The sequence below is a fragment of the Carettochelys insculpta genome, chromosome 30 (assembly GCF_033958435.1).
Source record: "Carettochelys insculpta isolate YL-2023 chromosome 30, ASM3395843v1, whole genome shotgun sequence".
NCBI classification, from domain to species: domain Eukaryota; kingdom Metazoa; phylum Chordata; order Testudines; family Carettochelyidae; genus Carettochelys; species Carettochelys insculpta.
This window is the reverse complement of record NC_134166.1, coordinates 4,755,411-4,997,012: the sequence shown is the minus strand read 5'-3', so window position 1 is coordinate 4,997,012 and position 241,602 is coordinate 4,755,411. Positions and strand designations below refer to the sequence as shown.

The following is a 241,602-nucleotide window of genomic DNA, read 5'->3' as shown; positions in this document are numbered from 1 at the left end:
TCAGTATGGTGTACAGTCATTTGCTTCTAAGTTCTGTGCGCTTATTTTTCCCTCTATTTCTCATGCTCAGCCAGGAGGTAGTATTTTGCCTCTTCTTGTAAGCCTGACAAGCTAAGTCGTGCCTTTTAGTATGGAATGCCCAGAAGAATCATTTGGTGGGAGCGCAGAGTGTGAAAGGTCCAGATGGTCAGAGAGACTTGCTGATGATCAGAGGACATCCTTGGCACTTGATGCTGAGTGAATTAGCGAGCACTGGACTAGGTTACCTAGAGAGGTGATGAAATCTCCATCCCTAGATGGTTTTAAGTCCTGGCTGGGATGACTTAGCTGGGGTGGCCCTGCTTTGAGCAGGGGGTTGGACTTGATGAGCTCCTAAGGTCTCTTCCAACCCCACGATTCTATGAATTAGCAGAACAGAGGAACCCTGCAGACATGCACATGCATGAGAACATAAACCAGATAACTGTGGGAATGCCCCCAAATGGACACCTCAAGGGCTGCAGCATGACACAGCAACCACCCTAGACTGCACTGGGATCTCCCAGGGATACGAATGGGTGCTCTTGCCATGGGACTCTGAATTCGGTCCTGCAAGCCAAGCCTGAAAGGAGCCTCAAATCAGGATCAACGCCCCTCTTCCCCCACCCTGACTCCTCACTCAGTCTGTCTGGGCCAATAAGATTGACTTGAGGCACGAAGATGGGCAACTCTAACCCATTTGCAGGACCTCTCTGGGCATGAATGAATACGCTGCTCTTCATCCTGTGCCATCAACAATCGCGGTGACTTGCCTTTTCCCCCCTGAAGATCCCGCGTGCCTCTGATAAGCATAACACTACCCTCAGCTTGATGCTAGGTCTGTCCGTGATGTCACGCCCTTTGAGCGCTGCAGCCTACAGCAGTGATGAGTCGTGCAGCGCTCTAGGGATCCAAGCCCTGAGTCTCGTCTACACTAAGGTTTCCGCTGTCTTTGGATGTTTTGTTGCAGTTACTTTGCTGGTAAAAACACCTTGTGTAGATGCTGTGGTGTCAGTACTAGCAGATAGACCTGGCCTTGCTTGGGTCCTTGTAGGGGGCTCAGAGCAGTCCTGAGGCCAACGGGGGCCGTGCTGCCTGGCCAGCAGCTGGATTCTGGGGCAGGGAGGGGGACACGGAGGCAGGGCTTCTACTGCCTGGGGTGCTGGGGCTGCACTGCCCTGTCGACAGCTCCTCCTGGGGCTGGGGGAGCACAGTGGTGAGAGCTGTATTGGCCAGCCCCAGCCCGTGACTGCTTCCCAGCAGGACTGTGGACAGCAGGGCTCTCCCGCACCCCCAGGTCCAGCACTGGGGCTGAAGGCTGGAGCGGGAGTGGTTTGGGCTGACGCTTTGCGCTAGGGGGGCCATTAACCTGTGGCTGGTGGCCTGCAATATGCAGAGACCTGGCCACTTTGTTACTGGTGCCACTGCCCTCATGTGGCCACTCTGCAGTACACCTGTTCTCTGCGTTTGCTGCCCCCCTCTGGTCATTGCAGGGCATAACCACCCCTGTTATCAGAGCCCTCCCTTTCTATTTAATGAGAAACTATCAGATTCCAGGGACATCCCATTGTCCTGATACAAACAAAGATTCTGCCCTTGCTTTAAGTTATGATAAAAGGAAGCTGTGTGCCAAACTTGGTGGTCCCAGCTCTTACCATTTTGGATGATTTCTTGAACAAACCTACCCATAGACAGACAGACCCATGCACATTTCTAAAACATGCAGTAGATAAAAATGGCCTAGGTTACTTCTCTTGGGTGACGCAAAGCCAGCCAGCTATACAAGAAGATTCCAGGACTGTCGCTCTGAAGCCTCAAATGTGTATTGAGTTCAGCAGAAGGTGACAGAATATCACCAGGTTCCATCGTCCCTGGGACTCGATCAGTTTCCATCCATATTTTAAATTCTCAGGCATTTTGACTTTATGAATTACACCCATGTGGCAACAAGGACTGTTTCTCTGCCAGATCAGGAGACCTACTCCAAGGTAACAATCAATTACCACCCTGACTCCAGAGCCAATTTGTTTTGTTTGCCACAATTATAGGCTGCATCTACACTTGCATTCCTCTTTTGAAAGAGGCATGCAAATGAGAGAAATCAAATACAAATAAGGTGAAGATTTACATATCCTGGCACCTCATTTGCATATTCTTCCTTCAAAAGAGCTTCTTTCGAAAGAAGAAAAGAAGTAGACACTGTTCTTTCAAAAGTGAACTCCATCTTCAGAAGAACCCTTCATCCCATAAAAAAGGAAGAGGGGTTTTTTCGAAGATGAGGCTTCCTTTCGAAAGAGCCGTGTGTACGCTGCTTTTCTTCTTTCGCAAGAAGCTCTTTAGAAGGAAAAATATGCAAATAAGTTCCCAGATATGTAAATCTGCACCTTATTTGCATTTTTATCTGTCATTTGCATGCCTCTTTCAAAAGGCATATCGTTTGAGGGAGGCTGTGCAGATGGTTGATTACTTGGCCCAACTGGGGAACTCAATGTAATCCGGGAAATACCATGTGGCTTGGAAATACCCTGGTGACACATTAGCTTCCATCCCAGAGAATTGACAGACGAGAAAACTGACATCCAAAATTGGTGGACCACAGTTGCACTGAACTTTGGCAGTAGTCCTTCCTCTCTGCTTTGAGCACGGTTGTTAGAGACAGCAGCAGAAATAACGAGAGGACACAGACTGGGTACATTTCGGGTGTATTGATTTTGACATACAGAAATAGGGTAACATTTCCAATTAACAGTACAAGTCCTTGCCAGATCCACCTATGGCAACCAAACCTTACAGCAACAAAGCTGGGATGTCCCCTGCTGAATAGAGACCGGCAACCAGCTGGGTGGATCGAGGTGGGTGATGCTGAAGGGAGGTGATGGGGCAGAAGGCAGGCGTGGCACTGGGTATAAGCCTTGGCCAATGGTACCATCTCCAAGACAGTAAGATTGGGAGGAGGGGGCTTTTATTTTAGTGTTGGGCTTTTTGCACCGAAAACAAAAAAGGCAATACAAGGCAGCACAGCTCTATGCTGACTCTACTCGGAGCTACCCCCATCTGGCTACGAAGGCGAAGGGGTGTGCAATGAGCTTCCTCTAGCAGTGCTGCACATGAAAACAAAAGCCACTGAATACGACAGGACAAATGCACTGGACGGACCTTGCTGGGCTGTCTTGATCCACCCAGGGCTCAGACTGGCCTCCCAAACAGATCAGTCAGTTTAATACAGCATGGGAAGGAGACCTGTCCTGCAAACCATGGGATCTCCTCATTCCTTAGTGGACTTGGGATCTGATCCTGCAGCCTCCACCTCCCAAAGACTCCCTGAAGTCAGTAGAAGGCGTGGGGCGGCAGGCAGGATCAGACCCACAGTGGAGACGCAGCAGCTAGTGCAGCCGTAGTCACGCAGAGCCATAACCTCAGTTGGTGTCAGTAATTTCTGCTAAGGCAACGGGGTAGGTGCACCAGCTGAGGATCAGGCTCATGTTAACTGGGAATATACCCCACAACCCAACTCGCTTTGCTCAGCCTCTTGGCAACCTTAGAGGTCTCTCCTGTCAGGCTGGCATCAACATCTGGTCCCAGACTTGAAACAAGCTCTTTCGGAAACTGTCTCTTTCCCTGATTGCTTTGTCCTTGGTCTCTGAACTGGCTCCCTGGCTACCAAGCTCTCTAAACAGGGCTCCTCATTCCTCTTCTCTCTCCCTTTCTGATTAAGTTCAACCAATCAGCACCACCTGCAAGGCACAATGTGGCTGCCTTTAAAAAAAGAAAAAAGTGTCATTGACTAATGAAAGTACAGTATGAGAACGACCCCAGCAAGATTGCTCCTGGCTATGGCACTGCAGCAGTGAGCAGGGAATGGCAATTAAGCAGACGAAATGGGTCAGAAGGACAGAGTTTAAGCTAATGCCCCCATGCGATTAAACAGACTCTGAAGCTGACCTGGTGCTGTCAGTGAGAATTAGGCCCACTGGGTGAAATTCACCAAGGTTCTTTTTTCCTGCCCCCACAGTGCTTGTAAGTTAGAGTTCTGTCCACCTTAAGGCCACTTTCCACTCCGAGAGGGACGTAAAAAGGCCCTCGTGGATACAAGAACCAGGCCTGATGATTTGCTCCTCCTATTAAAGGATACTGAGCCGGAACCAAAGCTCACCGATGTCAGCATGAGGTCCGCTGACTTCAGGTGAGCTTTGCAATACGGGCGTAAATGCAGCGGGATGGCACATCGTGATAGCGCTATGGCCCCAGGAAACAACAGTCAGCATTTCAGCGCCGATGGCTTTACAGCTGCTAGTCATATAAAAAGCTTTGGCAAAAATATATCTATATCTAAAGAGCTATTAAACTACAACCTTTTTTTCTCTTTTTTTTTTTTGGTTACCACAATTCTTCCACCTCTTTGGTTTTAGGTTTTTAAAAAAATCTGAAGCTGAAAAGCTATTTTTATAGAAATATTTTTTTTTCTTTAAAAAAAAATCAAAGCATCTTTTAGCATTTTTATATATATATATATAAAATTACTGCTGTAGGAAAAAAAAAATAAAACAAAACCCAAAGGGGAAAAAAATGATTCTCTTGCTTTGAGAAAAAAAATAGCATGATAATGGCAGGTTGTAAGCAAGGAGAGCGCCCTCTGCTGGTTACATGATGCTGCAGTTTTGCGGGCCCTGGAGGGAGAAAAGAGAAAAATAAATATCTAGGAATTTCTGTTTGCTTGAGTTAAAGTGGGACAGCAGTAGCCATCAGAAAACCCGTTCCTAAATATTAATTACTTAGTAGCTTTAGAGCACTGGAATAATCCCCTAAGTATTATAAAATACTCTGCTCACATTTTCAACTGTGACCCTTTAGGGCAGAGAAATATAATCTTTATGTTTCGAATTTGTACAGCTCCGAGCACCATGAGCTGGCGCTGGTCTGTGAGTCAGCGCTTCTAGGGGCTACAGTAATACAGATAAGCAATAATTAGTGCTTTTCACCCCTATCTCAAAGCACTTCGCAACCATAGGAAGTCATTCTCCCTGTTTTAGAGATGGAGGATCCATAAACGCAAAGCAGTTTGAGAATGATTCTTCTAATATTCCACCCAAACCGATTAGAGCAGTAGTAATCTAAAACTAACACCAGCTATTCACACGGCCCCCTTCTTGCAGGATTCCCTTGCCCCCAGGAGAAGGGCCTTTCTTCTCATGCACCAACCTGACTGCGTGGGTTGGTGTTCCCCAGGATGTAGGACCTGGTCACCAGGTTATCTCCAAGGCCGCTGCTGCCCCCACCGGTGCCCCCCAGGGAGCGGTAGCCGCGGGTGATGGTCAAGCTGGAGGCGGACGATTCCGAGGACATGGAGCCAGCGGCGGCGTTCTGCACCCCGCCGGCTTTCTCGGCTGGCTGGCCGCAGGTGCCGCATAACACGGTGCGGGAGCGCAGGTTGTACTCAGCGGGGTCCCCTGTGCCGCTGCAGTGAGCCTGGAAGAAAGAGAAACAAAACCGTCTTTAATACTTGATGGAGCTTCCTCAAGGGCCAGCAACCCGCCAGGAGGTCCGAGGGAGGAGTGCAACTGACCCAAGGCCCAGCGCGGGGGGCTAGCAACGCTCCAAGGAGACAGAGGCCTACGGCTGCTCTCAAGCCCCACAGCCAGGGAGGGGCCCAGAGAAGAGGAGTTGGCAGAGGACCACCTCGTCCTGGCAGGGCTGGGTTGTGCCTGTCCAAAACCACACCTGCTCTTGTGATAGGGCAGTAGGGACATGGGGTCCCAGCGGATGTTCTGCTATCGCTGGAGGCTCCTAAATCACAGAGCCCTGAGACCGCAGGGATGGGGGCATTAGAAGAAGCTGAATAAAACAAATGTGTCGTGGGGAGCCGGGGTCTGTGTCTCCCCACCTGGGGGCTGTGAGCTCCCTGTCACCCCCACATTGCTGAATATGGGGCCAAGGAGCACTGGCTAGACGGAGGTCAGTGTCTGGGAACCTCTGGAGTGGACGAACTCCTGCTGAAGCCAAAGGAAGCAGCTCACGCCACAGTGGGCAAATGGGCCCCCAAACCACTGGTGGTGGGACAGGCGGGGTACACCTGCTGTCTGCTCCAGCCACGGGGATGGCTCCCTCTTGCCTCACACGTACCCGACTCCTGCGAGCAGCGGCAGGAGCTGTGTTTGTGCAGCCGGAAGGGAATCGCTTCTCCCTTATGCCAGCAAAGTCCTTTGTATGGGGGGGACAGTACCAAGGGAGCCAGAGCAGCCCTCAGATTTCATGCCCAGATCCCCTAAGATGTAATGAAGTGGTGCGGTCCCTGATTCGAGTTAGTCACACTGCAGACAGCTCCATCCACAGAATCGCGCGTGTGGGGGGAGATAAGAGACATGCCCCAGAAAGTAAGAACCCGATCGGGTGAGTTCGCAGGGACAGGAGGGATTGTTTGGCATCTGTTCCACTCAGGGTCTTAGTCTGAGCCCATCTTCGTGGCAGCAGAGCTTTGGGGTTTTCCTGCAGCTACTTGGCATTGGCACAACCATGCGAGCTGAGGAAATGTGGCCGGTTTGAAGTCTGATCTGCAGCTTGCTTCCCCCTCTTGTCACGCCCGGTTCTTGTGCAATGATAATCGGGGCAGTTCAGTCTCTGAAGACATCGAGGGCAGCATGTGTCACCAGTGGCTTGCCCAGAATTCGCACTGTACTAGCCAGTCCCACCCATTGCCATCGGAGACGGGCTTGTGTCATGAATGAAAAGCCTGTACAGGGTTAACCATTACAGGGTCTCTGTGGAGGGCAGCCAGGTAAGCCAATGGGGAGAGAGAAATCCACTTCCGTATGGGAACAATTGCAGGCTAAGGGGTCTCTGTCTGGGTTCTGCAGCTGGAGCAGGGGAGACCAAAAATGCTGATGAATCCAGTAAATATCCTGGCCACACCCTCATCAGAGCATGGACATGTACACAGAAAGGAAACTCTTTGTTAGATGAGATCAGGTTATTTTTATTTGGGGCCTGGTGTGGAATTTATCAGGCTGGTCGATGGTTTTTTTCCCCCTCCCTCTACTCTGTAACTTCTAAGCTGAATCCCAGGGAAATACTTCTCTGTGCTCTAATGTTAATCATCTGTAGTTGCTATAACTACATCTAGCAACTTATTTACTTTCTTGGTATTTTTCCATCTTTGGTTCTGTGAGTCCATTACTTTTTTTAAGGCAAGGATTTGATTTCTGTGTCCTATGGTCTGTGTGAATGCCTACCTGCCTAAGGTCAGCTATCCGATTACAGTTCTTTGTTTCCAAGCTGTCTGCGAAGGAAAGGGTGAAGCTTTGGGTTTCCCCCACAGGAAGATACCCAAGTGTGTCTTCCTGGGCATAAGGGTGAATTTTCCTATTTGGTGGTGGCAGCGGTGATTACCAACCAGGGTCAGGGAGTCTGTGACTCTGGGGAGCTCTTTTTTTAAAGCAGAGCCTATAGAGGCAAAGTATTTTTAAGGTTTTTGCAAGTCCCCAAATTCTGCGCTCAGCGTGTCCGAGTGGGGAGGCAGCCTTGACAACTTGGCTAAAAACACTTTTCCTCCCAGGCCAGCATTGACCCACTAATACCCTCCATCTCAAGGACCCCATGTGGGCTGGGTGACTCTTCCCTCCTGGTGGGAATTAAACCCTCATAACAAATGGGGACCTCCAGTCAGGAGCAGATCCTGGCTCATTTCCCTAGGGCTGATCAGGATTCATCCTGACATGCCTATTTGCACTCAGAGCAATGAAAAGAAAAGTTGATCATGTGCGACAAAGCTGCAGCTGCCCCTGTCAAAGCTGCATCTGGCACCACCCCCAAAGCAGAGGGAAGGAGCCCTGAATTTTCTCCTGGCTGATGCTCTCCGAGGGGTGCCTCTGTCTCATGCCCATTTAGAAAAGGGACGTCGTTAAGGGGGAGAAGCCCTGATCTAATTAGGACTCAGCCTGTTCTCAATTTAACGAGGCCGTTTGTCCGTCACCGGCCCCAGATTAGGAAGGACACCTTCAGCTCAGCAGGGAGGCCAACGCAAGTCCAAGAACGCACCAAGGGGAGTGCGAGGGTTAAAACCACAGCCACCATCAGTATCTGTGGACGCAAGTCAGCAGTTAGCTGCGACCTTGCAAAGCACAGGACATCGGAGCAGCCACCTCTACAGCCTGACTTCCACCAAAGCCTGTATAGTCCCACGTGCTACGGGCTGGGTTGCAGAGCTGATCTCAGGGCTCCAGTTTAGAAGCTTATTCTCCTCCATGGGAATGAGCTGAGGCCGTTTGTCTGAGATGCTCCAAATGAACCCACAGCCCCCATCAGCCCCATCATCAGCTGTGTCCCTTGGTGCACAGACTGGGAACAGCTCCACGTATAGAGACAACCTCAGGCTCTGGATAGCTGTCTGCTTCCCTGACACCGTGCCTGGCTGGGCTGCAGCCAGGTGACAGCCCCCCAGACCCCATCCGCTTAGCTCCCTGTACCCCCAGGTCTGCTCCCGGGAGCTGCAGGATAAGCCCACCAGTCAGCAGGAGGGGGACGTGCCTGAGGTCACCCAGCGGCAGAACCGCCGTCATGTCCCCTACCCATTGGATCCCGCTGCCTGTGCCGGGCAGAGCTGGGTGCTTACATGGTGGTGGCGGTGGTGGACGCTGACTTCATCGTCGTCGTCATCCTCCTCGTCGTTGATGATCACGGTGCGCACCAGCTTCCTCATGGCCACCTCCTGGAAGAGAGGGAGGGACAGAGTCAGCTACTGCGGCAGACAGGTCAGGTGACAGACCCAGGGCTGTCCTTAGACATGCAGAACACACAGCAGCGTGGGGCGCCATGAAATTTGGGGCACCCAGTGGGGGTGGGGGGACAGGGGAGTGGCTGCTCCTCGGGGTGCCAGGTGCCCTAGGCAGCTGCATGCTACACACCATGGGACAGGGACAGCAACTTGCCAGCAGCCAACCTCAGCCTCCGCTCTGCCTTGCTGGGATCAGCAGCAGAGCCACGTCTCTGGGAGCAGGGACCCCACCTGGGCTCGGGGCTGAGGCTTGGGGCAGGGAGCCAGGACCCCAGTTGGGGGCGGTCTAGGCAGCAGCTGGGAATATATATAAAATGCAAGGGCGCTGCAGCACCCCCATTCCACGCCTACAGCTGCTCGCCCTGGTCCTGAACCCCCACCCTGTGGAGCTCCCCCTCCTCTACTCCCCTCCACACAGGGCACTGTAAGCCACAGGGACAGATCCACCCTGCAACTCGCAGCCAGCACATGGCTCAACGCACCAGGGAGAATCAGACCCTGTGCGTCACTTTCAGCTTCCGCCTGAGCCAGCTGCTTCTTGCTTCTGTCTGGAGCATGCTGGCTTGAGACCAACTCCCCAGCTGCCATTGTCCCCTCCCGCCCCCCGGGGCGGGGGCCTCACCTCTCCGCTGGAGTTGATCAGGGCGGTCCGCAGGCTGTCCCCAGAGCCCCAGGAGCTTTGGGCCTTCCACACCATGTCAGTGGGCGGGCTGTGGGTGGCTCCAGCACCAGAAGCCCAGATCTAAGGAAGAACAGAGAGAGCTCGGGAGCAGCTCGCAGCAGTGAGGCCAGTCTAACCCTTTGTCCCCACTGGGTCTTTGCGGCGGTCTGACAGCTGCTCCACGAGAGGCCAACAGTCTGCTGTTAAATGCCAGATCCTCTCTGAGAGCAGCAATGGGCAAATCGCACGCTACGGAGGCTGCAGATTCCAGACTCAGCACCCCCATTAGACTGCTGAATCTGGGGAGGGTGAGTGGGATTCACTCGTCTCTAAACGCCAACCGTGTGTCTACACTTGCATTCCTCGTTCGAAAGAGGCATGCAAATGAGGTAAATCGAAAATGCAAATGAGGTATAAATTGGCATATTCAGCACCGCATTTGCGTATTCTAATTTCAAAAGAAGAAAGCCAGTGTAGATGCTGCTCTTTCAAAAGTAAACCCCATTTTTGAAAGAATCCTTCTTCCCATTAAATAAAAGGAAGAAGGATTCTTTCAAAGATGGGTTTACTTTCAAAACAGCAGCGTGTACACTGGCTTTCTTCTTTCGAAAGAAGCTCTTTTGAAATTAGAGTATGTAAATGAGGTGCAGAATATGCAGATTTATACTTCATTTGCATGTTCCATTTATCTCATTTGCATAACTCTTTTGAAAGAGGAATGCAAGTGTAGACACGCCCCAAGGGACGGAGGCTAGGGAGATGGGCTGAGAAAACCACAGGCAGGGCCTGAATCCATGGGGGGAGCTGGGTACTGCCTCAGGCCGCTGCTCAGCCCAGGGCCATAACCTGGAGCTGCAGATGTCAAAACGCAACAGCACTTCCACCCCGAACAGCAGGAACTGCACAAGAGCTATTGCCGGGGTGTGAGGTCCTGGCCGATATCTGGCACCGTCCAGAGCTCTGGCTCGCAAAGGGGAGATCAGGCCCAATGTCCCTCTAGTTTTAGCCATCTGTGGGTGGAATAAAGTTTGTTCTGTGCACCGAGGCATGTGTGGATGTGCACCACCAGTAGAAACACAGGCTGCTGGCTGTGGGCGCTCTGCCAATCAGCTGGGCTGCACCAAAATCGCTCCTGGGCAGCTGCCCCAGGGCTCAGCTTACAGGGAGCACAGTCAACATGGATCAGGCCTCCCCCGGCCACATCTGAGTTTTATATTTCAGCTCGAACCAGAGCCCCTGGAGCTGCAATCCCTCACCTGTCCCCAAGGGGGAGCCCTCTGGACACTCTAACGGGGGTGGGGGAGGATTTAAAGGGGCTGGGTTTGCTCTGTTCTCAGGAGAGTGGGACCCACAGCTTTGTGTTCTGGGACCCCTCCAGGGTGACAGATGCCACCGTGCCTCAGTTCCCCAGGGCATTAACCCTCACTTTGCCCGGGCGAGTGCAGTCTGTTACTTACCGTGACCACCTGGCCAGCCTTCAGGGTGAACTTGGGAGGGAAGCGGTAGGTGATGGGGGCCTCATCTCCATTCTGACGTTTGATCTGCCAGTTCCCCATCGCCTGGTCCTGTGACACAGAAGGCAGCAGCCTTGAGAAACCAGCCTCCAATTGTTCTGGTTTTGCCCTCTCTTGGCTCTGCCAGATCCTCTGACCTTTGACAAGTCACTTCAACTTCCTTTGCCTCAGTTTCCCCATCTTCTCTTGTATCCCCTGTCCCCCACCCTTCGTCTGCCTCGTCTATACACACACAGATTTTGGGGGCAAGAACCGTCTCTCACACTGTACACCTACAACACCCAGCACAGGGTGGTCTGGTGGACAGAGCATTGCACTAGATTCAGGAGACCAGCGGTCAATTCCCAGCTGACACTGACCTGGATGACCTTGAGCAAGTTACTTCTCCTGTTCTGTTCCTCAGTTTTCCCACCTGTCAGAGGGGGATAATGATCCTGACATCCTTGTAAAGAGCTAGGAGATCTGCTTGGCTACTAAAGCACCGTGAAGCAATTGACAAGCCACACCCAACAGGAACTACAGCACCTGTGGAAATGCAGCCATCTCTGGGGTGGGGGAACAGCAGCTATCTAACAGCACGCAGAATGCACCTACACCAATTTACACAGGAAGTCAGCCTACGTTTTTATGCCTCCCATAGAAATCGCAGACCCTTTTCATAGTGAGTTTAGGGCCGACTTCAATGGAAGGAAAAATCCATGACCTACGCGACTTCCCTGCCAGCTACTGCCCCATCCCAACCCTGCTGAGGCACGTTCCAGATCCCCACCAGGAAATCTACCTCATTAGACTTGTTCCTGAGACGGACAAATTTCCCTTCCAAATCAACCTCTTCCACGGCCACGCGGCCGCTGGTCCTTGCGTGTTGGGAGAAGCTGGTCCGGCGCTCCCCATCCTCCAGCTTCCGCTTCTTGGAGGAGCCCGAGGTGGAGGAGTGGCTCACGTGGATCCTGGATCCCTTCTGGGAGCTGGGGCTTGGAGACAACCTCAACCTGGGGAGACAGTGAGAGGGAGTGAGGGCCAGAACCAGGGCTTGGACCCTCTAGGGCAGCGGTTCCTGTCTGCACCTCAGGCTCCTCCCACCCATTAGGCTCCTCCCTCCCTCTTCCTTGGCCACACCCCCGGGCGGCTCTTCCCTGCAGCCATGAAGGAGCCTCTCTGCACCCACCTCTCCTCCTCTCCCTCCAGCAGCTTGCGATAGGCATGGATCTCCATGTCCAGGGCCAGCTTGATGTCCAGCAGCTCCTGGTACTCATCCAGCTGCTGCTGCATCCTGGCCCGCATGTCCGCCATCTCCTGCTCCTTGTCGGACAGGATGCGGCGGCTGGTCTCCCGCTCCCGGGACAGCGCATCCTCCAGGTCCCGCAGCTTCGACTCCTTGGCGGCCAGCTGGGTGCAGAGGGGAGAGGCCAGAGGAAGGGGGTGAGGAAGAGCCCACTCAGCCAAGGGTGCCCCTGGCTACCAGGGCTACTGGCCCCTTAGTCACAGGTGTGTTTGCCTTCTCTGGGGGTGAACCTCACCAACCCCGCAGGACTATTACTAGACCATGTCTACAAAGGCATTAAGCTTTGGCAGGACAGGCCCACAGGCACCACTGGTCCTGAGCCTGTTTGGGATTTGTCTCGGGTGCAGAATCAGGGCCCAGGCCCAGCAAAGTGCTGCCAGCTTGTGCCCTAGGAGAGATGTTAAGCTGCACCCTGGAGGGAAGAGAACAAGAGGCTGCAGCTGGCCTAGAGCTGTCAGGGTGGAATTGGAGCTGGACAGTCACAGTCAGCTCCCACCAGAGAACCAGGCCCTTTGGGGTCTCCTGCCCCAGGAATGCTACGAGACCCAGAACCAGAGCTCCAGGCCTGACCCCTCTGTAGGTCTGACAATGGTGGGGACACCAGCGGTGGCGCATGCAGCCCCTGGCTACGACCCACGTGGGCGCAGCAGGAAACTCACATTTCCCAGCCTCTGCCACTGTGCACCCGCTGGGAGCCGGGCACCCAAAGGGCCCAGCTCTGTTACAACCTAGCGCAGGGCAGAGGAGGGAGGAAGGCTGGGGAGCAGTACACATGTGTTCCCTCCACACCTGCCCTCTATGCCCTGCAATCCTGCCAATGAGCTGGCAGTGCTGCCTCAAGCAACCAGCTGGCTCCCCCCCATCCCACGGCCCCCCAAGCTGCCCAGCACGACGGCTAGAGGGCAGTGCCGGGCACAGGGACGTGTTCAGGCGACAGGCGCTCAGCTGGGTTCTGCAGTGCCTGGGATTGCCACAAGGGGGAGCCGGCGAGAGGCGGGGCTAGAGGCCGGCTGACGCCCTCGCGGGCCTCTCTGCTCACCTGCTTCTGCAGCTGGCTGAGCTGGGCCGACAGGCTGTCGATGCGGATCCGCGACTGCTGCAGCTCCTCGTGGGCGGCACCTACCATGTGGCTGTTCCTCTCCGCTGACTGCTTGGCGTTCTCCAGCTGCAAGGCACAGGCCGGGTGGGGTTAGCACGGCAGGGGAGCAGCTTCCACGGACATCCCCTCCTTGGGGGAGCCGACAGCCCTGGGTCCGTGCGAGGGTGAGCAACCCATCATCCCCTCGTGGGAGACAATCATGACGACGGGGCTGCTCAGTGGGCACCACCAGCGACAGTGGATCAAAGGTGGGATCTAGAATAGGGCTTTAAAGCCCCCAGCAGCTCCGAACACACCGCACAGGGGCGACTCTAGCTCCATAGCTCCCAGCTGGTAGAACGTGTTCTCTCCACTTTACTGCCGGGGGAAGAGCAGGGCCCAAGGGGAGGACAGGGCCCTGGACATTTTCACAAGCGGGCCCACACCATTCAGTGCAGAGCTTCAGTAGCAGCTCAGCCCTGTGCGCTGATTTCACACAGAGAGGAGGCTGCTCCGGGGCTCTGAAAGTCAGAGCCGGTGAAGCTGCCAGCTGAGCCCCCAGAGATCGGAGGTGGCTGGTGAAAACTGGAGTCTAAGTGATTTGCTTAACGGTCACAGAGAGTTGGTGGCAGGAGAAGGAACAGATCCCAGGAGTCCTGGTTCCCAGACTCATGGGTTAGCCACTCTTCCACCTCGCTGCCAGCTCATCACCCTGCCCCTGCACCCTCGGTTACCTTGGAGCCATAGGTCTTCTCCAGCTCCTCCTTGTACAGTTTGACCTGGGCTTCATGCTGCGCTCGCAGGTCCTGGAGGGCTTCGGCCAGCTTGCTCTCAAACTCCCGCTGGCGGCCGTTGTCGATCTCCACCAAGCGGGTCTCGTGGCGACGCTTGGTCTCACGCAGCTCCTGCGGGGAGGGACCACACGTACAGGAGGGGCATGAGCCACGGATGTCAGAGACAGTGCTCCCTGACACAGGGTAGCTACCAGCTGGGCCCTGCGCTGGTGCTAGCTGGGAATCACCTGCCCCAGGTGGGAGCTGCAAAAGGAGCCAGGCTCAGGAGGGAATTGTTCTGTGTGTAACTTACTTTCACCAGAACCTGAGGCCTGATTCTCAGGGCTTGTCTGTGCTGGTGCTGCTACAGTGGCACAGCTGGGGCATCACAGTGCTCAGCGTATAGGCCATGCCTCCACTTCCCCTGCTGGCGTAGGTAACCCTCCCCCTGCCAGGCGCCGGCTCGGCCAACAGAATAATTCTGTCAACCTCCTGCTGTGTACGGGGGGCGGAGGTCGGCTTCCCTACACCGCTCAGAGATGTGGATTCTTCCCCATCTGCCCAGATGCTAGGTGGGGTTTTGTAAATGGTGCTCGACGGAGCCGACGCCACCAGGGTACCGGCAGGACCCGTCCCTGCGGGGCAGCGACCAGCCGCAGGCTGTGCAGCGGATAAGGCTGGACCGAGGGGCTGGGCTGGGGCTCACCTCACTGTAAATGTTCTTCTGGAAGTCGAGTTCTTCCTTCAGCGTCTGCAGCCGGTTCTCGGAGTCCACCCGGCGCAGCATCTCATCCTGCAGCTGCTTCTTCACCTCGCCCAGGGCGGCTTCCAGCTGGGAAAGGGAGAGGAAAGCAAGCACAGATGGTCGGAGAGTCGCAGACCCAGCAGGGGAGGTGCCCAGGCGGGCGTTGGCTGAGCCTGAGGACTTCAGCCCTGCAACTCTGGAAACTGTAGGCTAATTGTGATCACGCTATTTGGATACTGTACAAATTCACCACCTCATTTGCATAAAGAGGATCACTGCTAAACCCATCAATTCCCCCCTCCCCCAATGCAGAAATCACGCCTGTCGAACGGGCTCCCTCCAGCCCCCTGCTTCAGTACGTCAGTGGTTCTCCCCATTACCAGCTGCCCAGAAGAGGACCCTCCAGACTGCAGGCTTTCAGGCCAATCTGGCACCTTGACAGGGCTGGGCAAGGCCTCTCCTGGTTTGCCCAGGGCAGCAAACGTGACCTCAGCTGGCAATTGGCACCACCAGTTCACAGGCCGGCTGGAGTCACCCCGTCTGCAGCCCAGGCTCCCGCCTGGCTTTTCCCATCAGCAAAGCGATCCGAGCGCTTGCAAGTGACAGGAGCACGACTAACACTGCAGCCTTCCCGAGGCCCCTGGACGCCAACCAAACCCTGTGACTGTGCCTCTCCTGGGGATACGTGGAGAAATGGGGCGCCCGCCCAGCCCCCTACTCCCCATCCCACCTGGCAGGGTTCCCTAGCCTAGAGCTGCGGGGTCCCACCTGCTCGGGGTTTCTCAGCGGGGTTAGCAGGTATGCCGTGAGCTCTGGCACTCCACAGGGAGCTCTGGGGGGCCCCGGGACAGGCCCTGCTGCTCACCTTGGCCACTTGCGCCCTGAGATCCCGGACTTCGTTCTCCAGGTTCCTCTTCTCCCCTAGGGCCGTGGTGAGCGCCGCCTCCTTCGAGTTGAGCAGGGCTTCCAGGTCCTTGAGGCGAGCCTGGGCTGCCAGCAGGTCCCCTTCCTTCTTGGTATTCCTGGAACACAGCCAGCAAACAGCTCCGGTGATGTGTTGGGGGAACCCCCTGCAGGCGCCAAGAGCACAACCCCTGGGTGCAAACACCCCCCACCCACCCAGCCCAGTGGAGAGCTCAGACCCCGATCCCCACGGCCCTGTTCAATGTCACATCAGTGGAAGACGCCGGACTGCCAGTCCGAGTGCATCATATCGCCCTGGAAAAGGTCCAGAGGGCCTGATTCCTGCTCCATTTCCCTGGAACCGCTCAGCCACCCTGTTCCCAGCCGGGGAGCTGCACAGACAGGAGGGATTTTACACCAGTACACTGGCTGAGGTGTCAAGTCCAGGAAACGACCTCGGAGCGAGCCCCACTTCATGCAGACGCAGCCCACCTGCCCCGCACCTAAACACCCTGCTACAACTCTCCCCTGTGCCAGCCGGGACGAGTCGCTTCCATCTCCCAGGGCACCCTTACAGGCATCACCGGGTGATTGGCCAGGACAGCAGCTATTGCTACATCCCACGTTAGGGGGTGTTTACTGGCCGGTGCGTCAGAGCTTGTGTGGATGTTGACAAATTAAGCCCACGCTGCCGTGAGCATTGGCAAGCGGTTCTCCGGGCGGCCAAAGCAACGATTTCTTTTACAGACCTCTGACGGAGCATGCTGGCTCCATCTCAGAATGGAAGAGCAAGTCCTCGGTGATCAGTATTTATTGCCTGCATTCCTGCAGCACCCAGACCTCCCATCACACCGGACACGGAACGAAAAACGGCCCCTGCCCCCAAAGACCTGCCACATAAGCAACCTTCCGACTCCACACTACCTCCTCAGGATGGTTTGGAGTCACAGAACGTTTCAGAAAACAGCGGAGATCCTGGAGGTGGGGAAAGGCTGGCGAGAACTTGGGACTAAAGTTTTTGGTGGCTTCTGATTTTAGTTGCCAGACCTGGGACCATCTGAAGGTGCTGGATTTTCAATGGCAAATCCCTCTAAAAAGGACTTGGATGATGCACTGAAAAATGGAGGTACCTCCAAAGTTAGTAGCGCTAGCCCTAGCCCAATGGTGCCTCTGATACTTGAGGCCTTAGACGATAGCTAGTAAGGGACAGATTTCTGAAGGAAGATCAAGAGATTTCCAGCAGAGGTATTTACAGCTCAACCCTAATGCTGTGGGGGTATTTGAAGGACATATGCTCTGAGGAGCAAGGAGATGAAGGAGAAAGACCTTGCAGGTTGAGCAGCAGGAAGTGGCTCCAAGCAGAGTGATTAATCTTCTGCTGGAAGCAACACAAGCCTCATTGCTGGGGGCATTTAAAACCAGACTTCAGAGTGATACCACGAGACCCTGGTTTGCAATGTTCGATGTACCCACTAGATGTTGCTGTGTGCCACAGAGTTCCAAGCGGGGCACGATCCCTGGTACCCAACAGGCAGAGTGGGTTGGATAGCTTTGGAAGTCAGGCGGGATGGAAGCCAGGTTGGAGCCAGAGAGGTTTAGATAGACACGAACCTGGTCAAGATGGAAGTTGACTCCATGCAGAACAACAGCACGGGAAGGTAGGACAACTCAGCCCTTTAGTTCTATGATGTTAACGTCTCCTTCTCCTTGCTGATTTATGGGGAGTGACGTAATGTGTGTTTATGGTAGCAGCAGAGCATGCATCTGATGAAGAGGGTCTTTGCCCACGAAAGCTTATACTCCAAAAAATACGTTAGTCTATAAAGTGCCACAGGACTTCTTGCTTTTGCAAGAGCTGTATGTTCTGCTCCCTTTCCTATGGGGCTGGTGGATTCGTTTTTGCAGCGTCTGAGCTACTGGGAGGGTTCCTGGTTTACATCTGGCTTGGAACAGTTGTATAAACATCATGCAGCCAGACTGCGTCGTCCGGGTCACCCATTGGAGCTGCTGACGCCACCGCAGGTCTTTCCCGTTGTCCGTTCTACAGGAGGCCTGCAGAGAGCACGAGCCCAAGGCCAACGGCTCAGCTGTCTGCTGCCCTCCTTGATCCAGGCTCCCTCCCTTGCTATTCCTTTTCACTCCCCAGCGCCACATCTGCTTCAGGAAAGAGCAAGCATGAATTTGAGCCAAATTCCTTTAGACAAAACATCCAGCCCGCAGCTGGGGAATGCCACAATCTCAGCCAGAACTCCTGGGTTCTGTTCCTGGCTTTGCCACGGGGCCATGATTGCAGTAAGTCGTCCCGGGTCATGTCTCTGAGGTTCCAGTCCCAGCTACACAGCCTGGCCTCCCGGGGCCTCAGTTTCCCCATCTTGCATCAACATTGTGAGGCCTACTTGGCATTGATGAAATGCTGCAAAATCCCTTGGTGACATGAGCTATCGTGCTGGAAAGCAATGGGAAGATTCCACACAACAAGGAGATGCTGCTAACGGTTTGTCTAGATTTGATGCTCCAGAGGTTCATCTACGGGGGTTCGATTTAGCAGGTCAAGGAAAGACCTGCTAAATCAAACACTGAGGGTGCTGTTGTCGACCCTGCCACGCCTCACAGTCACAGCAGTAAGGGAAATCGCTGGGAGAGTTTCTCCTGCAGAACTCCTGCTTGTGGGGATAACGCAGAAAATCAACGCAAAGTACGTCGACACCAACAACTGACTTCACCTAGGTGGAGGCGTGTATCTTATGCTGATTTTCTCCCTAGTGGAGACCAAGCCTCAATACTATTACTCACTGCAAAGTAGAAGATGTGGAGTACAAAGTCTTTACCTGCACTGGGGCACTACAGAAATGGGGGCCTCCTGCCCTCCGGGTATTTTGCAACATTGAAGATTCCACCCAGGAACCCAGACATTCCCACGCACAAAGTCCATTCCACTGGGAAATATTACTCTTCGCTCTGGGGAGAGGTCTGGAGCCTGCCTGCCTATCTACACCAGGAGTGTGCAGAGTGGGAAGTGGGCCCCCTTGGGGGGGGTGTGAAGTTCCATATGGAAAGCAAAGCACAATCAGCTACTTGGTCTCAGGCTCATCCCTCTAATTAAAAACGTTGAAATGTGTTACTGTTTTAACTGTATCGGAGGGGGAGCCGTGTTAGTCTGGATCTGTAGCAGCAACGAAGGGTCCTGTGGCACCTTATAGACTAACAGAAAAGTTTAGAGCATGAGCTTTCGTGAGTTAACTCACTTCTTCAGATGCTTTGTCAGATGGTTGTGGTGGAGGGGAGGGACCGCTAATTGCAGGGACAAAAAGTGGGGTCCCATGTAAAGTTTGTTTGCCCCAACCTAGACCAAAAGGCGCAAAGTTTTTTCAGTATCTGAAGCTACTTCTGCTGACCATCATTCAGGTTCCAGCGAGATTGTTAGACCAGAACCAAACAAATACTATTTGGTTTGCCACTCTCTGCCACTATTTTGGTAGGACCTATGAAAAGAAAGATGCGATGCTCCTTCCACAGTATTAGATCACTGATGACTCCTGTTCCCCAGAACCTCTGCTGTGGGTATCAATGCTCCAGCAAAATCTGGGGTGGAAAGAGGAAGGATCTAGGCCGGTCTGTTCATGTCAGCTAGCAACATCAGTTTCAGCTCTGTTCCAAATAGACATGGTGGGCTCGGCTCTCATAACTTGGGGAATCCGAGCGGACCTATTTGGCCCTGCCTGTGTACAATGGGCACCCACAGGCAGGCGATCTTTAAAGAGATAGAGGCATGTGCTTCATATCCCTTTTCATGCTACAGATGGGGAAACTGAGGCAGGGGAAGTGACTTGGCCCCACAAATTCCATCACCAAATCCGGGACAGAAGCCAGAAGCTCTGGCCTGGCCCACTCTGTGTCCTAGGAAATTGTTTTGCCACAGTTGCAGCAACGGCAGAGTTTTGGGAAGCTGCCCAGCCGAATCCCAACCGCACACAGTGTCTGCATTCCGCAGGCAGGAGACCAGGCGAGGGGCGGGAGCAAACACCCGGCTCATTAGATCATGAGTAAAAATATCAGGCAGGGAATGGGGAAGGCTGCTGCCCTGTGCTGAGAGCTGGCCTGCTTGGCACGCAGCGAGTCAGCCATTCTGACTGCTCTGATGCGAACTCCACCGCCGCCCCGAGCAGCCAGCCTGATTTGGTTACCTGGATCGTACCCCCAGGAATGCAGAACCAAATGGGGGCAGGAATCCAGACATGGGCCCTGGGTGCCTTAGATGAGCCAGGGTGACTCTGCAGTAATGCTCCCTCTATTTACTTTTTTTAATCCATCTTGTACTCTGCACCGAGGCATGGACGGACGGGCACCACCGACAGAAACACGCTGCCGGCCGTACGCAGCTGGGCGCATTGCGCTAACCAGCTGGCGGCACCTGACTCTCTCCTGGGTGGTGTCCCAAGCGCTCAGCTCAGAGAGAACACAGCTCAGCATCACACCTGGTCACAGCACCCCTCCTAGCAATGCAGGGAGTGCAGCGCTGGTGGCTGCTAAGCCCAGGTCTCTCGCTCAGGCCCCAACACTGCCTGCTCCTGCAGGAGCCGGGGAAGCACGTAACTGGGGCTATGCAGCACCGTCTCAGTGCCCAACAGGATGCCCAGGACCCGGCAGCATTGGCCTCAGAAGGCCCGATCCTGCAGTCATCACACAAGCAAACCTCCTTCTGAAATCCCAAGCAACTGGGCCTGCAGGAAGACTACAGGAAGAGGCCTTGAATGGCTTTCAGCGCTCCTAGCCCAGGGGCTAGGCCCAGAGCCTGTGACCTAACATGGGATCTGCCTAGTTAACAAGCGATGGGATCAGCTGATGTGTGCTGGTCCACAGTGGGAATCAGGCTTTTCTGGGACTCAACCAGCTTCACACTATGAGTCATCTCCCGCTTACGCCACCTGCGGATTTGGCCTCTGGATTATTTGAGAAAACCCTGAAGCGATGTCCCTGCTGGCCGGGTTCCTGCCCTGTCAGCCAGACAAGGTCGGGGAATATTTTTTTGTTGGACCTACTTAAGGGACAAGCTTGCAAACTGCACGCAGCTCTCCTTCAGGTCTCCTGCAGACAGCTCAGGCAGCAGGAGCAAGCAGAGGGACCGACAGGACTTCGACAACCTTGTACACAACTTTCTGCAAGAGGCAGGCCTGAACAGGCCACCCAGTTCCAACCCCCCCAGCCACGACGCACCACATAGAAAGTTTCACCAGCCAGCCCTGCCCAGCCCTCTGGGCTCTGGACTCACCACCAGCTGAGCCCTATGCTCTGTTCACGTCAGTGACTCAGAGAAGGAAAATGCCAACTGAGAGCGTTTCCAGAAGTTCTCTCAAACACCCTTTAATGCAGAATTATCCCCAAATTGCAGCAACCTCTCCCTTACAGCCAGTCTGACTGATCCTGGGCTTAATCCCCATGGCCTTTGATTACTGCCCACCGCTGAAATTTTCTGTCTTTTCCTCCTGTAACTCTTTCTTCCCCCAGCCTGGTTCAGACAAGCCAGGAAACCCGTGTTCCCTGTAAGCCTAGCTGGAGACTGAGCTGCCAGGCAGCTGGCTAGCAGAGCACCCAGAGCTGGCCACAGCTGGCAGCATGTGTTTCTGCTGGTGGTAAACATCTGCACATGCCTTGGTGCTCATAAAATTTATTCTGCCCACGGGTGAAAGAATTGGACCACTGCTTGCTAGACACGCCCCTTGGCTATGATTGGTCGGGGAGCAAGGTGATGTTAGGGAAAGCCCCTGTCCTGTTGACGCTGAGCCAGGTTTGATCCCCGGAGCAGCTCTGGACGGCCTTTGTGGTCTGTCTTGGAGCCCTCAGGCCCTACGAGAAGAGCAGTGAGTACAACAGCAGCCACACCTACGCTTGCCCCATTGCTACAAGCGCCCATCCTGCACAGGGCCAGCAGGAGAGTGCCGAAGCCAGGCTCCCGGCAGCCTGGCATGGGGAACAGAGCACACAGCTGCTGCGTCCCAAGCGGCAAACCCAGTGCATGCCGAGGGGAGCCACAGGTGGGGCCCATTCCCGCAGCAATACAGTCAGACCTCACTACGTCGCTCTGATCGAAGTCGGTTCGCACTTACACCACCAAAACTCTGAGGAACACGGTATAAAAATTCCGCATGCTTCTGTCGCTACGTCGTTTAGAAAACGGGAAATATCTGGGGGACGCCCTGTATTACATTGGAGGTAACGCTGCTGCCCCTCACTCTTTTCAGCTTCCACCTTCCCCTCCAGCATCAGCAAGGAAGAGTGGCCGTGTGTGCGAAACGAAAGCTCATGCTCATACATTTCTGTTAGTCTATAAGGTGCCACAGGACCCGTCGTTGCTTTTGCAGATCCAGACTAACATGGCTACCCCTCTGATACAGGGTGGAAATGGGCATTTGATCCCTGACTGCCACAGGCTCTGGACGCAACTGGGGCACCTAGTCTCTGTGTGCCTCAGTTCCTCCACCTATAAAATGGGGAGAAGAACCCTTCCTTCGCCTTGTCTATTTTGGCTGTAGGCTCCCTGATCTCTGCTGGGGCCTCCAAGTGCTGCCGTAATGCCACTAATAGCAGTTCAGCCAGACTCTGGGAGGCCAGCGGGGAAGCACGATACTAGTGAGCTGTAAAGGAATGAGGAGGAGAGATAAGCAGGCTGGTTTCCTTCCTTCCTTCCTTTTTACTCCCTTTCTCAGCGTCTGAAGGCTTGGTCTTGTGTTCCTGTCCATGCAAAGGGGTTTTCCACTAAGGGGAGTTACTAGTAGCAAATACCCACGGGGCTCTCAGAGAAGACAGCTGTCATTTCTAGATGCAGACGGGGCATGGGAATGCCTGGTCACCCATTCCCAGAAATCAGGGTCCGAATGAGACAGGCTGAGCTCAGGCTGGGTTGGCACAGTCAGTCTGACCCCACAGGCATGGGAAGGAGTATTGCCTAGCAGTTAAAGCAAGGCCTGTTCTGTTCTGTTCCTGGCTTTGCTGCTGACCCACTGTGGGCACCTGTGAAAATCCCACACTCTCTCTGCCTCAGTTTCCCCTTGGACATGGGGACAGTCAGTTTGGAATGCAGAATGACATTTCCCATGGGAAGATGCAATGCACAGGAAAGATGCCCTCTGTAATTTTTTCCACCCATGTACAGAATAAATTTTGTTAGGTGCACAAAGGCATGTACAGATGTGCACCACCAATAGACATACAAGCTGCTGGCTGTGGGTGCTCTGCCAATCAGATGGGCAACACCTAATTCTCTCGTGGGTGGACGCCCAAGCACTCAGCTTACAGGGAGCACTGCACTGGCATATTGTTCACTGTACCAGAGTATCGTTCATGCTACAGATGGGGAAAGTGAGGCTTCAAACAAACAAGTGACTTGCCCAAGGTCACCAAGGGAGCCTGTGGCAGAGAGGAAAATTGAACCAAAGTCTCCTGAATGTTGGTGCCTGGGTTGTCCTTCTTCTCCTGACATTTAGAACAGCAGAGGAGCTGACCTGATCCTGGCAGCCATGCGGAATGTTTTGCAGTGAGTGCAGGCAGGCTTGGAAAGTGGAGAATCGCAAAGGAGATCCATAAGGGCCATTCCTCTGTGAATTATTGGGAATGGGGAGGCCAAATTGGCCAGCCACACCATTAAGAAATCACCCCCTGCAATTAAATCATTTAATGCACCAATGCACACATCCCAATTAACTCAGTTAGTCCAAATATTCTCAGAAGAGTCCGTGGGGGCTTAGGAGCCCTACACAGAGAATTTCCACGTGCAATGAGCTTACGCTTCTGCTCTAGTGAGGAACCAGGGCATGAGCAGACAGCTGGGGCGAAGAGAGAAGGATTTCTCTCTGTGTGGTTTTCTTTCAAGGAAGGAGAATTCATATCAAATTCCTTACAGTCTTTGGTATTAATTTGCTGCTTGCGATGCAAAGAGGAACTGGGGCGGGGGGAATCTCATTTGCTCTCAAAAACCTCCAGACGGTGCCTGTACCTGTTAACATCTGCCAGGGAAACTACGGTACCAAACCCGGTGCATCTGTGAGAGTGGAGGCCAAACAGATCTGTCCAGTTCTGACAGCAGACTGTGCGCCCAGATGCATTTGGCAAGAACAGCTTTTATGAGCCAGATCAACAACACTCCTCAAATCCCTCGTACTGCAGGTACTTTCTGGGGCAGGTGGGGACAGACCCAGTTCCTATTGTGGGTTAGAGTAGCCCAGAGGCTGCTCTCAGTTACACTCTCCTTTCCATGGCTCCTGGGAAGCAGAGAAAAGCTGTAATTTAGGTAATATGTCCTTGCCCCTTCCTTATCTTTCTCCCCTGCTCAGGGCACATGCCCCTTTGCCAGAAGCTGGGCCCTGACACCAACTGGTAAGGTCTGTGGGCACATGATTTATCAGTGGGGCCAATCTCCAAGTGGAGTGTAACTGAGAATCAGGCCCTTTGCATGCAGTCCTGCAGCTGAGGTTCTGAACCCCCACAGCTTCCATTACCATCAACAGGTGCAGAGGCTGCCTGGTGCAGCTGGGTCTGTTTACACAGCAATTGCATTCAGAGCTCACTACTGGGATGCCAGTGTGTTGGTGTGGCCGGGCGAGGTCCTCCCTGGAATTCACCACTGGGGAGAAACCAGGGATCCAGCCACAAGCAGACTGGCAACAGAAACAGGCATCACAATACTATCACTGGTCCACAATTGTCTGAGGATCTCATAGTCTTTGCGTTGTCCCCCTCACATCTCCTGTCCTGATAAGGCAGACCTATTACCCCCATTATACAGATGCAAAGTTGAGGCTCAACAGGTTCAGGGACTAACCCAAGGTCTCATGCAGAGTCTGTGTCAGAGCAGGGAAATAAACCCAGAACGCCCACATCCCAGGCAAGTGCCCAGACCACTGACTCACCCTTTCCTCTTCAGAATTTAATTTAAAACACACACAGGCACCAAACCCAAACAAGTTTTATAGCTGTTCCATGTTTTTCTACAGAGAAGCAAATCGATATTAAGCACTTGGGAATTCTCTGCCGCTTCAAGAGCTCCAATTTTTCCTTTGGTCTGTAACTCTGAAAGTACCACAGCTCCTCTCCCATAGCAGAATGAGAGACTCTCAATTCATTCCCTGGCAGTGGGAGGAGTCCTTTTCCCAGGGAACCTGCGTGGATAACACTGGGATGAGTGACTGAACAGAAATCAAAAAGTATGATTGCCAAGCATTTTCCTCCCATGTCATCTACAATCTGGCTGATCCTAACAACACGGCTATCTGTCTCATGGGCACGGGCAAAATCCTTCTGGATAAATGATGTGCCCAAGGACAAATGGGCAGTCAGTGGCAGAGCAAGAAATTTTAATGCAAGGCCCACTAAATCCCACCTCCACCTTGTAAGTTTCACCTGAACTACTGCTGAAAATGTTGTTGCTACACTTACTTACACACACCCCTGAAGAAGGTTGCTCCAGTGGTTAGGACACTGGCCTCAAATTTGGTGGGCCTTGCATTAAAATTGCTTGCTCTGCCACATACTGCCCATTTGACCTTGGTCACATCATTTAGTCACTCCAAGCCTTCAGTTTTGTGCTCCAGCACAGACTCCATGGATGACCACATTGCCCTGCCTCACAAGGCAGCGGTGGAGATAAATATATTAAAAGTTGAATCACTTTGATGACGAAAAGTACTAGATGTTAGATCATCATCTGCCTGTTAGTCAGACATGTGAGTGATGTGCTCTGGAGATGCTACTGGTTGAACAGAAAGGCCCAGCAGCGTCACCAGTCATGGTGAGTCTCTACTGAGGCTTGAGCGACGCGAGCATTTCAGCTTCCAAAGTTTTTGGCCCTCTCACAGTTCCAGAGAAAAGCTTGAAAAATTGACTCCTTAAAAAGCTTCCAGACCAAAAGCAAATAAAACCCCAAACATCTGAAGAATCTCCTCATTTCTAAGCCAATCCCGTGTCTTGAGGCAGGATTAGTTTGGGGTTTTTTTTAAATCAGCACAGGGATAACACACTGCAGAAAAAGTGCCTTTTCCATTCAAACGCTCACAGCCCTTCGCACGCCAGAAGCAGGAACTGGTGGCGAGAGAGGAAAAAGTGAGGCCAACAGCAAAGACACTCAGAGCAGAGAGCCATCACTGCTTTAGCCCAGCACAGAGAACTGGCTGGAGACACACTTTCAGAAAAAAACATCTCAGGAAGGATGCATGGGAAAAAATAGCCACATTTCAACATGGTCGGGGCTGTTTGGGCCAGCTGGTGGAACTGGACAGACACTGCAGCTTTGAGGGATTTGCGCGTTCATGTGTGGCTGCTGCCTGCCTGCCTTCACGAGCACCTGGTACTCCATGAACATCTGCTGTTGCTGATTCAACGTGAGACTGAGTAGACTTAAAGCCCATGCCACAAAGGGCCTGATTCTCCAGCAACCTGAACTTTGTGCCTCATTTACAGCAGTACCAGTGCCCATTCTGCTTTGGTATTTTGTACTGGGGTAAGTGACGGGATAACAGTGCCAGGCAGTGGAGAGCCAGGAGCCAGCAATAGAGAACTGGATCCAGAGATCTGATCTGGGCAGGTCCCACAGGTCAGAGGGGGAAAGCTGGTTCCCTTCCTCTCCTGCCATCCCATGGGCTGCAGCTGCCTGTCACCAGCCCCTGTCCCATAAGCCACTAGCATCACAAGGCGCTTGCTTTGGGCAAGTACAGGAGTCCAGGCCCATGGTGCGTGTGCGTGTTTGATTTGGAGCAGGCATTCAACACAAGTGCTAGGGGGTTTCCTATGCAACCATTAAAGAACAGTTTGGGTCCCATCAAAAGAGGCCAATCTAAACTGGGACAGAGCTGCCACCTCCGCACAAGCGATTCAGCAATTAGCACAGGGAGTCAGTCTTCCTTTACCAGGCCAGCCTGGCAGACAAAGGTAGAAGACAAGTTGCTTGGGACATCAGGAAGTGCCCTAAAGAGCATTTGCCAGAGTCTTGGATCAGCGTTTAGCAAGTCCCCTTACCAGATGCCGCACAGGAGGCTGGGCTCCATTACAGCAGCCTGGTGAATAGCAAAGATTAGGCACTAGGATGTTAGAGCAGCTCTCTGAGCCAACAGAAACCAATGAGGGTGCAAGATGGGGTGTGGGGGGGTTGGAGGGTAAAGACACAAGTGTGAGGTTTTAGAGCTGTTGCTGGGTTAGTCTGTTTCTGCAAAAAACAGTGAGAAGTCCTGTGGCAGCTTAAAGACTAACACACTTATTTGCGGATCAGCTTTCGGGGGAAAAACCTACTTTGCCAAAGGCCATGCAGTGGAAACTGCCTTGGCAGGGATATGTGTTTGTCTAGGTATAGACACACATGCACAGATGGGTGTGTCACATTACTGTGGGGAGAACCAGTGCTAAGGAGGTCAATTCTCTTAGGCTGGAAGTGGCCCATTCCCAACAACTGATGAGGTGCGAATACTAAAAGAGGGGAAATTATATTTTGTCCTGAGCTCCCCGCTCCCAGCCTCTATTCCCGTGGTCTCCAGCACGCTAGCCACTATTTGGCTGGCTGAGTGTGGCTGAGTGTGGCTACAGGTGGACCTCTCTTGTCCAGCACCCTTTGGATGTGACCAGTCAGTGCTAGGTGAGAGAATCTGCTGGACAACAGGAAGTCAATATTTTCTAGCCCATGACCAACACTCCCACTGCTGACTGGGCTCTTCAAAGCCATTGAGGGGTAAATTACAGCTAAATAACAGCACAGACACTGAGAGCCAGGACTGGTGGCTGGAAATAAACTTTATGGGACCCCGGGGAAATGGGCCACACCCGCGATAAGTGGCCGCCTGGCTAACTAAAATAATGGTGGATTACGGATGTGGCCAGCTGAGAGTGTTCTGGACTAGAGAGGTTCAAACTGTAGCTGGCTTGAACAACCAATCTATTTTCAGAATAACGTGGCTAGTTCGCTATATTCAGAACTGCTTTGACACACGGCTTATATTCACTCCTAGCCAATGTCAAGTTTGCATAGGAATCCCAGCCCTGCCCTTGCACTGAAGCCGGTTTCCCTGCTGCCGTCCATTTGGAAGTTTGTTTTTTTTTATTGAGCTGTCAGGAAGGCAAAGCTCATTGGCTGGGACTGGAGAGAGAATTTTGCCTTCACTGCCCCACCACCCATTGGCTCCACCCTGCCGCTCAAAGAGAAGTGGGTCTCTTTAAATGGCAGCATCAAGTCCCCAGGTCAGCCCATTGTTGGAGCATTATCTGCTGCTGGTTGGGAGCTCCTATTAAAACTTGGTTGCCACGGTACCAGAGTGACAGCCGCTGCATGAGCGCCTACAGAGACTGACCGAAGGTAACACAGATGCCTGTGTGATGTACCAGGCTCAATCCATCAGATCTCAATGCCTCCCATAACCACTGGACTGGCCCCTCCCTGCAAATGGCCAGTTCAAAGTCCAGCCACATTAGAGCTCTGGGAAGGAAGCAGCCTAGAGGCAAACAGACACGTGGGTCCAAGCTTCTGACCTTGAACAAGTTCACTCTGCTGCCTCTGATTTCAGCCTGGGCATCAGAAGCTGGATAGCCGGATAGCCCTGGCATGACTTCCCCAGGGAATCCAGCACTGGCTTTAGCAGCCTGGACAGGTGGATCATCCCAGAAGTTCTGCATCACGAATGAAAAATGAAGAATCTTACACCAGCTATCCCTGCATGTGTTGGCCTTTTGCTTCCATTTATATCTGCTTTGCCCTCCAGCCTGTGCCAGGCTAGAAATAACTCACTGGGCTATTCTCACGTCTGTGGGGGAGAAGAATCTCCTTGCTGCCCTGGGATATTCAAAGGCTTTTTTTCACTTCTCACTACCAGATCTGCCCCTGACCCTCTTTCTGGACTAAACCAATTGTCTACATGTTAATTTTCCTCTGTAAAGTCAACTACATGAAGACAGGTAACTACCCCCGTGGAGGGAATTAGCCATTGGAAAAGGGCATCCTTGGGTCTGGCGGATTCTCCATCAGGGGGAATTTCTGAACTCGGACCGAGCATTTGGCTAAGGTGGAGTCTTCCACGGCACTTAAATCCAGGGCATCCAAACAGTTCTGAAGCAGAAGTCGCAATGGTACATACTGCTCTAGGACAGTGGTTCTCAGCCAGGGGTACATGTACCCCAAGGGGGCTCAGAGCTCTTTCAAAGGGTACATTCACTCAGCGTTTCTCAACCTTTTTTATGAATAAAAAAATTGGACTTATTTTATGTTCCTTTTTTTTTTTTTTAAAGTTATCCTTTTTGCACAATCATAAGCACGATGGCAAGTTTATTGCCTACAGGCCATTTCTTCCAACCCACCAGTTACGATTAAGTTCTTCAAACAAATGTGTTGCCATGGCAGAGAAAAAAAATTGCGCGTCTGACAATCGTCGGTACTGGGTGTACTTGTTTTTAAAGGGGTGCTTTATCAAAAAAAAGTTGAGAAACACAGATATGGGGAACTAGCCACATCACTCTGAAAATATATTGATTATTCAAGCCAAGCAGCCATGTGTGGATAGTGGCTAGCACAGGGGTCGACAACCAAAACAGCAATAAGAGACATTTTTTAGAATTCACTAAAAACCTCAACGAAGGGTCCTGTGGCACCTAATAGACTAACAGAAAAGTTTTGAGCATGAGCTTTCGTGAGCACAGACTCACTTCATCAGATGCTGGTCTTGGAAATCTGCAGGGCCAGGTACCCTGGTACATCTGATGAAGTGAGTCTGTGCTCACGAAAGCTCATGCTCAAAACTTTTCTGTTAGTCTATAAGGTGCCACAGGACCCTTCGTTGCTGTTACAGATCCAGACTAACAAGGCTACCCCTCTGATAGTAAAAATCTCAATAATCCAAGAGCTGCACTGGACGTGAACACGAGATGGTTCTTAATAAACAACATCAAACGCTACTTTGTGTAACCCCGATTTCAAGAGCAGCGCAAACACAATGATTTGTAACGTGATATGTGTTCACTGCAGGAAGTTCACGAACTTTTTACATATTCTATTTCCTCACACTTTACATGTGTGTTTGTACCACTGTCTTCCTGATTTTCACTCCCGAACCTTCTCTGTCTGCCTGGAGAGTTATCCAGCGTTTTAAGATCACGCATCATTATGATTTAGACAGGAGCTGTTCATCGTTGGGCTTTTAGACTTTCACCATTTATCAAAAATAATCAGGCGGGTTTTTTTTTGTTTTTTTTTTATTTTGCAGTTAGAGTGTTGGGAGTCACAAAGAAATCCTTAAAGAGCCATGTGTGGCTCTGCAGCTGCAGTTTGCAGACCCTTGGGCTAGCATGTTGGAAATAGAGGCTGGGAGAGATGAGCCCACGATAAAAATCATTTCCCCTCTTTTGCTATTCTCACCTTCTCCTCAACTGTTGGGAATGGACCACCTCCATCCTGATTGAATTGACTCGATTGGTCATCCGCACAGTAATGTAACACGCCCATCTGTGCATGTGTGTATATACCTACACAAACAAACATCCCTGTCAAAGTGAAGTGCCCATTTCATGCCTCTGACAAAGTAGGTTTTTCCCCCGAAAGCTGATGCCCAAATAAGTGTGTTAGTCTTTAAGCTGCCACAGGACTTCTCATTGCTTTTGCTGAAACAGACTAACCCGGAGACTGCTTTGAACCTTCACCAAATCATCTGGGAGCGTCAGTCCCACTGGCTGGCAGTGGAACTTGTGACCCAGATGCTAGTGAAAATCCAGGCCCTAACGTATGCTCTAGTGCAACTGCACAGTTCTGGGTTTGACGCAGGGATGCCGGGGTGAGGTTCTTGGGCCAGTGTTATGCAGGAGGTCAGACTGTGCCATCACAGTGGTCCCTGAGGGCTTTGAAGCATTACAGACATCAGCTAATGTCTGGATCCAAACAGTTCCATGCTTGAGGCAGGATGGTACTGAGCCACCCTCCAGAAGGGTGCAAAGGGGACCCTGGTGCTGCTTGGCCTGTCTGTCTTTCAGGTTAGGACTTCTGTGCACTGTTTCGGTATCAACCTGGGGAAAGGTTCTGCAACATTGCCAACTCTTGCAATAGTTGACTTTTTTCTTAAAGCACCTGCTCCTGGAGTCAGGGGAGACTCTCCACTTTCCTTTTTAACCGGATACAATAGGGCAAGACCATTAACTCCATTTTACATGTGGGGAAACTGAGGCACGACAGGACTCAATGGTAGGGAAACTGAGGCACAGCAAGGCACAGCAACTTGCCTTTGCTCACACATGGTGTCTGTGCTGGAGCATGATACTGAAGTCAAATTAGTGCCCTACTGCTAGATAATCCTTCTGCTCCACCTACAATTCCAGCTCACTTTTCATTATAGACCAGGCAGCAATTTTGCAGAGGGGGGTCTAAGTGCCTTTTCCCAAGAACATCTGGTTCACGGTACTCTAGAACTTGCTCCGCATCTCCCAGGACCACGCCCCTATTGCATCTGAATATAGATATTATTAAAAGGCCTGTATCAGGATCAGCACCAAAAATTCAACTGATGCATCAAATCCCCAGGCAGAAAAAGTCACAAGAGAAAATATGAAAAGAGGAAGAAAGGGCCTCAAGACAGGGTGGTTATTTTTAGCCTTTGAACACAGAAAAAAACAGAACGTGGTTGAGCTGGGAGAAAATCCAAACTTTACAATTAGATCAGGTCCAAGTTTCCATGACTTGAGTACAGTACACGGGAAGGAAAAAAAAAAAAAGCTTGCAGGCAGACGCTGCTGCAAATGCAGGCAGCTGCTTAAGGAGCCGAAGAAAAGTCTTCTAATCTGAGGATAGGAGAGAGATGCTCTCCTCTGGCTTCAGAACAGACAGGACAAGTGCCAAAGGGAACAGCCCTTTGGGCCAGCAAGACTCTGCATTGCATCAGAGGGAGCTTGTCTAAATATCTGGCCAAGTGCAGGAGTTCACCTTTATTGTTCCTTATTATGGCACCCACCATGGAGATCAAGGGCCCCCATTCTGCCAGGTGCTGCACAGATGCAAGGGGAGAGTCCCTGCCCCAGCAGCCTACAAGACAAGCCCCCATGAAGAGGAGGCATTGTTATTCCCCTCTTCGGGGTGAGAAATGGAGGCAGCAAGACCAGGGAGGCTTCAGCGGGTGGAATCTCCATCCTTAGAGGTTTCTAAGCCATGCGGCGCTTAGCGACAGGGCTGTGCCGATGCAACCGTCGGTTACTTCGGTGGGTGTGCATGCCTTCTGGCGGTACATTACGGGACAAAGTACTTCCACCCCCAACGAGCAGGTTTCGTTCAGGAGAGCCCTGCGCACGTGTGCACTCTCTCAGCAATTTAAAGCAGCCCGAGCTCCACCCCTTGCGAATCATCTGACCCTGGGGCAGTGGCTCCCTTTGTCCCTCCCTCATCCGTGGGCCTGTGTGGAACAATTCCCATCCCTGGAGGTTTCTAAGAACAGGCTGGACCCACCCAGTCAGGGTTATTGGTCTTGCCTCACCCTGGGGACTGGCCCGGACAATCTCCCTTCCAGTCTGATGTTGCTCCCACTCTATGACCGAGGCAAACGTTGCCTTGGAACGAGGCTGCTCGGGCAGGTTGGAAGTGCGATCGAGGCGCCTCAGCCGGGCTGGAGGGCGACGGCGGAATGGAAATCACCTCAGGAATGTGCACAGCCAGGCTTGGCTCAGCGGCGTGGAGAAGGGAATGTAGAAGGCACTCAGGTGAGGACAAGTAACAGCAGAGCGTGTGCTGCAGCGGAGAGATTGCTCCGGAAGGCCAACGGCTCTTCAGAGCGACTGGCAGCGCCCGATCTACTCACTGTTTGCTCTGCAAGATGTGCCAGCCACAGGCTTACCGCTAGACTCACGTAAGGAAGTAGCACCTCCCCTGACACACTTATTACAAATAAATCATCAGCCTTTGCTTCCTAGCCAGGGGGCTGCTGGCTGAGAGGCACCAGCTTCTTGGTGGGGTCCTGGCGAGGGAGGTTGTTTTCCAGTTTGCAAAGCTGGCACTGAACCAGCATGTCGGGATTAAGCTGTAGCAACATGGGTGTGGCCTCCCCATGCTTCTGTCTCAGTTAAAATCCACCCCGTGTCACGCAAAACGCCTGCTCAAGCAGAATCAATCCGGGACAGAAGTGACTGACACTCAAGCCAAGCCAGCTCGCCACCGAGTCTCTCCGTATGAGCCTTGTGGTGATCGGCACGGACGCCACAGGGAAGTTTGTTTTCCACCTCCCCCAAGATCCAGTAGGAAAGAAATTGCTTATTAGAAGCGCCTCCCCTGCCCCGCTTTGCCCTTCAAAAGCCAGCACAACCTGTCCCGCACACCAGACAAGCTTAGAAGCCTTTTACTAATCAGGCTACTAACGCAGAGACGAGTGACTATAATTGGCACAGATCTGTTAACAGAACCCAAGGGTCCTGATTCCCCATCCCTACCAGGGTTCCCTATAAGCTGAGTGCTTGGCAGGCTGCCCAAGAGAGATTTCTGAGCCAGCCAGCTGATTAGCAGAGAACCCACAGTGGGCAGTGTGTGTGTTCTATGAGTGGTGTACATCCACACCTGCCTTGGTGCGCACAAAATTTATTCTGCCCTTTGATGGAAAACAATAGTGGGAAAGCTGTTCCCTACCTGCTCTTGCTTCTACAATGGGCCTCCCCCCTCCAGGGTAGGGAACAGAAGCCAAAAGCCCTGCCTCCTCCCACCCCCCAGTCGTAGCCTCTCTGCCCCCTACGAGAGCACACGTTGCCCCCGTTCTAATGTGAGTCACACCAAGTGGAAGCAGAGTCTGAAGGGCTCCCTGGGGCACAGAGTCCCCAGAGTGATGTTGTTATGTTTGGAAAACAATGGTGGAAGCAGGAAACGGTGGAATGCGAAGCGTTACAATGGGGACTGGGGAGAAACCACTTCTCTGGGCTTCTGACTCATCCTTCCCATTCTGCTCAGAAGAGCCACTGCCAATCGCGTGGGTAAACAGACGCCAGTATCCAAGCGGGGATGGAGCCAGCAAAACATCTGTACAGTCTGTACAGTATGAGCATCCTGCAGGCACAGCCAACCCAGCACCGATTCTGATCCACCCTGGGAGCCAAGGCGACACTGGAGGGGGATAACAAGTGGGGTTCCACAGGGGTCAGTTCTGTTCCATACCTTCACCAATGATTTAAACAACGGTGCAGAGGGTCCGCTTATCGAGTTTGCAGACGATGCCGAGCTGGGAGGGGTTGCAAGTGCTTGGGAGGACAGGGGCAGAATTCAAAATGATCTGGACAGTCCGGAGAAATGGCTTGAGGAAAATAGGAGGACGCTCAATAAGGACGAATGCAAAGTACTGCACTTAGGGAGGAACAATCAGTTTCACACATACACAAAGGGAAGCGACTCCCAGTGACGGAGTTCTGCAGAAAGGCATCTAGTGGTTGTAGGGGACCATTAGCTACGGAGTCAACAGTGGGACAGTTGCTAAAAAGCAGACTTGATTCTGGGATACGTTAGCAGGAGTCCTGTGGCACCTGACAGACTAACAGATATTTTGCAGCATGAGCTTTCGTGGGCAAAGACCCGCTGCATCAGATGCATCTTATGCTCCAAAATATCTGAGAGTCTATAAGGTGCCACAGGACTTCTTGCTGTTTTTGAAGACACAGACTAATTTGGCTACCTCTTTGATACTTGTTAGCAGGAGTGTTGTGAGCAAGACACAAGACGACATTCTTCTGCTCTACTCTGCGCTAATTAGGCCTCAACTGGACCCCACATTCTAGGAAAGATGTGGAGAAACTGGAGAGGGGCCAGAGAAGAACAACTAAAATGATTAAAGATCTTGAAAATATGACCTATGAGACACAATTAAGCAACTGGGTTTGTTTAGTTTGGAAAAGAGAAGGCTAAGAGGGGACAGGATCGCAGCTTTCAAGCACCTAAAAGGGTGTTACAAGGAGGAGGGAGAAAAATTATTCTCATTTTCTGAGCATAGGACAAGGAGCAATGGGCTTAAACTGCAGCAAGGGAGGGTTAGGATGAATGTCAGGAAAAACTTCCTAACTGTCAAGGTGGTTAAGCTCTGGAATAAATTGCCTGGGGAGGTTGTGGAATCTCCATCACTGGAGATATTTAAGAGCAAGTTAGACAGAGAGATGTCGGGGAGGATCTAGGGGGTTCCTCATCCTACCCTGAGTGCAGGGGACTAGATTTGATGACCTCCTGCGGTCCCTTCCAGTTCTAGTGTTCTATTATTCTATGCTGCTAGGAGACCATCCCAGAACCAGACCCTCCTGACCTGGGGCATCTCAGGGGCCAACCAGTGTGAGCTGAGCACTTGGGCGGCCACCCAGTAGAGATTCAGGTGCCGCCAGCTGATTAGCAGAGCATCCACAACTGCAGCACATGTTTTCATTGGTGGTGCACATCTGCACATACCTCGTGCACATAACAAAATTTATTCCGCCCATAGATGAAAAAAAATTAGAGGGAACACTAGTGCCAACACAGAGCTGACAGCAGCCTCTAGGCCAGGCACACACCCAAATACATGCGTTTCATTAAGACGAGACAGGGATTTGCTCAGGGCTGCATGGCTCGCACAGGATGGAAACGGCTCATTGGCAGATCTGGTGGAAATTTTTTGAATGAGCCATTTTCCAATTAAAACAGCAGCTTCCTCCCCTGAAATTAGCAGCCATCCCCATGTCCTGAAATCGCCAGCAAAGCTTTGGTTGCTTAGAAGAATAGGAGGATTTCAAGTGAAACTGGAATGCAAACCTGTTTAGCTGGCTCCCTGCCACCCCGTTCCCCTTAAATTCCTGCCTCTCCCTTTCCAGTGGCAAAGTTAATGGGGGAGCAAGTCTGAGCAGGAAGTTATAGGTGAAAAAGGAAAGAAAAAAAAAAGGAACCTGTTTCGAGTAGCTGGAGGCATCCTTTTCTAAAGCCACCAAATGATAACAGCTTCCTGCTCTTCAACCCTTTGGGGGCAAAACTTTTTCTTTTTTTTTTCCTGCCCCCCTCCATTTTTCAGCTGCCTCTGTTCAGCGGTGGAATTCGCGAGTGATCCAACCCTGCCTGGAATGAACCTTCCTCTTGCTGTGGGTCTGTACTGCTCAAGTACAGCGCAGCTTTAATTTCAGTCGAGGCTTCCAGCTATCACGGCAATACCCACAGGATACTCCATTGTTATTTTTACGATCTGCTATTAATAGGTATTTTAAAAGAGAATAAAGAGATTATTTTTCCTATAATCTTAGGTTCTTAGCTTCCGAGCCCCTGCCTTTTCAAAAAACCCTTGCTTCTGAGGCAGGGCTGGGTTGTTACCCCCTATTGCATTGATGGGAAACTGAGGCACAGAGAGATTAAGCGACACACCCAAAGTGAAAGAGGAAGTGTGGCAGGGTAAGGAACTGCACCTTGATTTCACAAGACCTGGACTAATCCCCCTCCCTGCTGCACCATCCTTTCTCCCACCCTGACAGCTATACGCACCCCACCGCAGCCACCTCCTCAACAGATCCTACCTAGCAACTGATTAATGGAGTCTGTTGCTCCTGCACCAGATCAGAATCAGTCAGCACAGAGCAGCTGTGGGTTGTTTCGGTTGCTTAAGAACAAGAAACAGGATTTTAAAACAAATATATTAAAAAAACCAAAACCCACACAGAGTGGAAACTGGAAGAGATCCTATATTTATCACCCTTCCCAACCCATGCAAAGAGGCCCTGATGAGTCATCCCAGCAGCTTAGTGTGCATCCAGAAGGCCTGAAATGGAAATCCCGAGACACCGGGGTTTGCTGCTGTTTGGGCGGATGTGCCCCAGCACTGGAGTGAGCTTTGGCTGTGGTTAGGAAGCACAGCAGGGCAGATGGCAATAGCGAGATGAGGGGATCTTGGCTGATTTCTCCAGAATTGGGCCGCGACTGGCTGCTACAGTTCTGCAGGACTTTAAGCTGGGCCATTGCTCACGCTCTGCTCGGACAGTTTCAGGGGAAAGAGACAGGAACACACGGCAGTTAAAAGGCCATGGGACAGAACGTCAGCTGCTGCGCATCACCCGATCTCCGCGCACAGACAAGAAGCTTGGGCCAGTCATTCACAGCTTTGCTAAGTGGGTTCAGAACATGATCCTGCTGGTCTGGGGGGAATGACCACACAAGGGGCAGAGACACACAGGCCTGGTTTGCAGGTATCAGCTAACTCCTGGACTTACAAAGCTTCCTCTTTCCGTGTCATGGTCTATCAGACAGCTCATGGCCCAGGGAAGCCATGTGGCAGCTGTATTTGGCTTAGACAGGATGTGGTGAGCCTCTGGACCCAGGTGTATGCAAATAGTGGTGCACCACCAGGAAAGAGTAAAGAGCAAGGCGAGTGGAGATGCTGAGATATGTTTCAACCTCTGTGTGCCCATTTAGCAGTTTTCCCTCTTATTTTTTCCATCCATGGGCAGAATAAATTTTGTTCTGTGCACTGAGGCACATGTGGATGTACACCATCAAAAAAAATACAGGCTGCGGGCTGTGGGTGCTCTAGCAATCAGCTGGGTGGCAGCTGAATCTCTCCTGAGCAGCCTGCCCAGTGCTGGAGCATGCTCAGCCTTCGGCACGGTGGCCAGCCCTGGGAAGAACCACAGTTCCACTACAAACGCACAGAGCAGCACACCTGGGATCCTGAATGCATGTGATTGTTTGCATGCGTGTCCGATCCATGCCATTCAAAAGTATGCAGCTGGGAAGGCAGTATATCCCAGTGGTTACAGCAAGCAAGCATCCAGACAACTGGGTTCTATTCACAGCTCTGGCACTGCCTCTGCCTTGCTGTGCCTGTTTCCTTGTGTATAAGGACAGTCACGCTACAACAGAAAAAGGTGGCTGGGAGGCTCAGGCAACCTTTGCCAAGCACCCCATGCGACTTCCCGGATGTCAACAGGACATCTGGGAGCCACAGACGGAAAAACTCACCACGCACAGATAGGTTCCGCTCTCTTCTGCTGCTGTGAATCCAGAGTCGCCCTGTTGATGTACTCCCACTCCATTTATGCCACGATGCCCAGTGACAGCTGGAGCGCCGCCCAGCTCCCAGCGACGCCACAGAGATCAGCATTCAGCCTATGTACCTCCACTGTACACATACCAGCCCCTCGACTCAGCATCAGACCTGCTATCGCTTCCAACGCACTACACACCCACAGCACACGCAGCCAAGCCCCTCACAATCTCACTCAGATGCTCAGACTTATATCCCACCCGTGCAAGATCAAGGCAGGGGGAAGGATGGACTAGTGGTTATGGTGCTGACTTAAGGATCTATTCCCATTTTTGTCACTAGCCTGTTGGGGCATCTTGGACAAGTCACCACCCAACTGTGCCTCAGTTTCCCCATTTGTCAATGGGGATAACAACTCTGTCCCCCCTCTGTAAAGTGTTTTGAGATCTCGGGCTGATAAAAGCACAAGGTTGTTCTTGTAAATCTTTGCATGGACACAATCCAAATTAAGCCTGTTTACACTACTTTAGTTTAACTCAAATCACATCTTCCATCAGCTGGTGCAACTCTAGAGACAAAGCTTTAGTTACATCTAAGCTAACGGGTAACCTACATGTAGAATTGCTTTAGAATTACACCAGCGTGTTACCTAAAACCTATCCAAACCCCATTACTTCAGTTTAAAGCAGATTTCTTTCAATTTAGTTTAAATTAATTAGGAACATGTTTAAGCTAAATCAAAACAAACTGCCCTTAAAGTGAAGTCAGAGTCTGTAAAGGAGACCGCACAGGTTTATGTAAATCAGTTTAAAAACCTAGATTTAAGACCTTGTCTCCACATGGGAAATTGACCAGCATAACTATTCTGGATTATTATTAATTAAACTCTTCTGGACTAACACCCCCATACAGACACTATTCCAGAGTGAAAGTGATTTCATTCTAGATAATTATTTTACTTTGTGCACGCTGGTCCACTTTCTCATATAGACAAGGCCTGAGTTAAAGGGATGCAACTTGTGTGATGAACATCAGCCCTAAAAGGAAAGGGAGGTCCGAGTCAATCTGCCCCCACAAGGCAGCTGGTTTTTTTAACAGAAGTCAGTTTCAGAGCCTGATCTGTCTTCCTTCTCTTTACAAAGCCGTCAAAAGCCAGAAGTCAGATAAGATGGTCCAAGCGATCCCCTTCCAGCCTTAGAATCTATATTGGTGTGAAAAAAAGCTAATAAAGCAAAGAGCAATATTTTGACAGCTCCAAAGGTCAAACAGGTGTAAATGCCAAGGGATTGCTAACTCAGCCCAGCGAACCTCAAGGATTCAACAATCGTAAGTCACCGCCCCCCCCAAGACACGACTACTTTGGCCAAAGAGTTTTGAGCCTTTAGGAGTTGTGTTTTCTAATTTTTCCCTGTAACCAGGAAGGCTGGAAAACATGATTTGAAGAAAATAAAAGCTGAGATTGAGACACAATCACATGACTGCAGCATGAAGAAAAACTCCCAGCTTCACAGGCTCACATTGTAATAGCTGGCGACTCTGCTAACTCGATAGAAAACATAAAGGGCTGTTACATGTCCTGTAAATGTCAGGATGCAGAAGTCTCATCCAATCCCCTTTTGGGCAGATGGCCCTGCAGTAAACAAACCGTACTTCCAACATCCAAACCCGGTGCGTTAGTACCTCTTTTCAGTGCCTGACTTTGTATACACGTGCAGAACAGCTGGGCACAGAGGGCCAATCTAGTACATTCAACACAACCGACAGACGCACTGAAATGGGGAACCTGTCCTTCTCTTAGGGCTTGTCTATTGTTACTGGAAGTTCAATGCACTGCACTTGATTTTCTGGAGTTCGATTTTTGCGCATCTGGTGGGAAAATCTACCTTTCTGGGCTCAGCTGTTGACCCCTGTACGCCAAACTATCACACGAGGAAGCAATGTTGTAGTGAGACTAAAGAGGCTTGGACAACACTAGGGAAGTAAGTCGATTCTAGCAACATTAATACTATAGCTAGACTTGTATATCTGAAATTGACTTATATCCATAGTATAGACTTCCCCTTAGTCTTGTAGAAGAAACAAAGCTTCAAGCTGCGTTTGGTTAGAAACTGTGAGAGACTCTATTAGAATATACAAGCAGCTGCAGCGGAGAGCCCCAACCCACGGAGTTTTCCCAGCCATTTAGAGGTGTCTCCCCAAACACCACTTTGGGCAGCTATATATACTTTTACAAGTAAAGAAGACAATAGTCACATGGCTTAGTAACAGACAAACTTTAAAGTTTACTCTCCTAATTAATGGGGAGCTGGCACTGTTGGGTCTGGCTTATCTTAAAGCTGCTTAGCATTATCAGTATGCCAGAAGCATCGGCGTCTCATCTCTCATCTCCACATAAGTACCCATCCCCTTGATTCCATACTTCCATGTATATGGTTCCCTCTCTTGAGCAGAGACTGGCTCTTCCTACGGGCTCTACAAAGCCCAGCAATAAACTGTGCAGAATAAATTTTGTTGTGTGCACCGAGCCATGTGTGATGTGCACCACCTACAGAAACACATGCTGTGGGTGCTGTGCTAAAGTACTGGGCAGCCGCCCAAGTGCTTTCAGGGAACACTGGAGCCCAGTAAAATGGCCTCTAATGGTGTTTACTACAGGTCTGTGCAGCACGCAGATCTTGTGGGAGCTTGTAATAAAAAAGACGCAACAAAACAGCACCAGAGCACCAGAAACTTTCTGTGACTTGACCATGAACGAGCGGGGAGAACTGACGCAGCCAAAGATAATTCGCCCATGCAGTAAGTCGTCTCTAGGCTGGCTCCAGAACACTGGTTCTACAGCCAGAACTCTGGGTCTCTTAGGTGTCACCTAGGAGTAGGACAGACAAGACCTGACTTTCTAAAGTATGGGAGGAGCTCTGAATTGGGGACTCAAAGAAGCATCAAAGGATTGCCATGATCATACTAGAAGACAGCGTTCCCTGTAAACTGAGCGCTTGGGTGGCCGCCCAGGAGAGATTGAGGGGCTGCTCAGCTGATTAGCAGAGCACCCACAGCCAGCAGCCTGTGTTTCTACTGGTGACACAGATCTGCACATGCCTTGGTGAGTATAAAATGTCTTCCACACAAGGATGGAAAAAATTAGAGGGAACACTGCTGGGAAATGGGGAAGGGGCTTCTGGCTAGATGTTGGAGTCCTCATTCTGGCCCAAATTATCCATCATTAAGCTGCAGTAAAAGACAAAAATCTCCCCTCCCTCCACTTTTGCATACACCTTCCTATGCAAAACTTCCAGCTGCAGTGGGAGAGAGGGGAGCGCTTCAGTCTGGTTAGAGAAGCCAGGACCAGCCTTGCTGGAACAAAAGGGGTTTTATATTTTGGCTGGCTGGGAAAGGGGCAGATAAAAGCAGGAGCCTTAATTTACATTTACACAAGGCCAAGGCATTTGTTTTCCATGAGACAGAAAAGCGGAGGCAGGGGAAGAAAGGCCCCACCGAAGCTGGTGCTGGCACAGAGATGGGAGAACCCTGCTTGTTTGCCCAACTCGGGATGCCTGGGGATGAGTCACTCCCCTTTAAAAGCAAGCTCTGGGCGGCTGTTGTGTCTATAAACGTGGCACTGTGGGGTGGAGGGGAACAGAGGCTGCAGAAATGGAGCCTGTAAATCCAGAGGCAAGAGAAAAGGAGCGGGGGTCGGGGGGGAGGAGGGGCGAGAAAGGATGAAATTGCCGATAGAGAACTGGGGATTTGCACCAATGTTCCCTCTATTTTCTTCCATCCATGTGTGGAATACATTTTTATGGGCATGTGCAAACATGCACCACCGGTAAAAAAGTAGGCACTCTGCTAATCAGGTAGGCAGCATTTGAATTTCTTCTGATAAGCCACCCAAGTGCACAGCTCACAGGACTCAGGAAATCTGGGTTCTAATCCTGACCCTGACACCTTTGGCAAGTCACAGCCCATCCTTGTGCCTCAGTATCCCCATCCGTAAACAAGAGCTATTGCTAGTGAAGTGCTTGGAAAGCTACAGCTGAAAAGAGCTCGGCCTTCTTATGACGGGATTGTATCCGCCCAATCCCCCGTGGGTGCCAGGGAAGGATTATTCCACTGCACAGACAGGGAACAGAAGCAAGGGGAGATTCAGACACACAGGAAGTCTCACAGTGCCGCCCACGAGTCCCATCCTTCCTTCCAAGTGCTGCGCTGCAGTCAAACCGGCTGTACCATCTGCCCCTAAAGAGAATGGCATGTGTTCCCCACGTGCCCTGGCCAGCATTTATTACTGAGGCTCGTTTGTGGCACACACACGCCGTGAGGGAGAGCGATGAGGTTGTTAGCACCGCACTTGCTAGCAGTACGTGCAGGTGTTGAGTAAACACCCTGCCGCAACCTTTGTGTGATCAGGGTCCAGAGTAACCGAGTGCCATTGGGGGACTATGAACAGCACCAATTTTTATGAATGGTCATAAGAGATCGAGGAGAAGGAACAATACCAGCACGAGGTACGTGGCCCAGCTGAGCTACCATTACTCCTGCAGTATGGAGCAATCAGTTTCTGTGACCCGGGGCTAGACCAGTGGTTCCCAAGCTTTTCAGTAACACAGCACACTTCAATGAGACATACAGTTCCACGGTACGCCCACTTTTTCCAGCTGTACCAATTGCTCATAAATGTCACATTGACTTATGTGTACTATGGTTACAGTTTCACTAGTAAGGTTTGCGCCCCACTGCCTTGTGGGTTATCCTGGGAAGGAGCAAGGCTAAGGGAGTAAACCCTGACAGAAAATCCGGAGGGGAGTCCTAAAGCGGTTCCGTGCCAACTTCTGGCATTGACCCAGCAACTCCTGCAGCTGAGCTGGTACCAGACATAGAGCTTATCCTCCCCTTTGGACTATATCAGTAAAGCCGAGAGGGGGACACTGGCGTCTGGGCAGCCCAGGGTCCCAAAAAAATTGCCCAGGCTCGTGCCTGGAGAGGTACTCCAGCATCGCTTAACAGCGTTGAACCAACATGGGAGGTAACAGACACCGGTTATAAGCTCAGCAAGGACTGTCACCCTCGTGTGGGCCTTCACAGTCGACGCTGCAAATGATGATCCCAAATGGAACTACGAAGGGCGCGATCCATAGTCTACCAAGACTGAAGGATGCCTACTACTACCACTACTACTACTACCACTACTACTACCACTGAGGTTTCCAATTTCTGCTCCTCTCCAGCCAGCAAAGGGGGAAACTGACCACCCAGCGCTAGCTGGGGGCTCTAGCAGCAAGGCTGCCTGAGTCCTAGTTCCTGAAGGGTGTCAGTTTCCCTTTTGCAGCAGCTTTGCCAAGAATTCTGAGTGGGGGGAAACTGACCAACCCTGTACTGGCTGGGAATCAGGCAGCCTTGCTGCTTGACTCCCATCTGGCCCAGGATCAGTCAATTCCGCCCGCCCCGCCCCATCCCGTTCAGCCATTTTCCAGCTGCAGCCAATCCTGCCTTTCCAGGTATCTCTCTGCAGAGCCTTGGTAATGTTCTGTGCACGGCAAGCCAAAGCCAGCCCTCCAAGCGACTTTACCGTAGCCACACTAGGGGCTTGAAGCTGGTTCCAAAACAACTCACCTAACGCTTTTCATTCTCTTCTCGAGCAAGGCCAGCAATCATAAACCTCATCAGTGTTTGGGAATCTATATCTTTTGCCTCCTTGCAGGTCTCAGACTGCCATAAAGGTGGGCAAAGGGGAAACCAGCCCCATTTTACAGCTGGGAAAACTGAGGCACCAAGTCGACACCATCTCTGTTTGTAGGCATAACCTGCTCACGGGGGGGACACCTGGGGCCTGATTTTCAGTGGCACTGAAGGTTTCAACACAAGAGACAGAAATCAGCCTCCAGGTGTGCCCAAGCTGGATGCACAAAACTAGATGGGCACTGAAAGTTCAGGCCTGGCCTTCCACAGGCACACAGAAAATTCCTGGCAGTGCTGGGACTAGCATCCCAGATCCCTGTTTTAACTACAACAGCTGATGTGTGTGTAGCCCCTACCCGCACCCCGCGGGATGAAAAGAATCCAGGCGTCCCACCCTCGAGCCTCCGGCTTTAACCATTAGACCCTGCTGTGAGATGTGAAAATGTCTCATGACCAATGCCCACATCCCAGCGCTGCTGAGGGATGGGAGGGGGAGGAGAAGAGGAAATTCTGACTCACTGGGTGATCGGCTCACACACTGCAGCATGGAATCCAGTTGCCTGGACTTGGCTGCCTCTGTTGCATGTCCAGCGTGGGAGTATTCCCCTCAGGGCAGGGCAGGGCAGGGCGGGGCTGGTAGCATGGCAGACTCTTGGTGCCGGCTCAGGAATTCAGAGCCACCTCCTGCCAGAAAGGACAAACAAAGCCAGCCTTCTTGCTGGGCTGCACTGGGTGAAGGCGGGGGGGGGGGGCAGGGGGTGGTGACAAACCCATCCTTGGCTGCTGTGACACAAGACGACACAGACCCAGCACATGCTGGTTAACAGAAACCTTCCTGAAGCAAAGCAATAAACCTTCAGGTTAAGCAAGAAAGATATTAACAAGGGCATTTCTGCAATTGATTTTTTCATCTTTAAACACAGGCTGGTAGGAAAGTGGAGAGATAGGAAATGTCCTTTTTTGTATTTTAACACTTTAATTTCCATGCTGCTACCAGTGGTAATATTTATACCACAAGGTTTCTAGGGTTTTTCTTAAGTAGACCTGTGCAGAGCTGGAAAAAGTACCAGAAAAGTTACTTGAGTACAATCCAGATGTGGCATGTGTTTTCCAGAGGGACACCAGTGACTTGTACTTAAGCACACTCCTCCCAAACCAGCTGTGCTTTACTCAAGTAATTTTTTACATACTTTTTCCACCTCTGGACCTGTGCTAACTGAAGTGAAAGGAGAACAAAGCTCTATACCTTAGTGTCCCCAAGGAATGGCTCAGGTCCTGCTCTCTGACATCTGGGAGAGAAAATACTCCATTGAAATGCATAGGAATACTCAGCCCTACTAACGCCACCAAACTCTGCAGAGCGAGAACAGGGGTGTGATGACTACTCCAGAAGTTCAAGCATGAGAGTCAAAACTTGGAAGTTCTATTTGATCTAGATCTACAGCTGTGACTTTGGTAAATAATGCCAAAAGCACAGATGCATCATTACCAAAGCTCTTGTAATCAAAAGGATGTAATTAAAGTTGGAAATATAACCCCAAAAACCCTGCGGGCCCCTAACCCTAACGTGCAATAGAGCAAGTGGCGTTACTGGTTCAAATCACAGTGCGCGTAGACCCACGAGCCCAGGAGAGCAGCCCACAGCTGATAGTAACATTCCGACTGCCCACCTCCCCAGCCCCTTCCTGGTTCTGTGGAGAATCAAGCCTCCTGCTTTGGTCAATGCTGCGGTGCCGCTGCCCGGTCACCCTGGTGCAACACAGTTTGTGCCACGGCAAATCCCTTCCGAGCTAAGGGCAGCCACATGGGCCCAACACATGGCGGCTGAAATTGCAGCCCAGCCCAAGGCTGTCGATCCAAGTAGGCAGGAGTGGCCGCGGAGGTATTGTGTAAGCAGCTCGACTTGTCAGCGAGATGCTCCTGGGAGCGGCATGCTGGTTAGATCACGTTTCTGCCGACGCGCCTCCGTCAGCTCATGCATATTTAAGGAAGGAAACAGCAGTGGAACGTATTGTGAGTGTGTGTGGGGCTGGAGGAAACCACCACCTTCCCATTCATGCTTTGTATCTCTCTCCCTTGACAGTGCCTGCTCCCAGGCCGCTCAGCATGAGTCATCCCCACGCGGCCTTTACCACCCAAGAGTGTGGAACTTCTGAAGTTCCCCTGAGCTATTCCAGCTGGGGCACTGCACCTGCAGGCCAGGGACTGGGAGTTACGTGTCCAGACGGGTGAGTTTGTCTACACCGCAACAGCAGTGCATGGCCTAGTCGACCTGGACCAGCCCGACTCCCGCCAGCACAAGGAACAGCAGCAGTGAGGCCTGGACAGCGATGGCACAACATCAGGCTTGCAAGCTGACCATGCGGCCCAGGCACGGCCAATTGTCCTTTGGGCGGGATGGATTCAGGCTGGTGTGGGGAGACGAGCCGGTGCAGAACTGTTGCTGTGGAGGTGAACCCTGTGGAACCCTGGGCAAGTCGCTCGCCCCCTCTGCATGCCTCAGTTTCCCCCATCACCCTTTGGTCCGGAGCAGAAGCTGTAAACAAGCTTAACTCAAGTCTCCAGGTTCTCTGGGGTGGGGGAGAACCGTTCCTGTCTTGTGCCTATGGCACCACCAGATGGCCCAATCCAGGAGGGTTCCACCTTCTCTGTGGGTTTGCAGTACCTAAGATCAATGCAGATGGCGCATTCAGAAAAGCTACCTGCCACAATGGGGGGCTAAGCAAACTCTGCCCCACGTGCCCTTGTGAGCATAAGGCTCCCTTAGTCCCTTCTGCAGCTGCTATCACAGAGGCTGGTACCAGCCTCAAAGCTGTTCATTCCCAGGGGTTTCCTTCCCCTGTAGGAAGCCAAGAGATAAAACATGTGGGAAGAAGGAGGTTTTGTGAGCAGAGCTGGAATTGGGATTGCTGCTTTCTGACAGTGATCTTAATGATTTGATAGCTGAACACAAGACCTTTACCAGCAGGGATCCAAAAAAACACGAAAATGGCTTAAAAATGATAAGGCTTGTTTTTAAAATGTACAAATTTGGGTTTTTACTTTTTTCTAAACTTCTGAGCCTTTAGAGGTCACATTTCCGAGCCTTTCTCTGCAACTACAAGAGCTACAAACTCTACCACCTGGCATGGGCAGTTCCTGCAGTTATACTCATGCAAAATATAGCAGTTAACACTAGAATCAGCAGGGTAAAGTGCAATCTCTCCAATCTGACACCTGCCTGTGTTATCGCCAGGTGTGTGTGCACTTAATCTCCTGCTCTAATTCTGCACAGAGGACTTTGCCCCAGTCCATAGGCTTATGGCACCCATGATTTTAAAACAAAAGACAACTGTCCTCTTCACCCTAGACAACAAGTATCAGTTTCACCTACATCTTGAACTAGTAACCCTGTTCCCAGCACAGTTCTGTTTGTACTACAGCTTCTAAGGGCTTCAACTGAAATTAAGACCCCATCGTTCTCGGCACCGTACCTACACACAGTAAGAGACACTTCCTACCTGAAACTAAGCAAATAATAATCCATAGCTCTGCTATGGTGCTTTTCATCAGTATGTCTCCCAGTATTTTCCAAAGGTCAGACTCATCCATCATTACAGGTGGGGAAACTGAGGCATGGAGTGATTAAGTGGCTTGGCCAAGGTCATTACGAGAGTCTGCAGCAGTGCAGGAAACTGAAGACAAGTCTCCAAACTGAAGGTTGGGGCTTAATCCCCAGAGAACATTTCCTAGGAAAACAGGGACTGATTCGTGCTCTTCAACCTTTGATTTGCCATTTCCTCGTAATCAGTGCAGTCAGGAAATTATTTTATAACCTACCCCCAATTAGGAGTTGTCATAGAAAGATTCCGAGAATAGGATGGCTGCACAAGGTCACCAATAAGGAATTATACAGAAAGATACAGCCAAAAGAGAACCTGCTGCAGGTTACAAAACGGAAGCTACAACCATTTGGACACATTTGCAGAATGAACAACGAACGAAAAATCAAGACCCTGGTATTCGGCATAATAGACGGTTCAAATAGGAGAGGCCGACCCCACAGAGAATGGGTAGGTGATATAGTAGATTGGTGCGGAGCTCATCTACATAAGCTAAGTATCGGAGGGGTAGCCATGTTAGTCTGGATCTGTAACAGCAACGAAGGGTCCTGTGGCACCTTATAGACTAACAGAAAAGTTTTGAGCATGAGCTTTTGTGAGCACAGACTCACTTCATCACATGCTGGTCTTGGAAATCTGCAATCTGTAATTAAAACTTTACTATAGTCTTGGCCTTCACAACATTCTCCAGCAAGGAGTTCTACAGGTTAACTGTGTGTTTTATGAAAAAATATTTCCTATTGTTTGTTTTAAACCTGCTGCCTATTAAATTCATGTAGTTTCTCTGCAATGGCCTTATCATCCTTGAGTGCTCCTTTAGCACCTTGACCATCCAGTTGCCCCACTGGTCCACTAGCAGCTTCCTGCTTCTGATGTACTTAAAAAACATTTTGCTATTATATTTGGACTCTTTGGCTAGTTGTTTTTCAAATTTAAATCTGCTGGTCTTGGAAATCTTGGAAATCTTACCTGGCCCTGCAGATTTCCAAGACCAGCATCTGATGAAGTAAGTCTGTGCTCATGAAAGTTCATGCTCAAAACTTTTCTGTTAGTCTATAAGGCGCCACAGGACCCTTCGTTGCTGTTACAGAAGATAAGTCACTCCACACTGGACAGGGAAAGATGGAAAGAAATAGTGAGAGAGGCGCCGAGCCCACGGTTACTAATGATGATGATGAATTAGCATCCTGCAACACTGCAGAACCTACCATGCTGGAGGGTGCAGTCACCTGGGTATCCACACTGACACGTGAAAGAGTTGCTCTTGCAGTGCTAAATGGGGCAGAAGCGTGTTTTAGCCACACGCAAGTCCAAGGTCACCATGCAGTTTGCCATGTGACGGACATAGGTTAAATCCCGTTTAATTCCACATGGCTGGCACACGTGTGTGTGCACGTGTGCGTGCACGCACATGCACACACAGCCATGCTGTGAAGACTCCGCAACACCAGTGAGGTATTTTCCTACACAGTAGTAGACGATCTGTTTGCCCTGGTGTTAATTGTGAGTGCACACCAGGCTGTGCTGTAGCTGTGTTTGGAGCCAGAGCTGGAAGCAGCATTCCCTGTAAGCTGTGAGCTTCTGCGGCCACTCAGCAGAGATTCCAAAGCCACCCAGCCGATTAGCAAAGCACACAAAGCTAGTTTTTCGGTTTCTATATGTGGTGCACATTTGCACATGCCTCAGTGCACATAGAATTTATTCTACACACGGATGAAAAACACTAGAGGGCACACTGGTCAGGAGGGCCTGTGGGCCAACACCATGAGGCCCGAGTCTCCGCTGCCCTGCTCCCCTGGTGTTCTCCCTCGCACCAGTGCATGGCGGTACTAGATCAGAATGGCAACATTTCACAGCACTATGCACTGGTGCGCAGGCGCGTGCACGTAACAGGGCTGCAGAGAACTGAGCCCCGGTCTTGAGATCATCGCCCTCTGCTCTTCCAGTGCTGCGGGGAGCTCAGCTGCCAGACCTTGCGAAGAGACACGCCACTGCAGCTGGGGGTGTGAAGTTGACTCAGATCGCCTGCGTTGTCATTAGATCCTCTTTTATCTTCCCACCCTCCTCTGCTCAGCAGTTGTCTGCTGGGCCAGTTGTTTAGCCTCACAGTGAGGCTATTGAGTGCTTGCAAGGGAGGGAGAGAACACAAGAACAGGTGGACAATCAGGCCCTCTCCCTGACCAGTGCCAAGGTCGGGGTTTGTATAGAGCTGGGCTATGTATAGAGCCGAGTTTTGTAAAGTGCCTGTCTTACAGCTGGGTATCTCGGGGACACGGCGATCCCAGCCATGCAGTGAGGAGCTGGAAGATCAAGTGACTGCAGCAAGTGCAGCAGCAGGGAACGCGAGTGACGCGGAGCTGCAACCCCAGTGCTGGGAAAGCCACGATGGAATGGCAGGAACCTTTTCAAATCAGCAAGGGGGTAGCCTGCAGGTACAGCCTTTGGACTGGGAAACTTGGTTTTGTTCCCAGCTCTGCTTGTGACCTGCTTGGCAACAATAGACAAATCACTCACTCCATGTCTCAGTTTCCTCTTTCCTGAACTCTTTCAGGCCATTTTCTCTGACCGCGTAAATGTACAGCACCTTGCACAACGGGGCCAAGCTCTCATTTCAGGCTTCTAGCACCTACTCCAATAATATGATTTAAGGTCTTCTTCAACTGCAAGTATCCATGAGGTCTCCCTGTCCTCCTCCAGTTCAGGAGCCACATCCCTGCCACGCCCAGTTTATACTCAAGCCAGGGTAACTTCGCTGCTGAGTTCTCTTTAAGAAACTCCTGGTGGGCACTCAACCCTCTCTCCCGGAGCACATGCCTTGAACAGAGTAACAGGCACACACAAGACCCCCACCCATCTCCACCATCTTCTCAATTGTGCTCTCATTTGCCTAAGGGCCGTTCTAATCAGAAAGTCTCCTAAGTGACTTAGGAGCCTAGGTTCCATGAGACATCAATGTGATTTAGGTGCCTATGTGATTGATGTGCTTTTGAAAACTTTACTCCTGTTAGTTATTTCCATGGTGGCAGCTCGCAGAACCCTGTGGTGCTAGGCGCTGTACAAACAGAACAAAATACATCCCTCTGCCCAAGAGCGCACAGTCTAAGTACCCTGTGTGAAGAGGGATCTGCCCCTCCAACTTAACGTCCCTTCTCCCTGCCTGGGCTTGAGCCAGAGGAGCCCTGAAGCTCTGGGGGAGCAAGCTGGAGCCTTCATTCGGGGTACAGCAATATCAATGCCAGCTCTGTTGCCATAAGAATGAGAAGCTGGATTTGGCCTTACCCACACCACATGTGCGGCAAGTAACCTGTAGGTTGTCCCTTTACTGCAGGGGGTGGTTTTGCCCTTTCTTGTGAAGCAGCAGGCACTGCGAGGCCAATCAGCTGGAATTCTGCCCTAGACCGGAATCCCAATCTATTACAGAACAGGTTAGACCCACCCTTCTTGGGGATCATCTCTGGATGATGCTTGGTCCTGCAGTGAGGGCAGGCAGGCGACTGGTCTTGATGATGGCTCAAGGTCCCTCCCAGTTCTAGTATTCGCATTTGTAAGGTCAAGGCTGGAGTGTCAGTGATTGAATGTTTGGGAGAAATCATCTGGGGTTTATAATTAACACACTAAGCTTGATTTGCATGGACAAACATTCCTTTATGGTGCTAGGAAGGTGAAAAGAGTCCAAGTGTGAATGAGAATCAGTCCCAGTGGCTATGAAGTTCACAAGGACATAAACGTGGCATGTTCCCCCGCCCCAGGTCCTGTCCTTTAAGCAGGTCGCTCTTGTGATTCCTGTACAGCCATGCTGTGAAGTCCGGCCTGACTGTACAATCTGTTCTTTGTTCGTCTCAAAAGGGCAGCTCTTCCCCGAAGAAAAACGCTTTTCCTCCTCTATAGAGGAGGGTGGTGGCGGGGAGGAATGCGCTGTGAAGATCCAATTTTTCTCCCTACGCACCATGTTCCAGCAAAACCACGTCAGCGTCACCGCGAAGCATTTCCGAGAGGAGTCAGGCCAGCTTGGCGCAGGATGAATGGAAGAGGAGAACTCTCTCCTGGCGTGAGGGGGTTAAGCTGACATGTCACTTATAGACATGGCTCTCAAAGCACTCTGGGAACTTTAAGTCTCATGTCCCCATGTGAAATTTTACAGACAGGGAAACTGAGGCAGCAAAGAGCAAAATGACTCATGCAAGATCACACACAAGCTGGGACTAGAACCCAGGATTCCTGACTCCCAAGTTCCCCTGGTCTAACCACTGGCTTCCACCCGTTTCCCGGAACATGGGCCAAACCCTAAGTCCTGACTGCCAGTTCCTTGCTTTACTTCTCTCTCTCAGTCCCCTGCCAAGCCTGGGCACTGACTCCAGGATCAAGGCTGAGACTGGCTGTTTAAACAAAGAGAAAGAGTCCTCCAGTTAACCACGCGCACCAGCCACGTAATTCTCTCTCCACAAGAAGCTGAAGAGGAAGTTCTAAGGGCCAGGCTGGCACAGGCAATCAGCCATGTGCTACAGAACCAGGTGCCTCTACTTGGCCTGCTGGAGTCCAAATGAGTGTACCATCATGCCCATCTAATGGAGTTCTGGGAACCCTATGCATGGAATGAGTTTGTGGGGTCTCAGTGAAGCTCCCCACAGGCGGGGCAGGTGTCCACAGCACACAAAAACCAAAGCAGTCATTGGCACAACATTGGAGGGGCCATGGAAACCAAACTGCTCTTCCCCTGCATGGTGGCAGAGGGTCCCTCTAGGCATGCAAGCCGTGGGCCAGCTTGCCTCATGATTGCAGATAATTAGCAGACAGTTCATCTCTCGGAGTGGCAGTCCAGCAAGGTGAAAACAGTCCACCCTGTCCCTTCCTTCAGTCGTAACAGAGAGGGAGCCGTGCTGGTCTATATACTATCAAAACAAAAAGCAGTCAAGCAGCACTTTATTAGGTGAGCTTTCGTGGGACAGACCCACTTGGTCTGTCCCACCAAAGCTCACCTAATAAATTATTTTGCTAGTCTTTAAAGTGCTACTTGACTGCTTTTTCCTTCAATTGCTTTCTTTTTCGCAAGTCTCCCATAGAACCCCAGCGCAGGCAAAGACCCACCCACAGTCTGTGCTACCAAGTTTTGTCACGTGAAACTGCCATTTGGCAACAAAACAATGAGAGGGTTCGCACTGCTATGGGACTTATTGTTGGGAGAGACTCCCCGTTCTGGCAGCAAAAAGCTTCCAACCCCACCAGAGACTTATTTCTTTCCTCCTCCCTTTATTGTTGACAAGGGGCCAGTGGAGACCGGTGTTCCCTGTAAGCGGAGCGCTTGGACGGCCACCCACGAGATTCAAATGCCGCACAGCTGATGAGCAGTGTGCCCACGCCTGGCAGTGTCTGTTTTTATTAGTGGTGCACAGAACAAAATTTATTCTGCGCCTAGATGGAAAGAAAGAGAGGGAACCCCGGTGTAGACTCTGCTGTTTGTTTTGTCCACAGAACTGGCTTTCGCCAGTATCCCACAATGCCCTGCCCTGATGGTTCTGCTCTATGTTTTGGTCTCTGCTGCCCTACAGGAATGCACCCCACCCCATCCAAGCTCTGGGATGTAGCCGACAGCTGAGTGAGCTGCTCCCTTTGCAGAATAAAGAGTAAATCCTTGGCGTGCTCCTGTTCTGCCCTGAACCGGGAACACAGTGGAGGCCGACGGCCACTGTCGGAGGAGGGCGACAGGCTGCTGGGCTGCTATGACATCCCTCAGCACGGAGAGCCCACAAGGCTACTCACGATGCCGCTCCTGACAGCTGAGGAGGCTGTGGGAGAACCGGGAGGGAGTTCCAAGACGCATAGGGATCAGCTCCACCTTCCCACAACACTGCCCTGCGGGACACATGCCCACCACGCATCGCTCCCACTGTCGGTGACGGTGCCCCCGGCGTGGACATGACGTCGACAGAGGGAACAAGCGTGAACGCCCTCCGGCGAGTTTTCTTTTGTCGACTTTGGGTCGTCAACCAGGGGGGAAAGTAACTTAAAATTTCTCCCAGGTCCTGTCCTATTGCAAACTGGCTCCCTGCCACGTTTTTCAGTAGCTTCCCTCTGGCTTTTGCTGTAGCTCAGCCACCTCTTGCTAGAGCCATGCACCAGAGTGCGCCCGCTGACTTTCACCAACAAAACTGGGGAGGCTGGACATACCCCAACCTGACGAGCTGCAGCTCAGGTCTGGTGGGGGAAGGAAAAATCGGCTCGGGATGTTATCTAAACATCCATCGCTCCTAACCAGGCAGGCGCTGCTTGGTTACTCCAACGTCCACGCAGATGTCAAAGGCTGAGAGACTTTTCTTCATTAAGAAACTGGAGGAGGACTGGGCTGGGGAAGGACAGAAAAATCAATCCAGAGCTACAGAGCTACCAGCTTAATCAGGTTAAGGCCTGTAATTCAGGAAGCAATAGCTCAGACAATCTTACAGAGAGAGCAGGGACTGGTTCCTGTTTTGGAGAAGGAACAGGAGAAAAATGTTTGTAGACCCTCTCTCTCTCCTCCTCTCTGATCTAGCAGAGCCGCCAGCACTGGTGGGAATGGAACTAGCCATTTGGCCAGATGCCAAGCGCAAACTGGGATGAACAACTGCCCTGAGATTTTTGGGGAGCTTAAAGCAAGCTGCACCTCCCCGTGCAGAAGCCCGTTCCCTCTGCACGGCCCTCGATTTCTCCAGCAGAGGGGTCCGAATGGGTCAGGCACAGCACTCCCTGGAAGCTAAGTGCACAGGCGGCCGCCCTGGAGAGATTAAGGTGTCGTCCAGCTGATCAGCAGGGTGCCAACAGCTGTCAGCATGTTCCCACTCATGGTGCACAGCCGCACATGCCTTGGTGCACATAACAAAATTTATTCTGCTGAGGGATGGAAAAAAATTAGAAAAAATTAGAAAGACCATGGTCAGGTACCCACAAAGGGTAACTCACCTCAACAAGAGGGAGGGGGAATTTACCTTGACTCTGGCCAAGCAGCTCCTGAGGCAGCAGAGGAAAAAGCCTCGTAGAGCTGTTTTGTCCAGATCCACTTGGAGACAGCCAAGTCATCCTGTCCTAATGCAAAGCAGCAAGGGGCTGCGTGACATGTGGTTGGCATCCCAGGGAGGCGCTGAGCCACACAGCTGGCATGAGCTGCTGGCAGAATGGCACCTTGGTTTCAACCCAGGGAGGCAGCGGGAGGATCAAGGCAGGCACACAGCTGCACCCGAACTGACCACTGTGCTTCCCACGCGTGGGAGGGAGCAAGGAGATTGGGGGGAAGCAGGCAAGCTCAGAACTGGGGCTGCTTCTATAGCAAAGCCACCTATGCAAGGTAAACCCCAGGCAGGGCTCCCTCCCAGCTCTTCTCCCAGGAAGATCAAACACTGGGAGGGGAAGCAGGAGGCAGGCTGGGCTGAGAGAAGTGTATGGAAGAGCTGAGAACCATGGAGGAGAGCGGCTCAGCCATGGCAGGACCTGCCAAACCTATCCTCCCAGACAGCTGTCCTAGGCAGCAGTCAGTCACCTTCTGGAGGAGCCCAACTGGCTTGCATTTAATGAGTCCCAAAGCTGCTGCCATGCAGAGCTTTGGAAGGGAACCCCAGAGCTTCCCCAGCAGTGATCCCCATTAGCTGAGCACTTGGGCTGGGCACCACGCAGCTGCTCAGCTGAACGCCAATAAGGGTTTCTATTGGTGGTGCACACCCACTTGGTGCATGTAACAACATTTATCCCACCCATGGGTGGCGGAAATTAGAGGAATCACTCCCCAGCATGGGCGACTGCCTGCTCCCACCCCAGCACAGGCTGGTCCACATGGGAGAGCAGCCCACTGTCATCCGACAAAGGCAGACCGGGAACATCACGCGGGGTCTCCCCGGATGCACCAGTGCACATACGGCCGTCCTGAGGGGGCAGTGCTCGGGCAGATGGCCGCCATGGGGTGGGGACCGCGGCACAAGGAACTGGCTCCAATGGGGCATGTGGAGCCGGGGGTGGGCGCGCTGGGCTGCAATCCCTCTGGCCTGGCTAGGCAGGGGTGGGGAGAGACAGCTGTGTTTCCTCATGAATCCCTGGCCTTGCAAAGCAGAAGGAGATGGGCGTTGGCTGCTGCCTGCTGATGGGAGTCAGACTTGGGCTGCCCCAGCATCATTTAAATCCAAACTACCACCACTCTGCCATCCAATCGCAGGCTACCTGGGAATGCCCCGGGGCACAATTGGCCTGTCGGAAAGCCGCTGGCTGCTGGGGGCGGGGCAGGCGGGCATGCCTGGCTGTTAGGGACACGTGCAGCTTGCCCCACCCCAGAGTCAGCTCTGCACAGCACAAGGAGCAGCAGCCAACAGCTGCCAGCTCCTCCCAGAGACGGGCTCTGGTGGGTGTCCTATGCCATGAACTGCTGCAGGTCAAAGCTGTGCCCACCTGCCATGCACCAGGCCATAACCTACAGCCTTTTTCTGCCTTGGTCTCAATATCCCATCATTCTTCTAGCTCGGATGCAGCCTCTGACACTCGGAACAGAACTCATTGGGCCTGGGCTCTTTACCATCACACCACTCACCCAGGGTCCCCTCTAATTTTTTCCATCCGTGGGCAGAATACATTTTGTTCTGTGCAGTGAGGCTGAATCTCTCCTGGGTGGCCGCCCAAGTGCTCAGCTTACAGGCAACGTCGCCTACTCACAGCTCAGTGGGGTAGGGACAAGATGCCCCTGCCCAGTCTGTCCGAGGACTCTGGCTGGCACAGAGGGGAGGGGGAAGGCAATGGCAAAGCTGGATGCATGACTGTGGAGTCTCAGGTCTGAGCAGGCTAGTTAATCATAACCCAGAGCTGCATCGTGATCCATTCCACCTTTCACCTCCCGGCTGCTGGCCCGGCACTGCTCATTAAAGCAGGCCCACAACAGGCACCTTCTCATACCAGGGCAGCGGTAGGAGCTCCAGACCACTGCCACGACCAGGGATCGGCTCTTAGTCAGCCCTGCACTAAAGGAACCTCTGCAAACTTCCACTACCTGCATCTGATGAAGTGGGTCTTTGCCCACGAAAGCTTATGCTCATACATTTCTGCTAGTGTATAACGTGCCACAGGACCCCTCGTTGCTTTTAAAGGAACCTTGTGGCCGTCTCTCACCATCGGCTGTTCTGGGAGAGCCCAACCCTGCGAGGTAATCTCCCTGGCACACACCACTCCCTGCTTGATGGGCGGGGGTGAAGCAACACCCTGCATGGCAGGAAACAGGGATGGGGCTCTGGAGCCTGCTGACGCTACAGCGAGTTCCCCAGGGAACCATTTCTTTGGACCTGCCCAGGCAAGGCAGGGGTGCCCTGGAGAGCCCAGGGAGGTGGCCTCTGTTTACACTGCACTTGATACACATAGACCAGTGTTCCCTGTAAGCTGAGTGCTTGTGTGGCCTCCCAGGAGAGGTTCAGGTGATGCCCAGCTTATTATCAGAGCGCCCAGAGCCTGTCCAGTTCCCAGCCTCTGGAAGGGCAGTGTCATCTAAAGGGTAGGGAGATAAATGGAGCAGCCAGAACTGAGGGGTCCTGTTCAGCCAAGCTCTATGAGCTCAGGTGAGTCACGATGCCATGTTCTGCCTCAGTTTTCCCATTATTAAAATGGGTTCAACAGCCTATCTCCTCTGCACAAAGTTGTTGGGAAGTTCAGTGAGCAACTGCCAAGCTGCCATCCTTGAGGAAAGAGTTCAAAAGTTGCACTAAGGTAGCAATCAGTTCCTGGGCTGGGTCTGCACAGCACCTTTCATCAGTGTTAATTTCACCAGCAAGAACTACAGGCTCCAGACCCAGAAGGAACAGGGCTGAATCTACAGCCAGGGGAGGGCGCCTTTGCTAAGTCCGCCAATTTTCCCAGCCCCACATCATCACCAAGCTGGGTTTGCAACAACAGAGCCAAGTGCTGTAACCACAGGTTGAACCCCTCTCATCCAGCACCCTGGGCACCTGACAGGTGCCGAACAAGAGAATTTGCGAGACCCCGGTAGGTCAATATTTTCTAGCACATTACCAAACCCACCGCTTCTTACTGGGCTCTTAGAAGACACTGAGGGATAAATTACAGCTAAACAACCGCACAGAGCACTGAGGGCCGGGCCTGCTGGCTGGAAACAAACTTTACGGGACTGCGGGAAGCTTGACCACACCCGTGCTAAACGGTCGCCCGGCTCACTCAGATCACGCTAAACCGCAGACGTGGCTGGACCACGGAGTGATGGACTAGGGAGATTCAATCTGTAGCACCATCACTTGCTTTCTGCACACGCCCTGCAGGGCGGATCCAGTCACACTAAGGGCTTCGCCAGCCAGGGGGACGAGAGGCTGCTTGGTGCCCAAAGCTGTGTTCAGCTGTAAGAAACGCCAGGCGCTGACTCCCAGCCACCTGTAGACACTTGGTTTGCTCTCATCATCTTTCCCGCACTGTAGGTGCTATCGTACCAGCCCTCCGGAGAGAGCAGCGGCTGCTCAGCCCAGATAATGTTCACACCAGGGACCGGGGAGCCTGGTGGGGGATGATACCGAGGCAATGCTCCTGCCTAGGATCTAGCTGCACGTCTGACTGTGTGCGTGAACTGGGTGAGTAGGGCCCCTACAGCAGCTTCCCTCTGAGTGTTTTACACACAATCCATCCCATCCACCATCCTCAGCCCAAAGCAAGCTCAGAACCTGGGCTCAGCTGGGAGCATGTCGCACCTCTTCAGCAATGGGGTGAGTGACTACAAGAAGGGCCTAACTCCACTGCCCTGCTTAACGAGGACAGCTGCACAGCCCCTCTCAGACCTGGGCAGCGTTCCCTGTAAGCTGAGCGCTTGGGCGGCCGCCCAGGAAAGAATCAGGTGCCTCCAGCCAGCAGCGTGTGTTTCTATGGGTGGTGCACATCTGAACATACATCAGTGCACAGAACAAAATTTATTCCATACATGCATGAAAAAAGTTAGCGGGAGCCTCCCTGCCCAGCCAGTAGTCAGGGACTCAGTAACGCTGTGGCCCAGCCACGCCCAGCTGCTACTCTACAAGCCCCTGGCAGAGCAACGAACGTAAATTCAGAAAGGAACACTGGACCCAGATCCAAATAACTGTAACCTGGCAAGGGGTGTGAATGGCTGCTCTGATCCAATGGCTCACATATCATGGGGCTCAGCACAGGGCTCCTTCCCGCCCAGATGTCTCCTGCCCCAAGGAGACGCTGTACGTGGTCTGTGGTTTGAGCAGCCTGGGGAGAGCCAGGACTCCTGCGTTCCATTCCCAGCTCAGGGAAGGCCCCCAGAGCATTTAGTTCCCTGCCTCAGTTTCTCCTCAGGCATAAAGTAGGGTGTAAAATCCTATCTAATTAGTTTTTAGTTTAATTTAGTAATTTAGTTCTAATTAGTCTGATTAAACAGAGGGGGCTGAGGGGGTGGGCAGGAAAGCCACTCTAACCCAGCCAGGCTGGAATGGCCCCACCCATGGAGCTGCCCGACTGGGTCCACAGCAGATGGAGGCTGCTCTGGCCATGCTAGAGAATCTCCAGCTCCAGCAGGCCACACGGGGCTGGCGCAAGCCCCCGCCTGTCATAGAAGAACGGCTGCTCCAGCCCCCAGTGGTTACCGGTGACTGGGAAGCCTCATCTCTTTAGGACAGCAGTTCTCAAAGTTTTCTGCCCTATTCACCAAACCTTTCCGGAGACCACCTGCCAACCACCTAGGAAGGCAAAACACATTCACTTGTCTCTATATACTAAATTATTCATCTTAGTTTACTGGAGCATAAAAACGGAAATACACAGCTGTGACGTAAGGAGGTGGGGAGGCGCACGGCTGGAGAGCCAAGCAGGGGGGCAAGTCGCAAAGCACAGCCCACCTGCAAGATGGTTGTGGACCACACTTTGAGAACCACTGGTTTCGGGCGAGGCTTAGCAGTTCACTGGTTAAATGATAACAACCCCAGTGTCAAGCGAGATTAGGAGCCACCTATCTTACAGGAATCTGAGTGCCATGAGCTAACCCCAAAACCCAGCCTCTGAACCCCGCTGGGTGCTTGGAGAACCTCAGAGAGGCACGAAATGCCACATTGACTGGAACACCTTCTCCAAGCAGAGTTACCTTGTGATTCATTTAACTTCTGCCTCACAGCCCTGCGAAATGAGCCAGCAGAAGGCAATCCCTCCTGCTCATTACGGGGGGGGGGGGGGGGGAGTCCCTACCAAAGTTTCCTGAAACCCAGCTCAACACCTCCATGTACTCCTACCCGACACTCACTAGCTCTGCCCTGAATTTATGCTCCCTGTAACTGGTAGAGTCACTCTCAGAAACGAATGAATAATTCAATATCGACAGCCGGGGAAATCAGCCACCTTCTTCACTTTTGCTGCTGAGTCACGGGGTCTCTGTTTGAGACATCACAACACTACGGTTTCTCTTGGTAACCACTGTCACCGCCTGCTCTCCACACACAAAGCCAGGCAGGCTGGGAGATTGCAAGATAAATGGCCTGAGTCACCCAGAGTCACTTCTAATGACAAGGCTCAGAGCAGCAGAGCGGTGATTTGGGAATTCACGCAAGGAAGGGAGCTTTTCCCAAGAAGGTCTGTGGTGCCAGAGAAAGGCAGTAGCATCCAGTTTGGGAGAATCCACATTCCATTCCAGAAAGCAAGAGATCATTCAGATTACATACAGGGATCACTGCACTGCGACCATCTCTGGAGTGGAGCAGGGCCTCTGTGCAACAGCTATATAGCAGCAGGAGATGGCTAAAGATAAGACCACTTCCCTCTCATAGCCTCCATCCATGTGTGCAATAATTTTGTTACGTGTCCCAAGGCATAAACAGATGTGAACCACTCATAGGAAACACAGGCTGCTGGCTGCCGGCTGCTGGTGCTCTGCTAACCAGCTGGACGGCATCTGAATCTCTCCTGGGTGGCTGCCCGAGCGCTCAGCTTACAGGGAATGCTGCCTGCAAAATCCCTTCGACAACGTGGCCCCAGCTGAAGGGGCAAAATCTCTTCCTCCCCCCAGTTCTCCAAAATGCTCCCCCACCACAGCATGCCCACAGCCAGGGGAGAACAGACTCAGACATTCAGCACAGGCAAAGCCACGTTCCAAATCCACCTTCAGATAGCAACAAGTCCCTTCTAGCTAGGCTCTAAACGCAGAACTACCAACACAGCACGGAGATGACCATGGAGCTATCTACAGACAGATCATGGTGGGGGAAGAGAGGAGGACGCTAAATATAAAATCCTGGCCAGGTTTTAAAGCCATCTGTCAAATGTTCCTCTCCATCTGGGAGGGATCATTATGTCCAGCAGGGTGGCCATTTTGGGGGCCTTTTGGAAGATGAACACCTTGAGTGCAAGGCCAGAGGGGTCAGAAGCTGCAGAGCTAACGGAAGAAAGGGAGATGGGTTTTGTCTGCCATTATGGAAACCGGAGCTCAGGCTCCCCAGGACGGACGGCGGGCAGCAGAGCGACAGAGGCAGCAGACAGTGTCTCCTGCTACCCAGCACAGATCCGGACTCAGCAGAGACCGGAATATACCAAAGCTGCATCCCGAGAGGGGCACGTCCTGACCCAAACTCCACCAAAGCCAACAGGAGGCCACAACTTTTGGACCACAAGCATTAGATGGCTCCAAAGCTTTTCAGGTAGAGGAGCCGCGAACAGTCACCTTTGCATCCCTCTGAACTTCACCACCATGGTGGGTGGCAGGAAATGTGGCACCTCTCCAATATATGGGCTTAGGAGCAACAGAATAGGAAAGCTCGAGTCCCCAGAAAACCTTTCCTGATTGACCACCAGGGTCCGACGCTTAGGACAGGCAGAGCGCCACCATGAGCTCCCCAGGGCCAACTTGGCACGGCAGGGAGGTGTGTGCATGGGGAAAGGGCAGCGTCAGGAAGAGGCAAACCTCACAGCAGCAGGAAAAAGTGTCTGGAGGGGAGAGAGAGAATCTGAACCCCCAGACAGACAGAGAAGGGGGAGCCCCATCACACAGGAATGAGGAGAGCCTGACGTGCAGAGACCTAACCCCAAAACTTGGCCTCTGAACCCTGTTGGGCTGAGCAGGCTCAGGCTAGTTCTGAAAGACACAGAGGAACAGAAAGCGGCTGGGAGGGCTGTGGATCTGTGCTCCAGCCTGTTCCCAAAGATAGTCCCACATGGCAGCTGGCACGACAAGATGCAGGAACCCCCTTCCCACCACCCCCGCTCTCTGTAACGGGGGCACCTCCGCTCATACATGGCCAGTTTTTAAACGGCTGGCAAAGGTGGAGGTGGGGGAATATGCTAAGCAAGCAGGATCTGCAGACAGGAAAGGCAGGGCCAGCCAGACCTGCCTGACTTCTGACAGCCTGAGAGAGAGAGAATCTAGGGATAAGTCCAGCGCTGCAAATCCAGGGGTGTCCAGATCTGGGACACCGGATCCAGCCTGTCAGAGAACTGGAGGTCAGAGGCAAAGCTTAGATCCACATCCCGAACCCGCTCCGCTCCCTCTGGAGCCTGGGGCTTTGGATGAGCTCCTGGCGAATTCCACCTCACGTTCCCAAAGGCACTTTCCCCAGGATCTCGACGCTCCGGCCGACAGCTGCCAAGACAGCTCCCCTCCAAGGACGGCGCCAGCTCGTGTACACCCAGCGCCCAATTTGTGCACTGCCCCTGCAGCAGTGTATTATGGGGTGGCGGGGAAGCCAACAATTGCCCCTCCCTGTCCCTGCACAACACCCACTACCCCAGTAACACCCCCACTCAGACACCAATTTTTCCCTTTCTCCTCCAGCTTGGTTTCTTTTTCCCCTCCCTGTCCCCCACTGTTTGCCAGACGCATTACGACACACTATTGGCTTGGCCTGCGGCCTCTGGATATTTGTGGCTTCTCTCAAGGCTGCCAGCTCCTAGGGACTGCCCCAGCCTTGGAATGGAGGGGGCAGATGATTGTCCGACCCGCTGCCCCGGCGGCTTTGGTGGGCAAGGCCGTGGTGCTTACCGTGCCTTCAGCTCCTTGAACTCCTCCCGCACTTTGCTCAGCTCCAGCTGCAGCCGGGCCCTCTCCTTGGCCACCGAATCCAAGGTCTTGCGGGCATCCGCCAGCTCCGACTCATAGGCCGCCTTGATGCCCGACACCTCGCGGCTCACCACCTCCTCGGACTCAGTGATGCGGAGCCGGAGCCCAGCATTCTCCGACTCCAGGGACCGCACCCGGTCGATGTAGACTGCCAGGCGGTCGTTGAGCTCCTGCAGATCCTCCTTCTCCTGCAAGCGGGTGATGCGGGTGGGGGAGAGCGGGGTGCTGCCCGCCCCGCTCCGGGTAGTCCTCTTCTGAGACGAGGTGTCCATCGTGGGTCACAGCCTGGCAGAGAGACAGGAGCACGGGTCAGGGACGCAGCTGTCCAGTGCTGCCGTCAGCTTCGCTGGTACTGACAGTCTGAGTCACTCGCAGGCAGGGATCTCAGCTCAAATAGCCTTGGGAAGTAGGAGAGGGGGTGGGGGAGTGGGAGGGGCTATGCAAAATAGTGCTGCCAGCACCACCACCCCCCCACCACCACTTTGATTATTTAAAGGAGCAGCAGCAGTTCCTGGAAGAACAAGCTAGGTTTAAAATAAAGGCTTGTCCCTGTGAGAAAGGTAGAGCATAAGTTGCTTGGATGTGCATTTCAACAGTGGTAATGACAGTGACCTAATCCCCATCTGGGTATTGTGGAATCCAAGCAGCTTTTGTAGTTTAAACCTTAAAGACTAACAAGTTTATGTAATTAGGCAACGAACTTTCATGGGTAACACCCACTTCAGAGTATGGGACAGAACTGAGAAATACAGACTAATGCAGCTACCCCGAGACCTTCTGCAGTTTTGTTTATGTTGCTTTGGGTGGGGTTTAAATTGGACTGGGATGGGCTAAGGTAATGAGAATCCCTAGCTCTCTGGGTGACTTTTTCATTCGTAGCTCTCCATGCACTTTACGAAGGAGGTCAGGATCGTGACCTCCATTTTACAGGCAGGGAAACTGAGGCAGACAGCAGGGAACTGACTTGCTCAGCCTCACCCAGCAGGGCAGTGGCAAAGACATGTCTCCTGAGTCCCAGTCCAGTGGTCTATCCACTATGCCACACTGCCTTAGAGGAAGAGACTCACACAGTGAATTAGGGTTTGTAGTAAGGGGAACTGATCAAATCGGGCCCCAGGTGGACATTCTTCTAGAATAAGGACTCACCTACAGCCAGAGGCCCAGGAAAATTTACCCAAACAAAAGATGTGGATTTAAGTAGCTTTAAATCCACATGGCAACTCTCATTTGGAATTAGGAGCACATGATCCAGTGGCTAGTGCAAGTCAAGACTCATGGGTTCTGTCACCCGCCCTGGCAGCTTCAGGGCGATAGGAGTCCCACGTGCTCCCCCAAGCACTAGCAGGGAGCACGGTGTACTACAGAATCTTGGGGCTCGAACAGACCTCAGGTCATGGAGTCCAGTAACCTGCTCTAAGCAGGTCCAACCCCAAGAAGGATTATAAGGCCGTGTCTATAATCAGGAATTAGGTCAGTATAAGCACATTGCTGGAGGTTGTGAAAAATCCACATCCCTGAGCTGCACTGTTAAGCCAACCTAGCCCTAATGTAGACATCGTTTTGCGGAGGGGAAATTCCACCATCCAAAGGGATCTACAGCCCCCAACTCAGACAACTGCAACGAATTATTAAAGACCTACAACCTATTCTTAATCAGGATGCTACACTCCAGAAGGCCCTGGGTGACATGCCTGTTCTCTCCTACAGACAACCTCCCAACCTCATGAGGATCCTCACTAACAGCCACAGTCTATACCCCAGGAATGCCAGTCCTGGAACCTTTCCCTGCAACAAAACCCGCTGCCAGCTTTGTCCACATATCTTCTCCGGAAATACCATCACTGGACCTAACCAGGTTACTCACAGAATCACGGGCACTTTCTCATGCTCCTCTAACATCACATATGCCATCATGTGCCAACAATGCCCAGATGCTTTGTATATTGGACAGACTTCTAACTCCCTTAGACAAAGGGTCAACGGGCACAAAACAGACATCAAAACACTCCAGATCCACAAACCCGTTAGTCAACATTTTAATGTAATGGGGCATTCTGTCAATGACCTCAAGGTATGTGTGTTACTGAAGAGACATTATCGCACCATTTTAGAGAGAGAAGTGGACGAGCTGACTTTTATATTCAAATTCGGCACATTAACACATGGTTTAAATCGTGATGGGAACTTTCTGAGTCACTATAGGGGCTCGTCTGCATACTTGGCTCAATCTAATTCTTGACCTTCCCCCCCACCCCTCCACTCTCTGATTTGCTCACCTTGATTATCTTTTTCTGATTTGTCCTCCTCGCTTACTGTTTTTGGTTCTCTGTGTCTTAAATATTGAGTCTGTTCTGGTCTGGCTACGGTCTGAAGAAGTGGGTCTGTCCCACGAAAGCTCACCTAATAAACTATTTTGCTAGTCATTAAAGTGCTACTTGACTGCTTTTTGTTTTGATAGTGTATAGACTAGCACGGCTTCCTCTCTGTTACCATCAAAAGGGTGGGTTAAGTACAGTGGCAGGAGCAGCTCTCTCTCCTTGGCCCAGGTACTGCCTTCCGTGCTACATTCTGCAGCACTTTATGTGTAGACAAGCCACCACTTCAAGCAGGGGGTTTAGATCCAGGACGGTAGCGTGGCCTAAAGGTAAGAACTGGAGGGACCCAGGAGTAAATTCAAAACTGGAGCAGCCACAAAGAAGTGACACCACCAGGCCAGAGGTGTGCCACCTTTTCAGACTACTGTGCCCCTTCCAGAAGTCTGAGATGTCTTGTGTTGCCCCCAGTTTCACCTCTCTTAAAAACGACTTGGTTACCAAATGAGACCTAGAAATACATAGTGCTTTGGAAGTGAACAACTGCTCTCTCCCATCTTCACCTTCTAAAATAAACGCGCTGAAATACAAAGGATGTCCCTCTATTTTAGTGTACAGAGCAGTATAAACATGCACACAGTTTTAATTTCTACTGACTTTGCTGGTACTTTTCGGTAGCCAGCTGTTGACCTAGGCAAATAGCTAGATGTGCTGATGTGCCCCCTGGAAGATCCCTGCGTACCCCCAGGGTACACATAGGCCTGGCAGATAAGCTCTGCTCCAGGGAACGGAAAGCCAGTCTTACAAGAGGACCTGAGAAGAGTTTGGCTTGTTGAGCCTGGCAAAGTGCAAGCTGAGAGCGGATCTGATTGCTGTCTCTAAATACATCTCTGCCAGGTGGTATTCCAGCACTTGGGGGAAGTGGGGGGGGGGGATGAGCTCATTTCCCTCCCCTCCCACTGCTGCCACTCAGATGGCAGCCCAAGCCAGTTGGAGCAGGCCGAGCTTGTTGGGTGACTTGATTCCCAGTCCCATCAGGCTCTGCTAGTTGCAGACAGGCATGTCAGCAACTGATACGCAAGTGCATGGTCTTCGGCCTCCTGACACTCAGCTGAGCGTGTGCGCCAAGGACAGCCCCCTGTCCTGACCAAGCAAGCAGCTGTATGCGCACCAGTGGGTGAACACAGGGGGCGGGGTTCATCACTAAGGGGACAACAGGACCTCCCTTTCCTCTCCCACCAACCTGGCAGCTGGACCAGAATAGGAAGCAATGACCCACCCAGCTTCTTCCTCTGCAAAGGGTGGCAACTGATTACTCCACCACCAGCCAAGCTAAGTGCTCGGGCGGCAGCCACCCAGGAGAGATTCAAATCCCGACCTGCTGATTGGCAGAGAGCCCACAGATGGCAGCCTGTGTTTCGACTGGTGGTTTGTATCAGTGTGCCTCAGTGCGCACAATAAAATTTATTCCACACAGGATGGAACAAATTAGAGGGAACCCTGCATGCCACCCCAGCCCATGGGCAGAAGGGAACTGCACCAAACTGAGACCAAGCCTGCTGCAAGCAGGTTCCCAGTGTACTTCTTCACTGTTCCCCCTTCCCCTGTCAGCGTCCCAACATAACAAAGGTCTCCGCTCAGCAGCTTCGAAGAGCAACAACCTTGTACAGCCGCGATTCTCCACCAGGGCACGTGTAACTCCAGGGCAGTGATTCTCCAAGTGAGGTCCTTAGACACTGGTCATCTGCCACTGCTTTGCAGGTGGGCTGTGAACTAAGGGCTCCCTCCTCCCCCACACTGCAGGAAGCCTGGGGTGGGCCATGAGCCAAAATGTCTGAGCACAACTACCCTAGGGGAAGTGCTGTCCCAGGAGGCGGCAGGGGAGAGAGACTCATTGCAACTCCCACCCCACAGTGCCTAAGATGCGGGGCTACAGGCACCCCCCCAAGGCTGCGAGCCCCACCGCTCCCCTGCCCTGACCCCCTCCCCAACCAGCTTGGCCAGGGATTACCTAGGGCAGGATGCAGGAAGCGGTGGCAGCAGGGGGTCCCCTCCCCTTGCCCCCAAGCACCTGGGGCCACTCCCTGTTGCTGTGGAGAAGCAGGGCTCAGCGGGCCAGGAGGAGCAGAGCAGGCTGTCGCTTGTGCCACATGCTGAGTCCGTGGGTACAGGGAAAGGGGACAAGAGATGACTCCCCATGGCTACCGCCACCTGCCCCCAAACCACCACCCCAGGAATCCCCACCTCATCCACCACAGAGCCCCCAGAAGCACAGGGCCTGGGGCCACCCACTTCATCCTATGGACAGGACGGCTCTACCTAGGAGTACCCGGGGTGACAGCAACTCATCCATATTTGCCTAGTTTTACAACAGGCCGTGTGAAAGCAGGAGGGAAGTCCCTTCAAACTCCCATTTCACTCAGACCCGTGATGTGCTTCGACGCCTTTACAAACGACCCACTGAAACTTCGGGGCAAGAGTTAGGCTTTGTCTGCACTGGCAACTGAGCAACAAAGCTTTAGCCTGTTCACTGGTGCTTAAACCTCCGCCCTCCCTCCCCACGACTAAAGCTTTGCCCTGGCTAGTACTAGTGTGGGACAGGCATCTCCCCACCTCTGCCCCAGCGGATACCCCCATAATAAGCCAGGGAGTGCCCACTCCAACGTCCCCCTGCCCTCCAGGCCTCTGGAAGTGGCTCCTCCTTAACCCAGCTGTGTCTTGGGAGCTCAGGGATGAGGGAGGCGAGCTGGGGTCAGGGTGGGGTAAAGGAGGCTCAGGGTTACACAGGCAAGAAAGACAAAAGGTGTTTGGTCCAGGAAGGGCAGGATGAGGCCTTCAGGGTTAAAGACTGTCGGGGAGGGGGGGCATCAAATAGGAGCTATCTAGACACACATGGCCCAGCTCCGAGGGTGGGACAATCAGGGCAGGAACCCATCTTTGTTCTGTACGGCACCTAGCACCTGAGTCCTGGCTCCACCCCGGGATGGGTGGCACGGGCCGAAGGTCTGGGGGCAGTGGGGAAGGGGGGCCACCAGCTCCACTCACGAGCTGCACAGCACCAGGCTTGGCAGAGGGCTCGCGGGAGACTGGGAGGGGCGTGCTAGGTGCCCCCTCCCCAAGATTACACCCCCCGGCAGGAAGAAAGGGGCTGCCCAGTCCCCCTCCCGCGCGGGGCAGAAGGAGCCTGTGGTCAGCGCCCGGAGGGGAGCCCCAGCAGGGGGAACCCACCCTGGCCCCCTCGCTGGGCATTCCTCACCCCACGCAGGGAGCAGCCCCGGCCGCCCAGCCCCGCTCCGCTCCAGCTGCGCAGCATAACCTACCTCGCGCCGGGGCCGAAGGGGTTAAACTGCCTCCGCTCCCCCTGCTCCCAGGCCCGGCCCTGCCCTGCCGTCAATGCGTGTGTGGGGGGGGGGAATGATGCAGATTCCTTCTCGGGTCTCATTGGTTCGTTGGCGTGTCACTCCGCCTCAGTCTCCCCCCCCCCCCCCCCCCGCATTCTCTGGTGCCTTTGGGCTCCCTTTGCAAGGCGCTGGGGCAGGTGCTAGCTCTGCAGAGAAAGCTGGCAGCCCCGCCCGGCCCCCCAAAACGGGTGGGCAATGGCCAGTCTCTCCCCGCCTCCCAAGAGAGCTGATGCGTGTGTGTGTATGACCCTGGCTCAGCCCTGGAGAGGGTTTTCCCTCTATGGAAGTGGAACTAATATTGCATAGACAACAAGAAGTCCTGTGGCACCTTATAGAGGAACCGATAATTTGCAGCATAAGCTTTCGTGGGCAAAGACCCGCTGCGTCAGGACGCAGCGGGTCTTTGCCCACGAAAGCTTATGCTGCAAATTATCGGTTCCTCTATAAGGTGCCACAGGAATTCCTGTTTCTGAAGATGCAAACTGATTGGGCTACCTCTCTAATATTGCATAAGCCAGCAAAAGAGACAGCTCCTGGCTGTCACGCCAACCGTGTGACTTGGGGGGGGGTCCTCTGCCTGCTGGGATTTTGTTGCTGGCTTCTGGCCCTCACCTGCCTTCCCTCTTTTTTTTTTTAACCCTCATCCGTGGGCAGAATAAATTTTATGTGCACCGAGCCACGTGCAGATGCGCACCACCCAGCAAAACACACGCTGCCGGCTGTGGGCGCTCTGCTAATCAGCTGAGTGGCACATGAATCTCTCCTGGGCGGCCGCCCAAGCGCTCGGTTTACAGGGAACGCTGGCCCTCACGACACACAATTTGCAGTCTGGAGGCTGCTGTTTAAAGATCCTGGCAGGTGAGAAACTCCCTCTGAGAGGCAGGTGCCATGGGCACAAGGGGTAAGCTAGGAAAGCTGCCCCCTGAGGCTCTCACAGTAACTTAGTGGGGCAGGTTAAGGATAGAAGACAGCTGCAGGGCTGAGGGGGGATTTTGGTTGTTCTTTAGGGGCAAGTCTACATATACTTACAGGAAAATCAACACTCTGGAGCTCCATCTTTGGGGGTTCGATTTAGCGGCTGTAGTATGCACTCGCTAAATCAAACACTGAGGGCGCTCCTGTTGACTCTGGAACTCCTCATTTTTTCCCTTTGACGTCCTGCCACGGGACTACTGCCAAAGCTTGAATCAAGGTACATCGACTCAGCCACGCAATTAACGTAGCCAGAGCTGCATATCTTCATTCAAACAGATTCTTAGGGCAGCACTGTGCGAGGCGGGGGGCCCTATGGGGGTGTAAAAGTTCCTAAAGGGAGTGCAGAATGATCCACTGCTGGGTCTCCAGCTCATTCATCTCATTAAAAACGTTGAAACTGGTTACTGGTTTTACGTGTGCGCATTCACATTGATACACCGATCCATGAAGTTGGTGCATGCTACAGACGTATTTTCTTACACGTTCCAAAAGGTTTTTTTTTTTTCCCCACACGAACATGATGGAAATTTCCGTCGGTTTGGATTACTTTAGACAGTTGGGGCTCATTGCAGGGACGAAAGCCGGAGCCTGCTGTAATATGTTTCGCTCACCCCTGTCCTCAGGTATGTCTACACTGCAGCTCAGAGGGAGTTTTCCAGCACGAGGAGAACACTGGTGTGGACATCACGGCACGAGCAGTGGTTTGGACTGGCCAGATGTGCTCAGCACCAGGGAGCAGGATGGGCTTGAATTCGGTGACTAGTTGAGCATCCATGGCGCAGGAGCATGTGGCTGTCTGCTTGGTCCAGGAAACTTGCTCTGAAGCAGCAGCTCTCCTCCGTCCCTTTCAGGAGTCTGATTTGTCTTGCGTACCCTGGACTGAAAAACGACTTGCTTATGAACTGACAGAAACACAGAAGTGTCAGCCAGCCGTGGCTCCCGAAAAGCTGCCGACTTTCTCCTGCGTGCGTCTACTTCTAACATGAATGACCTGGAATATAAATGTGGTACTTTCATTTCGGTGCAAAGCATACACAAAAGCATAAACAAATCATGGTGTGAGATTTTTAGCTGGTGCTGACTTGGCTCCTGTGGTTTACGCAGCCTGTTGGCTAGGTCAGTGTTTCCCAATTTTATTTGGCCACAGAACCATTTTAAACTTGAATTTTGTGGAACCCCATCTCCAGGCTCTACCCCCGTTGGCCCCCAACTTCCCCCCCATCTCCAGGCTCTACCCCCGTTGGCCCCCAACTTCCCCCCCTTCTCCAGGCTCTACCCCCGTTGGCCCCCAACTTCCCCCCCCTTCTCCAGGCTCTACCCCTGTTGGCCCCCAACTTCCCCCGCTTCTCCAGGCTTTACCCACCTCGGCCCCCAAAGCCACCCCCCACCCCCAAGCTTTACCTTCCCATTCACAAACCTGCCCTCCCCAGCCTCGGGCTGAACCCTCTCAGCCCCAAACCTGCTCCACATCCTCCGGATTAACCAGCCTCAGCCCCAGACTGGCTCCCAGGACTAACCCATCTGTGGCACTAGCTGGGGAGCCAACGCTGGGCAGCCACGTGCACCCAGCGGAAGGAAGGCTGTCGTGGGGGTGCTTTGCTGGCAGGGGTGAGCTGAGCCTTCCTCACCGGAGGGATGTGACCACTCGAGTGGCGGGGCGAGTGAGGGGCTCTCTGCCTTGCTGCTGCTGAAATAATGGAACTAAATTCCATTGGTTTAATGGCCGGATCCCTCCCAGCACCCCGTCAGCTGTTCAACCAGTGCAGCTTAGTTCTACTCTTTCAGCTGGGGCAGGGCAGGGAGCCACAGAGGAGTCAGCTATTGTAAGGGAATTTTCTCGCAGAACCCTTAATTTACTTTGTGGAACCCCATTTGGGAAACACCGCTCTAGGCAAATATCGAGACGAGTTGATGGAAGCCTGCAAGACCTTTGCGTACCCCCCGAGGCACATGCACCCCCGGTGGAGAACCACTACCTTAGTCAACCAGCAGGACAGGCCTGGCCTGAAGTCCATAAGCGAGATAAGTTTGGGGCTCCCCAGTCTAATGTCCTCGCTGCCCGTGAGCTACCCATGGCCTCTCAGGTGCCTGTTACCCTCTGCTCCCCCAGGCAGGCTCTTTGGCAGAGTAGCACCTCCCTCCCTTCAGCCTACCCACCAGCAATGCTTCATCAGTCCGTCAGCCCCTGGAAGCCGGCCGGTAGCACATGGGAGCTGTAATGGGCATTTGCCTGGGTACTGTCGCCCGTCATGTCCCTCCCTTCCTCCCTCCCAGAGACGCCGTCCATGGATCAGAGCTTAATGAGTAACCTGGGCCCTGATTTCCAAGAAGCAACCGCCTCCCTCTACCCAGGGCAGCCAATGCACTTGTCTACACTATGGCGAGGGCTTGACTGGAGCAGCGGTGGATTTACCTGCATGAAGGAGCACAAGCTCCAGTGCGAGCTAACCAGGCCAGGAATTCCCCAGGGCTTTAGGGAGGCTTGTACAGCCCATGGGACTGCAGATGCACAGCTATCAGTACCCCCCGGCCAGCTAGATAAAGCTACCTTTGGCACATCTCCTGTAGCTGCCCTCGCACCCCATGACTGCATGGCGCAAGCACCCTCAGCGTAGTTAGCCCTGTTGGCAGTAACTGCAGTGCGACCAGGGGGTGGGGGACCACCCTGCTTCACCCCCTGGGACAGCGGTGCCAGCATGAGAGGGGTTCCCTGCTGTGGGGTGGATGCCAGTCTCCCCCGCGGCCCCCAGAGCACATGTAACTTGCCTCCCAACTGCAATTTTAATCCTCACTGGAAAGGGCTGCTGTGGGGGCAGCTCTGTGGGCAGCCAGCCAAGCGGTGAGCCTGCTAAAGGGGGCTTTTTGGGGCTATGCATTGGGAGCAGGGTTTCCTCTATTTTTTTCCATCCAGGTGGGGAGTAAATTTAGTTACATGCATGTGCAGATGTGTACCACCCATAGAAACACATGCTGCCCACTGTGGGCACTCTGCTAATCAGCTGGGTGGCATTTGAATTTGAATCCCTCCTGGGTGGCTGCCCAAGTGCTCACTTTACAGGGAATGCTGGTCGGGGGGGCGGGGGGTAGGACCAGTTTGCCCCTAGGCACAGCCAGACCCCAGCTGACCAAGCAGGCTGGTGCCAAGCTCCCGCAGTGAGCTAAGCTGTGGGGGTGGTGCCACTCCCAGCAGCAGATGTTTACATCTGGCTCGCATCTGCATGCCTTATGCATGCAGCATGGGGGGAAGGGTGCTCTTGCAAGTCAGTTGACCCAGGACCCATAAAGGACAGCTGGTATGTAACTTCGCCCTAGGAGGCAATACAGTTCAGTTCCAGGACTCAGGAAAGCTGGCTTCTCTCCCTGGCTCTGCCACCCTCCTGCTGGGTGACCTTCAGAAAATCACAGTGCCGCTCCATGCCTCAGTTTCCCCATCAGTTTAAATGGGGGGTTGAGTCTCACTCTCTTCAGAAAGTGCTTTGAGAGCTATGGATGAAAAGAGCTAGGAATTGTTACATGTGAAATAGAGTACAACACTCGTCAATTGTGGGGATTTTATCACCAGTCTCACGCAGTTGGCATTTTTCCTGAAGCCCCAGCTCCTGGAGGCCTGTGAGTGGGTGAGAACCTCTGTGGGTTTTTTGCAGCCCTTGTACAGTAGAGAAAAAAGCTGGAAAACACCTGCATTATTTGTTATTTGCACTATGGTCCTGCCACTCACAGAGCCGATGCCACTGCTGAACAGATCCAGAGCAAAAAGACAGCCCATGCCCCCAGGAGCTTATGACCCCTACAGGCTCTGACCCCAGAAGGCCATTAGAAGAACTCTCATGTTGCTTATGCTTTTAAAATCTCCTGATTTTTGTAGCCAATCTCATGATTTTGGGGCCTGCCTCCTCGTTCCAGAACTCGTAGCATTGCTGGTTCTTCAGCAGGCAGGGGGCATGAAGTGTTAGAAAAAGTGCAGCTCAGGGCCCAGATCCATGTCACTCAGCAGAGCCGTGCCCTTTTACACCAGGGAGAGAAGCTGCAGCAATGGTGGCCTCAGCACAGAGATAAGTTGTGTCCCCAGTGTTGGGCTGTGGGGGGTGCCCTGTCTCACCTTTGCGGTGCACTTCCCATGCCCTGGACGGGGAGATAACAGGAGTGAGGAATTACATCTGGCGGAGTCACTACTGCATGACTTCACTGGCTCGGGGCTAAAATAGCTGGGTGGGTGCTGCGCATTGGGATTCAGGTGCACTGGCAGAGCTGTGTGGGAGAGGAGCCCAAGACTGGAAGAGTGAGGAGCAAGGGTCCCTCAATTTTTTCCATCTGAGGGTAGAATAAATTTTGTTGTGTGCACTGAGGCACGTGCAGATGTGCACCACCTATAGAAACACATGCTACTGGGGGCAGCTCTGGGCATTCTGCTAACCAGCTGCACAGCACCTGAATCTCTCCTAGGCAGCTGCCCAAGCCCTCGGCTTACAGGGAACACTGGTGGGGAGGCTGTGGGTGGGGACAGAGATGCATCAGCTGGGTGAAGAGCCCAGGACTGGTATAACGGGGGTCAACCCTGTCTGAAATTAGATAGAATTCCCTCCCAAACTAATTAGAAAGAAGCAAAACTCACTGGTTTCCTGGCAGCCGGGGATGACTCACTCTGCAGCCACGGCAACAAACACACACGCCAGCTTTTATGAATAAGTAATCTGATTTCCTTCTCTCATGGTAACAGTGAGTCACTGCCTGTCAACAAACAGAAGCGGGGGGGGGGGGGAATCTGCCCCAATCCCAGCAACGATCAAAGGTCCAGCTTTCAAAAAATAACAGTTTTAGTCTGGAAAGCCACATGGGCTGGTAAGCACTGCCACAAGGCTGGCCTGGTTTGAGGAGGAGCCAAGCTGTTGTCTGCTCAAAACCCTGGTTTGCTGGAGCCAGACAAGGTCCAGTAGGTCCCACTGCCTGATGCAAGATTATTGGCTAATACCAGTGTTATGTGTCAGCTGAGCGCTTGGGCAGCTGCCTAGAAGAGATTCAGGTGCCGCTCAGCTGGTTAGCATAACGCCCACAGCCGGCAGCGTGAGCGTCTATTGGTAGTGCACATCCGCACATGCATAGAACAAAATTTATCCCACCCCTGGATGTTAAAAAATGGAGGGAACACTCTCTGGTGCTGAGGTCCGACGTCTTGTCCACGGTAGTTTTAATTGGGTTTCCGCCGCTGCCCTTGAGAGGTCTGTTAGACCTCGTGGGCCAGGGACCAGGTTCCCAGCTGCAGGAAGCAGTGGAGGGAGCCCTTGGCACGGTTTACCAGGAGGTGGAGAGGGCTGCAGAGCTGCCTTTTGCGCGCCTGCCGTCCATCCTGAGGCTGCTGTGTGCCAGGTTGGGACTTCCCCACTCCACAGCATTACAGCAGCTTTGCAAGGAGCTGGGCTGGACTGGACGGCCTGGCCCATGACCTCCAGCAGCATGGAGCAACTCCACCCGCGCTGCTGAGAGCAGAAACTGAGAGTGGGTGGCAACTCTTCCCTCCACCGTGGGGGGAGCGAGGGAATGGGCTAATCACTGACACTGAGGTCCCTATGGGAGGCAGGGTGCAGTGCCCTCAGGCCATACCCAATCTGCCCTTACACTGGTGCTGGGAGCAGGGGGGCAGGTACAGAGCCTTCACATTACCTCCAAAGCAGCTGGGCACTCCCCTGTGCTGGGAAGATTCTCAGGGGGCCATTTCTACCCATTTGGGCTGTCAGGGTGGCCTTGGGGTCACCACTCTCTAGGGAGAGTTACCTGGAGAATGGCTTACAGCCGCCCCTTGCAGGGAGTTCCAGGAGTGCAGCCCCTTGCAGGATTGGCCCTCACGCCAGCTCACATCTGCCCCAGCAGCTGTGGGATCAGCCTGCCTTGGAGGTCAGCTCTGTTTTCTCTCCCACTTGCTGGGCTGGGAACCCAGGAACCCCTGCCCCTTTGTTATCCATGCCGCAGTGACTGCACCTTGAACAAGCAGCCGCAGCTCTCCGCCAGCTCAGGGCTGATTTACTTTGGATCCGATTGCCCTCTAGCTCAAGGAAAATCTCCCACAGCGGAAAGCGGCCCCTGGTTGTGGCAGGAGGCAGGGCTCTGGGAGGTAGTACGAAGGATTCAATTCCACGCCAAGGCTGCGGAGGATTATGGCGTCTGAGATGTTTGCTTTTCACCCAGAGCTGGTGGTGATTTTTTTGTTTGTTTTAGTCCTCCCAAACTGTGGGGGAAGCGAGAGAGAAAATTCCACACCTGTTTGGCTGTTATATGTCAAAGATTTCCCAGGCCCGCTGGAGGCATGAATTAATTTAGGTTCCAAACATCTCGTGGAGGAAAGACATATTATGATCACCACGTTGTGAGTGGGGAAATTGAGGCAGAAGGCACCACTAGAAGCTAGAAGAAAAGGCTACACTCAGCTACAAGGAGAGCAGCATTCCCTGTAAGCTGAGCACTTGGGCGGCTGCCCAGGAGAGATTCAGGTGCCTCCCAGCTGATTAGCAAAGCGCCCGCAGCCGGCATGTGTGTTTCTATTGGTGGTACATGTCTACACATGCCTTGATGCACATAACAAAATTTATTCTGCATGTGGATGGAAAAAAATAGAGGGAACATTATGGAAGAGGCCCTTTCATTCCAATAATACCTTAGCTCTGTGCCCCAGTAGACCTTAGAGCATATTAGGAAGGAGATCTGTATCATTATTCTCACTATATGGCTAGGGAAACTGAGGCAGAGAAGAGGGAAGTAACTTATCCAAGGTCACCCCGGCAGGCTGGCAACACAGGACGGAACAATACTCAGGTCTCCTGCATCTCAATCCACTGCTGCATCCATCAGACAAAGCTGCCCGAGGGACGGTCTAGCAAATGCAAACAAATCCTTTACTGGTATCAGAGTCCGGGTGGCCAGGGATGCTTTGGGGAAGGTAAAGGACTGACCTTGCAGCCAAGATGGTCTGGCGATGGGCGAGGCACAGATGATCCTAGCTAAGGATCAGATAATGTTCCCATTTCTGAGCGCCTGCACCTCCAGGCTCGAGCACATTCATTCTCACAACACTCCAGGCAGTTGAGGGCGGGATGGCAGGGCTTTTGTCCCCACATTATAGGTGGGGAAACTAAGGCACAGAGCAAGTTGGGGTGAACCTCTAGACCGTGTTGACATGGGAAAGTTCACAGGACCAGGCTTTCATCAGCAAAACTTTGATTGCAAAACAAGAGAAGAGTGGGGCCCTGGCTCCTTATGGCAGTTGGACCACGGGCTCCAGAGCTGGGAGGAGACATGAGGCTTTTAATGCAGGAGTTGTGCTTAGTGGGTAATCTGAAGCAGATGAGGCCGGGTGAATCACATGCAGCACGTTCCCTGGGACATGAGGACAAGCTCCTCTCCCCACGCCCTCTCCCCTGCCTTGCTAGCCTTCTTAGGGCAGCCCTGGGAGGATCAGAACGCAGCAGCACCTACCCAACTCCACTGAGCAGGCAACCCTTTCAAATTCCTCTTTCCTCCGGCCTTTCCTAGCTCTTAAAGCAGCAGTGGGGCCAGGAGAGCAGAATGCTGGGGATGTGAAACAGTCTGTGGGGTGAGCCCAGCATGTGGCGGAGAGATGAAAGCTGGATCTTGTTGTAAAATTAAAACTCTCCCCCCACCACCCCACCCTTCCGTATATGCCTGTCAATGAGCCATTCCCAGCCAAACCCTGGTGACTCAGAAGGAAAAGGACTCATTGCCATGGTATTAATAGCCTTTTGCCATTTATAACTCGCTTTTCGTCCCAAAGAGCTGAGCACTGCTAAAAAACTGCCCCACCCTCGTCACTTTCTCATCACTGAAATGCGTCTGCCTCTGGGGCGCAACGGAGAGAACAGCAGCGCAACACAATTTGAACATTGCTGTTCCATGAGGAGGGGAACAGACTGGCTTGGCCCATGGGACCGGAAGGGGAGCTGTGAGAGAGAAAGGGGATTGGAGAGGCTTCCTTGCACAATTGCACCTTGAGGCAATATGGCCCCCTAGGCAGTGTGTTGAGGCACTGGGGGCAGTGTGGATTCAGAGGGGTGCATCCCTCACAGTCACTCCACTTGCTCTCTGCAACAGAGCGCCCCTCCCCTGCACCACTGGGGTATTGGAGCCAGCACGAAGTGGGACTGCACCCCGACAGCACTACACACCTCACTCCCTACAATACACAGCTCCCTAATGCCCTGTTGGGGATTCGGGATCACCAGTGACTCAGCAGTGCCCTCTCCTGAGTGACCCACTCACCCCACTTGTAGGTCTCAGCCAGGGTTCCCTCTAATTTTTTTCCAACCATGTGCAGAATAAATTTTGTTATGTGCACTGAGGCTTGTGACGATGTGCACCACCATAGAAACAGACGCTGCCTACTGTGAGTGCTCCACTAATCATCTGGGCAACATCGGACTCTCTCCTGGGTGGCGGCCCATGCACTCAGCTTACAGGGAACGCTGATCTGAACTGCCAATGTTTTGCCATTCCAACCAAGAATCCCATTGTCTAATCCCCAGGCTGTGTGAAGCCCAGACTCATCTCCAGCTCCAGGGTGCACAGAAAGCAAAACATGAACAAAGGAACCAGCTCCCAGGCTGGGCGGTTCTTTCTCTTTAATGTGCAGGGCCTTTCCTGCCAGTCTCCAGCATCAAAGCAGCCACGCCCTAGCCCCAGGGCTGCTCTGCTGAAGGAGCTGGAGAGCTTTCCCTTTTAGACTCCAGTTTTCTGGACAATCTACAGAGCAGAGAAATGTTCCATTAACCCTTGGTTTTCAGGGGAGCCAAAGGGTTTTAATATGTGACAGGGCTTAGCATCGGCACCACTGTGCCTGGCAGGTCAGAGCCCGGCACCTCTGGGTCTGGCAAGTTAGAGTCCTGGCAGGTCACAGCCTGGCATCTCTGGGCTGGCTGCATCAGCTACTGCTGTAGAAACATCGCAGGAGACCCGGCACCTCTTTCATTATAGTTTAAGCCCTGAAGCCAACCTGCCTCCTGGGGTCTTCACAAATAATCCCATCACAAAAACAAAGCTCCTACGAGGTGGGACCCGAGTATCCCAGGGCCGGGGGAGGCTGATTCCAGCGGACGGGATGCTGAATGGAGGGACCGATTTAATGGAAGTGCTTTTTCCTCCCGCTGGGGAGAAAGACCTGGCCTAGGAGATTTCTGCTGACTCCACTGCTGGCCCAGCCTCCCAACATCACAGGGTCCCAAGGGATCACTGCTGCCCTGGAGTCTGTGGATCGGGACCTCTTGGGAGCGTTTGTTGTTGTCTTGATCTTTTCCATTGGCGTCCATTCAGATGCATTATTCCCCCAGCCCAGGGGCTATGGTGGGCCTCGTTCCAGCAACACCCAGCGCTGGGAATCTTTGGCCTTTTCCAGCGGGTGGCGGGATCCTGGAATGAGCTGCCGGCCTCGGGTAGCTGCTGCCTGTTGGAGTGTTCGCAGAGTGGGTTGGCGCCAGAGCAGGAGTCTGGCAGCAGAGAAGGCAAAGCCTCGTACCATGGCTAACAGCTGCACCTAAAGTCCCATGCTCGGCAGAGCTCTTCTGCGCTCGGAGCTGTACATACACACAGGGCCTGTCCATTTGAACACCAAGTTTGTGGCATGCAGGCATGCATGTAAATCTACCCTGCGGGATGCACCTGCTGCATGCTAAGCATCTGTGTGGAGTTGACGGCTGTGCACAAACATTTAGGGCTCTAACTAACCCTCACACACTTTAATCTCCTCCTGCTTCTCAGTGGTGCTGATCAAAGTGCTCCATGGAACTTTTCCTGAGCAGCAGCAGGAACCACAGGGATAGTGAGCATACAGCAAGTAAATTTACATACCGGCTTGTTACAAACCATAAACAAGCTCCTGATAAGAGCCTCTCCCCACAGAGCGCTCACAAGCCAAACAGGCAGGGCCAACAAACTGAATGTTGTTAAACAATTTACCCAGATGGAGAACTGAAAAAAAATCACATAGTACATAACACCAGGGTTCCCTGTAGGCTGGCCGCTTGGGCGGCCACCCAGGAGAGATTCAGGGGCCGCCCAGCTGATTAGCAGAGCGCTCACAGACACCCACAGCCAGCAGTGTTTGTTTCTATGGGTGGTGCATGTCCACACATGCCTCAGTGCACATAACAAAATTTATTCCACACACAGATGTATTAAAAAAAATTAGAGGGAGCCCTGCATAGCACTGCCAGAAATTTAAACCACGCCTCCCAAGTCCCACTTGAGAGCTTTATGCACAATGCCACAGCTGTGCTGATGAATACTTGCTCCAATGACCACTGCATTCTCCACCTTGCTTTGGTGGACTTTAAATTCTATCCACTAACAACCTGTGACCATAAGGGGTTTGTGTGCATATACATGTACGTAAGAGCTTTAATTAGCTAATAATCTTTACTAGGGCTTAATTGCCTTGTTATGAAGGTAACTACAGCAATACATCAATTAACACTGTGAAATTAATAGATTTACCATTTGTATTTATTGAGGGAGAGTGGAAACTTTCAGCCAGTAGGAGCCTGGTGGCTGTCTCAGTGTCTGCTCAGAGATGCTTGCGCTAGCAGAAACAAGGCTGTGACAGCCAGACCTTTGCTAATTCAACAAGGAAACCAATTAAAGGCCCAGCCACCCAGGCGAAGCGCAGAAATCAAAGGGAAAGCAAACCAAGAGCCAACGTGCTGGTTGTGAGCAGCAGTCAAAGAGGCAGAGAATGCCCTAGGTGCACTGGGGAAAGATGCGACATCGCACACCTGCCAGATGGCAGGGCTGTTGCTCTTGAAGCTGAGGAGCTAGTTGGAACTCAGCCAACCTGGGTTTAACTTTCCTGCTCTGCTACAAACTCCTTATGTGACCTTGGGCAAATCACTTAGGCTTGGTCTGCACTAGGGAGTTAAGTCGATTGCAGATACGCTATTCTAGCTTTGGCAGCCCTGCCACTTCCCTGGGGTGGGCCAGCAGCTGCTGCTTCCCCAGGGTTCCCGGGGAGTCCCAGCAGATGCTGCCTCTTTCCCAGCTCCTTGGGGCTTGGTGGAGCAGGCAGGAGCTGCCCCTCCTCCCCATATCGCCCTGTCCTGTATTTGGGACAGGGAGATATGGTCACCCTAGTTATAGAAGTCATAGAATCCTAGGGCTGGAAGGGACCTCAGGAAGTCATTGAGTCCAGCCCCCTGCCCAAAGCAGGACCAACCCCATCTAAATCATCCCAGCCAGGACTTTATGAAGCCAGGACTTAAAACCTCTAGGGATGGAGATTCCACCACCTCTCTAGGCAACGCATTCCAGTGCTTCACCACCCTCCTGGGGAAATAGTTTTTCCTAATGTACAACCTACACCTCCCCTCTGCAACTTCAGACCATTGCTCCTTGTTCTGCCATCTGTCACTACTGAGAACAGTCTCTCTCCATCCTTTTTCGAGCCCCCTTCAGGAAGCTGAAGGCTGCTATTAAATCACCCCTCAGCCTTCTCTTCTGTAAACCAAACAAGCCCAGATCCCTCAGCCTCTCCACATAGGTCTTGTGCTTCAGCCCTCGAATCATTTTTGTTGCTGTCTGCTGGACTCTCCAATGTATCCACATCCCTTCTACACTGGGGGCCCCCAAACTGGATGCAATACTCCAGATGTGGCCTGGCCAGTGCTGAATAAAGGGGAATAATACCTTCTCTAGATCTGCTGGAAATGCTCCTCCTAATGCACCCCAATATGCTGCTAGCCTACTTGGTTACAAGGGCACAGTGTTGACTCACATCCAGTCTCTCATCCCCAGGTCCTTTTCTGCTGCACTGTTACTTGGCCAGTCAGTCCCCAGCCTGTAACAATGCTCGTGATTCTTCTATCCCAAGTGCAGGACTCTGCACTTCTCCTTGTTGAACCACGTCAGATTACTTTTTGCCCAGTCCTCCTGTTTATCTAGGTCACTCTGGGCCCTATCCCTACCCTGGGTGCACATAACAAAATTTATTCCACCCACGGATGGGAAAAAATTAGAGGGGCCACTGAGCAGAAGCTACAGTTAATTGCCTACAGTGCAATTAACGGTCCAGAGCTGGCCTGTGCTGGCTGTGTCGGGCTCGCACTGAGAGGCTGCTTAGAGTGCGATGCAGTTTGTGCTGCGAGGCGACAGGGTCCCAGAGGTCAGGCTGCAGCACAAGTGGGAACCTCGGCATGGCAACGAAACAGCCTCGAAGACGGAGAGCCGAGTCAGCTGGCACAGGCCAGCCCTGAGTCTTACCTGCAGTGTAGCTGTGCCATCTAAGACAGGCTCCCTAGTCAATACCAGCCAGCACAAGGCAGTCCTGCCCCTTTATGCATAGGACCCCAGCACTCACTCGGATTCCCTTTATCAGTACAGTCCCTGCCCTCTGATCTCTACCTGTAGCGTCTCACGTCTTTGTTTATAGCATGGTTTCCCAAACTGGGGGGCCTATAGAAATTCCGGGGGGGGGGTGAGGCGACCCAGCCCCCCCATCATTCTCCCCACCCGAAGAAAGAGCCGGCCTTTGCTTCCGGCTCTCAGCCCCTGCTCTTTTACGTGGGTGACCCGGCGCAGCAGCTGTAAGAACCAAGCGGCCGGCAAAGTCCCACATGGAGCTAGCTGCCTCCTGCAGAGGTGACTGAATGTGGGTTGGAGGGGGAGGAGGAGGATGATGGGGTTAGGTGGGCGGCTGGGGCTGGGGTAAGAGTGGGGGCTGGTGGTGCCTGGCTTTGCAGGAGGGGAGGGGCTCAGGTGGGTGGCTCGCAGGGCTTGCAGGACTTGGGCAGCTTGGGCTGCCAGGGGGCCGGCTGGCCCTGGCAGCATGGGGAGGCTGGGGCTGGTAGGCAGGCAGCTGGCCCCGGCAGTGTGGAGCTCAGGTGGCTGGAACATGGCTGGGGCGGGTGACCGGCAGGCAGGCTGATGGCCCCGGCAGCGCGGGACTTGGGCGATCGGCTCTGGCAGTGCAAGTCTCAGGCGGGCGGGTGGCTGGGACAGGGCTCCGGCACCCAACAGCTGGGGCTGCACCAGGCACCTGCAAGGGACCAAGAAAAACTATTTGTGCTTATTTTTAATTTTAAATAACATTTTCCTATTAAGTTTTTGTGTTTATTTTAAACTCCTAAATGAATTTTTTGTTGAAAGGGGGGTTGGATGATGGTAAAGAAGAGGTGGGGGGGCCTGAGGGTTTCTCAAAAATCAAAACAGGGGCGTGATACCAAAAACTTTGGGAACTGCTGGTTTACAGGGTCTCTCTTTTCTGCCTCTTTAGCCACAGGCTCCTTACCTCTTTTGCTATCTTTTTGCCCCCTCCAGCTATAGCAACCCTGCACTCTGATCCTCGTCCTCTTAGCTGTTTGTTTTCTGTATACTCTTCCCTACCACTTTATCCCAGCTCTCTGCAAGGTCCCTGGTCCTTTACCCAGAAGGTCTCTGCACACTGAGGTTTGCCCCATGCAACATGGTTTTCTGGCACATTTAGCAGCAGCGACCAGGCCCTCCTTTTCCCAGAGACACGGACAAGCCTCTTCTGAGTGCCCCACCCCTTCTTCCTGTCTGTGAGGAGCAACTAATCCAGAGGGTCTAATCAGCAGTGGCTGGAGCCATTGTGGTTCTGTGTCCAGCTCCTTTCCCCCCGAGAGCAGGGATTGCACACCCAGGCTTTCACATCCACCAGCACCCCCTCCGACCTGCCCTTCTGCCCCCCACATAAGACAGGAGCCATGCAGCCGACAAGTGTATGGCCCACGCTGCTCTACTTCCTCTCCCAGAAGTTCGGGCATCAGTCTCACCTCCCGCCACCCAGGGCGCTGTGCATCCTCCTTCATCCTCAGGGCTGAGACTGATTGGATAGCACTTCGCACTTCCGTAGGGATTTCCCGCTCAGGGCGTTGGCTCCCTCTCCCACCTCCGCTTGGGATGGCAGGTTGGAGGCTGAGCAGTCTTGCTACGCCACTGGCACCTTGGAGCTCCAGGGATGGGTACAGCTACACCACTGGCTCCTTGGAGCTCCAAGGACTGGGCCCCATTGCGTGTGTGTGGCCAGAATGGGGGCATGGTGCCTAGGACAGGAGGAGGGTGGCTGGGGGGTGGTCTTGCCTCCCCAAGCCGTGGGGCTCATCCACTGCCCATGGATTTAGTCAGGAGAGGCTCTGTCAGATGGATTCAGCTTCATGGGTTAAACAGGGATACGCCAAGGGGAGGTGGGGGTTGGGAGGTGTGAAATTTCCTAAGGGGGGATCAGCATGATCAGCTACAGGGTCGCAGGCTCATCATGTTGAAATATGTTCCTCTGTTTATGTATTCACATTTGTAGACCAAGTTTTTACATCCCACAGACTTTTCTTGCACGTGCCGGAAGAGTTTTTCCCCAAGAACATAACCAAGATTTCCATCAATTTGCATTAACTAGACACGTGGGGGGGAGGGCTGCTAATTGCAGGAACAAAAAGCGGGGCCCCGACATAAAACATTTGCTCACCTCGGGCTAAGCTAAGCCAGAACAAGGCACTTTTACTCCAGGGTAAAACTGTCCACACACAGGAATAGCGATCAGGCTTTAAATCCACACTCTGCCTTAATCCAGATAATTCTCAAATGCAAACCATCTCCAAGGCCTCCCAACAGAAAGGGCAGTGGGATCACAGGCCAGCATCCTTCTGCACCAGGGCAGGCTACAATAGACATGTTTGGTCCCTAGTTTGAAGGTGTTCTGCTCCACAGTCACCTGATTCCCCCCCGTTCTTCCCCACAATCCCTCCCCATTTCACTGGTTGAACTGATCAGTTCTTACAACATGCTTTCAGATTCTTCAGCAGAAGGGAAAATATTGCAAGGAATTGACTGTATGGGGGCTGGGAGGTTACAGGAGGATACGTACATGAGAGAGGCCACTGCCTTCTACTGGACAGAACTAGTCAGCCTCAGCTGTGTATCCTAGACCCTATATGCTAACAGCTAGTGGAGATTCTCCTCTCACTTGAACAGGCTTTTGGAGCAGGAGGAGCTGCAATTTAGCTCCACCAAGTTCTGAACCGCCATGGATTTATTAGAGTATAACTGAGTCAAGCTAGGGCTTTGACGGACCACTGGGTGGAAGGCGGAGCTTCCTCGCAGAGGCAGGAAGCTCCGCCTCCTTGAGGCATTCCCCGAAAAGAGTTGAGTGATGGGGGCAGGAACGCAGCCACAGCTGTTTGGTTTCTCTCCTCGCAGCTGTTCCTTTTCTCTGCGCCTCGTGCGCTCTTAGCAGTTGGCAGAAGGGAGCGGTCTGCAGGCGTTAGCTTGCTCCCAAACCAAAGCAAGCAGTGGCAAGGATGAGATTTAGGGACCCCAGGCTCCAAATCCCTTAGGCGTCCTTCAAACTCTTGGCCTAACCAGTCTGCCCAGAAAAGGAAAAACCCACCACGGCAACAACTGTGGTGGGACCTCAGCGCATAAACTGCAGGCTCTGCAGCAGCAGTGAGCTAGCAAAGATTATTTTCCAGGGGCTGGTGCAGTCTCTTGTCTGGCAATCACCACCCCAAGATCTAACACCTGCCAAACATAACGCTGTTCCTGCAGTTACAGAGGCAGAACAACTCAGAAACACCAGCAGAGAACCAAAAAGCAAACCCCACTTCTCCTGTCAACCAGCGGCCCTGTGATGCATGTTACACTCTGGTTGTTTACATATGGAATAACTTGCGTGGAGCAGGAGGAGGAGGCCTCTTGGCCCAGGGGCCCCCGAGATGGTTCACACATGAATCAGCTGCTCCTAAGCATCTTCTCCAGACCTTGGCTCTCCCTCCTGGAGCTCGCAGAGCAGAAGCAGCAACATACGCCAGCAATGATGGCGGAGTTCTGCAGGAGTCTCTGCGTATGGAGATGGGATTGGGGTTCCTCGAAGACAGAAAAAGGAGGAGTCCTCTTCCACTTGCATATGACAGAGTGGGCAAAGCAAAAGTGTCCAGGTTACAGGGTGTGATCAACTGGGGGTTGGGGGGGATTTCTACAAGGAGAGGGGGCAGCACTCAGTGCCCCAGTGTGTTGCTGGTTTAATGAGGTGAGTGAAAAGGGAGTTTGTCATTGCAGAGATCAGCACTGAACTGCAGACCAGTGTGCGCTCTGGTTTTTTTCCATCCCTTGGTGGAATAAATTTTGTTTTGTGCACCAGGGCATGTGTAGATGTGCACCACCATACAAACACATGCTGCTGGCTGTCAGCTCTCTGCTAACCAGCTGGGAGGCACCTGAATCTCTCCTGGGCAGCTGCCCAAGCGCTCAGCTTACCAGGAACACTGCTGGGGATCCCGGCCAGAGGCCTGGCGAATGGAGACCAGTGACTGGTGACCTGAGGACCAGGAGAGCCAGCTCTGCCAGCACAGCCAGTTCTGGCCAGTGGGAGCACAATGGGCTGCAGAGAGAGGACCTGGGTGAACTGACCTGCTGGTTCCAGCCAGATGGGAGCAAAGGGGAAAGGAGAGGAGAGGCAGAGAGTGGCCTGGGCACCCCAGCATACCTGGACCCAAGACAAAGGACAGGAGAGGCTGTTTGGGCTGGATAGCAGAGACTCAGCTGGGAGGAGGGGGCTTTTGGACTGGGCAGAGAGAGCAGAGAGCGCCTCCCTGGCTGCAGGGGAGACACAGATGTGCTGTGCTGAGGGAGGCCAGGCCGGCAGGCCCTGAGCGTTCCCGGGTTGTGTTCAGTTGCTCAAAAAATCCTCTTGTTTTACACTGGCTAAGAGTCTCTCCTGGCTGAGAACAGGGCTGCATCATCCCCTCTGGGAGTGCAGGCCCCAGGGCTCCAGAGTGAGTGGATGCCCAGGGGGCTGACAGCAGAGGCAGGCGAGCTGGAGGCTCAGAGAGTTGCACGCCCATGAGGCAAAAGGAGAGTGGACCCCTGAAAAGGGGTCACACTGAAGGGATCCCCCAGCAGACCGTACAGGGCCAAGTGTGGGCACAACCTGTGAGTCAGTGACACAGGCACATCTGGTCTGTTTGTGCGGCCGGAGGAGGGTCGCAGATCAGAGCTCTGCGGGGGAGAGACACCTGGCAAGCAAGCAGCTTGGAACGGCTGAGCACAATCACAGGGAATTTGTGCAACAAGCGGCCGCAGGTCTTGGAAATGGGGCGTCTGCAGAGCCACATCTGAGGCCAAAGGATCACTGCTCCTCTCTAGTTCCATGCCGTGGGGCAGCGGCAGGGATCCTATCAGCAGAGGGGCCAGGAGCAGCATGCAGGGACCCTATGCATAAAGGGGATGGATCAGAGCGCAGTCCACGCACGCACCAGGACAGGGGCTGGGATCAGAGGCCTCGGCTGTCCTGGACACACTGTTCATACCGTGTTCTCATAAAACACACATGCGCTGGTGCTGGGGAAGCACTTAACAGAAAGCCCCACTCACCCGTGGAGCGCCCTTGTCTCCTTTCCACCGGAGACTTTTTAAAGAAAACTCTGCTGACCCTTTGGCCGGGGAGCCCCAGCCCCAGCGTCACCCTCCCAAGACAGCCAGACGCCGGGGTCCTTGAACCTTCCCTGGTCCCATCCTCTGCCAACAGCTTCTCCTCTCCCCTTCCCTTCGGCACCATTATTTTTACCAGCTGTGGGATGGGGCCCCAGCTCAGACAGCCAACAGCCCAGCCGACAGCCCTAAGGGGTCATGACTAATTTATACCAGTGGCGCCAGTGCCAGGAGGGGTGTACATAGGGAGCCAATCACACCCAGTACCACCCGCCTCCCCCTCAACACCACCTTGTTTCACTTAAGCCTGTTTCCTGGTGAAGAAGCCGAACCAAGACAAATTCCCTCCTCCCTCCCTGCACCAGGAATGCCGGCGGGTGGGGGTTACGGTCCAATTTCATTGCAGTTTTTTCCTCTGTGCCTGCCAAGGTAGCAAATTTGGAGAGCTCAGGGAAATTCAAACACAATGAGCTGGCTCTGGATGTGTGCATGGGGGAGGGGGCAGAGGGAAGCAGGCACCTCCTTCCCCCACTCCCCCTTCCCAGCCCAGGATGTGCTATGCCAAATGCCAGTCTTGGAGGCTTTTCTGGGAATGAGGTTGGTTTCCTCAAGGGCTGGTTCTCATGCTACAGCTGTGCTTCACGCTGCAGGGTGTGATCACAGCACGTGCAGACAATACATGAGCTAGCTTTAAGCTGGCTACTAGCCGAGGTACTGGAGCAATGGAGCTGTGTTGGCACAGATGTTGGCCAGAGTTAGCCCCATCAGTCTGGAACCCAGAAGTCCAGGCAGGTTTGTGCAGCCCTTGCTGACTCTTGAGCAGCTGCAACATTGCAACTCCAGAACCCAAGTTAGCAAGCACAGAGTTCACAAACGTATGTCCACACAAATATATTGCTAGAGCAGCCTAGGGGCTGCTCTAACTTGCACTCTGGTTCTTGCACACTGGGAAGCAGCAAATACCCCCAGTACAGTGTGTTCTGGCCACACCCCTAATCTGCCCCCTACACTGGGTGCTGGGCCCTTCAGCCAGTTCTATCCTGAACGGAGGGAAATTGCCAGGGACCAATTGGTACCATGACAGAGTCAGGCCAGAGGGCTAGCTTACAAAGAGAGAGAGGCTGCTCTGAAAAGCAGCAAGGCCCTGGCTAGTCAGGCGTTAACACAGGCAGAGGGGGAGCAAAAGGGAAGAAGCGGCTATAAATCATTTAGGGCCTTTTAAAAAGCCTTCCCTCCAGTAGGGAAGCGGAAGAGAATGTGGAAGAGGAGGCTGGAGAAAGGCAATGAGACTAGAGAGGATGAGGAGAGAGTTACAGCGTAGTGAGGGAAAACACCAGCAAAATCAGACACAGAACGGGAGGTGTGGAGCAGTTGGGTTCCCTGCCCCTGGTAACCTCAGGGCTCAGCCAGAGGCTAGGAAGGATGGGCCACTCAGCCCAGTCACACCAAAGGGATCGTCCCTGCTGCCAAGGGACCAAAGCCTGAACCCTGGCAAGGGCAAGCGGGCCCCATGCTGTGGGCTGCAGCCCGACCAGAAGTCTGGTCCAGGAGTGGCACGGACCCATCCTCAGTTAGCCACTGTCATGGCCCTTCATGCTGTGGCCAGCAGGCTCTCTAGCGGGGATTGTCCCTCGCTAAGCAATGTTTAACGGCTTGTTTGCAGCCCCATTTTGGGACCTGAATCTTCTCCCCCAGCGTGGCTACGACCAGCCTTTGGGGAACTCAAGCTCCCCAGTTTTTATAGAGATTCTGTCCCCCCGCGACATACCCACACTCCCCTTTAGCTGCCAGAGGAAGACAGCATGTTCTGATACAGTCAGGCAGTCCCTGAGCGGCTTCTGCTGGCATCAAATTCTGCCCAAGGTTTGCAAGCCAACTGCTCCCCACAAGCTGACAGCTCTTGGCCAGGCTTGTGAGCCCACTGTGGGGGTGGGACCTGGCACTACTCCTTTCAGCAGAGGCCCCCACCCTTTTATCTCCATGCCAGAACAGCAGCGCTGCGGTTTGCGGGCAGCTCTGGGAGAGGCACGTGGGTTCCCCTGTAAATGACAGAGCGGGAAGAGGAAACCAGAGGGAGAAAGTCATGTGACCAGGGAGAGGATTTGTTGGCCAGGAATGAGCCATTGGCTCTGGCAGCACAAAGAAGCCTTAAAATAGGAGACAACAGCCTCCTAGACCCCCACCAAGCAGGGGGCCTCCCCAGCTGGGGGGAAGCTGGCATAAAGGCCTTACTCCAGCCCCTGGCACAGGGCCTGGATCAGGAGTGCAACTGGAGCATCCCACAGTCCAGGTAGTCTCTGCTTACCAGGAGCCAATCACTCAGAAAGTAAATCAGAGCAGCCCCGAAACTGCTCTAACTTACATGGCAGGCCAGGCATATGCCTGCATGATCCCAGAAGCTTGGTAGCTCAAGCCTACTTTCCCTTTGCAACCTCCACCTCTGCTCCAAAGACAGGGATCAGAGGGCTGAGAATCTGAACTATCAAAGGCACCAGGCTGAGTGGATGCCTCAGTTCAGCGACGCTGGGTGTGCATATTAAAACACTGGCTCCTTGTATATTTCTTATCATTCCTGATCAGGGAAAACAGACTCTGGACTCTGCCACCACACAGCCTGGCTCAGCCTAGCTATTCTTCCTGTGCTATTTGGTGGCCTGCTGGGAGTTTATGTAGGAAATTATGTCTCAGCAACTGGCAGCGCCTGGCCTCCTTGTTGACAGCCAGTGCCAGGAGTAAGCCATATCTCAACAGATGCCAATCAGAGTATACACATGTTCCAACCCAATGTGAAACACACAAACTCTTACTCTGGTGCTCAAAACCCTCGTGTGACCATTTTACTTTGCATGTTCACATGTTTACTTTGCATGTTACTTTGCATGCTCTTTCCCCAAGCGTTGCGGGCAGGATCCAGCACTGCCGCCTTGCCAGCCCAGGCCAAAAACATTCCAGGCTGAGTCACCAGGCAGCAGCTTATCAATTTCCTACCAGCCCAAGTAGAGGGGTACGGGGGAAATGTTTGTGCAGGATGGAGCTGGAACTGTTCCAGGGTGTTAATGGTCCTCAGCCTTCCCCTGGCAATTGTGGCTGGAGATGAAAGTCCCAGCAGGAAACCCAACATTAACCTGCAGATGGGTAAGCCCTGCCCTGCTTTACAGGCCAACTACTGACCCTACTGAAGGGAGGGCTCCTTGTGGGGGCCAATAGGAGGCAGAGTGTGACCCAAAGACTAGTACAGGCAGGGAAGCACCTCTGTTCAGACCTCACTTCCACCAGCGGCAATCCAGAGAGACGCTGTTTAAACCACCAGCGTCTGAATTCTCCAGGGAGCTGAAACCAAGCGGCAGCTCCCCACCCTCAGATCCGGTTGTGGAATGGATCTCAGAAGGCACTCATCTGCGCCTGGGGCTCTGTTTCCCCACTGGAGCCTACTCCCCAGCAAGAATGCAGATTGAGAAAAATAACCCCAAGTATACATACAATATGATGGGGGCTAATTTAGCTACAATTAATCTGGAAAGAGATCTTGGGGTTATCGTGGATAGGTCTCTGAAAACACCAAGCAGTGTGCAGCGGCAGTCATAAAAGCAAATGGGATGTTAGGAATTATTAAAAAAGGGATAGAAAACAAGACAAAGAATATTTTATTGCCCCTTTATAAAATGATAGTACGCCCACATCTTGAATACTGCGTACAGATGTGTTCTCCTCACCTCAAAAAAGATACTTTGGCATTAGAAAAGGTTCAGAGAAGGGTAACAAAAATGATGATGAGTTTGGAACAGGTCCCATATGAGGAGAGGTTAAAGAGACCGGGACTTTTCAGTTTAGAAAAGAGGAGACTGAGGGGGGCATATGATAGTCGTCTATAAAGTCATGAGTGGTGCGGAGAGGGTGAATAAAGAAAAGTTATGTACTTGTTCCCATAACAGAAGAACTAGAGGACACCAAATGAAATTAATGGGTAGCAGGTTTAAAACTAATAAAAGAAAGTTCTTTTCCACACAGCACACAGTTAACCTGTGGAACTCCTTGCCAGAGGAGGCCATGAAGGCCAGGACTATAAGGCTGCGTCTACACGTGCACGCTACTTCGAAGTAGCGGCAGTAACTTCGAAATAGCGCCCGTCACGTCTACACGTGTTGGGCGCTATTTCGAAGTTGAAATCGACGTTAGGCGGCGAGACGTCGAAGTCGCTAACCTCATGAGCGGATGGGAATAGCGCCCTACTTCGACGTTCAACATCGAAGTAGGGACGTGTAGACGATCCGCGTCCCGCAACATCGAAATAGCGGGGTCCTCCATGGCGGCCATCAGCTGGGGGGTTGAGAGATACTCTCTCTCCAGCCCTTGCGGGGCTCTGTGGTCACCGTGGGCAGCAGCCCTTAGCCCAGGGCTTCTGGCTGCTGCTGCTGCAGCTGGGGGTCCGTGCTGCATATACAGGGTCTGCAACTAGTTGTTGGCTCTGTGTATCTTGCACTGTTTAATGAAAGTGTGTCTGGGAGGGGCCCTTTAAGGGAGCGGCTTGCTGTTGAGTCCGCCCCGTGACCCTGTCTGCAGCTGTGCCTGGCTCCCTTATTTCGATGTGTGCTACTTTGCCGTGTAGACGTTCCCTCGTTGTGTCTATTTCGATGTTGGGCTGAGCAACGTCGAAGTTGAACATCGACGTTGCCAGCCCTGGAGGACGTGTAGACGTTATTCATCGAAATAGACTATTTCGATGTTGCAACATCGAAATAAGCTATTTCGAAGTTGGGTGCACGTGTAGACGTAGCCTAAGAGAGGTCAGAGAAGAGCTAGATAAATTCATGGACGTTAGGTCCATAAAAGGTGATGAGCCAGGGGTAGGAATGGTGTCCCCGCCCTCTGTTTGTCAGAGGCTGGACACAGACGGCAAAAGACAAGTCGCTTGATCATTGTCTTCGGTCCACCCCCTCTGGGGCACCTGGCACTGGCAGCTGTCGACAGCTGGGCTAGATGGACCTTTGGTCTGCCGCAGTAATGGCCGTTTTTATGTTCTTATGGGCACAAGTGAGGGGACAAAGAGCATCAGTGGGGGAAAGTCTGTTCACTGCTTAAAATATTCTCACTGCAGGAGCCTCAGCTGGTGTCAACCGGAACCACTCTGGTGGAGTGACACCGATTTACGCCAGCTGGGGATGCGTGGCCCTGGGTCTGCCACGGACCACCACCGAGGGAGCCCTGCCGGGAATCTAGCCCTCACAGAATCGCACCGTGCTCGTGAGTTCACGGTGGGATTTGCACAGCAGAGGCCCATCCCTCAATAAAGCAGCAGGCTTGTCTCAGCAGGATCGGGCCCCCTCCTCCTGGACGTGAAAGCCTTTGACACTGTTCTGGCACCTTAGGAAATGCCTGGACTTCAGTCTAAGGGTGTGATTGTGTAACCCACACGCCTAGGTGTGGGTCACTGCTCCTTACCCGAACTCTGGAGCGAAACCCCCCTGGATCTGAGTCCAGGGACGCATCTCTGCCAGGTTCCCTGTGGGCACCCAGCAGGGCGCTCCACGGCTGGTAAGGGAACTCCACGCCTGCTGCCAGGCTGGGCTGTCTGCAAACGCAGCGGGGCAGCCGTGACTCAGACGCCGTGAGGCCGTGTTTTTCTTTGGGCTGGTTTCCTTGGTGACAGGAGGGAAACCCCAGCGCACGGGGTTTCCGATGCACCCCATCGCATGCCTCCCTGCGTGAGTGGGGGCAGGGGGCCCTGGCGTCACTCTGTGGTCGAAACCCCTCTCGAGATGACACCGCCCAGTCAAAGTGATTCCTCCCACGCGCTCTCAGTTCTGGTAGAGGGGCCCCCAGGGCTGACTGGGGCTCCCCATTACTATGACCCCCCCCAGGGGCAGCAGCGTAGGCAGACTGGGACGCTTGGCTGGGCCCCCAGCAGGCAGCGACCGGAGGGCAGGGTAGGGACCAGCTGGCCCATCTCTGCCCCTGCAGACTCCTCAGGGTGGGGGATGATCTGGCCACTTTGGAAACATGGGGGGGATAAAATGTGCACCCCCAGCTGCGCTGCCCCCTGCTGGGGAGCTGGGGGTTGCCCCACTCCGTCCCATGCACCGGCTGAGGAGCAGTGCCAAGGGCCTGCCCTGCCTCGGGCTGCACAGTGCTTCTGCCAGGCTGTGGGAGCTTCCCGCACTCCAGCTGCGGAGAGGTGGTCCAGGGCCCCCTTCTCGACCCCCAGTGCTCCGGCCGGGAGGCAAGATTGCAGCACTGGGCATGCCCCGCTCTGGCACTCCAGCTAGGAAGTGGGGCAGGGCCTTGCGAGCCCACCACGCCTCAATCCTGCTCCCCAGCAAGAAGACCAGGCGCGCTGAATGGGGCGAGCTCCTGAGCCGGCTCTGTGGCTAGAGTCTGGTGTGGGCAGAGCAGGGCAGGTGCTGGCACAGAAGCAGAGTTGGGACGGGGGAGCTGGATGAAGCCCACTCATGGCTATCCCAGGCAGACAGTCACCCTCCATTGCTAGCTTCACTCCTCTGAACTGTGATTAACACTTGTGGGGCTATGGGGGGGGGGGGGCGCACGACGGGTCACATGACCCCAAACACTGCTGGCAGGAGCCGGCGGGGGGACTAGTGGGGGAGCGTGGCACCTGCAGCAGAGAACCAACCTCACCCTGCACCAGCGGCACCAACAGGCACCATGGGCCAGGGGCAAGGTCGGGGGGGGCCTGGCTGTCTGCCCCCAGAAGGGGCGGGGCCAAGGGCAAAAGTGGGGGTTGGGTAGACAGCCCTGGGGGCTCCTCCTCGCTCTCTCTGAGCTGCCTGGGAGAGGCACACAGCGCTCTGCAGCGTTTCAAAGGAGCCTGGGTCAATTCCCCCGACCCGGTCAGGGGGTCTGCCCCTCAGTCGCTGGCAGCGGTGGGGGAAGTGGAGCTACACAGCCCCAGCCGGTTCTGCTCACCCGGCCGTGTTGCCCAGGGGAAGGCAGCACCACCCACAAACTGACCGGTGGGAAACGGAGTGATGCAGCAGGGTTCCCTGTACGCTGAGTTCTTGGGTGGCTGCCCAGAAGAGATTCAGGTGCTGCCCCGTTGATAAGCAGAGTGCCCACAGCATCTGGTTCTAAGGGTGGTGCACATCTGCACATGCCTCAGTGCACACAACAAAATTTATCCCACACTTGGAAGAAAAAATTAGGGGGACCGTTGCCGCTGGGGGAGCAGAACAAACTGGAGTCGCATTGCAGCACCTCCCCCGCTGCTGCTGGTGAGTGTCGGTGTGGGGCAGACCCCTGCTGCCAGCATGGGCCCTGCTAGTCCCCCTGGCTGCCTCCTTTGGGGGGAGATGCAGGGTGGGACAGACCAGGGGGGTGGGAGAGATGCAGTATGAGATGGAGGGGGGGTCATGTGGCTTGTGGTCCCCTGCCTGGGTTGATTCAATAAACACCCGAAGTCCCTAGATTTTACAGCCTGATGGAGTCAAGAATCACACGCGACCTTGAGAAAGTGGAGAACTGGTCTGAAATCAACAAGAAGAAACCGAATGACGACAAGTGCAGAGTGCACCAGGCAAGGCGGTCATCCTGCTGCAAAGGATCTTGGAGCTTGGCTGGATCGCACATTGAATATGAGCTACCGCCACGACACAGCTGCGAAAAAGGCTGGTTTCCCTGTGAGGTGCATTAAAAGGAGCAACATAGATAAGACATGGGAGGGAAATTTCCCGCTCCACTCAGCTCTCGTGAGCCCTCATCTGGAGCACTGCAGGAATCCTAGAACACGAGAACTGCAAGGGACCTCGAGAGGTCAACGAGTTCAGTCCCCTGCCCTCCCAGCAGGCCCAGGCACGGTCTAGATCAGCGTTTCTGAAACGATGTTACGCAGGACACTGGTCTTCCCTGAACAACTCACAGGTGCGCCGCAGCGGTGTAGCAACTAGCAACAACATGTGGCACACGGTTATATTTTCTGTTATTAAAATCAGGTGCAATGTTACTTCTTCCTTGTTATGGCACCTGAATAAATGTCTTCTTTTTGTTTTTCTGAATATGTTGCTGGGTTCTTTTGGTCTGACAACAATATTTTTTGGAGAAAATTTTCATGGGCAAGCTGCATAAAAAATATTGTTTTGATGTTCCGGGGGCTCAAAAAGTTTGAGAAACACTGATCTCGGTTGGCCCTGCGAGATGTTTATCTAACCTGCTCTTAAATATCTCCAGCGATGGAGATTCCACATGCTTCCTAGGCAACATATTCCAGTGTTTAACCACCCCGGCAGTGAGGAAGCTTTTCCTAATGTCCAACCTAAACCTCCCTTGCTGCATTTTAAGCCCATGGTTCCTTGTCCTAATAAGGAAAGATGTGGACAATTTGGAGAGATCCCAAAAGACAGCAACAAAAATTATAAATGGGTAAGAAAACTTAATCTGTGCGGAAAGGTTACAGCAACTGGGCATGTTTAGACTTCAGAAAAGACTGAGGCAGGGCAAGGGGAGACATGACCTCAGAACAGCCTTCAGCGGCGTTAAGCACTGTTATAAAGAGGACAGTGATCCATTGTTTTCCATCCCCACTGAAGGTCGAACAGGAAGTAACAGACTGAATCGGATTTAGATTAGATGTAACCGCCGATTGAGGTTAGATATTAGGAAAAACTTGTCAACACTGAGGGTAGTTAAGCCCCGGACTAGGCTTCCACCATGGGTTGGGCTTGTTCGGCTCTGAGGGATGCTGTTCCCTATTGGAGATTAAAGCCCTGGCCCTTGGGATGGACCACGCAGTCTAACTGACTTAAGGAACCTGGGTCCCTGAGCCAGGTGGGACAGACAAACAGCCTTCAGGCACCAGCTCTTTGGCAGGGCAGAATTCCAAACGTCTAGTTCAGGGCCAGGTAAATAGCCCAGTCTTTGCTCCTAAGCAGGGTGGAGCAAACGGTATTAAGGCTCAGGCTCTGAGGAACCTCAGGAAGTCAGGGGGCTCAGGCCCAGGCAGGACGGAGCACACAAATGAGAGTCAGTCGGATGCTCAGGCTCTGGCAGACAGCAGACAAACACAGGCCTCTTGGCCTCAGCCTGGGAGGCTTCCCCTCCAGGGGTGGGGCTGGCAACAGTGTTCCCTCTGTTTGTGCCTATGTGTGGCATAAATTGTGTTACATGCACTCAGGCATGTGCAGTTGTGCACCACCCACTGACACACACGCTGCTGGCTGCTGCTAGCTGAGGGCGCTCTGCTAATGAGCTGGGCTGCACCTGAATCTCTCCGGGGCAGTTGTCCATACGCACGGCTTAGAGGGAACACTGGCTGACAGCAGGGGGGTTAAGTGGACCTGGGTCCATCCTACTCCACTGGGGCCCCACGCAGGGCCCTCCCAGAGGCACTGGGTTCCGACAGGGGGCATCCTGCTCAGCAGTGACACAGCCAGACTGTAGGAGGCTGTCCCTGGGCTACTTCTTCCTCTGCCGACATAACGGACCTGTGGCTCAGGGTCCTGCTTCAGTCTCCTCCAGGGAAAGGGGGTGCCACAGCACAGGTTCAGCCCTGATGCTAAGTCAGTGAAGCCACTTGCTAGAGCAGTGATGGGCAACCACAGATAGCGAGGGGGCTGCGTGTGTGGCCCTCCTTCACCTCAGTGGGCCGCAGCAGCCCACTGGGGTCCCACCTGTGGCTCCCTCTGGGCACCCCCGCACACCTCTTGTGCACCAGAGACCCCCAATTACCTGCTCCGCCCCCTCCCTCCCCGCACTTTTGGAGCACACAATATCACCTGATTCACTCTCCGTCCCTGTCCCTGCCCCTCCCCGCCGCACCGAGCAAAGTGCACAAGTTATTTCCAATTATTTTGAACTCGGCACTTCACACGGCAAGGGGTGTCAGAACTGGAATACCGTGCTCGGAACAGCGCTGCTATTTCCAATGCAGAGTTCAGCCTCGGAGTTGCTATTTTGGGATACAAATGTTCCCCGAAGGAGCAACAGCAGTGTAGCCACAGCCTAGATGCAATTGCAAATAGGGGGTCAAATCCTGCTGGCTGGGAATCAACCCAGGCAGGGGACCACAAGCAACAGGACCCTCCCCCTCCACCCCAGGCTTCATCTTTCCCACTCCGAGTCTGCCCCCACCCTGCATCTTCCACAGACACTTTGCAGTGCTGTCCATGAGCACGGGAGATGCAAGACAGGGGAGAATCAGCCCCTCCTCCTCCAGCGTTCACTGGCACATTCAGATTGCTACTGATCTATTCGTGCACCGGACCCATCCAGGTCCTGGATTACAGAGACATGCAACAGCCACCATCAGTCATCTCACTCCTCCTCCAGTGCCTCCTCTGCATGTCTTGGAGATGAATCACAGTTCTCCGTAACCTAACAACTCCGCAGCCCTGTTGCCCAAACACTCTGTCCGGCCCTAGACTTGTGCGTAAGCAGCTGTGCTTCATTCATTTTCCTTTACAGAGGTTTCTCCGATCGCTGTTCTCTGTCTCCATTATTAGCTCGTCTTACACTGCAAGGCTGTGCTTTTCAGCAGGGGGCTTGACTGATTTTACCGTAGTGTCTGAACACCCAGGAAAGGATAAAAATAGCCCCAAGCCAAATGGCACAGGCTGAGATGGCTCAGCCACGGGAGAGGTGCATTACAAGGAGTAATAGAAAGCACTGGACTTTGCTGGCCAGAATAGGGCCCCTCTGAGCAAGATCCCTGGAGGCAGATTTTGAAAGCTGCTGGGTTAGGGTGGATCTCAGTTGTGGTTTGCACTTTCTCAGTGACTCTGAGGTCCCTTTAAGCCACCCTGACAGCAAAGGCAGGCATTGGATTGGGTGGAAATGACCCATGAGATGATCTCTCCCTCCTGTGCTAAGAGCCTCCAGCAGTACCCTAGCACTCTTGTATGGCATGTGCTGCAGCCCCTCAGTGTGAGCAGACAGACTCGAGGCCTGGCCAGAGTGCCCTTTACAATGGGTCGAATCTAGCATCTCTAGGGCTGATTACTTTGCCTAGGGAGGTTGTGGAATCTCCATCACTGGAGATACTTAAGAGCAGGTTAGATGGACCTCTGTCGGGGTGCTTGGTCCTGCCATGAGGGCAGTGGACTGGGGACTCAATGACCTCTCCAGATCCCTTCCAGTTCGAGTGTTCTATGATTGTAAGATTCTATGATCCCTCTTTCGTGTTGGGTGAACAATCCCCATGCAGTACTGCTGGGCACTGTTAATAACAGCTGTTGCATTCTGCCCCAGAGGTGGCTGCATTGGCATGGTGGCTGAAATGATCCCAGATAAGAGTCAGCAGGGCAAACCGACGAGACAGAAGAGGTCTATCCCAGCCAGGGAGGAGGCAGGACAGATGAGTCAATGAATTGGACTGGCTGTGTTAGCTCCTATGTTCCCATCACCTCCTGGAGAGATCATCAATATCCAACAGCATTTCTAGCACCTATTTTATTGCCAGGGGATGCAGAGATTCACTGAGCCCAAACTGAACTGAGAAGTAGGGGAAAGGCTCTGAGGAACAGACGCCCTCATTAAAATAATGAGCCACACATTCGAGGAGAGGCTCAGAGAGGCAGTCGGGTTAGTCTGTATCTTTTTGTTCAGGATCTGTCCTATGAAAGCTAATAAATTATATTGTTAGTCTGTGAAGTGCTACAGGATTGCTTTTTTGTTTTGTGACCTACAAGGAGAGAAAGGCAGGAGCGCCCCCTAATTAAATCCTTAGAGCAGAACCCCAGGCTGGCAGTGAGCGGGAAAAGAGGATTCTAGATGCCTCAGCCAAGTGCCCTCTCCCTGCTGTCTGCTTAGAGGCTGTCTAATGCTGCCACAGCAGGCACAATGCAGTGCAGGGGCCAAGCACCCAGCTGGAGCAAGCAAGGGCCTTGAAGCAAACTGAGTCACACCCTTCGTCTGCTCCCAGTTCCTCCTCCTTCCCCACCCCACGTGTGCTTCAATAGCCGAGGATGAGCTGCTACCCACTCCGGCGGGTGGTGTATCCAGGGAGGAGCAGACCGGCCCGGGAGTTAGTTGCATTGGGAGGGAAGCTGTGGTCTGGATGATTGAAATGCCACCAGGAGTCATGGTGGGACTGCGCATGGCCCTGCTGTTTCCCGGGACTGTCTTTTGCACCAAGGAGCAATCGTCCTCACTGGACTCCGCTCTAGCGTCCAGGGCTGGGAGCAGTGTCGGGCGGCCCCTCCCTGCAGCTTCCAGGTACAGCTACTAACCCCTTTGGCTTGCTGGGTCTTGTTCTCATGTGGGTGGTGCTGGGCCGTACTGGCAGTGCAAAGGGGCTTTGAGGGATGGGCAGTCCATACAGCCCATCCACCCTCCAGCGCACAGTTGATATAAACATGGTGTGGACAGCCTGCAGAACCCATGCACTCTGCAATGATTCTTGGTCCCTACACCCTACAGCCTGTATGACTGCAAATGCACAGTTGCTATACTTTATAAGGCACAAGCTGGCTCGGAACATGGACACTGGGCTGAAAGCAGAACTGTTTCAGCTGAGCAGCCCATTAACTTCAGGGGTGCTGATAAAACAGGATCTGAGTAAGAATCTCCGCCTGGTCTCTATAAAGCCACTTTTGGAGGGTACAGCTGTCAGCGCGTGGTGCCCTGCCTTGATATATAGGATGGCCGCTTAAACCTCAGCACAGCCTTGTGGGGGCCAAACAGCTTCTGCATGTTTTAAGAAGCTGAAAAGCCATCTGTGTCGATTTATATGTGAAGTTCTGTTTGTTTCACAGGTGTTTAGTGGGATTGTTTCATACGGGTTGAGAGAGGTTGTGTAAGCTAACAAGATGCAAACGTAAAGTGAGCACATGGCCCCATGGCAAAAACGGGACGCTAGCCTCCGGGGATGGGTGGGCTGCTGTCCCATGTCAGGGCTCGTGGGTGATGGGGGCTCCTGCCCATGATGAGGTACTAGAGATGGGGAGTCTGCAGCCTTCTGATGAGAGGGCGTGGAGAGGAGGGTAGCTGTCAAAAGTAGGGGCTCTTCAGCCTCCCAGAGCCGGGGCAGTGAGGAAATGCGGCAGCTGCCCTGCGGCAAGGATCCCTGGCAGCCAGGGCTGCACCAAGGAACAGGGTATCTGCCCCATGGAGAAGCTTCCTCGCAGCAGGAGCTGCTGCCCCACGGGACAGGACACCAGGGAACTGGGTAGTTGCCTGCAACGGAGGCTGCTGCCCCAAGACACCAGGTGCCGGGAAACAGGAGCCCTGCAAAATATGGGACAATTTGCCCATTGTCCTAAAAAGGTGGGGATGTCTGTCAGACGGCTGAAATAAAGGACTGTCCCAGGAAAAACGGGAGATGGTCACTCTCAGTAAACATGATGACAAAATGCTAATGCAACAGCCCTTAGTACAGCATGCTGAAGCAGGCTCCGGGCACAGGCTGGGCACACCTGCTCCTGGCTGCTGCAGAAGGTGCCTGGAGTGTTTTCATTAACGGGGCTGTCCCCTTTGCTAGCTCACAAGTGCCCCCCTGCAGGGCCAGGCCTGCCATGTCTTTGTGTGCAGGATAGAGATCAGCTGGTGACCGGCTGATCCTGCAGACACAGCTCAGAAGGGAAGAAAGACATTTGCCAACCCCAGGGTGCATGGTACAACAGCCTGCCGACCCACACCACGAATCCAGCAGGGTCTGGGGCCACACACGGAAGGGGCTGGCAATTGGCAAGGACGTGTCCAAGCACCGCACCCCTCTGCTGCTCCCCACTCTCCTCCCTGCTCCCCACCCCCGGGCTCGGATGTAACTGGGGCAGGCACGCACATCTGTCCACAGCACATGTGTATGTGTGAGTCACCCCAACCCATCCCCCACTGCACCACACCGAGACGGTAGAATCCTCAGAGCGGGCTCTCAGCCAGCTGCAGGCACACTCACACCCAGGCACGCAAGCTCGTCCGCTCGGCTCTCCCCCAGCTGTGATTGTGCACTCACAGACACACAGGCACACACCCACTTACCCTCCTGGCACCATTGGCCCCCCTGCCCCACTGCAAACACAAAGGCAGAAATCTCAGCACAGTCACACACGGGAAAACACACTCAGCGTGCTCAGCTGTCCTGTGTCTACGGATGTGTACTCACGCCCCCCACCACACTCAGATCACTATTTACAGCACAGTCATGTGCTCACACACAATCACATCTGTACACAATCATGCATCATCTGCACACAACCACACATGTACACACACCCCCAGCTCTGCCACAGCTGCAGCACATGCACAGCCACCCACACAGGCATCCCCCCAAGCCAGGATTGCCTGGACTCACACTCCCAGAGCCACAAGAGGTGACTCTCCATTCACCCACATAATTGCTGCAGCACCTTCCTCACTGGCGTTACTCCTGATTCCCAGCAGTGCCAGGAGAGAACCAGGCCTCCGGTTCCTGGGACAAGCCAGATCCTTCGGGTACCAGATTAAATCCTTGACATGTTTAACTCCAGGGTCCCCTTCCTCGCCCCAGGAGACGGTGCCAGTCCCTGCAGGCCAGCCGCTGCCTAGAACACTACTCACTGCACACGCAGCCCCTTTTGGACCGGATCCGTCCTCCAGAACAGTCGCTCTTTAAAGGGTCAGCACATCTCATGCCAAAACCTGCCGTGGTCTCCCACCGACAAACCAGAACCAAAGCTGCCCAAGTCCTTTACCAAACTGAGCAGGGTTGTGGTCACCCAAAGACAGTGAGTAACTGCGCCACCTAGCGCATGGCATGAAAGAGACATGACGGAAACGATTGGGACTCGGTGAAATTTTCATGGGCAGCTCCTAACTTTGGGTCCATTTCCTGGGTGCCCACCAGGAGCCTGATTTCTCTGAGATTCTGAGGCCAGAAAGAGACATTCTGACAATCTAATCCAGGGGTCCTCGACCAGGGGTACTCAGGTATGCAGAGGTCTTGCAGTGGGTAAATCAGCACAGCTAGATATTTGCTTAGTTCTACAGCAGGCGACACAAAAAGCACGAGCGAAGTCGTTTCCAACTAAAATTTCATACCATGGCGTGTCTGTGCTGCTCTCTGTGCTACACACTGAAACGTAAATACTAGATGTATATTCCAATTCATTATATATATATATGGCAAAAACAAGAAAGCCAGCGTACAGAGCACACTCCTTTCAACCCAAGGTCTGAAGACCCCTACAGGTCTGCAGGCTGTCTAGGATTTTCACAGAGGTCTGCACCTCTTTATGAAATGTTGTCAGGGTCTGCAAATGAGAGAAGGTAGAAAGGCACTGATCTCATCTGGCCTCACGCATAGTACGGGCCAAAAACCTCCCCAGATACACTTGCTTGAGGCTCCTCACTTCTGGTTGAGCTCTGGTGTATTGGTTAAAAAACTATCCAGCTTTGACCTAAAGAGAATCTGCCACTTAGAATCATTGGATCCCAGAACTGGAAGGGAGATGAAGAGGTCACTGAGTCCAGTCCCCTGCCCTAATGGCAGGACCAAGCATTGTCTTTGGGCATGTCAAACTGAAAGCCTATTGAAGGCCACACAAACAAAAGCTGATAGCTTTCAGGGCCACCAAAGAAAATGCACTTCTGTCAGAAAGTCATCGTTATTTATTAGAGATTATGTTTTAGGTATATTTTATAATATTTTTTCAGGTCTTGTTTGAATATAATACAATAATTTTAGTTGAGAATTTAATACTATGAATTTTACTGCTTTATAATTTTATTAACAGATCATAAAATTCGATGGGTAAAATTGTTGTAATTTAATATATATATTATATTTAATCTATGTAATAATTTTAATTTAAATATAAATTTAAGATATTCTGAACCCCAGCTGCCTTCCAGCCCCAGGGCCACAAAAAAATTCAATAGGGCCCCATGCGGCCCACAGGCTGCGTGTTTGACATGATAGATCACCCCAAGAGATGTTTGTCTAACCTGCTCTTAAATGTCTCCTACGATGGAGATTCTACAGCCTCCCTAGGCCAGTGGTGTCCAAAAGAAATTGAACACTCCCCCAGGCCAGGCGCCGTGCCCCAGCCAGCCCTCCCACTTCCAGGATTACTCACTGGAGCCGCCACTGCGTGAGCACTCCAGGGCTGGAGCTGCACGGCGTGAGCTGCGTCACCCTGCGGCTGGAGTCACTGCTACGTGGGGCCGCAAGAGTCTGGGGCTTGGAGCCACCTCCACCGCCACTGCCACATGCTTGGGATGAGCACACGGAGCGGCAGGAGGGATGCCACACGTGTGCAGCTCTCCTGAGCCACATTCGCCACATCCCACTGCCCCATTTGCCATGTGGCGAATAGAGAGCATACTGGACACTGCAGCCCAGGGCAATTTGTTCCACTGCTTAACTGCCTTGGCAGTTAGGAAGTTTTTCCTCATGTCCAACCTAAGCCTCCCTTGCTGCAGTTTAAGCCCATTTCTCCTTGTCCTGCCCTCAGAGGTTAAGGAGAACAATTTCTCTCTCTCCTCCTTGTCGATACTTTTTTAGGTACCTGACAGCTGTTATCACGTCCCCTCTCAGTCTTCTTGTTTCCAGACTAAACAAACCTAAACCTTTCAATCGTCCCTCCAGGCCAGGTAGAGTGGAAGAATGGCTTCTCATGTCTTGCTGACGACACTCCCGTTACCACAGCCAGAATGTTGTTCCAGAGGTGCTGAGCCCCCCGAAACAACTGGCAGAGGAGAAGGGGAACTGCAATGGCTCAGGGAATCAAGGCCCTTTTGGGCCTCAGAAATTGACGCGCTCAAAAATCAGTGGCCACTTGTGACCATCTGGGCTTCTGCATCTATAAGGCTGAAACGTGCCCTGACTCAACCCTAACCCTGTTGTCCCCCATGAGGAAAATCAATATTATTTTCATGTTACAAGTGGAGAAACTGAGGTAATGAAAAAAGGAGCCAGAGATGGAACAAACAGAACTCACGCACCATTCCTAGCATCCGCTCCTGCAGTCGGCTCACTAGCTCACCCTTCCACAGAGACACGCCCGCCTTCTTGATGATTTGCCTGCAGCTCCGTGTGCTTTCTCACGCTCAGAGGGCAGAGTTCCCTCTAATTTTTTCCACCCATGGGTAGAATAAATTTTGCTATGTGCACCAAGGCATGTGCGGATGTGCACCACCAGTAGAAAGACACGCTGCCAGCGGTGGGCACTCTGCTCATCAGCTGGGCGGCACCTGACTCTCTTCTGGGCAGCTGCCCCAGCGCTCAGCTTACAGGGAACCCTGTCAGAGGGGTATAAGAGTCTGCGTTTCCAAACTGACCTATGTGGAGGATCAGATGTAAGGGCTGATTGGGGTCCACGGGCCAGACCCTTCCACCCACAGTACCTTTGCTCTGCAGTGCGACATTCTTTGCGGAAAGGTCAGGCCAGCAAATGCCGCTCCGTAGATATTCATTTTAACAGGCACGGTGCCAAGGCTGGAAAATTGCTCCTCATTAGCTCAGCAAAGCGCGGCAATTAATCACAGGCCATGTAATGTGCTGCAGGCTGGGGCTGGACCAGGGCTGCAACTAGGGCTGGACCAGGGACGCAAGAGGGCTGGGGAAGGGAGCCCAGCGATCCCCATAAATTGGTTCTCGCAGTGCTTCCTTTCAGGGGATGGCAATGCCCCCTAGTGGCTGACTACAGCATCTGACTCAGTCCAGCTGGCATCTCCCCCTGGCGGCTGCAGCTTTATAGCCACCAAGCAGGCGTTTCTCATCCCTCTCTTTGTGAGGCAGCAGGACACAGTCCCCACAGGTCTGTGAAACCCCCTAAGGGCTGGGAAGGATGGTGAGTGCAGCGGCTGGGTCAGGCCAGACCCAGTCTGGTTTATGCTGGCTGGCAAGGAACCACCAGACCTGATTTTCAGTTATTGTGCCCCTGCACCTGACATAAAGATGGAGGGTCGGGGGTTAAGCTGGATTTAAGGTGACTTTTCTACTCCCATATTCTGGGGCCAAGCAGAGCTCATCCTGGTTTCCATTGTAAGTAAGAGCAACCTCAGGGCTGCTGTAGCTTATGTTGTACTCCCAATGGGCTCTGGAAAGCAGAGAATAGTCACAGTGCCACCTATCTGCCCTCTTACAATAGGTTCTGGAAGCAGTGTGGGTCCAGGGCCCTCATGACAGCATCACCCCAACTTGGGAGATCCCTTCACTCTTGCGGGACACTTAGCAGCGGCTGCTTCCAGGACCGGTTTATCCACTTGTTCCTGTGCTTTGTGGAGACACGACAGTCATAGCCAGTGCCTACAGGCTTAATTCTCAGTTAATGCTGTACATGAGCTACAGATGAGGCTGGGAGGTGGATGGGGGAAATAAATTTTAAGCCACCACTGCAATCCCCATATTCTGGGCTGTCCAGCTCATGTCCCCTCCTCCTCCACTGTCAAGTAGCACAGCCTTGGGGTGGTTTAAGTTACACCCCGCTCCTCATGGGAATCAGAAGGCAGCTGTAGTGCATTTCAGCCACATTCCTGACTCACCCGCTAGGTAGGGAGCAAAGTGGGTGTAAAGCTCTGTGCTGGGAGGGGGGATTCTCAGGTGGCCATTTCCACCCACTCGGAGGCACCCTTGTATTGCCAGTGAGGTCTAATGGGGCCTGAAGTTAAGTGAGAAGCAGGTCTCATGAACGGCAATGGAAGTGGGATGCCCCCATGGCAACAGAAGCTGGTTGGTGACCTGCACCCAGCCTGTGTCTGAGGGGCTCTCCATCCTCGCTGCTCTCCCAAGACAGCTGCCCACACCCAGCCACTTTCCTCTGCTGAGCGCCACCCCCAGTGTGTTCTGGCTTGCCTTGGCACTGGGACGGTACCACTCCCCAGTCAGGAGCCAAGCGGAGGCCTGAATGTGGCCAGTTAATGGGCAGGCAGATGGCAGCAGCCTGCCCTGTAAGGGACCGGGCATGTCCCTTTGCTCTGAGCAGATGTGGGGTGGAATCCAGGCCTCTCTGCTTTGGAGAAAGGAAATCTGATCTCCAGGGAGGCAGGCCAGCCCCGCCAGCACCTGACAGGCTCCAGGAGCGCCACGCGGCTGGCTCCAGCCCAGGGGGCTCTCTGGTAACGAAGCCAGGAGAGAGCAGCCAAGGGGCGAACTGGTTTTGAGTGTCATCAAAGCAGCACTGTTCACACACGGATCGGAGCCAACTACACCTTGGCCTGGCAGGCGTCAATCATTTCATCCCCTCCTGGGCCCAGCTGGGCCCCAAACGCCCTGGGACAGGAACCGTCCTGCAGACCTTCACAGCAAAACCTTCCAGACCGGGTCTCTGGGATGGCCGGGAGTGGGTCAAGCAGCAGTCTGGGCACCACAACACACAGGCTTGCCGAGGGGCGGGACTGAATTAGCCTTGGCCAATCTGCTCTCCCACCTGGCTCTGCAGGGGGCCAGCCCAGCCAGATGAGCACCTACAAACTCTGCTCCCTGGAAGCTGAGCACTTGGGCAGCTGCCCAAAAATGATCAGGTGCCACCCAGCTGATTAGCAAAGCATCCACAGTTGGCAGCCTGTGTGACTATGGGTGGTGCACACCCACACATGCCTTGTGAGCACAGAAAATTTATTCTGCACGCAGATGGGGAAAAATTAGAGGAAACACTGCCCACCACCACTCCTCATCCTATAATGTGGGCAAGGGCCCTGCCCACCTGGCTTTGCGACAGGGGAGTGGCAGCAGACCTTGTTTGAGGGGCCAGATGCTGCTGGCTTCACGGGCGAAAGCTAATTTTAAGCCACAATTGCCATCTGGGTATTCTGGGGTCTGATCAGCCACTCCCCTGCTCGCTGCTGTCAAATAGCACAGCCTTGGGGTGGCTCTAACTTACACTCAGCTTCATATGGGCCCCAGGATCAGAGAACAGCTGCAGGGTGTTTATGTCATACAGCCTCTCACCTGTGCCGAGTCAGGGGGTGGATTCAGGAACAGAGGAGCAGAACCACATGTCCTGGAAACCACTCGCACAAGGAGCGGCAGGGCAGGTGGCTACTTTCCAAGGGATGCCCCACACTGGGAAGAAACCCGTAAAAGTCCCCCTGGCCAGGGACAGGCAGAGTGAGCTGAGTTCCTGGCTGAGAAAGGAGCAGATCTCCCACTACTCTCCTCCCCCAATTTATGAGGCAATAAGGTTAGTTTATAACTCAAGCTTGGCCACATGGTGGGGAGACAATCTCTCTGTACTCTGAGGACCTGGGAGAAAACTAACTACCCACAATCTGTCCTATGTGTCGGCCAACCTTCGACCCCCTGCTATATTCCCCACCGCTGCCACTGCCCTCCTCTTCCAACAACATGGGAGCTAAGGATCCTTGCAACCAATGCTCCCGCCAAGTCTTGTCCATCTGTGGGTGTAATACATTTTGGTAGGTGCACCAAGGAATGTACGGATGTGCACCACCAACGGAAACACACACTGCTGGCTGGGAGCGCACTGCTGATCAGCTGAGCGGCACCTGAACCTCTCCTGGGCGGCCAACCAAGAGCTCAGCTTACAGGGAACGCTGCTCTCAACTGTTCCATTCAATCAGGCCTTAGCTCATGGAGAGACAGACACCTTCACTGTGCCAGGTGCTGCCTGTGCACATAGCGAGGGACAGTCCCCACCCCAAAGCACTTATATGTGTCACAGGCAAGACAATGGAAATATTATCCCCATTTTACAGTTGGAAAACTGAGGCCTCATATTCCAGTGATGTTAAGGTCTCTTTCTGAAGCTGGGGCAATGTAAAGTGGCCTCAGTATAAAGGAGAATTGAGTTCTACGTGATTTGCCAAAGGTGCTGCAGTGAACCCAAGTGTCCTGGGTGCCAGTTGAGAGCCTTCCCCCAATGACTGTCCCACTCAGACTGGCAAACAGAGCTGTCCTGTCCACAGGACGATGTGGGGTGGCGTCTCAGGCCCTGTGCTTTTGGGGGCCCTGTGGCAGCTGCCCCATCTGTCCCATGGACGGCAGAGGGGAGGATTACCTAGGGCAGGGTGTGGGCAGTGGAGACAGGTGGCTGTAGCACCAGTAGGAGCCAGTTAACTGTTGCTCCAAGTTCCCTGCAAACTTTCTGGATCTCGCTCCTGGACTTTCCTGCATGAAACAGAGGCTGCGTTACAGCATCGGCCTCGCCCAGCCGAACCGGTGCAGCACAATGCCCAGCCCGGGAACCATGGAGGGGAGCGGGAGGAGCAGTTCCAGACCCTCTCTGAAAGGAGCAAGTTCCCCAGCCGGTCCTAGCGCTGCTGACGGCGGCAGAGCTGCCTCACACCAGCCAAGCTGTAATTCAAGCCAGGTGGCCCGTTTCCCCCAGCTGAGGATCGTGCCCGTTGCTTTGTTCTTAAACAAATCAAATTCCAGCCAGGCCCAACGACATTTATTATTCGTGATCCCTCTTAAAGTGAGGCCAGAATTAGCTGCTGGGCATGGGGTGGGGGGACGATGTCTCTTCCCCCCACTCTTTCTTTTGTGTTTCTCCACTGATCTGAGTGGCAGGGGGAGGCGCAGGCTCTCAAGGCGGCTTTTGTGTGGCGAGGGTGTCCCCGTGGGACCATTATGCCGTCGCACTCCCCAGCAAGACGCGTCTAGACAATAATTGCATGCACCTGACTTCTCAGCAAGCAAAGGAAACAGTGAACTCAACCTCCCGCAGCCTGCATCCCCCTGGAGCTTGCTGAGGCGGGGGGAAGTGTGTGCATGTGGAAATAAAGCCCTTTGTCCCTGGCTCCCTTCAGACACCTGTCGATAGCAGTTCTCCCCTCGGAGCAGCTGGTGGAGATCAGATTTACTGGGGGGCAGGGGGAAGGAGTCATGGTTTAGCATCCTCCACACCGAGAACCTGAGAATGAAGCAATCCCTGGCTGGTAAGAGTTACAGCTTGGGCCATACTCTGACCTGGTGTAAATCACCCTTGTTTCATTGACGTTAGTGGACTGATTCCAGTTTACACCAGCTTTGATCCAGCCTTGTATCAACGGAGTCCATTCTCAAGGATGCTATTCCTGCACTTGGCACAAGGATAGAGGGGTTATAGGACGTTTTAAACTTCCTTTGTGCTCTCCTGACCTTGCTCAGTACCTAACATCAGTTAGAGCTGCCTCAGGGCTGCTCTAATTTACACTCTGTTTCCATGGCACCCTCTGAACCTTGGGAAGCCAAGAATTACCATAATGCATTGTGCTCTGACAATTCCCCCAACTGTTCCAATGCCAGAAGGGGAAGCAGAGGGATACAGGACTCTTATACTAGCCTGCCACGAGACAGGGAACCCCTCTGTGTGGAAAGATACTCAGAGGACCACTTCTACCCACCAGAGGGGTCTAATGAGACTGAGAATCAGGCCCTTTTAATCTTTCTCTGGGTAAAATCCTGTTGACCAGGGGATCTGGTAGTTAGAACAGGGGACTGAGTGTCAAGACTCCTCGTCCTCTGCCTAAGCCCAGCAGGAGTTTGCGATGTAGAAAAAGTTCCCAAAAAGTTACTCGAGTTTAAGTGCAGCTGCTTACACTTCTGGATACTTGAGTACAATCTAGATGTGATGCACATGTGTGCGTGTATTTTTTCTCAAGTAGTTTTCCAGAAGGACACCAGCGACTTGTACTTAAGTACATTCTCCTTGTCCCCAAAAGCAGCTGCACTTTTGCTCAAGTAACTTTTGGGGTACTTTTTTCCATGCTGGGAGCCAGGACTCTGGGGTTTCACTCCTGGCTCTGGGGTGGACAAGGATTCCTATCTTGCAGGGGTAATTGCCAGAACAGGCCCCTCTGTAGGATTTTCACAAGAATCTTCATGGTGCACAGGGTAAGAGCGGGTTTTTGTGCCCGGGTGAGACCCTCTGGCAGTGATCTGGCAGGTCTTCTTCAAGCTGGGCTAGGGCATGCATTCCTCTCGGTGCTCCCAGCAGCCTCCACCCAGATGTTCTCAACATCTGGCCAGATGTGGGGAAGCACCTCTTGGAAGGGCCAGGATGAAGAAGAAATTGATGCATCCTGCTGGGGAAGGAAACTCGTGGGAGTTCCTGGGCTGGAGGGGGAGATGGAGGCAGGTCAGTAACACTCTGCTAGGGAGGTCACCAGCTCACTCCCTAATGGAGCATGCTGCAAGTGCCATGAATTAGTGATGAGCAGGCTTACTGCAGCGGGAGGGGGCACAGACTAGAGTAGGAGGAATGGGGGCAGCCTAGGCTAAGCCCATCTATCTCACAACCAGACATGTGGTCTACTTGGGATAGCTTTGGACTCACCGGCTCGTTAAAAATGATGGTGAGCACACAACTGTGCAAGCTTCGGCGTGGGACCCTGGGTATCCCCTGTGCTGCTGCCTCACCGCTGCCCTACCTAGCCACACAGGCTGGATGAAAGCAAGCACGGGCCAGTGGACAAAAGCAGCCAATGACTGCCCCGGTTCCTGGGCAGACTGAGCCAGAGGGCTAAAGAAACAGCTCAGCTCAGGCCAGGTTCTTAGCTCAGCCCTCGACTGCATGAGGGAAAAAGGTCGGGGTCTGGCAAGGAGGTAGCAAGATGGATGTACAAGCCTAGATGCAGCGGTGGGGGGGAAGAGAGCCGGGGGGGACATAGCCAACATGTACCCTGGGGCAAGGTGAGAGGTGGCCCAGCTCTGCACCCCCAGAAGAGGAGGGGCCAAGAGCAGAAGGGGAGGGGCCTAGGGCAGTCAGCCCGTAGCACTGCTCAGGCCATGATGCTGTCCTGCCCCAGAGCTGGGCGCAGCAGCTGTGTTTCAAAGGGACCTGGAGCTCCATCCACCAGCCCCTGTGCAACTACCCCTCTGCCCCAGCCCTGTCAGTGAGCCTGCCTAGATGAGGCTGAGGTCTGTTTTTAACTTTACCATAGCAAGTCAAGATCAGCCCCACACTGCACCACTACCGGGTGTTTGGTCTTGTCTAGCTACATCAGGAATTACCCGTGCCTTCTCCACAATCCAGGGTTTCCCACTGAGATAGCGATCTCCAGACAAACCCAGACTTTTTTGGGCAGGAAGGACACAGCCTCAGGCAAATTCAAATTGGACACAACGTTTGCATGTGAGGGGAATTAGCTCTTGGACCAGACTACCATGGGACCCCCCGGTGTCTCCATTTCTCAGTGTCTTCAAATGGAGGCTGGGTGCCTTTCTGGAACAGATGCTTCTGCTGAGCTGATGGGCTCAACAAAGGAGGGAATGGAACGCCCTGCCACATACAGGGTGGTGGCCAGTGTTCCCTGTAAGCTGAGTGCTTAGGTGGCTGCTCAGGAGAGACTCAGGCACCACCCAGCTGATTAGCACAGCACCCGCAGCTGGCAGCGTGCGTGTTTCTATGGGTGGTGCACATCCACACCTGCCTTGGTGCACATAACAAAATTTATTCCACCCATGGATGGAAAAAATTAGAGGGAACATTGGTGATGGCCCCTTCTGGCTTTAAATGCCATGCATACGGCCCTTTTGCGCCAAGCCTCCATGTTTAAAAGGGGATGAACATGTAATCAAGGCCCCTATGCATGTGTCCTTCTGATTTTTTGCATCCAGGTGTGGAATGAATTTTATTGTATGCACCAAGGCACGTGCAGATGTGCACCATCAATGGACACATGACTCTGGGTGGCAGTGGGTGCTGTACTCATCAGCTGGGCAGCACCTCAATCTCTCCTGGGCAGCTGCCCAAGCACTCAGCTTACAGGGAGCCCTGCCCCGAGGTGGTGGTAGAACGGTGCAGAGAGGACTTGACATAAAGGAGGGTCCTTCCCAATCTATGAGTAACGGCAGCAGCTTCCTCTGGTGCCCTGAAATGTGCATATATGTACAAGCATGTGTCCCACCCACCCCATTCCCAGCACGTGCGCTCACCCCGGTAAAGATACCATCCGCTCTTGGTGCCTTGCTGATCCCCCCACCTACTGCTTTCTCACACAGCAGGCACGTGGCCTGGGCGGCTGCTTCTGCCCACATGTCACCCCGCCAGCCTGTCTCCCTTGTGCCCCAGGGGGACCCCCTCGAGGGGGGCACTATTCTCCACGGCGTACTCAGACTGCCAGCAAAGGTGCCAATTAGCACCACTCTTGTTTGTGAGTTAGCCTCTAGGCAAGGGTTTTGTTTTAATTATCCTAGACGGGGAGGGGCTAGTTTCCTTCCCACTGCCCAGGACTGGGCTGCATGACCTGCTGCTGCAGTGAAAGTTCCCGTTTGCTGCTTGAATTCGACACTCTGCAAACTCTTACAGGTGTTTCACATCCCTGAGGGCTGGTCTGCACTACAGCAGAAGATGAAAGTAAGGTATGCAATTCCAGCTAGGTTAATTGCGGAGCTGGAGTCGACGTACCTCAGTTCAAGCTTCCACACCATCCTGACTAAATGAGGTCAATGGGACCGTGCATGCCCATCAACTTTCCTTACTCCTAACGGCGGGGGCGTGAGTACGGATGCTGATACAGGCACCCTGTCAGTTCGATTTAGCACGTCCCTACCAGGTGCACTAAACTGAACCCTGGAAAATCAACTGTGGCAGGGTTGATCTTCTCTGTAGTGAAGACATACCCTTAGGGCAAGTCTACGCAACCAAGTTATTTCAAATTAACAGACATCATTTCGAAATAACTATCCGAGCATCTACAGAACGCTACCGCTATTCTGAAATAAGGTGGCTCATTTCAAAACTGGTAAACCTCATTCTATGAGGAACAGCGCCTATTTCGAAAAGCTCTCCCAAAATAGGTGCTGATATGACAGGGAACAGTGCCGATTTCGAAATAAGCCATAGCACGCCCAATGGCTCTATTTCGAAATAAACTCTGTTGTGTCTGGACATGCTATTTCAAAATGCATTTTGTGTGCAGCAGCACTATTTTGAAATAGGTCTTCTGGAATAGTCTAAAATAAGGCTGCTGTGTAGACATGCCCTTAGTCTCCTCTAAAATCTCCACCAATGCGCTTTAATCGCATTAATCCATTAGGCGTTAACAACCCCTGGAATCCTAATCCCTGCAGTGAAAATGGCCCGGATTGATACAAGACACTAATAATAACTTGGTACTAATATAAAGTGATATACTACATCTGCATTGAGGGGCAGGCTGAAATTCAATAAGGACAAAGGCAACGTACTACACTTAGGAAGGAATAATCAATTGCACAAATATCACATGGGAAATGACAACCTAGGAAGCAGTGCTGCTGAACAGGATCTGGGGATTATGGCAGATCACCAACTAAATATGAATCAACCATGTAACATTGTTTGCAAAAAAAAAGTGAACATCATTCAGGGCTGCATTAGCAGGAGCACTGCAAGCAAGACATGAGGGCGACATCTACACGAGATGGTTTTTCTGGCAAAACTGAGCTTTTGTCGGAAAAACTCACAGAGTGTCTACACGCAAAATGCTCTTTGTCGACAGTCTGTCAACAAAACTCAGCACATCTGCCAGCAGCATCACACCTCTCCGAGTTCAGGTATAACGCCTTTCTCGACAGTTTCCTTTCAACAAAACAGCCCTGTAGACGCTTTAGTCGACAGACAGGAATTCCAATTCACCAGGCAGCCCTGTTTACAGAGCATCTGGTCAGCCATTCTGCCAAGAGAGGGGCCAGGCAGCCTGGCTGCTCTCTGTCGAGAAAGCAGATTGCTCTTTTGATCTGCTTTGCTGTGTAGACGCAATCTGTCAACAAAAGTTTTGCTGGGAAATCCCTTCCGTCAGGAACTTCCGTTGACAGATGCTTCCCATGTAGACGTAGCCAAGAAGTAATTCTTCCACTGTATTCAGCATTCGTGAGGCCTTAACTGGTGTGCAGCTCTGGGCACTGTGCATCAGGAACAATGTGGGCAAAGTCCAAAGGAGAGCAATAAAAACAATTAAATGTCTAGAAAACACGAGCTGTGAGGAAAAAGACTTGAGTTTGTGCAGTCAGGAGAACAGAACACTTGGGGGGTGGGGATGTTCCAACAGTCTTCAAGCACACAAAAGGTCGTTATAAAAGGAGGAGCAGGAGGGCAGGACAAGGAGTGATGGGCTTCAACTGCAGCACGGGAGGTTTAGGTTGGACATTAGGAAAATCCTCCCCGCGGAGTTGTTAAACACTAGAGCAAACTCCTAGAGAGGCTGTAGGGTCTCCCGATGGAGGTGTCTAAGAGCAGCTTAGACAAATGCCTGCTGGGGATGCTCTAGATCAGGAGTGGGAAATAATTTTTGGTGCAGGCCACCCCAAGATTTTGGCAAGCAGTCACGGGCCGCACCTTTCTATGGAGGGGGTATGACATCTAGGATCTGCCTTGATCTGCGCACGAGGCTTGGAAACCAGCCAATGAGAACTGAGCAACTGTGCTGAACTGCCCTGCCCCTAGCACTATCTCTCGCCTCCCATTGGCTGGTTTTGTGCCCCTCCCCCACCCAGAAAAATCGTTCAGCTTCTATGGGCTGGCTGCATCTTGCCCGCCCCTGGTCTAGGGGACTGAACTAGATAACCTATTGGGGTCCTTCCCAGTCCTGTATTCCTATGGGCATGTGGCTCAGGCCTAGGAGTAGGACTCAGGAGAAAAAGAATCAAGTCCCAGCTATAACACTTTTTTTTTTAAATGTGAATCTAAGCAAACCACAGAGGGTCTGAGCCACCTCAACTGAAGCCTTTTCATTGACATGGGATGAGACTCATCTATAAGAGCAGGATAATAATCCTCCCATCCTTTGTTCAGCTTTTTGGGACAGACTCTGTCCAGAGGCTCTGCTCCTGGTTGAGGTCTCTAGCTACTCCTGTACTACAAATGACTAATACAGGTTGCACCTCCTAAAACCAGCACTCTCTATGGCGACATCTCTCGTCTGGCAGGACAAGGGATGTTTCTGGACCAGATAGCTGGGGCAAGAGGGCAGCCAGCTGGCAGCCCCCATTGGGGAGGGGTGCAGCGATGCTGGAGCTGGAGGCAGCATCCCCAGCAGTCCCCCACAGGAGGACAGGGGACCAGGGCCAGAGTGCTAGTTTCCCTGGCAAACCCGAGGGGCCAAAGCACTGGATCTGGGGCTGGGGCAAAATCCTTCATTTAGGACCACTGAGATCCTGAGGGTGCCAGACCAGGGAGGTGCAGCCTGTAGTAGTAACCATGGATATAAGCTTTCCCTGCTGCTCAGCTGAGCGCTCTCTGATCCACAGCCCCTTCTAGCCAAGGATCTCCAAGCCCCAGGGGGTTTTGCCCAGAGCACCAAAATGCCATCTGTGTCTCAGAAGCCTTTGTATAGTGAATGCTACAGACATCAGCGCTGTCAAATATACAGCTCCAGTGATGGTCTCAGTGTGGTGCCCTGTCTGCATTCATCTACTGTCTCTTGCTTTGACTGAAAGCTGTCGGGGGCAAAGACTGACTTTTTGTTCAGTGTTTGTACAGCACTGGGCACAATGAGATGCAGGCCTGTTACGTAGAGCAGCAGTAAAAGCTGCACTGGTTTAATTTCTCCCAACCTGGCCACACAGAGCGAATTGCTGGAAGGCAGCAGCTGGGGTGTCATGAGTGCCCCAGAAAACAATGAGTTAACCCACAGCTGTTTTTCCTCCTGCATGGATGCACCTGGCCCCCCAGCCCTGGTGGGAGAACTGAGCTGGCCCCCAATATTGGGGCAATTTACTCTGGCTTAGGGACTCACTGATTTCACCTGGTCTGCTGCACCAGCCCTCTAATGACACAGGGCCCGATTCTCCTTTAGGACAGAGACTCTCCCTTCTGCTTTGGCAGCATGAAGGGACCATAAAGTAAGTGTAACTGTAATGTTATGCCATGCCCACTTTAAGGCCCCTTAACATTGCCAGAATGGGGCGAAGGGGCATTCGGTGTAAATGAGAACAGGGCTGCTCTATAACAATTTGGATCACACACCACTTCTGCTTCAGGAGGCAGATTTGTTTTCTCTACTCCTTAGCTAGCTATGGTCCCATCCAGCTCCTCCAATGCATCACTTAGAACATAAGAACATAAGAACATAAGAATGGTCATACTGGGTCAGACCAAAGGTCCATCGAGCCCAGCATCCCATCTACCGACGGTGGCCAATGCCAGGTGCCCCAGAGAAGGAGAACAGAAGACAATGATCAAGTGATTTATCTCCTGCCATCCATCTCCTGCCCTTGTTCTGAAGGCTAGGGCACCATACTTTATCCCTGGCTAATAGCCATTTATGGACCTAACCTACAAAAATTTATCAAGCTCTTTTTTAAACCCTAATAGAGTCCTGGCCTTCACAGCCTCCTCGGGCAAGGAGTTCCACAGGTTGACTGTGCGCTGTGTGAAGAAAAATTTCCTTTTATTAGTTTTGAACCTACTACCCATCAATTTCATTTGGTGTCCCCTAGTTCTTGTATTATGGGAAAAGGTAAATAATTTTTCTATATTCACTTTCTCCACACCATTCATGATTTTATATACCTCTATCATATCGCCCCTCAATCGCCTTTTTTCCAAACTGAAAAGTCCCAGTCTCTCTAGCCTCTCCCCATATGGGACCCGTTCCAAGCCCCTAATCATCTTAGTCGCCCTTTTCTGAACCTTTTCTAATGCCAATATATCTTTTTTGAGGTGAGGAGACCACATCTGCACGCAGTACTCAAGATGTGGGCGTACCATAGTTTTATATAGGGGAAGTATGATATCTTTTGTCTTATTATCGATCCCTTTTTTAATAATTCCTAACATCCTATTTGCCTTACTAACTGCCGCTGCACACTGCGTGGATGTCTTCAGAGAACTATCCACTATAACTCCAAGATCCCTTTCCTGATCTGTCGTAGCTAAATTTGACCCCATCATGTAGTACGTGTAATTTGGGTTATTTCTTCCAACATGCATCACCTTACACTTACCCACATTAAATTTCATTTGCCATTTTGCTGCCCAATCACTCAGTTTGCTGAGATCTTTTTGTAGTTCTTCACAATCTCTTTTGCTTTTGACTGTCCTGAACAACTTGGTGTCATCTGCAAACTTTGCCACCTCACTGCTTACCTCATTTTCTAGATCATTGATGAACAAGTTGAACAGGATCGGTCCCAGGACTGACCCCTGGGGAACACCACTAGTTACCCTCCTCCATTGTGAAAATTTACCATTTATTCCCACCCTTTGTTTTCTGTCTTTTAACCAATTCCCGATCCATGAAAGGACCTTTCCTCCTATCCCATGACCACCTAATTTACATAAAAGCCTTTGGTGTGGGACCGTGTCAAAGGCTTTCTGGAAATCTAGGTATATTATGTCCACTGGGTGCCCCTTGTCCGCATGTTTATTAACCCCTTCAAAGAATTCTAATAGATTAGTTAGACATGACTTCCCTCTGCAGAAACCATGCTGACTTTTGCCCAACAATTCGTGCTCTTCTATGTGCCTTGCTATTTTACTCTTTACTAGTGTTTCTACTAATTTGTCTGGTACTGATGTTAAACTTATCGGTCTATAATTGCCAGGATCTCCTCTAGAGCCTTTTTTCAATATTGGTGTTATATTGGCCGTCTTCCAGTCATTTGGTACCGAAGTGGATTTAAAGGATAGGTTACAAACCATCTCCAGCTGAGTGTATCTCTTCCCAAGAGTCATTCAGGGGTCAGCAGCCTTTCCAAGGCGAAGTGCCAAAATTTGACCTTTTGACCTCTATGTACGGTGGGAGTGCTGATGATACTTTTTAAAGTCACTAATCGTCCTACTTACAACAGCTTCAATAATAAATTCAGATGCAGAGCTTTGCTGTTTAGGGAGTGGTTGGTAGCATTATCCAATCTTTTGTTAATCCACAGGCGGCCTGGCTTTGAGCAAGCTCCCAGCTGCATGGGGGAGGAGGGGCAGGGCTGATTTTCCATCTTGCATGCGAATGATAATCAACTCATGTGCCACTCTTGGCCAGGGGTTGCTGACCCCTGCTTGCACTGTGTAAATGGTTACCCCAAGTGCAGGACAAGTGCATGGGTAGCAGAATCGGGTTCTAAATATAATGTAATTGCAGGATCAGAGAATAGACTTACTGTGCCTAAATCTCATCTGCAAGGCCAGGGGATGTCAGGACTCCTGGGTTCTGTTCCCAGCTCTGGCAAGGGAGTGTTTTCTAGTCTGAGCAGAGGCCTGGGGTCTATTCCCAGCTCCAGCTGATGTGCATTGCAGAAAACAGCTACATTTCCAACACACACCCTCGTTAAAAGCATCCCTCCCTCGGCTCTGCTGTGAACCTACCTGTAATACAAGATTTGTATCACCATCTGGAAGCATGGAGCTGGCACGAACTCTCCTAATAACAACTGAGGCTCTGTCTCCGCGCAGACCCCACCTGTGGTCTTGGCAGCTGCTGGGTGTCCGTCTGGCCCTCAGATACTATCTTGGCACAAGGGGGGATCTGAGTTCTCTCTGCATGACAGCAACCAGGATGTGACAGGCTTCCTTGCACCATCTCACTGGAGATCTCCATGGCTGGTCCCGGCAAATGCTGGAGGCACTGGATTTCTGGTCATTGCTCCTGGGATCCGCCTTCCCCTTTTGCAACAGAGCAGAAAATAAAAGGGAGAAAGAAACACACTGTTAAAAGGCTCTGAAAGCCTCCAGATGAATTAGGAACAATAAAATAAACAACAGCAGAAGCTTTTGTTCCAGAATCACATTGCACTTTATTTACTGTTATTTTACAATTTACTACTTCTATTACCGTAGCACCCAGACACGCCACTCATGAACCAGGACCCCCTGGTGTGAGATGCTTATAAGCACAGAACCAAAAGACTGTCCCTAGAAACGTTAATATATTTAATCTACTATCCTGCCAGGTACAATTATCTCCATTACACAGATGGGAAAACAGAGGCACTCTGTTTCTCTGCAAACATCCACTCAGTGTGCAGCAGCAGTCAAAAAAAGCAAACAGAATGTTAGGAATCATTAAAAAATGGATAGAAAGTAAGACAGAGAGTGTCTTATTGCCTCTATATAAATTCATGGTACGCCCACATCCTGAATATTGCATACAGATGTGGTCGCCTCATCTCAAAAGACATAGCTTGGCATTGGAAAAGGTTCAGAAAAAGGCAACAAAAATGATGAGGGGTTTGGAACGGTGCCATATGAAAAGAGATTAGAAAGAGTGGGACTTTTCATCTTAGAAAAGAGACTAAGGGGGGATATGATAGAGGTCTATAAATCATGACAGGTGTGGAGAAAGTGAATAAGGAAAAGTTATTTACTTGTTCCCATAACATAAGAACTAGGGGGTCACCAAATGAAATTAATGGGTAGCGGGTTTAAACTAACAAAAGGGAGTTTCTCTTCACACAGCGATCTCCTCGCCAGACCTTGCAGAACTCCTCGCCAGAGGTTGTTGTGAATACCAAAACTTGAGCAGGGTTCAAAAAAGAGCTAGAGAAATTCACGGAGGTCAGGGCCATCAGCGGCTGCTAGCCAGAATGGGCAGGAATGGTGTCCCTAACCCCTGTTTGTCAGAGCCTGGAAACGGATGACAGAGGAGGGATCGCCCAGTGACTATCTGTTCTATTCACTCCCTCTGTGGCATCAGACATTAGCTATGCTGGAAGACAGGATTCTGGGCTAGGTGGACCTTTGGGCTGACTCAGTCTGCCCATTCTTATGTTCCAAGCATGGATGGGGGCCACCAGAGGAGTCAGTGGCAAAAAAAGGCATAGAATTCAGGAGTCCTGATTCCCACATTCCTGCCGTAATCATGCCATAAAACGTCTTCCACTTGCACTGCCTCAGGCGCATCCTTGGAATATCATGGAAGGACAGAGTGACCAACACCACCGTCCTCGAACAAGCTGGAATCCCAAACATGCACACCCTCCTCAGGCAGCGTCGACTCCGCTGGCTTGGCCACGTCCACAGGATGAATGATGGAAGGATTCCAAAAGACATCCTGTATGGTGAGCTAGCCTCTGGCAAAAGACCTCCCGGATGCCCCCAGTTGCGTTACAAAGATGTCTGCAAGAGAGACCTCAGAGAGGTAGACATCGAGCTGGACAACTGGGAAGAACTAGCAGACGACCGCAGCAGATGGAGGCAGGGGTTACACAAGGGCCTTCAGAAGGGCGAGATGAGGATCAGACAGCTAGCAGAGGAGAAGCGAGCGCACAGAAAGCACACTAAGGACTTGCCAGACACCCACTACATCTGCAAGAGATGCAGCAAGGACTGTCACTCTCGTGTGGGTCTTCATAGTCACAATAGATGCTGTAAATGAAGTCCTCAATTGAAACTTTAAAGGGCGCGATCCATAGTCTATGCAGACTGAAGGATGCCTACTACTTGCTGTAATCACTAGACCATGCTTTCCACACCAGGAACACAACCCCAGGGGCCCAACACCTAATGCCTCATGTTCTGGCCACTACTTTGCACTGCCCTGGAGTTGGTGGGAAGTAGGGATGTCAATGGTTAACTGGTTAACCAGCAAGCCTCAGCCTAAACAGACGAGGCTTACTGGTTATAGTTAACTGGTGCGGGCTGGAGCATTTGCTGCACTCTGTGGGCAGCCATCACAGGTGGAGGATGCTCCAGTGTGGCCGAAGCAGCCCTCATCTGTGGCAGGCCAGGCCCAAAAGTGCTGTGGGTAGAGGCGCTCCAGGCCAGACAGAGAGGGCAGCTGCTCTAGCTGGGCTGGAACAGCCCCCCATTCCCCTTCATTTAGTCAGTTAACTGGTTAAACTTAACGCTCAACTGGTTAACTAACCAAAGCGGATTTTACACCCCTAGTCAGAAGAGAGTCCTAGATTCCAAGGCCAGCAGAGACCCAGTGTAATCTGGACATCCTGGATAACACAGGCCACCGAACTTCCGCAAAATAATTCCTAGAGCAAGTCTTTTGGGAAAACATCCAACACTGATTTAAAATTTTTCAATGATGCAGAACGCCCCATGACCCTGGATAAATTGTTCCAATGGTTAATTAGTCTCACCATTGATAAAAACAACAAGAAGTCCTATGGTACCTTATAGACTAACAGATATGTTGGAGCACAAGCTTTCATGGGCAAAGATCAGCTTCGTCAGATGACTCATGCTTCTGACACAGCGGGTCTTCGTCCACGGAAGCTTATACTGTAAGATATCTATCAGTATATAAGGTGCCACAGGACTTCTTGTTGTTTTTGAAGATACAAACTATCTCGGCTCCCCCTCTGCCACATTAACAAAAAGTTCACCCTATTTCTAGTTTGAATTCATCTCGCTTCCACTTCCACCCCCAGATCATGTTTGCTGTTCCTGTTCAAGCCCAATAAGGATCCCTCCATAGATCCTTATAGGCCAGGGGTGGGCAATAAGTTTTGACGGGAGGGGAGGCACTCTAAGATTTTGGTTAGGGGTCAAGGGCTGCACTTTTCATGGAGGGAGTGCAGGGACTGGGATGACGGCTGGGTGCAGATGGGAGCTTGGGATTGGGGACTGATGTGCAGGATAGGGTGTGTGGTCTGAGGGAGTTTAGGTGACAAAGCGGGGTGTGACTTGGTGCAGTGTATGGAGCTGCAGGGCCCAGGAGTGGGCGTGGGTGTAGGAGAGGATTCTGACCTGGGGACAGGGTGTAGGAGTGGGGAGAAGGGTCTGGGAGGGAGTTGGGGGGTGCAGTTCCAGAAGCAGCCTCTAGCCAACGGGACCTGAGAAATTGTGCTGCTCTGCCCCCACCCCCAGAAAAATCTCTCTGCTCCTATTGGCTGGGCACCAGCCAGTGGGAGCTGGAGAAGTGTTCTGCACTGCCCCCAGCAAAACTCCTCGGAGCCAACTGGCTGTTTTTCCAGCCAATAAGAGCCGAGAGATTCTGCAGGAGCCAGAGGCACCTCCCAAAGCTCTCCCCTCTCTGTCACCTTAGGGGCAGGCCAGGGGCCAGATCAAAGGGGTTGGTAGGCCAGATCCTGCCCCTGGGCTGGACCTTGCCCACAACTGCTATGGACTGTCAGCAGGTCACCCAAACCCTTCTCTTTGGTTGACTGAGATCTTTGAGTCTATCACTACCAAGCCTGTTTTCTAATCCTTCCATCATCCTCGGGGCTCTTCTCCGGCCCCTTGTGCAATTTAGTAACACCTTCCCTGAATTGTGAACACCAGAATGGGACACAGTATTCCACTGGCATCCGCATGAGAAAGCAGAACCCCCCAGTCACCCTGTGCTGAACACTCGACTGTTAGCAAATGCACGAGAACCTCAAACTGAAACAGAATGACTTTTCAAATGCCACAGGCCTAAAGTTTTAGCCCCTGGCATGGGCTTCCCATACCCCACCACCTAGCCTGCGTCCTGGGGTCCCAGTATACTCTGGAAATGTGGCTGAACTGTAGCAAAGTTATCCACAGGTATGTTTGTGTGGCAGGATGGAGTAAGCTGATACCAAGGCACAGGATTTTGCAAGCTGATGGCTCCCTCCACTGCAGCACCAGAGCTGACCCCAGGACCAGTGTTCCCTGTAAGCTGAACACTTGGACAGCCACTCAGGAGAAATTCAGGTGCAGCTCAGTAGATCAGCAGAGCACCCACAGTTGGCAGCCTGTGTTTCCATGGTGGTGCACATCAGCACATGTCTCAGCACAAGAACAAAAATTTATTCTGCACATGGATGAGAAAAATTAGCAGGAACCCTGCTCATGATACTTAGGTAATACTGTGATAGCGTAGTGAGGGGGTGGGTCTCTCTGTGAAGGGGAAGGTCTGGCCCTTTCCCCTAAGCTGACATCCTCTCCTCTGTTTGTACTTAAGACTCAGCACAGAGGCAGCTGAGCCCCAGCACTCTTAAAGGGCCAGCTCAACCCCAGACAGGTCTGCATTTCTGGGGTGTGGAAAGCTTGTGGGCTTTATGTGTCTGTAAATTAGCCAGCCTCCTTACATTGTTATGGAATCCAATACAGAAAAAGCCAACAATAATGAAAGTGATCAATTAAATAATAATGATGCAAATAATTAAAAATTGTTAAAAATAATGGAGTAATAAGAACATAGCACATGAGACAGCCAGAGAGCTGCTTCTCCAGGGCAGGGATGTGTACACCAGGGCAAAGGGGCACATTTGAACAGAAGCATCAGAGCAGAGTGTCTGCTGCCTGCACTCAGGGCCTGGGAAGCCCAGAGAGTAGCAGGAGTCAAAAGGGATCAGACCTTGATGTGGATAATGAGAACTGACTGGGCTCGACTCAGGGCCTGATTCCACATTTCCCTGAGCCTCACACGGTCACTGACACCAGTGCAAAGCGAGTGTGAAATGTTGTCACCCTGCACTCGTGCAAATGACTGGGAGAGGCAAAGAATTTGAGCAGAGTCAAAAATTCTCCTGCTTCAGAGCATAAACCAACCTCTAACTGGTGGGGTCAGGAGGTAGTATCCCAGGTTCCCGCTAATTTTTTCCACCCATGGGTCGCATAAATTTTGTTCTGTGCACTGGGGCATGTGTGGATGTGCACCACCAATAAAACCCATGCTGCCAGCTGTGGGCACTCTGCTAATCAGCTGGGTGGTACCTGAATTTCTCCTGGGTTGCCACCCAAGCACTCAGCTTACAGGGAACCCTGGTAGTATCCTCTGAGAGGAGGTTATCCCAGGGATGAAGGGGTTCTTCCAACTCCCATAGAAGCAGCTGCTGCTGGCCACCCTTGAGTCCAGGATGCTGAGTTCGGCAGGCAGACTACCCCCCGCCCCCACAGGCCTCAGATGGGATGGTAGCCCAGCAGTTAAACCTGTTTTGCTAATTGCCAAATCACCAGTAATGGCCTAGAAACTGTATGCCCATTTGGTTTCCCTAGTTATTAGAGAAAAGACATGAAATTGGAGACACTCCTGCTGCCATGAGTAGCCTGTGAAATATCCCCATTGTGTTGGGTGGTTAGACATGGGAAAGAGGGGCATTCTGGGGCCACACCCCAGCCTCACTCCTGACAGAAGGGAGAGGGAGGAATTTCATGGAAGCTGGAACGCTGCAACACCTGGCCTGAGCTCGCTGGAACAAACACTTTCAAAGCAACTTTCTCCTGTCGGTAAAAGGTTTAGATCTTGCAGGCATTAGACTGCTAATTTCCACTGAACTCCTGGTTAACGTGGTTTCATCAGTGAGGGGCAGACCACAGCTATCTGGTCGACTTCTTGTACCCTCTATCTCCACACACACCTGCCGTACGGCACCTGAAAAATCGCAATGTGTACTTTAAGATGAGGTATGATGCGGAGCTGTCAAGTGATGCCGCTACCGTAGAAACGAGGATAAACAATGACACCACCAACACGTCAAAAAGACCACTTTGGAATATTCACGCTCGTTTCGGTACACGTAATGGTGCTATGAATTATTTCGGGACATGAAATTGGATTTCTTTGTGACCTCAACACCCACTGACAGGGTAAAAACAAAATCTAATTATATGTAGGTATTATTGAAATGTAATAACGCTGGTGACATTGCTAGTCAACATCATTCTCATCCTCTTGTCCATCATTCTGCTCTCTGTTGAGAATGTGGTAGTTAACAGTCTTCATTATCTTGGCATGTACACAGGCGCAGGGCAGATTGTTCTGACCATAGACACGGCTGATTGAGTAGTCATCCCGACTGGTATAGCAACTTAATAAGGTCTTAGAGAAGCTCAGGTCCCTTCGGGCTCTTGAAGAACACAGGAAACTGTTTATCATCCCCTTTTTTCCATCCAATGGTGACCCAACGTTCAGTTTCCCAATGTGTGAAGACATCCAACTCTGTTTGCCAAGATGCTTGTAGAACACCTTCTTCCAAACTGTCCTCCCATGATGGGCGTTTGCCCAGGAACATGTCCCTTTTGATGACTAGACCGAGGTGCATACGATATAGGTCTCTGTGGATCTTTTCTTTCCTGCTCTGTCACACAGTACTGCTACCAACCTCCTTGCAGCAGAAATAGCAGCTTGTCCATTAATCTCTCACTCTCTCTCAGGGGGGCTCCTGAGCTTTTTCTGAGGGTCCCTCAACATGCTATAAAACTTCCTATCTCACCTTTGCCACAACCATTGTTCTGCATACCCAATAAATGGCAATCCAGGACCAGCACTAGGAGGGAGTAGCAAGCAGGCCCACGGTCCCCCAACAAAGCTAAGTTGCTTAGAATTTGACAACCGCCCTTGGCACTGGGGCTCAGGTTTGGCTTTTTGCCCTGAGCCTCAGCACTCCAAACACCAGCCCTACTCTCTGGTTTATTTTGGTTGGTCCTTTGAAACTTGCTCACGACCCTCCAGGGTCCCAGTACGCTGAGCATTTTGACCGGCAAAGGAGAGATTCAGGTGCTCCCCAGCTGATTAGCAGAGCACCCACAGCCAGCAGCACGTGTTTCTATGGGCGGTGCATGACATCTGCACATCTTGGTGCACACAACAAAATTTGCTATGCCCTGGATGTAAAAAAATTGAAGGAACACTGCCCCAGACCCCTGCTTGAGAACCACTGTGCTAGGGAAGGCTCTGACCTACTGCTCAGTGTTTGTAGGGTTATCCAAATCTAATGTTTAGCTTTTCTTTCTGACCCCAATTCCACAACCAAGGATTTGCACAGTCAAAAACACCCCCCACCCCCACCCCTGAATTCTCTTTAAAGTCACTGAGATCTGAATGGGCTTAAGGCTCTTTCTTAATCCCTTAACTATTTTGGCCTAAAATCACATCACCTAATAGAAATAGACAAATTGGCATTCAACCTGGCATAGAACAAGCCTCAGAAGGGAAGGATAGTGGGGAGGTTGTTAGCTTGCAGTTTAAGAGTATCTCCACATGGCAATAAAACATCCATGACGGGCCCATGCCAGCTGACTCAGGTTACCCCGGCAGGGCTGTAACATTGCGGTGGAGACATTTGGGCTCAGGCTGGAGAAGGGGTTCTGGAACCCTGTAAGGGGGGACGATCCCAGAGGCTGGGAGGTAGGCACTTAAATGCCTTTAAGGATCTAGGCCTCTGTCTCTGAGCTTCTGTAACCTGGGAATAACGAAGCTGCCCTCCCTCACAGGAGGATACAGATATTAAAGATGGTGAGCTTGCTCACATGTTACAGCAAATAAACCAACAGGCACCTGCACTGCTATGTGGTAGGATTCGGGCCTTCGTTTGTGAGAGTCTTCCACCCACGGGAGGGAAACTTACTTGTTATTTAAAGGAGAAAATGTAGTTGCAAAACCACGCAACTTAGCACTGGGACCCAATGGTAGGTGTAGCTCCTAAAGCTACTCACCAGCGGTGTTCCTTGTAATCTGAGCACTCAGGCAGCTGCTCTGAAGAGATTCAGGTGCCGCCCAGCTGCTTAACAGAGCACCCAGATCATGTGTTTCTACTGGTGGTGCACATCTGCACTTGCTTGGATGCACGTAACAAAATTTATTCTGTCCATGGATGGAAAAAAAAATTAGGGGGAACACTGCTCGCTGGGGTCCAAAACAGATTGGATTTCAAAGCGGTCTTTGCCACCAGGGGACAGATTTTCCCAAAAGCTCAGGATTGGATTTCCAGGCACTCAGCATCCAGCAGCTCCTGTTGCCATTCTTATGACAGGGAGATTTTCAGAAGAGCTCAGCACCCAGCCTGCACCTCATGTGCTGAACTCTTAGGAACGTGGTCCCCATTCAGGCTGATGATGAGCTTATTTATTTTTATTTTTTTTAAATCTGGCCTTTGGGGCCCAAGGTCGGTGGACTTCACTGAGTTTTCAACCAAGGCCTTTAGAGATAATATTTACTTATCTCACACCGGGGTTTAATGAATGAGTGTTTGTCGAGCACTTTGGGACCCTTGTCTGGAAAGCAATGTAACTGCATGATCTCGATTGCTGTCAGCCTGCGTGACAAAGCAAACAGGTTTCAAATCAATACATTCTACGTGAGTTGTACGAACACTGGCTCTCGCAGGTGGGGCTGTAATGATACACCGGTAGGTGCAGTGTTCCCTGTAAGCTGAGTGCTTGAGCGGCTGCTCAGAAAAGAATTCAGGTGCCTCCCAGCTGATTAGCAGAGTGCCCTCAGCCACCCACAAAGGGCAGCCTGTGTTTATATGGGTGGTGCACATCCACACATGCCTTGGTACACATAAAATTTATTCTGCCCACAGGCTGAAAAAATTAGAGGGCTCACTGCTTAGGTGGCTTAGCAACAGCAAGGTCTGAACCTCAGACCTCTGGCTCTTAAAGCACAACCCTCTACTGCTTAAGCTCACTTACTCGGCTGGGTTAACCACAACTTCAGTAAGCTGACCCACACCTGCGTGTGGCTCAGGTATAACTGGAGGGGGCAGAGGGATGTAGCTTACAAAGATGAGCCCTGAAGGGTCTGTCTAGACAAAGCAGCTAGGAGGTGTGATTCCCAGAACACCAGCAGGGAGGTCCCTCTGTGTTATTGCACTAGTGTGCTAACCGCAGAATGTAGCTGCGGCTGAGTGGGGTGGGATTGTATCTCGGCAGAGAGTCCAAGCTGTCACTGGGGCTACGCTGCTATTTTTAGGTGCCAGATCAAAAAGATAGAGCAACCCGGGCATGTCTGCTCAACCTGGGAATTACACCTCCCAGCTGCTGTACCCTAGACTCTAACCTCTTCTGCATGGCTAGGCCCCCTGCACCCATGTTAGAATCCCTGCCTCAGCTCCAGGGTTCTTGAGAATAGACTGTCATCACTGGGGGCACTGCATGGGCAGAGATATCCCCACCACAGGGGATAAATTGCAGAGCTATATTCACTGCCTGAAAAGCTAGTGAAGTTTGACTGGCAGAGCCCCTTGCCCTTCCAGAACATCAAATGTGTAGCTATGCTCAAACCTCTGAAACCCAGGAAATACAGAGTTAAGGTGCACCCCATCTCATGTCCCTCTAATATTTTCCATCCATATGTGGAACAAATTCTGTTATGTGCACTGAGGCACGTGCAAATACGCACCACCCATAGACACACATACTGCTGCCTATGGAAGCCTGTGGGCGCTCTGCTAATCAGCTGGGTGGCATTTGAAACTCTCCTGGGAGGCCACTCAAGTGCTCAGCTTACAGGGAATGCTGCCCTTATCCCTCTGGCTGTTACATGCTGAACTAGTAACCAGAATTAAGGCAGCCTGGCTGCTCCACCGTAATCCAGATCAGGATGCTGAACACCCACCAGACCCCAGGGCCTGTTAGGCTTGGCATGGCCTATGAGTATTCAAATCCAAGTTTGGATTTCATGCACGGTAGACTTTGCTACAAATACAAGAATGGCCAGACTGGGCCAGACCAATGGCCCATCTCGCCCAGCATCCTGCCCGCCTACAGCAGTCAACACCAGGTGCCCCAAAGGGAATGAACAGAACAGGGAATCATCAAATGATCCGTCCCCTGTCAGCCACACTGAGCGCCCAGCTGTCAGAGGCTATGGACACCCAGAGCCAGAACCATCCCAGCTATAGGGTGGTTCAGGATGGCTGCCCCAGGCCCTGTCCTTTGAGAGGCCCCAAGGCATCCAACTCCACTGTCTATAGATGGGACTGGTGGGATCACCTGGGGGCCTGGCGCAGGGCAAGAACAGGGGTCACCTGTCCTCCCACACTCACCGTGACCCAGGAGAGGGAGCAACCCAAGGGCCTGCTCTGCTCTGCTCTGCTCCACCCCACCAGCCTCCCCCAGCCTGCTGTGCCACACAGAGTACAGCAGGTAGGGAGAGGGTAGCAGAGGGTGGTGGACCAGGCTGCTGGGTTGCTCCAGATCCCGCCACGGCAGTGAGTGCAGGCAGGGGGTGACCCCTGCTGCCATTCTGTAGCCAGCCCCCAGGTAGTACCCTGGCTTGTGTCACTCAGAGAGACAGCTTTGGGAAAGGGCTGCAAAGGGGGTCAGAGGAGGCAGGGAAGGTTTGGAGAAAGGGGTAGAGTGGGATGGGGGCAGGGGCAGAGCAGAGGTGGGGCCTGAAGCAGGGAGGTTGCCCTGGGCCTCATGCCTGGGGCACTGGATGGCAGGTTGTCCCAGGCCCTGTGCCCCCCTAAGGACAGTCCTGCCCAGAGCAGGGAGTTGCGTCGCTGACCATCTTGGCTAATAACCACTGATGAACCTATGAGCCACAAACTTCTCTAGCTCTTTTTGAACCCTGTTATAATATTGGCCTTCACAATCTAGCAATGAGTTCCGTAGGCTGAGCCTGTGTTGACTGAAGAAGTACAGGTTGAACCTCTCTAATTCAGGACTCCCTTGTCTGGCAACATCCATAATCTGGCATGATTTTAGTTAGCAGGACGACCACTTAGCATAGGTGTGGTCAAGTTTCCTGCAGTCCCATAAAGTCCCATAAAGTGGTGTTTCCAGCCACCAGTCCTGGTTCTCAATGTTCTGTGCTGTTATTTTGCTCTAACTTATCCCTATATGTCTTCTAAGACCCCAGGAAGCAGTGGGAGTGTTGGTTGTTGCTAGACAATACTGCTCTCCCATGGTCCAGTAAATTCTCTCCTCCGGCGCCGGTCAAGTCCCGAGGGTGCCAACCTAGAGAGGTTCCACCTGTATTTGCAGGGTCTGGCCTATACACATCAGAATTATTCATAAAGTATTGGCAATTCTGGGATTTTGCTGCAAATCTCGATGTGTGTCTGAAAGCCCCAGCTTCGGGATTCCTGGGAATTCATGAGACTCTTACCTTTTTTTCTTCAAAAGTAAGGTCATGACTGGGTCCCAATGGCAGAGCCTATAATGGCATAACCCCCTAGCAGAGATGCGGCATACACAGCAAAATTAGCCTTTTTGCAGGCATGGGAACACCAAACGAAGTTAGTTCTTCCAAGATACTCTCTTCTGACGGCATAACTGGGTTGACCAGTGGCTTTTGTCAGCACAGCCATGTTGATCAAGGATGGGCGTTTTCACACCCTGACCAATACAATTACCCCTGTATAAGTTCTCAGTGTGGACCACGCTGGCTCCTAGCCCTCATTGCAGCAGTGTGACCCTAAAGGCTCAGACCCAGAAGGCAAATAGAGAGATCTCCAAATTAATTATTTTAAGCCAGTTTTGTGCCTTTGGGGCAACAACTTGTGATTCATGAGCACTTGCAGTTGGCCACAGTGCTCGTGTATCTTTCTTTTTTCCGTCTGCCTTCATTGTTTCAGAAGGAGCCCTTCTGTCCCCGACGTTGCCGCATGGACCACATACCGCGTGTTGAAGAGGAAACTGTCTCCCTGGAATGAAGTCGTACCTAAAGACAAGGCATCACGACCTGTCTCTCTAAAGCAATCAAACTCTGAGCAGGTGAAAAACAATTCTGGAGTGCTGTAGTTTAGAAGGTGAGTACGTTATTTCTCAAAGAGATATGTTCTGTCACTCAACCAAAAAGCCACATGTGTGCATGCAACTTGATATACATATTAGGTACATGCACACACGCAGTTTACCCAAAAATATACACATTAAGTATGCCCCCCAACTATATATATGAACTTATGCACCTTATACACACAACTATATGCACATATTAAGCATATACATACCTATATACACACATACTTCATTCTCTCTCTATATCTATATGCCTGCATTTGTATCACTGATATAGATCATGAGTATGTGTAAAAGTATGCATAGATACATCTATTAAACAAATGCACCTGCAGACGTATTATATATTACAAGTAGTGTTCATGAGTCATACGTGTGAGTGTCTGTTATGTACACAGTGCATGTGTGTGATGTGTGGTATACCTGCACTCATAAAAATACAATGCTAAAATCATGGTCAAAACAGAAGGCATTAAATGGTGGCTTTTTTGTTGATGTTACACTTGGGGTTTTTTATGATCACCTCCTAACCAAAAGATAGTGAAACAAAAATCAGGTTAATTCTATAGGTGGAAGCAAAACAATGCACACGCTGGGCTGGCTGTTCGGCTAGTGCTTCAGCATGTGGCAGACTTTTTTTTTTTTTCTGAGGATCAGGGAGGCTGGCTGGAAAAAGAAGCGTAATACCCACTCCCAAACTGTCCAGGCAAACTTGCAAAGAAAGCTGCAGCAACACCTTACCTTGTGAGTCACCGGATGAGACATTCCCTTGTGCAGTATCCTTCATCTGCTGAGTTCATTTGCAAGCTGAGTTCTCCGGCTGCAGCAAACCCAGAAAGAGAGAGAGAGAGAGAGAGAGACCTACTTGCAAGATCTGAGAGAGAGGATATTGTGCAAAATACACTGCGGGGGGAGCACATTCCTGATTCAATAACAAGTCTCCCCCCTTCCCCCCACTGTTCTCCCAGCTAGAGGCAGACGTCACCTCTCCAAAGCTGCAGTGTACTGTGGCTCAAGGGGTGGAGGGCGTCTTGCATCTTTCTGCATTGTCTCTCTCCAGCGTGAGCTCATGCAATCTCATTTCACGGGCGAGACATCTGGTTTGATTCAAAGAGAAGAAAGGGGAAGGAGGGAGGAAAACAGCTTTGCGGACTTGGAGCTGAAAAGCGATTTTCAATGCTCCCCTTCCACCAAGTCACCCCTCATTTCAATAAGAAAAGGGACCACTGTATTCCCCCGCCTCCCATCTCTAGACTGGGGGGAGGGGAGGTTAGGTTATGGCAATCGATTCCAGGGTTTTCTTTTTCTGCATGGAGCAAACAGCACATGAGTTCCTTTGCCCCCATCCCCCACGCTAGCAGCTCTGCCAAGTCTGCCTCATGGAGAGAATCCTTCATCGGGGAGTCATCTGAAAGCGGGGTGGTTTGTCTTTTCTTTCCAAGGATCTCACTTCTTTTGGTAAATAGCGAAAGATGGGGGAGGGGAAGGGGGGGCACTGGGTCTCTGTGCAGTAAGAGGTTTTTAAAAAAATCTTATCTGAGAGGACCTTTAGCAGGCCTGATTCCCCATTCCCCTCTGTCTTGTGCTGTCATTTACGCTGGCGCAAAGTAAGTGTAACCAAACCAGAGTAGTACAAAGGATGAGTACACAAGGCAGTGGAGAATCAGCCTCTACCCCACTTCTCTAGCCTCTTTCTCCCCATGGGCCATTGTTGCCCTGCAACTTGAGTGGTTCTTAACACCTTCCTGGAGTGGAAGCATTCTTCTGATCTGCTGGTGTTTTCACTAGAGTCACAGGTTCAAAGGCCAGGCAGGACCACTGTGGCCATCCAGTCCGACCTCCTGGATAACGCAGGCCATAGAATGCTCCAAAAATAATTTCTAGAGCAGATAATCTAGAAGAGCATCCCTGTCTCTACTGGAAAATTGTCTGTGATGGAGAATCCGCTGAGATGCTTGGTTAATTGTTCTAGAGGTTAATTACCCTAGTACAAAGAGCTATGTGAGGTTAGAGTGAAATGACCCCGCGTCTGCCCCTCTCTGGTTTGGGGTCTCTTTCCAGGATGCTTTCTCTCTAGAGCTCTGATCCTGCTGAGAACGTGTTGATTCCCCTTATCAGCTGGAGCGCCCTAGTGAAATCAGTTAGGCTCTGTGCAGGCATGTTTCACCCCCCCCACCCCTGACAGCCCTGTTGCTGAATCAGAGGCCTCTCTTTCCCTTTCCACCTAGCTTCATTTTTCCCCCCACCCTTCCTTCTAGCTTCTGGGGCTGCTTGTCCTCCAGATTTCCGAGGAGTCAGTCCTGATTTGCCCAGGTCTAAACTGGAGCAGGCCCTCTTTCTGTTTACTCCCGCCTAGTTTCCTATCCCTAGGGCTTATCACGACAGGCCCTGAGGGTCACTCGTGAACTTTATCCTTACGGTATGCTGGGGAAAGTGGGAAGGTTTACCATCCCCGTTTTACAGCTGGGAGACGTGGAATGCTGCAACATTAAGTGACAGGCCCAAGGTTACAAAGGGAACCAGTGGCTGAAGCCGGATCTCCTAAGTCCCAACATTACCCACAAAAGCAGGCTTCTTACAGCCTTTCATCCCTCCTTCTCTTCCCTGGACTGCAGAAGCAGCAGGAAAAGGGGGTGTGTGCGCCTGGGTGGGAAACTACATCCCCCAGCAACCTCCGGGGCCCTCCGGCGTGTCAGTTTCATGCTGCAGCCAGGGAATTTAAAACAAAAGAGTTTCCCCCCCTCGCCTCGCCTGCCTCCTTTTGCCTGCGCCGGCGGCGGCTGTTTCCTTGCGCCTCTGCCAACCCACACCCCCCAAAGCCAGGCGGGGTCTGCCCAGGGCTGGGGGGATCTGTTCGGTGCAAAGGTGGGAGTGGAAGTGCCCGGGAGAGAGAGAGAGAGAGAGAGAGATCGGGTTACAGAAAGGAGCAGAGAGAGACGGAAAGAAAGGGGCTTGGCCAGTGACAGGGGAGGTGGGCGGAGGGTCCCTTCTCTCTCTGTCTGTTCCTCTCCCTCTGCCTTTCTTCCCCCCCCCTCCCAGGCTCTTTGTTCCCCCCCGACTCCCCTCCTCTCTCACACACCCCCCCCGCCACCACCACACACACCCTCCCCAACCCACCACCACCCCCAGCCCCCTCTCAAGTCTTTGTTAGCCATGCCTAGCCTGGTAGTATCAGGGATAATGGAAAGGAACGGGGCTTTCGGCGAGCTAGGCTGCTTCGCGGGGAGCAGCAAGGACAGGGCGCTGCTGGAGGATGACCGAGCGTTGCAGCTCGCCCTGGATCAGCTGTGCCTGCTCGGCCTGGGGGAGCCGTCCTCCTCCTCCTCCTCCTCCGCCGCGGTGGGAGCGGAGGACAGCAACAACAACAACAATAACCCGCCGCCGCCGCCGCCGCCGCCTCCTCCCCAGCCCCAGCCGCAGCAGCCGCCGGCGGCCCCGAAGACCTCCTCCGCTTCCCCCGCCGGGGCGGCCGAGACCAAGTTGTGCGCCTTGTACAAGGAGGCTGAGCTGCGGCTCAAGAGCAGCTCCAACACCACCGAGTGCGTCCCCGTGCCCAGCTCCGAGCACGTGGCCGAGATCGTGGGCAGGCAAGGTACGCGTGGGTTGGGGGGGCGTGAGGGTGGGAGATGGGGGGGGGGCTTTTGTCTGTGCCGCGAGCGTGCACTGCTCCCCTGCCCCTCCACCGAGCCACCCCACCCCCCCTCCACCTGCCTCCCCCAGGCCCCCACTCCGGATCCCTCCCTCTGCCGGCCACCCCCTCGTAGTGACACCCCCTCGTTGCTCTGCCATTTCTCCCTCCTCCCCCCGAGCTTCGCCCTCCTATTTCTTTTGTTCAGCGGGGGGGCGGGAGGGATGCGTGGAAGTGGTAAAAGTTAAACCACCCGCTCAGCTGGCATCGCCGGAGGAAACCTCCCGCGACTGCCCCTCTGTGTTACGTCGGGGGGTGGGGGTGCGCCAGGCCGGCCTCGGAGTGGGTTGCAAAGTTAAATAGTGTCCGCTTCGAGCCCCCGCCCCTCCGGCCTCCTCTCCCATTGTTAGCAACTAGGTCCATCCCTGTCCACCCAGGGGTGAATACTGGCCGCTGCAGGGGGGAACGCCCCCCCCCATTTCCAACCCCCCCCCTTTCCCTTTTCCACCCCCTCCCATTTCCCTTCCCCCCTCCTCACCTTCCAAAGTGTTTCACAATGCCACGAAACAAAGGGGGGGCATAGCTGGATGTGTCCCCCCCCGGGAGGGGGAGAAATTAAGCTGGCTACTGGGCCTCCTGCCCCGTGCTCCGGAGTGAACGGAAAGGGGGGCGGGGGGCAGGATCCGGCGTGAGTTTGTTTGCGGGTTGGTTCTGAAATCCGGAGGAATGTGAGCGCGGTCCGCCCCTGCGCCGGCTACTTTTCTGGGGGTGAAACCCGGGCGGGATCCTTCTTTGCAGGGGGAGCGGGCCAGGCTAGGAACAATCCCCTTTGTTGGGTTGTGCTGTGGCTGGGGGGAGGCGTTTTTAAGGCCTATCCAGGATTCAAATAACAGATTAATGAAAGTTGAACTCTTTCCGGAATCATGTGACTGGAGGCTTTGGAATTTAACAATCCTGCTTGTGCCTTATTCTTTATTCCCATCCTCCTTTTATTACCCCCCTCCCGGCCCCCCATCGCTGACCAGAATCTCTTTGACAGTGATGCTTTTGTTCTCTTGACGGGCTCCATTCGAAGCGAGGTAGAATGGAGGAGGGCTTAAAAAATTATATATATACCACACCCACTCCTAAGTCGTCCATCTCTTCCCCCCCCCCAGTCTTCCAAGTACAGGGAATCGCTGGAAGCCATCCGTCTGGTGCTAATGCAGGGTTAAAATTAATACGGCTGGAGAAGTTGGGGGGGCGGGGGATGGATGGTGTGGCTGAGTGGGATTTTTTTTCCCCCGAAAGAAGCAACCATGCACTGGAAGTTGACTGTTTAAAAAAAAAAACAACAACAACCTTGCAGTTCAAAACCCAAATGCCTCATCTTGGATTGCGAGTCAAAATCGCCTCAGCAGGGAGTTTGCGGTTTAACAGATGGGGTAAAGTGGAAAGGCAAACAGGGTTGGTTTCGGAGGTTGCTGCACCCCGAGGGTGATGGGAAGAGAGGGGAAGGATGATGACTAATGGTTGAGCATGGTTAAGTGGAACATGTATGGGAACAATAGGGCCTTCCATGGCTTGACTTTCTCCTGTGAAGGCGTGTTTTAGGCCTTTTGCCATCAGGGAGGTGCCTGCTGTCTTGAAAGGACCCTCGGGGGTCTGATTTAGGTGTAAACTTACGGATATGCTGCTAAAGTCAAGGGATTTCACTCTGGATTCATCCCACCATGCTCAGGATTGGGCCCAGGATTTCTGCAAAGAGATGAAATAGGGGCCAGGTGGTATGTTACTACCAAAGATCTCCCTGGGTCCACTTCTCAATCACTCCACACCATGTGCAGTTATTTACACCAGAACAAAGGGAGCATGGTCAGTAGAGTAGTATTTGCGCCAGTTGTAATGATTGCACCTGGTCCAGGGCAACGGAGAATCAGGCCCCCTTTGTTTAATAAAGTTAAAAGAGAGAGAGGTGCATTAGGCCGAATCAAAACTGGAAATGTTATCTGATGCCAGAAGGATGCCCGTGTTGTTTTCTGTCTGGGTAGCATCGCCGACCCAAACTCTGAGAGGGGTTTGTTTGGATTTGTTTTGTATGCAGCAGTGTGTGTCTTGTGAATGGAGCGATGGAAGCAAACGCAGAAACCTGCTGCAATTCTCCCGCTAGGGGTTTTGTCTGCTGGGAGGGAGGGTTGGTTCCAATGTCTGGGAAACTGGTAAGAGGCCATGGGCCAGATTCCCATCTGGGGTAAATCAGCACTGCTCCATCTAAAGTCCATGTGACGCGTTTAAATCAGTTTTACTCCGTTGAAGTCTATGCAAACACACAGGTTTATCCTAGCGGAGGATCCTTCTTTCTCTCTGGCCTCATGTTAGACCTTTGGGGTTTGTTTTGCCCTTGGAAGGTGGGGGTCAGGTTCCAAAAGGACTCAGTATCCTTTGAGGACAATGGCTGGCTGCTGGGTGTTAGGCACTTCTGAGAACCTGGCTGCTTCGGTTAGGTGAATGGGTGCCGAGTTCTTTTGAAATGCCTGCCTGGAATCTCTAGAGAACCCACTGCATGAAGATTATAAATGAGGTTCCTTGTTTAATAGAGTGGATGAAGCCAATGGAAGCTTGTGATACATGGATGCTTTCAGAGGATATCTGAGGATCAGGCGATTAAAAACCTATGGCAAAGAGCTATAAATATACATTTAAAAAATAAAATTTGTTTGAAGATTTTTAATTAAAACCTGTGATTTTTGTCTTTTCAACTTGACATTGTTCCAATTTAAAAAGTTGCAAATTTTTTTGATCTTAACAAACCCCAACTCCCCCCCCGTCAAAGTGCAACTTATTAAAAATGTACCCACGCAAGGCCTCTTTGCACACTTCTGGGAGTGCAATTTGTACGCACTCTGAGACCCCTTTACGCTGCCAGCACAATGCAAAGGGATGTTAGTGTAAATGAGAATCAAGCCCCATCTATTTTTATTTCTGAATGTTTGTAGCACTGTTTGCAAAGTAGTTTAATTTGGGGGCAGGAGGGGTGGATCCATTTTGAATGATAGACATTCCAGGAAATAAGCTGGTGCCTGGTGGGTATGCGTGTTCCATGGGAACTGTTAATATGCCCTTAAAGAGCCCGTTGCGTGTTGTAAACTGCACTTGAGTTGTGGTAGTGCCCGTTGCTGTGCAGAGGACCTCGTGAGTGATTCAAGCCCAGGCTATGTGGGTTGCAGACTTTAAAAGGGACAGGATTCTGTCACTGGGCCATTGGTGTTTTCCATGGAGAGCCTGGTTTTGTGAGAATTCAGCTGGCCAGGTACATAGAGCCCCTTCCTCCCCCATCTTGTCAGCAAGAAGCCTACATGTCTGGAGGGATGAACCACTGGCTGCCTGTTTAAATCAGAGTGGGTGGAAGGGAAATGAGAGCGGGAAAGACAGGGTGCAGAATAATGAAGCTTTTGGAGAGAGGGATTTATAAACTCCCAAATGCACAGGGATTGGAGGGGAGGCAGAATCCACTCCAGGGTCAGTACCTGGACAAACCCGGCATTCCTTTCCACAGCTGGAGTTGGAGCTGTGCTACCTAAGCAAACCCCTTGTGGCCACTGAAGGCACATACCTATTGCCTTAACCTCTGCCTGGCCCCTAGCCCCATGTTCACCATCACCATCTCTGGCCCTCTGTACCTGAAGTAGTGCAAAATTCAACTGCCCTGTGTTTGAGTAGGGCGGGTGGGGGGGAGCGCATAGAGACCCCTGGCATGTTTTTTTTTTGAGAGGGCCCTCTGAGCCTGTATTAGCCAATTCTAGGTCCCTTCCAGGCCTCCTCCTGGGTGCTTTGAGTTACTCCATGGCTTTTGTATTCCACTGTACAGCCTCTCTTTTGCCCTCACAGGTGGCTCCCCAGAGCTGCATACACTCTCAGAGTTGAACACAAGATTCATAGCACAGGGCAGGGGAGATGTTCAGTAGGTTTGCAAGTGACCTTGAAGAGCAGAGAGACCCGAGTTGCAACGGTGAAGGCTCTTGTCCCAAGGGTGTTGAGATTGTCAGGGAGAGGGACTGATGCCAGATGAGAGTGGAGGGGGAGTGAGAGGTGTGACCCCTTACTACGCAGGCCTTGGATTTTAAAAGGGTCAAAATTCTGAGCTGCTAGGACACCCGGGTTCCTCACTGGAGAGCCCAGAGCCTGTTTCTGGAAAGGCCTGAGAAAAGCACAGAGTTGCATTTTTTGCTGGTATAAATTGGTGCCACTCCTGCTCCTGGGGAAGATAGGCCGTGAGGCAAGACACCAAGGAGAGCAGTTTCTAAACTGCATCTTGAGCGGCTATGCAGTTGCATTTCTTTGTTTGTAGGGTGGGGGGATGGGGGGCGGATTAGCTTTGCTTTTTAATGCTCAGAGCAATGGGTTTGCAAACTGTGCTTTGCCCCATCTGAGAAAAGACAGCTGCGGTAAGATTTAGGGATAATAATTAATTATTATTTAATTATTGTTATTAATATTTATTATATTTGCAATGGCAGCCACGTTACTCCTTAAATCCAGAAAGACTTGCTAGCAAAGCCTCTCCCAGCCTGCTCTTACTAGCCTTGTTGTCAACCGAGACGAGATTAAGCTGCGAGGCGAGCTTAACATAAATTGTGCTTTCGTGGGGAGGTGAAGTCAAATAACAAGAGGCCCCCGTAACCCCAGGTGATTGGGCTCTTTGTGTCGTTCTGAATATGCTCTAACACCCTCGGCATTTAAAAATGGTCCGAGGGAGCCTTTTCATTGAAGTGGCCTGAGGATTAAAGCTCCTTTCGTCCACCCCCCATGTGGGGGTGTGTCTAAAAGCACCAGGGAAGCCGCTCTGGGTCAGATTCTGTTGTCTCCTCTACCATGGAAATCCCAGCTTTAGTTCTCTTGGCTGCAGCGAGGTCTGATGCTCACTCGGGCAGTGCAAAAAGGCCTTCCAGCAGGTGTAAATTGCCCAGAGAACGAGAGCAGTGTCAAGTGTAAGGGAGAATCAGGCCTTAGCTTGGTCTGGATTTACATTAGTGGACACGGGAGAGGGATCTGCCCTGGGTGGTTCTTAAGAACCTAACTAAAAAGTGCCTGGCGGGAGGGAAAAGTGGAGCTTGGAGAGACAAAGGGAATTTTCCATGTGTTGGGGCTGTCCGCTGGATGCTACTGCTGACCAAATGATCCTCACTGCAGAGTAGGCAGCTGGAATCTAGGGCAGTGGGAAAGCATGTGGCTGTTTGGTCCTTTGTCCCCTCCCTCCAGATTTTCACCCCCCATTTAGCCACCTTTGTCAGGTTTTAGCTCCTGCTGGGAGACGAGGCAAGGAGAACTGCACAGGCATGGGGAGGCTGCCAGACAAAGTCAGACGTCAGGATTGCGCCATGCGGGCACAGGAGTGACACACCCACTCTGTACGATGATGCCTTGCTGTTTGAAAAATCTGCTGCCGGGGTCGAGCTTTTCTCTAGCGCACCTTCTCTCCGCAACACAGCAAGATGGTGGTTGTTTGTGATGTCTTAGGGGAAGGGGGCATGTGTATGTGCATGTTGAATAACTTTAATCAGCTGTGCAAAAAGGCCTCAACCCCACAGCAATTCAGAAATTGCTTATTTTGTGGTGTGCTGGGTCTTTGTAGCAAAACTTGCATCAGTGGCTCACTAATCACTCCAAAGAGATTTAGTGGTTGTTAATTTGTGGTGCTGAGTGTGTGTGTGTGTGTGTTTAATACAACTTTTCATCAGCAACACAGCAAAATCTCACCCACCAGCTAATTGGTGGATGCATGTTTGTGGTGCTTTGTGTAGTTGTGTGATGAACTCAGCTCACACCAGCAACCAAATAAAAGTGTCATCACCTGGACATATTTGATAGTTGTTTATTTTACAGGCCTCTTTGTGATGACTATTAACAGACAAGGGGCCAGGTCCTCATTTTCTGTGAGTATGTAATTCACATCAGAGCAGTGCGAAGGGGCAGTGTGAATTGTGGAAATTGCTTATATCAGAAAGAGAGAGAGAGAGAGACTGTGTGTAAAGATCAATAGTGATTTGATGTCATCTGCTTATGAACTGAGGGTCTGACCCACTGGCTTCAGTGAAGTTACACCCATTTACACCATCTGAAGATCATTCATGTTGGGTTCAATGTAGCTGCACCTGTTCTGGTCTTTAGAAACTAAAAGCTGCATTTTGCTCTCTGCAAAGTTAACTTTGGATTTACACTGGTGTAAATTTCCAGTGGCCTGAGTTTCATTTGCCCTGTATCTTGTATCAGCATTTATACCCAAATGAGTACATCTGTAATTTCGATTAAAGTAGATCTTACTCAGCAGTGATCTGCTAGCAGAGTAGGGCAAAGGAATTGGTGTAAACAAGAACTGGGTCTCAATGGGATTGCACGTGTGTAAAAACAGTGTGCAAAGAGTATAGGGACATGGGTGTATAAAATGTTATCAGATCAAACTGGTAACTTGTTACATCCACACTGCATGGGTTAAGTAACTGCACTAGGTGCAGGGCAATGACAAATCAAACCCATAATTTTGACTCCACAACTTAAATGTATTTTTTGGACCAGGCGCTTACATTGGGGTAACAGAAAGGAGAATTTGACGTGTTCCGTCCCGATCTTCCAGCATTTCTAATCACTAACCTTATCCATACTTGGGACGTGGCCAGACTAGAGTTTTTAGCTCTAATTAAATGATTCCCAGTTACAACCAGTTAGCTAACTGATTTGTGCATGCAAGTCTGGACGTGCCACAAAGGTTTGTTCTGGGACAGAAAGGCTTGTGGTTTAGTGAAATAATTTAAAAATTTGTTAGGAAACAGAGTTAATTGGAGATCAATTAACTTGAGTTTAACCCCCACCCTTTCCACCCCAGCAGCCTCGTATAACCAGACAAAGGCTTATTCCCCTTCCCAATACAAAAATCTAGCTGGTAGGGATCAAATAGCTGATATTTTTTGCAGTATCTTAAAGAGTATTGCCCTATAGAAATGGGTTTTAGGTTCTCTTCTGTAATGAGTTGTACATTCTTGATAACGTATTAGGTAATTCTGCCCCTTTAATTATCGACCAAGTAGAAGGGTTTGTTGTGTGTTGTTAAAGATGAGAAAAAGCCTTGAATTACCTAAATAGGGGAGAGGAGTGTATGGGCCTTGTGGGGAAAGGGTACCACCTTTGTTGCTCAAGTCAGCTTGGATAAATAGAGCTGGCTCCTGACCCTGTTTTGTACTGCCAAGTATGGGTGTTATCACCCACTGACGTTAATGGAGATTTCACCCCCATTTACACTGGTATAGAGTGAGCTCAGGATCGGGGGTGAGCTCAGGATCAGGGCTCCATCATAGGTGTAAATGGAGACATCAAAAATAAGGACTAGCTGGATTTTTAGCTGGTGTAATTCAGCGTGGCTCCCTTGGAACTCAAGGGAACTAAGCCAGTTTTACACCGGCTGAGAATCTTTCATTGTCTTCCATGGAACTACACCAGTTCACACCAGCTGAGGATCTGGCCCACTGGACAGTGAAGGGACTTCCTGGCTTAAGGGTTGCGTATTGGTCCATCTTGTGACCCTTGATTTAAAGTTTAAAGCAAAGGTTCCTCCATCTGTCTGTCTCCACAAAGCTAGCTCTCCTGTCTGCAGGCCGCTTGGAGACCCTCGCTCCCTCCTCCCCCATCAGCTGCACCATGCGTCCTTTTGTCCGTTCCTACATCTTCCCTCCCTCTTTCTCCTGTGCTGTCTCCTTGCCTGTGTCCTTTTTGCCATTCCATGTCTCTCTCCTCCCCCTGCTCCTACCCCCACACAGTTGATCCCTGTTTGTTTGTCTGTGTCACCTCTCCCCACCCCCCACCAGCTTGTATGATCCTTGTCTACATTTGTCTCCCTTCGGTTAATGTCATGCTTTGGTCTTCTTCCATCTGCCCCCAGCAGGGAGCCCCATTCCTTTGTCTCTGCCTGAATGACCCTTTGCCTCTCCTGCTTGACTACTCCAGGCAAGGCCTCCTCAATCTCCCTCCCATCTTCTCTTAGCAGATCCAAGGTCCACCTCTGGGAAATGGATACCTGGCATGCTATTGTGGATGCAGCTCTAGCTACATAGATACCGGGGGGTTGGGCAAACATAACTTCAGTCCCATGCAGTAAGGTGGATGTTGTCGCCAAGGTAGAAATACATCATTAGCTCTATAAGGATGGAGGATATAGCTCTATAAGGATCTCCCATAGGACCTGATGGCCTCTCAGTTAATCTTACAAAGATGATAGACTAGAGACTGGGTTTTAGTTCTCTGCTTGTACGGTACCTAGCCTAATGGGACCCAGGTCCCGGACTGGTGCTGTTGCAATACAAACAGTAAATAATAATCAGTCCACGTGAGCTGTTTTAAACCTGGACTGGGCAAAGCACTGCAAATCTACTGCAGGGCACAATCTCAGTGGGGAGCAGCATCAGGCTAGAAAGCACTTAGAAGGGTTGCTAGCTGGTGTGGATTTTCTGGGAATTGCCTTGATCTTTCTCAGGGTTGCATCTAGAAAAGGCCTCCATGGGGCTCCATGAAATCGATGTCTTGGCAGAGAGATAGGTGTCATGCAGAGTTGTGCAAAGTGGCAGGGCGGGCCCCTTCGGCGGGGGGCATGACATTTTGTAAGGGGGGTGCAGCACAATCAGTCGCTGCGTCTCAGGCCGATCCCTCTCATTAAAAATGTTGAAGTAGGTTACTGTTTGTATGTGTGTGCGTTCACATTTATACACCGATTAACAAAGTTTTTACATTCTACCCACTTATTTTCTTACACATGCCATAATGGAAATGTTCATTGGTTTGGATTACAGTAGGTGGCTTCGGTGGTGGGGGAAGAGCTGCTAATTGCAGGGACAAAAAGTGGGGCCTGATGTAAAAAGTTGTAATGCGGTGTTGTCACAATACTTACGGTGCTAGACTCTGTACTGGTACATAGGAAGAGACAGGCCCTGCCCCGAACAAAGGCGTTTTACACCTGGGGAGCTGAAGTATGGAGAGGTTAAGTGACGCACAAACTCAGTCTGAGAGTTTGGGATGTAAACTCAGACTGAGCGTCAGCGTCTTAACCACCAGACCCCTTTTTTTATTTATTTACTGGGTGCTATTTAAGTGTGGGGTCACCTCATTTCACTGCAACACAGTCTAAACGCAGCCCACGTGGCCATGTTGTGCAGTGGTTTACTAGCACGAGGTCGTGGTCCAGTATGTTTTAGCCAGCCCTATTTATGCAGTGACTGAACCATATAAACAGCTTCCCAGTATTGCCCACTGACTCTGGGTACAGCTGCTATGGGGGAAATGATCCTTCGGTGGCAACTCTCAGAGCCTGGGTCAACTGATTCAGGCTCGTGGGACTTGTACTACAGAGCGAAAGCCAGTGGAGGTGTTCCAGGTTTCAGCCTGTGTGTGGGAGCAAAACCCAGCAGGGTGGTTGGGTCTTAGAGCCTGGGCTCCACCTGAACAGGCATCTCTACACTGCTATTTTTAGCACCGTCATGCAAGTCCAAGTCAATTGATGCTGCAGTTTTAAAAACAAAATTCCAGCTGTGCCCAGAGTTATCTTTACAGCCTTGCGCTAAAGGTACAGAGTTTGATCCCTCGGCTGATCTCTGGCAGCAGGAGTGTGACATTGGTGTAAATGCCTTGGTGTCTCCAGTGCACCCAGCTCAGAGAACAGCTGTTACTTATTAGGATCTATATAAATAATCATGTTCTAGTCAGTGAGCTGAGGAGTCCCAGTTCTTTGGGTACAGAGCATCTCTTTGTGGGCTGTGGTACGTTAAAGATGCAGCATCAAGGGAAGAAGAGCGATTGGAACCAGCAGGCAGTAGAAAGCAAGGAAGTGGCTTATTTTCCTGGGGAAGAGGCTACAGAGGTACTGGTGAGCAGTCTTCCAATTAAAATAATAGGTCAGAGCTGTACTGCGTTGTTCTATCAGGTGTCCTGTTGTGCCAGGTACTCCTTTGCCCTGCACCTTATGCAATCATTTGTATTGGTGCAAGACGCTGCAGTTCTGATTTGGTTCGTAGGGGTGGAAATGGCTGCACAAGGCACAGTGCACCAAAGAATAGGGCCCCCTGAAATTTGCATTAGTATTCGGGGCTAGAATGAGCTGCAGAACCTCTCTGGGTTGAACCTGATCTGCTGGGAAGGAAGATGGGTTCAGAGATTTTAAAGGGCTGAGTCTCAGGTAAGTGCCTTAATCTCTGTTTATGGGTTATATTTTGATGTGATGTCATTATGTTTTGTGCCCCTCAGTTTCATGTGGCTAAGTATATGTAGGTCCCGAATGGTGCAGATATGCACTTAGTGTGATTTACATGGGTGCTACAGACGTTAGGCTTTGAAGATCCCACTAGGCACCAACCTGGATCTTTAGGCTCCTAAATACATTTAACATCTAACCATTGGTCTATCTAGGATGCATGATTTTGGATCTCGCTGTAGTATCTGAGCTAATCAAGCATAATGGGCTTTTATCCCCATTTTACAGATGGGGAGCTGAGGCACAGGGGAAATGAAGTGTAATGTTTTCAACAGTACCAAAGTGGCTTAGGAGCTTGCCAACACAATCATTTTCAGATCTCATTCGTTTCCTGGTATAAGGCTATTTTGTCCCGTGGCCCCTTCCTATATTTAACTGCAAGGAATCTCCTTTTCCTCCCTTTGGAAAGACAGGAAGCAATGTTTGACCCAGTAAGAGGAGGTATGTAACCTTCTCTCTTTAGGCTGGTGGGTAAATTGCACCCAGGTTGTTAGTGACCAGAAGCCTCACAACTGTTCAGTGGCCTGTGTAGGATGAGTATGGTGGGTCTTAGCTTGGTTCTGTACCAGGAAAACCATCAAACTGCCTTAGCAGAGAGGCTGAATTGACAGGACGTGGGAGATGTAATTCTCCTGATGGCACGGGATTCCTCTAGCTCAGGGGTCAGCAGCCTTTCTGAGGCAGAGTGTTGAAATTTGACCTTTTGTCCTCTATGTATGGTCCTAGTGCCAGTGATACTTTTTAAAGTCACTAGTAGTCCTACTCACAACAGCTTCATTAATAAATAAATTAAGATGCAGAGCTCTGCCGTATCGTTGGCTGGTCTTTTGTTAATCCACAGGCGGCCTGGCTCTGAGCAAGCTCCCAGACGCATAGGGGAGGACGGGCAGGGCTGAGCTCCTGCCTCACGTGCCAATGAAAATCAGCTCACATGCCACTCTTGGCACCCATGCCAGGGGTTGCTGGCCCCTGCCCTAGCTTCTAGGATATGGACAGGAAGTAAAATAGCAAGAAAGCTCCCTTTGCTACCACTGGTGCCGTACCATCAGTTGCCAGGGATGTTTATTTTGCATATTTCAGTGTTGGCCTCTCTTGGTGGCAGATGCTGCAGATATGATGTAATTCCACAGAAAAACTTGGGGTGCACGGGCACCAGGGCCCAAGCATCATGAAGTCGGAGCTCTGTGCACCCTTTTACAGCAGGGCTTTGGTGAGGGGGTCGGAGCGGGTAGACTGCTACACTATACTACTGATCAAACAGTAAAGCCCAGGGATGAAGAGGTGTAGCTGCCACTCTGTGGACAGGGATGGGGGTGCAGCTGCTGGCTGCCTCCAGGCTTGGTGCTTCATTGGGAGAGGGGAAGGGTTAGTCCTCAACTAAGTGAAAAGAAGAGGGATTTCTAGCTGAGCCACAGCTTGGGACAAAAGCTGTGCATCCAGCTGGTGAGATCATGTGGCCTTGGGGCCCTAAACATGCCAAGTGACCAGCATTCCCTGTATGCTGAGCTGCCCTGGAGAGATTCAGGTGCCACCCAGCTGATTAGAAAAGTGCCCACAGCCAGCAGCATATGTTTCTGTTGGTGGTGCACATCCACACATGCCTTGGTGCACATGACAAAATTTATTATGCCCATGGGTGCAAAAAATTAGAGGGAACCCTCCTGCTACATCTACACTACAACGATCCTTCGAAAGAAGTTCTTCCAGAAAAGCTTTCCCAAAAAGACTTCTTTAGAGAGAGAGTGTCTGCACACAAAAAATCGGATCAAAAAATCAATCTGCTCTTTCAGTAGAGAGTATCCACACCGCTCCCACTCTTTCAAAAGAAGGGGGCAGGGATCGAAAACTCCAGCACCGTGAGGACTGCTCTTTCGAGAAAAGGGCCCCGGGGTGGCTATACATTTTTTTTCTGAAAGAATCTGGGAGAGGAAGATGGCTGCCAGAAAAAGTGCTGCATTCTTCTGATTTAATATCGAAAAAACGGATTTTGTGTGTAGCTGTGCCACAGGATTTTTTTGAAAGAGCCCCGGCTTTTTGGAATAAACTCGCTAGTGTAGACGTAGCCTGTCAGTGACTGGTATTTCTAGGAACTTCAGAATGCAGGTGGAGCTGATCAGCTGCAAGGTTTCAATACCGGCACTTCAGTGGCAGTGCAAGACTCACCCTGTACCCTGACACAAATGCCATGCTTGCCAACGTACTTTAACTGTACCTTGAACAGATCACCTCTGTGACTGATTGAGGCCTCTCTGCCGAGGCTGACAACAAGGGATCCAGGCACAACAGCTGTGTTTGTATCATAGGGAACTGGGCTGAGACCTACTGAACTCGTTTCTCTCAAGGAACCCGATAGCCTCCAGATGGTAAGAACACTGGGTGACTAGCAACAAGGACGGGATTTGAATAGAGAGCTTAGAGGTGAAAGGCTCCATCTGCCATCCCCCTCAAGCTTCTCAGTCCCCCGTCCAGCTTCTTTATTTCAAACGGACCAGTGCCTGGCGAGATTTGTCCCCAAAGTTGAGAGGGTTGTAGAAAGGAGTTTCGATAGAATATATGTAGAATACATGTCCCACAGGAATGCCCCCCGGAATTATTTTTCTTTTAACTTACAGAGGACACATATGTTTCTCAACCAGGAATTATCCCTTATTTTCACCTATAGCTCTGGTGTCCAGCATGCTAGCCGTTAGCCCCATGTGACTGTTTTGCTGGTTGACTGTGGTTAGCTGGCTTGAACAATAAATATATTTTCAGAATAATGTGGCTGGTTCCCTTTCGCAGCAGCCACTCTAGCAGCTGCTGCTTCAGAACTGCTTGGACACCAGAAGGTGGTCTTTTGGCTCAGGTGCTCAGGCTAGGACTTGGGGTACCTGGTTTCCTGACTCCAGCATACACTTCTGTGGCTCCCATATGCAACACACATCTCTCTATGCCTTGGTTTCCCATCAGTAAAAGAGGGATAATAAGTCTTCCTTTGTCTGTTTACATTGTAAGTGTGTCAGGGCTGGGAATGTCTCACTTTGTATTTATACAGTGCCCAGCACAATAGAGCTCAGTTTTGGAAGGGCCAGAGACACTCCCATAACAGGTAATCTCTCTATAAAACAGTGGGCTGTTTGTAATAATTGAGGGCTAGCAGGCCTACTGTAACTGCAAACCTAGCCAATGGAAAATAGATAAAAGATTTCATGAATTGTTTTAGTACCCTGTTATGTAAAATGATGTAAGAAAACATTTAAGGAGACTGAGTTATTTTAAACGGAGAGAGCTTACTGATATTACCCAAGGACTGCATTTAGATGAGCAGTGGATCAGAAATTAAAGGGCCAAAATTGGTGGTTTGGAAATAAGGCCTAATTGGTGAGCAAAATAATGAGGATGGACCATTCCACTTACACACTTAGAAAGGAACTGAACTGAGCACTGGGTGGAAAGAGAGCTGCTACAGCTATCATGGCTGCAGTGTAGGGATTTTTACCTCAGGACTCCATTAGGGACAGCTGGCCATCTTGGCTGCCCCAATGAGGACTCCAGGCTCAGATGAGTGAGATCCTGGTCTGTCTTTCCTTCTGTCCTGTCTCCCACAATGTTCCTTCTCTTTCCTCCCTCTCTTGGTTTTTTACCTCATCCTGAAGTCAACTGCATCACCCTGACTTAAGGAGAGGAGAACAGGAGAAGGACTTGACCAGATCTGTGAGATGATAGGAGGTGAAGAGGGGTTCGAAACAGCAGCTGTTGTGGTGGACCTGCTATCCTAAAGCATTTGTTCCTGAGAGACCAGTTGCCCTGTACTGAAAAAAGCACCAACAAAAGCCATATTTCCCCCATCTTGCCCCTGTGTCGGGGTGATGGTTCCCAACTCAGAGCTAAACACCAGAACTAATCCTTTCTTCCCCACCAAGGACAGAATAGAAGTCATTAAGACCAAAAGAACGGCCATACCAGGTCAGACCAAAGGTTCATCTAGTCCAGGATCCTGTCTTCCGACAGTGGCCAATGCCAGATGCCCCAGAGGGAATGAACAGAACAGGGAGTCAGCAAATGATCCCTCCTCTGTCACCTCTTCCCATCTTCTGACAGACAGAGGCCAGGGACACCCTCCCTGCCCATCCTAGCTAACAGCGACTCATACACCTATCCTCTATGAATGTATCCAGCTCTATTCTGAGCCTTTATCTAGTCTGTAACCAACATTCATAAGAGGCTTTCATTAAGTTTGTTTTGCATAATCAGTCAATCTCAGTCCCAACACTGTTTGCTGCCTTTTGATTTTTTTTGTTCCTTGTTGTGTGTTGCAGTCAATACATTTCTAACCTTTGGCATGAGTTTCCTAGCATGGTACTAAGCAGGCTCTGTATACCAAGCCCCAGAGGTCGTTTAACACCATTTAAAGCAGAACAGTGACAGGCAGGGTCCTGTTAAGACCGTTAACTCTTTGGACTCCTATAGTTCATCTAAATTAACACAACAAGACTTACCACTCCCACGCCCTGCTTCTTGATGGATGTAGCATAGCAACTCTATCTCTGTGGTGGCCTCTGCCAGTGGTCACTCCAGTGTTGCAGGGGGCTGCGCTTTGGACAGGCCACGTTTTAATTCTACCCCAGCAGGGTAACAAAGTCGATTGTCCTCACATCTGGTCCTCAGCCCAAATTCTCAGCCCCTGGGTCCTACCACCCTTCACTCGAGGCTTTAAGGCTTATCACCTTTTATCAGCAGACTTCCCAATGGCAGATTGGGAACCCAGGCCCACCATCTGCATTATCCCTTCCTCGCTTCTTCCTCCTGCTGTCTGCTTCATGCTTTCCATTGTGCTGCCTTCTAAGCTGGGATGCTCCTCTGACAGGCACCTGCGCCCTCCTTGAAACCCATCTGTTCAGGCGACCCACCTCTTTTCCACTCCTCCTCCTCACCCAGCGTTCGATGGGACCTGGACCTTCCACATACCGAGAGGGGCTGAGACTCCCTCCTTTGCAGTCTGGGCCCTGGTATTCCCTGTGGGAGTCAGTTGGCAGGAAGGGTTTGAGCCCCTCTATGCATTAGGGAGGCCGAATTCTGTGTCGCCATGGGCACCGTTCAATGCACCCTTCCTCAAGGCTCAGGCAGTGTGTAGGGAAGAGGAAATGGGTCTCAGGGGAACATGATGGGACACCTGGCCTTGGAGGGAGGAGCCAAAGGGAGGCAGGGCCCAGGTGATTTGCTGAGGGATCCACATGCTGTATTTATGTGGGGGGACAGGGGTCTCTCCCTCCCCACTCCCCAGTGTGAGTCTGAGGAAACAAGGACCCTTTAGTCCCCCGCATCCCCAGCGTGTGCCTCAGGCAGTTGGGGCCTCTCCCTTCTCCTCTCCCCAGTGTGTGTCTCAGGCAGTGGGGGTGGGTCTCATCATTCCCACCCCGGTGTGTGGCTGAGGGTTGGGGGGGGGTTCTTTCCCCCTTTCCCACTGCATGGCTGAGGGGACTGGGTGTTTTCCCTCCCCCCACAGCAGTTCATGGGCGAGGGGGAGGCCTCACTCCTCACAGGATCACTCCCTATGTAGGGCATGAAGTGAAGCCTTTCAGCCCAGTGGTTGTGCTTGGCCCCCTCCTCTCCTGGCCTGGAGCTGTTGGTCTCAAGATGGTGCCACCACCCACGTTAACAGCCTCGCCTGGCTGCTGGGCACTGAGGGGCAGGGCTGAGGTGAGGGGGGAAAAGGGGAGCAATTGTACTGGGGGCCCTGAGCTCAGGGCCCCCTAAAACTCCGGTAACGTCTGTGCAAATACAATGAAACGGAGGCGTGTAAGGCCCCGGTGAATATGATATACTAGAGCCTTCATATTTTGTCCATCACACCTGCTATGGGGCATGGCCACCCAGAGGGAAGCATGGGGCAAGGCTGCTGAGCATAAAACACTGAGCTATCCCATGTTAAGGACCTTCATTTCTGTGGGAGACCATTGGACAGCCCAAATAACCGGTCACTTTAACCGCAGGCCTGGGGGTATACAGTGTACAGATCCTGTCGTTCAGCCCCTGGCAGGGCTCGGCCTAAGTGATAAAGGGCGTTTGCATGGCTACTGACAAGATCACTAGTGGGCCTTGAGTAGGAGTTGCTTGGCTCTTGGCAGGCTGGGCCCCAGGGTAGGCCTTGAGGGGAAATTGGATGCCAGGTGGCAATTTGTGCTGAGGATGTTGGGTAGAAGACCTTTACTCTAATCCCTCTCCCTTGCTTTCTGTCTTTGCTTTACCCCTCAGGCTGCAAGATCAAAGCTCTGAGGGCAAAGACCAACACCTACATCAAGACCCCAGTGCGCGGTGAGGAGCCAGTCTTCATGGTGACGGGGCGGCGGGAGGACGTTGCCATGGCGAGGCGGGAGATCATCTCAGCAGCCGAGCACTTCTCTATGATACGGGCCTCCCGCAACAAGGCTGGCACCACCTTTGGCAGTGCCCCTACGCTGCCTGGCCAAGTCACCATCCGCGTCCGCGTCCCCTACCGTGTCGTAGGCTTGGTAGTGGGTCCCAAAGGCGCCACCATCAAGCGGATCCAGCAGCAAACCAATACCTACATCATCACACCAAGCCGGGACCGGGACCCCGTCTTCGAGATCACAGGGGCACCAGGCAACGTGGAGCGGGCCCGGGAGGAGATCGAGACCCACATCGCGGTGAGGACAGGCAAGATCCTGGAGTACAACAATGAGAATGACTTCCTATCCAGTAGCCCTGACTCAGGCATGGAGAACCGCTACTCCGAGGCGTGGCGGGTCCACACGCCTGCCCCAGGCTGCAAGCCCCTCTCCACCTTCCGACAGAATAGCCTGGGGTGCATTGGTGACTGCTCTGTGGATCCAGTCTACGAGACGCCCCGACTGAACGACCAAAATGACTTCAATTATGGTTACCTCTTTCCCAACTACGGTGTGAACAAACAAGATCTGTATTATGGGGTGCCAGAATCCGGTGCCCCCATGTGGGCTGGGCAGGAGAACACCAATCCTGTCTCTGTGCTCTTTTCTAAGCAGCAACGATCCGCCAGCACTGGTGCTGTCCATCCTAACTCACATCGTTCCCCGTCCTCTTCTATCCAAGAGCCTAACCTCTCTGGGCTCCCCAGAAGGTCTCCAGGAGAACCACTGCAAGGATTCTCCAAAATGGGAGCCAACACCACCACCCGGACATCCATTTCCAGCAGCCGGGAGTGCATGGTGTGCTTCGAAAGCGAAGTAACAGCAGCCCTGGTGCCGTGCGGCCATAACCTCTTCTGCATGGAGTGTGCTGTGCGGATCTGCGAGAGGACCGATCCAGAGTGTCCAGTTTGCCATGCTGCAGCCACTCAGGCTATTAGAATATTTTCTTAAAGAGACAGGATGGGGTGGGGGTGGGGGACCGAAATGGGGCATGTGGGGAGGGGGGAGAGTCCAATAAAAAGATGATGATGATGATGATAATGATGATGATAATAATAATAATAATAATTAATAATAATGACATCTGAAGAAGAAACGAAAGCATAAAAATAATTAATTTAAAGAAGAAAAAGAAGAAAATTATTTTACGAGCCATGTAGGTTATTTTTTAAAAAAGAAGAAGTGAATAATAATAAATTAAAATGAATAGAAAAGCCAGAAATTTTGAAGGGCAAATGATGCTCCAGCCTACGAGGTCTTTAAAACACGTACTCTGAACGCACACTTGGATCTTGCAAGCAAAGTGGTTTAGTTGTTTTTTTTCCTTTTTTTTTTTTTTTTTTTTTTTTAGTGGCGAGGCAGGACTCATAACTCCTCTGCATTGGCCAAGCTTGGTCATTTTTATTTGACCAGAGCTCGGGATGTGGGGAGAGGAGGGCTGTGGGAAGTGGGGAAGTTCCCCAACAGCTCTACCTTACCCACCCACACACCACCTTTTAACTTGGTCTGAATCCTCCTCTGTCCCTCCTGCAAGGGACATCCAATCAACCAGCAGAAGAGAGTTCAGAAAGAAAAGAAAACAGATGGCAAAGGGGGGAAAGAAGAAAGAAAAAACCCATCAACCTCTGGGAACCTGTTAGAACGAGGGCACAACTCTATTACCTCAAAGATTTTAAAAAATACAAACAAACAAAAAAAAACAGCAGCTAAAGAACTTTTATTGTTTTCCTTTTTTTCTAAAAAAAAAGAACATTGAAAAAACAAATAAAAATGACGCCGGTGAAACTGAAGAAGGTTTGGAAGAACCTGTAGGAGTCACACTGGGTGCTTAACATTTATTTTATTATTCTGAGCCACCGCAGAGTTTGGAATTTTTTTTTTTAATCCAAACAGGAATTTGTTCATCAGCCGAATCAGGAGTCACTAACAGGGTATTTCAAAACTAGTCTTGAGTTCCCATCCAAGGACGAGGATTGACTTCCACATTTCCATATTTCACTCTTCTTTGCTTTTTCCAAGTGATGCTGGCTGCAGCTGTCTACACCTGCGCGCTCACATACACACAGCTTTGTTCTTTTTTTAAGATAAATACACACACACACAAGCTAACATGCTTTTCTTTTTTTGAAAAAAGTCTACCACACCAAAACCTAAGATGATCATGCAATACAGGCGATGAGCCCATTTGAAACCAACATGCATCCTGACAGAAAGCAAAAAAAAAAAACCCAAGTTTATATGTATAATTTTGTCGTTGTTTTTAAACTGGACCAAAACTTTTGTTATCCAAAACCAAGTGGAAAATTTAATAAAAAAAAAAAAGAAGAAAGTATTTCTTTATGGACCAAAACCTCTTCAGCTGTCCTTAACCTGGATCTTCCGGAGGTTGCTACTTTTATATATTATATTTTTTTCAGAACGAAACAAAAAAAAAATTAATTGCCTTGTCAAACACCATTTTAATCATTTGAAGACTCCTGGTTTTGTTAAATCAGATACTTTTTAAACTGTTGGGACCTGGGAAAGACAGATTTCGAATCTGGCCTCGACACCAATCACAATCCAGCATCTTAATGTAATCGGGTTTGTTCAACCAGTACCTGGATGCCAAATTGCCATGGTGGCAAAGCTGCATGTGTTGGATTAACCTACCAAGTACATAAATTCCCGCCCACACTTTTTCTAACCCCCAAATTACTTCTACTCAAGAATCCTGGATCCTGATTTAGAACCTGTGGACCAAGAACCTTAGCAACTTGGCAGAGAGCTATCTACAGCCAAAAAATAAACAAAAATAGCCAGAGATGTTCCTCAAGTTACAGGAGACTTTAATTTCGTCATCATGTGCTTCCTGGAACTAACCTCTCTTCTCCATTCATTGCCACTCGCCCATTGACTGAGCCCCCTGACAATTAGTTCAAGACATCCTACGGTCACCGACGGGTGAATCGCAGACACTGAGGCGGGTCTGTGTCTGGACTCTAGTCTTGGTAAAGTTCCATATATGATCTTCAGATCTTAGCTGGAGGGGCATGAAATTTTGTATTTACAACCCTGTCTGTTGATGGTGAATTGTTATCCAAGGCAGGGGGTAGAAGGCAGTGAGAGGCTGCCCTCCTAGCTTCCGCGGTGGACGCTGATAAGAAATATTGTACTAAGGGAGATATGGTCAGGTCAAAATTATATGACCCCTCTTCTTTCCACCACAGCTTTAACAAGCCTTAAGCAGCCTCATTCACCATTGCCCTGTACCTTCTGCAGTCATTTCCTCCAGTGCAATGGAGGTGTCAAACTACTACAAAAGCATTTTAGACCCACTTGTTTGTGTTGTAATTTACATCAGTGCTGCAGGACAATGGCGAATGGTGCCTGTGGATTTCCATAGGGAAGGCTCAGCACCCCTCAAATGCTGAGGGCTTAAATGGTGCATGGGCCTTCAGCTGTCCCCTGTGCGCAGCAGTGAGATTGTTGCTACAGAGGGAACATGGCCTCAGTGAAGACTTGAGGAGTCTGGTTCTGTCCATGGCCTTTTCCACATGGGTCCAATTATAATCTGAAATCTAGATGTGTTTCCATCCCAGTGGAAGAGAAAGGAAGGTTAAAAAAGTGTTTTCTTTTTGAGGAATAACCTTTCCAATTTTGTTCCTCCAGGATAACATTTTAACCTTCCCTCTGCACCTACTTTTCCTACTGATGTCAAGAGAGTGATTGGGGGGCTGGGGAGAGAGATGGGTTGGAAATCTAACCACCCGTCCAAAGGGACATTCAGAAATATCTGTGTTTGGTAACGGATGGGATTACAACACAGCAGCTGGTGCTTCCCTGGCTGAGTCCCATGGGACCAATACCTTAGTTGAGTGACTAGTCATTATTGGCTAAGCGAAGTCTGTTCATGGTAACGTGAGCAATTTTTGGATCAATGTTTTTCCTTCGATGCCAGGTTGTGAAGAGGTTTGGGTAGGGTGGGGAAGGGTGGGAAGATACCCAGACTGGGTGCCTGGGGGTGGGATGTGGGCGGGACACGTGTTCTAGCACTGACCCTCTAGGGAAGGGTGGGGAGGAAGGTATGGGAGCTTAGCTCTTCTCCCTCTTTTATGTCCTCCCCTTTCTCAAATAATGTGACGTAAAAGCCTCCTGCATGCCGAAAATGTTAGAAGAAGCTTTCTAAAATAAAAAACGAAACCTGAACCCAAACAACTGTCCAAGTATGCCGATTGGAACCAGGAGGGGAAGCCATCTGTATTGCCTGTAGGCAGCATGTCCATCTCTCCATGGACAAGGCATTCCCAATCCAATTTCTAAATCGGCCTTTAATGAAATCTTTAGTTCCAATAACCTTTATACACACACACACACACACACACACACACACACACACGTACATATATATTAAAAGAAAGCTTGATGTAGCAGACCTAGACTATACTGAATAGCAGTATTGCAATCTGTTTTACTTTGTTCTCCCTTCCTTATGCCCCTTCTCCTGCCCCATATTTTGATGTAGCAACTTCAGAAGAAAGAGCTGCAGGTGCACCAAGAGCTACCTCTGGTTTGAGAGGGGGCTGTACTATGGGGGGGGGCCAACCTAAATCCTTAAACCCTGGGAAGGGGCATGCAACTGGTGGAATGCCCCCAGGCCCTGCCTCTTAGCAGCTCGCCAGCTTGTGGCTGAGCATAAATTTGTGTAACTTTTTTTTCTTCTTTTTAAATATATGTATATATATATATTAAAAAATCTTTTAAAAAACCCACAAAAAAATAAAAAAAAAACCAACACCACAAAAAATGCCCATGACCTTAACTATGTGCTCTGACTTATACCTTCCTGGATAGGTGACTAGAAATGGCTTGTTGGTCCCAGTTCACCAGCACTAAGGATAAAAGAAAGACATGCCCTGCTCCAATCTAATCTGTCTGTACTGGGTTTTACTTGCCAGCATACACTCAGTGTAATTTGGTATGGGTGTATTTGAGGTGAAGGGTAAGCTGCTGGATAACCTGGCTTGAAATGGTTACACCAGTGCAAATGTCTCCAGGTTAAATAAACCCTAAGTGTCTCTACCTTGCAGTCCTGGGAAAAGAGATGTATTTTAGGATTCTACTTGGGGTGGTATCTTTATATGGATCCCCCTCCTCCTTCACTCCCCCAAAACATCCCAGGTGGAAAGAGGGCAATTTTGGACTGAAATGGAACTCAGCAAAAGTGAGCAGCACCAGGTCTCCTTTGAGCTGTTCCACCCTCTCCCCACCTTGGGTTTAATAACAAACTGAATGCTCAGTGGGAGCTGGCTCAGCCTCATCCTGCGAACACTTAATGCTTTGCTATCCCAAGTTATCCGGTTGAAATCCAGTAGACCACACATAATGGTCAAGTTACTCACTTGCCTAAGTATTTGCAGGATCAGGGACTTAGAAGGGAAGTCTCTAGGGGTGGATGCTGCTTTCCTACCTCTTGGCACTGCCGGACAGGCTGGGAGCAGATTGTAACTTCAGCATCCACCCATAACTAGATTCCAATGGGCTCCTGAGAGATGTGGAACAGTTGGGGGAGTGCAAAGTGGAGGGTCAAGTTATTCTTAGCAGTGACCATATATAACACCAAGGCCATTGCATGAGGGGCTTGTTCCTGTCAAGGTGCTCAGCGGTACAGGCAGGTGTTTTAAGTGTTTTCCAGGACCAGCAGCAGATTGCTTAGCAGAGGGCAGGACAGAGCTCTCATTAGCTGTGTCTACACGTGCACGCTACTTCGAAGTAGCGGCACTAACTTCGAAATAGCGCCCGTCGCGGCTACACACGTCGGGCGCTATTTCGAAGTTAACTTCGACGTTAGGCGGCAAGACGTCGAAGTCGCTAACCTCATGAGGGGATCGGAATAGCGCCCTACTAGGGACCGTGTAGACAATCCGCGTCCCGCAACATCGAAATTGCCGGGTCCTCCATGGCGGCCATCAGCTGGGGGGTTGAGAGATGCTCTCTCTCCAGCCCCTGCGGGGCTCTATGGTCACCGTGGGCAGCAGCCCTTAGCCCAGGGCTTCTGGCTGCTGCTGCGGCAGCTGGGGATCCATGCTGCAGGCACAGGGTCTGCGACCAGTTGTCGGCTCTGTGTATCTTGTGTTGTTTAGTGCAACTGTGTCTGGGAGGGGCCCTTTAAGGGAGCGGCTTGCTGTTGAGTCCGCCCTGTGACCCTGTCTGCAGCTGTGCCTGGCACCCTTATTTCGATGTGTGCTACTTTGGCGTGTAGACGTACCCTCGCAGCGCCTATTTCGATGTGGTGCCGCGCAACGTCGAAGTTGAACATCGACGTTGCCAGCCCTGGAGGACGTGTAGACGTTATTCATCGAAATAGCCTATTTCGATGTTGCTACATCGAAATAAGCTATTTCAATGTTGGCTTCACGTGTAGACGTAGCCATTGTGTGTTAGGGACCAAGGCTGCAAGGTGAGGGAGCCAATAGGAGATGAGATGTCTCAGATAACACGCTGATGGGCACTCTCCCAAAGAAATAGATTGGTTAGATGCATAGGGGGATGGAGAGGAAGGGTAGTCTCTGGTACATAGGGACCAGATCCTGGGACTGACTTATGCAAGTAGCCCTGTACTCATACTTCTATCATCATTAACCTCAGTTAGGACTAGAGTGCTGAGCCCTTTCTCCAGAGGCTCTAGGGACTTGATTGGATTGAGCCCTTAGACACCTCAGTGGATGGAGAAAACAATGACATATCTGGTACCAAATTCAGCAGATGCTTGGGGATTTAAGCACATGGTTTGTTGAACAGGAAGAGATTTAAACCTGTGCTTAATGATCATAGAAACCTGGGGCTGAAAGAGACCTCAGGAGCAATAGGCACATGCTTAAGTGCTCTGCTGAGCTAGGGCTTAAACCTGCAAGCAATCTTACACAACTATCCCCGTTGGATGAGTAAAGATTTTTAAGATGGTGGGAGGGGATTTCTTGGTGTTGTATATGGTACTGTGAGTTTTTGAGACAAAGCATCCCGTGGTGATTGATTGCGACCCTAGGAGATGGGGCTGGGACAGGATGCTAAAGAGTAGGGAGCGGGTTAATTAATTAATAACATCTGCTTTGCCTGTGAAAGGAGAAACAAATATGCTATGTCTTTGGCCATTATTTTAGAGGTATTGGGGAGGGAGTTTGGTGTGGGGGAGATTCCATGGGGAGAAGGAGTGATAACAAAGGGGCAGGGAGGGATATAAAATATACTGTGATTTCCTCATCATCATAAATTATATAGAGAATAGAATGTATTATAATACGTAAAATTAAAAAAGAACCAAAATTGGATTTATATTTGATGAGGAGATACTATAAAAATATCTTGTCCTAACTCCCATTTGCAAACGTATTTTTCAGCTGGAGGGATATCTGCCCTTTTTTCTCTTTTCTTTCTTTTTTTAAAAAATCTCCATACATGCAAAGGCTGAGACTGTTAACATTAAGAACCTCTTTAATCGAAAATATACCACTCACTTGTTTGATGTTTGACTTTTTATTTTGGTTCTTTTGCAGGTGTTTTTTAAAATAAAAAAGAGAGAGAGGAGGAAAAATAAGATTTAAAAATTAGAACATTTCTTTATAATTTAATATTCTATTTTAATAAATGCATTTATTACATGTAAATGTAGCAAGGAACTGGGCTAATAAAAATACTTTTTATTAGGTAATTTATTATAAAAAAAGGATATTTTATTTTATGATAAAGTGATCCTTAAAAAGTTTAGAAGGTTTAGAATATATGTAGGTTAAAAAATACATTTGTATCCAGAGTATTGCTTAAAAAGTGTTTTTAATATATGTTTCTTTCTTTGTGTGTGCGTGTGTATGTAAAAGTTGATAGTTACAGTGCAAATGGCCCTTCCCAGAAATAAAAAAAAGTAACACACAGTTGTATGTATTTAAAAACAAATTAGAAAAGAAAAACCACTATGGATTCAAAATTTTGCTGCCATTTAAAAACCCTATCCTGCCAATAACTCCTCAAGTGTCATTACATACGGGGGTAATTCCATTGCCCGTGGGGGTAAAGTTAACAGCATGCATGACATTGCAGGATGAGGCCACGGGCCTTTACTAAATCAGTGGCATATTTCACTACAGCTCCAGTCCAGGAATCCCTCCTGGTACAGGAAAGCATTTAAGCACATGCTTAATTCCCAGTAGAGTCAAAGGTTAATCGTGTGCTTAAACATTTTCGTGTCTGGTGCAATCATGCTGTCCTTTCCAGCCCGGATTCAGTACAGCACTTAAACATGCTCTTAAGTCCCATTGACCTGAGCAGGGCTTAAAGTTAAGCATGCACTTAAGGGCCTGATGCAAAGCCCATTGAAGTCAGCAAGAGTCTTTAAGCACGTGGCTGGATTGGGGCCTTAGTTAATGGCAAATTGCTTGGAGGTTGAAGTCCTTGCCTCATTGCATTTCTGCCTTTGACTTCATCAAGTCCAGGTTTTTGCCCCTTGATTCTGATATGCTTTAGAACAAGCCCTTTGGGTGGGTCAGAACCTTGACCCAGTGGACTACAGGGAAGGGGATGTTCGTCCCACAATACAGACCCCAATCTTGAAGATGTATCAGCTGTCTGTTGTTAAGAGTGATCCTGCTGCACCCAGTAGCTTTAGCAGCCTTCTTAAATTATGGTTAGTGGTATGATCAAGCCAGAAGGAAGTGGAAGGGGTACATAGAAGAGTCTATCCTCTTTTTTATGTGGATTTCTGGCTACCCTGATCTTGCCCTCTTTTGACCCCCTAAAAACTAGAGCATAACAGTACCTGGTGCTAAAAACCCATAATGATAATGGATCCTCATTAAGAAAACCATGGACTTTTGGAGAGGTGGTAGACATGTTAATTTCCCTGCACCCTTTTAGCCATTAAGGCCCTGATCCAGCAAACCATATGTTGGAATCCATCCCTATTCAGGAAAGCACCTAAGCTTTAATCACATGCTCAAGGTTTTTTTGCCTGATCTTGGCTCAAGGACTTTCAGAAAGGCTGAATGCCCTGGACTCAAGTACAAGTCAATGGGAGCAGTGGTTACTCATGTCAGTTCTGAAACTGCAACCTTAAAGATGCATGCCCTTTTCAAGGCATCAAAAAAGTGGTGGTGTGAGGTGCTTCTAATCTGTTGCCTTTTAAAGAAGCATTTTAAAATCAGAATTGTTTGTTTTAACCAAAAAAGAAAGAAAAAAAAGTTTGAGTTGATGGGTATAAAATATTAAAATAATAATAATAATAAAAACATTCAAATTTATTTCATATAATCCTATAGAAAAGATTAAAAATAAATAAACATAACTAGTTCATATAGTAGATGCTATTCATAATGTTTAATCTATAGTAGAGCCGATGATCCCAGACAGAACAGAATGTAAACTAAACTTGTAAACAAGGTCAGTTGTTACTGTTTTAATTTCCCCACAAATTCCATCCATTTTTTTTCTCAGTACTATTTTCTGAAACTTTAAAAATGCCTAACAAAAATTCAAGCCTCCGTCTGGTACCTTCTGTCAATCAAAGTCCTAAAGTTATTTTTATAGAGGGGAAAAAATGGGATCTGATAATATGTATTTTTTTAGAAAAGATAAGTTTGGGGTTTTATGTTCCTTTTTTTAATATATAAAAATGGGCTATCCACTGAACACACGAAACTGGCAAGTTAGGCCCTTGGTTTTGCCTTATTCTGGACTCCGTTGGCTAGCATGGGTGGAAGTGGAGATTTCAAAGAAAGAAGGGTTAAAGTAAATATCTCGCTGTTGTTGTTTCTTGTACTATTACTGTGTTTTTGTTTTGTTTTTTTTTAAAAACTTCTCAACGCACTAATAGTTTTGGAAGTTCCCTGAAGCAGGCTGGTGGCTACAAGTTAGTACATAGGCAGGATGGCAAAAGAAAATAAAAGGCACAGTTGGAAAGCCAGGAAACGTGCTATGAAAGGATGGTGCTTTTTCACCTCTTTCTTCTACCAAGTATTTCGAGATCAGAGGAATGCATTTACCACCTGTGTTGGCTTGGGAGCCTTCATTTTATTGACACCTAAGGCCAGAGCCTTCAAGTGACTCCAAGAATCAGGCCCTCTGAGATTTTCTGCCCTAGATATGGCTTTTCAGTGGGCATGTGGGATTCGTCTAGGGTTCTCTGTGATGACTTGCAAAATGTATGTGCTGGGCACATATTCCGTGCAACTCTCGGAGCAAAAACTGATGGCAAGTTTCCTTGGAAAGTCTTTAGCCAAGCCTGGTCACAGGCTGCTCCCTTGCAGTTCTGCACATAACAGGAGACATTGGGGTGTTTCACCCTAGTGGGCAGCAGATCAGCTGCTATGCGAGAAAGCGAGCAGGTTGCCTACATCTCCGTCTTATTTGTAGCCATAATAACAGAGGAGGAAAGGTTTACAAGGACCATTTTTGTTCATCTGTCTGTAGTATACAAGGCAAATGGTAATGCTGCAGTGAGCACATAGGCAGTGTGCAGGGCTAATTTGTTATCTTTCACCTGGACCATCTGAGCCACACAGGGAGAGAATCAGGCCTGTATGCCCAAAGATGAAACGCCCCTTCTGGATGAGGTTTGCATCCGATGTCTATTCTTGAGGGCCCATTTCATTGTATTCCTGGACCTGCCCATTAGAGGGTGAATTATACCTGCCAGGAATGTTTGGATGGTTCGGCAATGAACATTGGACTTTATAACCTGAAAGTCTCTTGCTTGTTAGGTGATTGGCAGAATCGGACAGACCAGCAGCATTGCGAGGGCAGTGTTACCCTGCCCGCTTTTCTGTCCTGAGCATCTTTGTTTCCGTGGAGAAGCCAGCCAAATGACTGTTCAACTGCACGTCCTTTAAGCCAAACCCCAGCCACTGGGCTCCCTGCAGGAATCACCAGGTGATGTGATCTGGCCTGCGCTAGGCAGAAGGTCAGACGAGATGTTCATAATCGCCTTCAAAGTCCATGACCAAACCTGCTGGGATGGAGGGAGGAGCTGTTTGCTCTGTTCCCTTGTGCATCTATCTACATCAGAGCTGTCAACAAGGTCCTCTGTGGGAAGGTTTATATTTCAGATAATGCTCTGGTTCCTAGGTAGGAAAGGGAAGACAGCAGTCTCTCAGTTGGGGAGAGAGAACTAGGTGTGGGAGTCCTGTTATCTTATCCCTGGCTCTGGCCTGGGAGTGGGATCAACCAATTAGAGGAGCGGGAGCTGGCTGTCAGGATTCATAGGTTTGACATCCAACACCAGAGGAGACAACAACCCTAGAGGAGTGAGCAAACTTTTTACTTTGGGCCCCACTTCTCATCCTTGCAGTTAGCAGGGCCTCCCCAACCTGTCTAATGTCATCCAGACCAATGGAAATCTCGGTTATGTTCCTATGTTAAAAAGCCCTTTTGGCACGTGTAAGAAAATAAGTCTGTAGAATGTAAAAACGTTATTAATGTGTGTATAAAAGTGAATACACACACATAAAAACGTAACACATTTCAACATTTTTAAGGAGATGGATGAGCCTGAGACCCAGCAGCTGATATTTCATTCCCCCCACTCCCCACTTTGCTCACCCCGATCTCGACGTTATAGATAGAAACAGGGAGTCCTTGACTTTGGAAGAGCAGTATGATCTAGGGGCTGGTACTGGGAAGTCAGGTTTTCCAAGTTCTGTCCTAGCCTTTGGAGGAAACAATGTTATCTTGGGGGTCAGAATGGGGCGGGCTGAACATCAAGAGTCCTGGGTTCTAACCCAGCTGTTGGAGTGAGTGAGGTTTAGTGGTTAGCGCTCAGGTCCATGCAAAGGGATACTATTCCTTACTGCCTCTGAATTCAGTGCAAGACCTTCTGCACGTCACATCCCCTGCCTGTGCCTCAAGCTTCCCCTACCTGTAAATTGGGGATAAACAAACTGGAGGTGCTCCCATGGAAGAGGCTGAGGGAGCAGAATACCAAGGGGCAGGGATGGGAGCAAATGACACATGTATGGGTGTTGTTTTTATGGCTAATCTATAAATCCAGAGTAAGAGGGAAGCTATTCCCAGCACGGCAGATGAGTTACCGTGATCTCAGGGACGGATCAGCCTCACTGTCCACGTGCCTGACTTTCCCCTGTGTAAGAGGGGAGGCGGGACTCCTGGGTTCTTTTCCTGGCTTTGGTAGGGAATGTGGCCAACACCTCCCTACCTGGTAGAACAGTGTTTTAGGTTATGGGTTTGATTCTCAAAAGCCATTTCCACTGATTTCAGAAAGCTGATTATCAAGGCCTGATGGAATCTTGTCTAGTGTGCTCAGCATTCATTCAAGGCAGGTTTTAACATGTAAATGCAGCCCTAAGCATGCATCGGACGGCTCTAGAGGGGCCAAAAGTTGCCCAGCAACCTTGAGTATTGTAATGCTCCCCATCAGTCTTTATCATTCAGAGTAGGGTGAGCGCTCTGTCCCAGAGCAGTTATGATTGCTGTCTGCTGCACTATAATCGCCCATTTATATAATTATAAAAGAAATAGCATAGTTTAAATATCTATAGGCATTATCAGAAGAAATTAACTACCACAAAAGAGATGAGTGAGAAATAAGCATTGCCTTTGGTTTTTAGTATTTTTGCGTGATGGATCATCCATAAGGAATCCAACAAGGTCTTACAGGTCCATAGCAGCCAGAAGGATCCCAAAGCATGTCCACAAGCTGCGTAGTCGCTGCATTCCTTATCCCAACTGCTAGAAATGCAGCCACTGCTGGGGTGGGGCATGGCAGCTGTTTGGCAGCTCACTGTAACAGAATTCAGCAGTTTAGGATGGAAGTGAAGACAGCTGGTTCTTGTTATGCTCCTGCTTTCTGCACTGCAAATCGTTGAGCCTGATTCTGCTCTCTTTCATGGGTGGCAATCAGGCAGCTCACTTAACACCCGAGAGAGCAGAACTGAGCCCTACTCACCATAGTCCAACTTGAAACAAAACTGAACGGAGGCAGCTTTTTGAAAGCAGAGGATGTTGTTCCTGGTTTGTTTGCTGGCCCCAGGGAGTTGGTGGTGTGTAGAGCCAGAGATTTTGTCCTTCCCAACAGGGATAAAGAAGCAGATGGTTTGCGTGTTCATTTTTATTTTACCTCATTTTTGTTTTTAATACTTGAACAGTCAGTGATTGAAGTTATGCAGTGATGCCCTGGACTGGAGATCAGATGCACTTTATATTAACTTTTGCACTGGCCCTGTCCTACCTTTGTTATGTCCGTGGAAAAATTCCCATTGGCTGCAGTGGTAGGAGTGGACCAGGAAAGGTTAACTAGTCAAAAAGTTGTTTTTAGGATTTTAGTAATTTTATTATGATTTTTCACAAGCTGTAGAAGCTGAAGGCCAGATTCTGCTTTCTCTGGTGGAATGCCAGTGTCGCTCCATAGGAGTCAATTTAGAATCACCTTGCTGGAGTGACTCCAGATTCTGTGCTGGGTTGACTCCATTAAAGTCAATGGTGATAAGAGACTCCAGATTTTAATCCACTGACTTCAGTTGACTAACACCGGTGGAATCTGGAATCACTGCACTGGAGAAAGTGTGATAGATAAGATGCAGAGTCACTCCACTGAAGTCAGAGTAAATCTGAGATCACTCCACTTGTACCAATGGAGTTATACTGGGATAAAACATGGAGCCACTGTTAGAGGGACACCAGATTTATCCTGGCAGCTAACAGCAGAATTTGTTTCTCAGTCTTGTTATGATTTTCCAGGATTGTTTTTGAAAAAAACATGCAAAGAAATGTAGCAGCAACACCCATCGGCTCTCTCTAACTTCTTGGATCTCTGCTTAAACTTGTTCCTTCCACAGCTCTCTGGAGCTAGTGGTAGAAGATCTAGTTCTTGCAAACTGCTTTGCTATTCTGCAAAATGCACCCCCACCCTGCAATTACAACTGACCTGCTTTTTGATATAACAAATATTCAGGGCCAGATCTGGTTTGGCTACAGGATTTACTCCTAAATTAGACAGAATGGTAAGCAAATGTGAAGAATTTGAGGGTTATGGGACTGAGTTTGGTTGACTCCTTAGAAGACAGTGCTGTTTTCACCTCAATCTCAGCAAATTCTATTGTCCTGTTCCCACTGTTTCACTAACCATCTCCTGAGCCAGATTCTGACCTTATTTACACCTGGCATATCACCGCTGAAACACACTGGATTGAGCTGGTTTAAGACAGAAGTCAGCATATGAGATTCTTGTCTCATTTGTTTGGTTGCAAGCCACCTTCACTCCAGTGCCTTCAGAGGAGTTGCTCCACATTTCACTGGAGTGGCAGAGATTGGAAGTCCCATCACGGATGTCAGTGTGCCTCACGGGGACCCTACGATGCAGAATTGGTGAAACGAGAGGAAAAAAAAATAGAATCAAAATTATCAGTGGACCAGATCCTCAACTGGTGTAAATTGGGTTCATTGACTTCAGTGAAGCTACTCTGATTTCCACAACTCAAGAATCTGGCTCAGTGCATTCAGCAAAAAGGACAAGTGTCCCTTCAGCCCTTCATGTCATTTGCTTAGCAACAAAATTACCATTCTCTTGTCTGAGATTGCATGTGCTGTGTGAGTTTGTGTGCACGCTTAGCTTTTCTTCTTACCTGGGTACCATCGTACGTTCCTTGGTCTAAAACAAAAACCTCTCTATAAACCAGCCAGCCACAATATTCCCCAGCATTAGCCTTGATTTCCCAGTTGGGTGGCCACTCGGTTTAAAGTCCATTCCTTGGTTTATTTTGTTCTCATCATAGGAAACCTGTAGCTGGGATGGTTACTAGCAGAAACAGATCACATGTTCCATCCAGCTATTTTCATCTCTCCGGCATCTCGCAAAAATAAATAAAGAAGGGCCTGCGAGAGACATAACCGAACATAGAAAAGTAGGGTTAGCTTCCATGTCTGAGTTTTGAGGCATATAGTAAAGGGGAGAAGAAGAAAAACATTAAAATAAATTAAAATAATGATGTTGCACAACTTGTAGAAAACAAAGAAGGGAAAGGGTTAATGTATTAAATGTGCTAAATTACATTAAGAACTTAATTTTATTAAAGTATTATTACTTAAGAAACCTGGTGTCCTGTCTTGATTGTCTCCTGCATCTTCCTGCCTTCATTCGAGATGGGAGGGCTTCAAAGACTCATTGGCTTTGTGTGCACAACACGGCTTTTAGCTACACAGCTGTTTCACTAAAAGTCGGGAAGTAGAGCCACTGTTTGTCAGCATTTTGCTGACAAAATACTTCCCCCATCCCTTCCCACTCCCAACAAGCAGTGTTCAAGTTGCCTCAGGAAAGCACCTGCTGTGGCAAAACTTTTGTCTTTCAGGGTTTGTTTATTTTTAAGCACCTCTGAATGACAATAGTTTGTCATTCAATTGCTGTGTAGCCCTAGACTGATTCTAGCTGCTCATTCAGTGTAGCCTCCATCCAGGGATCGCAGGTCTGGGATTTGAACAAAGGAATGGACAGACAGAATCAACTCAAATATCCTTCCACAGGTTGAACTTCTCTCATCCAGCACCATTGGGACCTGATCAGTGCCGGATGAGAGAATTTGCCAACCTACGGTAGGTCAATATTGTCTCACACATTACCAACACGTCTACTACTTACTGGACTCTTAGAGACAGTTAGGGGTAAATTAGAGCTAAATAACAGCACAGAACACTGAGAGCCAGGACTGGTGGCTGGAAACAACCTTTATGGGGCTACGGGAAACTTGGCCACACCCACCAGAAGTGGTCATCTGGCTAACTAAAATCATGCTGGACCATGGATGTTGCTGGATGAGAGAGTTCCAGCTTAGAGAGATTCAATCTGTAGTCTAGTATGCTTTTCTTGACAGCCTTTAGGAAATTGCTTTATTTGTCATAATGCTATCCTCTCTAGATACTGAAATCCATAGCAAAATCCAGTGTTCTGAATTGTATGTTTTTGGCCTTGTCTGCTTCCTGCAGCAATGAGTTCCACTGTCTAAATTAGGTAGCTGTGTTGTTTTGTTTTGCTTCGCTTTTGAATTTTTCCTGTTTTGATTTCATTGCAGTTGAATTAAAGATTTGGGATTAGCTGTTTGAGCTTTAGCTCAACACCCCCCCCCCCCAAAAGAGTTCAGTGATTGAACTTGTCTTCCACAGACTGTGTTTTTAGAACCAAATCCATCAGACATAGCCACAAACCTGAGGTACAGTGGAGTTGGCCATGGGGCCAGTGGGCTCTTCAACAAAGACAGGACACGATTCAACAGCTGGAGGCTGAAGTTAGAAGAAATCAGCGTGGAAACAAGAGGCATATTTTTAACCATGTGGGTAAGTAATCATCAGAGCAGGTCAGCATTTCTCTTCATCTGGGGCGATTTCAGTTGCGACCAGAAGGTCTTTTTAAAAGATACAGGGTACCAGTTTCAAAACCACCTGTGCAAATTAAGAGCCTATCTCCCTGTTTCAAAAGCCAAGTTGGGATTTAGACATCTGAAGCTCACTGACTTTCAAAGACACTGAGAAAATCAACACTGAAGCCCTGCAAGGTTTTTAAACACCTGGCTCCCATTGATTTAAATGGTTTGTTCAAACCTAAAAGTACAAAGAGGGGAAGAGGGACCCAAGAAAAAGAAACCCTCATAAATCACTCGCACCTAGGAAATGGAACCTTCTTATCCCATGCTTTGGACCAGTCATGTCTATGCTCTGTGCCTCAGTTTACCCTCCTGATTTTACCAGTTTACCATATTTCATACCTATTCGTGCTGATTTGACACACAGGACAGAACTACAGTAGACAACAAAGTCGACCTAAGTTACACAACTCCTTAGTAGTAGGCATCCTTCAGTTTGCATAGACTATGGATCGCGCCCTTTAAAGTTTCAATTGAGGACTTCATTTACAGCATCTATTGTGACTATAAAGACCCACACGAGAGTGACAGTCCTTGCTGCACCTCTTGCAGATGTAGTGGGTGTCTGGCAAGTCCTTATTGTGCTTTCTGTGCGCTCGCTTCTCCTCTGCTAGCTGTCTGATCTTCATCTCGCCCTTCTGAAGGCCCTTGTGTAACCCCTGCCTCCATCTGCTGCGGTCGTCCGCTAGTTCTTCCCAGTTGTCCAGCTCGATGTCTACCTCTCTGAGAATGTGAATAGCATAGCTGGAATCAAAGTGACTAGGGATATGTCTACACTATGTAGACACTGGTCAGGGTCGATCTTCTTGTGTTCGATTTTGCATGTCTGGTAGAGACGCATGAAATCAAACCATCGGAGGTCAGCAGTCGAACCTTGTACTTCTCCACATCAGGAGGAGTAAGGGAGGTCGCCAGGCAAGCTGCTCCCATCAACCTCTCTCTCTGTGTAGCTGGCTAGGTAAGTCGATTGCAGAAAAGTTGATTCCAGCTACAGAGTTGCCACAGCTAGAACTGAGTATCTGCAATCGACTTAACTCGCTATTGTAGACCAAGCCTTAGTTTGACTTTCTGCAAGGATCCCACTGGGGGGAGTTTCTCCCGTCAATTTCCTTACGCCTCACGACCCCATGGAGTACCAGGGTCAAAGGCAGCATGGGCAGCAGTTGATTTAGCACCTCCCTACTAGACCAGCTAAATCAACTGCTGAGAGATCAGTCTCCAGTGTGTCAGTCTGCCAGCAAGTGTAGACCAGCCCACAACTATGCTGATAAGGGATGTGATTTTTTTTTAAACCAACATACTTACACAAGTATGTGCCCCAATGTGGATGCTGTTATACATGGCGAAAGTGCCTGATAGAAGTCCATCTTCTTCCCTTCCAATAGGATTCTGCCAATAGAAAGTACCTTTCTATCACTGCAGCTCCTTCACTCTAGTGAGGCTGTACTAGTTTCACTACACAGAGCTAGTTCAAGCAAGGCAAATTATGGTCTTCGGGGTGTGACTACCCAGCAAGAAACCACCCACAGTGGCCAAGTCTGAGCCTGGGTCACCTCACTCAGGCTTGCAGAGTTCACACTGTAGGCAAATCCTCTCAGAGGTACAGGATACTTGCAGCTTTTGAGGCCCCCTTGCCATAGTAAAAGATGCCTCTTTTTTTTTAACCAAATCACATCTCTTCTCAGCTGAAAGTGGCAGCTCTGAGCTGGGAGTGTGTGTCAAATTTTAGTTCAAGAAGGAGGCGCATAAAAACAACTGGCAAAACATCTCAAATGCCAAAAAATTGAGCCCCCCCCCCCCACTCCTTTGAGCTCAAGGCCAAGTGCCCCCCCCACCAAAGCTCTGTCTGCAGGCTAAAAATACCAGCCAAGACATCTAGACCAGGGCACCCTTTATTTTTTTGCATCCCTTGGCAGAATAAATTTTGTTGTGTGCACCAAGGCATGTGCAGATGTGCCCCACCCATAGAAACATGCTGCCCACTGTGGGTGTCTGTTGTTGCTCTGCTGATCAGTTGGGTGGCACTTGAATCTCTGTTGGGTGGCTGCGCAAACATGCTGCTTACTGTGAACACTGAGCTCGACTCTGGTGGGATCTGCCCTCAGGAACCTGGTGCTGGGAGAGGGGCTTGGAGTGGAAACTGCTGCTCTTGCCCAAGTCTCTACATTGCACTTTGTAGCCCAAGACAGTGGAGGTAGGAGCTGAGCTGTGCTGCTGGGCGTGGGGTTCTTTTTGTTCTCTACTTGCCCCTCAGAGTCTCTGGTCCAGAGCCTCACAGGTAAAGAGGCTTCCAGTGTCCACTGAAATCTGGGGAAGGCAGGTGTGTTGGGAGCAGTCTCTCAACTCTGGGAGACTGGACTACCCATGAGGATGGACACTGGGACAAGGGGTGACACCTGGACACTCTTCCCTAAACTGTGTTCACAGTGGGAAACTGACCGGCTGCTCTGGCCCTCAGCACCACTTTCAGATCTTCAGGGGCCTGGTCACCTTTCCACTGGGAGGGAGCCGTCTGGCAGCTGCTCCCACTCCATACAGTAAGAATGAGTCACCAGCCACGGTGCTTTAGAATAACATCACCTCCTCCTGGTCTCCACCCTGGCAGTGCTGGTGGGTGAAGCAGTTAGGGGCTAGGATGATATCACCACTTGGCGCTGAGTCACGGTGCCGGCAGATGGTAGCAGGAGGGAGGGGTATAACACTCAGTTGCTCCTCAGTGCAGGCCGAGTAATCTCAGCTACTTAGCACATGGCTGGAGGTGTGACCGCCTCTTCCACACTCTGCTCAGAGCCTTATTTTTGTGTGTGGGCTCAGTGAGGAGTCATGCTAGCTAAATATCCCACCTGGAGCCAGTCAGTTAGCTGGCAGGGCCCCAATGCACACTGCAAACGACACGTGGCCAGAAGTTGGCTGATGCATCAGGGAATCAAACCCGTGACCTCAGAGCTAAGAGCCACAGGTCTGAGGGGGAAGTTGTAATAACTGATCTCTGTGGTGCAGCACAGTGTAGGGGACCTGAAATTCACACACCTGCCTGGGTTACAATTGCTCCATCTGGCACTGAAATGCAGCCACTTCTAGAGCAGAGCATGGCAGCTGTTTAAGTGCATGCTGTAATATTGTGCTGTGACTTTATCACCTGCTGCTGAAATGCAGCCACTTCTAGGGTGGAGCACACCAGCTATCGAAAAAAAACAAAATAGCATTAGCACTGCTCAGAGGTGAAGGACAAAGGAGTCAACTTATCCACTGTTTTAAGCCTCAGTAACAAAGGGAACTTTGCCCCTTTGAACCAGCTGAGCCTTGCCAATACACAGCCACTGTCAGTGAGCCAGGATAGGCAGAACATTGACTAGATGTCTGATCCTCCTGGACCTCACAGATCCCTATGAATCTGGACTGGTTTGGGGTAAGCCATTTCCATGGGCTAGCAAACAGTGTTCCCTGTAAGCAGTGCCCTTGGGCAGCCACCCTGGAGAGTGCTGCCCAGATGCTTAGCAGAGCACTAGCAGCCTGTGTTTCCATGACTGGCACAAATCTGCACTTGCCCTGGTGCATATAACAAGATTTATTCTGCACATGGATGGGGAAATTTAGAGGGAACATGGCCAGCAGCACAGGGGCGCACCAGTTGGATGGTGCAATAGCCTTTCCTCTCCCACCCGGGAAAGGCCTGACGCCACTAGCTCTTAACGGACCAGCTACCAGCTTGTCCAATGCTGGGGATCAGCCCAGGGACTGCAGAGCTAAAGGATGAGCCCTCCAGCTTGAGTTACAGGGCCAGTTTCTGAGCTGCTGTAACTGCTCGCTCTCTGTTACCACTCGGACATGGAGGGGGAAGCAGATCCCACCACACCCATTGAGCTGCACTAGTCCTTACCTTCTGCCCATACAAAGCTCCAGTGGCTGCAGAGGGTCACTGGTGCTATTACACAGTGGGGGAAACTGAGGCACAGGGGGAGCAGAAACATGGCCATGGTTGAGGTCAAGGGAAGAAGTGGCAGAACTGGGACTAGCTCCTGCCCTGATACCCAGTTCTGAGCCCTGGAGCCCTTGGGGATGCTCTGCCATCACAGCTCAGTTCATGGCCCCCCACTGGCTCTCCCCTGGGCCTTTCCTCCCCACGCTGGCCCATGACATGAGCTGTGAGACTTGAGGGGCTGCTGGGGCCGTCACACCTGCCCCACCCCACCCTGCTGGCCGCTCGCCCTGTGCTGACCCAGAGGGGGGCCCTGCTCCCTCCAACACAGCAGATGACATGGCGGGAGCCCCACCCTCCCGTTAGCTGACCTCACATTGGCAGGGGGCAAGTCGCCACCTGTTACCCACACTCAACCCATGCTGCTGCTCCATCAAAGTGCTGCAGCACCCCCCATTGGCCAATCCAGGAACCGGTGTGACTAGCACCTGCCAATCCCAAGGGGTTATTTCCCCCATATGGGAAAAACAGGTACCAAGAGGCTGCTGCACAGGTGTGCCAAATGGTGCAGTTTGCCCCAGCAGCCTCGATCTGCAGCTGAACGGTGGGCTGCAGCAGTGAAAAGGTCATTTCCCCTTCTCACCCTGTGCCTCTCCCTGTGCCCTGCTACAGGCCTGAGAACTCAGAGCTGTTGAACTCCAGCTGTTGAGTGGAAAAGCCCCCACCCAGGCACCCCCCCATCCAAAAACCAGCCAACAGCACCACCTAGTGACAACAAGGGCATATAACTACCCCATGTTTCCCTTCCCAGCCACGCACCCTTAGCCACAGATGATGTGGCAAATGCCAGGGGTGCAGGGCCCTTCGTGATCCGGGGTCACAGCACCCCAGCACTGAAATGCAGCCAGTTCTGGGGCAAAGCAAAGTCCCAGCCATTGGGGAAGTATGAATCTGAATGGAAGGTGGCTGTGCAGGATTTTTCCATGAGTGAGCAAGGACCCAGCGTTTGGAGAGCGTCAGGGAGCTCTAAGCACAAGGGGTCAAGGCACCAGCTGGCCATTTGCCTCCTGATGACAGTGCCAGGTGTGCAGCACCAAGGCACAGGGGCCAAACACCCACAGCACCTAGGGTTTTGCCCAGGGAGTTCTCTACAACCCAGCAGAGAAGATAGGAATCAGAAACAGCTGAGGGCTCTTTAAAGCATTGACTCCTCCCCTTCCCTTTCCCCACAACTTAGGCACAGAAGGGGAAGGTGCCATATTGATTGACAGATTGCAGAGCAGAATGTACAAGCCTTAGCCACCATTCAGCCCCCACTGGTAGAAGCAAAGCAGGGCAGGCGCTGTCTCAGGCTACAACCATTTGTGGGGCATTTGCTTTCCCTTGCTAAGCTCCCCAGGGAGGTTCCCTCTAATTTATTCCATCCATGTGCAGAATAAATTTTGTTACACGCACCGAGGCACATGCAGATGTGCACCCCTGGTAGAAACACAAAGGCAGCCTGTTAATCAGCTGGGCAGCACCTGAATCTCTCCTGGGTGGCCACCCCAAGTGCTCATCTTACAGGGGAGGCTGCTCTCCAGGGCACCTACCACCAGCCTTCCCTCCTCCTGTCTCATTTTTCCCCTCCACCACCTGCTTGTTGTCCCTCTGTAAAATGAGGCTCCCAGCCCTGCTGGGTCACATCCTCCCACTTTGCACACAGCCTCAGCCCAGAGAGAGAGGGGTGATTCTGGCCAGCATAATACTTTGCATAAAGCCCTCACTGCTGGAGCCATGTGATTTACAGCAGACTCGCAGCTTTTCTTGAACAAATAAAGACGTGTTGTAAGCCCTGTAGCTCAGCAACACCACAGGGGGCCATTCGCTCATACTGCAGTCATGTCTTCAAGACCACCAGGTAAAGACAATCTCATCTTGTAAGTGGATCTTCCAATATTTCTGAGGTATCTGATTCGCGCATATAAACGCAGCATTCTCCAAGCAGCACTGGGGCATGGAGTGGGGTCTGCTTTCCAGGTGCTGCCTGTTACACCAGCCCCCTCCCGTCTTTGCTGATTCGGCTTCCTTCACCACCACGATGTTCTATTTTCAATAGGAAAATTTAATCCTTCTCCATGTCCAAATTACTGATCCTGGGGAGACCATGCCCTCAAGCCCTGGACTCTTCTCCCACAGGCTGATGGAGAGGATCCACATGGAGGATAACAGCCTACTACATCTGCCACTTGAGTTATCCCTTGGAGTATGAAAGGCTCTTGCTTTTAATGCTGAAGGACCCAGAGACTCAGACCCACCTCCCCAGTGCTAAAAACTCACCCCGTGACAGTGGGAGAGAGACGACAGAGCAAGGGGTTAGATCTTTCATTTAAACATTTTTAAACACACATTGGACAACAACCAAGACTCAGGGGACAGCAGACAGTAAAAGGCTCAGTGATATTTACAGAGGTTGGGTAGAAGAAGGGGTGGCAGATATGAGCCGTACATAATCCAACCACAGCAGACAAGGGATGGGGGAATAAGCCTCCCCTTTCCTGCCCATCACAGGTTGTATCCCCACCAGAGAGGCTGCGAGGGTGGAATGAGCATCGAAATCTTCCGTTATCCTGAGTCCAGGGCTCTGCTAGGGACTGCAAAGAACAGCACCGGCTCTCAACTCCCTGCAGGCAACAGCCCCGCCTCCAGGGGCCTCAACGCTGAGTCCCATTGGCTATGCCCAATGCCCAGCCCCTCTGGAAATCCTGCTCCTGCTGGGAACCGACCCGGTCAGGCGTGGCTGCTCAAAAGGGAGGCAAATCACGAGTCACTCGACACCTTAATGCTCAGCCCATGTCTTCTGTTTGGCCCTCGAGTCCAATCCCTGGATACCGGGGCAAAGCCCAAGTTCAAACCGAGCCTCACTCAGGCAGAGCAAAAAAACCCTTCGGCCAGTCAGGGCTGGGCTGTCTGGAAGAAGAGTGGGGCTCAGTCCCAGGGCATTAAGCGGAGTCACTCCAGATTAAGCCTGGAGTAACTGCACTCTGGTTCCAGCCCACCTCGACACAGGCAGAACAGTTTGGTGACCCCCAATAGCCTCTTCCCAGTGTCCCAAGCAGACCTTCTACAGCCTGCGTGGCAGCTGTCGGGGACCTTTGCATGCACGTGCGAGGACGAGGGAATTTAAGGAGGGGCTTTTCTTAAAAAAGCAGAGGCAGGGCCAGCCTTAAAGAGCTGCAGAGAAGCCATCAGGAGCCTCCCAGAATTGGGCCATTCTACGTGGGTCAAACTAATGTAGTCAATGCCTTTAGCAGCACAGCCAGGACAGCTCTCCAGAACCAGACCTAAGCCAGAGAAGACTGGACCCCGTCCCACTCGGCAACCCCCACACCAGTCCGGATCCTGCCTCCCCTCATCCTACTGTTGTTACTAGCCAGCACCTGGCCTGGCTACAGTGTCCGAGCCTGCCCCTGGGCTGGATGGATTCATGCTCTGATGTGCAGGATCTGAGGTTCTGGGGCAGCCAGAGGGCTCTGGTAGAGGTGGAGAGCAACGCTCGTCCAGCAGCGGGCGTAAGATTTCACAGCACCCAGACAAAAAGGAGCTAGACCCCCACACTGGGTCTTCTCCCATTAGAGTAGGCCCTAGATAAACATATGCGTGCAGCAAGGAAGGGCTACCAGAGGAAACACTGACCTCACACACGGAAGAGCCGTTTCCCCAAGGAGGCAGCTGTGGCCCAGTTAGGTTTATGTAGGACCTACATGAAGTTGTGGGAGGGGACAAGCGACAGGAAAAGTACAGGCTCTCATATGACATGTGCTCCGACCCCTCACAAGGAAGCCACCGCAGCAGGAGATGACAGCAGGGGGCCGGTGCCTCCCAGGGGGGTCAGATGTTTTGGCAGCAGGGTGTCTGTTTTCCCTCCTGGTGAGTGGGCAGGACTTTGATAGGGTCAATGACGGTGCTGGATCCAAATTCTGGCTCTGACTGCCCAGTCATCTGCCTCTGTGAGACGATGCGGTAGATTTCTGCAGGCGAGGGAAAAGACCAGACCAGGCTGTGAGAGGGGGGTGCACCGCCCCCATGGGCTGCAACCCACCCCACCTCAAGGAGTGAGGCAACTGGAGTCCCGTACCTGCCAGGATGCTGTGGAAGGCTGTCTCTACATTGGTGGAGTCCAGGGCAGATGTCTCAATGAAGGACAGGCTGTTCTTCTCTGGGCGGGGACAAAGAGTTCAGACAATCAGACGGACACCTTGGCTGTTCCCTGTACCCAGCCCAACAAAGCCCCCTTTAATCCAGTCCAGGTCCAGAGCAACGGTCCCTATAATTTTCTCCTTCCAGGTGTGGAATAAATTTTGTTCTGTGCATTGAGGCATGTGTGGGGTGTGCACCACCAGTAGAAACACACACTGCTGGCTGTGGACGCTCCCCTCGTGCTCAGGAGCAGGGCTGCCCGTGCAGGCCCAGAGCATTGGGAAAGTCTCTAGGGTGATCAAGCTTCCCCTTCCTGCTCCCCACATCCAAACCCCTAGTGAGGTGAGAGAGAATCTCCACCACAGGTGAGGGTCTATGACACATGGTTCTTCAGCAGCAACACCCAGCAGAAGAACGCAGTGCGCGCTCTCGTGCACACCCAGTACCGAAGAGGCACCACAAACCTCCCCACCCACACCAGCCGCTACCCAGGACAGTATCACCAGCCTGCCTTCGCCCTGCCCCATGGAGCCCCAGCCTCGGCCCCTCCTGGGATGCCAGGTTCCAGAGCTGCTCTCCCTCCAGCCTCGGGGCAGCTCCTAGAACAGGGCAGCCAGGCTGGTACCTGCAAAGCTCTTGGCCTCGTCGGTGGGCACCGCGCGGAGGTGCCGCAGGTCACTCTTGTTGCCCACCAGCATGATGACGATGTTGGCGTCGGCGTGGTCCTGCAGCTCCTTCAGCCAGCGCTCGGCGTTCTCATAGGTCAGGTACTTGGCGATGTCGTACACCAGGAGGGCACCCACGGCACCCCGGTAATACCTGGGGGAGAGACAGTGGAGTCACAGGCTGGCCCTGGGGCGGGGGCACAGGATGAGCTGTGCCATGCTGGGAGCTGCACAGACAGGGGTTCAATCCAGCTTTATCATCTGCAGGGAGCTGTGCCGGGAGAACAGTGGGCAATGGATTGCTGGGTTCTATTCCCAGCTCGGGGGAAGGGAGTGGTGACTAGTAGGTACAGCCCAGATGACTAGGGGTGCTTCTGTTCCCGGCTGTGCCCACTAAATCAATATAACAGTTGTGCCTCAGTCTCCACACCCCTAGTTTAGCTTTCTAACCCCATGGAGATGTAGATAAACTAGTATTTAAGTCGGAGGGAGGACAGAGTAATGGGACAAAACCCACCGCTCCATGCCAAAACTCCCCGAGTGCCAGTAAGAGAACCTGCTGCAAAATCAGCAGCATCCAGGTTAGTGACCTGGTCAGATTCCTGCTCTGGAATTGCCTCGGTTCTCAATTAGCTGGGGTGACTTGCGGCCACAAGATATCAGGGGCCTTGGAACAGGCTGGGCTGCCCCTTTAAGGGCCAGCCTGAGAGCTCTGTTCTATCACACACAGCCACCAGGGAAGGGAACAAGTGAGGAGAAGGCTGCAGGAAAGAGATGAGCTCCTGGAGCAATGGAATTGAGACAGAGCGGGTGGTTTCTCAATACAGAGAGCCAAGCTGGGGACTGGGATTTGTGGCCCATGATTCAGCAAGTCCAAGACACCATCCTGGACCTTTCTTCTGATCCAGCCTGTCCATTCCTCCCTTAGTGCGGATGGTAGACACTGTGCTCCACCCCAGAAGCAGCTGCATTCTGAAGGGCCATCCTGCCCACGCACCCTGGGCTCTTGGGTGAAATGCTGCTACTCGTGAAATGCTGCTACTCACGCTGAGGTGATGGCACGGTAACGCTCCTGGCCCGCTGTATCCCAGATCTGAGCCTTCACCGTCTTGTTATCCACCTGGATGCTCCGGGTGGCGAACTCCACCCCGATGGTGCTCTTGCTCTCCAGGTTGAACTCATTGCGGGTGAAGCGCGAGAGGAGGTTGCTCTTCCCGACCCCAGAGTCTCCGATCAGCACCACTGAGAGGCACAAAGTGCAGGGTTAACAGCCGCCTGTGGCATAAGGGCACCTTCTGTTTCCAGCTCTCACCCAGCATCAGCTGATGCGGAGTGAGTATGGGCCTCTTTCTGCAGCTGGGGAAACTGAGGCACGGACCAGCATTTTGGAGCACGCGCCAAGGGCCTGGGCTGCCCTGGCACTGGCCCTGGGCTGCTATGCCCAATGCACACCCTTCCTGGTGGTTTTGCACGAGTGCAAATGGACAGCTCAGCCCTGCTCTTCCTCCCCCATGCAGCCAGGAGCTTACTCAAAGCCAGGCCACCTGTGGATTAACGAAAGACCAGCTAACGCTGCCAACCACCCCCTAACCTGTAAAGCTCTGCAGCTTCATTTATTTATTAGTGAAGCTGTTGAAAGTGAGACGATTAGTGACTTTAAAAAGTATCACTGGCTCTCGGACTGTCCATAGAGTTCAAACTTCGGCACTCTGCCTTGGAAAGGCCACTGACCCCAGTCTAGCAGAAGCAGCAGGTGAGACAAGTGGCACATTCTTAATCCACCCTCCCCACCCCCTAAATGATCTCAAACTGCCCTGGGCAGGGTCCAACCCCTTTGCCTCCATCAGCCCTTTGTTCTGTCAAGGCCACGTTAGACAATTACATTTTGTAGACAGCAAATCCCACACCTTCATAGGGAGTTAGACTATCACTGTTCCCCAAGGACAGGTCTGCAGAGCAGCCCCAGACCTTGAGATCTCCCTGAGAGAGACAGCCAGCCAGTCTGATATCAAACAGGTTGCGAAACACCTGCCTGGCTGACCCCTGGCCAGGCTTTCTAACCCTGTGGTTGTAGGAATGATCCCAGAGCTGGGATGGCTGAGAAACAGACCCTGTTCTCAGATACTGGAACCCATAATCTTAGCAGCTGTTTAAAAGACGTGGCTGGTGTTCAGCGAGCTTTAAACAGGTCTCGGAAAAATTCTTCCCAGAGCTGGAGGGATTCCAAAGGTTTCATTCGTTTGCTGGTGCTGTCTCCTGCCCCAATAAGAAACACCCAAAGGAAGAAGTTGGTGCTGGATGCAGATTTTGAGCTGGGGTTGGGGTAGATGGAATCTGATGGACAGCAATAAGCAGTAAGAAGAAAGAGGGCTAAGGCACTGGGGCTGGGACTCAGGAGATGTGGGTTCCAGTCAATGCTCCCTCTAATTTTTCCATCCATGGGTGGAATAAATTTTGCTAAATTCACCGAGGAATGTGTGGGTGTGCACCACCAGTAGAAACATGCTGCCAGCTGTTGGTGCTGAAATGAGCAGCATGTGAACCTCTCCTAAATGGCCACCCAAGTGCTCAGCTTAGAGGGAACAATGGTTCCATTCCCACCTCTGCCACAGGCACCCGTGTGATCTTAGATGAGTCACCTGGTCTCCCTGGGTTGGGTTCTGATTTACACCGTAGAGCAACGAGAAGGGGCCCCAATAGCAACAGGCCAGGAACCATCACCTCCCACCAAGCAGCTACCATTGCAGTGGCCTGCTGAGTGGAAGGAGTTTTGTGGGCCTCCGTTCTCTCTGGACCAATGTCAAACTGCCACGATCAATGGCATAACACAGTCCCTGCTCTGAAGAGCTTAAAATCTAAACCAACAAGACAGATGGGGAAACTGAGGCACAGGAGTAGCACAGGGACATCCCCAAGGTCACTGGCAGAGCCTGGACTAGAATCCAAGTCTCCTGAGTCCTAACTGTGTTCTAGCCACTTAGTCAATGCTGAGGGCAAAATCCTTTTTTTGCTACAGAGGATAGTGGCTTACCATGGCTGCCAGCTAATGAAGTTTCTGCAATTGACATAAAGGAGCAAGACCTGTACTCTTGGTGCTGTATGTCCAGGGTGTGGGTTAGAAAACGCATGTCCTATCAGTCCCAGTTTAACCCTGTGCCTGGAGACCCCATGCATTCCAGTGCCCTGCTAAACAAAGTGTAGTGTTTCTCTCTGTGGTTTCCATATCTGGTTTATTCAGTTTATGGCTCAGCAGAGAGAGATTTTTTTCCAACCACCGGCTCTGCAAACCCAGCTTGGGAGCAGAGACACAAAACAGCTCTGTCGCTCCCAGAAGCTGGACTAGAGCAGGGCGGATGTGCGCATGCAATTAAACAGCAAAGGGCTGAATGCCAAACTGACCGAAGGAAACTACCTTTCTCCACGTGCCTGCAAGGAGTTCAGTGAGCTCTGAGCAGGGTTAAGAAAGGGTTAGAGCACTAGCCAGGAAGATCCAGAGCTAGACGACAAAGCTTTGGAAAGGGCTGATGCCCAGGAACTCAGAACTGAGTTCTAACGAATAGATGGCAGTGGGGGTTATCCCCAGGAGATGATTACAGTCATTGCAGAAATCCAGGCACTTCTGTCTGGAGCAGTTGATGCTGGTCCTGGCATAACCCCTACAGTGGTTGTCAGGTTCCTATTACCTGAGCACCTCACAATCTTTAATGTATTCCTTCTCACAACCCCCTTGTGAGGGGTGTGGCAGGGCAGTGTGATTATCTCCCTTGTATAAATGGGAACACTGAGGCACCAGAGCAACTAATTGACATGCCCAGAGTCACTAAATGCTGGTCTTCCAAGCCCCACGCTAATGCCCTAACCACTGTACCACCCTTCCTCTAGGGTTGAATCCACTGTAAATTATTACGTTCCCAGGCAAACCTGTTTTTCGCTCCCTTGAGATCCCATGAGTGCCAAGAAGATTGACAGCTTGGTTGCCGAGTCAGCAGATCAGACTCCAAGCCACAGGGAATGGCAAGAACCTTTCATAAAAATAATTTTTTCTGGCTAAAATCTCTGTGTAAATAAGCCCCAGATGGCCAAGTGACACATGGATGGGGCACGGGAAATTGCTTGATAGTAAGAGAACAGCCACAATCCAGAAACCTACTATAGTGCGAACTGAGTCGCTGCTATCAATGTTCCACTAATTTTTTCCATCTATGTGTGTAATAAGTTTTTTTATTTGCAATAAGGAATGTGTAGATGTACACCACCAATAGAAACACACACACTGCTGGCTTTGCCAGTCAACTGGGCAGTACTTGAATCTCTTCTGGGCAGCTGCCTAAGTGCCTGGCTTACAGGGAACACTGACTGCTATTAGCAAGGTCGTTGGTAGGATGGAACCAGAAGGGGCTGGTCTTTGGAAATCTAGAGTCAAATGTCACTTCAGGTGGGAGAGAGGTTGTGGAGGGAGCTGGTTTATTGGTGTATCAGGAGGGGGAATGTTCCCTGGCCAACAACATTCCCTCTAATCATTTCCATCCATGTGCAGAATAAATTTTATATGCAGCGAGGCATGTGTGGATGCACACAGCTAGAAACAAAATCCTAGCTGTGAGTGCTCTGCTAATCAGCTGGGCAGCATTTGACTCTCTCCTGAATGGCTGCCCACCTGCACGGTTTACAGAAAACACTAATAGCCAGCAGGGCATGACAGCTTCACGCAAGAAGCAGCAGAAGGACGGACCTAGGCCTGATTCTTATAGGCCCCTTTGCACAGCTCTGGCACAATCAAGAAGCCAGCGAGCAAGGGTGTGTTACACTGACCCTCATCTTGGGGGTCAGTCACATCACTGGCAGTATAAAGGCACTTTAAAATAAGAGCCAGATCCCTAGATATTATCCCTACCTAGCTCCCAGCCTCCATCGTTACATCGCTAGCTTGCAAAGGCCTGTACAGAGGAGGGCAATGTTATTCTCCCCATTGCACAATTTGGGAAATCGAGGCACAGAAGAGGGCTATGAGTTGCCTTGGGTCATTCAAAGGGATATGGGATCATAAGCCCTGGTTTTTATCTACTGAACCCTGCTTATTACAGAGAATATGGATGTAATTTGAATCTTTCACACTGCTCACACAGCCTAGCGTCCAGACCTCTGGACTGGAATGCAGAAGTTCTTTGAGTCTATTCCCAGCTCTGGCACTAGCTTTCTGGGTGCCCTTGGGCACATCCCTTCATCCCTCAGCTCAGAATAGAGCTGCCTGTGGGAAACAGATTTTTCCATCCCAAGAAAAATGTCAAGGTTTTGACATTTTTTCCCCCTTCCTAATTGAGAGGAAAAAAGACAAAGGCAAAAAAGTTTTTGGCAAAGTAAAATTCCAAACACAATTTTGCTTCAGGGCAAATTTCACTGTGATAGATGCGAAATATTTTCTTTTGATGGTCACCCTTTGTCCTAAAAAGTAAATGTCAGACTGAAATGTGCGCTTGAAATGACGGCTGAAAACTTGCCACGCTGACAGCTGGGCATTTAGACGTTTTCAACTGCCTTTTTAAAACAAAATTGAGCAGATTTTGCCCAAAACATTTCTTGCAAGAGCATTTTCCAAGATTAAAAACTCCCTTTTCCAACAAGCAGCATCCAGGAAGTGACGGAACCAGCACACCGCCACTCTGGAAATGAAGACACTACAGGAATAAACTGATTCGGTAAAACCCCATAGCCTCTCTTGGATTGCCAATCCGCATTCCTCAACAGGAACTCAGCATTTCCCCTTGCTTAACGGCAGAACTTCCTCCCGATGCTGCTATTGCTAGTGCAACAAGATGATTCTGCCAATGAAAGCAATGCCCACACCTTCCAACTCAGCCATCAGTTCAGGGTTTCAAGTAGGTATTCTTCCCATGCTATAGGTAGGTCAAGTTGAGGCATCATGACTGACCTGGGACAGTGGATATCAAGGCCCCCATTGGGCTGAGCACTGTGCACAGCTCCATGAAGAGAGTCCCTGCATTTGAGAGTTTGCAGTTTACATAGACGAGACAAAAGGGGAAGGGAAACTGAGGCACAGTTAGGTGACATGACTTACCTGATGTCACCCAGCTGGTCAGTAGCAGAGCCAGGAAAGTTGTTCTCTCTTCCAGCCTCTCAGGCTTAAGTCTACATGTATGGCAGTGTGTGGCATACAGCTGCTTTGCGTGTAACTACACACTGCAGGGCAAAACTCTGGCAGTGGGACACAACACTGCTATAACTGGGTGGGTACAGAGCTGAATAGGACATTACCCTCAGGTTTCAGGTCTAAGAGGGGCCTTACTGGATCAGACCAATGGTCCATCTAGCCCAGTCTCCTGTATCCAACAGTGGCCAGTACCGGAGCTTCAGGGGAAATGCACAGAACAGGGCCCTACCCAGCTTCTGAGTGGCCGGGAGCAGCGGGTTGCTAATATCTTCTTAGCTCATCTAGTTCTTTTTTGAACCCAGTTATGCTTTTGGGCCTCATAACATCCTGTGTCAATGAGTTCCACAGGTAAGAATCATAGAATGGTAGTACCGGAAGGGACTTCGAGAGGTCATCAAGTCCAGTCCCCTGCCCTCACAGCAGAACCAAGGGCAGGTTAGTTTTTAATTGTGGGCAGGTGAATTGTGCATGAAAAAACTTCCTCTTGTTTGTAGTAAACCCTCCGTGTGTTCTTTTTATCAGGACAGTCCTGCTTTTTGCATTGTGAGGGAGTAGCAACTACGGATGGAAAGGTAGAGAGGAGGCTGGCTAGATGGTGGGGCTCGACAGGTAGCATTCAATGGCTTGATGTCTGGTTGGCAGCTGGTATCAAGCGGAGTGCACCAAAGGTCAGTTTTGGGACTGGTTTTGTTCAATGCCTTTATTAATGAGGGGATGGGTTGCACCTCAGCAAATTGGTGGGTGACATTAACCTAGACGCTGACTTTAAAGGGTTGCAGCCAGTATTCCTTCTGATTTTGTTCCATCCACGGGCAGAATAAGTTTTCTTACATGCCCCAGACATACAGATGTGCGACAGCACTGTAAATAAATGCTGCCCACTGTGTGTGGCTCTAGGCACTCTGCCAATCAGCTGGGCAGCACCTGATCCTCTCCTGATTGCAATGGCCTGTTAGTTCCTGACTGTGTAGCAACCTGTGTGGAACTTGGCAGGAGGAGCTCAGGTTGCAGGAGGGAAGAGTTTGAAGGCGGCAGCTGGTCAGTCTGTGTCCACGTGGCTGGAATGCTCAATGCGGCAGGACACAAACTAGCCTCCTAACGTGGGCGGTGGGTAAAAGAGGCAGGGAACGGCAATGCCTTCCCAAGCTGCCCCACTGGCCCCACCCACACTATGCCCCAAGCAGCCACTTCTACCCAGTCTCCTGGAGCTGCCTGGGCTTCAGCCCTGTTCATGGCACCAACCTCCCAGGGAGGCTGGGGGCAAGGGGACCACCCACCACACACTGCGGCCCTCTGAGGCTGGGCACTTACCCTCCCTGAGCTCCGGGGAAGGCTGGGGCCATGTGCCACCCTCCCTCACCATGCTCCCAGGGCCAAGGAAGTCTAGGGTGTCAGGGCTTTTTCATCCCTCGGGCATAATCGTCCCTGTGGGCCAGGGGAAACAAGCCTTTGGCCATTAAACATCATTACAGGGGCAGGTAGGCTCTAAAAGGTACATAGGCTGCCAGTTAGCAGCCCCCTGTAACGGTCACTCTGTGTCAGTTGGTTTCCCTGGTAACCTGAACTCACAAACACCTCAGAATCATGGATTTGAAATCCAGGCTCCTCATTGGATGCAGGTGAAGCAGCTTCTAGAAGCTTCCCTGGCCCAGAGGACCTGTTTGAAAGCATGCGCTTAGAACTCTCCTATGTAAATAGCTTCATGGATTATGTATAAGATCACAGAATATAAGGCGGCGCCGGACAGCGCTCGCCGGCCCTTGGCGCGGATATGACTCTGCTATCTGCACGGGGAGGTGCTGGCCCCTGAGGTGTCCACCAGCCCCTAGGCCAGCTGCCTCACAGGCAGCGAAGAGCTCCAGCTGAGAAGACTTTGTGAAGATCGTCCAAGTCAACCCCATTGTCGCCCAGCAGGGCCCGCCTGCTGTGGTGACAACTTTACCTCAGCACTAAAAGAGCAAAAGCAGCTCTGAGGTGAATCAGGCAAGCAGCGAACTGGCCTCACCCCTAGGGTGAGGTACTGTGCGCTTGCCCGTTGAAGCCCAGAGCCTGCCATCACAGCGGCACCTTCGACCCTGCTGCCAGCCAATCATACAACAAGCAGCTCTGAGGTGAATCTGGCGAGCGGCGAACTGGCCTCACCCCTAGGGTGAGGTACTGCGCGCTTGCCCGTTGAAGCCCAGAGCCTGCCACCATTGCGGCACCTACGCTCCCGCCGCCCGCCATCTTGTCATCGCTTCACCAGACTGGACTTTAACTGGACTGGACCTTGCATAACCGGACTGGACATGTAAACTTCCTTTAATTCCTAATCTATATCTACTCCCACCTGGGTAATCGGGACCCTCTACGAGGGAACGGGGGGTAGCTCCTTCATTGTTCCCTTCCCTGACGAGGGGAGGGAAGTGCCCGGGGGCCCGACCCCCTGAGGCCGGGCCTGGACATCCCAGGCAGGGTCCACCATAGTAACCAAAATTCAGCACATGTAATTAATAATTAATGTTCATTACTAAGTTTAAGTTGTTTTAGATGCTATAGTTGTCTTACCCTCGACGTTCTAACGATAAGGTAAAAACTCTAACTAACCTTTTCCCCTTCTGTCCTTTTCCCTTTATCCTTGCTTACCCCCTCTCAATAAACTGCAGAAGAAGGTGTTGCCACCCTGCCAATCCTACCCAGTGACCTGAGGAAGAGCATAAGCCTCCCAGGATCACTTAGTTGGGCCCACTAAGAGGGTACCAGGGACCCCCACAACATAAAGGGACAGTCCCACTGGCCTTCGGGTACCAACCTCTTGGGTCGGGTTAGCAACCCGACCCCGCACGGAGGTGGGGTTTAGCACCCTCACCCCAGCTCTGGAAGGAGACAGCAGGGGATTCTAAAAACCCTGACAACCCTCATCCCTAAATCCCTCTATCCTTCCTCCCTTATTCCAGTAACCAAATCCTTTTATCTTGCGGTACAATAAAATCAGTTCAAGATCTGAAAAACAAGTTACCAAATGGATACAGTTACCAAAGTAAATGTACGTATCACTAGAGCTTAAGAAAGCTTGCACTTAAGAAACTGTTACTTGTTATAATCTTGTTGTGTTCCTTAATACAAATCTCAGTTACTTTGTTTTTAACCTTTCACCCTTGTCCTTGTCTCATTGTTCCTGCTAGCTACTCCTTTCCAGGAGGCTCAGGGCAGAGTCCAGAAGCTTACCTGGGCGGGCATTATCCGGGCTGGGTTTCGTAGCAGGGATTTGGTCTGGGTCCCGGCATCGAACACACAGGGACTCATTTAAATATTAATTACCAATCCATCCAGAGAGTCCCGTCAGAGGGATGCACACCTCCCACTGTGGGTACGGGGTGGCCTGCCCCAACAGAGGTGGGGTCTTCGCTCCTACAGGATCAGGGGCTTCAGGAAGAAGGGGTGGGGCTGGAGAGTTGACTCCCCCAACCCTAGTCTCCCCACTGCCCATGTCTCTTAATAAGCAGTTTTAAGACCATCAAGGCCTCTCATGTTATTACCCAGTGTATTGTACACAAACCAGACTCACAATGGAGATTTAGGGCCTTATTCATACTCAGGTCCCATTTACAATCCTCTAGAGGCATAACAGAGTCTTCAAGACAGTTGTACATTAAAAACCCCAGACACAAAGGGTGGTTAGTGTGCTAGCCAGGACATGAGCAATGGAGGCATTATTCACTGCTCCTCCACTGACTTTGCAGGTGACCTTGGGCAAGTTGTTTAGCCTCTCTGTGCTTCTGTTCCCCCTGCTGTACAATGGGGAGAACAGCTGGGCCCTGCCTCACAGTGGGGTTGTGAAGATAAATAAGTCAGAGGCGGGGAGATTTTCCAACATTACAGGGATGGGGCCAGTTACATATCTTAGAACCTGTTGCCAGAGAGGTGTTAAGGAGAATCAGGCTATAGACCTAGGCAGTGTTACCTGTAAGCTAGGCACTTGGGCAACTGCCCACGAGAGATTCAGATGCCACCCAGCTGATTAGCCGACAGCGCGTTTCTCTTGGTGGTGCACATCCACACATGCCATGAGGCATATAAAATTTATTTAACTCATGAATAGAAAAAGTTAGTGAGAACACTGGACCTGGCCCATATCCAAGCTTCCCCAGTCTTTAAGAAAAGGTGGGTTTCCTTTTTTAATAGTCAAACAGTGAAACCCCTGTTTTATAGCAGTGGAGCTCAAGGCTACTTCTTACCTATGAAGCTTTCAAAAAATGACATTGGACAGGCAGCTGGCTCCCCCATTGATCAGCAACCCCATTTGCATTCAGTGGGCCAGGAGCTACAGGCGTGAAGCACCCCTCAGTTCTTCCACTAGCTACTGGGGGGGAAATTTTATTTCCGCTTCATTCGTATGTTTCAGGTACTGCAAATACCTGGTGGGGGAGGGTTAAATGCCTGATCTGCTACAGTTTTGATGCACGGGAGCCATGAAACAATTACATTAAGAACATAAGAACAGCCATACTGGGTCAGACCAAAGGTCCATCTAGCCCAGGATCCTGTCTGCTGACCATAGCCAATGCCAGGTGCCCCAGAGGAGGTGAGCCAAAGACAATGATCAAGTGATTTGTCTCCTGCCATCCATCTCCCACCTTCGACAAAAGGCTGCGCACCATACCTTACCCCTTGCTAATAGCCATCTATGGACCTAACCTCCAAATATTTATCAAGCTCTTTTTTAAACTCTGTTAGAGTCCTGGCCTTCACAGCGTCCTCTGGTAAGGAGTTCACAGGTTGACTGTGCACTGTGTGAAGAAAAACTTTCTTTTATTAGTTTTGAACCTGCTACCCATTAATTTCATTTGGTGTCATCTAGTTCTTATATTATGGGAACAAGTAAATAACTTTTCTGTATTCACTTTCTCCACACCATTCATGATTTTATATGCCTCTATCATATCGCCCCTCAGTCTCCTCTTTTCTAGACTGAAAAGTCCCAGTCTCTCTAGCCTCTCCTCATATGGGACCCATTCCAAACCCTTAATCATTTTAGTTGCCCTTTTCTGAACCTTTTCTAACGCCAATATATCATTTTTGAGGTGAGGAGACCACATCTGCATGCAGTACTCGAGATGTGGGCGTACCATAGTTTTACATAAGGGAAGTAAGATAGTCTTCGTCTTATTTTCTATCCCTTTTTTAATTATTCCTAACATCCTATTTGCTTTACTGACTGCTGCTGCACACTGCGTGGATGTTTTCAGAGAACTATCCACTATAATTCCAAGAGCCCTTTCCTGATCTGTTGTACCTAAATTTGCCCCCCATCATATTGTATGTATAATTGGGGTTATTTTTCCCCAATGTGCATTACCTTACACTTACCCACATTAGATTTTATTTGCCATTTTGCTGCCCAATCACTCAGTTTGCTGAGATCTTTTTGAAGTTCTTCACAGTCTGCTTTGGTTTTGACTATCCTGAACAGTTTGGTGTCATCTGCAAACTTTGCCACCTCACTGCTTACCCCTTTCTCTAGATCATTGATGAATAAGTTGAACAAGATTGGTCCCAGGACCGACCCTTGGGGAACGCCACTAGTTACCCGCTTCCATTGTGAAAATTTACCATTTATTCCTACCCTTTGTTTCCTGTCTTTTAACCAGTTCCCAATCCATGAAAGGATCTTTCCTTCTATCCCATGACCACCTAATTTACATAAGAGCCTTTGGTGAGGGACCGTGTCAAAGGCTTTCTGGAAATCTAAGTATACTACGTCTACTGGATCCCCCCTGTTCGCATGCTTGTTAACCCCTTCAAAGAACTCTAATAGATTAGTAAAACACGACTTCTCTTTACAGAAACCATGTTGACTTTTGCTCAACAAATCATGCTCTTCTGTGTGTCTGACAATTTTATTCTTTACTATTGTTTCTACTAATTTGCCCGGTACTGATGTTAGACTTGCCAGTCTATAATTGCTAGGGTCTCCTTTAGAGCCCTTTTTAAATATTGGTGTTATATTAGCTGTTGTCCAATCATTGGGTACCGAAGCTGATTTAAAGGATAGGTTACAAACCACCGTTAACAGTTCTGCAATTTCACATTTGAGTTCTTTCAGAACCCTTGGGTGAATGCCATCCGGTCCTGGAGACTTGTGACTGTTTAGCTTATCAATTAGTTCCAAAAACCTCCTCTAATTACACTTCAATCTGGGACAGTTCCTCAGATGTCTTTCAGATTTCACATTAAGTGAAAACCATCTGGGAAAGAGGCTCTCTTTATGAAAGCATCACTCCTCTGTCACCCACTGTATTATCACTTACACTAGTGCAAAATGCTTCCTTACTAGACTGAGGGCAGGGCCAGGCACCCTCGTTTAAGTGGCTCTCCTCTCACGCCGTTACGTCAGTTTCCCCATTGCTCATCAGAGCTCTTTGCAACAGACAGGCGTCTGGTGGGTGAGAAGAGAATCATGCGAGCCATTGCCGGTTTTATAGGAAAGCACCTGAAAGTTACAAGCCGCTTGAACCATTTGTGGCCTTGCAGAGAGGTGCTGGGAAAGGGAAGGTGACTCAACAGGATGACTTCACCCAGGCTGGACTTGATTCATTAATAGATGATATCTTGCTAGTCCTGCCTCTCCTTGCTTCTGTGTCATAATTAATCTGTGGCCAGGTGTAGCTCTGTGGTCACTAAACAACCCGGGAGCAGGCACTCAGAACTTCAAGGCAACAACAGGGATAGAACCCAGATTCTCCAGCAGAGGAATCAGTTACCTGAGCTACAGAAGAATCCTGATCACCGGGCAGCAGTAAATGGCCTATGACGCACATGGGAGCAAGTGCTGGTTCCATCCAGCAGAGGCCAGTGACATATCTGCTCCATCACAGTCATAGATTGAAAGTCTGTGTGAAGCATTTCAAGTCTCCCTAGCCTTTACGGGATCTTAAAAACAGAAGGAAAGCAAGTGTGCCAGGGACTGGGGAGAAACCAAAAGCAGCTTGCATTGTCCTAGGACCTTGTATCTACAAGTCTCTCAAAGCATTTTATAACTATTAGTGCATTAACCTGTGCATTCCCTGTGGGAGGCCAGCATTATTCTCATTGTACATCTGGGGAAACTGAGGCACAGAGCATTGCTGGGACTTGCGCAAGGTCACCCAGGGACTACAGCCGGGAGAGGAATGCAGGAGTCCTGACTCACCGTCCTGCCTGCCAGCCACAAGCCCCTCCCTTTCCCAGTTGCAGCAGAGTTAGTGATATTGCCTGTTTCAGTGTTACTCACGGAAAGAAAGCAGCATCTCTGTGTGCCAGGTCAGCTCAGAGCAGGCTAGTGAAACTTTCCAGGCTCTGGGCAGGGCCCATGATGGCAGGGCAGGCAAAGATACTAGGGTGATGGGCACTGCTCAGAGGCTGTCAGGGTTCAGCGGACTTCATAAAGCAGCCCGCCCACCAGCTAGGGTCCAGGGCCAGTCTTTCCATTATATATTTGTACAGCACCTAGCACATCCTGATCAGGCCACAGAGCAGCATTCCCTGTAAGCTCGGGTGGCCAACCAGAAGAGATTCAATTGCTGCCCAAATGATTAGCAGAGTCCCCACTGTTGGTGGCATGGGTCTCTACTGGTGGTGTACATCCTCACATGCCTTAGTGCACATAACAAAATTTATTCTGCACACAAATGGGAACAATTAGAGAGAGCATTGCTGCTGGAGCCTTTCCCATTACAGTCAACTGCCATTCATCCTGCCCATCTCTTCCCCCCGCCACGAACACCCTGCAAAGCATTTGGTCATCAAGGCCTCGATCAGATTTCCCCTCCCCATCCAAACAGGTGCCCAGGGGCCCACAGTCATACAATCAAGGGGGATACCCCTCTCCCCTAATTCTGGGTTCGGCACAACCCACCCAGATGGCTTCTTTTCAAGGGGGGATGTTGATGATTATTGGTCATGTTGCTGAAGTGCTGGAAGGCATCTATGTTGGCTCAAGACCCCACCATGCTAGGTGCTGTGCCAATACAGGATAAAACCACACTCCCTGCCCCAGAGAGCTTGCAATGCAGGACAGGCCACAGAAGGCGGAGGGGGTAAGAGAGAGTGAGACCAGCTGCATGTAAGCCCCCAGGGTGACTAAGCCAGGGGGCTCTCATTCCGGGTCATGTCTGGGGGAGGACAGAGCAGCCGGCACTGGTAGTATGGGAAAAAACTCACCTCCCAGAGATGGAAGCAGGGAATCCCAGTGGTTAAAGAAGCCCAAGGAGGGAAAGTTACCTTTGAAGAGGTAATCGTATTCATCGTCCTTGCCACGCATCCTGCCACCAGCTCACAAGTGAGACTTCCTCCCTTCACACACCTGTGCTCTGCTCCCCCAGCCTCTGGCAGGACTGATCTCACCACTCTGGGATTTCCTGGGCTTAGGCAGCGACCACCTGAGACAGGCCTCACCCAGCCTTCCCTGCACACTGATTGGCCTGTTGCTCTCTTCCTCTCCTGCTCTGACTGGCTGATGGGGCTGTCCCTCACTGGCCTGGCTGGGAGGGTGCTCACCTGGCACAGGTATGTGGGCTGGGGTTTGCATAATTTTTTTAAAGGAGCCATGTCTCTTTTTCCTCCTCTCCCTCTTTCTCCTGGATGGGGGAATGGAGAAAGGGTCGGGATGGGGGTTGATGCATGGCAGGGCCTGAGCAGGGAGAGTAACTCCACCCCTGCAGCTGCCAGCCTCTTTGGGGGAGAATTTGTGCAAGTCTGTCATATTCCTTTCACTTTTTGCCTTGAACGCGCATTGAGGGGAGATGGGGACAGGGGTTTGTCTGCAGGATTTTGTGTATGTTAATAAGATAATCTGACCAGGGGGTGGTGTGGAGTGTGGTGTGGGCGTGGGGATTTGTATGTGTGCGTGCATGCTCCTGCCTCTTCTGGATGAAGTCAAAACTGCTTGTTTGCGTGTCATAGACCCTCCACTGCTAGCATCCAATGGGGATTCTCCTGCGACTTAGGTGGCAGCAGCTACCTGAATTAAGAGGCTCTTTATTCGGCATGGGCCCCACAAAGCACATGTGAATGCACACCTACATTGCACACTGATGTGCATGCACATACAGATTCATGGTAGAATCATAGGGCTTGAAGGGACCAAAATGGTCATCTAGTCTAACCCTTTGACAGGATGCAGGAGTTGTGTGTTCCCTTGCACAATTGCACTCGTGTTGGATCATTCGTGTGAATGCACATGGGCTCATTTACTTTGCACACTCATGCAGGTGCAGTTGTGCCCACTTGAACTCATGGAGATGTACCCTCACATGTGCACTCATGCATGGACATGTTTGTGTACACTCACATTCTCACATGCACACGTGCATGCTCAATCACACTCATGTACATGCACACATATTTACCCCTGTGCATTAATGCTTGTGCACACACACCCCTACCAGATTAATTTGTGGCTCTCAGCCACACACCAACGCTTTGGGTTTGTTCCATTTAGCCCCAAAACTTCAGCACAAAACTGGATTGAGTCAAGCCACCGTATTTGGAATAGCTCAGTCCCCAAGCTCTAACCTGGCAGCTCCCCTGGGCTAGGTGGGAAGCAGGGCCCCATCTCTGAGTTCCCTGAGCCTGGCAGCTCACTTGACCGGACTTTCAGGTTGATGGCTCATCAGCAACCTCTGGGGCTGATGTCATCAGATTAGACAAGGTCCCTGCAGCTTTAGGGAGGGACAGATTGGCAAGGCCTCTCCCCAGGAGGGTCAGTGTGCAGTGATCTATGACACAGATTGGCAAAATGGGGGGCAGGTCCCCTTGTGGGGCCATCAAATGTCTTAAGGGGGTCGCAGCACAGATGGCTGCTGGGTCTCAGACTCATCCATCTCATTAAAAACGTTGAACTGTGTTACTGGTTTTATGTCTGTGTATTCACATTTATAGACCAATTCATCAAGTTTTCACATTCTACACACTTATTTTCTTACATGTGCCAAAAGGTTTTTTTTTAAATATGAACATAACTGATATTTCTGTCGCTTTGGATGACACTAGACGGGTTGCGGGGGTGGGGTGGGTTGCTAATTGTAGGGACAAAAAGTGGTGCTTGATGTAAAAGGTTTGCTTACTCCTGACTATGATACATTCTGGCTTCCCCCTCCTTCTGCACCCTACCACCCAGCCCCTGTTCTGCCAAGGCAGCTGTATCAGCCCAGCCCTAAGGAGCCTCTATAACTCATGCACGTAGGGGACTGATTCACTGCCCTAAGCTGGGTGCCATTTGTACTTGCCATTTTGTACCTAGCTACAGGTAGACTCAAACCTGAGACCTGTAGAGCTTAGTGCAAGGGTCTGTCCAGTCTGAGCTAAAGACTCCTGGCTCTCAGCTAATGCTGTAGAGGAGATTTCTTCTTTCTGTGTGTTTCTCCTGGTGACACCTCTGCACATGCCTCTGTCGCATAATAAAATTTATTCCACCCATGGAGTCGGGATCTCATCTTCTGTGTGCATGCATCACATTTTAGCAGGACCCCCTCAAGGGGTGAATTGGCCACTCACTCTCCCTGGCCCAGTCTCATCTCAGTCCTGCAGATGAGATGTCCAGTAAAGGGCTAAGTTTGTGTATGGGGGCAGGAGGAGACTTATTGTACTACAGACAATGTCTCATTGGATCTAGACAAGGGGAATGATTAGCCCTGGCTGGGGGTTGGCCCGCGGGATGCTAATGCAATAGTGCAGGGTTTCCCACATTTTTATATAGTTGGGACCCAGTTTTTTTCAGAACCTTTTTTTTGCAGCCCAAAAATATAAATGCATATTAAAAAAAAAAGAAAAAATAATAAATTTTCACTGTTTATTATTTATTCACAGTAGTAATAGTACATAGTGATAAGCTGTGTATTTTCTAAGGACCGGTATTATTTTCCCATGGAGTGGTACTGGGCCGTGGACCACACCTTGGGAAATGCTGCAGCAGTGGATGGAGACTGGCTACTGCTACAGCTCCAGAATGGAAGAGGGATGAAAGGGGAGATTTACAGGTCCGGGTCCAGAACTAGATCAGGGGAAACTGAGGCAGGGTGTTCAGACCCTGCCACCCTCACTGTACACATGTCTGACCCTGCTTCTAGCACATTTAGTGGGTGGGTTTCATTGTGGATAAGATTTGTGCTAGAGACGAATTACTCGACCTGCTCCTGGAGCTCTGCTCTCACTCCCCTCAGCTGCCTGGCAGAGTTTCATCACAAGGCCAATTTAATTTAATGTATTTTAATTTCTTCAGCATAGATCAAATGCAGCTGGGAATCACGGAGGGGAAATAAATGAAGCCGCTGCGAAGGCAATACAAATATTTTGCTGCAGGAACCCAGGGCTGAAAGAGCTGGGGGCTGGAATGTTCCCTCTAATTTTTACCATCCATGTGCAAAATCATTTTTCAATCTGCACCACAACATGCGCAGACGTGCACCACCAGTCAAAATAGAAAACCAAGTGATGGGTGCTCAGCTAATCCCCTGGGTGGCATTTGAATCTCTCCTGTGTGGCCACACAAGTGCCCAGCTTAGAGGGAACACTGGTTGGAATGAGGGGAAACTGCTGAGCTGTGTGTGGGGCTCCCAGGGGATGCAGCAGGAGTATGTGTGAAGGTGAGGATGGAGAACTGCTACCAGAGCTGTGCTGGAAGATTTCACAATGACATTAGTTATCCAGTCTGAAGCCCCATATCTTGCAGGTTCACCCCACATCCTGCTGATTGACATCCCCGGGAGCAGGGGGTTTAAAAGGGGGGGGAAAGAAGATGAGATTCAAAGGGGAAATGTGGCAGGAACGGTGAGGAAGTAAAGCTACGCAGACGCCTGGCTTTGAAAACAGTTTAATGTTTGGGTCAACATCCTGTGCATTGCATCACACATGCACTCCCTCACCAGGGCTGCTTGTGTGACAAAAACATGCAGCCCCACACCAGCAACCCTGTAAGTCAGTGGTTCCCAACCGAGGTCTGCGGACCCTTCGGGGCCCACAAGGATCTTGCAGGGGGTCCATGAAAAAAATAAAAGCTAGATAAAAATGATCATAGGAAATAAGTATTAAATAAATTGCAATGTTAACAATCAATTATTGTTTTGAATTAAATCTCTTCCAATCGTGTTATTAATCGCTGTCTGAAAAGCTATGTTGTGGTTTTCTTTTTCACTGAATGAAGTGTACATAGCAGCTAGAATTGGCTTTGATGGGGGTCCACAAACAGTTTGGGATGATTGGGGAGCTGTGAATGCTTTGCAAGGACAATCCACGCTAGTGAAAAGGTTGGGAACCACTGATATAAATAATTTCCACTGAATTCAGACATTCACCAGATACTGCAGTTACATCAGTGACAGGCCAAAGTCATGTTTAGACAAGACCAAGGGAGGTGACAGTGATTTAGCATTTCTCTCTCAGCTCTGAATCTCCTCCAGCGAGTTGCAATATACTAGTGTAAATCCCCACTGACTCCATTGAGACAGAGTCTGATCCCCATTGCACCTTTGTAAACCAAGGGGTTCCAACGGTACTGGGTCAGATTTTGATTTCATATACGCCTGTGTAGAGCCAAAGTCACTCCACTAATACCAACGCAGCTGGGCCAGAATCGGATCTTGGCTACCCTGGCGCACACAGCCAGAGTAAACCCTGGAGCTGATGTGTACTGGCATAGCTTGGGAGCTTTACCAGTTTATACCAGATGAGATGTAGCCCTGTTGCAGGGCAGTTGCCCTGCTCCAGGAGGAGAAAGTGTTAGATTCAACCTGGGGAGAGGGTGGAGCCAGCAGCAGCCAATGAGGGCTCAGTTGAGGGCAGTATAAATAGGGGCTCCTGGGAAAGAGGTGAGAGGAGTCTCCTTGTGGAGTAGAAGGGAGTTTGGCTGCTATGGAAGCTGCAGAAGTGACTTAACACAGAGGAAGGCTTGGGGAGCTTGGTCCAGGCTAGCCCCAGGCTTCAGGGTCTGAGACAAGGTCTGAGGGTACTAGGGCTGCAGGGAGGCAGCCAGTGTAGGAGAGGGCAGCCTGTCTCTCATCCCTTGCCAGTGACAAGTGGCCATTTCAGACTGCAGTTACCCTTGAGGCAAGGCGCTTGATTGGGACTGGCAGTGGGTCACTGAGGCAAGGTGGCTATTGGGGTTCAGGGTGCCCTAGGAGGGGAGGGTCCCAGAGAGCAAGTGGGGCACTGCACCAGGGCAGAGCCTGAGGGAGGCCACTGTGGTCTGGGAGGGATGCAGGTGTGGACACAGGTGGTGAACAGGCTGGTAAAACAGCAGACAAGATATTGGACAGAAGAGGGTGCTCTGGAGGCTGGAAGAGTTAATTCCCTGAGCAACCAGCAGGTGGTGCCACGGAGGAGAGTCATGCCCAGTTACGTGCAAAGTTGGGGGTGGATTTGTTCCACTGACATCAGTAGCCGACTCTAGCTCCCCAGGCTTGCCCACTGGTCAGAATCCAGCCTGGGTCCCATAAAGAGCTCAGCCCCTTAACCATCCACTAGAGAAACGTTCTCTAAACTGGATCCAATGCCCAGAGAACTCCATGGGGAGAGCCCTTAAGAACCAAGGGGCATTGGGCCCAGTCCTTGCTAGCCACTGCAATGCTCTGCACAGTGTAGATTGATGGAAATCCTGCTTTTGTGAGGTAGCCACAATTACAGCTAGAATCTATGAGAGCTCCATGGGCTCAGCCCCTCTGAAACCCAGCCCTTGGCTGAGCTGGTATAATATAGGAACTGTCCTTCCCCAGGTCTTGCTCTCCTGTCTCCAAGATCTCAGACCTTAAAGCAAGGCTGCTGCCATAATTAGGCATCCTACACCCTAGAACAAGGGGCTTTCTCTCTAGCCACTCCTAGATTGCCATCCTCAATGGGGCACAGTCAAGGCTGTCTGGTGAGAGAGATTTGGTACCCTGAAGCTGTTAGGCCAGCAGCGTTTGTTGTATGTATGCCATTAAAAGAACAGACAGGTTCTGAAAGGCAGTGAGATGGGCACAAGGTTTAAAGCAGCAGTGTCCGGATGAAAATGGTGCATCTGATCCTGGCATTGGAACTGCATGGCAGACACCCTGTGTAACCCTGGGCATGTCACCTAGTGGCTCCGTGATGGTTTTCCCCATCTGTACAAGGGGGGCAATAGCATTGCTGTAGGCAAGAGGGTTGAGGATCAATAAATTAAAAAGATGCTCAGACACTGATTATGGGGGTGAGAATGAAGATAGTTGTGTTCTGAAGGCTGAATTGCCCCTTTGCTGGAGTGGAAGTTGGCCAGTCACCACCTCCAAGTCCCCCCTGCTGTGCCTTGGCAGACTCCAGGGAGCAGAGATGTGGGGATGCAGCCTCCTGCTCTCTAGTGCTGCCGACTGCAGGATGGAGGGGTAATGGCTAGCAGAGGGATGTCTGAGACTGGGCTGAGGGATGGAATCCATTGTGGGTATGTTTGCATAATCCCACCCTGCCCTGACTTGGTGCAGTTACTGGAGGTTTTGGGGGGCATTTCCCCCCTGCTGGTCAGAAAGCAGAGTGGGTGGAGGGGCTCATGCCTCCCTGGTGACTCCCGTTCCAGCTCCTGTCCTGATATCAGAGGCTGATGCAGCATGACCTCTTCTCCTGCCCGGCCTGGCCTGTGCCATGGGGGTTCTCGCCAGAAAGCGACACAGCATTGTCCTGGGGGCTTCTCTGCTGCTGCTTCTGCACTTTGTTGAAAATGTCTGGAAGAGAGAATGATGGATAATGAGGGATCCAGGGCTGTTCCCACTCACCCCTGCTGCCCCCTTGCCCAGAGTCACCCACACTGGGTGGTGCTGAGTCTCCCCCATGCCCCAAATGGGGGCTGGGCCATTGACAGAGGCTGATGTGCAGGGCACTATCAAATTCACAGCAATGCAAAATGCATCAGACCATGAAATCTGGTGTCATCTCGTGGAATCTGGCCTTGTACGTGCTTCTGCCCTGTACTGTACAGATTTCACAGGGGAGAGACCAGCATTTCTCAGATCAGGGACCTGACCCAACAGGGAGCTGCAGGGGGATCACAAAGTTATTTTAAGAGGGTCACAGTATTGCCACCCTTACTTCTGCGCTGCCTGCAGAGCTGGGAAATGGGAGAGCAGTGGTTGTAATGTTGGCCAGTTGCCCAGCTCTGACAGCAGCACCTGCCACCAACGGTAGTCATAGATGACCGGTGCAGAGATTTTTAGGGGAGGCACTGGCCACGTGTGCCTGCCCCACCCCTTCCCCCCCTGCTCTGTTTCTCTCCCCCCGCACCTATGCTCTGCCCCTGCCTGCCACTTGCAGTGTGTGCAGGTCTAGGAGTGTGAGCTAGGAAGCTGATGCTGCTTTTGGGTTGTGCCGCTCCAAGGAATGGGCAGGACTCTTCTGCACATGCTGGAAGCACTGTAGCACTGTCTGACTGTGCAGGGGGACAATGCTGGGGGTGGTGGTGCATGTAGCACCCTATGCACCCCCATGAGTCACTTCGGAGGGTAGTAATACCATCCCTGTGTCACCCTTACTTTTGTCTGCTACTTTCAGAGCTGGGTGGCCGCAGTGTTGCGGCTGCTGACTAACAGCCCAGCTCTACAGGCAACAATGCAGAAGTAAGCATGGCAATACCATCCCATGCTGTCCTTCCTTCTGCGCTGCTGCTGGCAGTGGCTCTACACTCAGAGCTGGGTTCTGGGCCAGCAGCCGCTGCTCTCCAGCTGCCCAGCTCGGAAGGGAGTGCGCAGAAGTCAGCAGTAATGCTGCAACCCCCGCCTTGTAAACTGCCCCATATCTGTGCAGGGCTCTGCAGACCCATCCCAGCATCCAGCTGGGCCAATGGGCTGGATTGTCAGGGCAGGAGGGGGGATACTGGATTCAAGGAGAAAGCAATAACCTATTCAGTCTCCTTAGTGCTCCCTGGTGCTGGAGCAGTTATGTAGCTTCTTGATCTTGCTCTGTGGAGAGTTTACCAGGTCTCCCCCAAGGGTACTTATCCACCAGCCATCCCTGAGCATGCTCTGCTCAGGAGCAGCTCCCTGACTCTGCACCCCCAAGCTGGGCGCACCTCGCAGTATGGTCTCGAAGGCCTGCTCGACGTTTGTGGAGTCCAGCGCAGACGTCTCGATAAACAGCAGCCCGTTGTTTTCTGCCAGGACAGGGTCACACAAGAGGCATGGGAAACTGGGGTGCCATTTGGGGGTTCAGCTAGCTGAGCACCCCCCTTGTGCCATAAGAGGTCAAGCCTTTGGCCCTTCTTGCATGGCACCCCTCTGAGCAGAACGATGTCAGGGTCAGGGAGGGGACAGCAACCCCCCTCCAGATCCTATGGGCTGGACACTGACTCAGCAGGGTGGGTGCCCTGTACTGAGCCCCCACCGCCCTGCAGCCGGCTACCTTCTGACCTTATTACATTACAGACCCCACTTCACTCAGGAGTAGGCCCCCATCAAATTCACAGCTGTGCAAAACGTGTTATGGACCGTGAAACCTGCAGTGCCTTACCTGCAAACATCTTGGCCTCCTCTGTCGGCACCTCACGGGCCTGGGCTAAGTCCGTCTTGTTGCCCACCAGCATGACGACAATGGTGGCCTCGGCGTGGTCATATAGCTCCTTGAGCCAGCGCTCCACCACATCGTAGGTCTGGTGCTTGGTGATGTCGAAAACCAAGAGGGCGCCTACTGCTCCCCTGTAATAGCTGACAAGAGAGGGGGGCTTTCACCACGGGGCCTGAGTCAGAGCCAATTGCAGCCCAACTGCCTCCAAAGGGGTTGGGCCTCGTAGGGGCCAAGCCCTGTTTTGCAGTGTGGATGCAGCTTCCCCGTACTTGTGGCTGAGCTGTTAAGATAACAAGCTACTACTGCTACCAAGCAATGGAGTTTCCTCTGTTAACTGCACCACTCTATATTGTGTCTCTGGAGGGCAGGGGTTTAAAGGCTGCTGGCAGTTAATCCCATGCAAATAAATACCCTGGTTTAAATACACTAACTTCCCCTCCTTACACCGCACACTAAGCCTAGACTCTGTTTCAGGTTTGAGCCCAAGTCCCCCTGTCGATCACACATGGATCAATCTGACTGGGGTCAGTGAGCACTCAGGACGCGAATCCCACAATGCTGCTGGGTGGGCTGGTGCCCTACTGTGTGACTGGGGCCCAAGCCCTGTTATTTGGCAGCATGGATGCAGCTTTCCTCACATCCCTCCCTCTTTGTGTCTGAGCTTCTAAGATAACAACCTACTACTGCTACGGAGCAGTGGAGTTACTCCTATAACTCTGCTGCCACTCTGTCTCTGCAGACCTGGGGTTCAAATGTTGCTGAGTCACACACACACACCCTGAATTTTCACAATACAAATATTTCTCTGGCTGGTGAGCAAAAGTCCCACACAGAGTTGGTCTGGCAGGTACACCTGAGCAGAATCCCAAGAAGCAGGTGGCCTTGAGTTTATTTACACCTGCTCCAGATTCTTGAGCCAACACAAGATGCTGCTCACTCCAAATACAAGTGTCTTAAGCCTGCCTGTAAGTGACTCTGAAAGCACAGAATCTTGTTTGGGGCTATAGACAAATCTCTCTTCTACCTACAATGCAGCTCTTCTAAGAGGGTGGTTGGCACAGGGGAATTGAACCCAAGACCTTTGACTCTAAATGCACTTGCAGTCACCACTGTAGCTAAAGCAGCTACTTCCCACTGTTGCATCAGCCCACAGGGCCTGCTTACGCTGAGGTGATGGCACGGTAGCGCTCCAGCCCAGCTGTGTCCCAGATCTGGGCTTTCACTATGGCATTGCCCACCATGATAGTGCGGGTGGAGAACTCCACGCCAATGGTGGTGCGGCTGTCATGGTTGAATTCATTGCGGGTGAAGCGTGAGAGCAGATTGGTCTTCCCCACGCCGGACTCTCCAATCAGGACCACTAGGGAAACAAGAGAAACTGCTAGCAAAAGAAGATGCACATGGGAATTGTGTACTGGGGGTAGAACTTTGATCCTCCCATTCCAAAAGCATAGGTAGATGGAGACTCCTCATGAGCTGGGAAGCAGTATAGGGCATAGGACACTCAGCTGAGCAGTTCTGATTCCTGTAGAGAGCAATGGAATGTGACTTTGTAAACTTCTTGGGATAGGGACTTTCACTCTCTTTGTATTGCACTGATCACCAATGAGGTCTGTGATTACAGCATCTAGATGCTACCACAATATAAATACACTGTAATCATATAAACCAGCCAGTCCATTATTGTTTTATTAATAATGTATCAAACTCTCTTTGGGTGCACAGTTCTGTACAATAGAGAAGACTGATCGTCCCCAAGGTGGCTGCAATGCAAATATTTTGGTGCCTGATTCATCTTTGTCCAGTGCCTCATGTTGTCATTTACACATTTAAAAGTTGCCATTGTATGCTACCTAGGCAGAATCACCATTGTGCACTGGTGCAAGTGATGTCACAGATTGCAGGAGAATGGTGACATGGGCTAATATTCTAGGGTGCAAGACAACTGCCCCACCTAGAAACATTTAGGAGCAGCTCGTGTGTCCTTTCAATCCATGGTACTGTCTCTTCATTACCCAATTATGGGAAAAACATTCCCATACGGAAGATTTCTTCCTAGACCATATCAGTTATTTTTCCACACACAAGGAGCAGATTTCAGGCAATCAGATTAAGGAAACAAACTAAAAAGAGAGAGAACAAAAGGGAAGTCCCTTATTAGAGAGAGAGCACGGTGTACATAGCTCCACTGTAACAGTCTTCAAAGAATTGAACTCATGCTACATTCTAGCTCTGCATTCAGGGAGAGTTCTCAGAAATACAATGGTGTAGGACCCAGAAAACAAAAGTTTTCTAGCAGCATACAGCGTTGTAGCCCCATGATATGACTGCTCCAGGTCTTGCCATTTTACATCAATTCTTGAGCTATATGGGTGAGGTTAAAGTCCCAGCTGCTAGAGTCAGCTGACTTGGCGAGAAGCTCGGCTTTCATTTAAAAACACGCAGGAGGTTTCCAGTGCTGATGTTTAGGGAGGAAAAAGTAGAAATTTTGAATTAACTCAAAGGACAAATAAAAAGAAACCCAACATTTTTTTTTTAAAAAGCTCAAGATTTTCAGTTAGGCATGATTTGAGGGGCCTGATTCTAATTTTTGACTCCTTGGGGCTGATGATTCTGGATCACCCCAGACAACAATCATGTTGTTTGCTGGAACTTTCATAAAATACACCAAACTTCTGCTGGGTGACAGTTTTCCTTCTTTTTCATGCTATAGTCTGACACACAGGAGCCTGTACGAAGCCAAAGTGAATATAAAGCATGAGAGCGCTTTCTCTCTAGCTCTGTTTTCTAAACAGCAACTGAAAAAGCTTGGCAGAAGATTTGTCTTTTCTGATGGGGCTGTATCTTCTGATCTCTGTTTGTCAAATGCACTTGAGTTTTCCGACCCAGAGCCAGGAATGTGTCTCAGTATCTCGGGGCATGTGTACAGAGCAGAAAAAATACCTATTCCAGTGAGTCTCAGAGTTAGGGTCATATGACATGGGGTCATGCTGTGGGGCTAAAAATAGCAGTATAGTCATTCAGACAGCTGGACATCACCCATCCCGCCTTGCAGGAGGATGGTATGGACCTAACTTCTGGAGCTCAGGCACTTTTTCTTACTATAGTACCTGGGTGCCTCAAAAGTTTCAATAGATTTACTCTCCCAAGCCCCCCACCTTGTGAGCACCAGGCAGTGCTATTATTCCAGCCGTACAGATGGGGAAACTGAGGCACTGACAGGCTAAGTGACTTGCCCAAGGTCACCTAGACAATCTGTAGCAGAGGATGGAATAATAGAAATGCAGGGCTGGGACCTTGCAAAGTCAGCAAGTCCAGCCCTTTACACTGAGGGAGAACCCAGTAAACTTAGACCATCCCTGACAACAAAAAGCCATCAAGTAGCACTTTAAAGACTAGCAAAATAATTTATTAGGTGAGCTTTCATGGGACAGACCCACTTCTTCAGACCATAGCCAGACCAGAACAGACTCAATATTTAAGGTATGGCTATGGTCTGAAGAAGTGAGTCTGTCCCACGAAAGCTCATCACCTAATAAATTATTTTGCTAGTCTTGAAAGTGCTACTTGACTGCTTTTTGTTTTGATAGTACATAGACTAGTATGGCTCCCTCGCTGTTACTATTCAACATCCCTGATAGGTGTTTGTCCAACCTGCTCTTAAAACCTCCCGTGATAGTGATTCCACAATCACCTGTTCCAGAGTTTAACCAGCCTGTGAGTTTAAAAGTATTTCCTAATATCTAATCCAAATCTCCCCTGCTGCACGTTCAGTCACTTGCTTTTTGCCCTACCTTCAGCAGACACAGGGTGGGTGCATCTACACTTGCATTCCTCTTTCAAAAGAGGCATGCAAATGAGAGAAATCGAAAATGCAAATGAAGTATAAATTTGCATATTTGGCACCTCGTTTGCATATTCTAGTTTCGAAAGAGCTTCTTTCGAAAGAAGAAAGCCAGTGTAGACGCTGCTCTTTCGAAAGTAGACCCATCTTCGAAAGAATCCGTCTTCCCATTAAATAATAAATAAATAAATGAATAAATAAATGGGAATTTAAATAAAGGAAGAAGGATTCTTTCGAAGATGGGGTTTACTTTCGAAAGAGCAGCGTCTACACTGGCTTTCTTCTTTTGAAAGAAGCTCTTTCGAAATTAGAATATGCAAATGAGGTGCCAAATACGCAAATTTATACCTCATTTGCATAGCTCTTTTGAAAGAGGAGTGCAAGTGTAGACACACCTACAAAGAACAAGTGATCATGGTCCTCTTTACAACAGCCATTAATAAATTTCAAAGCATTTCCTGACATATGCTGCCGAGAACCAGACACACTACTCCAGCTGAGATGTCACTGATGGCAAGCAGGGCCCTCACCTCCCCTGTCTTACATAGAATGCACATGCTAACACACCCCAAAACACTCCTAGCCTTTTTCGCAACGGCATCCCATTGACTCATTCAACCTGCAATCCGCTTTAACGCCCAGGTCCTTTCAGCCATACGAAAGCCCAGCTGCCCTGTTTTGTAGCTGTGCATTTGATTTCTTAAAAGCGCTACTTGGCCCTGGTCTTTACTGAATTTCAGACTAAGGGATGGAAGCCGGATTGCTCGCCTCATAGGCTACTCCCCCAACCACTGGGCCATAGCTGCTTTTCCTGTCTCAGCCCAGCCCAGTCTTTCACAGTTTTGATTGAATTCATTTATATATAGAACAGATTTCACACCCAGAAATTCCACCGCAACTAAAGTAACAATTTTTCACACCCAAACTCCTTTGCCAGTCCTTAAGAAACAACCAGTGGGTTCTCACCTGATAATCATTAATAAACTCACAATGGGACCCACCTTGTCACATGCCTCTCCTCCTTAAATGCCTGTGTGAACTTGTTGGCTGTGCAGCTAGCCTGGGAAATTAACAAATCCCCCCAACTTTAAAGGGGGACTGGCCCCTTGGAATGGAATCCAGATTAAGCTGACTCAGGAAAAAGGCGCTTTTATTCTGGAATAAGAGTGTCCACCTAGAAAACATGGCCCAGAATAATCTGTTCTGAAATACTCTCCATAGAGACAAGCCCTTGAATCCTTCTGTCCACTATTGCAACTTTACAGGTGCATAATCCTATCTTCATTTCCTGTATTTTAACCTCTTTTACTGGCAAACTTGTGTGAAATCCACACAACCTACAGGGGAAACTGAAGCTGCAACTATATTGGCAGGGATGCGCTGTAATCAGGCAGATAAGGCACTCTGGACATGTGGATTCTGTTCTTGACCCTACCATTGGCCTGTGGGCTGACCCTGGGCAAGGCCCCTCCTGACTCTGTGCCTCAGTTTCCTCTCCTGCCCAATGGCTATGTAGATTGTCAGCTCTTCAGGAGCCGGCATTTCCTGTGTCTACCTACAGCCCCTAGCACACCAGGAGATGCCAATCAAACATCGGCAACTCTGGCAAATGTTCAAGATATTGGATGCTTTTCTTAAAGTCCCAGCACTGATGGAAAGCAAACGAGATGGCCGGCTACTGGCCAATGGGAGCTGCACGACTGTGCCGGGGGTGGGGAAAGTGTGCAAAGCCATGCCCCCAACCCCCACTAAAGCTGGCAGCATTCCCAGATGCATGTGGCTAAGAGCAGTTGGCTGCTCTTGGCTGCGTGTGGGGGCAGGGCAGGCAGGGAGCACCCATGGGCTGGATCTGGCAGCTTGGCTGGCTACATCCAGCCCGTGGCCCATATTTTTCCCACCTCCGGCCTATAGGCTTTGTAAGAAATTGGGTCCACATTTTTTTATTTATTTACTTTGCCCCTCTAATGACTGACCCCATCCGGCCTGTACTCCAGTCTCCCTACACTGAGGGATTTGTCTCCATGCCGTTCTCCCTCCTGCTGCAGTCAGCACTTTGCTGACGGGCACCTGCGGTAGGCGCACCACTGATGCCTGGACGCTGGACACTTACATAGCTGCTCAGGAGAGGTGAGCAGCTGCAGGGAGGTTTTGGTTTCTGCAGGTGGTGCACATTCTCACATGCCTCCGTGCATGTAAAAATTTATCCCACATCTCTGGAAAAGATTAGGGAGGCACCTGTGTTTCTTTTGCCTGATGTAGCCGATATGCCAACCCTGCCCATCATGACTAGTGTGGTAAGAAGACTTTCAGTCTCCACCCTGTTTCAAACCACCCTGCTGTGGCCGAGCTAATCTGTGTCAGCTCTGTTTGCAAAGCAAACCTGGCCGCTCTGATGTTTTGCGCCTTGGCGAAGTGGGGGCAGCTAGCCCTGCAGTAGCTGCTGGAAACCTGGCTGAGGGATCCTGGCACACCTTCAGGCTGCCTTGCTCACTCATGCAGGTGTGGCGGGGGGGCGGTAGCGTCTGCAAAGTCTGTACAAACACAAGACTCCCTGCGCTGTTGAGGGCCATTAAACGGCCAAGCAGCCATTGCTGGAAGCAGGGTTTCCTGTAAGCAGAGCACTTGGGCAGCCACCAGTAGAGATTCAGGTGCCCCACCCCCAGATGATTTGCAGGGTGCCACAGTGGGCAACATGTGTGTCTATTGGTGGTGCACATCTGTACATGCCTTGGTGCGCAGAATTAAATTTATTCCACACAGGAATTGAAAAAGTGAGTGGGAACCCAGGCTGGGCGTCTCCCTGGCTTTATTCTGAAGAGGACAGTGCCCACTTAAAATTCATGCAGCAAATCAGTGGCTGCCTAGGCTGGGGAACTTCATGGTGACCGGGGGCACAGAACCCCAATTGTCCTTGCTCCAGAGGTTCAGGCCCCTAGCAATCAAGCTAAAGGCGATTAGCACCTGGCAAGGGGGCCTATGACATACAGTTGACAGTTCTGGTTCTGACAGTGATGCCTGCCAAACAGGCTGTGTTAGCCAGTGACTAGACCACAGGACTGGGAATTAGATCTGGGGTTTCAGTCTTGTTCAAGACACCATATTCTGTGTCACCCTTTGCCCTTCAATTATCTCACCTTCAAGCCTGGGGCTGTCTCTTATGGGCTGTGTCTACACGTGCCCCAAACTTCGAAATGGCCATGCAAATGGCCATTTCGAAGTTTACTAATGAAGCGCTGAAATGCATATTCAGCGCGTCATTAGCATGCGGGCGGCAGCCGCGCTTTGAAATTGCCGCGCCTTGCCGCCGCGCGGCGCGTCCAGACAGGGCTCCTTTTCGAAAGGACGCCGCCTACTTCGAAGTCCCCTTATTCCCATGAGCTCATGGGAATAAGGGGACTTCGAAGTAGGCAGCATCCTTTCAAAAAGGAGTCCCGTCTGGACGCGCCGCGCGGCGGCAAGGAGCGTCAATTTCGAAGCGCGGCTGCCGCCCGCATGCTAATGAAGCGCTGAATATGCATTTCAGCGCTTCATTAGTAAACTTTGAAATGACCATTTGCATGGCCATTTCGAAGTTTGGGGCACGTGTAGACACAGCCATGATGTTTATGTACAGCCCCTAACGTACTGTAATTCATGTGATGACACATGCACAGACCAGGTCATTATAATATTTCTAAACCCTCCATCCCTTTACCTACAATGCTAATGCCAACTCCCAAGATTACTGAAGCAGAATGACTTTTAAATGCCCGATGTACTTTCTCCAGGTAGGCTGCTTGAGCAATGTTTATATTTTGCATTCCATTTAGCTGTGCTGGTCCACTTGGGTTAGCTTTGCCCCTCCTGCACTTGCACAGTTTCACAACTACACAAGTTTTCCCCACCATCATGAGTACTTAATTCCCGAGTCCTACATAACTCCTGGGCCATACAAGGCAGCACAGGGTTGGGAAAATCTTCCTGACTCTGGAACCAGACAAGACAAAAATGAAATAACAAAAATGTAAGTTACAACTTATTTGGGATGAAACCTGAAGCTAATATAGAATGTTACAAACTAGTTATTAAGGAGCATTGGAAGTTGCGTGCCGTGCCCAAACCTTGCTCTCAAAAAAGCTTCTGGATGGAATTCCAAGTGCTGGCTTTAACTAGGGAAGATTAAAATGCTCTCATCCTGGCCGCTTTTCTCCAGAAAGTTGTGATTTTCAGAAAAATGTTCAGAGGACAGACTGCATTTCCTCAAACAGGGTTTGGTTGGAAAAGTGAAAAAATGAGAATGTTTGGACAAAATCCTGAAAGGTTTCCGTTTTTGGGCAACATTTTTCAGGGTGTTGATTGAAATGGTCAGCTGAAAGTCTGGAGGCTTGTGTGGTTTGTGTCTAAGTTTCCCATGGAAAGCCACCCTGCCACTCAGCATTATCCCACTAGCTTGAGTTTTATCCTCTCAAAACCTGGAAGGTTTGAGATCTGGTTGAAGGGGAGCAACCGTCCTTCTGGCGAAATGCAGGCATACAGAACTGGCTAGAAAGCAGGAAACATTTCCCTTTAAATTTTTTTTCATGGATTTCTTTTTCCCCCCATAAATAAAATTGTCTAAAAATAGTTGGTTTTATTTTTCCAGAAAACCAAAACATTCTTTCTGGGGGAAAAGAAACTTGTTTTCTTTTTTTTTTTTTAATGCAAACTTCTGTCTTTTATTGCAGTTCCAGTCACGAAGCTCAGCCTGAGCTAGGGTACAATGAACTGCTCCCTAGAGAGCTACACTCCTGCCAGGCCCTGATCCGGTCAGCGGGCATTAGGCCATGTTGCTGGTATTATTGTTTATATTCCAGTAGTACCTGGAGGCCCCAGCGTGATGGGGGCTGTGACTACACATAGCACAAAACAGATCCTGCTCCTGAGAAGCACAGAATAGCCACAGCACTTGTTGCATTCCAGCCACACCCCAATCCACTCACTACTCTGGCCCTCACATCAGCTCCACAACAGCTGGGGGAAGCCCCTTGTGCAGGCCAGATCTTTGCAGGGCTCTTGCCACTCCTTATGGCTCCCAGGCTCCCCATTGTCATGCAGGAATTTGCACCAGTGCAGGCCCTTCTGATCTGGTTGCACTTTGCCTGAATGCAAATACCCACTCGTGGTGCCATGTGATGGAGAACCAGATTCCAGGGTGTTCAAACCAATCATCCATGGGGAGCTCTGTAAATTCCTGGAGATCTGAATTTTCTCCACGTTGGCCTTACTGCCCTCCCTCAGGACTGTTCTGCTGATCCCCCCAGAATTGTCCCTACAGTAAAACAGGCCCCATCCAACTGGCCCCCCTGCCCAGCTCAGCCTGCAGCGATCAGTGCTGCATACGCAAGAGGCAGGTGCCAATCCCCGTGGCTGCACCTCACAGTACAGCTGTCGGTCCAGGCGCCAAGCTGGGCTGTTGATTTACTGATAGGGTGCTCTGGGTGCTCCCTGAGCCGGTCACAACCTTGGCATGACTGTCGGGGAACTAGCAGAGAGGGTCATCTGATTCAAATTCCTGGTGCATCTCCACTGACTTCTCCAGGGTTTATACCCAGACGAGGTGGGATTTGGCCACAAGGATGGACCCAGGTCAAAGATCCACCCCGAGGACTCCCCACAACCACAGGAGAAAGACCCTTCCATCCAGCTGCCACCCCTTGTGTCCCAGCCCAGTGATTCTCAACCAGGGGCACGTGTACTCCTGCAGGGATGCAGAGATCTTCCCAGGGGTACATCAGCACATCTAGATCAGTGGTTCCCAACCTGGGGTCTGTGAGGGCATTGCAGGAGGTCCATGGAAAAAAATAAATAAAAATGATCATAGAAAATGTTTTAAATAAAATGCAAAGTTGCAATCTATTATTTTTAAATATCTTCCAGTCGTGGTACTCAGTGCTGTCTGAAAATCTATGTTGTTGTTTCCTTTCTCATTGAATGAAAACAACAGAGAGGAAGCCGTGCTAGTCTATACACTGTCAAAACAAAAAGCAGTCAAGTAGCACTTTAAAGACTAGCAAAATAATTTAGTAGGTGCGCTTTCGTATTCTGGTCTGGCTATGGTCTGAAGAAGTGGGTCTGTCGCACGAAAGCTCACCTAATAAACTATTTTGCTAGTCTTTAAAGTTCTACTTGACTGCTTTTTGTTTTCATTGAATGAAGCATATGTAACAGCTAGGATTGGCTTTGGTGGGGGTCTGTGAATGCTTAAGAGGGTGGTTGAGGATCTGCACAAGTGAAAAGGTTTGGAACAAACCAACGATCTAGGTCAGTATTTCTCAACCTTTTTTTATAAAGTACCACTTTAAAAAAAAAATAAGGACCCCCCCCCCAGACTTCTCTTGCATACCCTAAGGGTACACATATCACTGATTGAGAAACATGCTCCTAAAGTAATCAAAGGTCTTGAAACAAGCGGCATTCAACCTTTCCAGATTATTGTATCCTTTCAGGACTCAGATTTTTTTTTGCATGCCACCAAACTACACCTCACTTAAAAACTACTTACTTACAAAATCATGCAAAACTTCTGAAAACTTGCTGACTTTCCACCATCTTCTTATCAAATTAATGAACTGGAATAAAAATATTGTACTTTCATTTCAGCATAAGGCATTTGAAGCAGGAGAAACAAGTCATTGTCTGAATGCACTTTGATTGTACTGACTTTACTAGTGTTTTTTTATGTAGCCTGTTGTAAAATCAGGCAAATATCTAGATGAATTTGTGCACCTCTGGAAGACCTCGGTGTACCCCCAAAGGTACACGTGCCCCTGCTTGAGAAATGCTGCCTAGTTTTACAACAGGTTACAGAAAAAACACGAGCCACGTTGGTACAAACTAAAATTTCATACAGTGGCTTGTTTGCTCTGCTCTGCGTACTGTACACTGAACAGTAGGGTATTTCTATCCCAGTGAAGTTATTTGATAGCTCTTTGGCAAAAATGGTAACAGCAGCAGTTTATTTCACTGTGTGCTGCAGGGCTTGGGTGGTTTTATGCCTGATGTTGCAAGCAGGTTGTTTTTAAGTGAGGGAAACGTGGGGTACAGAAGCCAAATGAGATGCCTGAAAGGGGCACAGTTGTCTAGAAACAGGGAGAGCCTCTGCCCCAGCCCATGGCTGCTCCACCTGGTCTCCAGCCCCCTCCCCACATCCCATCCAGCCCTCCTTTTCTCCCCTCTCCTCATGCTCCCAGGCCCACCCCTTGCAAAGGCAGAACTAGCACAGTGCAGCCTGGCTAACCAGCCACGGAATGAGGATGCCAGTGAAACTCACCCTTAAAGACAAAGTTGTAGTCCTCCTCCGCCGTCCCCATCTCCCCCAGCCACAGCTGGCCTCCTCCTGGCCTGGAACCCTCCTCTCAGTCTGTGCCTGCTTCCTTAACAGTCAGGGTGTGGGGTTTTTTTTCTTTTTGCCAGGCTTTGCTAAACCAGGAAGGGAGAGGACAAAATTTCCTCCCCAGACAACAGAGCTGAAAGCAATTGGGAGGAGAGCTGCCAGCAGGGAGGAGACCCACAGGACCAAGTTCCCTGAAATAAAGCCAGCCTTCTGCTTCTTGGGCCTGTTGTCAGAGGGCTGGGCAGGGAGCAGGTCCTCGATAGGCGGGGTGTAGGTGCAGCTCTGCTGGGCTGACTGACTCAGCAAGGTGTGACCTGGGTGTAGCCGTACAGGTTTGTCAGGTAGTGTTCACCGCCCCCACCGGCGTCACATGGTGGCTGGGCTCACCCACACTGCCTCCGCTTCCCTGCATGCTGGTTGTCCAGGTGCCAGTTTTGGTCCGGGGGTTTCATTACAGGATATGAGCTGGTTGGGAAAGATTTATCGTTAATTCCCAGGGCTGCAGGGGCAATTCTGAAGGGCTGACTACTCCCTGGAGGGCCCGGTTTAGCACCTTCTTAGGTCTCCCGTGGCATAGACATGCCCCAGATTTGCAAACTGGCCCAGGTCGCTTCTGCTGCAGCTTGATGAGCTAGAAGGAGCTGGCTGGTTCGACGCCCCCACAGGCCCCCAAAGCTGCAGGCCAAAGCACAGCATGCAGGAGACCAGATAGCAGGGTGTGGGAGGAGAAAGGGCTGGGGATGGAGAGCAGAGCATTTTGCAGGTTGAACCAGCTCTGTGGATCTGGGTCAAGTGCAACCTTGTATGTAAGCTGAGCGCTTGGCCAGCCACCCAGGAGCGGTTCAAATGCGCCCACATCACCCACCCAGCAGCCTGGGTTTCTATGAGTGGTGCACATCTGCATGTGCTTTGGTGCATGTGACAAAATTCATTCCATACATGGGTAGTCAAAATTGAAGGGAACATTGGTTAACTGCCACAGAAAACATGCTTTGCCTAAGATGCTTCTACACCTACAGCTGGCTCAGCTCCCCTGGAAACAGCAATGGCTTGTCTGCTGGCTGATGCCAGTGACTGCATGAGGGACCTGCAGCCTGAAAAGCCCGAGTCCTTGTTGCATGAGCTCCACCCTGCAGGCAGGGGCCTGACCTCTGTGGCAGGGACAGAGCAGGAGGCCTCTAACATGCTGTCTAGCCCAGGGCTTCCCCTGTCTTTTCCTGGAGGGCTCCTTGGAGCAGCAGAGAGCCAAGGGGATGTTTACCACCCATGAGACAAATGACTATGTGAGAGGGGAAGAGATCAGCTGATGAATCTGGCCCGGGTTGACAAGAGGGGATGGAGAGGGGCTCCCATTGTTACAAGGCACCTAACTCGTGGACCCTCAAAATATCTGTGTAAAGAATGTGAGATGGGAGGGGCCCCAGAGAATACAATGTACTTGGACCCCAAATGTCTGTGTCCCGGCTATTGCTCACGCAGGGAGCAGGAGGGAGACCTTCTCAATCATCAAGCTGCGTACGACGATAGCATCTAAAGGTGAGATCGAGGCCCCACTGCACTCGGTGCTGTACACAAGCAGGGAGAGACAGGCTCTCCTCTCACAAGCAGGTGGTGTGATTGCACCAGCTCTGCTCTGGGGACTGGCATAGGAGACACTAGGCTGCCCTCTAGAGGGCTCGATGGGAATGGATTTAAACCTAACCACATTGGCGGAGAACCCCCAATATCGTTACACAAATGAGTTTGATTTCCTAGTCTTAGCACTGCTAAGATCCAGGCCACTGGATCCCCCGAGCAGCAACTACAACAGAACCATCCTAGACAGAGTCCGCAAGGCCTTACTCCGTGGCTGGGACCACACCTCATTACTGCTGGGCAGGGAGCTGCAAGTGCTCACACCCCCAGGTGCAGGTGAAAATTCAGCAGGCATGGAGAGGCCAGGACGCAGGAGGACGAATCAGAGGCATTAAGGGATTAGTGTTGCATGGCCCTGATGCTCTACACCTCTGAGCCAACTAATGCTAATGCAGAAGGGGTGATGCAAAGTCCTTTTATGTGGCTCAGGGAGCACATAGAACCCTGGCTCCCCTGCAGGGGCCAGCCAAGCTCCCATGGGCCTCACTTGGGCCACATTTCCCCCTCCGTAATTATAGCTCCTATTTTTCATTCTGCCACTGTCAAAGTGCTGTGCTCAAGGAGGTTAATAGCATTACGTGCATTTTACAGACTGGGAAACTGAGGTACAGAGCAGGCAAGGCCACCCAGTAGACCATAAGCAGGGGTGGAATTCAGTCTTCCTGCCCAATGCACTAAACACTAAGCCACGCTGCCTTCCCCTCAGCTCTCTGTTAACAAATTTCTTTCTGTTTCCATCATTTGTATAGACAGGAGGAGAGTGGGGGACACAATTTGGGGTTTGTTTACACAGTGCTGCAGCCCAGACTCAGGGTGCATGAACTTGCGAGTGTGCTCATGGGTCGCTGCCCTGTGTAAACCTTGATGACATGAACTGCAGGATGAACCTCTCTAACCTGGAACTCTTGTGCAGCAACTTCTGTAATCTGCCATGATTTCAGTTAGCCAAATGACCACTTATCATGGAGGCGACCAAGTTTCCCAGAGTCCCATGAAGTTTGTTTACAGCCACCAGCCTTGGCTTTCAGTGTTCTGGGTTGTTACTTAGCTGTAATTTACTCTCAAATGTCTTCCAAGAGCCCAGTAAGCAGTGCTGGTGACATGCTACACAATATTGACTTCCCATAGTCCAGCAAATTCTCTCGTCTGGCACCTGCCAGGTCCTGAGGGTGCCGGATTAGAGAGGTTCACCCTGTAACAGGTTCTTAGTTTGCATTGGTGTAGTCCTGTGTCAGACAGGACCATGTGAACACAAGCTAGGTACCTTTTAGTTTATATAACCAACATCCTCCCCAAGCAGGGAGCTCATTGAACGATCCCCACCCCTGCTTGCCTCAACAGATCAATTTGCTAGTTTCACTATTAAAGATACCAGGGCAGATTCTCCTGTTGCTGGTGCAGGCCAGGAGCAACTCCATCCACTTTGAGGTAGGAGGAGAAAGTCAGATATTACTGGGCATAGTGCCACCAGCAGCTAGATTTACAGAACCAGACCAGGATGCTGCAGATGCTCTGATTGCATGTCTGTGGTCAGTTACACAGGTGTAAACCGAGGGTGATCCCAGTGACTCACTCCAGATTTACACCAGTGTTATCAGCAGAGGTGAAAAAGTACCCAAAAAGTTACCTGAGTAAAAGTTCAGCTGGGTAGGGGATGCACTTAAGTACAGGTCACCAGTATCCTCCTGCAAAACTACTTGAATAAAAGTACACATGCACAAACCCACCTGTCACACCTTTATTTTACTCAAGTACCCAGAAATGAAAGCAGCTGCACTTTACTCAAGTAACTTTTTGGGCACTTTCCCCACTTTTGGTTACTGGCAGCAGAATCTAGCCCCTGTGCTTTCTCTGTTAGGAAACGAAAGTTCCATCCCTTATCCTCTACTGCCCTCATGTGAGCAACAGAGGGAAAAACTAGACATCACAGCACCCCTCTGAATCTTGGTGAGCTCCCTGGCCCCAGGTCAACTGGTTCAAAGATCCATCACCAGCTGCTTCGATGGCAGACGAGAAAACCCCTCTTCTCCCTCCCCAGTAGGCAGCCAGGACCTAACCTGTCACACCCATTTGAAGATCTCCTCCAACTCTCTTGTAGAGATTGCTTGAAACCTTCATGCTGAGGCTTTGCATTTTGAAAGGGCTCCATCCAAGGGCTGAATCAGTGGTTCCCAACCTTTTCACTAGTACTAACCCCCAAGCATCCCCCAAGCCATTCGTGGACCCCCCAAGCCAATTTTAGACACTACATACACTTCACTAAATGAAAAAGGAAATCACAACATAGATTTTTGGATAGCAATTCATAACATGATTGGAAGGTATTTAATTTAAAAATAATAAATTATAACTTGGCAATTTATTTAAAAAACTTATTTTATACAATCATTTTTATTTATCTTTCCCACCCCCAGAACACACACAGACCCCCTGCAATGCCCTCGCAGACCCCAGGTTGAGAACCACTGATCTGAACTATTCTGATGCTGTTGGATGTAACCCATTAAGCTGTCCGCTTAACAAACTAGTCCTCAATTACTGGAGTGATAAGCTCAGTACAAGATCCTGCATAAGTGTCTACTCTCTCTTTGCTAAATTCCTGCCCTCATCAGATCCTGGGGCAGAGTGTTCCCAAGTCTAATTATGCAGTAGGTGCAAGGGGAAAAACTTGTCAGATTTGTTAATAGTGCATAAACCTAGGCACATTGCAGCACAGTAATACCCAGAAGCACCAACCAAGGTCCAGACCCTGCTAGGGTAATGTAAAGACACACACCATGGGGGATCCCCACCCCAGAGTTTGCAATAAAAACAGAGAAGGTAGGAGAGGAGAACAGGAACAGAGGGAAAGTTTCTTTCCTAGTGTCACCCAGACAAGTCAGTGGCAGACCTGGGAAGAGACCCCCAGGACTCTTCCTTTCCTATCCACCACTCCCTATCAGGTGGCCTTCCCGGGACACAAAGTCAGTTTCACACTGCCTTTCTGCAGAAAGGGGAGTTTTTCCCACAGCGAACACCCCAGCAGCCTGTGCGTGGGCAAAGCTCATTTAAAGGTACAGCCAAAAGGTGGGTGAGGAAATAGTGGGGCTCCCAGGAGCAGTAGCCTGCAACTGAACAACACAAAACGAACACCAAGAACAGCTCAAGAGAGGTGGGTATTGCTCAAGAGATGCAGCTGAAATCTGCCCCATGGGCTGTGCCCTGGTACTCGGTGCAGGCAGAGAGCTGACCTTAGCAGTCAGTGCTGCCCGTGGTCAGAGGCTAGGGTCAGACACAGAGCTGCTCTGAAGGGTGGATGGACTTGCAGATTGACAGGCTGTGGTTATTACACCCCTCCCCCACTCACACAGCTCAGACACATCCATCAGTGGCTGGCTTAGGGACACAGCTGTTGTAGGAGACCAGATTAAGTTTTGATCAGTCCTTCAACACGAGCCCTTTTTCGCCCATCAGAACAAGAGAGTATAAACAGGTTCTCAGTGGAGACACACATGCCCCTGGAGGCACACAGAGATCTTCTGGCGGGTACGTCAACTCATCGGCATGTTTGCCTAGTTTACAACAGGCTACATAAAAAGCGCTAGTGAAGTCAGTGCAAACTGAAGTTTCATACAGACAATGACTTGTCTGTGCTGCACTGTGTACTATACCTGGGGGAGGGGAGGGAACCAGTTAGAGTCAAAGAGCTGCTCCCTAGACAAGCTATGGACTTCCACAGCCCTTCATAAGAACGGCCACGCTGTCAGTCCAAAGCTCCTTCTCACCCAGGAGCCTGTCTTCTGACAGTGCCTAATGCCAGGTGCGTCAGAGGCAATGACCAAAACAGGGAATCTGCCAGTGATCCTGCCTCTCTTCCTCTCCCAAAGAGGCAAGATGGGACTTAAGTGTCAAACACAATTTTATTTTTTTTTAATATATATTTTAAAAAACAGGCCCCAGGCTTCGCCCAGAGCTGCCAGGGCAGTTGTCAGTGCGAGGCCAAGGCCTCAAACGGCCCAGGGACCCATTCACGTGCCCATTTCACCGGTTCTCCACCAGAAAAGCACTGGGGGGCAGGGTTCTTTGCCATTGCACTGCGATAGCCTTGGCTGTCCTTAACTGCCGGTCTGGCGTTCGCTCACGAGGCTGCCACTTGCGTGAGAGGTTCTTCCAGATACTGGACGAGGGCCTGGGCCTGGGAACAGATTATAATGCAGCACAGTAAGAGAAGCACTAATAAAGGGGCAAGAAACCACGCTGAGCGCTGCTCCTCCATTGTATGCTCTAGCCCCTCCTGTGAAGGAGTGAATTATTACCCCTAGTTTACTGTGAGGAAACAGGCAAACAGTGTACCTGTGGGAAGAGTGGCACGGGATTGGGACTGTGCTAGGGGCTGTACAAATATAAATGACAACTCAGGTCACAAAGTCACACAGGCTTGGTAGGTTGTTATAAATATCTATGCTATACACCCCTGACCCTGCTTTCATTTGTACCAAGATCTGGTAGTTTACATGGGGCTGAAAGTGTAAGTAATTTGTTCCCAATTTAAGGGAACCCTTGGGATTAAGAGGTTTTGGGGGAACCAAAGGCCCCATCTAGGTGCCTCCCCACCAAATGCCACTCTGACTTGAGGGGATTATAGGTAGAGAGCTGTTCATCTCCCTAGGGCAGGAACAGCCAACCCGTGGCTCTCGAGCCGCATGCGGTTCTTTGATCAACGAAATGCAGCTCCTACTCGGAGTTGTGTGCCCGGATTGCTCACCACGTTTTGCACATGCGCCCCAGCACATGGCAGGAGAAGCGCACGGCTGCAGCAGTGGTGGCTGTGGCTCCAGGGAGTCCCAGGCACTGGGTTAGAGCAGAGACGGGAGGGGTCTGGGGGAGCGGAGGAGGATTGGGTTAGAGCAGAGGGTGCGGGGCTGGGGGTGCCTGTTTCTGGGGGAGGATATTGAGCTACTTGATTAGATAGATAGATATCGATCTAGCGATATCTGTATAAATAAAGAGAGAGAGAGAGAGAGAGAGAGATCAAACACGGCTCTTCGCACTCTATCTACTGCTATTTTGGCTCTGTCTCTAACTGGCAGGCCACCCCTCCCCTAGAGAGAGTTCAACAGTCCACTTTTCAATCTGCAGCGATACAGCGTGCTCCCAGCCACCCCAGCCCACCCCTCAAATGTGACCCGATAGCTCAGCATCACCTTGGCTTTCAGCATCCCAAATCCAACAGTCTCTTTTGCATACATGCACAGCAAGAGATTCGCCACCCGGGTGATAGCAACACGGCCTTCCTGCAGCGGGGACATGGGGGAAGAAAAATACATTTAATGGATAGGTTCACAGGGCTCTGCTCTAGAACTGCCTCCCAGTGGTGGGCTCCATAAGTGCCTCAGAACAGATATTTTGCTCATCTGCTCTTATAGTCAGGACCCTGGGGATCCAAAGGAAGGCAGTGGGGTGCAGTAGGCGGGGATCTGAGAGGCCTGGATTCTGTTCTACCAGTGGTCGACTTGGAAAGTAACCACATTTTGTTGCCTCAGTTTACCATTTGTAAGACTGTAGGATGGACCTCCTTTGTTAATTGCTCAGTAGCGATGTTAAAGAACAAGTAATCTGAGAACCAAGTAAATGCCAAAATTTCTGTCAGTTACTCAGGCTACATCTACACTAGGCAAAGTAAGTCGACCACAGATACACAATTCTAGCTATGGCAACTGTGTAGCTAAAATTGACATATCTGCACTTGGCTAACTTGGCCGTCCCTATCAGGGAAGATCAATGGGAAAGTTTCTCCCATCAACTTCCCTTACCCCTCACATCTTGCAAGGAGTATAGGGGTCGACTGCAACCACTGAGAGGTTGATTTCATGTATCCATACTAGATGCTCAAAATAAAACCCTGGAAGATCAACCCTGAGCAGGTTGATCTTCCCGGGTAGTGCAGACATAACCTCAGTTAATTCCCCCACCTCCCATCTCGACCCTGCTGCTCTGCATTTAAAAAGCTGAGCCGGCACACATGAAATGCAGAGTGGGTGGGAAAGAGGGGAAGAGAAACTGCCAGAGGCTGAGCCAGCCACTTCCTATTTACTTGGGGGGAACTGCAAGTAACCAATAAGAAGATGCTTATTAGTTAGTTGTCTAACCAGATACTCAATTACATGTCTACAGAGATCTATTGATAAATAGCCTTTAAGGTGCCACAGGAATCTAACAGATTTATTTGTGTATATGCTTTTGTGGGTAAAACGCACTTTGTCAGATGCATGGTGTGGAAATTTTATCATATATTTATGCCTGCCTCTGTAATATCCACTCCATACATCTGACAAAGGGGGTTTTACCCACAAAAGTTTATGCCCAAAAAAATGTGTTAGTCTGTAAGGTGCCACAGGAAACCTTGTTGTTTTTACAGATGGAGACTAACACAGCTACGCCTCTGATATTTGCTGCTTCAGAACTAAGTACCATGTTCTTACTGCCCTGCACAAGGTGGTCAAAACAACTGGACATTAGTATTCGACTGGATTGTACCATCACACCTGAAAGTCTGGGTCATTCTTAAAAAGCAAGGCATGTGCTCTGGTGGGGGGGAGACCTTTCAACTGTGTGTGGGGCGGGAGGGAAGAATGGCAACCTTCTTAAAGTTTTGGCTTTGGATAATATATGCTCTTATAGCACCTTTCCTTGTTACAGGATCTAAAGAGTTCTGAATGTGAACCTCAGCCTCGCCCAATGAGGCAACTATTATCCTGTTTTATACATAGAGAAACTGAGGCAGAAAGGCAGTTGCCCTGTGTCAGTCTGTGGCAGAGCTGAGCATTGGTGTCTGGAGCCTTGTGCTCCAATTCCACACTTGTTTCAGGGATTTATGGGTTAAACTGGGAAGAGCAGAGACAGGCAGCAGCATTCCACTCCTGCAGAGAAACAGACTTCCCTATGGGAACAGATCCCTGCCTTAACCCCCTTTCCCCCCACCAATGTACCATGCAGTCCATAAGGATGAATTTCAGATTGTCCTCATTGAAAGCCTGGTGACCGTTCTTGTCGTAGGCCACCCAAATGTTACTGGCAATGGCTGCTGTGACCCTGGCGTCTGTGTCTCCATAGCCAGAATATGCCAGCAGAGACCCCTCATTGTTCAGGAGCCTGCAAAGGAGAGGAGAATTTGAGCCCAATGCCCACAGTTCCCAGGATTTTATGCCTCTCAGGCACAGTCTTTATACAGTTTCTGTGATCAGATAAGTGCACTGACCCTCATGGCACACCCCCCCAGTGCAGGTCTCACCCTTATTTTAGGGGGAAGGAATCTGAGGCCCCAATACAAACAAACATGCCCAAGGTCAGATAGGGAGGCAATGGCTGAGCTTTTCCTTTCCCCACCAAACCATCCTTCCTCTCTAGCAGGGATGCAATTTTTCCATGGGTGCATCAGCTACTAGGAAAAAGGGGCTGATGAGGAATAGACACCCCCCCCCAAACACATACACATCTTTTGTTCCTCTGGCTACGGCTCTGGCTACAGCCACAGCACTCATTCAATGTCATGATTCCCCACCCCACTTTCTCACATGGTTGGTGTTCTATTCAGAAACTCCAGCTCAATATGTAGTAGGTTTCTTTGGCAAGGGACCTGTTTGCAGAGCCCTGCGCAGATACAAAACTTGTACCCACATCTGCAACTGTAAAACTGATCCCTGGGTAGCCACATCCATGACTGCAGATTCCCACAAATCTAAAGCAAATATCTGTGGATTAACAAGGCTCTACATTAGAGACCAAATCTATACAAATGTAGTTGTTATCCCCTCCCATTTCTCTGCACTCATTTGGCTGTCCCCAGGCAAACCTCCAGCACAGAGAAGGTCTAAGCAAAGAAAACAAGACTACTAGCATGAAACAATACATAAGCGCAGTCTAAGGGCGTATCTCTCCCCAGCATTTCAGCAGGGAGAATACTAGTATTCTATTCTCCACGCCTCCTTCTGTTCTCCCCCGAGGTCTTCTGGGACCACAACTAATAAGACGCCTTAACCCCCAATCGCACCTAAAGCCTTTGGGGGGGGGGCGCATTCCTAATTGGGGCACACATGGTTGCCTCTTCCTCTCTAATTCTTCCAGATAAAGAACTGTACAATTCATCTGAACCTGGATGGGGTCAGCGTTCCCTCTAATTTTTTCCATCCATGCACAGAATAAATGTTATGTGCACTGAGGCACAAGTAGGCATGTACCACCAACAGGACCACATGCTGCTGGCTATGGACAGCTGTGGGCACTCTGATAAGCAGCTGGGCGCATCTGAAGCTCTCCTGGCCAGCTGCCCAACTGCTCAGCTGACAGGGAACACTGATGGTGGGACACTGAGATGTCCCTGTTCCTGGCTGGGCAAGAGACAGGGAGATGCAGGGGGAGGGGAACACCCTTTGGAGCAAAGGGCTCTAATTCTCAAGGGGACCCGATCTGGCCATGATACTTCAAGGTGAGGACTCCTGGAGCCATACGCAGGCACCTCCCCCCCACTCCTTCCCCAGCCCCTTTATACTCACAGGGTACTCTGGACTCCTCCAGTGTTGGCCTGGCTCAGAACCTGGGTAAGAGCCTTGGGGCGCAGCATGGTAGCCACAGACCCTTTTTGCTCCCTGCAGCGGTGGAAACACACACAGCTCAGACCTCCTGCTTCCCCATCAGCTGATCAACCCGTGCAGGGGGACCTCAGCCCCAGAGCACGCTGGGAGTTGTAGTTCCTTTCCCGTTCTGTTGCAGTCAGGCCCACGTGGAAGGACAGGGCATATCATACTCACTGATTGCGGTGTCATTTGCCTTTGTGCGTTATTTGCATGCAAGTTGTGCTACGTACCAAAGGATCCCAATCCTTAGCAGGTCACACGCCTGTAATCACACTACAAGGCAACGCCATTCACTGACATACAAGCTACAAACAAATAGCTCCGTGACTGTGAACACAACACACATGTTTTAGAGAGTTTTTTTAACACCCTCAGCTCCTGGAGTCAGGAGAATCTCAGCTTTCATTAAAACAAAGTTTCTAGACTTTAAAATGGCAATACTGCAAACGCAAACATTTTATAAAAGAACAGATAAAAATAACCAAAATCTATTACTTCTGATCTATGAATCGTAACAGAGAGGAAGCCCTGCTACTCTATACACTATCAAAACAAAAAGCAGTCAAGTAGCACTTTAAAGACTAGCAAAATAGTTTATTAGGGCTTTGTCTACACATGCACGCTACATCGAAATAGTGTATTTCGATGAATAACGTCTACACGTCCTCCAGGGCTGGCAACGTCGATGTTCAACTTCGACGTTGCGCAGCACCACATCGAAATAGGCGCTGCGAGGGTACGTCTACACGCCAAAGTAGCACACATCGAAATAAGGGTGCCAGGCACAGCTGCAGACAGGGTCACAGGGCGGACTCAACAGCAAGCCGCTCCCTTAAAGGGCCCCTCCCAGACACAGTTGCACTAAACAACACAAGATACACAGAGCCGACAACTGGTTGCAGACCCTGTGCCTGCAGCATGGATCCCCAGCTGCCGCAGAAGCGGCCAGAAGCCCTGGGCTAAGGGCTGCTGCCCACGGTGACCATAGAGCCCCGCAGGGGCTGGAGAGAGAGCATCTCTCAACCCCCCAGCTGATGGCCGCCATGGAGGACCCAGCAATTTCGACGTTGCGGGACGCGGATCGTCTACACGGTCCCTACTTCGACATTGAACGTCGAAGTAGGGCGCTATTCCCATCCCCTCATGAGGTTAGCGACTTCGACGTCTCGCCGCCTAACGTCGAAGTTAACTTCGAAATAGCGCCCGACGTGTGTAGCCGCGACGGGCGCTATTTCGAAGTTAGTGCCGCTACTTCGAAGTAGCGTGCACGTGTAGACACAGCTCTAGAGAGCCAACAACTGGTTGCAGACCCTGTGCATGCAGCATGGATCCCCAGCTGCCACAGCAGCAGCCAGAAGCCCTGGGCTAAGGGCTGCTGTACACGATGACCATAGAGCCCCGCAGGGGCTGGAGAGAGAGCGTCTCTCAACCCCTCAGCTGATGGCCGCCATGGCAGACCCCGCTATTTCGATGTTGCGGGACGCGGATCGTCTACACATGCCCTACTTCGACGTTCAACTTCGAAGTAGGGTGCTATTCCCATCCCCTCATGGGGTTAGCGACTTCAATGTCTCGCCGCCTAACATCGATTTCAACTTCGAAATAGCGCCCAACACGTGTAGCCGTGACGGGCGCTATTTCGAAGTTGGCACCGCTACTTCGAAGTAGTGTGCATGTGTAGACGCGGCCTAGGTGAACTATTTTGCTAGTCTTTAAAGTGCTACTTGACTGCTTTTTGTTCTGATCTATGAGTTTCTTTCTATTGGCTTGCTGGGTTTTAAGCATTTGGGAACATCCAGGTCATGTTTTCAAGGTTTGTTTTACAAAACCATCAGCTCCATATCTATGTGTGATTCTCACATGACTCCAGGAGCTTATGCTTGAAGAGAGACACCAAAGATGTTGAGGCTTGTGATTTAAAACACACAAACACCCCACCCCTACACTAAACTAGTCTGGTGACACTGCAGTTGCTTACAAGCATGACTTCCAAAGATTCATTTTTAAAATAAGCAAATGCATGTTATTTTTGGAAGATCCTGTGATTTTTTTTAAGACAAGCTTGTTACTCTTGTGAGACCTGACCCATTATTTTGATAATTTGGGGGGGGTGGGGTTGGGGCAGGGTGACAGTGTAGCCTCACCAGTGTAATTTTCCCTACTGCTGTCCCATCAGTTTATAAATTTTCCTACTACTACCCCAGGTCCCTCAAAAGAGTGTGGGACTTGTAGAAGAAAACCCTTGGTGACTGCACAGATAACTGGGAAACGGTCACAACTTTTAAGGGCAGAGAATTCAGAATCTATGCAAGAGCAGCTATCAGTCTCTAAGGTAAATGAACGTGGTATGTTACTGAAGGCCACATCTCTTGCACTCCACTTTTATTGCTCACCTCCCACCCCCTCCAAATTATAACTTCAGTCTAAGTATCTCAGCAGAAGCTAGCCACTTCAACCAAGTCTGCCCCCATTTGAGAGCGCTGACTATCAGGGAAAACAGGGGCGGGGGGGGGGGGAGAGAGAATTACCTTCACACAAACTCCACTTTAACCACACTGTATCCACAATACAAGTACATTTGTACCACATAAACAGCCCCTTCAAATCACCTAATTTAGTCATTTTTACACACAGCTACTTACATTAAAAAGTTAGCTGTGTATCAGAGATCTACAATCACTATCTGGTGCTTTTTGTAGTTCCTTTGCAACAGCTTGTTAGTGTGGGACGAGCCTTTGAACCCTCCCTTCGAGGAGCTTTATAGGGACTTCAGAATCCCCTGCTCAGGTTCTCTGTGTGGCCATGGGTAAATCATTTAATCTTTCTACGCCTCCATTCCCCATGGGTGAAAACTGGGGAGACCTGCACTGCACTAACTTACATGGGGTTATTTACAGGATAATACACTCTAGGCTGGGAGGGACTCAGATACTAAGGCAGGGGAGGGCAAAATCACACCTGAGGGCCAGATCCGGCCCTCCAAACATTTCTCTCCAGCCCACCCAGCTGATGAGCAGAGTGTGCATACCTACAGCCAGCAGCATGTGTTGAGCTGCCCCTCCCCACACCTTGTTCTGTCTGCAGCTGAGCTGCTCCTAGGATGCTCTGACTAGCCATGCAGAGGGGGATGGGGTGCTGGGGACAGGGCAGTGCTGAAGTCAGGGTGTTCCCCTGCCCCTGTACCCCATTTCTACAGAGCAGGGATCAGAGAGAGGGAGACACACAGCACAGCTGCTCCAGTTTGAAGCATGGACGGTAAGTGACTCACTCAGGAGTGCAAAGCAGAGGAGGAGGAGACAACAGAGCAGGACAGATTTCCCTTAAAAGACAGAGGGTGGCTTCTTTCAGAAACTTACCAAGCAGCAGCCAGCGCGCGCGCACACACACACACACAGAGTCATTGTCACATATACACTGCAGCTCACACTCAAACTGTATCACAGTCTGTCTCTCATACATTACACATTTCTCTTTGTCTCTCTCTCTAGTCCCCAGCCTCACTCCTGCTCAAGGCGATGCCCCTTCTGGAAGGCCCAGAGCTGGGATGAGATGGAGTGGGCATGGGGCAGAGCAGTAGGGGGAGAGGGGACAGGTCACTCAGACCCCCAGCTAATCCTCTCCAGGCTGTCCTGGACTGCGTGTCCATCTGAAGCACAAGGCCCTCGCAGAGCAAGGGGCCCCAGCCTAGAGCCTTTGTCCATCCTATGGATGGGATGGCTCTGAAAATATAAGCCTAAACATCGGTGGAACCAGGCCCATGTTCCAGAATATTGGTTGAGCATGGGCACCATGGGCCTATATAACTTGTCACCTGTGTCTGAACTAGTGTGATTATTCTCATGTTCTAAACCTCAGATTCCAATATTTCATGTCCAACTATCATGGAACCCTCTGATCCCAACATTCCATCCCCAGCTGCCACAGAACCCTCTGATCCCGACATTCTATCCCAGCTGCCATAGAACCCTCAGATCCCAACATTCCATCCCCAGCTGCCATGGAATAATCTGATCCTGACATTCTGTCTTTTCACCGTCAAAAACAGCAACCAAAAGGAAAGACCACACTACCCGACCTCGCCCATTTATTCTGCCCTGCCCTATATCCCCCCCGACCCCCACCTTTCCCTGTCCTACCCGCTCCCCTCCAACCTGCTCCGTGGCTCTCCCAGCACTGTAGTTCTCTCCTCCCTGGCCCATCTCTCCATGGAGCTTCCTCCCCTGCAGCCCCCACTCAGATCAGTCGCCCCCGCACTCCCACCTCTCCCCCCATATGTACTGGAACGAGGGGCGCAGGGGGTGTCGCAGCACCCCCGGCTTCAAGTCGTTTCCATTATATTCGGTTTTCCAGTTGGGTTCAGCCGCTCTCAGCACCCCCTCTGCCCTGTAAAACATTTTTCCAGCCCCCTCTGCCCCGCCTCCAACCCAGAGGTGGTCTCGCGCCAGTCCGAATCGCCCCCTGCAGTTTCCCGCCAGGCCGGACGGGGGCGCTGTGAACCGGGCTCTCCCCTCGCCCCGGCCTGGCGCCGCTCTCCCTACGCCGGCTGCCCGGAGCTGCCTGGCTGGGGCGGGCGGCGAAGATGGCGGAGCTGAGCGGCGGCGGCCCGGGCCCCGGCGGGGAGGGCGAGGCGGAGCTGGGCGGCCCCGCGCCCGGGGGGCTCCTCATCCGGGTCACGGTGAAGACCCCCAAGGACAAGGAGGAGATCGTCATCGGGGACGGCGCCTCCGTGCGGGAGGTGGGGCCGGGCCGGGGGCGCGTCGGGGGGGGAGGGGCCGGGCCGGAGGGAGCTGCGCGTGGGGAGAGGGGACTCTGGCGGGGGGGGGAGTCCGGTGGAGGGGGTCAGCATGTGGGGGAGAGGCTTGGACAGGGGCGCGTATGGGGGGAAGGGCCGGGCCGGGGGGTGCTGAGTGTGGGGGGTGGGGCCTGGCCGGGGGGGCGGGGACTGCGGGGGGGGGGCTACTTGTGGGGGAGTAGAGCGTGACCGGCGGGGGTACGGCGCGGGGATGGGCCGGCACTAGGCGGCGGGGGGGGCTGCAAGTGGCGGGAAGGGCCAGGCTGTGGGGGGGGAGGGTAGAGTCCTGTGTGTAGGACCGTGTTGGAAGGGAGGTTGCATGTGTGGCCTGTGGATCGGCATTAAGGGCAGCGGCCTGCACGCGGGGGTGGGGCCCGGGAGGCCGGGAGTTGGGGGGGGACTCCGTAAGCAGGGGGCTGGGATGAGGGCTGCGCTGGAGGTTGTACTGTGTTTCTGGGTTGGGCTGGGCCAGATGGGGCTGCGTGTAAGGGAGTGGGGCTGTGCCCTGGGGCTTCTGGGGAGCAGGGTTGGGTGCCGGCTCGTATGTGGCTGGGGAGAGGTTGAAGGGCCTGAACTATATGAAACTGGGGAGTGCGGTGGGTGTGGATTTGGGAGGAGTAAATGAAAGGGCTGATGGGGACAGGATCTGCACAGACAAGGTTGTGGGTTGATGGTGGCTGGACCTGGAGAGGTTTGGTTGGGTCATGGATGTTTGTGGGGTGAGAGCTAGCAAGGCCCACTGAGTGCGAGCCAGAGTAGAATCATAGCTTGGCATTGGGGGAAATAATGGGGTGAGCTGACCTAGGGGAGTGGGTGAGGTTTGAAGGAGAGAGACTGGGGTTCAGGTGCAGTTGGGGGCAGACTGGGATTTAGGGCCGCAGCTGCAGTTGTGAGCACATGTAGAGAGGAACATCAGGTGTTGCAGAAACATGTGCTCCTGGCCACCAGGGGAAACTATCCCTGGTGCTGCTTGTGGCAGCAGAGATTGTGTCCGCCGTGGTTGGATTCTGTTGTAGGATATGGCAACTGAGTTCATGGTGTCGTGGATGTGATGACTGTGGCGGAGTCCCTGGTGTTAGAATTAGATGTTTCTGGTGATTTTGATGCCCTCACTCCTAACCATTCAACTCCCACCAGCCCCTCAATGCCAACGAGGCATTAAGTTAATGTTGCATTCAGAGGTGGTTATGAGGGACTCAGTTTTAGCCGTGTGCCCTTGCTGGCTTCAGACCTATGTGTTTGTGGGAGTTGAGCTCTGGGACTGGGCACTGGTGTGGTACTTTGCACATAATGAATTTTGAGAATGACCCTTTCTCTTCATTGTGTCTGTCCCTGGTGTGTGACAAAGCTGGGGAATGCCCACTAGCTGCGTTAGCCATGCAGTTCTCATTGCAGTGGATAATCTCATTCTACCCCAGCAGTAGCTGTCAGATTGTAATATAAAGTGTGTCATACTGCAAAGAAATAGGATGGTAGAAGTTAGCCCTAGGAAAGACCTCACTTATTCTATACTGATCTCTGTTTTCTAGAGCTATGCTCTGTTTTAAAAACCCCTCAAAATCTGGGTTTCTCTTTGTAAAATTCAAACAAGAAAAGACACAAAAAAGCTGTAGACATGCAGAGGATAAACGGTGCCTTTGAATGCAATCAGAAGGGGACAACTCTGGGTCTTTGCCCACGAAAGCTTCTGCTCCAAAATATCTGTTAGTCTATAAGGTGCCACAGGACTTGTTGTTTTTGAAGATACACACTTATACGGCTACCTCTCATATACTGATGTGGGGTTGTTATCCCTCATTTCTGTTTGAGGTAATTGCACTGTGGTGTCTTCACTGCCCCTTCCCCAAGGCTGACCAGTGTTTGCCAAGTGGATACAGGATTCTTATTCCCATTAAAGCTCAGACATCCCCTCCCACCAGTTGATGAGTGAAACTGATACCTTTTTGGCATCCTTCAGGAGGAGAGACTGCACAGCTGGTCATGAGTATGATGTTCTGCTACAGACACTTACTTCAAAATTGCTGCTTCCAGCCCCTTGCCTGCAAAAAAGAATAAGATCGTACAGGATAGATCTGTCAGTGCCTATTAGTCAAGATGGTCAGGGATGCAGCCCCATGCTCTGTCTAACTGTCAGAAGGTGGGAGTTGGGGGTGGGGAAGGGGATGGACCACTTGATAACTGCCCCTTTCTGTTCATTCTCTGTGAAGCATCTGGCATTTGCCTCTGTCAGAAAACAGGGTAACTGGGCTAGATGGACCATTGGACTCAGTAGGACTGTTCCTGTGTTCTTAAACTGCTTGTCTGTTTTCCAGTTCAAAGAAGAGATTTCCAGGCGGTTTAAAGCCAAACAGGATCAGCTGGTTCTGATCTTTGCTGGAAAGATCCTGAAGGATGGAGACACTTTGAGTCAACATGGGATCAAAGACGGGTTGACTGTGCATTTGGTCATTAAGACCCCACAGAAGTAAGAACTCGTTCTTTCCTGGTGCTGTCAGAAACTTATTTTGTGAAATAGGTATGTTACAAAGATTGTGTTTTGTCCAGGAGCTAAAGCAGAGCACTGGGAGTCAGAACTCCTGGGTTCTGTTTCTGCCTCTGTGTTGGAGGTGCTTCATCTCACATTTAGGGAAGGGGATTGGGATTAGGACTCCTGGGTTTCATTCCCCTTTCTGCCATTGCTTTATTGTGTGATCAGATTATAAATCACTTAATCTGGTTTTGCCTCATTTTAACTATCTGTAGAATGGTTACTACTGCTGCTCAGGGTTGGAGTCTGTCACTAAAAATGTAAAGTTCTACGTAATAATTAAAGAGAATTTACAATGTACAAACATTAGTTAATGCACAAACCCAGGGAAGTAGGTGATATCCCCATTTTACAGACGGAGAGACTGACAGAGGTTAAGTGAAAGCCAGAAATAATGTCAGTCCCAGCTCTCCTGACTCGTGTTTACTAACCTTTAATTTACTCTGTTGCATTTGCTTTGAGATACATTGATGAGACGAGCATTAAGTACAAAACATTACTTACAGTACATTGTGGCAGTTTGGGCAGCTTAGAAACAAATATGAAAATCAACATATCATTTGCACCAGTGCTCCCTGTAAGCTGAGCGCTTGGGTAGCCACCCAGGGGAGATTCCAGTGCCACCCAGCTGATTAGTACAATGCCAACAGGCGTGAGCATATGTGTCTACTGGTGGTGCACATCCACTTATGCCTTGGTACATATAACAAAATTTATTCTGCGCATGGATGGAAAAAAATTAGAGGGAACACTGGTTGCTACCAGATGTGACTTCTCCTTATAAGCAAAGGAACCATTCTAAATGTCAGACAATTTCAGGAGCAATTGCTGTATTTAGAAGTGAACAGGTCTTGTTGCTTTCTGAATGCCCTTCACCAATTTCATGGGTTCTCTTTGTAGCCTGAGCAGCCACGGGTTGGTGAACAAACAGGGCTGCATCTCTTTGTGAAGCTGTCTCTTGGGAGTCCTTGCTCACTGGCTCATTAAAGATTAGTAGTGTTGTTTCTTTTAAGCATGGGTGTTGTTAGCCAGTGCAGAAAGGCCCATATGCTAAATTCTGCTTTACTGTGTAGCGTGGTAGGATGATGCCATTTACTGTTGGCTTTGCAGTGCTCACAAACTATTTTGCAAGATACATTAAACATGTGGTCAGTGTCATTCATTTTATTCTGGGTGATGGTCACTGAAAAATTTGCCTTAGGGGGTATTGCATACATTATAGCTTCCTGTGCAGAGAGGATCAAATGATCTCTCTCAAATTACCCCTCTTCCTTTAAAAAAAACAAAACAAAACAAAACCCTTCCTATTTTCCATCCGCTTTGCTTCTTGCCTTGCCTGCCCACCCTCTGAGCGAGGGCTGAGTTCCAGCAGCAGGCATCTGAATATATAAAGTGCTTGGCCATTAAAAGGTGCAACATAAAAGGTTTTAAAAATACACACCTGAGAGTTCTGCCCTCCCGGCATCCTTGAGCTTGCAGTCTGGGGAGCTATGCTGAAGATGGCCTCCAGCTCTGATTCTGCCTAGGTCCCTGAATTCAGTGTCTTGCAATAGGTGGCTAAATGTACTCTATTTCAGTGATGTCTGTTTGACTACCAGGAGATGGGATGCCTAATAAACAGAGTTAGGAGGCAGCACAGACATCCCTTAGGTTATCTTTAAGTAGCTGGCCATTGCGCATTCTGTACAATACAAGGGCTATCTTTGAAAGGTTCAAGCCTCTGACATTGAGAACGGGAATGAGTCCGGATTACCCTTTCTTGGTTTGATCACTCTCCTCTCTCATTCTCAGATGTTCCCAAAATATTTTTTTCTTTAAACTTTTGTTTGTATTCATTTTTGCTTTACTCAGGCATCAAAAAGCCCATCACAGATGAGAAGTGCTTCTCTGCACTTTATTTCCAGCAGCCAAGATGGGGTTTTGTGGGGTGGGGAGCAAGGTCAGAGGGTTTTAAACCATCACTGGGGTTAAATGTCCACCTTGCAGAAAGATGGGTGGCACCATTTGCCTTCCACGTGATTGAATCACATCCCAGCATACCCTGTTAAAGCGTAAGGCCATGTCAGCTGGAAATCTACTCAATTTATGAAAATTCAAAGTTCTTTCAGGTCTGGCCATGCATCCCTTTGCTGATTTTTTGTGCCTTTCTGAATTTTCCTATTTTAAAAAAATGCCTCTTTTGCCTGCTGCAGTGAGGGACCTAAACAAAGAGGGGAAATTGACTAGGAAAAACACTGTCAAATGTGCAAAAATAAAGCCAAAGCAGTAGGTAACCATTTGCCCCAATCTCATTGTTCTCATCCTACTTCTGCAAACCTTTGTGTATTTTAACAGTAGCCTTGCCTTCAGCAGACCACTCGTGCTTAAAGTTAAACATACCTATAAGTGTGTGTGTAACCCAGTGGTACATGTATGTTCCAGGTTCCTTTTTATGCCAGTCCAGAGAGAATATCTTACAGCCCTGTGCCTGGAGTCTTGGGTCTTTAGCTCAAAGGTAGCAGTTCATACTTTTAGCTCTGATGGTTCCTGGTTCAATCTCTCAAGTGCCATCCAAGGTGGTGGCTGTCATATTTGCCAGATGTTATCTTCAGTTGATTTTAACCAGCATGGGTGGTTTAAGAGATTTGAAGAGAAAAACAGTGTATGTCAACTTTGTCTGTTTACCAGTCAATCAAAACATCGATCACTAAGTAGTGTGATATTAATATTTGTGACTTGTTAAACCAGTATGGGGGGAAAACTAGAAAACATCTATTATAAAAGTTAATATAAATTTTTTTCTTTATAACAACTTTGTTCTTGAGCCCAGAATCATTTTTAAAATTAACATCATTGACGTATTTGTTTTTGCACAGCTTGGAGAGTGAAGATGAAGATGAGTTAATTATGCTCGTATTTTCAATTAAAACCTCTCATGTACTAGCCCAATAATGTTGGTGGAGTGAATGTTCTGGGGGAATATGTTTAGATTTAAAAAAAAACAAAACACATGGGAATTTAAAAAGAGACTCATTGAGGGTGGGGGGGAATCTGGGTTCTAAGCTGCCAGTTCAGCTTGGCTCTACCAATGGAAGACATTGCAGAAAAGCAAATGATTATTATTTAACCCATGCAATAAGCACAGTTTAACCCGCTGAGGTTTCTAATGAGGCAGCAGGAGACTTCCTGCTTGGAATGAACTCCACTGCAGGGTATTATTGAGTCAAATAGGTGAGCGTGATTCAAGAAGGGGTTAGATGTCAGTCAGAATAAGACTAGTGCCTCCGTTGCACTGGCTGGGCCTGTTGTAGTTCATGAATGATGCCTTGTCACCTGTTGAGGAAGGATTTGAGAGAACACACAGGGCTGGAGGGAAGCATCCGAAGTAGATGTTCTGATGTGGGTATGCTGAAGTTCCTTTTATGAGCTGCAGGTGGTGCTATTTAGATTACTGAGCCCCAGAGGTGACCATCTGTTCTACTTGTAGGATTCAAGATCCTGCTGCTGCTTCTACCCCTGTCCCTACTGTTCCTGCTGCCACCGCCACCTCCAGTGCAACCCCTTCCTCTCCCACTGCACTGCCGCAGCCTTCCACATCCGGCAGCACCCTCTCTGATGCAGGGAGCAACAGCAGGCGGAGCAGCGGAGCGGGGACCACGGTAGGGGCTGGAGACGGAGCACCCAGCAACGCTACCTCCATCCTCTGTAGGTGACAACTTTGTTTCTCTCTCTTTCTTGGCAACCCAGGGTCTGTTCTGGGAAGAGAGAGTTGTAAGGGAGCTATGCATTAGGACTTCTGGGTTCTGTTTTTGATTCTGATACATGCTGGGGGACCTTGAGCAAGTCATTTCTGTACTCTGGTACCTCAGTGTCCCCGTCTGTAAAATGGATCTAATAACATTGCCTCCCTCTGTAAAGCACTTGAAGTTCTGTTGGTAAGAAACTTGGCCAGAGCCAGCTATTACAGAACTGGAACTATTCTGGTGGTGGGATTAGCAAGGAAATGCCATCAGGTTAGAGTGGATACACAGGCACTACTCTCCGTCTTACCCCCGTTTCCTTTCTAGTTACAGGCAACTTCACTGAATGCCATGTGTCTCTCTCCATGTCTTGTTCTGTCTCCAGCTGGCTTTGGTGGTGTCACTGGGCTTGGTAACCTTGGGATGGGCTCCGCCAATTTCATGGAACTCCAGCAGCAGATGCAACGGCAGCTGATGTCCAACCCGGAGATGCTCTCACAGATCATGGAGAACCCCCTTGTGCAGAACATGATGTCCAACCCCGACCTCATGAGACAGATGATCATGGCCAATCCTCAGATGCAGCAGCTGATGGAACGGAACCCTGAGATAAGCCACATGCTGAACAACCCGGAGCTCATGAGACAGGTGGGGGAGAGAAGTTACACCTGGGAAACCATACAGGTGCCTCTGTGACAGTCAGTGTGAACTCCTCAGCTTCTGTCTCAGCATTGCTGTCCACTGTGAAAAGGGAGGGAATGGAATCCAGAGCTAGTTGATGCAGAGAGCAGATTCTTTATCTACCTAATGTGTAGGCATCGTCCCTTCCCCCACATGGACACAGTCAATGTTCCCTCTAATCTTTTCCCTCCGTGTGTAGATTTTTTCCTTTTTGTGTGTGGAATAAATGTTTTTATGTGCATTGAAGCGTGTGTGAATGTGCACCACTCATAGAAACTAAAAACCTAGCTGAGGGCGCTCTGCTAATCAGCTGGCCGACACTGGAATTTTTCCCTGAGTGGCAGCACAAGCTCACAGCTTATAGGGAACACTACATGTAGCAGTCTGTGTATAAACACATGCCTGTTGTGTGTACCGTGCTCATGTACTCATGTGTTTCTAACCCTGCCTGTGTCAGTGCCACTGAAGAGAACACATGCAGAGAGGTAAAAACAATCTTCGGAGCGGCCCAGGGTACCCTGTAGAAGTCTAGCCTCTTCAGCTGTAGGGATCAAAACCAAAAGGGGTCCTTTTCTTAGGAATCGGAGATGGCAGAGGAAGATCTCCTGGTCCTTCTCCCACTGGCAGTGCAAGAGTGTCTACAGTGTGTTCTGTATGGCCATTCATTTCCTTATTAATTAGTTTTATTTCCATACTTCCTAGGAGCCCCAGTCCTGCATCAGACCCTCTGGCTCGCCTTTGGGGCAAGGTGCTACACAAGCACAGAACCAAAATATGGCTCCTGCCCCAAGCAGCAAACATTCTAAGTACTAGACTAGTGACAACAGCTGGAGTCAGAGGAACTAAGATCTGTAGTTTCAAATCCATCACTTGACAAGACTTCCATCACTTCCCTTGGGAAAAGAGAACATCTCGCTGTCAGCAAATGCTTCTTGCTGTTTGCCCTGGTGTTTTTCTATGTCCAATTGCAATCCGTTAATCCTAGTCTTATGCTTGCTTGGATCCCAACTCTTTGCTCCACAACTGCCGATGAGTTGTCACTGGGCTAGTTGTGAACAAGACAAAAGAAATCATTCTTCTGCTCTTCTCTGTGCTGGTTTGGCCTTAACTGGAGCACTGTGTCCAGTTCTGGGCCCCACATTTTAGGAAAGATGTGAAGAAATTCAAAGGGCCTAGAGAAGAGCAACTAGAATGATTAAAAGTCTAGAAGATATGACCTATGAGAGAAGATTAAAAGAACTGGGTTTGTTTAGTTCAGGGGTGTCCAACCTTTTTCCATCGGGGGCCACGTGGCAATTTTTTACATGTTTGTGGGGGGACGACACAAAATAGCCCCAGACCTCCCCCAGCCTCAAACCCCCTGCAGCCCCAAACCACTCAGCTGCCAACCCCATGCCCCAGCAGGGGTTCTGCCCCTGGGGACAGCAGCAGCTCAGCACTCCAGCTGCTGGAGTTCTGCCGCTGGTCCCATGCCGCAGCTTACGGCACTGTGGCAGCCAGCCCCACGGGCCAGATAAAAATGCTCTGCGAGCCAGATTCTGGCTTACGGGCCACCTGCTGGACACCCCTGGTTTAGTTTGTGAAAGAGAAGGCTGAGCAGGGACATGATAGCAGCTTTCATGTACCTAAAAGAGTGTTACATGGAGAAGGCAGAAATATATTCCCCGTAGCGTCTGAAATTAGGACAAGAAACAATGGGCTTAAATTTTAACAAGGCAGGTTTAGGCTGGATGTTAGGAAAATTTTCCGAACTGTCAGGGTAGTTAAGCACTGGAATAAATTGCCTGTGGTGGTTGTTGAATCTTCATCATTGGAGATATTTAAGAACAGGTTAGATAAATATCTAACAAGGATGATTTAGATGGTGCTTGGTCATGTCATGAGGGCAGGAGATTGGACTTGATGATCTCTTGAGGTCCCTTTCAGGTCTACTATTCTCTGATTCTATTGTATGATTCTAGTTGGACTTAACAATCTTGTGAATGATCTGTGCTTTGGTTCTTTGAATTGGAGCTGGCTGTTCTTCAGAAGGGCAGAACGTGTTTGAATTCTGAAGAGTCTGTTGGAGACCTGGAGCCACACAATGGTTTTATTTTTACTGAAACATGTGGGAATCATTTTCTTATAAACTCTTAGACACTTTTCAAATGCAGTCCCCTGTGGGTGTATTAGCCAGGCCTTTGCGCAGAGCTGACTTGATCTCCCATAGAAACTACATGATTCTTGCCAGCTGAACTGAGATTGTTAAAAAGCCTTAGCAGCAGTAGCAGAGAACTTGGGCAGAATAGGATTCTGGGTTTTCTTCCTTTGCTGTGCATTACCATGACAACTGATTTCCTCTTTCTCTCTGTAAAATGGGTTTACTTGTGCTTTTCTCCCAGGGAGCTGAGTTATTTTTTTCATTGCATGGGTGTAGCACAGTGAGGGACTGCCGTGGGCTATACTGTCATAGCGGATTGAACTGGAATCTTGTGGAGGTGCAAAGGGGCCTGATCTCCCCAAATTCTTCTCCTACCCACCCCAGACAATGGAATTGGCCCGCAACCCCGCCATGATGCAGGAGATGATGCGGAACCAGGACCGAGCTTTGAGTAATCTGGAAAGCATCCCAGGAGGATACAACGCCCTGCGCCGGATGTACACCGACATCCAGGAGCCAATGTTCAGTGCTGCTAGGGAGCAGGTACAGAGTACGCCTGCTCCAGCTGGGGTAGATTGTTGGGTCTTATCCTTTCCTGGCTGTCGGTGGTGATGGAGCAAAGTTGCCCAGCTGTCTGTCTGCTCTGGTGAAGATTCTTCCGCAGGGATCTGTGGAGAAGGTGTTAGCAAGTCCTGGTGAACATGATCTGGGCTCCGTATGTTCAGATGACATGCTCAGGAAAGGCAGGATGGCTAAGGCGCTATCCTCAGACTTGAGATACCTGGGTTCAGTTCTCGGCTCCCTGTATGATCTCGGACAAGTCACTTAGTCTTTCTGTGCTGCAGTGGGAACGGGCGATAACAGAATGCATAGAGTGTGGAGCGCTTTGGACACAGTGTCATTGTGCAGTGATGGGTTTAGTCTGACCCTCCCCTTTATGGTTGTCTGATCTTGCAATCTCTCTCTCTCTCCAGTTCGGCAACAATCCTTTCTCATCCTTGTCGGGGAACTCCGACAGCTCGAGCTCCCAGCCTTTACGGACAGAAAACAGAGAGCCTTTACCCAACCCCTGGAGTCCCACGCCGCCTGCCTCCCAAGCCCAGGTCCCTGGCAGCGAAGGGAGTACCGGATCAACGACAACCCAAAGCACACCCACTGTATCCAATCCCTTTGGGATCAATGCTGCCAGCTTGGGAACCGGTACGTACCCAGGAGCAAAGCACCAGTGACAGAACCATTCAGTTGTGGATGGCGTTGCATTGTTTCCAGGTTGTGCATGTTGCTGCAATGTCTGAGTTTTTCAGATTGGCCTTTGGGGCCCTGCAGCAGATCATGATGTGTTAGTCCTCGTGTGCCTGGCCATGGGCTGCAGTGGGGTTCTCCATGTGCACAGGATGAGACCTTAGCAGCTGTAGGGGGAGCCCACAGAGACCAAATACAACCCGCCTGACTGCACAGATCAAGAAGGTGCCTTGCACGCTGGGACTTGCAGTTTCCTTGGGCTGCTGCTGTTTAAGAGGAGGTCATTTCAGTGTAGGGGTCAAGCCCATCCCAGGCTTATTCATGTACCCAGCTTGGAAATGGTCGCTGCCACTCTGGATTGCCTCTCCGGCAGCCACACCCCCCCACTGGAAAATCCCAAATCACTATGGGCACATGATGACTTAAGTCTCTGACCCTTTCTCTTACAAAGCTCTGTCAGAAATGTGCATCAAGACTGCTCAGTGTTGCTGTGTGCTCCACCTTCTACCAGCCCTAATTTCAGACCTGCAGCCTTCATCTTCTCCATGTTGCATGTTTGATTTTCGCTCTCCCCTGTGTTGCCGCAGGGATGTTTAACAGCCCAGAGATGCAGGGCCTCCTGCAGCAGATCTCGGAAAATCCCCAGCTGATGCAGAACATGATCTCTGCCCCTTACATGCGCAGTATGATGCAGACGCTCGCCCAAAACCCAGACTTTGCAGCACAGGTAAGGCCATAGTGGCAGCTTCGTCTGTCACAAACAAGCTTTGGGTCCAAATGCAGATGTAGGGCACCATAGCATGAGAGGTTAGTCATTTTCAGGAAGCACAGTGCTAATAGACCAGGCTTGGAGCTCTCTTCTGCTGCTTCATAGTATGAGCCCAACCACAGGACTGACATCCCTAATGAGCGAAGACTTGTGCTTATGTACACAGCCTGGGTGGAGGGAGACCATAAGAACAACCATTCTGGGTCAGACCAAAGTCCATCTAGCCCAGGATCCTGTCTTCTGACAGTGACCAGTGCCAGGTGCCCCAGAGGGAGGAACAGAACAGGTAATCGTCAAGTGATCCACTCCCTGTCACCCACTCCCTTCTTGTGGCAAACAAATGTTAAGGACACCATCCCTATCTGTCCTGGCTATCGGCCATGGATGGACCTGTTCCCCATGAATGTATCTAGCTTTTTTTTGAACCCTGTTGATGTTGTGGTCTTCACAGCATTTTCTGTCAAGGAGTTCTGCAGGTTGATTATGTATTGCATGAGGAAATATTTCCTTTTGTTTGTTTTAAACCTACTACCTATTAATTTCTATTTGGTGACCTCCAGTTCTTGTGTTATGGGAGAAGATAAGTAACATTTTCTTATTTACGTTCTCCACACCAGTCATGATTTTATAACCTTCTATCCTATCCCCTCTTGGTCTCCTCTTTTCCTGTTCCAAACCTCTCATCGTTTTTGTTGCCTGACTGGGTGCTGCCTTCCCAATCTGCGAGAGGTGAGAGCAGGAATTTAGACTTTAATAGCTCCTTGAAACCTCCGCCTGTCTGCTCAGACTGCTGGCACAAGGTGTCAGCGACTATTGTGAGTCAGATGTCTCTGCCCAGCTGAACCTGGCTTGAGAGCCACTAACTCTTCTGGGTGACAGCTTCCCACGGCTGCCACGCTGGGCTGCATTTGGTGTTGGATCAGGGTAGAAGTGGGGAAGGCTGTGTCCTGGGAGCTGTGCAGTTGTCTCCAAAGGAACTGTGGGGTGTTTGCTAAAATTGCTGCACAACTTCTGCAGCTGCCACTCCTGTTCGGTGCTGAGGGCAGGCTCAGGCTGTGTCTGCTGGAAATGGGATATACCAAAACCACTAATGGCAAGGGGTGTTAAGGAGCCAGTTAACTTTTTCTTCCCAGCCTAGGTCCTTAGAAGAGAGTTGAGTAACCCCATAACTCACATGGTGTGCTGTCTCCTGGCAGATGATGGTAAATGTCCCACTCTTTGCCGGAAACCCACAGCTTCAGGAGCAGCTACGGCTTCAGCTCCCTGTCTTTCTGCAGCAGGTAAGGATCTGCTGTAGGCCCTTGTTCTGTGCTGGTCATTGGGAAGTCCAGAACTGTCCGATGGCTTTTTCAGCAGGGGAAGCCTTTGTTCCCCCTGCCCAAGGCTTGCAGGAAGAGCATGGTCCTATTCAGGGTGTTTATCCTGCTGAAAGAACAGAGACTTTGCATTGGTAGATGATGTAACTAAGGCATAGAGAGCTGAAGGGGAAATGGACCCAGGAATCTGCTCTCCTGCTGTAGCTGCTGGATCCCACTGTGTCCCATTGGAGGATACCTAGGGCTCATGTTTAAAGGGCTTGGTCTGATCAGGGCCTTCCTGCCTCTGAGGCAGATCTTTGACTGAAGGCAGCTCTGGATCTTTGCTTCCGGTTGAATTTCACCCACCTTGTTTCCCAGATGCAGAACCCTGACTCCCTCTCCATCCTGACCAACCCCCGTGCCATGCAGGCTCTCCTCCAGATCCAGCAGGGGCTCCAGACGCTGCAAACAGAGGCCCCAGGACTAGTGCCAAGGTAAGGGACCCTTAGATCAGACCTGCCCAACTTATGCCACAGGTCTGCCTGGAAGGAGCCGTGGTAAGTCCTAGAACAGCTGTGTGCAGCCTGCAGGGAGAGGATGGGAGACAAGAGCCCAAGAGCCCAGCCTTCTTCCAATAGACTGCCAACCTTCCTGGATTGACTCCTACCTCCCAACTCCACTGCTCTAATGAGCAGGCTAGACTCACCCCCCCACCCTTCTTAAATGCAGGGAATAGACCCTTAGAGTCCTGACTCCCAGCCCCCTACCCTCTAAACAGGACTCTGAGACAGACTAAGCACTGCTTTGTGGCATGCTGGTTGCAGAGCACTGCCGTAGAGCACTAAATATAGCCCAAATTTAGCCTTGGTGAAATGTTTGAGGTTCAGGATGGGTACATCCGGAGAAACCATCCTGCTAATGCCCCTCGGTCCTGCCCTGGGTGGGGATTCCTGCTGTGGAGTGCAGTTTTCACAGCCTTGTCCGTTCTTGTCCTGTGCCCATATTGCCAACAAGGAACCTGGCGATCCCACTCCTGCCTGGCCTACTGACGTAGGAACCCACTTACTAGGACCAGGGCTGGGACCAACCAGCCCATTTCACAGAGGCAGTAGAAGAGCTGTCCCATGAGCCTGTCAGCCAGTCGCCCCTCTCCCTGGCTGGATTCAGACAGGCTGCCTGTGCTCCACGCCATGGCTAGAATGCTTGCGCTGCGTAATCCTAGCGAGACGGGAAGGGGCGACCTAGCCTCTCCTGCAGCCAGCGTTCTGCTCTCGTTCTCAGCCTCGGCTCCTTTGGAATGCCTCGAATCCCCCCACCCTCCGCAGGAGGAAGCACAATCCCAGAGAATCCCGTATCCTCCGCTTCGACGCCTGCCAGTGCCTCTCCAGCAGGGGGCAGTAACCCCCAACAGCAGCTCATGCAGCAAATGATCCAACTCTTGGCTGGAGGAAACTCTCAAGTATGTAATGCACAAGGGGTTGTGTCCGTGCAGCTGGGTCTGGCAGTGCCACCTGATTTTCAGGGCATCTGCCAGCTGTGGTCATTCATTCAGCCTGTTACAGCAAGCTGTGGGGTAAATATTGTGGGAGGTCAGGGGCCAAGCTGCAATGCTCCCTCTGAACATTGACCCAATAATAACAGTACAAGCTGAAGCTCTCTGGTCCAGACCAGCCGCAGTGGTGCCAAGCAGGCTGGGAGTGGAGCCCCATCAGGGGCAGGGAGCCCCGCAGCTGGGAGCTAGTAGGCTAGGAGCGGGGAGTCCTGGCAGGCAGGGACTTCACCAGCAGCCCTGCGGTGGCGAGCCAGGCTGGTGGGCAGAGAGAAGGGAGCCCCAATCCCCTCCTCCCCCCGCCCCAGGACAGTAGCCCGGGAACAGAGCTGGCAGGAAGGGATCAGAGCCACACCCCAAGCAGCCTCATGATGGAAAGCCTGACCAGAAGCAGATCCCCATCTCCTCCAGCAGCATAGGGGCAGGAAGTGGAGTTGTGGCCAGGAGGGGAGTCTGGTCAGCAGGGTAGTGGCCCTGGAGGCCTCACCTCCCCTGGTCTGGCAAATTCCATCATTCGGGACCACCCAAGTCCCAAGGGTGCTGGACCAAGGGAAGTACAACCCATAGTCCCCAGTTCTGACCAGCTGTAGATCTCAGAGCGCATCACAAAGCAGGTCAGGAGCACTATCCCTGTTCTACAGATGTGGAAACTGAGACACCGAAAGGGACCACTTTCCCCAGGGTCACCTAGCAAATGACTGGCAAGGAACAGCACCCAAATCTCCCATGTCCTGTGTACGAGGCCATGCTGCTCAGCATCACAGCGTAGTGCCAGGGGACACAGTGCCGTCTTTGTGGAAATGGCTCAGACTGTGGCACTTTTTGCATGAACGGAGGGTGGGGAGCGTGTTGGTCATGGTCCCCTTGGAGGGGGCAAGTTCTCCCTAAGTTTGCATTGGGCATACTCTTCCCCTTCCAGCACTTGTCCCTGTGGTATGTGCCAGCCCAGAAGTGGCAGCATTTTAGCTGGCGTGAAGAGATTTTAGCACATGTCAGTTATGTACCTATTGATCATGGGAAGGAGCCAGGCCTGGTGACTCATGCACCAGCCTGAAATTCAGGAGACCTCCCGGTTCCCTTCCCAGTTTGTCACAGAGGCATCCTTGGGCAAGTCACTTCTTGTCCCTCAGCTTTGTGGTTGATTTGGGATGAGATGCAAATTTGCCTTGCCAAAGTGCTTTGAGATCCTCTAATGAAAAGCGTCAGATAATTACCCAGGGTTTGCTCCCCCTAGGAAAGGGTTTTCCCATGTGCTGCAGTGAGGTGGGTCATACAAGCCTCTCTCACTCCTTAATAGGTTTTAAGTGTGAACTGGTTCCTCGCCTGCTGTGCATGTATACAACTCCGTTGCTTTCATTTGAACTGTTCTTGGGAGCTGGCCCCTTGATATCAATGGAGCACCGCCCAATTACACCAGCTGGGCATTGGGCCTTATCTGTATAGCTTTTTTTGTCCCAGGGTAAGATCTTTTATTCCCTTTCCTTGGCAGGTGCAGAGCCCTGAAGTGCGATTCCAACAGCAGCTGGAGCAGCTGAATGCGATGGGCTTCATTAACCGTGAGGCTAACCTCCAAGCACTCATTGCCACCGGTGGAGACATCAATGCAGCGATTGAGAGACTGCTGGGCTCCCAGCCTTCTTAAACCTAGTTGTGCTGTCCTACAGTCATCACACACACACATACACATGGGGCCCTTTCAAGAAGACTCACCATCATTTTCATATCCTATGACAGCTGTCCATGTATTTAAAACAAAACAAAAAAAGATTCAGCTTCACCCTGACATTCCTACTAAGTTAAGATTTCATGTTGAAATTCTCTTTAACTGGCTTGTGTGTGGATCCTGATTCTCAGCAAGTGGCCACAGAGACTTCAGATGTGTATTTTGCCTAAAGGTGCCCTCTGTGTCTCAGACACTCTTCTCTAGATGGTAAAAGGCGATACTTCTAGTTACTTACCTGAATGATTGTGTTTGAGTAGCTTGATTTAAACTGTACATTATTCCTCCTTCCAGGCAAATATTTAAACCTCTGCAGAGTTTTTCTTCCCAGCATCTCAACAGGAATTGGTCAAAAGAAGAACTGAAATTACTTGGATATTTCTAATGTCGTTTGTCTGTCACATTGGGTGTGATTGTCATTTACTCCACTCTGGAAGTGTGTAAAGGGGGACTTAACACTGAGTGCAAATAACATTTGCTTTAAGGCCCTCATGTGCTGCCAGAGCGGTGTAAAGGTGACTTGATGTGATCAAGAATCATGCCTATCTTTGCATTTTATTATTTTCAAGCCAAGTTTGGGAAGTCGTGTGCCCTGCCTAGGAATGCTTTTGAGAAGCAGTTTTCTGCCCGAGCAATACAGTTCTCTTGCGCTGTGGCGTTGGGGAGGGGGTTGGCTCTTGTGTCTCTGCTGTCTGGTTTTGAAAGTGTAAAAGCAAAATGGAAACAGAAATTAACAAAGATCTTTCTCTCCACTGGAAAATATTAGACATCCTCATTCTTCTGTGTTTGTACATCTGCTTTGTAGTTCAGGGACAATGTGCCCTCTAATTTTTTCCGTGTATGTGCAGAATAATTTTATGTGTACTGAAGCATGTGCAGATGTGCACCACCAGTAGAAACAAAACTTAGCCATGAGCGCTCTGCTATTCAGCTGGGTGGCATTTGAATTTCTCCTGAGTGCACAGCTTATAGAGAACACTGGCCAGGGGTGCTTATACCTCATGACATTATCACCCTCCTGAGGACCAGCCGGGTAATTTCCCAAGCCCCAGCATGTAATTCACATCTAAATTCACATACCCTTCTTGTAGAAAAAACAAACGGAAATGCACACAACCATCCATCTCCCCTTGCTCCATGGGTTTTCCTTGATGACTGCAGTGACACCATGGCCCTTGAGCAACTTGCAATCCATCAGATTTAGACCCCCCTAACCCTCTTCTGCAAGCAGTTTTGCATGATTTTGGGGGCACCCTTGGTTTAGCGTGGTGATGCTGTTGTGATTCATGAAACCCATGCTGGCAATTTACCCGGGTACCAGGGTGACTTCTTAGAAACCTCTAGAGCTTTGAGAGTGTGTACGACCTGCACAATACCATGTGCACTTTCCAGAGCCATCGCCTCCCTAGCAGTCTCACTTCAGGTTTCATGGTCTAATTTTACCACCTCCCTCCATTGGTCTGCTCAGAAGCTACCAAAAGGCCACTGGCACTCTTTCTCTTCAGTAGGCTGTGGGGCAGAACTGCCACCCAATGATCACCTCTTGTCTAGCTTCCTCCAGGGCTGGGACAGTCCTACAGAACAGAGGTTGTTGGTCAGTTCCATACACCGATGTATACTAAAGGGATGATGACCATTGTTCCTCAGCTGGGCTGCCCTCTGCCTCCGAATCTCGAAGCAATCCATTATGTTTTGTTATGACTGGCCAAAGGCTGTTGATGGGACCATCTTGGCTATGTGTTTGGTAGTGGATGCGGATCAATTCAGCTCTCATGAGGGATGGGGGGTAGCAAGGCACCCTGTGTTTTCCGTAACTCCTTTAAATTTCTGTTAAACCATTGTAGGTAAGTCCATCTCTGTGAATCCTGTGAGGGATCTATTGCCTTCCTCCATCCTTTTATCAGAGCGTAGCTGGAGCTGTGGCTGCGGGGGGAGGAAGAGGAAGAAGGAGGTTGCCTGTGCAATGAGAACAGAGATGCTGCCCCTTTTGCCACAGCAGGGTGACCATGAGGCCTGGGTTCCAATCCAGACTCTGCCAAAGACCTTCTGGGTGACCTCAGGCAAACCACATTGCCCCTCTCCACCTTGATTGCCCCACATGCAGGGAGATTGATGGGTGATAGTACTGTATAAACCAAGGCGGTGATAATGTGACACAGGAAGGTGAGGACAGGAGAGCTGAGAATAGCCTTGATCAGCCTCCTTAGTAACCATGTGGTAGCTTGGAAGGTTGCCTGCACAGCTCTCAGTGGTCTTCTGACAGTGAGCTAGTCTGGGAATGGGGCAGACTTCCTGGGGTGAGGCAGGCCTCTTACCTGCAGGAAGTTCTGATCACTCAGTGTGGGGTTTAAGTCCTCTCTGC

General features: G+C 50.9%; 6 protein-coding genes and 1 long non-coding RNA gene across 9 annotated transcripts; 2 read left to right on the top strand and 5 right to left on the bottom strand.

Annotated features, from left to right (window-relative positions):
* Positions 1-2,708: 2,708 nt before the first annotated feature.
* Positions 2,709-68,905, bottom strand: LMNA (lamin A/C). Of its 3 annotated transcripts, none has more exons than XM_074981262.1 (13): positions 68,746-68,905; positions 61,926-62,288; positions 15,707-15,863; positions 14,803-14,928; positions 14,058-14,228; positions 13,285-13,410; positions 12,129-12,349; positions 11,742-11,952; positions 10,904-11,011; positions 9,408-9,527; positions 8,624-8,719; positions 5,218-5,484; positions 2,709-4,685 (listed from the first exon to the last, which is right to left on the bottom strand). In XM_074981262.1, exons 2-13 carry the CDS (start codon positions 62,273-62,275, stop codon positions 4,659-4,661), a joined length of 1,980 nt encoding a protein of 659 aa, XP_074837363.1. In that variant the 5' UTR covers positions 62,276-62,288; positions 68,746-68,905; the 3' UTR covers positions 2,709-4,658. The 3 variants fall into 3 exon arrangements, with proteins under 3 accessions (XP_074837363.1, XP_074837365.1, XP_074837364.1); XM_074981264.1 differs by lacking the exon at positions 68,746-68,905 and adding an exon at positions 67,636-67,653; XM_074981263.1 differs by lacking the exon at positions 68,746-68,905 and adding an exon at positions 67,572-67,605.
* A 10,255-nt stretch (positions 68,906-79,160) lies between these two features.
* LOC142003904 (uncharacterized) lies at positions 79,161-133,580 on the bottom strand. Its single transcript, XR_012642896.1, has 4 exons — positions 133,403-133,580; positions 129,978-130,056; positions 117,213-117,509; positions 79,161-81,715 (listed from the first exon to the last, which is right to left on the bottom strand). It is a non-coding gene; the product is annotated as an uncharacterized LOC142003904 (long non-coding RNA).
* On the top strand, positions 132,390-150,471 carry MEX3A (mex-3 RNA binding family member A). Its single transcript, XM_074981265.1, has 2 exons — positions 132,390-132,828; positions 149,366-150,471. The coding sequence occupies exons 1-2, from the start codon at positions 132,390-132,392 to the stop codon at positions 150,469-150,471; spliced, it is 1,545 nt and encodes a 514-aa protein (XP_074837366.1).
* Positions 150,472-172,161: 21,690 nt separating this feature from the next.
* Positions 172,162-189,252, bottom strand: LOC142003815 (ras-related protein Rab-11A-like). The gene is made up of 5 exons (XM_074981108.1): positions 189,085-189,252; positions 175,721-175,916; positions 174,635-174,828; positions 173,948-174,028; positions 172,162-173,840 (listed from the first exon to the last, which is right to left on the bottom strand). The coding sequence occupies exons 1-5, from the start codon at positions 189,122-189,124 to the stop codon at positions 173,701-173,703; spliced, it is 651 nt and encodes a 216-aa protein (XP_074837209.1). The 5' UTR covers positions 189,125-189,252; the 3' UTR covers positions 172,162-173,700.
* Positions 189,253-192,120: 2,868 nt separating this feature from the next.
* Positions 192,121-208,840, bottom strand: RAB25 (RAB25, member RAS oncogene family). Its single transcript, XM_074981109.1, has 5 exons — positions 208,494-208,840; positions 198,526-198,721; positions 197,308-197,501; positions 196,871-196,951; positions 192,121-195,530 (listed from the first exon to the last, which is right to left on the bottom strand). Exons 1-5 carry the CDS (start codon positions 208,531-208,533, stop codon positions 195,400-195,402), a joined length of 642 nt encoding a protein of 213 aa, XP_074837210.1. The 5' UTR covers positions 208,534-208,840; the 3' UTR covers positions 192,121-195,399.
* A 5,236-nt stretch (positions 208,841-214,076) lies between these two features.
* Positions 214,077-218,866, bottom strand: LAMTOR2 (late endosomal/lysosomal adaptor, MAPK and MTOR activator 2). Its single transcript, XM_074981033.1, has 4 exons — positions 218,723-218,866; positions 217,160-217,322; positions 215,375-215,464; positions 214,077-214,365 (listed from the first exon to the last, which is right to left on the bottom strand). The coding sequence occupies exons 1-4, from the start codon at positions 218,788-218,790 to the stop codon at positions 214,309-214,311; spliced, it is 378 nt and encodes a 125-aa protein (XP_074837134.1). The 5' UTR covers positions 218,791-218,866; the 3' UTR covers positions 214,077-214,308.
* Positions 218,867-223,376: 4,510 nt separating this feature from the next.
* Positions 223,377-240,003, top strand: UBQLN4 (ubiquilin 4). The gene is made up of 11 exons (XM_074981013.1): positions 223,377-223,538; positions 225,908-226,059; positions 229,589-229,806; positions 230,227-230,489; positions 233,047-233,205; positions 233,637-233,862; positions 234,492-234,631; positions 235,870-235,953; positions 236,350-236,465; positions 237,253-237,430; positions 239,010-240,003. Exons 1-11 carry the CDS (start codon positions 223,383-223,385, stop codon positions 239,160-239,162), a joined length of 1,845 nt encoding a protein of 614 aa, XP_074837114.1. The 5' UTR covers positions 223,377-223,382; the 3' UTR covers positions 239,163-240,003.
* The last annotated feature ends 1,599 nt before the right edge of the window (positions 240,004-241,602 follow it).

Excerpts from the sequence above, each read along its gene's own strand:
- LMNA (XM_074981262.1), bottom strand. The coding sequence starts at position 62,275 with ATGGACACCTCGTCTCAGAAGAGGACTACCCGGAGCGGGGCGGGCAGC. Across the intron at positions 8,720-9,407 it reads TGATCAACTCCAGCGGAGAG|GAGGTGGCCATGAGGAAGCT; the intron begins GTGAGGCCCCCG and ends CCTCTCTTCCAG. Across the intron at positions 4,686-5,217 it reads ACACCAACCCACGCAGTCAG|GGCCCGCAAAACTGCAGCAT; the intron begins GTTGGTGCATGA and ends TTCTCCCTCCAG.
- MEX3A (XM_074981265.1), top strand. The coding sequence starts at position 132,390 with ATGCCTAGCCTGGTAGTATCAGGGATAATGGAAAGGAACGGGGCTTTC. Across the intron at positions 132,829-149,365 it reads CGAGATCGTGGGCAGGCAAG|GCTGCAAGATCAAAGCTCTG; the intron begins GTACGCGTGGGT and ends TTTACCCCTCAG.
- LOC142003815 (XM_074981108.1), bottom strand. The coding sequence starts at position 189,124 with ATGCGTGGCAAGGACGATGAATACGATTACCTCTTCAAAG. Across the intron at positions 174,029-174,634 it reads CGAGGCCAAGAGCTTTGCAG|AGAAGAACAGCCTGTCCTTC; the intron begins GTACCAGCCTGG and ends GTCCCCGCCCAG. Across the intron at positions 173,841-173,947 it reads CTTCCACAGCATCCTGGCAG|AAATCTACCGCATCGTCTCA; the intron begins GTACGGGACTCC and ends CCTCGCCTGCAG.
- RAB25 (XM_074981109.1), bottom strand. The coding sequence starts at position 208,533 with ATGGGGACGGCGGAGGAGGACTACAACTTTGTCTTTAAGG. Across the intron at positions 196,952-197,307 it reads GGAGGCCAAGATGTTTGCAG|AAAACAACGGGCTGCTGTTT; the intron begins GTAAGGCACTGC and ends CTGTCCTGGCAG. Across the intron at positions 195,531-196,870 it reads CTTCGAGACCATACTGCGAG|ACATTTTCAACAAAGTGCAG; the intron begins GTGCGCCCAGCT and ends TCTCTCTTCCAG.
- LAMTOR2 (XM_074981033.1), bottom strand. The coding sequence starts at position 218,790 with ATGCTGCGCCCCAAGGCTCTTACCCAGGTTCTGAGCCAGGCCAACACT. Across the intron at positions 217,323-218,722 it reads GGAGGAGTCCAGAGTACCCT|GCTCCTGAACAATGAGGGGT; the intron begins GTGAGTATAAAG and ends TCTCCTTTGCAG. Across the intron at positions 215,465-217,159 it reads TCATCCTTATGGACTGCATG|GAAGGCCGTGTTGCTATCAC; the intron begins GTACATTGGTGG and ends TCCCCGCTGCAG.
- UBQLN4 (XM_074981013.1), top strand. The coding sequence starts at position 223,383 with ATGGCGGAGCTGAGCGGCGGCGGCCCGGGCCCCGGCGGGGAGGGCGAG. Across the intron at positions 233,863-234,491 it reads TGCTGCCAGCTTGGGAACCG|GGATGTTTAACAGCCCAGAG; the intron begins GTACGTACCCAG and ends GTGTTGCCGCAG. Across the intron at positions 237,431-239,009 it reads TGGCTGGAGGAAACTCTCAA|GTGCAGAGCCCTGAAGTGCG; the intron begins GTATGTAATGCA and ends TTTCCTTGGCAG.